The 249,610-nt window shown below is 33.3% G+C and overlaps 14 protein-coding genes and 3 long non-coding RNA genes across 24 annotated transcripts; 6 read left to right on the forward strand and 11 right to left on the reverse strand.

Annotated features, from left to right (window-relative positions):
• Positions 1 to 370: 370 nt before the first annotated feature.
• On the forward strand, positions 371 to 7,596 carry LOC105831491 (WW domain-binding protein 2). Of its 2 annotated transcripts, XM_012671649.3 has the most exons (6): positions 371 to 664; positions 974 to 1,308; positions 1,541 to 1,693; positions 2,565 to 2,732; positions 6,625 to 6,710; positions 7,184 to 7,596. In XM_012671649.3, exons 1-6 carry the CDS (start codon positions 609 to 611, stop codon positions 7,217 to 7,219), a joined length of 834 nt encoding a protein of 277 aa, XP_012527103.1. In that variant the 5' UTR covers positions 371 to 608; the 3' UTR covers positions 7,220 to 7,596. The 2 variants fall into 2 exon arrangements, with proteins under 2 accessions (XP_012527103.1, XP_012527102.1); XM_012671648.3 differs by lacking the exons at positions 6,625 to 6,710; positions 7,184 to 7,596 and having other exon boundaries at positions 562 to 664; positions 2,565 to 2,981.
• Positions 7,597 to 7,735: 139 nt separating this feature from the next.
• LOC105831489 lies at positions 7,736 to 9,319 on the reverse strand. The gene is made up of 2 exons (XM_012671644.3): positions 8,473 to 9,319; positions 7,736 to 8,359 (listed from the first exon to the last, which is right to left on the reverse strand). Exons 1-2 carry the CDS (start codon positions 9,292 to 9,294, stop codon positions 8,144 to 8,146), a joined length of 1,038 nt encoding a protein of 345 aa, XP_012527098.1. The 5' UTR covers positions 9,295 to 9,319; the 3' UTR covers positions 7,736 to 8,143.
• Positions 9,320 to 10,234: 915 nt separating this feature from the next.
• LOC105831490 (ubiquitin domain-containing protein UBFD1) lies at positions 10,235 to 13,857 on the reverse strand. 6 transcript variants are annotated; one of them, XM_012671645.3, is made up of 5 exons: positions 13,727 to 13,857; positions 12,714 to 13,085; positions 12,382 to 12,572; positions 12,108 to 12,296; positions 10,235 to 12,004 (listed from the first exon to the last, which is right to left on the reverse strand). In XM_012671645.3, the coding sequence occupies exons 1-5, from the start codon at positions 13,737 to 13,739 to the stop codon at positions 11,894 to 11,896; spliced, it is 876 nt and encodes a 291-aa protein (XP_012527099.1). In that variant the 5' UTR covers positions 13,740 to 13,857; the 3' UTR covers positions 10,235 to 11,893. The 6 variants fall into 6 exon arrangements, with proteins under 6 accessions (XP_012527099.1, XP_028048696.1, XP_028048697.1 ...); XM_028192895.2 differs by having other exon boundaries at positions 12,714 to 13,031; positions 13,727 to 13,778; XM_028192896.2 differs by lacking the exon at positions 13,727 to 13,857 and adding an exon at positions 13,370 to 13,716 and having other exon boundaries at positions 12,714 to 13,031.
• Positions 13,858 to 15,754: 1,897 nt separating this feature from the next.
• On the forward strand, positions 15,755 to 17,802 carry LOC105834031. Its single transcript, XM_012676222.3, has 2 exons — positions 15,755 to 15,993; positions 16,197 to 17,802. The coding sequence occupies exon 2, from the start codon at positions 16,197 to 16,199 to the stop codon at positions 17,325 to 17,327; it is 1,131 nt and encodes a 376-aa protein (XP_012531676.2). The 5' UTR covers positions 15,755 to 15,993; the 3' UTR covers positions 17,328 to 17,802.
• A 4,978-nt stretch (positions 17,803 to 22,780) lies between these two features.
• LOC118644752 lies at positions 22,781 to 25,878 on the reverse strand. Its single transcript, XR_004962518.1, has 3 exons — positions 25,731 to 25,878; positions 24,196 to 24,374; positions 22,781 to 23,549 (listed from the first exon to the last, which is right to left on the reverse strand). It is a non-coding gene; the product is annotated as an uncharacterized LOC118644752 (long non-coding RNA).
• A 1,140-nt stretch (positions 25,879 to 27,018) lies between these two features.
• Positions 27,019 to 28,783, reverse strand: LOC118644749. Its single transcript, XM_036284077.1, has one exon. It carries the CDS (start codon positions 28,205 to 28,207, stop codon positions 27,866 to 27,868), a length of 342 nt encoding a protein of 113 aa, XP_036139970.1. The 5' UTR covers positions 28,208 to 28,783; the 3' UTR covers positions 27,019 to 27,865.
• Positions 28,784 to 29,511: 728 nt separating this feature from the next.
• On the forward strand, positions 29,512 to 33,255 carry LOC118644744. Its single transcript, XM_036284069.1, has 10 exons — positions 29,512 to 30,063; positions 30,160 to 30,349; positions 30,639 to 30,766; positions 30,856 to 31,011; positions 31,087 to 31,274; positions 31,363 to 31,602; positions 31,929 to 32,246; positions 32,406 to 32,529; positions 32,635 to 32,762; positions 32,857 to 33,255. Exons 3-10 carry the CDS (start codon positions 30,658 to 30,660, stop codon positions 33,175 to 33,177), a joined length of 1,584 nt encoding a protein of 527 aa, XP_036139962.1. The 5' UTR covers positions 29,512 to 30,063; positions 30,160 to 30,349; positions 30,639 to 30,657; the 3' UTR covers positions 33,178 to 33,255.
• Positions 33,256 to 56,950: 23,695 nt separating this feature from the next.
• Positions 56,951 to 59,345, reverse strand: LOC118644750. The gene is made up of 2 exons (XR_004962514.1): positions 58,964 to 59,345; positions 56,951 to 57,273 (listed from the first exon to the last, which is right to left on the reverse strand). It is a non-coding gene; the product is annotated as an uncharacterized LOC118644750 (long non-coding RNA).
• On the forward strand, positions 57,282 to 58,957 carry LOC118644753. Its single transcript, XR_004962519.1, has 3 exons — positions 57,282 to 57,467; positions 57,676 to 58,493; positions 58,816 to 58,957. It is a non-coding gene; the product is annotated as an uncharacterized LOC118644753 (long non-coding RNA).
• A 1,472-nt stretch (positions 59,346 to 60,817) lies between the features above and the next one.
• LOC118644747 lies at positions 60,818 to 67,092 on the reverse strand. The gene is made up of 10 exons (XM_036284074.1): positions 67,068 to 67,092; positions 65,733 to 65,843; positions 63,321 to 63,508; positions 62,938 to 63,099; positions 62,431 to 62,694; positions 62,278 to 62,337; positions 62,030 to 62,188; positions 61,678 to 61,892; positions 61,166 to 61,325; positions 60,818 to 61,082 (listed from the first exon to the last, which is right to left on the reverse strand). Exons 2-10 carry the CDS (start codon positions 65,783 to 65,785, stop codon positions 60,973 to 60,975), a joined length of 1,371 nt encoding a protein of 456 aa, XP_036139967.1. The 5' UTR covers positions 65,786 to 65,843; positions 67,068 to 67,092; the 3' UTR covers positions 60,818 to 60,972.
• A 9,291-nt stretch (positions 67,093 to 76,383) lies between these two features.
• On the forward strand, positions 76,384 to 79,700 carry LOC105828229 (spermine oxidase). Its single transcript, XM_012666468.3, has 3 exons — positions 76,384 to 76,591; positions 77,162 to 77,702; positions 77,807 to 79,700. Exons 1-3 carry the CDS (start codon positions 76,414 to 76,416, stop codon positions 78,666 to 78,668), a joined length of 1,581 nt encoding a protein of 526 aa, XP_012521922.1. The 5' UTR covers positions 76,384 to 76,413; the 3' UTR covers positions 78,669 to 79,700.
• Positions 79,701 to 81,114: 1,414 nt separating this feature from the next.
• Positions 81,115 to 241,108, forward strand: LOC118644709. 2 transcript variants are annotated; one of them, XM_036283847.1, is made up of 2 exons: positions 81,115 to 82,045; positions 239,416 to 241,108. In XM_036283847.1, the coding sequence occupies exon 2, from the start codon at positions 239,817 to 239,819 to the stop codon at positions 240,867 to 240,869; it is 1,053 nt and encodes a 350-aa protein (XP_036139740.1). In that variant the 5' UTR covers positions 81,115 to 82,045; positions 239,416 to 239,816; the 3' UTR covers positions 240,870 to 241,108. The 2 variants fall into 2 exon arrangements, with proteins under 2 accessions (XP_036139740.1, XP_036139741.1); XM_036283848.1 differs by lacking the exon at positions 81,115 to 82,045 and having other exon boundaries at positions 239,238 to 239,639; positions 239,728 to 241,108.
• On the reverse strand, positions 95,094 to 157,802 carry LOC105832513. The gene is made up of 8 exons (XM_036283846.1): positions 157,341 to 157,802; positions 154,913 to 155,099; positions 154,503 to 154,620; positions 154,294 to 154,404; positions 153,487 to 153,606; positions 97,904 to 98,182; positions 96,072 to 96,360; positions 95,094 to 95,903 (listed from the first exon to the last, which is right to left on the reverse strand). The coding sequence occupies exons 1-8, from the start codon at positions 157,359 to 157,361 to the stop codon at positions 95,796 to 95,798; spliced, it is 1,233 nt and encodes a 410-aa protein (XP_036139739.1). The 5' UTR covers positions 157,362 to 157,802; the 3' UTR covers positions 95,094 to 95,795.
• Positions 123,658 to 127,737, reverse strand: LOC118644710. Its single transcript, XM_036283849.1, has 2 exons — positions 127,095 to 127,737; positions 123,658 to 124,442 (listed from the first exon to the last, which is right to left on the reverse strand). Exons 1-2 carry the CDS (start codon positions 127,450 to 127,452, stop codon positions 124,399 to 124,401), a joined length of 402 nt encoding a protein of 133 aa, XP_036139742.1. The 5' UTR covers positions 127,453 to 127,737; the 3' UTR covers positions 123,658 to 124,398.
• Positions 157,998 to 161,191, reverse strand: LOC105832512 (hexamerin). The gene is made up of 6 exons (XM_012673546.3): positions 160,967 to 161,191; positions 160,263 to 160,599; positions 159,532 to 159,941; positions 159,044 to 159,360; positions 158,602 to 158,954; positions 157,998 to 158,507 (listed from the first exon to the last, which is right to left on the reverse strand). Exons 1-6 carry the CDS (start codon positions 161,189 to 161,191, stop codon positions 158,101 to 158,103), a joined length of 2,049 nt encoding a protein of 682 aa, XP_012529000.1. The 3' UTR covers positions 157,998 to 158,100.
• On the reverse strand, positions 174,599 to 194,452 carry LOC105840042. Its single transcript, XM_036283644.1, has 12 exons — positions 194,135 to 194,452; positions 193,648 to 193,978; positions 193,098 to 193,516; positions 192,692 to 193,008; positions 192,209 to 192,570; positions 191,186 to 191,592; positions 186,330 to 186,572; positions 184,077 to 184,416; positions 182,350 to 182,768; positions 176,859 to 177,181; positions 176,426 to 176,778; positions 174,599 to 175,023 (listed from the first exon to the last, which is right to left on the reverse strand). Exons 1-12 carry the CDS (start codon positions 194,351 to 194,353, stop codon positions 174,599 to 174,601), a joined length of 4,158 nt encoding a protein of 1,385 aa, XP_036139537.1. The 5' UTR covers positions 194,354 to 194,452.
• On the reverse strand, positions 226,883 to 227,410 carry LOC118644655 (uncharacterized protein PF11_0207-like). The gene has a single exon (XM_036283645.1). It carries the CDS (start codon positions 227,408 to 227,410, stop codon positions 226,883 to 226,885), a length of 528 nt encoding a protein of 175 aa, XP_036139538.1.
• Positions 241,109 to 249,610: the final 8,502 nt, after the last annotated feature.

The raw sequence follows: 249,610 nt of genomic DNA on the forward strand, positions 1-249,610 counted from the left end.
TATTTGTTATAAAGTCACTTACAAATGTCACTTACAATTATAAAAAAATACATAATATTAAATGTTATATATATGATATAAAACCATTATTCAAGTTCCAGCTTAAGCACGATCTTGAGACGTCAATGCTGTTATTTCATTGGTTAAGTAAGTCTCAAGTCGGCTCGAAGCTAGACTTAAGACAATTGGTCTGTTCTTTCTAGCTGCACTGTTGCACCGGTGCAATAAGTTAAAGTAAGACAAGTATATTTTTTCTTATTTTAACTTATTGCACCAGTGCAACAGTGTAGCTAGAAAGAACAGACCATAAGATTCGACTATGAATTCCGGCCATAGTATCTATGTCAATTCATGTGTGAGGACCTTAATGCGCAACGCACAGCACACACCGATATCACGCAGCGACGCAGTTGGACGTAGCGCAACGTCATACATTTCTCGTTACTTGTTTTATTCATCGTTATCTCTGAAAGTGATATCATTCTAAGGTATTTCTTTCAAGTTTTCTGTGACAGTTTCCAATAAGAAATCAAGAAGAGACAGTCTCTCGACAGCGTTTGATAGACGACAATTATCTGTCACAAGCGTTCACAATATACAAGGAAGATATGTCATTGAATACAGCACATACCAACGGTGGAGTTCTTCTCCATTCTGGCGAATGGTAAGTGACGAAAACTTATTAGTTATTTCACATTTTATTAGATGAAATTGATGTTAATTATTATATCGTCTATCTCGTTGAATGATGATTTTTGCCTTTTTACTATGCAATACTATTCTCCACTCGCTAATAATTAGCTTATTATTAACGCCCTTGTCACTTCATCAAATTTACAATTACATAATCATTTAATTCATTATGTATTCCATCAAATCGACAATCATGCTTATACCAATTAAATTACTACTAAACTGCATAATAAAATTTATGATAATAATAAACTAATTTTTAACATTCTGTTACTTTTAGCATCATTCTCTTTTGTGACAATGTTAATATGGAATTTCATGGACAAGAGCAAGTGGAATTTATTGGGAAAAAGCACGGCAGATTATATTTGACAACGCATAGGATGATCTTCAATGCTAAAGATCAAAAAGAAAAAATGCAGTCATTCAGCTTTCCATTTGTTACATTGAGTGAAGTAACACTAGAACAGCCAGTTTTTGGTGCTAATTATATAGGAGGCAAATGTCGTGCTCAGCCAAATGGTAATTGGATTGGAGAATGCAAATTTAAATTGAGATTTAAAAGCGGTGGAGCAGTAGAGTTTGGTCAAGCTTTACTAAGAGCCGCAGAAATGGGTAAGCAAGATATAATTTATACAAAATGTACCACCGATATCTAATAACATTAAGTTATTTATATATCAATCTATCCACCTATAAACACACATATACAATCCTTATATTAATTTATAAAACAGCTAACACAAGATTAATAATATTATTGCATTGTTATAAAAAGAAATTTATCAATCCAACTTGGTTCTTATGCGATATTTAATGCCCTAATTATATTCCATACAACTTTTAGCTCAACGCAATGGTCCAGCAAATGATGCTCCACCACCATATACACCTCCATTGTCTGACTGGTATCCGGCACAACCTTCAGCTTATCAACCTCCTTCAACTGGATATTATGGATGGATGCCTCCAACTAACGTATTCCCAGATATTCCGCCAGGTTTAATATTGGCTCTTTATTAATTTCCAATATTTCACTCAAATTTACCTACATAAGAGATATTCTATGGTCTTAAGTGTTTCTATGAAACAATCTTCTATCAGATCTATTCAACTCATAACAAGATTTAGTTTGCTACCAAAAATAGTTGAGTAATTTTGAAAAATGTTTAACATTTTTAACTCTAACATTTTAATCCTTTAATCACATAAAAAGGTATCACATAAGAATATTGTGATAAAATTTCATATATTAACAGAGATTTTATAATTCTTTCATTTACAATTAATATTGCAATAAACAAATATAAGTAGGGATAGGCTGTATTTACCTTATTAAACACAAAACTCTTGACAAATTTTTTAAATTTATTTTACAAAGGAATTTTTTTACTTAACACTCGACACATTCAAAACTTCCTTAGTATATACCATAGTATGCACTTGAATAATGTATGAGAAAAAATTCCTTTTAAGATAGAAAAGTAACTTTTTCTTATTTATTATTCAAGCATGTGTTATATGGTTTGTTATAATGTAATTTCAAAAATTAAAATCATAAAAATTTGCATCAATGATCTATCTTGAATACAGCATTTTGAAATATTAGCCATGTAATTGAAATCAACTTCATCATCATTTAAAAATGGCATTATTTTAAATATTTTTAATGATTCATCATATATATATGTGTGTGTGTGTGTGTGTGTGTGTGTGTGTGTGTGTGTGTGTGTGTGTGTGTGTGTGTGTGTGTGTGTGTGTGTGTGTGTGTGTGTGTGTGTGTGTGTGTGTGTGTGTGTGTGTGTGTGTGTGTGTGTGTGTGTGTGTGTGTGTGTATAAGACTTTATATTAAATTACTTTTTCTTTCTTAGGAAATACAGTCTTTATGACAGACAGTCCACCACCATATCCCGGCATACAGCCAGGATATGGATACGCAAGTGGCCCATCACATCAGGGTGTCGGAGCTGCAGCGGGACAACCAGGAGCTCCTGGATGGGCCAATCCGAATTATAATAGCCAGCCAATGTCCCATGCAGGTGCGTATTCCGGTGGTTATGGACAATTTTCTAATAGCGGTTATTCACCTAATCCACCACCATATTCACCATATCTACAAAGTGGCTATATGCAACCTGGACTTTACAACCAGCAGCAGGAACGTTATTATCCGTATCCACGTCAATACTAATGAGTTGTGATAAAAAAGTATATGTATATATGTACGTATGTAGGTATGTACATATATATGTATATATGTATGCATATTTATATATTTATAAGTTTTTACACACACACACACACACACACACGCGCGCGCGCGCGCGCGCGCGTGTGTAAAACTTGCAGATGTATACATACATACGTATATACAGGATGTAATGTAATCGGAAGCCATCCCGTAATAGAAAGATAGACGGGATCGAGATGAACATAAAAGTCCAATATTGTCTTGGGTTAGGTCCCAATAATTCCCAATAATCGAGATATTAACGTATAAAATCGGCAAATAATTTAATTAATTTCTATCGTAATTGTGAACAGTAATTTAATGAAAGCTTATCATACATTCACAATAAATTTTTTTTCCGTGTTAGGACTCGAGCGGATTGAGCTCTTCTCTCGGTGCGCGCTCATTCGCATAATTTGAAAAATTAATACCTCGATTATTGGTGGACCTAACTCAAGACCTAACCCAAGACAATATTGAACTTTTATGTTCATCTTTATCCCTTCTATCTTTTTATTACGGGATGGCTTCCGGTTACATTTCACCCTGTATATGTATGTATGTAGGGGAGACCAAGGCTAGTTGTTACATGGGGCATGTTATTACACATAACATTGTAGCAAAATGAGAAAAAAAAACTGTAAAAAATGTTATATTTCTGCAAGAACATTATGATAATATTTCAATTAGTTATTTTAGGTATCATATTTTCATTTAAAAAAAAAATTTTTTTTTAGTTTTGTATAGCCAAAAGTAAAATAAATTACTGATATATTAAATGTTATATTTATATATTTAACCATTATATCGTAACTCAAAATATTTAAAATCTTTATTTTCAAATAATAACTATTAGTGTTAACTATTGATCTTAATTTTCGTTTAAGCAATAAATAAAACATCTAAATATATTGATAGGTATTATGTTATATTTATTTTCTAGTGCAATAAAATACTTTTTGTATTATTAACTTGTATAATTACTTTCGTATTGCTGTGAAAAAAGCAAACCAAAGAAAGCAATATAAGTTTCTGCTTATTTTTTAATGTACATTGAACATTTAACAAAATTTATTAATAAAAATTGTATTGCAATTTTTCTTTAATTTTTATTTATAAAATATATTACGAAAACTTGATCTATAACAACTAGCCGCAGTAAGTGTAACAACTTACCCTGCATATGGGATTGGTTATTACAAGTGTAGTCATCTCATATTTTTTATTAATGCGTTTAAGTTAGTAATACTATTTAATTAAAAAAATTATTTTTGTTTAGTTTAAGGATGTAGCTATTAAAAAATGCTTTTGTGGTTCATATTCCAGGTGTTAGTTTTGTATTTAAAAAAATTAGAAAAAAGTATAACAATTAGCTCCAGTCTCTCCTATGTATATGTGTACACACGTGCGCGCGCGTCTTTATATTCCTATCAGATTGTAAATTACAATAGATAGGTAGACCTGAAAGAAATTTCAAAAGAATGCATAAACATTCTTTGGAAATATATATATATATATAGGCTTATTCAAAATAGGTATATTTTTTCGAAACGTTGATAACTTAGTAAAAATATAAAAGAGCAAAAAAATATATTAAGCGTGATTTTATAAGATTATAATGTGCGTGTGCGTGCGTGCGTGTGTGTGAGTGTAGCAAACACAAGTCATTTTGACGTCAAATTTTGGTCATATTGGTACGAATGACGTCATATGACTAAAATGCGACCATGACATTTAAATGACGTTAACTGACGTTATTTAATAACGTCTTTATGACGTAATATTTGGGTCCTATCTCTTGCCGTCATTTCATGACGTTATAATTTGATCTTGCTTCTTAATTAACAAATATAATATTTTTGATTTTACGTTTTTATTTTTTAATTTATATAAAAACGTAATCAAAACATAACATATATAAACAAAAAATTTTAAAAATTAATCATTAATCATTATTTAGGGACTGACTATTATAATATGAATTATTATTAATAGTCTAGTTAGTCTCTAAATGATTAATAATTGACTATTAATACCATGATTAATAATTGACTATTAATACCATGATTAATAAATGACTATTAATACTATTAATAATAATTAATGTAATATTTTATATAGTTAATTAATACTATTAATATTTTAGAATTACATAATTTATATTTATTTATAAAAATATTTAACTAGACATGTTTCATCTTTCTGACATCTATTGAATTGATTTATAACAAATATGTATTTATGAGCATCAAGTGTTCATGAATCATCACGAAGTGTTAGGTTGCATACCGATCTTTGAAATGTTAAGTTGCATATCAATCTTCGAAGTCAAGCATCGTCGATGATGGTTTCACAGTTGGATGAGTGACCGTTTTTCTGATCGTATAAGTTAAGCAATGTTATAAATAGGGTGTAATTGTAGTTTCTGTGGTTACGGTATGTGTAGTGCACCATTGCGGTGAAAGATTATTTTTGTAATGTGGATGCAAGTGCTGGATAGGACATGTACCCAAAATAATTTTTAAAACGTCAAAGTAACGACGGATTACTACCTGAAATAGTCATAAAAATGACGTTAAAATCGTCTTTATTGTGTTGTCAATGGTCTGTGACATTAGACAGTCATTTTAACATCATTAAGTCGTCAATTATAGTCACGTCAATAATAATCAGGGAATGACCAAAATTTAACGTCAAAATGACTTGTGTTTGCTACCCACACACACATATACATATATAAAATATACTATATATATAATATATATTTAAGAATATTGGAAATATTAAAAATATTAAAAATAATTTTTGCTGTTTTTATTCGAACCTAGCAATTCAAGATTTTGCTTCAAAATAGAAAGATAGTTGAAAGGATTAACGCAGATACCTGCTAAACTTGAAAGTTTTTAATATTAAGCAATACGGTTGCGCAACATATCCTTGCTCGATCTGAAATAAGATTAACTTTCACTTCACTCAATTATTATCTCGTAGTTGTCAGTAGATCAGCAAACGGTTTAGACAGACAGATATAGCAGATTGTGTGTTTTAAATCAACTCTAAATTCGCGTTTTATTTTTATTGTGCATTTCAAATATTATTTTGTATGTATACTCCAGTGCATAGATAAATGTTTTTATCGATAATTAAACAGTTTACATTTAATTAGAAAAAAATAGAACACACAGTTAAAACTTGCATATAAAATCATGCCAGAACAAAATAAATTCAGAACATTGTATAAAAATTATGCTTGTATGTAACTTTATTAATATTAATACTAATAGTAACGCTAAATATAAGGATTATTGACTATAATTTATCATCTTTAAATTTTAATGATCTAATTATTTTATAGTTTTAACGATTTTCAGTCTGGCCTTTAATATAAATTTTATGAAAGATAATCATTGTAATTTTTCAATTTTTAGATTACATTTCTCTACTACAGACAATTTATGCAAATCTTTTAAAATAAATACATTTATTATTGTTATTTATTTGCACTTTTAAACTTAATTTGTGAGATATACTATTTTCGTTACAATTAAAAAAATGTATTATAATACTTTTATTAAGAAAACCTCATTATTTTAGCAAAAACTTATTAAAATTTGATGCATTGAAATTTAATAATGTGACATATTATTTTTAAATTGTGTTTAAATGTATAATTATTCCACGTTGCCGTTTTTTTATCTCAGATGCAAAGGCTGTAGAAGCTGCACAGAGTGCATATTATGATCCTAATAGACCTCAATGCGCTTATGTTCCACCACCAGAATATTATGTAAGTGTTATCTTTTAGATACAAGAAATATTTATAATGTCCAAAAATGTATAATACTTGTAACAATTTAAAATGCATAAAATATTTATTTTTACTTTTATAAAAAAAAATACTTTCTCTGAAAACATTTTTGTTCTTTTTTAATCTCGATTTGAAGTAGGATATTTTGTCTCATACTATAACTCCGTAACGTTTTTATCGCACGCGCTGACAGTATACCTTATCTTATTGAAAGTTTACGTAATACCAAGAGATATGAAAAGTTTAGTCTTGTTTTGTGTATGTGAATCTAAGATTATATTACACCTATATTTATATCGGGGATAAAAATTTTTTTCAATTTCTACAGAAATTAGACAATTTTCGTATATGGTGTACGTAACACATAATATATTTAAAATCGTAATTTTGATGTATGTGTATTTTTTATATGGAATTATAAATATGTAATGAATGTTGTCGGTATATTTCAGGAGAGTCCACCAGCCTACACAAAGAAATATCAGTGAAAATATTTCGAAAATAAATTACATAAGCGAATTACATAGTGCAATAGCTATACATTCCATTTTAGGCGAATACTGTAAATTTGATTGCTGTCGCATTTTTTTACATAGCAAACTGTCAATAACATTTGTTACATAGCAACTCTTGGATCTGAATATGTAGATTCAAGATGATGGTTGAAGGTGCACTAGATTTTTCTCATTATAACTATGCAATGTTAAATCACAGGTATCACTGCAAGCATTTGCAATACTGCTATTAATGCGAGCTATTAACAATAATTTCTTAAGTACATACATGTTATTTTTAAAAAATGATGTATTGTTGTGTTTCACACGAATCTATATAATTATGGAATAAATGTTTACACTCATGTAAATACGTAAACGATTATAAATTTCTATGACCATGAATTTGCTATAAATAAGTATGTATTTATTTCAAGTTTTTATCGAATGTTACGAAGATATGTCAACATGACACTACAATGTAGTCAAATATAAAAACAAAGATAAATATTAATATTCAAATATATTTTTTAGAAATATTATTTTTCCGATTGTCAGAAAAAAAAGAGGTGACATCTATTTACAATATTCAATAATAGTTCACAAAACGATAATCTTATACGAGTTCAATAACTATTCCTTTAAAATGCGTTAAAAAATTAATCTTTCTGTTTAACAATATAATTTTATTCATTGTGATAATAATGTATAATAAAAAATGTATTGAATAAGAAAATATAAAATGGCATATATTGTATCGAGTTTCTCCAATTAATATTCTCACAAAAGGATAAAAAACTTAATCTTATCCAATTTTGCTACATTCAAGAAATACGGTTATGGCTTGCGCTAAGTAGGTATACTAAATAGATATTATAAGCTCTGGAATACATAAAAAGCTCTTTTTTTTAAGAATGTCTACCCGTACTCGGAGGTGATTGTCAAACTAAGATTTCCATTTTCAATGTGAGTACTGTGATACCAAATTCGCGTATCCAGCAGCACGACATCCGCTACATTGACGGAGAATTTAAAAGATTTGCATTCACTATCGCATTCCGGCGTTGGAGCCACGGTCCATGTTTTGCTACCTGTTATCTGAACTTGCCACATAAGTCTCGATATATAATCCAGCTACAAAAAAGAATTAGACATGAATAAATACTCAAAATTTTTTAAATATAGATGACACTCTTCTGTAACGTAGTTTAGTGGCAACCAAATAATGATTCGGGTACAAAACTCACATGCATAACGGCACCTTCTTCATAACCCATAAAAATATAATTGCTGTATGGAATTTCTGCATCATCTGGCAAAAAGTAAGGTACGTTGTAAAATTGCTTCATGGCATCTAGAATCTGTGGATGGCAATTCTTCCAGCCGACATACCAGGGATCTTCACCTTCTTGATGTAACGCTCGACCTTCGCTCATCGCAAATACTTGACGCAAATTCGCCAAATTACTTTTAAAATGTAAAAATTGGCATTCCTCTTCTACCGACTCGTAAGCACCCTCGATACACTCGTACAAGTTTCGAAAGAACTCTAGAGTAAATTCTTTACGCGCAGGCCAATCATAGGCTGCATTCTTTATTATCATAGGTCGGGACGAATAGGAATAAAAATGAAATTCCTCTTTGGTCAAATTTGGCAAGATTAATGGCGCTTCGATGTTGCGACAGTAATCGCAATTCGTTATCGGTCTCGTAAACTCCCATACGAGATAATTATTCGGCAATAAACATCGAATTCCTTGATAATTCTTAGTTATATCAGTGTAAAAATATCTATTAAATGTGCCATAAAGAAATAATACGAATAACATCAACAGTTTCTTCGAACGTGCAAAGCTACGGTTCTTGGCACTTTTTCCAATAATAGTCAAAATAATGGATTTTAAATCTTTTATTTTAGCCCCGTGCTGAATATAATTTTCAGTTAATTTGAGAAATGCTTTTTTTATCAATTCTCTATTATTGTCTATCGTTGTCATTCTAGAATATATAGATATAAATCCTTGATTGATTAATCTATTATCTGTAACTCCACCTTTCATTTCGTTCATGTAGAAAACTATTTCGAATTATTTATATTTATTCATACTTTTTATTAATGTACTATGTATAAATTAAATTTATTTTTATAGTTCTTTTGACACATGTATAAAATGCGTGTTTTCAATATTTCATTTTTTCACTCTTTGGTACCACTTGCATTATAATTTCAGTTTGTCTTAACAGTATATTAATAACAATGACTAGGACAACAATTACTAACTTGCTGCCACTTGTACTCCTTTTTATTTAGAAGCAATCGGTTATGTATTGCTAATCGCGCGTCGATATTTACATTTATTATCATTGCTCTGACATCAAACACGTATATTTGTACAGTATATGATTCATTTGCTTTATTTAGATCTTGACGTGGTTTAGTTGTTTACTTGCTAGAGGATAGTAAAAGATGTGTGAATTATAAATTCGAAATTCCATACAATATTTCACTCATTTTTCACGTTAATCTGGTGCAGCAATTTTTGTGCAAAGATAAATCACTGCTTGTAAAAATACAAATAGTACAATACGATAGTAAATAATATAGCCGATATTTACATGCTTGTACACGCAACATTTCACTCGTCCTTGAGCTACATACTGGTACTATGAGAACTGCTATCGATTGTACGACGGAAATTTTCATCTCCCACTTGAGGGGAGGGGGATTCTCCTTCCAATGGCATTCACATCTGCCTTACGAATGGAAGTCTGTTTTAGTCTCAGCTAAATACCTTAACAAGACGTTTCCTGCATCGTATGTTCAACAGATGTGTCTTCAGTCTCCGTTAAAACAAACAACTCGCATTATGACACATGTGTGTGTTTAGATGTCTTTTACATAATATATGGCGGCAGAGTATATATAATTCGACATTTGTCATTTAATACTTCTACTTAATTTAGATAAAGCTAGACGATAAAAAAAAGATTAAAAAGCATTAAAAAACAAAAGTCTCAGAAGTATTTATTTTAATTACACAACTAATGTACAAGTCCCAACCACAAGTTTAAACCATCAACTTGTGCGAGATATAATGTCTCGACAGTTACTCATTGTCATATTAATTGTCGTACGAATTATTACAAATTTTGATTTCTTATTCTTGCATTTACGATTCAAACGGTATAAAATCTAATTTTTATTAATTTAGCAGTTACGACGCTAAAGAATACAGATGAATCTTTTATGTGTAATTCTTACACATCTTGATACAGCAATGGACTCGTTTTAACCCTTTTTTACATGTTATTTTACTACTAGGCCAATTACAAAATGTTGAACGGATTTCTTTATTTTATTTACTCTGAAATTCGTTGTTATTCTGCTGTTGAGTTAATGTGTAATGATACTAAAAAATATAAAAATTATCCTATCTTTTGTTTACAAGGATTGTATCTTTGTTCAATAGTCATATAATGTGCTGTAGTATGTATTACACAAAAATATGAGTATATATTTTTTTCTTGTTGCTACAAGAAAAAACATTGTTAAAACGTAACATGTATAAGAATCTCTTTCATACAGTTTTTGAATTATATATAAATGTATACATAATGTATGATTACATTAAATTATTTGAGAAACTAAAATGTAAATGAATGACAAATCATAATTTGCTTTGTTTTTGATCACTTTAAAAATTTTCTTGTAAATACAATGTTATGACTTAAACCCTTTCGCTATTAAAAAGTACTCATGCGAAAAAAAACGTCTGCACCCCAGATTACAAGAATGTTTCTATAAGTGATAAAAAATTATAAATATTTAAATCATCATTTAAAATAATTTTTAACTTTCCTATGACTATTTAATTATTAATTTTTGTGGCAATTTTTTTACTAGAAATGTCGAAAACTGGAAGAAATAGTAATATACGTTCTTAGCTTAAATACTTGCTCATTAGCAGCAAAAGGGTTAATTGACTTACATATAATTGAGTATCATAAAAACTGTTGCTTTGTTTCAAACAAGTAATATATGCAAATACATTAAATCAAATTAAAAATCTAGGCTATGATATTCACATCAAAATAACTGTTTTACTGTGAAAGATTGATAAACAAATAGAGTTGAACTAATATTTTGTATAAATTCTGAATAAAATTTTAGAAAGATTTTAATAAATTTGTAGATACATTTTGATAACAAAAAATTTTAAATCATATGATCAAAAACATACATAATATTATCACAACACATTGTTAATAATTATGGAAGTTCCACTAATCACAGTTCTCATGTATAAGAATGTCCACCTTACTTTCAGCAATGTAAAAAATTGATAATATACGCTTAAATCTGAACTATGAAAATATAAAACATTTGGCATAGTGATTACATCTATCTTTTTCCCAATAAATCAAGACTAGTCACCTAAATTGATTTTACAATGGGATAGACTATGTTTATTGGGTATTTTCCACGATGGATAATGCAATTCAAATAAATTATTACTTACCGTTAGAAATGTGTGTGTGTGTGTGTGTGTGTGTGTGTGTGTGTGTGACTAGCTGACAGTTTTTATGTCAATGTAACAGCAGTATTTGTATCTCAATGTTTATATCCGATTAAACTTTACAGAAATCGAAATTTCCAGCGATTATCAATCAGAAGTAACACCATTTGCCAAGAATAGCATCCTTAATAGCAGATATATATTGGGCTGGGACCCAATATATCCAATATCTCGATGCTTCTGTAGTGCCTAATTGTATTGCCTGTAAGTTTCCAAGGTTATTATATTAAGATTGGGATGATAATTATTAAATTTTCAAAACATGATTAATTAATGACACCTGATTAACTAAACGATATACATACCATAATGTGATATTCAGGATGATCGTGAATAGGTTCACTATGAACACCTTTTATTGAATTCATAGGTATTTTGTCTGTTCTTTCTTTTGTGCCGATCCAAAGTTGATCTTGTTCCAATTTAAACGTTAGCCTGACTTTTCCTCCAGACTTATTCAACATTCCAGCTAGTGGAAACTCAGGCAAAGGTTCCTAGATTAATCGACATCAGTTGTAAAAAATTGGTGAAGCAACGTTTCACCATTATACATAACAAGCTTTATACAGATTATACAACCTTGCTATCTAGTATTCCTGGCATCACATCTTCTGGAATACCTTTATCTAAAACTTTCCTATGGATTTTTTGTTGTGAAAGAGGTTCTTTGCTCACTGAAGAAACAGCCTCGTCAATGAGATCTTGTTTCGTTGGAATTGACACAGCCAATACATCATCTAACTTTGATCCAACTATCATGACTTTGGCACCTTAAACGAGGATTTGTCACAAAATTTACATTAGGTTAATAATCTTATTAATTGCAAAGAATAGATGAATAAAACGTATATGCTTATATAATTATGAGATATATGCTACGAAAAGTATATAATGCCTTGATTTGTTACTACCTTTCGTGACTCCCAAGTTTCTAAGAGTCTGATCATCTTTGGCTAATCCTTTAAACATAACTTTCTGCATCGCTTGTGGTACTGAGATAATCTTTTGCAAATGTGTTTTTAATTCGGCAACTGTGCCATCTAAAGCAAAATTTACACTAATCTTCTGTTTGTTATAAATCACTGTGAAGTCTATGTTCTCTGTGGATGGTTCTGGCAAGGTAGTCATGGCCGTATTCTGCGAGTCATCCACGTTGTTTTCACATTCCATCGTAGATTCTTTTGTGTCTGTCGCCGAATTTTCAATAGGTTTTGCATTTGATGCGAGTTCTGAACAAAGGGACGAATTGCAACAGCTGTCATTATTGTCGCCCTTCACGGTATCTAGGATAAAAATGTTGTCAACATGGATAATAGATGAGACTACGAGACGAGAACCCCAACCCTTTCCCGAGAAGGTTGAATTATATCTATTTAGGTAAAACACTATCTTGGAGGGAAAAACTAATCGCGGATCAGAGAACCCAAATAACATCTCGAGCAAAATCGAAGGTAATTTGCAAAGCAACTGAGTCGAGAATCGAATGGAAGGTGAAAACCGTGAAAGGTTAACGTTTTCATTTGAGAAATATATATTTATAGCGCTGATCAAAACGGCGCAAACGTACGTCGTTGCATCGGGAATCAGGACAAATAGGCTTAGATGCACCACTACTTGTGACAAGGAGACAAGATCAAGCGGTATCCACGTCATAAAATATTCAGACGTACACAAACACACATTGCACAGGACACAGGATGTTTCGACGAAATGTGTCGCGATCCACCCGGATGGGATTCACCAGATCCGTCACCGCGTGTCTAGCCGCGTCTGACTGCGCCTGGCCGCGCCGCCCGGTCTGGTGGCGCGAGATTTCTCTCGTAAGTACGATCAAAAAGAAAGATGATAAAGCGGAAACAAATGGTAACTCAAACGTCAAATTTCACGGAAAATCCACGAAAAATAAACAGAATTCAGCACGTACCCACGTACTCCATTGTTGAACCGTGTTCCCTTACATTGACCAATCAAAATTATCACAGAGAGCGTTACGTTAGTTACGCGTCGTCGTGATATCGATGACGCACGTTCTTCGGAGAATGACTTTCCAATTTTTTACCTACCTATTTTCGATATATATACAAGGTGTCCCAGAATGAATCATTCTTATTTTACAGAGTGAAAGAGGATAAAATTTTAAACTAAAACCTTTACCAATTTTGGCTCAGATATTATTATTTACTGAATTATTAATAAATGAAATTGATCAATCAAACGGCGCGCGGTTGGAGTATGCAGAAGCGTAGCGTGCTAGGGGCTTCATGGGCTCCATGCGTTTATTACACATATCTTTATATATTTAAAACTTTATTTTAATTTTTTATATTAATGAATGATAAATACTTACATAGCACGGAATATTACGGTAATATCACAGAAATATTGTTCTCCCATTACAATATTATAGTAAAATATAGTATAAATATTGCAGAAATATTACAAAAATATTAAATACAATATTAAAATGTCCGCCAAAATGGATCACAGTAATATAATGGTGATATATCACGAATTTATTACTGTAATATTTACGTAGTATTTTTGTAATATTGCGAAATTTAGGTCCGTATTCTGAGCTCACATTTATCGCTAAATGTACCTTTAAATCAGCCATTGTAAGATGACATCTTATTGGCTGATTGGCACATTTAGACGTGCATTTAGCGATAAATGTGAGTTCAGAATACGGACCTTAGTGTTCTGGATACTAAGGGTGCGGTCCCATGAAGCGGATTATGCGGAAGCGGAACGAGCGGATCACCAATCACAGAACCGTTTCGACGGAATCTTGGAGAGTTCTATTAGAATGATCTCGCGATTGGTGATTCGCTCGTTCCGCTTCCGCATAATCCGCTTCATGGGACCGCACCCTAAGAGTGCGTTCCACTTAACGCCCGCAACGCTCGGAACGCCACAAACCTATTCCACCTATTCCACATAACGACCGCGGTCGCCACGGTCGCGCTTGAAACGTCATAAGTGACGTCATTACTGGCGACCGCATCGAGTCCACGACGCTCGCAGTTCGTATGTGGGTCGGCGCGGTCGTTGGTCACTTTCGCGCGAATTTTTGAAACAGTTTCCAAATATATGTAAAAAACAAAAGAGAACATGCGGGAGATGAAAGGTAGAAAAGAAAGGGGAAACGCCAGAGACGCAGACGCCAGTAACGCAGAAAGATAACACAATACGAGAACACGTGCCTAACAAAATATAAAAATAGAAAAATGTCGAATGAATTAGTTTTGTTTTATGATAGCAACAGTGACAATGTCATAGAAGTGTTATTATTAGAAGAAGATGCTATTCGTGCAAAAAACGGTAGGTTATACTTACCCCGTTGAAAAGATGAGATAGAAATCCAGATGGTTAATATCTATTCCATATGGTTAATATCTATTATGGAATCCATACAAAACCATCTAAAATCCATAAGAATCCACATGCATATATGTGAATACCCAGACAACACGCTTGTCAGAATGAAAACTTTAAGAGAACTTTTTTAAGAAAACATTTAGATATCTTGGAAATGATGTCCAAATGGTAACATTTACCAGAGACGTCTACTAAGAGAGGTCTTTAAGATATCTTATTGAAGAGTCTTACTTAAGTTTCTTGAAAATGTTATCCTTATGACATCAGTTAAATGATATCAGCTTGATGTCTCATAAAAGATATTACAATGCTGTCCGATTTTTGAGCCGTCCATGCGCGTCGTAGTTGACTCAGAAATTAGATAACATTATAATATCTTGAATGAGAGATCCATTTGATATTATTTAAAAATTACTATAAAGATAAATGTTTTCAAAAATAATGGTTTTCCTACAATTACTGCGCACAAAAAAATGCACAAAATCTAAATTTATCATATACTGAACAAAAACAGAATAATAAAAATGTATACTATTCAATTAATTAATAAGCAAACTTAACTTAATCTAATCTAACCTAACCTAACCTAACCTAACCTAAAAGCCTTATTTTAATATTATTGACTGCGATAACTGGGCAATAGGTGTCTAATTATCAGAAAAACTGCTTCAATCACAGAATAAAACTTTATTTAGTTGTTATATTCATTTAATTCTTAACACAATTTGTACAACTAAGAAAATACATTATACACATATAACAGGCAATAATTGAATGAGTGTCTAAGACAACTGCATACATTTTTCTACCAGGGTAACCAAGCAATTTTATGTAGTTCTATTACATTAATTATTAGTACCCAGCAAACACAGAACATTGCAGCAATGTTGTAATATTGCTGTGATGTTGTTATAATTTCCTATATAAGTTATATATATTTTGTTATTTGCTGGGTAATAATTTAAAAGTTATATTTAAAGTTAAGAAGGTTAATTAATAATTAAATTAATTTTAAGATGGAGCGAAAACCATTTAGAAACTTATGTAAGAGCCAAAAAAATCGAAGACTTCGTCAAATGTGTAATCCAATATGTAATTTAAAAGAAAAAATTAATAAAGTACTTCTTGCGAATTCATCGGCGGAAGAAAATTATATGATAATTGAAACTGATTACAAAGATGAACGTCACATACGTCAAGATTCAACTAATGGAATAAAGATTGAGCCGGAGATTAATCATGATCATGAAAATGAATGTATACATCAAGTTACACCTAATAAAATGGAGACTGAATCAAAGATTATTAACTCTACATTAATACAAGAGAGTGATACAAGGAAACATAAATTATCTGTTAAAAAAGAATTAATGCAATGGGTGTGTCAATATAATATCAGTCATCAAGCAACAGGAGCTTTATTAAAAATATTAAAAAATGTACAAAATATTAGCGAACTACATGATCTCCCATTCGATTCACGAACACTTTTACATACACCAAAAAATGTTATATTACGTGATGTATTGCCAGGTCAATATTTGCATGATGGTTTAAAGAATGCCCTAATTGATCAATTGAGAGCTTTAAATGCAAATAAAATATCTCATGATATTAAAATAAACATTAATATAGACGGATTACCACTGGCAAAAAGCTCAAGAAGTCAATTATATCCAATATTGGGTCAAATCTATCCAATAGTTGCTGAACCATTTGTTGTCGGTGCTTATCACGGATATAATAAGCCAAACTGTCCCAATATATTTTTTCAAGATTTTATTAAAGAATATAAAACATTACATGAAGAAGGTTTCCAGTTTGATAATAATTTACATTTTAAAGTAACAATTAGGGCAGTCATCTGTGATATACCGGCTCGATCTTTTGTAACGTGTATAAAAGGATTTAATGGTTACTTTGGATGTTCAAAATGTATGCAAGAAGGTAAATACATCTGCCATAGAATGATATTTCCTGATCTCAATGCAGAATTAAGAACTGATGCAAACTTTATTGAACGTGCAAATGATGATCATCACACTGCAACATCTATCTTTGAAGAAATAAAATTAGGAATGGTCAGTCAATTTCCATTAGATTATATGCATCTCGTTTGTCTTGGTGTCATAAAAAAATGCTACTAATTTTTATCAGAGGAAATTTAAAGCCTGTCAAATTTAGTGCGAATATTATAAAAGAAATATCTACAAATTTAAATCTAATTTCAAAATGGATTCCATCAGAATTTCAACGAAAAATTCGTAGCTTGGACGAAATTGATCGATGGAAAGCTACCGAGTTACGGCTATTTTTATTATATATAGGTCCCGTTGTATTACAAAATTATTTGTCTGATAAGTATATGATACATTTTAACGTATTGCATTGTGCAATTAGAATTTTATGCCATGAAACTGATTGTATCACTAATAACGAGTATGCTAAAGATTTATTAATTTACTTTGTAAAAACATCCAAACAGTTATATGGAAAAGAATTCATGATTTATAATGTTCACAACTTAATACATTTATCTAATGATGTTACAAAATTTGGCCACTTACAAGGGAACGGACAGAACTGTCCCTCACCGATTTTAATAAGCTTCGGATATGTTGTAGAACATAAGAAAATATTAGACCCATATTTTTTTTTATCTACGTATCTCGACGTTCAGGGGTTGAAACCACCCATCGAAAATAACGCATTTTTTCGTTTTTTGCGAATATCTTTGAAAATATAAGGTTTATGAAAAAATGTTCTATACGAAAGTTTTATGGTATTTTATACTCTTTACAATAGTATATTTATATTTTTTTTAAATTTCAAATTTTTTAATTTATATCACCCCTACCCCTTTTTTTCAACATTTTAAAAATTTTGTAAGGACAAAAATTAAAGAGCATTAAAAGCCGAATCCACCCATATATAATAACATATGGGTTCCATCATTCTCAATTATTAGCAAAACGAGATAGTAATCTCGCGCTATAGGTGCCGCGCTAGAAGTAGTGTTGCGTTATTTCTTTAGTCGCATCACACTCAATAACTGCCGCTTCTGCGTATATTTTTATATTAAAACATAAAAATAGATTAATCTTAATTATATAATACGCAACGTATTACACGATATAAAGCATAAATGCATATATATAACAAAAGTAGCATATATATACGTATGTGCCTACGTACATTTTCATTGTTACAAATGCGAATATAAATTAATATGAAGCAAAATATTTTTTAATATTTAAAACTGCAAATATAACGAAATATATAATATCAAACGAAAAATATAAAACATAAACTGCAATAACTATTTGCATAATTATATTATTTACATTATATGCACGTAGCACGCTCTAATAATAAAGATAATATAAATATATAAGTATATAATTTAATTTAATTTGAAGTTTGAAAATACATTTATACGGATGTATATATACATTTTGCATACGACACGGACAAATAACTTTAATATCAGTGTTGATAAAGGGACCGGTTGTTTTCGCGCAAGCGCATCACGTGAGGCTTCAATAAAATATCCATTAGTAATAGGAAGGAGATCTTTGATCGTACATCTTGCACACGACAACGTATAAATATAGTAACAGTGATAGACGGATCGGTTGTTCTCGCGCAGGCGTGAGGCTTCAATAAAGCATCTATTAGTAATAGGAAGGAGATATTTGATCCCCATACAATTTTTTTGCAAATTTATAAAAACGTGAACACATTTCACATATTAAACAGGCATGTATATTTTCTCGTATTAAATAGAATAATTTATAAATATTGTATTTTATTTGATAAATACTGGTAAGATTTTTTGCAAAATTGTATGGGGACCAAACATCTCCTTCCTATTACTAATAGATACTTTATTGAAGCCTCTCGCCTGCGCGAGAACAACCGATCCGTCTATCACTGTTACTATATTTATACGTCGTGTGCAAGATGTACGATCAAAGATCTCCTTCCTATTACTAATGGATATTTTATTAAAGCCTCACGTGATGCGCTTGCGCGAAAACAACCGGTCCCTCTATCAACACTGATATTAAAGTTATTTGTCCGTGTCGTATTCAAAATGTATATATACATCCGTATAAATGTATTTTCAAACTTCAAATTAAATTAAATTACATACTTATATACTTATATTATCTTTATTATCAGAGCGTGCTACGTGCATATAATGTAAATAATATAACTATGCAAATAGTTATTGCAGTTTATGTTTTATATTTTTCTTTTAATATTATATATTTCGTTATATTTGCAGTTTTAAATATTAAAAAATATTTTGCTTCATATTAATTTATATTCGCATTTGTAACAATGAAAATGTACGTAGGCACATACGTATATATATGCTACTTTTGTTATATACAGGGTGTTTGGTAAAGATTTATGCAATTTTTATAAGCAGGTAGAGCGCATTAAGCTGAACATAAAATCCTCATCGTTTTTCCATTTTCACAATAGTTAACGAGTTATAGACTTGTAAAATTTTCTGTATTAGCCCTGCCTACCGGCAAATGCAAGCTCGCCGAGCGCCCGACCGCGGCGGCCGCCCCTCCCTAGCGCTTGAACCTTGAGATTGCTAGGCGCGCGGGGGGAGTTGTTACAACAAGCGGCAATGGCTACACACAATGTATACGTGTATGTACATACATGTGTACAAAAAAATATCAGTTCTAATGCTTAAAGAAGCAATTACTAAATTTATTTTTTTTTTAATAAATAATGATTATTTTTAATAAAAAATTTTTTTGTGATAGTCTTAAATGTCGTAAACTGTCACAAATTTTAAAAGAAGCTATTATCATGTGCTCAAAAACAAATTTATCCTTCTTTAAACAACATTAGAAAATTTTATCGATTAAAATGGAAATAACAACCAAATAAAATGTTTGTTTCAACTTTATATTCTTAATTAAAAATTAAATAACGAGGATATTTATATTTTTAATAAAATTAATCCTTGTGATAGACTTATAATACACGGAAAAAACTTTATGGTAAAAATTACTCTGGTAAGTAATAAACGCGTGACAAGGAGAAATTATGAAAATTTTCATTACGTTTTTCATCAAATTACGATAATATTTACATTACTTATATGATATAACTCTCTGAAATTTCTTCTTACAGTTTGTGGTTACTATCATAAATAATAAATCATACATAATTTTACTATAAAATTTTCTTCGTGTAGATTTACGAATATATGAATTTATTAAATGTTTGAAAACTTATAAACAATATTTATTTAATTCAAGAAAATTTAGTATGTAATGTGTGTGTATTTGGTGTGTGTGTGTGTGTGTGTGTGTGTGTGTGTGTGTGTGTGTGTGTGTGTGTGTGTGTGTGTGTGTGTGTGTGTGTGTGTGTGTGTGTGTGTGTGTGTGTGTGTGTGTGGTGTATGTACGTACATACGCGAGAAAAGAATAATCACTTTGTGACAGGAAAATGAATAATCATTCCTTAGTTCGCGATTTTATATCACTATTATTTTTCATGCTGATTACTATACAATACACGCACACGTAGAAAAATATGATTCTAGTTTTAAGAAAATCAATTATTCATTTTTAATTTTATTCTTTTTTAATAATTATCTTATTTTTAATGGTTGAAAAGAATATTATATTGATAATAAACACCTCACTTTACACAAAACAAATAATGTTTAACATTTTCGTGTATGTATCACACACACACACACACACACACCAAATACACACACATTACATACTAAAATTTTCTTGAATTAAATAAATATTGTTTATAAGTTTTCAAACATTTAATAAATTCATATATTTGTAAATCTACACGGAGAAAATTTTATAGTAAAATTATGTATGATTTATTATATATGATAGTAACCACAAACTGTAAGAAGAAATTTCAGAGAATTATATCATATAAGTAGTGTAAATATTATCGTAATTTGATGAAGAACATAATAAAAATTTTCATAATTCCTCCTTAGCACGCGTTTACTACTTACCATAGTAATTTTTACCACAAAGTTTTTTCCGTGTATTATAAGTCTATCACAAGGATTAATTTTATTAAAAATATAAATATCCTCGTTATTTAATTTTTAATTAAGAATATAAAGATGAAACAAATTAAGAATATAAAGTTGAAACATTTTATTTGGTTGTTATTTCCATTTTAATCGATAAAATTTTCTAATGTTGTTTAAAGAAGGATAAATTTGTTTTTGAGCACATGATAATAGCTTCTTTTAAAATTTATGACAGTTTACGACATTTAAGACTATCACCAAAAAAAATGTTTTATTAAAAATAATTATTATTTATTAAAAAAAATAAATTTAGTAATTGCTTCTTTAAGCATTAGAACTGATATTTTTTTGTACACATGTATGTACACGTACACATTGTGCGTAGCCATTGCCGCTTGTTGTAACAACTCCCTCCGCGCGCCTAGCAATCTCAAGGTTCAAGCGCTAGGGAGGGGCGGCCGCCGCGGTCGGGCGCTCGGCATGCTTGCATTTGCCGGTAGGCCGGGCTAATACAGAAAATTTTACAAGTCTATAACTCATTAACTATTGTGAAAATGGAAAAACGATGAGGATTTTATGTTCAGCTTAATGCGCTCTACCTGCTTATAAAAATTGCATAAATCTTTACCAAACACCCTGTATATGCATTTATGCTTTATATCGTGTAATACGTTGCGTATTATATAATTAAGATTAATCTATTTTTATGTTTTAATATAAAAATATACGCAGAAGCGGCAGTTATTGAGTGTGACGCGACTAAAGAAATAACGCAACACTACTTCTAGCGCGGCACCTATAGCGCGAGATTACTATCTCGTTTTGCTAATAATTGAGAATGATGGAACCCATATGTTATTATATATGGGTGGATTCAGCTTTTAATGCTCTTTAATTTTTGTCCTTACAAAATTTTTAAAATGTTGAAAAAAAGGGGTAGGGGTGGGATAAATTAAAAAATTTGAAATTTAAAAAAAATATAAATATACTGTTGTAAAGAGTATAAAATGCCATAAAACTTTTGTATAGAACATTTTTTCATAAACCTTATATTTTCAAAGATATTCGCAAAAAACGAAAAAATGCGTTATTTTCGAGGAGTGGTTTCAACCCCTAAACGTCGAGATACGCAGATAAAAAAAATATGGGTCTAATATTTTCTTATGTTCTACAACATATCCGAAGCTCATTAAAATCGGTGAGGGACAGTTCTGTCCGTTCCCTTGTTAGATACCTTTAGTAGTTTTCCTTTTGAAAGTTTCTTATATAGTATAAAAAAACATTTAAAAAAAAGTGAAAGACCATTGCAACAACTGTTTAATAGAATAGTTGAACGGACTAAGTGTGATTTTATAAAAAAAACAGATACTATTTCAAAACCACAAGTAAAAAATTTTAATGCCAAAATGTCGGAAAAAACAAAAATTTCTTCATATAACAATATTATTTACAAAGATTTCACACTTTCAGTAAAAAAAATTAACGACAATTTTTGTTATTTAAAAAATAACATTTTATCCATAAAAAATATATGTGTAATTAATAATAATATTATTTTAAAAGGAAAAACTTTATTAAATGCAGTTGAACTTGAACATTATCCTATAAGTTCATTACATTTTAACATTGTTGTAGGAAATAAGTGGTCAAATGTACAAACTTTTAATTTTGATGACGTTTGTACAAAAGCTGTCTGTATTCCGTACGGAAATTCATATTGCTTTTTACCGCTTATACATACAGCAAATTAAGAAAATGTGTAACGTATAAATACGGACATACGTATCAAAAAATTTAAAAATATATATTATAATATATTAATTAATTTTTTTTAATTTATGGCATTGTCAAATTTCTCTTTTTATTTATTTTTTTATTACTTTATTACGCTAAGTACTTATTCCTAATCTTTACCGAAACAAACGAGATGCATATATGTTGTCGCAAATCACCCTGGTGAAAATGTAAAACCGGAGCGTAAGTCGAATGTAAAGGGAGAGTAATAGAAGGTTTGTTAACGCTTCTATTACTCTCCCTTAATTTACATTCGACTTACGCTCCGATTTTACATTTTCACCAGAGCATAAAAATGCGCAATATCATATAACCAATAACACAAAAGGAACATTCTAGCTGAAATTTAGATAATTGACTTGAGTTTTCGACATTAAGTTTTTTTCTTAATTATATCCTACATAACAGTGGCTTATTTTCTTCTTTTCTTCGTTGATCAATACCATTGCTTGCGTGTTACAACCATAATTTGATGATTTAACTTTCTGGACATCGGCGATAGAAATATTTCTATTAGCAACAAGAGTCGCTGAAAACAATATTTAATAATTTTTATTTTAACAATTTTACCATAAAAGATTTAGCAAGAATTTTATTGGTGTGTTAATGAATTGTGGGCATTTTTTAAATTTAAATTATTTTGCTTACAAAAAACACTAATTCTGAAGAAATATGTAAATAAATTTAATATGACAAATAAAACTTATTATATTTTGTAAATATACGCAAATAAGACGTTTGTTTTAATAGAATGTAAATGTTTTAATTTGATTGTAACAATCAATTATTAAGTTGTAATAGTATTAATGATTTTAAAGTATATTTCTGACTATAAATTTACACGTTTATGAATAAAAATCATTGAAAATTAGTAGAGAGCATTTTCTCTCAGTTTATTATTTTACAACTTATTAATTCTTGTTTCTATTATTTTTAAATAACTTTTTATTAAATTTTAATACTTTGTATTTGTTTTTACAAAATAACATTGTTTTAGTTTATGTCCATATTTTAATTAGTTTTTTGCTTGTATAAAATAACAATACATTTAACATCTTTTCAGAACTGTTAATGTTTTTAAGTATTAAAAAATCTACAAATAAAGAAATAAAAAAAATATAAAAAGAAAATTAATGAAATATGTGGTACAAAGTTTACTAATAAACAATACTTACATATTGCAATCGAGTAGAACATTCACTGAGTTTTTTATTAAATTCCTGTAACCGGTTAATATTCCAGATTGGCAAATTGAAATCTATATTTTCCTCTTGCATCCGACAAAAATTGAGTCTAAAAGTATTTGTTGTATTGCTAGGACTGTGTAAAATTTTTTTAATGTTTCAACAAATGCCTGTTCAAAGAAAAAAAAATATATATAATAATAAATTAACAACTTATTAAAAAATAAATCTACCAATACTACTAATAAATGGCATGATTATATATAAATTATATTAGTAAAAAATTTCCTTTACAATAATATTTTAATAAACAAGTATCATGCTTTAATTTTTTTAATTATATAATTACTTTTTTATTAATACATTTTTGTTACATAAATAAAATTTATTTTATAGTACAATCAATTTTAAATAGTTGATTATATTTCCTACAAGATAATTAATGTTACTATTTTTTTTATTTTCTGAAACATTTTATTTAATCATTGCATAATTTTAATTAAAATAACGTTCTTTTTTTCTCTTTATGATAGAGAAAACAGAAATAAATTTTATGCTTAAATCATATTAATATTACTATCTAATTTTTGTAAACTAATAATTTCTTATAAAGAATAATAACAACCATATACTACCGGATCTAAAAAAATTTTTTTATTGTAATAATCGTTCAAATATAAACCATATATAAACCATCTGGGGCTCGATTCTTGAATTCATTCGCAAGAAAACGTATGCGTAAATACCTGCTCTAACAGAAAAGTTGCAAGTTTATTGGTTAAAAACCATACGATAGCCAATAAATTTCCAACTTTTCTGTAAGAACAGAATTTGCGAATACGTTTCTCTTGCAAATGAATTCAAGAGTCGAGCCCCTGGATTTCTATCTTATCTTTTCAACGGGGTACATATTATGAACCCACACAGCACACTTTATCCTGAGAATATCCCAAATTATCACCAAAAAGTGATGATTTTATTGGCTAAAAGCACGGTGACGGAGTTATGTTAAATCGAGTACAGTCGTTTTGTTAACGATATCGGTATCATATTATGTATCGATATCGTTAACAAAACAGGGGCCCGATTCTTGAAGTCATTCGCAAGAGAAACGTATACGCAAATACTCGCTTTAACAGAAAGTTGTAAGTTTATTGGTTAATAGCCATACGATAGCCAATAAATTTCTAACTTTTCTGTAAGAACAGAATTTGCGAATACGTTTCTCTTGCGAATAAATTCAAGAATCGAGCCCTTGTACTCGATTTAACATAACTCCGTCACCGTGCTTTTAGCCAATAAAATCACCACTTTTTGGTGTTCTTTCTGATGAATTTAAGAACACAAAGCAATACACGTGTTGGGAATTGTTGCCGTGTATAATTTCTAACCTCAAATAGTTTACAGTTTATATACAACCGCGCAGGGGTGACCGTACCGCACCGTCATTTGGGCATAGCAAACCTACGCGGACCCGAGCTCATTACAATGCGGACAAACACATACACATAAACATATACACTTACACTCATCTGTACTGACCCATCTACATATACAGGGTGTCCCAACGCATGTGGACCACCACTCGTAAAAAGGTAGAAGGGATCGAGATGAACATACAGGTCCAATATTTTCTTGGGTTAGGTTTACAAATAATCGAGATATCAATTTTTTTAATTGTGCGAATGAGAGCGCGCCGCGGCGCGCCGTAGGAAGAGCCGAGCCGCTCGAGCCGTAGCGCGGCCCACTGTGTGAAGCATTGGCTGCCGGCGGCGGGGAGAAGGAAGAGAAGCGGCGCCGCTGCCTGTGCTTCGCCGCCCTCACGTCCCGCAGCACCGCGTCTAGACTCGCATCAATGGCCGCTCTCGCCTCCCACCGCACCGCGCCAAGACTCGCGTCGTTACGCACATTCGCAATTACTTGACAAAATTATTTAGCAAAGATAGGGACAAATTAAAACCGTAATAAACTTCTGTGATTGAGAAAGTCGAAAGAGAGAAAGCGATGGAAACTTATGGAATCTTAAAATAATCTAATTTCTATCGTAATTGTGAATATAGTAAATTAATGATAGTTTTCGGTACATTGACGATATATTCTTTCTTTTTCCTAAATATCTTATTTACAGTATCACACAACTCGAATTTTGTTTCTTATCGAATTGTATCGTACTGTTAAATCCTTGATAAAAACATTGATAAAAATTCGTAAATTTATTCGTCAAATCATTATCGTAAATTCACGATTGATTCTCAAATTGATAGTTTTTTTTTCGTCTATTATAATATTTGCTACATCGAGTTCTCTCATCGTTATCTTTTTTCTCTTACACGATATATTCATAAATATTTCTTCATATTTAATCAAAATGATGCAACAATGGAACAAACTTTTCTAACAAAAAATGCGAGAACGATAGAAAATAATATCATTTCTTTAAATTTGTTCCTTTTGATTTAGAGATGGATTATAAAATAAAAATCAATTAGATTTTCGTGTTGCTATTTTAAATAAATCACTGAAAATCTATCGTAATTAATAATGCAATTAAAGATAGCAGAAACTCTAAGTTTTCTATCGTCATGAAAGAAAACTTAGAGTTGTATTGACAATACGTGATGTTGAACGTTAATCTCTAAGCATAATTATCGTAGAAGACGCATCGCCCCTAATCTATTGTTGCACGCGTACTGCACGCGTCGCCCGGCCGCGCGAGTCAACTGGTTGCTATAGAGAAAAACGTTGTCGTATTGCTGTTTATGTCGGTTCTCGAGCTGTCAAGCTCGTGTATCGGAGTGTTTTGAATAAATTCTGTTTTTTTTAAGAAAACGTGCTATCCTATTTCGTGCGCACGGGAGTGCGCAATTGTGTACAGAGTTTGTAGAGCTGACGAATGCGAGAGCGCGACGCAAGAAGCGCAACACTATTGTGAAATCGTCACATCAACAGGGGGGAATTTTTCTATGTGTTATTACAAAGAATGTTACATATTATGGATAAGTATTTCACGCATTTTAGTAAACACCTTTCTCTCTCTCTCTCCCTCTCACTTTCCCTCTCAAGTACTACGTACACAAATACAATAAATATTATCACTTTTAACAACATTTCCAGTTTGTACTATTCTACTTCCATTTTGTGTAATTTAAATAAAATTTCAACAATAATTATTTCTTTATATTTTTATTATTAAACACACTCGAAGATCAAAATTAGCGAAAATTATCATTAGACTGCGATAAATAATCAGCACGATACTTTCTCTCTGAATGTCATATCGTGTTTAATGTTAAAAGTGTTAAAGAAATAGTAATCTCGTTAAAAAAATTTTTTATGACACATAATAAAACTCAAATAGTATTGATTGGAACAGTTGTTAAAAATGATGTTTATTGTGTTTCTGTAAATATTTTAGAGGGAAAGATATTCTGTTAAATTCGCGAAATACATTTTGTTATCTTTGTTTTCTTTTAATATGAAAGTTGCAACAATATTCTGCCTTATTTTTAGTATTGCAGAGTAAAAAAAGTTCTCAATAAAAGTTGGACGAACTTAGCAAATTCACGAAACGCTATCGTTTCCGCACCACCACCGAGGTAGATAGCTTGGCGCGTTTTTTTTTAAGTGGTTTCCCCAGTAGGCCTAATCCACTCTCATTATTTTAATGCAATAATTGCTCGAAATGTTTGCCTTGTGTTTCTAAACACAGTTCGGCTCTTCGAACAATCTGCTGTGTTGCACGGCGTATCATGTCTGGCGTTATTGTTTGAAAGACCGCTGATATCGCTTCGCGCACCTCAGCTTCGCCACGTTCACGCATGTGCTCGACCTTCGTTTTAATGTGGCCCCATACGAAGTAGTCGAGCACGTTTAAATCCGGCGATCGTGGTGGCCAGGCGATTGGGCCACCTCGACCCATCCATCTATCTGGAAAACGTGCGTCTAAGATATCACGCACACGACGGGAGAAGTGTGCCGGAGCTCCATCATGTTGGAAAATCATATTATTCCGAACATGTAGAGGAATATCCTCTAAAAGAGGCGGCAACTCATTAATTAAAAAATGTCCGTATACTTCTCCATTAAGCCGTGGTGGCAGAAAGAATGGGCCAATCTAAAAATTAGTAGTAATTTATAAGAGCGGTAATTATTTGTAACAGTTATTAATATACGCGTCGAGTATATGTATAAGTATAGCAAAAGAAAAATTGTTATTTCGTAAGAATATTTACCAATCTATCGCCAATTACACCTGCCCATACATTAATCGCCCAGCGATATTGAAAGGAGATTTGACGAACGGCACGCGGATTTTCGTCGGACCACCTTACCATATTGCGTGAATTAAAAACGCCATTAGGCGTAAACGTAGCTTCGTCCGTATAAAAGAGACGGCTGGCAAATAAAGCGTCTCGTCGATACCGTGCGAAAAGTCCTACAATGTTTTATTAATGGTTATCATGTCTTGAAACCGTTATAATATTGAAGAAAAGAATTAAATAAGAAATCAAAAATACCTGCACAAAAGTGGACGCGTTGTATCTCATCCCGCGGAAGGAGTTGTTGTACGCGCTGATAATGGTATGGATGTAACCCATTGGGATTAGGCCTACTGGGGAAACCACTTAAAAAAAAACGCGCCAAGCTATCTACCTCGGTGGTGGTGCGGAAACGATAGCGTTTTCGTGGATTTACGAAGTTTTTGACTCTGCAATACTGTAGCTAAGAGTAAAGCAGAACGTTGTTGCAATTTTTATATTAAAAAAACAAAGATAAAAAGATGTATGTCGCAAATTTAGCAGAATATCTTTCCCTCTAAAGTATTTACAGAAACACAATAAACAGCATTTCTAACAACAGTTCCAATCAATACTATTCGAGTTTCATTATGTGTCATAAAATTTTTTTTTAACGAGATTACTTTTTCTTTAACACTTTTAATATTAAACGCGATACAACACTCAGAGAGAAAATATCGCGCTGATTATTTATCGCAGTTCTAGTGATAATTTTCGCTTTAGTGATAATTTTTTTCTTCGAGCGTGTTTAATAAAAATTTTTATTTAAATTACACAAAATATAAGTAGATAGTACAATGTGAAGATGTTGTTAAAAGTGATAATATTTATTGTATTTATGAGTACTTGAGAGGGAGAGAGTGAGTGAGTGAGTGAGTGAGTGAGAGAGAGAGAGAGAGAGGGGGGGGGGGAGAGAGAGAGAGAGAGAGAGAGAGAGAGAGAGAGAGAGAGAGAGAGAGAGAGAGGTGTCGTACTAAAATGCGCGAAATACTTATCCAAAATACTTACACAGTAAAAAATATTTTGTATTTGTGTTAAAATTTTTCCTTGTAAAAAGTTTTGTGTTAAATTTTTAACACAGTTGTGTGTTAATTTACCATATTACTGTTGTGTTATTTGGACTTTTGTATGTTAAATTAATATTAACTATTTTTAAAAGTTAAAATAACACAATTTATACGTAAATACATGAAATCTTGGTGACGTATTTTATATGTTAAAGTGAACAAATAAAATATGTTACTTTCCTCTTTGTAACAGTTACCATGTGTTAAATGAACATATTTCTCATGTTATTATAAAGAGATCGTTGTCTTATACCGTTTGATTCCCCCCAAACCCCACGCAACGCGACGTTCTTGTGTTTATAGCCGCTGCAACAGACCAACAAGTCCCTGCGTGTAGCGAACACGGATGGCGTAGCGTATGTACCTCACTTTTCTCACTTTAGTGATTATGTGTAAGTGTGAAGTTATCGCTTGAGACTACCGTGTTTTTTTCTGCATAAGAAGCATTTTTCTAATTCCCACTCAGTGATCTCAGTGTGTCGATTACGACCGTCGTAAGTATTATGCGAAATCTTGTAATTTAGTCTTTATAACCTCTTAAGTAAAATTAAGGACTATCACTAATACGGCTGTGTGACAACGATTTGCAGATAATTAGCTCGCCGGCTATTGAATTCCATTGAAAACGAAATTAATTGTATAAGCATCAACTACGTCGATAAAGAATTATAGTCGCAGAATAGCGCCAAACGAATTTGAAAAACAAGGGGATTGTTTTATTTTTCTACGCAAGAGTAAAATCGTGTGCGAATACGAAACTCTGGACAAAATTCTTATTCCGTATGTATAAATTTTTCATCGAAATTTTCATTGTTCTTCATTGTTATAATTTTATTGTAGACCTTGCTTGAATTTTATACTCTTAATTCATTAAAGAGATATTTTCATTTGTAATGTAAAAATAATGTTAGAGCTAATATCACAGAAGCATATTTATTTTATATGTTTATTTTTTGTTATATCTATTTATATCTATATTTATATGTTTTGTGTTATTCTTATATTATTATTTACAATTTAATTTTCTACATATATTTTAGTCTTTTCGTAATCTTTATTATTTTTCCAGTCTATATTTATCGTTAAACATGCAGGAAATTAATATAAATTATTTATTCTGCGTTTTGCAATATAAAGATGATAAAGTATGGGTAAAAATTGAAGAGCCATGTAATTTTCACCATTTTATTGTAAAAGGTTATTTTTAATATATTTTCTAAACATATACATTAATACATTAAAGCATTATTTATTTTATTTAATAGTAATATATGTATTGTCTATAGCCGAAGAAACTTTTCCCTCATTAAGAAATACAGATTTCATATTCACTGACATAAACAATGCTAAACTGGAATCAGATATTTTATTGGATTATGTTCGAATAAATCCACGAGGAGTTATAATTAAAATAAAAACTGTTACAAATATCATTGATATCTGTAAGATATAAAAGATTTTTATTTTATTATAATAAGTGTTATTAAATTGATTTTCTTTAATATGATTTTTTTTAGCATTTTCGCAAACTTCTGAAGAAATAAATATACCATCTACAAGTTCAGATAGAGATGCAGGTAGTTCTATTGTAGTATCAGATATTTCTGATATTAGATCGGATAGTGATCCTGAAGAATATGCATCATCCTCAAAAAAATGCAAATTAAATACTACCGCTTTGGAAAATGAAATTATATCAAAAAATGTATGATAAGTAAATTTCTTTTTGTTTTGCTTTATTACGTTTATTTCGTTTTATTATTTTATTAATACGTATTGTAATTTTTTTCTAGAAATTACGTAAAATAATAAAAGATTCGGCGTGCGGACAAGAAATACTTAACGATTATGAAAAAAATAAATATTTATCGGAAAGGAGTAGAAGGCTTGTAGTAAAAATTGTTGTGCAACATTTAATAAAATATAAAGAGAAAGTAAACAGACAAATTTTATCTCATGAAAAATGTAGTTATGCACAAGCTATTATTGACCTCTTTCCAAATTTAAAAAACACTGAAGGTGATCTTGGCTATGTAAGTTATATTTCATTATTATAATATTAATCTTTGTCCATACTGCGGTTTCTCAAATTAGTTATATCATCTTTTAAGTGATACAATAAATTTCTGGTTTCAAATATCTTTAGAACTGGACGTCCAACAATCTTTTGTTAGTTAAATTTGAATTTAGTCTTGAAAAAATTACAAAAATGAATTATTCTGATAATATGGAAAATTTCATATTATACGTAATTATATAATGTAATGTAATGTAATTTGTACAATCTGTATACTTCTGCATTGAATATTTCTTTATTAATATATTTTTATTTATAAATCTAATTTATGTCTTTTTATAGGAACATTTTTATAATCCTGAAACTGGTACTGGATATATTGCTTCACGTTTATCGAACGTACAACGAAAGAAAAGCGTTTCAAAAATTGTTTTTAATAAAAAACAAAAAGAAAATATCGAAAATATCAATATAAGAACTGAGTATGCTGATGAAACAGATACTATTAAAGACTCTATAGATTTTATGAAACATGCAACATTGGAACAGAAAGATAAAATTATAGAAAAAACTAAAGAAACTTTTAAAGTTAGACGATATTTATATATGAATGAAAATTTTTTTAATGTATTTCCGAGATTTTTGGACATCCCGGATTTGGTAACAATCATGATTAATTTCTAGTTTTTTTAAATTTTTTATTTTTATATGTAATTTTTTATATATTATATACATGTATATATAGTAATTTGGATTTTATATAATTTAATAACTGTGAATAAATATTTATAAAGTATCTAATAAAAAATATGGTTTTAGATTGATGTAGAATTTAATCTACTTTTTCCTGAAGTTGAACAAGACAAATTTTGCCAAATATATGTAGAATATGTTAATGCTATTTTATCAGTTTACGAGACTGAAAAGAATAACATTTCTCTTGGTGTGTTTATTTTTTTATTTAAATTGTTTTAACGTAAAATTACATTTAAATTAATGCTTTAATTAATTTTAATATGTTTCAATATGTTTTAATTTTATTTTTAAGAATGGAGTCGTGTTACTAACTCCTTTATTGCCTTGACACTATTGTTACCACCAACAGCAAGAGGAAAAAAATTAGCTGCAAGAGATAAAGCAAACAATATTGTCAAAAAATTGATTGTTTTTGTGCAGGTTCGTATAATTATATATTTTAAATGTTAAAATTTATTTTATTTTATTAATAATAATAACGCTATATAACATTAATAATTTTTTTATTTTTCAGAACGGAACACCGTTGCATTCAAATGAAAACGTTAATCAACCAAGACTTGTCGTTGTCGGTCCTAACAAAATAGCATTTGAACAATGTTTTCTTGAAATAGACAAGAAATTTATTTTACTACCAACGAATGATATAATTAAGTCAATTGATTATTTGTTCAAAGCTCACTATGTTTTTCATGTCGAATTTGAGAATGATCTTAAAAATTTTTGGATTTTTCTTCAACATTATTATTACAAAATTCCAAGTAAGTGTACAAGTAAACTAATTGAAGTACACACAAAACTTGAGGTTGCAAAAAACAAATTATTAACTAATTAAAAGAATTTATAACTTTTTTACTTATATTTTTAGTATTATTTTAAATTCTTTTATTTTCATTGAAAAATATATATATTATATATATTTATAATATATTTTTGTCTAATTATAATATCTTATAATAGTATTAAAGTTTAGTTCTTGCAAAAATTGATTATATTGCAATATCTTTGTTGATAAAAACGCCAAAGAAAATTATATTAACATATATGTATAATTTTTTTATTTTAGAAAATAAGAATATATAATAAAATAATATTAATTAAAATTAACATTCTTTTTTTGTAAATTCTACGCTTTTTCCAACGTAATAAAATTGTAATTAAAAATGTTTTTTCAGTGTTACTTATGCAAATATAAAACATTAAAGATTAAAGACATATCTCGTCACTTACGTGATGTACATAATATATTGTTTGAGAGCTCTAATCTTATTTTAAAATGTTGCGCAAATACAGATTGTCCTGCTGTTTTTAGAACATATTGTGGCTTTACAAAACATTTAAAAAAATGCATTCTTCTAAAAGAATCTGTACCTTCCACAAGTAACGATTATGCACAACCAAATATTAAAAGTTATGAGGATTTTGAAGATCTTGATATTACAATTGATAGTTGTAATTCAGCTAATAATGTAGATTTATTAAATAAATCATATATTGAAAAAAATCAACTAACAGAAACAAGTATAAAGAAAAATCAACTACAGAAAACTATTTCGAATTACGTAGCACATTTATATTCTTTACGTTTGCCTGATCTCGTTATAACAAATATTTTAGAAACAACATTAAACTTAATATTTCCACTTATTGATGATATATCATTGATTTCAAATTTGGATGAGCGTCAAAGTCTTACTAATGACTTTAAAGTTACATTTGAAAATCATTTGACCGTGTATAAACGAAATAAAAATTTGTCACCAAATTTTATTCAGCCTATTAAAAAAGCTCATGGTGTTGGAATAAAAAAAAAATATGATAGTAAAATACAATGCTATAAACAAGTTCCAGTAACACGTACGTTTACGTATGTACCTATATTAAAAACTCTTCAGTTTATATTAAACAATAAAGCTGTTCAACAATACTTTACTAATGATATTACGGTAAATAGTAATGCTTACACTCATTTCGTTGATGGTAAAGTTTATAAAACTAATAATTTTTTTCAATTAAATAAAAATGCAATTCAAATTCAACTTTATTTCGATGAATTTGAAGTATGTAATCCTTTAGGAAGCAAAACTGGAACTCATAAAATTGGAGCATTTTATTTTACAATTAATAACTTTCCTATTTATATTAATTCAAAATTAAAAAATATTTTTTTGGCAGCGTTATGTTATAATGCTAATATTAAACAATTTGGAATAAATCCTGTATTAGAAGTAATTGTCAATGATATTAAAATTCTCGAAAATCACGGAATATTTATTGAGTCTTTAAACACATACTTAAAAGGTACACTAATATCTACATCTTGCGATAATTTAGCAGCAGTTATGTTGTTGGGCATGAATGAATCATTTAATTCTCATTATTATTGTAAAATCTGTACAATGAATAAAAAAGAAGCCCAAAAAGCATGTATTGCAAACTCAAGTTTATTACGAAGTACGGAAAGTTTTGTTTATTTAGCAGAGCAACAAAAGTATGCAAACAACGATACAATAAATTTTTTTGGAATAAAACATAAAAGTGCACTGTTAAATTTAGCTTATTTTAAAATTTCAAAAAATCTCAATATTGATGTAATGCATGATTTCTTAGAAGGAATTTGCCAAAGAGATTTAAAATTATTTATAAATTTTTGTAAAGAATCTGGACTTATTACTTTAAATGATTTAAATGATAAAATACAAGCGTTTGATTATGGCTTATGTAATAAACAAAATCATCCAAGCATTATACTTCTCAATAAACATTCAAATTTAATAGGACAACGTGCAGCACAAACTCTTTGTTTAATAATTTTTTTGCCTTTAATTTTACAAGATGTAGTTCCAAAACTTTATGAGAATTTTAATAAATGGAAAGTAATTTTACTACTCTTAAAAATGTTAAAAATTGTTTTATCACCAAGGATTACACCTAGTATGTTAAATGATTTACAAACAACCATAAAAGAACATCATGAACTTATAATTAAAGAATATTCTGTTTTTTTAACACCAAAAGATCATTTTATCACTCATTATCCTATGATAATAGAAGAAATGGGTCCTCCTAGAGCTTACTGGACCATGCGATTTGAGAGCAAGAATGGCTATTTTAAAGATTTAGCTCATAAATTAAAAAATTTTATAGATGTTGCATTCACTCTATCAGTACGTCATCAAAAATATATTATCTTTGAGTGGGAAAACAGATTTAGTTTTTTAGATGAACCAATCCTCAAAAATTTTAAAAAAGAAAGTTTAAAATCTACTGATTATGCAACAATAATTGCAAAAAATTTAAATATTACATGTAATACTTTTATTTACGTTGGAAAAAGTGTACAATTTAGGGGTACAAATTTAATATTAAATAAGTTTATATGTACATCTTTTTCTGAAAAGTTTCCCAATTTTGGTAAAACAAAGTTATTTTTTGCTCTAAATTCTGTAGTGTATGTTTTATTTGAAAGTTGGAGTACTATTGATATATCTCCAATAAATTTAGGATATATTGTAAAAAATAATTCTTTATTATTTACAATAAAAATGGTAAATTTACCATTTACTAAAGCTTGGGAAGCGTACACTTCAGAAAATCATACGACAGTTATTACTGAATATTTTTTATAATATAATATATATAATGTAACAGTACACTGACAGAAAAGAATGCTTAATTTAAATAAATATGTATTTGAATCAAGCATCCTTTTCTGTTAGTGCAATGTATAATACTCTTGTATCTTATATAATACTTTTATATTGAATAAATATTGAATAAAACTAATTTGTGCAAAAAAGTGTGCTATTTTTTAAATAAATAATTTTACAACAATAATATTGAAGTAGTACTAATACCAATTAATATTTATATAACGTTAATATTTTTTGTATGTAAAATGTTGGATTTTCAACACATAGAATATGTTAACATTTTAAAAATAAACAACATTTTTTATATGTAAAAGTATAAGATTTTTAACACATACATTTAGTTAGATTAACGTTTTAAATACGTAACATCAACATTTTTTGTATGTAAAATGTTGAATCTTTAACACATAGAATATGTTAACAACATTTTAAATATAAACTATTAACATTTTTTAATGTAAAAGTATCGGGTTTTTAACACATACACTTAATTAATTTAACGTTTTAAATACGTAATATTAACATTTTTATATGTAAATGTGAAAGGTTTTTAATACATAAATTATGTGAATTTAACATTTTAATTTCTTCAAAAGTATAAATAGCTATTTCTTTAAAATGTTAAAATAACATTTTGTTTTAGTTCCATTTAACATTATACATCTGTTAATTTAACTAAAGTTTTCGTTCCTGATACTGTCAAAATGTTAAGTTTTTGTGTTAATTCATTACATATTATTTATGTTACTTTTTAACATATTTGCTTTATGTTACATTAACACAAAAATTTGAGTGGATGATTTGGGACATGTAAAATGTGTTAAATTTAACACAAAATTTTTAACTGTGTACTAATTACGATAGATTTTCAGTGATTTATTTAAAAAAAAAAACACGAGAATCTAATCGTTTTATATTTCACAATCCATCATTTCTCTGAATCAAAAAGAAAAAATTTCAAGAAATGATATCATTTTCTATCGTTCTCTCATTTCCTGTTAGTTAAGTATGTTTCATTGTTGCAGTATGAAAAAATATCTATGAAGACATCGTGTAAGAGAAAAAGATAACGATGAGAGAACTCGATGTGGCAAATATTATAATACACGTATAAAAAAACTCAATTTGAGAATCAATCGTGAATTTTAGGATAATTTTTTATCAATGTTTTCGTTATCAAAGATTTAACAGTACGATACAATTCGATAAGAAACAAAGTTAGAATTGTATGATACTGTAAATAAGATATTTAAGAAAAAGAAAGAATCTATCGTGAATGTACCAAAAATTTTAATTAATTTACTATATTCATAATTATGTCATTTGTCATGAATGTGTGTAACGACGCGAGTCTTGGCGCGGTGCGGTGGGACGCGAGAGCGGCCATTGATGCGAGTCTAGACGCGGTGCGGTGGGACGTGGGAGCAGCGAAGCACAGAGCAGCGCGACTCTCCCTCTTCCCCCCGGCCGCCGGCGCCAATACTCGAGACAGTGGGCCGTGCTACGGCTCGAGCGGCTCGAGCTCTTCCTTCCGCGCGCTCTCATTCGCACAATTAAAAAAATTAATATCTCGATTATTGGTGGACCAAACCCAAACAATATTGGGTATTTATGTTTGTCTCGATCCCTTCTACCTTTTTACAAGCATTGGCGTGGGTGCTTAGAGACACCCTGTATACGACACATAACATACACATATCTACATAACAGTCAGTGTAGTAAAACCAGTGAAAGAGTTCGAGATAAGAGTCATACGTGTCATATATCTGTAGCAAATCAGACACATTAAACCTCCAAAATAATAAAAACAGTTTATAACAAATAGTTTATAAAAATAACAAGTAATTTATACTATGACGGAGTAAATATTAAATTATGTTATTTTATGTAAAACATCTCAGATAGCACAAAAATTTATAAAATATTTATAAAAAAAAAATATTTATGATAAATATTTTATACATATATGCCAAGTTTGTTAGGTATAAAAAAAATTATAATAAACATTTATAATAATATTTGAAATAAATATTTATACCATTATTATTAAAGAATATAAAAAATATTTCAAGTTCATATATACAGGGTGTCTGGTATTTTTTTATGGGATGTTTATGAGCAGGTAGAGCGCACGAAACTGAACAGAAAAGTCCTTACCGTTTTTCCATTTTCGCAATAGTTAACAAGTTAGTGACTTGTAAAATTTTCTGTATTAGCCCGGCCTACCGGCAAATGCAAGCGTACTGAGCGCCCGGCCGCGGCGGCCGCCCCTCCCCAGCGCTTGAACCTTGAGATTGCTAGGCGCACGGGGGGAGTTGTTACAACAAGCGACAATGGCTACGCACAAGCGACGCGTAACGCTAAATTCTCCATTTGAGTTATGATAGTTCCTTACGTTTTTTAATGAAAATAAAATGTTCTAACGACAAAAAGTATGTGTGTACGTGTACATACATGTGTACAAAAAATATCAGTTTTAATGCTTAAAGAAGTGATTACTAAATTTATTTTTTTAATAAATAACAATTATTTTTAATAAAAAATATTTTTTTGATGATAGTCTTAAACGTCGTAAACGGTCATTATAAATTTTAAAAGAAGCTGTTATCATATGCTCGAAACAAAATTTATGCTTCTTCAAAAAACATTAGAAAATTTTATCGATTAAAATGGAAATGACAACCAAATAAAATGTTTGTTTCAACTTTATATTCTTAATTAAAAATTGAATAACTAGGATATTTATATTTTTAATAAAATTAATCCTTGTACATACATACGCGAGCTAAAGAATAATCACTTCGTGACAGGAAAATGATTATGCCTTAGTTCCGCGATTTTATATCACTATTACTATTTACGCTGATTACTATACACGTACACGTAAAAAATATGATTCTAGTTTAAAAAAAATCAATTATTTACTTTTAATTGTATTTTTTTAAATAATTATTTTATCTTTAATGACTGAAAAGAGTATTCTGTTGATAATAAACACCACACTTTACATAAAACAAATAATGTTTAACATTTTTGCGTATGTACACACACACACACACACACACACACACACACACAAATTACACACAAATTACAAACCAATTCTTGAATTAAGGAATAATCATTTTCCTGTCACAAAGTGATTATTCTTTAGCTCGTGTATGTATGTATCCCCCCCTCCACACACACACACACACACACACACACACACACACACACACACACACACACACACACACACACACACACACACAAACATTTCACACTAAAATTTTCTTAAATTAAATAAATATTGTTTATAAGTTTTCAAACATTTAATAAATTCATATATTCGTAAATTTACACGGAGAAAATTTTGTAGTAAAATTATGTATGATTTTATTATTTATGATAGTAACCACGAACTGTAAAAAGAAATTTCAGAGAATTATATCATATATTAAGTAGTGTAAATATTGTCGTAATTTGATAAAAAACATAATAAAAATTTTCATAATTTCTTCTTGGCCCGCGTTTACTACTTACCATAGTAATTTTTACCATAAAGTTTCTTCCGTGTATTATAAAAATCTATCACAAGGATTAATTTTATTAAAAATATAAATATCCTAGTTATTTAATTTTTAATTAAGAATATAAAGTTGAAACAAATATTTTATTTGCTTGTCATTTCCATTTTAATAGATAAATTTTTCTAATGTTTTTTGAAGAAGCATAAATTTTGTTTCGAGCATATGGTAACAGCTTCTTTTAAAATTTATAATGACAGTTTATGACGTTTAAGACTATCATCAAAAAAATATTTTTTATTAAAAATAATCGTTATTTATTAAAAAAATACATTTAGTAATCACTTCTTTAAACATTAGAACTAATATTTTTTGTACACATGTATGTACACGTACACATACTTTTTGTCGTTAAAAAATTTTATTTTCATTAAAAAAGGTAAGAAACTATCATAACTCGAAGGGAGAATTTAGCGTTATGCGTCGCTTGTGCGTAGCCATTGTCGCTTGTTGTAACAATTCCCCCCGCGCGCCTAGCAATCTCAAGGTTCAAGCGCTGGGGAGGGGCAGCCGCCGCGGTCGGGCGCTCAGCGCGCTTGCATTTGCCGGTAGGCCGGGCTAATACAGAAAATTTTACAAGTCACTAACTTGTTAACTATTGCAAAAAGGGAAAAACGGTAAGGATCTTTCTGTTCAGTTTCATGCGCTCTACCTGCTCATAAAAATCCCATAAAAAAATACCAGACACCCTGTATACCATAAATATTATTCAGTACATTAAAAAAATATATTTTATAATTATATTGTTGATAATAAAATTTTTGTATTATTTCTAAATGGTTTATGAAAAATAATTATATAATCTTTAAGAAATATTTTTTCAAAATAAATTTGTAAAATATTTATAAATATTTATGATAATATTTTGTGCTATCTGGGATATATAAAAAAATATACATGTTAATTTTTAGAGAATGGACATAGTTTTCTGTAAAATTTTATATTTTTTAATAATATATAATTTGTATGTTTTATAGTGTTCTATAATACTAACGTATTACCAAATTATAAAAACACTGTATTTCATTTGTTGTATATAATCTCAATCGGAGCATATGCTATTGAACGCTATTTTGTCTAGTTATCTTGTCGCTATTTGCTTATCGAGGGGTCTCGTACCCCTCATCTGTACTGACCCAACTTTTATAATTTGGTAATACGTTAGTATTACACTGCACATGCGCACGGACCAAATGCACACACGGAAAGTCGCAAACCCACATGATGCAGTGAATGGTTTGCACACGCACACACACACACACACACACACACACACACACACACACACACACACACACACACGGAGGGTGCAAGGGGGGCTTTCGACCCTCCCTCCCGCACTCACTCCGTCCAAGTCACTAACCTATGTGGACTTTACTCTGCTTGCAATGTACATGGATTGCATTTGGTCCGTGCGCATGTGCAGTGTGCGCATTTGGTCTGTGTCCGTTTGTTACTGTGTCCGTTTATTACTGTGTCCGTTTATTACTGTGTCCGTTTGTTACTGTGTCCGTTTGTTACTGTGTCCGTTTATTACTGTGTCCGTTTGGTCTGTGTCCGTTTGTTACTGTGTCTGTTTATTACTGTGCGCATCTGGGACGCTCCCAAAAAAAACTTAATACTTTACTTTAAAAAAAACTTTAAAAATACCTAAAGTAAAATCGGACACTTTAAACTTCATTTAAAAGTGATCTGAAAAGTTACTTTAAAAAAAATTACTTTTAAAAATAAAACTTACTTTTTAAAAAGTTTGGAAAAACTTAAGAATTATAAAAAGTAAATTTCGATAATTTTAAAGTTTAAAAAAAAAAAATTTAAAAATAATAAAATCATGAAATTGTCAGAATTTACTTTTCATAATTTGTAAGTTTCCAATAAAAGTAAGAGAGTATTAAAATTACATTAAAGTTTTATGTCTTCTTCCAATACAAAATTCCTATAAAATATTTGATAATAAAAGTAAAATTTAAAGACCAAAAAAAAACTAATAAAAATAAAATAAAAATTCACATATATGTTTAATGTTAAACAGTTTAATAGTCAAGACTTGTTCGAGACCAATCGAAACCGTTTACTTTTGGGAAGCGTCGGGATTGTGATACAAATTATCGCTCAGAACATCCTGGAAGCCTCAGCAACCAGGCATGATAACAAAAGATCCCGGTTAGCACTACACCTTGTATACACGATCAAAGTGAAAACAACCGATCACTGATATAAAATAACATCGTGCACATGCTTGTTTTTCACTGAGCACAATAATGTGTCTAACAAATGAGGGTAATTATTCAGTTTAGGCACTGGTATTTAAATATCGATGTAGTTGTGCTTATTCGACGCAATTTTGCTTCAAACGAACGAATCTAACAGAAAAAAGCGCCGCTCTGCTCCGGGAAGCGAGATATTAATCGCTAAAGTTGACTAATATTCAGGTTATGAAACCTGTCATACCGACGCAATGTAATGACTTGAGCACGCGCAGCGATCATATTCTCACGCTTTTAGTCACAAGCGCATGCTCTGTTTAGCACAAGTCATGGTAAAAATGCGCGAATTTCAAATGTCCATATACATATTTTTACGAGCATCTCGTTTTACGTGGGAAATCGCAAACCCATGTGGTGCAGAGAATGCTTTGCACACACACACACACGCACGCACGCACGCACGCACGCACGCACACGCACACGCCCACGCCCACGTACACGCACACGCCCACGCCCACGCCCACGCACACGCACACGCCCACGCACACGCACACGCCCACGCCCACGCACACACACACACACACACGGGGTGGGTGCGGGAGGGGGGCCGAAGGTCCCCCTTGCACCCCTCCCCGTGTGTGTGTGTGTGTGTGTGTGTGTGTGTGTGTGTGTGTGTGTGTGTGTGTGTGTGTGTGTGTGTGTGTGTGTGTGTGTGTGTGTGTGTGTGTGTGTGTGTGTGTGTGTGTGTGTGTGTGTGTGTGTGTGTGTGTGCGTGCGTAAAGCATTCTCTGCACCACATGGGTTTGCGACTTTCCACCTTGCGTAGGGGTTTTGCTAATCTTTACAGTATTTATTATTTTTAGTATATGTAGACTCATTTATTATTAGTTACTATTAGAATACAAGGAAGTCGTTAAAAGTACACATACATTTTAAATTCGCGCTTTTATTTCATGCACATATGACCACCGAGCATGCGTATATGACCGCGAAGCATGTACATATGACTGTAGAGAGTGTAGAGCATGCGCACATGGCCGCGGAGAGTGTCGTGTCGTTACATTTCGTCGGTATGACAGATTTCTTAACCTGAATGTTCGACAACTTTAACGATTATTATCTCGCTTTCCGAGGCAGAGCGACGTTTTTTTTGCCAGATTTATTCGTTTGAAGCAAAACTGCATCGAATAAGCACAACTACATCGATATTTGAATACCAGTGCCTAAACTGAATAATTACCCAAATGAGATCAAGTCTTGTTCACTTACGCGGAAGAGATTATATTAATCGGTTCCCGGTGGTGATGAGGATGCCCGTAAGCCGATATCACGCGACGCCGGCGTTCGCGTAGCGTGGTGAGCGTGAGTCTCTCGTTCATGATGTACCCTAGCGATGATAGTGAGTCTCTCTTTATTACTAGATGAGTCCTTTTGTTGAGCAGTCTCTGAATCAGTATTCGAAGATTACACGAGTAAAATCGAGCTCAAAATATGTCGAAACGGTCGCACGATAGAAAACGTAAACCGACACGACGCCATAGAGCACACGTACCGAACTACCGAAGTGAAACGGGAGACGAGCTGACAATTGCGCGAGATACCCTAGCGCGGCGCTCCATCTGGGTTAGTCTAGCCCGATAGATGCTGCCACCTGACGCGACGGCGCGAGCTCAATATATACTGAATTCCGAACAAAACATATATGTAAATTTTTATTTCATTTCTATTTAATTGATTGTATGATTTGTTGTAAAACTTCCTGTTGTTTTGGATTACTCATTTGTGCCATTTTACGTAGTAAAAAGAAAATCTACGTTTTGCCTGTTGCTGCTATTTTTCTCTATTGTTAATGGTTCTGCCTGCTCCTGAACATCTTACCAAGAAAAACTTGGTAAGGGGAGCACTATAAGTAAAATGTCTAAATTTTTATGTACATTGTCCGATGATTCATTCCTGGGCATCCCTCGCGGAGTAATTAAGAAAAACGTAAGAAGTACTCATAGGCCGGTATTCATAGTCGGGTCTTATATTTAAGATCATCTTAAGTACTGTCTTAAGATGCCATCAACCAATCACAGAGCCGTATTAGCATCTTAAGACATTGCTTGAGACGATCTTGAAATAAGATTTGACTATGAATACCGGCCATAGTGCTTACCCCGTGAAGAGTCCCTAGGAACGAATCATTGTCAAACAATTTATGTAAATTTATTTAGTATGTTTTATTAAGTGATCAGAGCAATGTTAAATTAGTTTAAAATTAAAATATGTATTTTATTAAACATTTTATTAAAAAGTATGTACGAAAAGTCTAAAATATATTATAAAATGTTCTTATAATCCGTGTAATAGGTTTTCTTTATATAAGCAATTTTATCTAAATTATTAATTGCAATTTTATATATAAATTATAATTCTGTAATATTGTTTTATTAACAAAAAGGATAATATTAAAAATTAATTTAAAATTTAAAACTAAGCATAAAATGGATGTTCTATAATGTTTATTTCCATAGAACTTTAAACTGAAGGTCAAGAATTGTAGAGAAACTTTAAAGTTTAGAGTTATTTTAGAATCACTTCAGATTTATTGAGATTACTTAAGAAATACTTTTTCATCTTTTAGGCTTTCTTAAAGTCGGTTCTTAAAATCTTTGATTCTTCTAAAATTTTCTTAAAGTTAATCTTTACATACTTTAAAATTCTTTAAATCACTTTAGAGTAATTTTTTATATACTTCAGATTACCTAAAAATTTTTTCAGTAAACTTTTAAATTTATAAGTTACTTTTAAAAACTTTAACTTTATTTAAAGTAGATTTTCCTAAGGGTAGGGTCAATTCCTTAAGTATAAATGTTTATTTCCAACATTTATTTTTAATTTGAAATTATTAACAATAAACTCCCATCACATGTATATACAGGGTGTCCCAAATCTGGTGTGCAATACTTCATGGAAAGATAGATGGGATCGAGATGAACATAAAAATCCAATATAGTCTTGGTTAGGTCTATCAATAATCAAGATATAAATTTTTTAATTTATGCGAATGAGAGCGCGCCGAAGGAAGGGCTCGAGCCGCTCGAGCCATAGCACGGCCTACTGTCTCAAGCATTGGCTGCCGGCGGCGGCGGGGGGAAGAAGGAGAAGCGTGGCGTCGTCGCCGTTCCCACGTCTCGCCGCACCGCGCCTAAGCTCGCGTCGATGGCTGCTACGCATACTCGCGATTACATGACAAGATTATAAATTATTAATAAAAATATGACAAATTTAAATCGTAATAAACTTCTGTAAATAAGAAAGTCAAAAGAGAGAAAGCGATGGAAACGTATGAATCCTGCAAATAATATAATATTTGCCGCATCAAATTCTCTTATCGTTTTTTATGGAATATTCAATTAACGAAGATTTATCACGATTGATTCTTTATACATTCTCCTTTCGTAACCATCTTATTAGAAAATTACAAAATGCACGAAATACTATCCCTAATATACACTCTTTGTAAAATAACACGATAGAAAAATATTCACGTTTGATCTAAGGACTTCAGGATAAATTATTCGATGCGACTTCTACGGTAATTATAGGTAATCAGAGATCAATGTTATGTCAAGTATCGTTAGTATGGTTAACTACAAAGGATTTTCTCTTGTATATGATAGAGAACTTCGAGTTTCTTCTATCGTTAATACATTCCCACTAAACACCAAGTTACATGTAACGTACCTGTTAGTTGTAATTTCCCACTCAACAATGTAATTGTAATATAACACGTGTGTTATATTGCAATTATATTATTGAGTGGGAAATTACAACTAACAAGCACGTTACATGTAACTTTGTGTTTGCTGGGATTATAAGTCACTGAAAATCTGTCGTAATTAATAATGCAATTAAAGGTAGAAGAAACTGTAAGTTTTCTATGGTTATAAAAGAAAATCCTTCGTTGTATTAACAATACATGATATTGTTGTGAGCGAAACACTCACAACCAATAAATTTATATTATAGAATAAAGGAAATAAAATATTAAGATAACTCGCCGAGGAAGGCTCGCTATCACAAGGTGTCAGGTGACACATGCCTCGTGCGCTGCCGGCCGGTTATCGCACTGGGCAACGCACCAGCCACCTTAAAGAAGTAGCGAAGCCAGCTTAGCAACAATCATGCCACCGGAAATGCATACCTGCATTTTGGCAATTGTTGCTAAACTCGCAAATATTTCCCGCGCGTCGGATGCGCGCGGGAATGACCATATATGGTCATGCGGAGGGCCCGATGCCCCCACTAACAATTAAACCCGCGACATTATTTAAGCCGCTGCCGAACAGCGGCCAGCGGGATCAGTAATTGGAAATCAAGCCGATACGTACGGCCCGTACAAGTGTATTAAGAGTTCGGGACTTAGCCGCTAGCAAGCCTCAAGCGAGCAACGAGACGACGCGTTAACTCCGAGTCGCGCGTCGTATCTAATCTATCGTAACACGACGCGGCACCTTCGCCGACCGCAACCAGTGTACAACAACAGAAATAAATCTTATATCAGTTTAAATTAAAATCAGTGAGTGAGTGATTTGAGGACTCTGCCTACAAAGCCGCCTCTTTCCGCGAGTTCTAACTCCTTGGGCAGCAACGAATCCCAAAAAATCTTTTGTCGCACCGCAAGGTACGGCAAAAATATTTTGTTGAACCGCAAGGCGCAACAAAATTGGTGGCAGCGGTGGGATTAACTGCCAGGAAGGAAGGCAAACAACTCCAACGAGGAACTACCTACAAGGCCAAGGGACCGAACGTCACGAGCCGAGAGCAGCTGAACGACCTCGAGGACCAGCTGACTGGACGAGCCCGCCGAGCAGAACTCAGCCACGGCTCAACACTCGACGCAGCGTAATCAGCGATACCGGAGTACCGACCTACCGCAATACACAGCTGACAACATGAAGCGAAGCGCAGCGTTACTGTAAGTCGAAATAATATTGTATAAAGCGAAATACGAAGGGCAAAGCGATAAGCCCTACTAATAGTAAAAACGTGCTGATCCCCCGGTAATCACATAACGATTATCGTAAGCGTACAATAGGCGTGAATGTCGAAAGACAACAACGCTGCTATAGCAAACGACTCGTGGTTGCATAGCGAGCAAGCCACTCGAGCTATCGAATACTGCGAACAAGCCGTCATAGAAGCACGCGATAGAGTCCGTAGAGAACTAGATCCGTACGATAGCGAGTTACCGGAAAACGTCATCCGCGAACGAGAATTCCCATTCGCGAACCTCGACGCGAGTTTGTTTCAAAGCGAATTCAACGCGACACGGCAACACCGTGTAGAACGACGAACACGACCATACGAGAGTCGCACCCCTAGTCGCGTTTCGTCACGAGGCGAGTTCTCACTTACGTCATACGAGTCCGACATTTTCGACCCAGCTGACTTTTTTCAAACGGACGCGATGCCTAACGACGAACAAGCAGAGACCAACAATTCATCGCCGGTGCAGAACAGGAACTACAGAACCTGCACCAAGAACTAAGTGCTAATGCGCCACGACTTGCCCGCACTGTCACGCAAAGAGACGATGTGCAGGAAATACGGGAAGCCTTACGTGCAATGATGCACGAGGTCCGGAGACTGACCAACGAAGTCAACGAGGTGCGAGAAACAAATTCGCGAACACTACGTACGCACGCGCCTCGACAAACGCGATATATCCGGCGAGAAACCGCGTTCGAGTACCCGGACGACGACGTGCGCCGACAGAGAGGTCGCGGAATATTGTCATTAAAAGAAGCTCGCGGAATGATACCCGAGTTCGACGGCAACGCGAGTAAATTACAGGAATTCTTGAGTGACATGACCTACGCGATCGAGAACATAGATCCGTCGGATGAAGTATCCTTACTAGGCGCGATATTGTGTACCAAACTGAAGGGACGCGCCATGTTAGATTTTCAGACACGACGGATAAGCGATTTCGTGCAATTAAGAACGGAATTAGAATCGTGCTATGCGAGTAAGCGAAGTACGACACATTTACAGCTCGATTTCAATACCCTGAAGCAAAAGCCAGGAGAAAGCGCTCGAGCCTACGGACTGCGTACAGATAAGCTCACGATAGACCTGTACGAGTCGATGATCGAAGGCCGACACCAATACGGCCGAACATAAGCGCATCATTTTAGAAATGCTGCAACAGCAAGCATTGGAAAACTATCAAATAGGGCTACGCAAAGATACAAAGGCGGTAGTCCGATCGCGCGGATACGTTACGCTACAGGACGCGATAGCAGCCGCAAGCGCAGAGGAAAGAATCAAGGGTCCCGCCGTGAGTAACACGAGACGGACACCCGACCCGCCGAGACACTACGACAAGTCCGATGCCCGTTGCCGAAATTGCGGCAAGTATGGCCACTACAGTAAGGATTGCCGGAATAACAGGAGCAGTAATAGATACGCCCTGCCGCAACCCGACAAACGTATAAATGCAATCGACAAGCATTGCAACTATTGCAAAAAACGCGGACACACTCGCAACGAGTGTTGGAATCTACACGGACGGCCTAAAGCAAGGGTACCGAACGCGCAAGGAAAGATGCAAAGCGCCGAGATAACGGGAGCAAGAAAGAAAGCGATAACGCAGAAAAGAAACTCTGACTCCGAGCACAGTAGCGAGGAAGAAGGAGCGACGAGTCGCGCACAGAGTACGCGCGCTCGAGCGTATCAAGTGACACACGTAAGACGAGGCGGCACACGATGCGACGGTCTTGACCTAATTACGCTCCCAATCAGAGAAACACGCGCTGGTAAAATCGACATGTTGTTTGATTCAGGCGCAACGATATCATTAATAAAGGTAAAAAACCTAAAGGGAAAAACAAGAATTTATCCCGAAGAAGTATCATTGGTAGGAATAACTGGCCACCGAGTGCATACTATAGGAAAGATGCAAGCCACTATCAAGATAGGCGAGCAAGAAATTAAACACGCCATATACGTGGTGAGAGACGATTTCCCTATGGAATACGAAGGGATAATCGGTCTCGATTTCCTGCGCAAACAGCATGTAACATGCGACTATAAAAATAAGACAGTGACTATAGAAGATGTCACCCTGCGACTTAAACCACATAATAAAATTATTTTAAAACCGCGCAGCGAAACCATCGTTCGTGCAGTAACGAACCGAAATAAAACCGGAGTAATCCGAGCCAAAGAAACTTCGCCCGGCATCTATATTGGCAGATGCATGGTAGAGCCAAAAAATTTTATGTGTCCTATAAGCATAATTAACACCACGGATAAACCAGTGGAAATCACCACACCGATCGTTACCGTTGAAGATATCGAAGAAGATGTCATGCAACAAGTCTATGTCGTGAACTCCGAAAAGGACTGCGAGACAAAGCTTCCCCGCGGAGAACGCATATGACTACTATTACGCACACAGCATCTCAATCCTGAGGAACGAAAGGCACTAAATCAGATATGCAACGAATATCAGGATATATTTCATTTAAACGGAGAACCTCTGACGTGTACCTCGACGGTGAAACACGAGATCAGTACGCGAGCCGACGCCGCGCCTGTGAACATGCGACCGTATCGCCTCCCCGCCAAACATAAGGAGGAAGTGAGTACACAAATAAAGAAAATGCTGAAAAATAGCATTATCCGCACTAGTACGAGCCAGTGGAACGCACCCCTGTTAGTTGTGCCGAAGAAAGCTGACTCGACTGGAAAATCACGACTTCGAATTGTAATTGACTTTCGAAAGTTGAATGATTTGACTATTGGCGACTCCTTTCCACTGCCGAATATTGATGAAATATTGGACCAGTTAGGAAATGCTAAATATTTCACGACGCTAGATCTAGCGTCGGGGTACCACCAGATACCCATGGCCGAGCATGATAAGCCGAAAACCGCATTCTCGACACCGTATGGACACTACGAGTACAATCGGATGCCCTTCGGACTTAAAAATGCGCCAGCCACATTCCAGAGGCTAATGAATTCTGTGCTTACTGGAATGCAAGGACTTAGATGCCTCGTGTATTTAGATGACATTGTCATATACGGCTCAAGTCTAAAGGAACATAACAAGCGCTTAGAAGAAGTGCTACTACGCCTACGGGAAGCTAATCTGAAGCTACAACCCGATAAGTGCGAGTTCCTTCGAAAAGAGATGAATTACCTCGGCCATATTATTTCTGAGGACGGGATAGCACCCGATCCCGGAAAATTACAGGCAATCAAAGATTTTCCAGAACCACGCAAGGTCAAGGATATTCAATCCTTCATCGGACTTGCAGGTTATTATCGAAAATTTATCAGCGACTTTTCTAAAATTGCTAAGCCAATGACAAAGCTAACGAAGAAAACTGAAAAGTTTGTCTGGACTACCGAACAGCAGATATCGTTCGATACATTGAAGAAAAAATTGATGACGGCACCCGTGCTACAATATCCGGATTTCACCCAGGAATTCAACGTGACCACGGATGCTTCCGACTATGCTATCGGAGCAGTCCTGTCACAGGGACCGGTAGGTAGCGACCGTCCTATTGCTTACGCAAGCCGAGTGTTAAATCGCGCGGAGCAAAATTATAGCACTACCGAAAAGGAGCTGCTAGCAATCGTATGGGCTGTTAAGCATTTCCGCCCATATGTGTACGGCGTAAAATTTAAAATAGTGACAGACCATAAGCCACTTACATGGTTATTTAGCGTAAATGACCCCGGATCGCGACTGATTCGATGGCGATTAAAATTAGAAGAGTATGACTATGAGATCATACACAAGGCCGGTCGAGCGAACGCGAACGCCGACGCGCTGAGTCGAAACGTGAAGCGGGAGGCTCACGTTACGGAAGACTCGGATAAGATCCTCGCGCTCGAAGAAGACAGTGTACACACACAACTAAGCACGCCGATAAAAAATAATGAAAGTATACAGGAGTATACTGAAGAAGAAAAGAAACAAATTCTATATGAATACCATGATGCCCCGACAGGAGGACATCAGGGAATTGAGCGAACAATAAGAAGAATACGCCTAAAACACAACTGGCATGGATTAACAGCCGACGTAGAGAGATACATAAAGAAATGCGAGCTCTGTCAGAAGAATAAACTCTCTCGCAGAATTAAAGCACCGCTAGTTATCACCGATACACCAAGCCGACCCTTTGAAAAGTGCGCGCTGGATATCGTCGGACCGTTAACCATAACAAACAACGAAAATCGGTACCTGCTGACATTTCAGGACCACCTAACAAAATTTAGTAAGGCTATGCCCCTTCCTAACCAAGAAGCGAATACCATAAGTAAGGCATTCGTGACGAAAATCGTTTTAGAATATGGAATTCCGGAATGCATTTTAACGGATCAGGGAACTAATTTTATGAGCGAAGTATTTAAGAATACTTGCAAGTTGCTCAAAATTAAGAAGATACAGACGACTGCTTATCACCCTGAAAGCAACGGCGTATTAGAGCGATCGCATCGAACCTTAGCCGAGTATCTAAGGCATTTCATTAATAAAGATCAGACGGACTGGGACGAGTGGATTCCGTATGCTAACTACACCTATAATACCACCCCCCACACCGCAACAGGGTATACTCCCTTCGAATTAATTTACGGGCATCCCCCCGAATTACCTACAGCGCTAGCCAAGCCGCCTAAAAGGACGTACAGCTACGATGACTATGCGCTCGAGTTACGGGAGAGACTACGTGCCACTAATAGTATCGCCAAAGATAATATAAGAGATGAAAAGCAAAAATCGAAAGATTATTACGATCGATTCGTGAAGAAAACTAATTATAAAATTGGCGATAAAATTCTACTCTTCGACGAAACGCTTCGCCGAGGACGTTCTAAAAAATTAGACGCGCAATGGACCGGACCCTATACAGTTACCGAAAGACATTCGCATGTTAATTATACGGTAAAAAGGGGAAGACGGACAGTTCGCGTACACGTAAATCGCATTAAACCGTTTATTGAGGGATAATGCGAAAATAAAAACAAAAGAGAGAGAGAGTATAAAATAATATATACACACATTCATACACACATGCTAACGCAGGAAGTAGAAATAATAATAAATAAATAAAAATACACTCACCAGGCTGAAAACCGCCTGAGTAATCCATCCCGTACTAGAATCCGAATGGCACACAAACAAAAAAAAAGGGGGGGGGAACTAACCAAAGAGGGGGAGGAACAAACACTAAAACACTACACTTAAACTATAACTTACGAACTACAAATTAAAAAACTAAAAGAGAGAGGAGGTTCTAGTAACTACTCCTCAGACTCTTCACTCCCCCCCTCCCCTAGAAAGTCTCCGCGTTCCTCCAGGGCACCGAAGCCTCGGTCCCACTCCTCCTCGGAGTCGGACACCCCGACATCCTCCAGCAACCGGTCTATCATACCGGGAGATGGGGGAAAAGCATATGGAGCACTCCCGGATTCGGAGGCATCGTCCTCATCCTCACTGGAGGACACATCACTCTGCTCCTCCTCGGAGCCCTCATTCTCCGCCGCGTCCTCCACCTGGTCCTCAAAAATGCCAACAACCTCGCCCTCGTCCGGAGACGCGTCATCTAAAGCAATAACCCCCGGATTAGGCGACGGGGGTGGCGACGGCGGCACTAATAATTGCATATTCTACTTTTTCTTTCCTTTCTCGCGAACCGTAAGAAAAAATATCTTGCACGACAGCTCGGACAAGACTGATCTTAGAACAGTCCAAGACAGTCGACCCAAAGGCAACATTAGCTGAGATAGATAAACATTACACCTCTTCTCACGCACAATTAAATAAGAGCACGTCGACGAGATAAAATAATGCTGATTAATAAGATGCAAGGTAGTAATAATAAACCACCTTGCAGGGGACTTCTCATATGCATATACCTGGCAACAGCAGCTCAAGGAAGTGACACGCTGTATCAAGTGGAAAAATTCACTCATCATCTACTATGAGAAGATAGGTAGACTCCGACCAATAGAATCGCAATGAAAATTAATAATTAAGATAAACACCGCGTCTTTATCAAAAAGACTGACGCAAATCGAAAAATATGTACAGAAAACTGACAACTTATGTAGAATCGTCGCGGTAATGAATAAGGCTATATGCGACAGCTTTAATGCTGCCATCACCAAAGAATACCAGAGGACAAATCGACTGATCCTGCGAATAACTGACACATATAAAACGCCGACAGTACAAAAACGAGGACTGATCGACGGAGTAGGCTCAATAGCCAAATCGCTATTCGGTACAATGGACGCCGACGACAAAAAGACAATTGACGAACAACTCGCAATACTACATGACGCACAACAGTCATCACAGCACGCAGTAAAAAACCAATTAAAAATAATACAGGCAACTATAGCACACATCGACGAGACAGAAAAGACAGTGCAACATAACGAATACCTCCTCGCGAACGCAACCAAAAATCTCAAGCTAGAACTACTAGAGAGCGAACGCGCAAACAACATACAGTCAAATTTTATAATTATCAGCACCGTACTGTCAGAGTTAACTCGCGATGCGGAGGACGTCTTAGATTACGTCACCCTATTAAAAAGGGGTATAATGCACCCCAGACTAACGCCTATAGACCATATTATACAACTACTTAAAGATGCGAACTCTCAACTCCCGGAAGGACTCTACTTTCCATTTAGAGCAAACCAGGAAGAATGGTCAACTATTGAACAATTTGCACTTGTAAGCGCATACTGCGATAGCGTAAACATATACACGATTTTGCGTTTTCCATTAATATCGACGTCAAAATACGAAATGTTAAACGTAATAGCACTACCTGTGCCAGAACATAATAACACATTCTCTGTAATAGACATCAGGTATCCGACCATAGCGATAGACGGGGATCAGCACACGTATATAACCTTACCGCGCAACGATTTACAAAATTGTATGAAGATAAATAAAGATTACCTATGCGAGCGAAATTATCCTGCGAACAGGATTAATCCACACTCCGTGTGTGAAGTCAAAACGTTTTTAGAAACCGATAGATATCACGAAAATTGTAACATTAAAAACATAGCGTCTAATCATAGTTTTTGGATAGCCTTAGGCGACTCGCACTCATGGCTATATTCCGTACAGGAAAAACAAACTGTAACATTTTACTGTAAAGACCACGGACAGATAAAGAAAGATATCGAAATGGACAAAAAATTGAATGAACAACCGAATACAATTTTTCAGTCACCACACTTTATCTATCCAACGGCTACCAGCGGAACAGTGATTGTAATAATACTAGCAATAATAATAACTGTTGTTGTAATAAAAAAGAAAAAGAGAAACAGCCATGAGAAGCGAGTCACACTAGACATAGATTCGGAATATACAATTCCCAGATCTATTCTAAAGCGTAGCAGTAGCACGCGTTTTTAATTAAATATACAAAAACAAAATAGTACAAAATAATGTTGTTAAACGTGGTAATATTTATTGTATTTGTGTACTACGTAGTGCTTGAGAGGGAAAGAGGAAGAAAGAGGGAGAAAGAGAGAGAGAGAGAGAGAGAGAGAGAGAGAGAGAGAGAGAGAGAGAGAGAGGTGTCATACTAAAATGCGCGAAATACTTATCCATAGTATGTTACACTCTTTGTAATAACACTAAAAAATATTCCCTCTTGATGTAACGATTTCACAATAGCTTAGGCGCGATGCTACGATAATTATGCTTAAAAATTAATGTTTAATATCATGTATTGTTAATACAACGAAGGATTTTCTTTTATAACCATAGAAAACTTACAGTTTCTTCTACCTTTAATTGCATTATTAATTACGACAGATTTTCAGTGACTTATAATCCCAGCAAACACAAAGTTACATGTAACGTGCTTGTTAGTTGTAATTTCCCACTCAATAATATAATTGCAATATAACACACGTGTTATATTACAATTACATTGTTGAGTGGGAAATTACAACTAACAGGTACGTTACATGTAACTTGGTGTTTAGTGGGAATGTATTAACGATAGAAGAAACTCGAAGTTCTCTATCATATACAAGAGAAAATCCTTTGTAGTTAACCATACTAACGATACTTGACATAACATTGATCTCTGATTACCTATAATTACCGTAGAAGTCGCATCGAATAATTTATCCTGAAGTCCTTAGATCAAACGTGAATATTTTTCTATCGTGTTATTTTACAAAGAGTGTATATTAGGGATAGTATTTCGTGCATTTTGTAATTTTCTAATAAGATGGTTACGAAAGGAGAATGTATAAAGAATCAATCGTGATAAATCTTCGTTAATTGAATATTCCATAAAAAACGATAAGAGAATTTGATGCGGCAAATATTATATTATTTGCAGGATTCATACGTTTCCATCGCTTTCTCTCTTTTGACTTTCTTATTTACAGAAGTTTATTACGATTTAAATTTGTCATATTTTTATTAATAATTTATAATCTTGTCATGTAATCGCGAGTATGCGTAGCAGCCATCGACGCGAGCTTAGGCGCGGTTGCGGCGAGACGTGGGAACGGCGACGACGCCACGCTTCTCCTTCTTCCCCCCGCCGCCGCCGGCAGCCAATGCTTGAGACAGTAGGCCGTGCTATGGCTCGAGCGGCTCGAGCCCTTCCTTCGGCGCGCTCTCATTCGCATAAATTAAAAAATTTATATCTTGATTATTGATAGACCTAACCAAGACTATATTGGATGTTTATGTTCATCTCGATCCCGTCTATCTTTCCATGAAGTATTGCACACCAGATTTGGGACACCCTGTATATATATAATTTACAATATTTCTTTTAGATTACATAATAAAAATAATAAAAATAAATTATACAAAAGTAAGGTCCAAGTGCGGACATAAATCAGATATCGAGCGAGCATATAGGACGTTCTGAATAGAACATCCGTTTTAATTTTAATAATGGATATCCTATGAATGTCCATTTTATGTCCATGGACATGCGGACCTGAATTGGACTTAAAATGGACGTCCTTGGAACTGTGCTATTTGGGTCAGAAGGATAAAATATGTGTAGTTAATTTATATTTTTATGAATAAATATGAAGTTTTAGTTTTTTATTCATTTTTACATATGCGTGCAAAATAGCATGTGGAATAACTTATTAAAAAGTTTGTTTTTGCTCTGTTTGTATAAAATCAGAAAAATTTTTTAATGTCAATTTTTATAATTTTTTAGTATTATTAATATATACCACATTGTTTCGATAAGTGTGTTTTCTTTGTTTTGTTTTAATTTACGTTTCTTAAAGATTTAATTAACGCTTTTGTCTCTTTTTTATTACATTATAATTCCCCACACAACACACGGACGTCTTTCGGATGTCTTATATGTGTCCTGAAAAGTCCTGTTTATGTCCTCGTATTTCGGATGTCCGCGGGATGTCCGAAATATATGTTATCCGGACGTCCCGTTAAATCACAACAATAGGACGTCCGAAAGACATTCCGGACGTCCTGAAATATCAGATATATATTATCGTAAAGATAACAATGCAAATGTAATATGTATATCGTAATAATCAATAAAATTTATACAACGTATATTTTTAATTATTTCGAAATAAGAAAAAATATTGTTTATACATTTTTTATTGATTGTTCAAATATTTTCAGCTAATAATGTTACGAGTTAAACATAAAAACTAAACATTTTTGTTAATTATCCCAGCAAACACCAATATATAACCATTACATTGCTGCAATAAAACGGAATGTAACAGATAATATTACATGAACGTTACATGTAACATTCCTATTAGTTATAATTTCCCACTCATGTGATGTTGTAGTTATATAACACAAATATAACATAGAACTGAACTGTTAGATAACCATAACCGAGATGTTTTGTAATGGCAATATGAACTATTATATTACTGTTATAAAAAATACAGTGTTGTTATATATGTACATGTATATATTTTAGCACATAATTCCCAGGAGGTCAAGTACTTAAATTAATTTCACATAAAACAAAAAATGCTCTTTGAATGCAATTTCGTTGTTTTATGTAAAATGAATTTAAGAATTTGACTTCCTGGAAATTATAAGTGCTAAAATTATAAAGAATAGATATAATTATGAAGGAAAAAGATAACATTAAAAATAGTCTTTTTAATAAACTTCTTAATATATTTAACACATATTTATCAGCAAAATAGGCTTATATCTAAACAAATATATACATATTATACTTTATGATTAGTAAAATATTTTAAAAATAACTTTTAAAAACAAAAAACGAGGGAAAATAAGAGAAAAACATTAAATAAACTTCACGTAATGTTAAACAAAATTATAGCTCTGCTCCAGATGTCAATCACAATCTCAACGTCAATCACAACATCTCCTATAGTTTTATAAAATCCGAAATTGTCAGGACATGATAGTGACATAAGAGTGCAAGCGCTTCCATTTGAGTTTAGTTTTCTGTAAAAAGAAAGTAATAAATAATATTATATAACACTCGCCAATACACTAAACATATATAGAATATTAAATACGTATTTAGAATATTCGGATTGGTACGAATGAACTGTCATGCGCATGTACGCATCTCGCTATTTTGCACGCCAGTGCACGCGTCTGCACACGCAACGCCGCAACATGATGATGTGCGCGAGGTTAGTAGCGAGTCAGTTTTCAGTTTTATGCATAATTTGCATATTTTACATCGTGAAGGGAAATACGGCTGTGCTTAATTTAAAGTTTAGTCTAACACTATGGATTGTATAATCAGATAAGTCTCACAAAATTTTTATTTTTTTGTATGGAGATAAGATTTTGTATTCTGAGATAAGATGAATACTTTGTGTTATGTTTTATTTTTAGTTATATTAAAAGCAAGAGAGGAAGAAACACTATTTGAGCGTAAAGTAGAAGAGTAGACGAGTAAGGAAAGAAAGATGTAAAAGAGAGATCAACCTCACAGCTTGGAATTTACAGTGTGCCGAACAGAATATGTGGACCTTGAAGGTATCAAATAACATAATTTTACTAAAAAAGTTATAGGATGAAGTGAACAATTTATTTTTTGTGTGAGAAAGTATCTATTACAATCTAACTTGTTCCGAGAAAACCTTTGCAAAAGATTTAATAAAGAACAAGCAATTTGATGAGATTATCATATCATTATTATCATATTTATTATTCGAATTTTAAAGAGAAACAGTAAGAAATTTTATTAATACATTATTAAAAAATTGTTGGCTGTTACACCAAAATTCTCTTTCTTGTAAGCTGATGTATGCTATTGATAAAAAATTCACCGAAGTTCATCCCTGTTTTAGCTCAGCGAACCATTATATGTATAGAAAATTGACAGAGCAATTCATATCAAAAGGATTATCTAAAGGCGTACTTCCTAGTTCTTCAAGTATGTTATTTTATGGCATTATCTTATGGCAGGCTAGGTAAGAGAATAATGACAAATGTTATAATTTTATTTTAATATTGTATTGCAACTGTGTGGCTCTTAAAGGTATCGTACAACTATCTTTTTTAGATTACTGAAATAAATAAAAAGCGTGAAATCTGATCTGAAACAATTACAACAAAGTATACAGACTAATATCACTCAACTAATCTGCCGATGATGTGGTCGCAGGCTGTAATATAGGAAATATGTTTATGAATGTCAAGGATCATCTGTAGGTCTTAGTCATTTAGTAACTGTCATGCATTTTGTGTCAGCCAGATATACGCCTCAGAAATATACTGATAAATGCTCTTAGTTTGCTCTTAGTTACATTAAAAACTAAAAAGTAAGTATTTAAATACTCTGTTCCCGAAATAATTTATTCTAATTAATACAATTCTCTTCATACATTCACAATAATAACATTCAGAATTTTTATTTATATTTTTGATTCTCTAACTTAATTGTTTGTAAATTGAGGCATGTATAAGACGAAAGACTACAAAATAGGCATATATGAGACGAAAGACAAAATAAGATATTTTTATTTATAGAATAATTTAAGAATGACCAGTGGATGTGCGTATGATTATCTGGAAATGTGCACAAAAGTGGAACTTGAGATGGAACATTTGATTATTTCCATCTCTAATTTGCTGGGTTTTATTCTAAAAACATATAATGGCTATAATTTATTCTTACCTGTTCTAATCCTTGTGAAAATTTCTTCAGCTTTTATAAACTTCAGTTATTCTTTACGTTCTTTTAAATTTTAAGAAGAACAGTTGTCCGAATAATGTAAGAATAATTGGCAGAATCCTGTAATATAAAATTAGTTTTAATATGATACGTCTTTATAAATTATATTTATAAGTTTATAACTGCCTTTATATATTGCATGATTTACACATATGCTAGGTGACTTTTGTAACTAGAAATGTATGTAAAACTAGCAGCCCAAATAATAAATTATCTTTAAATTTACTTAAGAAATACATTATTTAAATATAAAAATATGTAGTTGTGCGGATCAAAACAGGAAACATATCGCTATGTATTTTGTCAATAATAGGTTTGATAATATACATATCTGTTAGTTTTAACTTTAACGATAAATTTATTGCTTCGCAAGATGCAGTAGAACTTTTATCTGCCATACTTTTTTGTTCATTTTGTGCAAAAATGCATCGAATAAGCAGCGTATACAATTTTGTCGAAATTGTATGATGGATCTAAAATGTATAATTATCAATGTACGTCAATTCCACAATACATGTGTTGTATCGAATTAACATGTAGTATCAAAAATAAAAAATATATAAAGGCGGTTATAACTTATAAATCTATTATGTTGTTGCTGACTAAACATAACCTACAAAACATGTAGGAAAGATTATAATAAGTTATTTATGATGTATATTATACATAAGAAAAATAATATATGTTAATTAAATGCAGCAACATTTTCTACACCTTTTTATATAATCTTCAATAAATGTTGACTTAAAAAACATAAAGGATTACCTGATTAAAGTCAAGTTGCAAGAAAACAACGTCTCTCTTTCGTCATTATAGCATCCACTAGCGGAAAGAGCGCCTAATAGCACGAGATGTACGTTGTGCGATTAAGGTTAGAGTCTCACAAGATTCAAATTTTATAATATCCATATAACATAAATAAAACAATTGTGTAACCACGCAACATTGTGGTTACATCACTGTTCGGTTATTGTAACATACAAATAACGGAGTAATATTATAGCTTCATAACTTTGTTACATCACATATATGTAGTAAAGTTTCGTAACTATAATATAAATAGAGTGTAACATTTGTTACATTACATGTTACTCCCACGTTATATTTCATTTATATTTGGTGTTTGCTGGGATAGGTGTATAAAATTGTTTGAAACAAGAAAATAATTTAAAATATATTATAATATTAAGTAAAATTTTGGTATAGCCCATTACAAATGACGTGTTTTAAGCAATATACAAATTATTGTAAGAAAATTAAATTGTTGAACGTTATTTGTAATGGATTCCCACATAACACCAAGTCGACTGTTAGTCGACTGTCAGTCGGCAGAAGAAGTCTAAAGTCGACTTTAAAGTCAGACTGAATGTCGACTTATAGTCAACTAAAAGCCAACAAATGACTCGACTATAGTCGGCTTTCGGTCAGCCATTGTAGTCGACTTTAAACCGACTATAAGTCGACTTTTAGTCAACATTAAGTCGACTTTTGGTCAACATTAAGTCGACTTTTGGTCAACATTAAGTCGACTTTTAGTCAACATTAAGTTGACTTATAGTCTATTTTTCGCATTAATAATTATAATAATTGGGGTAATAATAAAATACGTTACAATAAGTAAGTTTTCACCGAGAGTTCAAATCGTGTTAGAGTCGAGCTAATTAGCCAATAGTTATGCTGGTTACAACAAAAATACCTAATTTCCGTTATGATTAGCATATATAGCCGTTGGTTAATTGGTCCAACTTTGACCCGATTTGTACTCTCGATGGAAACTTACTCAATGTTGTATATTAACATACAATGTAATACAATATTTATTCTTTATTTTTACAAAGATTTAATAATATATTATATAAAATATATATTTTAGAATATATGGATTGAAATATAACATTACTTTTTAAACAATTTATCACCCGTATCCTGTCGCCAGATCGTAATGTAAAATGTCACTTTTTTAATAATATTGCTCGTATCCTGTCACCAGATCGTCTCAACCATTCCTGCATGCATTTTTCTATTTCACTCACGGTGCTTTTTCCTTGCATCAATACAGTTTCTATAAATGTATTAATAATAAATTATAATAATATAATAACAATAATAAAATAATAATATATAATAAAAATATTAAATTAATACCAATGATTGTATCGGATAGTCTTGATTTTCTTAGAGACAATTTATTTTTTTGTCCTGTCCACGTGTATGCCTGCGCAACTTCGTAACCAATAGTTTGCGACATTATATTTCTAACATTTTTGGCGACTGTTTCTCCGCCCACTTGTGACATTTTCTGAATCTACAAATATATTTCATATCACATTAATATAATACATATGCATTATGATATTATATAATATGTATATTATATAATATATAATTACAAAACTAGCTCTATTTATTCTTTTTTTCATTGCGTTGATGGCTTTAATTAATGACAATATTAACTAACTAAATTAATATTATGTTAAATAATTAAAACATTCTATAAAATTAATATTATAATAAATTAATTATATTAATTTGTCAATTATTAAATTAAGTATAAATTACTTTATGATAAATAGAGCGAGTTTCAAATCTCGACACCTCATTTACCGTAATCATAATGCATGTTCGCATTAATAATTTGTAAATAACAAGATACTTACAAATTGTCGCCGAACATCAGCTCTATCCAGTTGATTATTAAACGCTTCAATTCTCTCCACCGTAGTGAGGGGCAAATTTGGTAAGAGAGAGAAATCGACCACCTGCACTTCTCTTTCATTTTGTACTTCTTGTTTATTTTCATAAAGATGAATAATTCGATTAAGTTTACGCTCCAGTATAGCTAATTTTGCATTAATACCACGCCGGCATATTCCTAAACAAGAAAAATAAGAAGCATTAAAATAAACAATTAAATTTACTGAATTAAACTATTATCATTGCACATTATTCATAAAAATCTCTTTTGTTTCGCATTATATCTACTAGTAACGTAAATAAAACAAAATTTACCACAACATGTGTGCTCTAAATCATTAGATTGGTTTCCCAAATTTTCGTCCCAAATTTCGTTCCCAAATTCTTCTGTATTGTCAGCTGACATTATTTTTGGCTGAGCTGTTGAAGCTTTTTCCTGTCCCACACAATTGGTTTTTACTGTTTTCGGTATTTCTGTAAATAAATATAAACATGTAAGATTTATTATTTATGAACATTCATATTCATTATAAAATTTATATTACGTAAAATTTAAAATATACCTTTTACAGTTTTGTAACTTTTTTGCTTATGACCACAGTTTGTTATTGCTTTCTGCGTTTCTAAAAAACAATATAAAAAATATAAAAAATGTCAACATTTACTTTTATATACAGCTTTTCCAATCAATATAAATATAGCAATTAATATGATACCTGTGTTACTGTATTGTATTTCTTCACAAGAATTGTCAGAGAAATCTGACAATTCTTGTGAAGAATCATCTTCCAGCAGTGAATTAGAATCAAAAGTATTATCAGAATTTGGAGTATCATCGGCCTGATTTAAGTCACTGGATTCGCATGAACCTGGTTTAGTGATCGCTTTATTAATCTTAGGCTGCAAGTCAGAAACATATCCACTTCCTACTTGTGGAATATAATTCGAGGGCAATTTAAGACGCATCTTTTTTGGTTCATCTAAAAATTTTCAAAATTGTTATATTTATATATAAAAAAAAGATTTATATTGTAACTTGAAGAAAATCCCTCAGCCGTCTGTACCGACAAAATTAATCTATGTGCAATATATTGATGTAGATATATTAACGAATAAATGCGACGAAAATAGGACAAAAATGGTAATTTTGTTGGTAGTTCGTCGACGGCTGAGGGATCTCCTTCATAAACTAAATTTCTTATAGAAATGTATTCTATAAATACCTTCGTTGCTTGTGTCGCCATACAATTTTCTCTTCTTTATAAGCCTCTTCTTTGAAGCATTACACTTATCATATGCCTGTATATTAATATTATTAATATTATCATCTGACGCTGACATTTCTCCCACTACTTTTTCGACCGATCGTGCATTTTGGTACGTTTCTGTAACGTTTTTAAATAAATATAAATTTAATTTCACATTTTTATGTAAAGTTAGCCGCACACAAAGCTATTTTTCATGCTGGATTGCTTACGATGTAGTTAATTACTAGAAATCCTGATGTGTGGTGCAATTGTAGTAATAATTTATGAAAATCGCAAGCAATCCGCAGGAAAAAAGCATCGTGTGCGACTGATTCAAGATATACATATGTAAAACAAACCATAAGGACCAAAGCTCTTATGAAATGTTAATTCGTCCCAATCATCACACGGCGGCATCTGTTTTATGCAGGCTTGAGTAAGCTGTTTACTTTTTTTTGGCATTTTAAATATTGATCGCTCGAAGTCTATCCATATCGTTGGTACTGTTATGCAATACACATCATATAGCAGTACGTAAAACGCCATTCTGAAAAAATATATGAATATATATATATATATACACGTAAATTAAAATTTATTATAACGTTTACAATATATCTTAATAAAATAATGCTGCTTTTCTTTTAGTGACACAAGTCGACACTATAGTGTCGGTCTGTCTTTGTTATTCATTAAATGCCAAAGATAGAACGACGTCATTTGCGTAGACTTGTATCACTAAAAGAAAAGCAGCCTATGTGTTTATTGTCAATAAAATAATACGTACAAATGTAAACAGGATTAGCATCTCTGCCGCAATTTATAAAGAAGCACGCGTATCATATAAAGTTTAAAAATTGTTATGATAAATGTAATAATGGCATGCAGCACCATGAAGTTAAATCCTTAAACGGAAATTGAACGGCTTTATTCAGAATTTCTGTGACTGGCCACATCACTAAGTCCGATAAATTTTTTACCACATATATGTCCATATTCTGTGACTCGCAAGGATAGAATGGCAAAGAATTTTTCGTCAAAAATTTTTTTCCAATAATGACGGCTCTTCCGTCTTCGTTATAACAAATATGTTCAATAACAACAATTGTTTTATCTTTCATATAACAACAATTGTTGGGTGTCTTGTTTGTCAATGTAAAATCGCTAAATTGAATCGTACTATAAGCATTGGTACAATTCATTGGAGGAACTTTTAAACATTTCTTTTTCAATATAGGTATACTAGATTTGTTACAATCAGATTGAATTACTTGGTTATAATTTTCCGAAATTCTGTTATATAACTGCTGTAATGGTTTATCGGCCTTTCTCAACATTTTTTTTATTGACTGCATATAGTTTTCGAAAGGAAAGGCAGAAAAATTATCCAGTGGTCCAAACATCAGTACGTCTTTACTTATGTGAAGTAAATTATGCACATTGTAAATTATAGCATCTTCGCCATACAACTGTTTAAACTTCTGAACAAATAGAATAAGTAGATCTGTGCTATATTTATTGTTACGGAAGCAATCTGTTGGATGACACAATATCCGTATTGCACAATTTAGTGCATTGAAATGCAGTAAATTTTCTTCAGACAAAATATTTAGCAGCACAACTGGTCCAAGATACAGTACAAATTGTCGCAATTCTGTTGCTTTCCAACGAGTCAATTCATCTAGAGAACGTGGTTTTCGAGCAAATTCCTTAGGTACCCATTTCGACATTGCAATTAATTTTTCCGACAACTCTGCTATTTTTCGTCCACTTAACTTTGATATCTGATATCCACTTATCCACAATTGCAACAGTTTCTTCATGACTCCTAGACATATTAAGTGCATGTAATCTAAAGGGAACTGTGAAACCATTGACAGTTGTATTGACTCGAAAGGAGATACACCAGTATGATGATCTTCTTGTACTCTATTGTTAAAATTTTGATCAGTCCGAAGAGATGCATTGGATTCCAAAAACAACATACGATTATTTATATAGGTGCCTTCTTGCATACACTTTCCACATCCAAAGAATCCGTTGTGTGATTTTGTGCAAGTTACAAATGATCTTGCAGGGCTATCGCAAATTACACTTCTAATTCGTACAGTGTATCTTTTCTTATTGAAAATAAGTCCTGTATTTCGGAGACTATTATATTCTTGACAAAAAGGTGTTAAAAAATTATTTATAGAAGGTGGTTTCGAGTACCCATGATAAGCACTAATAACAAATGGTATAAATGCCTTGTCACCGTGAATTTTGCCCAATATTGGCCAAATTTGACTTTTACTGCTTTTTGATATCGGTAGTCCATCAATATTCAAGTCTATAATAATTTCTTTTTCCGCTATGACCTTTGTGCGTGCCAATTGTTCAATTATTGCCTTTTTCAAACCGTAATGAAAAAAACTTGTATTATCTGCCGATACCTCTACGATACTATTTCTCGGCGTATTTAAAAGCGTTCTTGCATCCTTTGGTAGATCGCTGTGACCACATGTACGCAATTTATTTAACAGTTCTGACAAAGCAGTATGAGTAATGTTATGTTTTAGTTTCCAAGAACATAACCAATTCGAAAGCTGTGGAATTTTATCAGTATTTTCTTTATCCTCCGATTCAACATAGTCAGAATTTGAAACATCGATAGAAAGTACATTGATATTATTTGAATCAGAGTCATCAGGAATAGATTGTATTATAGGCACCTCCTCTCTCTCTCTCTCTCTCATATCAGCTAGCGACTCTAAGTCGACTCCAATACTGACCGTAGGTCTATCGACATGATGTACAATTGGCTGACGCTCATATTGCCTTTCATATTGTTGAAGGCGCCGATTTTTTTGTCGCGAAGACAATTCCCGAAAATGTTTCGGCATCTGTCAATAATAATTTTATTGCAATATTATATATCCAGATTTAAATAATTTACCCATTTTCAGAGATTTTATATATCCAAATTTAAATAATTTACTCATTTTATCAGAGATTTTATCATTTTATATATAATTATATTATATCATTTGTAAGTATAGCTTATTATTAATTGTATATTTAATTTAATTATTTTTCAAGTGATTACTGTTCTTTTATATTAATAATCAATAATAGAACAATTCACTCCTAAAGCTATGTAGCTTACATGTATATTTACATGTAATAATTTAAGACACTTTATTTAGCTATCAATTATATAATTTTCATTTACGGTGTAAAACTTTCAGAATATAAAGCGTGATCTACAATACATGGAGTAAGCATAGAATAAGGCATGAGAATAGGGATGACGTCTGCTTAAACCTACTCTTACTTCTTATATTGCTCTTACTGCTTACTTCATATATTGTAGACCACGCTTAAAAGAACATTGCCAGTAAAGAAAGAAATTGATCAAAAAATGCAAACCATTGACAGGCCCGCTAGTAGAAAAATGATTTAATAAATTTATTGATTTCATGTTGGTTAGAAGTATAGATTATAGAGATACAGTGTAGAAGTAAAGAGATAGATTAGATTGAGAGGGCACATATTATGAAATTAATCGAAATAGAATCCGATCGAAATTGTCCTATTATCCCGTAGGAAAAAATTATGCAAAAATTACTGCACAAAAAATTGCATATTTTTGTGCATGAATTTCTGCAGTTTTTACAGATTTTTATACAAAGTTTTTGCCTTCAGAATTTTTCTGCAGAATATTTTGCCAAATTTTATGTAATTTTTACCTTAAAAAAAAATTACATAAAATTTTGCAAAATATTCTGCAGAAAAATTCTAAAGGTGAAAATTTTGTACAAAAATCTGCACAAATTCATACACAAAAACATGTAATTTTTTGTGCAGTAATTTTTGCACAATTTTTTCCTTCAGGATTCCCTACATTTGTATTGTGTTTTCTAGAAAAAACATAATTTCGATTGGAATTCATTACGAATAGTTGCAACGTATCTGCGTGCTCAGGTTAAGATTTAAGTTGAGGTTAAGATTTGGTTAAAGAATATAAAACGGAGCCAAAAGACAAGGTTTGATAAAAAAATATATATAATATGGTAATAAAAGTTTCGAGGAAAAATTTCTATATATATAAAATATTGTTAACATACTTTTCTTTGTTGTAATCGAAATATTGTCTTCAACGACGAAAACGTAGCGTGTTCCCAACGAAAGATCCGAACAAAAGAACGTTTCGTATCAATGTTTCATTTGTCTTGTTATAAGAAGCGGCTAATTCCAATATATAATATGTCTAAAACACATTTATTATAATGTATTCATAATATACGCTGTCAAAAAGAAAAGACTTAATCCGAGATCTCTTTTATAAATTTTGCATAAGCCTGAATTTTGAAATCCACAACTTAGAATTAACAAAAAAAACGTAAAAATTTATTTTATAGAAAATAAATCATCTAAAATAAATAAATTTCAATAAATAAATAAATAAATTTTGCCTTTAAATGTTTATAAAGATATTCTTTTAGTCAAACTTAGTTATCTTTAAATATATTATAATACATTGTTATACACATTGTTATATTGAATATTATTAAAGATATTTATTTTATTTATTTATTAAAGGTATTATTCTAATTCCTATTCTATTAAGTTGTATCACAGTTATATCACAAATAGCTTTTATCGATAAATCTTCGTGTAGGAGTTTATATATTTAGAAGTTTATTAGAGAAATATTTAATTTAAATGTTAAAATTTTAATTCGATAGATCACATATTCAAGATATTAATTATTAAAGTTAACATCTTTTACACACGCAAGTTCTATCCTAACCTACCACAAAACAGACATTTTGCATTGTAGATTATTTTTTACTTACCACATTCTGCTGCAGCAAATTCAATTTGTCGCCTAGTGACCTCGATCCTCCAATTTTTATTGTTGCTGCTTCTTCGGATTCTGTGGTACAAGTATATTCTGATGCCAACTTTCAATTCCTTTGTTTATCGGCTGACGCCAACTCAGATCTGAAAAATAAACAAAGTGTTGTAATAAAAAAAAGTTAAAAAATACTACTGCTTCCTATATCAAATCTGATATTGATTTCTTTAAAATTTTAATGAAAATTTTTTATATATAAATGTATTTTTTTTTATTACATAGGTAAATTTTGAACTTAAGAAAAAAGTAATGAGTTAAAGTCAATATGTTTTAAAAATGACTAGTTGAAGTTAAAAATAAACTTATTTAAAATTAAAGTTAAAAGTTATTAATTCTAACTTTATTATTAAACCATTTAATTAGTTACTACCTACAAACTTTTGTAATTATTATATAAAATAGATTTATTGTTAAATTTTGATATTTTCTCGAAAAGAGTAAACATAAAAAAAATGAAACGTACATAAATTAATTTAAAATTTTAAAGAAAAATACGTACGTGCTCACTCCAACTGCACTGAGTCGATTTTCCGCATATTTTAACAATATAATTATACAATGAGACATCAAACTGTTTGCGTTTAACACAGTTGCGGGACTTTTAAATTGTATTGCTCCGCCAACAAGATCTGATAAGCTTCCGCTGCCAAATTCATATAAATAGTCTTGAAATCATTGATAAATGCTCTGCCACTGGAATCATAATTATTAAAGTTAACATCTTTTACACACGCAAGTTCTATCCTAACCTACCACAAAACAGACATTTTGCATTGTAGATTATTTTTTACTTACCACATTCTGCTGCAGCAAATTCAATTTGTCACCTAGTGACCTCCATCCTCATATTTTTCTAAATTTTAAGAATATCCTATTTTTCTGGCATTCACTTGATAATAAATCGTACACAATTTTATTATACATTTTTGCAAACAAAATCCAAACTGAACAATAAGCATTGTAACATTGACCGAGGCAAATTGATTCCTCTTGCAATAATTTTTGCGTTTGTCCATAAGAGGCATTTTTCTCCATCTGTGTGAATTTAAAGAAATAAATAATTATATTTTTACATATATTTTATTATACATTTATCATCAATTTTTGCATAATACATTCAACCCGCGTAATCAAAAATAACCTCAAATTTATGAGCTAAATATTTTTCTAAATTATATGTATTATATTTAACAAATATAAAAAAATTATATATGAAAATATTTTCTATGATTAATTTTATTTAACATTTGGTAAAAGTTGTTAAATAATACAAAGGATTACCTGATAAAAAATGCGGCGTCAGCGAATTACGTCCCATCTACGGCCGCGTTGTCGTGAATAAGAACTATAACCTTTAACTCGGAAATGACCAAAACCGGAACAGAATACGCAAAAACCGCGTAATTCAAATAAATAAATAGAGCGTAACATCTCTTTTATTATCTTTAATATGATAATATTTAAATGTCTTAAAAATTAGAAAATTGAACACAAGTGTTGTCTGGGAATTAAATTGACAATATAAGTCGACTAAAAGTCGGACATAAAAAGGCGACTTTTAATTTCCCGAAAATAGTTGACTTTAAGTCCACTTACAGTCGACATTTAAAGTCGACAAAATTCATTCGAAAAATAGTCGACTAAACGTCGACTTCTTAAAGTCGACTTCGAGTCGACTGGAAAAAGTCGACTATCAGTCGGCAAACAGTCATTCGTGTTGTGTGGGTTATGACCAACTTTTAGTTAACACAATATTAATATTTATTTTGAATAATTTTCTCGTTCTGAATAATTTTTACGTCCATATAAATTAACTAAAATGTTTAGTTTTTTATATTAACTAAAAATTACTAATTGAAATTATTTAAACAATCAATTAAAAATTATAAAAATTATTCTTCTTTTATTCTGAAATAATAGATATAAGAGAGATGGAATTAAGCATAATTAATTGGTTCTGCCGTGCCTCCGAAAGATTTCCAAAAAATGCAGATAATATTGAAATAGTGCAAAATCATTAGTGTTTTTTTTTCAACATTTAACATGGCTGGTTTTCTTTTAAGGAATATAAAAATTTGCAATATTGGTAGCATTATTAGTTAGTATTAGTATTGTAAAAAGACTAGGTCTATAAACTGTGATGTCTAAACAAACAATACTGAAATATTGTAAAACTATTAATGTTTTTCTTGATTATTTAACTCGATTGTTTTTTTTTTAATGCACAAATTTGCAATATTAGTAACATTATCAGTTAGTTTTAATATTATAGAAAAGACTGCGTTTATACTGTAATGCGAACGTGGAAATAACACATCGATAACATATATTGAAATATATTGCAATTAAAATATGGTTTATAAAGTCATATATTTTATAATATATATAAATTAACTAAATAATAAATAGAATAATTATTGACAATTGCAGTATATATACAGCAGTAGTTAAAAATTAATACTTGATCTCTTTTTTGCAACAAAACTTACAATAAAAATGCACTCATTGATCTTTGTTTAAGTTATGCTATTCAAAATAATAATATATTTTATAACGCTCATTGAAAACTTGTAGTAATAAATAATTTCAATAGTTTTTAATGAGTATTATGCAAATTTTTTTAAATAGTATTTTTAAGGTTTGTAAGGTTCGTATATGTAATACTTGTATATTACTAGCTTTCCGTCTGAAACGTTAGAATGGTGTAGTCACGGTAAAAACATTACGGTGCAGATATATATATATATATACTATTGTTTTTCTTCTGCGGATAACGTTCTGCAGCGTTGTGCGCAAGCATAGTAAGCCAACGTCTGTGCACGAGAGTGAGTTCCAGATGCGCACAGTAATAAACGGACACAGCAGGCTGAGTGAAACGGACACAGGGGCTCGATTCTTGAATTCATTTGCAAGAAAACGTATGCGCAAATACCCGCTCTAACAGAAAAATTGCAAGTTTATTGGTTGAAAGCCATACAATAGCCAATAAATTTTTAACTTTTCTGTAAGAACAGAATTTGCGAATACGTTTCTCTTGCAAATGAATTCAAGAATCGAGCCCCAGACCAAATGCTCACAGACCAAATACGCACGGACCAAATGCGCACAGACCAAATGCGCACGGACCAAATACGCACAGTCGCAAACCCATGTGGTGCAGAGAATGCTTTGCACACACACACACACACACACACACACACACACACACACACACACACACACACACACACACACACACACACACACACACACACACACACACACACACACACACACACACACACACACACACACACGAGGAAGCAAGGGGAGGTTTCGCACTCATCCTGTCGGTAGATGTGCCCGAAAAGTCGCAACCCATGTGGTAAGTCTGTTGCTTACTGTGTCCGTTTGGTCTGTGCGCATTTGGTCCGTGCACATTTAGGCCGGTATTCATAGTCAAATCTTATTTCAAGATCGTCTCAAGCAATGTCTTAAGATGCTAATACGGCTCTGTGATTGGTTGATGGCATCTTAAGACAGTGGGTGCGTTCGGGGAGACGCTATTAGCGCTACCAGCATCAGTCCATCTTCATTACTCATTAAAAGTAGAATAAGGATAAACTGATGCTGGTAGCGCTAATAGCGTCTCCTCGAACACACTCAGTACTTAAGATGATCTTAAATATAAGATCTGACTATGAATATTGGCCTTAGTCCGTGCGCATTTGGTCTGTGCCCGTTTCACTCAACCTGCTGTGTCCGTTTATTACTGTGCGCATTTGTGACGCTCCCGTGCACGACGCTCTGAAAGAGAGAGAGAGAGAGAGAGAAAGAGAGAGAGAGAGAGAGAGAGAGAGAGAGAGAGAGAGAGCAAATATTATTCGTGAGGAAAAAGACATATTGCCTGTATCGTGATGTTTTGGCCGATTGTCGGGACCGTTAGCAATATAAAAGTATTACTAAGGCTATTATGTGTCTAAATAATGTCCGTTTTACGTCCGGTTCAGACATTCTAAGGATGTACCTAGTATGTCCTTGGGACAAATATAGAACATTCTAAATACGTTCATTGAATGTAAACAAGACATCTGTCGGATGTCCTCAGGATTTGTATCAGACATCCAAATAACATCCTAATTATGTCTGCGGGTTGTGTGGGTCACTTTTCCTTTACACTTGATTTACGCTTTATTAATTGTAAAGATAAAAGATATGATGAAATATTATCTGGATGTAATAGGATATCGTAAGATATTATAGAATATCTTACAATATCTTATAATATTTTAAGATATTTTTTGAGGATATCGAAATATATTAATGGGACATCATATGATATCTTAAGATATTTTATGATATTTTAAGATATTTTTGTGGATATCCCGGGAGCTACTCATTGAGATATCCGTGAGATCGCCTTCGTCTGTCTGCGATAATTTAGGATATTCTCAGGATAAAGTGTGCTGTGTGAGTTAAGGCTTGTTTATAGTCAATTTTTATATTTAAGAATTATCTTAAATTCTTCTTAAAATACTTCTTAACCAGTAAAATGATTTCTATACAACATCCATAGAATTATTTTTTTGGTTAAATAGTTTTTGAACATGTATTCTTAAATATAAGAATACTGATGTAAAGTATGTAAACAAGCCTTAGTGCGCACTAATGCAAGCAACCAAATTTGCTATAAGATAAGTTTTGAATAAGATTCGACTATGCCCTAGTTTACACCGAGCACTTGGTACGCGTATCAAGTAGTGAATTTAAGCTAATCAGCCAATGATTAAACACATTCACTAGTTATTTACTATTTGATACGCGTACCAAGTACTCGGTGTAAACTAGAGTTATGTATACCGGCCAATGGCCTAGTTTACATCGTGCATTTGATACGCGTATCAAATAGTAAATAACTAGTGAATGTGTTTAATCATTGGCTGATCAGCTTAAATTCACTACTTGATACGCGTATCAAATGCACGATGTAAACTAGGCCAATGTCTGCTGTAGGTCGTAAGCAGTAAGACAATACGAAATAAAAATATTTTTTACGACTACTGCTACGGCCTACAACTCTCCATTGTAGATAGCACTTTATAGTGTCTCCCCGAACGTACCCGTAAGCCCGGATCTACAATAGTGGCTGTATTCCAAAATTCACTGTCAGTATTGAAAATTTATAGTATGTGTAACGTGGACTATGCCCTAATTTACACCGAGCACTTGGTACGCGTATCAAGTAGTAAATTTTAGCTGATCAGCCAATGATTAAACACATTCACTAGTTATTTACTATTTGATACGCGTACCAAGTGCTCGGTGTAAACTGAAAGACCTATAATCAAAGATTCGCCAATGGCGAACACAATTTTGATTGGTCACTTGAGTCACATGGTTTATCCGCCATTGCGTACCCACGCTGGGCGAGGAAGAGGGGAGAGTGCTCTGTGTTGAGCAGTATAGGTTAAAGGAATATGTGTCAGAAATTATAAGGTAATTCAATCTCTGCACTCTAGGGTCACTATATTTTGACGATACACTCAGGAAGAACAAGAAAAATTAAATTTGCATCTGTTATATGGCTGCGTACAACTTGGAGCAGGCTCGCATTGTTTACTATCTCCACTACTCCAGACCCCAGCCCCAGACCCCAGCCCCCGGCCCCCGGCCCCAGCCCCCATCCAGTCTCCGTATGGGTACAAGATGGTGGATAGCAGTCATGGTGGGGGACCATTGGCGCATCTTTGATTATAGGTCTTTATGTAAACTAGGTCTATAGATTTTCAGTACTGGCAGTGAATTTTGGAACACAGCTACTATTGTAGTGTAATAAGCCTTATGCCATAAGGAATTAACCAATTAGCTCGAATCTACAATAGTGTAGTAAGCCTTAAGCCATAAGGAATTAACCAATTATATTCGAGTATTCTTCTCATATTCAACTATAATTGGTCAATTTCTTATGGCATAAGGGCCATTCTACAATAGTCGCAAGTCACCAGTTGCTTCCTGTGACAATCAGGCCCGGTTCCACAACTCACGGTTAAATTAACTGGCCGATTATTCCATTGGAATTGACCAATCGTATTTGTTAATTTTGCTTAACGACAAATACGATTGATCAATTCCAATGGAATAATCGGCCAGTTAATTTAACCGTGAGTTGTGGAACCGGGCCTCAATGATCATCGAGCTCCATACGTAAAGCTCAATGTTCATTGGCGGTCGCAAAAGGCAACTGGCGACTTGCGACTATTGAAGAATGGCCCTAAATGTTCTCACACATGAATTGTCATAACCATAACATAAGGTTTTGACGCGTCAGATTGGGCGACCATGACCGTAACTTGCCGTAATCGGCTAATTCAAGTACGTGATTGGTCGAAACCTTACTGTTACGGTTATGTCAATTTATGTGTAAGGGCCTTAAAGCTTACTATTGTAGATCCGGCTTAAAGGCCCTCACACATAAATTGACATAACCGTAATAGTAAGGTTTCGACCAATCACGTACTTGAATTAGCCGGTTACGGCAGGTTACGGTTAGAGCCACTGCACAAGCTTTTTCGTAACACCCCAGTGAACACAGTAATATAGCAGCAGTGTAACAGCAATGTAACCGAATATAACAGGTTACGTTACTCTGAAATTACACGTAACTTACATGTAAGTTACAATTTCCGACTCAGCAATATAACATGTTATAATTACATGTTATCTAACCGTTACACAACAGTTACAAAGAAAAATAAAATAAAAAAAAAATTTCATTTTTTTAAAATTATTTTTATCAACAGCACATACTACATTTAAAATAAATTTTTATTAATTAATTAAATTTAAATTATGTTATTTTTTATTTTATTCTTACTTGCCGCTACTAGGTTTGAACCCGGGACCTTAGGATTACGAACCTTGTACTCTATCTGCTACGCCAATTTGACTCATCGATATGGGTACTTGTTATTGTCTACATATACCTATATATGTAAACTGACGCGACTATATTATTTTTTATAAAAGCAATTAAATTTTGCAAAATATATTAAAAATAAATAGCATTCATTTATTTACTTATTAATTTCATTGTTAAATTTATCTTTTTCCATAACCTTAATAATTTGATGGAAATTGCGATCTATTTAGCATTAATCTTTGAAGCGTTCAAATGATTAATTAGATGGTTAACTATATAGACCATAATTCTAAGAAAAATTAAATAGTATACATTTATTATTCTGTTTTTGTTCAGCACATGATGAATTTAGATTTGGTGCATTTTTTGTGCGCAGTAATTGTAGACAAACCGTTATTTTTGGAAACATCTTTATAATAATTTTTTTTATTATTAAATAGATCTGTCATTCAGGATGTTATAATGTCTGATTTCTGAGTCAACTACGACGCATCGTTCCGTAATAACATTGATACGAACGTGTTTATATACGATTATACAATTTTTGTTGAATAACTGTAACGCCAAAATGATGTATAACAGCTAGATCACTTGCGTATAACAAATATTACGTAACAGGTTATTTCCATGTCATATAGCACCTACATATCACAAAAATAACAATGTTAAGTTACATGTAACTTCCATGTTATATTGCCGCTATAAAATGTGTTCACTGAGACGTTACGTTACGTTAAGTGCTCCATAAACCTAAGTTCGTACTTAAAATTAAACTTAGATCAACGCACAAAGAAACTTTTAACGTAAGTTCTTAAGTTCTTACGTTAAGGATTTCTTTGTGCGTTGATTTAAGTTAAATTTTAAGTACAACTTAGGTTCGTATAGAGCACTTAATGTAACGTAACGTGTTACGAAAAAGCTTGTGCGGTGGCTCTTAAGGCCCTCACACATGAATTGACATAACCATAATGTAAGGTTTTGACGCGTCGGATTGGGCGACCATAACCGTAACCTGCCGTAACCGGTTAATTCAAGTACGTGATTGGTCGAAATCTTACTGTTACGGTTATGTCAATTCATGTGTGAGGGTCTTTATGGTCGCCCAATCCGACGCGTCAAAACCTTATGTTAGGGCCACCGCACAAGCTTTTTCGTAACACGTTACGTTACGTTAAGTGCTCCATAAATCTAAGTTCGTACTTAAAATTAAACTTACATCAACGCACTAAGGGCCACCGCACAAACTCTTCCATAACGCGTTACGTTACGTTAAGTACTCCATACGAACCTAAGTTGTACTTAAAATTTAACTTAAATCAACGCACAAAGAAATCCTTAACGTAAGTTCTTAAGTTCTTACGTTAAGGATTTCTTTGTGCGTTGATTTAAGTTAAATTTTAAGTACAACTTAGGTTCGTATGGAGTACTTAACGTAACGTAACGCGTTATGGAAGAGTTTGTGCGGTGGCCCTAAGGATTTCTTTGTGCGTTGATTTAAGTTAAATTTTAAGTACAACTTTAGTTCGTATGGAGTACTTAACGTAACGTAACGCGTTATGGAAGAGTTTGTGCGGTGGCCCTTATGGTTATGTCAATTCATGTGTGAGGGCCTTAATGGCCTTTTTACAGCCGATTCGTTTCATATCTAACAAACATGGCGGAATCTACGAACAATTCGGAAGATGACCGACTGTCATGTAAGATTTTAATTATCGGTGCTGGTATGGCTGGATTATCGGCGGCGACACATTTTTTAAAAAACAATGTGACAGATTTTCTCATCGTCGAGGCGCGCGGACGTATAGGTGGACGAATCGTTGCAGCGCAAGTCGGTACGATTACTCTAACCTCTCTTTACCTTGACCAAATATTTAACTCTACTATAAATTTATTTGTTCTGTGATATTTGTAACAACAATCAATTTTATAATTGTAGCAATAACATATTTTAAAATTACTATTTTTTTTACTTTACAATTTTTTAACATGTACAAATTGCTGTCAATTATATGATAGAATAAATATGTAATAGAATAAATAGAATCAGTGCTCTTAGAAAATGTAATTTTTCGGAATAAATATATTTAGATGAATTTTATAGGGTATTTGACATTGATCAGAATATACAATTTATGTGTAAGTAGAAAAATATTATTTGTATTTGGAAAACATAAAAAAGAAACTATCTTTGATTAATTTTTTATGAAAAATCTTTCTCAATTGTGTATGTTATTACTTTTATAACATAAAGTATTGTTATTTAAAAGTTTGAAGCAATGAACAATAATATTGATCTTCTGTGTAGGACCAAAGGGATATGTTATTGTTATCATTATTTTTTAAAAAGTTGACAAGAAAAGAATACAGAGAATAAAAAATGTTTTTTTGTCCATCTTATCTAGGCAATGAAAAAGTTGAATTAGGAGCAAATTGGATCCATGGAGTGTTAGGTAATCCAATGTTTGAGTTGGCAATGGCAAATGGTTTAATAGACATTGTACATGTGCCGAAACCTCATAAAGTAGTGGCAGCATTAGAGGATGGAAAACAGTTGCCATTTCCCGTGCTGCGAGAGATTTACGAGGCTTATGTATGTTTTTTGAGACGATGCGAAGAATACTTCCTGAGCACATACAGTCCACCGGATGGTATAAGCAGCGTAGGGGCACACATCGCCCTGGAAGCAGAGATATATCTGTCATCTTTGCCACCTGAACAACGAAGAATAAGACAACTGATCTTTGATTGTTTACTCAAGAGAGAAACCTGTGTCACGGGTTGTGACAGCATGGATGATATTGATCTTCTGGAAATGGGTTCCTATGACGAACTTCAAGGTGGTAACATTAGTCTTCCAAATGGATATAGCGCTATATTGGAACCAGTTTCAAAACACATACCAAAGGATCATATTCTTACTAAACATGCTGTGACAAAAATTAGGTGAATTTATAGTAATTATTCGTATAAGGAGAGTGGAAGTATGGTGCGGTATGATCTTGTGCATGACAAACTATATGTATTGATTTGTTATTTATTTATTTCAGATGGCAGAAACCAAAGTGTTGTCAAGACAATGTCGATCTTAAAGGAAAATCTGATTCTAATTCGAATACCCTTATAGAGGTGCAATGTGAAAATGGAAAAACGATTGCTGCACAGCATGTAGTATGTACATTACCATTGGGAGTATTGAAAAAGACAGCTCAAGACTTGTTTGAACCGTCGTTACCTGCATACAAACTCGAAGCAATAAACAGATTAATGTTTGGTACAGTGAATAAGATATATCTTGAATATGAACGGCCTTTCCTAAATCCCGGTGTATCGGAAGTGATGCTCCTCTGGGATGACGAACGATTATCTGAGACTGATAAATGGGACATCAGCAAGACCTGGTTCAGGAAGATATATTCGTTCATCAAGATCTCTGACACGCTGCTGCTCGGTTGGATATCCGGTCGCGCGGCGGAATACATGGAACAGCTTAGTACCACACAAGTGGCAGAAGTGTGTACGACAATTCTGCGACAGTTCCTTAACGATCCCTTTGTACCGACCCCAAAGAATTGTTTGCGTACGACGTGGCATTCTCAACCTTATACACGAGGTTCTTACACTGCGATGGCTGTCGGAGCGAGTCAATTGGACATCAAGAGTTTGGCTGAGCCATTGATTCAGGAGAAAACGAAAAATGAGAAAGCGGACGAAATGGTCAAAATTCTAGTGGCATTTGCGGGCGAACATACCCACTCCTCATTCTATAGCACTGTACATGGAGCATATTTGACTGGTCGAACAACAGCTGAATTACTCTTGGGCAAACAGAGTGAGAAGCACTCATTAAGTCTTAGTTGCGACGATACCAGCGACCTTAGTTCTTGGATACAAGGCATTTCTTTAAATTAATGCATATTTTTTCCAAGAAAGAAAACGTGTGACAATTAAAAACATTTAGACAGTATATACATTTACATTTGTATAATTAAGTTCTTTTTGTAAATAGTGTAGTGAAACAGTTGTTATTTTATCAATACATCATATATATAATGGTGCTTCTTAAGACTTTAAGACTTTATAATTACATGTGAATAACATGTGCATTTAATAGAAATAACGAATTCCTTTTAAGGAATAACGAATAAGGCTTAGGGATATAGAACACCGAAATTACATATTAGCGACATTGTGTCACAATGTCACAAGTGCTGTAAATGTCACGAATATATACGGCGAAAATATTTGCGTTTGGATGTGAGAATTTCTTGAAAACGATGACAAATGATACTTGTTCATGCAAGCGTTTTATTTAAAAATCGAATTAATCGATTTATTACCATTTACTATATTCGTGTGTGAATTCAAATAAACCTAACTCTAAATTTGTGTGTGTGTGTGTGTGTGTGTGTGTGTGTGTGTGTGTGTGTGTGTGTGTGTGTGTGTGTGTGTGTGTGTGTGTGTACGTGTGTGCGTGCGTATGTGTGCAAAAGTGCATCATATACCTTTATTCTTATTTTTTTCGCGTTTCATACATTTATTCTCATATGCCAATTACTCACTTGCTTAATTTTTTATTATCATGTATTATTATCTACCATTTTACACTTATTGTTTAGAAAAGAAAAGTTCCACCATGAATTAACTTAATCTAGTCATTGAAATTGAGATAAATAAAAAAGTATTTGATAAATAATAGCAAATTATCGCACGATGCTGAAACAGAGTTTTACAAGATAGAACATTTATGTACTTGTGTACATAGGTGTTTTATGTTTTCAATTGCAATTATGTGCCATAGATTGAGTATTAAGAACCTGTAAAATGTTAAAAGAAGAAGATATGAGACATCTGTCTTTTTAAAATAGTTTAAGTATAACATACATATGTAAATTAAAAATTCGAAATTAATGAAAATAAAGGATGTTATTGTTTATTAATAAATGTGCTTCTTTGTTTTTTGTTTTTTTACATTAATGATTATTGAAAAAGTAGGAATAACATATTATATCGTTATTATTTGAGATACACACAAATTTATTTTACCAAATTTTTTAGATTTTTAGAATATACGTAGTTAATATTAATTGATCCTATATCATCGTGTTGATTTTTTATAGTCTTAATGAAAAGAAAATTACTGTTTATACTACTATTGTTTTATATGATACATTTGATTATGATGATTCTATATTACGATGAATATATCTTTATGATCTTATGACTATTAATTGAATAATCTCTTCATCATTATAAAATAAAATAATTTAGGCAAAAAATTATTTTTCTTTATTTAAACAATATAGTTATTATAATTTATACATACATGTATACGATAAGTATAATATAATAATTATAATGCAACACACACGCACGCACGCACACACATGCACACACATTTAAACTTGTTATAATTGTGAGTACCACAATAATTAAATTATCACTGTAGTACCGTACCTTTTGATAACATCATATTCCATTATCCATAATATTTTTAAGACTTTATATATTAATAAACAAAATTTCATGCTTTTTTATTTTTAATGGTTAAAAAATATTTTGCCTCTTTTATAGATAATAATTTTTATAAGTACAAATTAATAAGTAAAAAAAAAGAGAAAAATTTATATTTCTGTGTCTAAACTATGATTTTTATAGCATTACATCTGAAAATACCCAGCTAGCCATGGCTGCTAAAATTATATTATATCGTGAAAGATTGTTTCAACTTTGACAACAATTTTATGATAAGTAATTGTCTTTTGTTTTGTCTTCTAAAAGTTTCGAGCAAATTTATGACAAAAGTTTTCATCACACAATGCTACAAATAACAGAGAAAGACTTGTACATAAATATGACATAGAGAAATCACAAGGTTTGCTCCAGCATAATAAAATGCAAAATTTACGTAAATAACAGAGTAAACCTTGCCACACGACATAACAATAAATTTATAGCAGGAACAGAAAAAATCTTGCTAAGCATGGAATAATGGCAAATTAGTAGCAAGAACAAAGTAAAACTTGCCCAGCACACTTTTGCAGCAAAATTGCGACAAGGTGTGTTCACAAACAGCTTAGTTTTTGCTGGCAAGGTTTGTCGCAAATAGTATGATGCATATTTTATGCAAATAACAGAACCACATCATTTCTTAGTGACTTTGCTACCCACTCGGCAAATAATGTTGTTAAAATATTATAATATTTGAAAATGGTACATAAATATTGCGTTAATATTTTAATTGTAACTTTGCACGTGAAATATTTTAAAAATAAATCTGCATCATATTTTTATAATAATACAAATGCAATATTTCTGAAATCTTTGAGAGAAGATAAAAAAGTTTGCTTTCATATTTGTATGGCTCTGTAATATTACAAAAGAAATGTGACAAATGCATTATTTTAAAAATATTTGTGGAAAATTACCCAGATAGCCAAACCTGCCGAGAGTACAAACTGAAAAATTTTGACACATATTATGCTGGCTGTTGGACAGCAAGCAATTACAGTTTGCCGTTTCAACTAACATTAACAGAAACACGACAAAAATCGAGTAGACTTTGCGTCACAATGTGCCCCCAAAAATGCAGCAAAAGTACAATAAAATTTAATGACATTAACAAAACAAAAATCAGACATTCTGTGTTGACACAATATATCACTAAAAATTAAATAAAAAAACAGATATGTCATGATGTCACATTAAATTAATAAAATGTAGCTAGAAATTTGACATATTTGTTATCACGCTGCGATACCAGAAACGCGGCAAAGATACAGCACGATGTATCACATGAGATACTGACAGCAAAAATGCAGCAGAAATCGAGCAGAGCCTGCCGTCATGAAATGACGGCGAAAACGCGGCAGGTACAGAACGCGAGTTTGCTACATCAGATATGTGTGATAGCTTCTGCACACAGGACGCGGCAAAGCGGCATCGCGGTGGTCAATCACCGTCTTGCTTTTCTGATAATACATATATGTATTAATAAAAAAGCAAGACGGTGATTGGCCATCGCGATGCCGCTTTGCCGCGTCCTGTGTGCAGGAGCCATGAATCCTCTATAATAGATGATTTTAGTGAGTAGGCGGTAGTAAAAAAGGTTGATCGCCCGACGTGCCTCCCGTCGAATCCCACACTTCCCGGGCCTGATCCTCCCGGAAGTCTTCTCAAAGATTTCCACCTTCATATAAAAAAAAGTTCAAATTAGACGGTTCTTGCGTGTGATATCATCTTGGGTTTGATTAACTCTTTGCAGTCAGTCGAAAATGCCACATTTAAATGTAAGTATATAATTATAAAATATATAAATCGTAATGTATATGTAAATTCCCAGTGAACACATTTATAGCGGCAATGTAACATGGAGGTTACATGTAATTTAACATTGTTATTCTTGTGATATGTAGGTGCTATATGACATGGAAATAACCTGTTATGTAATATTTGTTATACGCAAGTGATCTAGCTGTTATACATCGTTTTGGCGTTACAGTTATTCAACAAAAATTGTATAATCGTAACATAACACGTTCGTATCAATGTTATTACGGAACGATGCGTCGTAGTTGACTCAGAAATCAGACATTATAACATCCTGAATGACAGATCTATTTAATAATAATAAAAATTATTATAAAGATAATGTTTCCAAAAATAACGGTTTGTCTACAATTACTGCGCACAAAAAATGCACCAAATCTAAATTCATCATGTGCTGAACAAAAACAGAATAATAAATGTATACTATTCAATTTTTCTTAGAATTTTACTATTCAATTTTCTTATGATCTATATAGTTAACCATCTAATTAATCATTTAAACGCTTCAAAGATTAGTGCTAAATAAATCGCAATTTCCATCAAATTATTAAGGTTATGGAAAAAGATAAATTTAACAATGAAATTAATAAGTAAATAAATTAATGCTATTTATTTTTAATATGTTTTGCAAAATTTAATTGCTTTTATAAAAAATAATATAGTCGCGTCAGAGTACATATAGGTATATGTAGACAATAACAAGTACCCATATCGATGAGTCAAATTGGCGTAGCAGGTAGAGTACAAGGTTCGTAATCCTAAGGTCCCGGGTTCAAACCTAGCAGCGGCAAGTAAGAATAAAATAAAAAATAACATAATTTAAATTTAATTAATTAATAAAAATTTATTCTAAATGTAGTATGTGCTGTTGATAAAAATAATTTCAAAAAAATGAAATTTTTATTTTATTTTTCTTTGTAACTGTTGTGTAACGGTTAGATAACATGTAATTATAACATGTTATATTGCTGAGTCGGAAATTGTAACTTACATGTAAGTTACGTGTAATTTCAGAGTAACGTAACCTGTTATATTCGATTACATTGCTGTTACACTGCTGCTATATTACTGTGTTCACTGGGCAATTTCCATCAAATTATTAAGGTTATGGAAAAAGATAAATTTAACAATGAAATTAATAAGTAAATAAATTAATGCTATTTATTTTTAATATGTTTTGCAAAATTGAATTGCTTTTATAAAAAATAATATAGTTGCGTCAGTTTATAACATATAGGTACCCCTATAACCATTTCTGCTGTGACAAATGTTGGCAACAGATTCTGTTGCCAAAAAGGCGACAAATGAAAAACATATCTTGTCATTGCAAACACTATTAGCAGATATTCAGCAAATATTTAGCAACGTCTGTCATCAGAATACATGACAAAATAATAGTGAACTGCGAGCAGATTTATTGAAAGTATTGATAACAGATTGACGACAAACACCAAAGTGAAAACAATGTCAGCAAATTGCTTGTAGAAATGCAACAACATTTGTGTGTCAAAGTACGCAACAGATTGATACCAGAAATGCAGCAGATCTGTCGAAATGTCAAATTGGCAATAAAAAGTGCGGCACCGTCGATAGGCGGCTTACTTTTTCGGGAGTAAAATGCAGTCAACTCGCTACATAAAGACCACTCGCAACGCGACTAAGGTAAGCAAAAATTATCTTCCTTCGCTGCACCTGCGGAGGAGTCCGATGTAACGGAAGACCGCCACATTATACTTTTATGATACAGAACTGGTAGTATTTTCATTTTTTGGGGAGTGAGATTTAACTACAAAGAAATTTAATGAAATTAATTGCACCTAGAATAGATGATATACCTGCGATATAAAGGGAGAAAATAGATAGGTCAATTGAGGCCCTCCTATAGGAAATATTAGATGCTAAGGAGAGGGTTGGGTAAATTATTTAATCTGTTTTTACTCCTGAATTAATCAATCTTCCCAGGAGATTGCTTACATCAATTCTCAAATAAAATTATAACTGTGATGAAAAAAGAAATGAAAAGATTCGACAAATCTGTCGCCAATCTGTCATCATTTATGAATACAGATCTGTTGCATATTTGGCGTAAATCTGCTGTGAGTTTACGTTGCAACATCTGTTCTCAATTTGCTGCGTGAATCTGTCATTGTATTGCTAGTGACAGGTCTGCTCTGGTGTTGCACCCAATGTGATATCAGGATTTGATAACAATTTTTGCTTGCAATTTGGGCGCACTCGAGGATACAGTAGGCCATGGTTTTGGCAACCTGATTCCGCAAGAAATTTTTAGCAGTCTGCTGACAATTTGGCAGCAAATGGTTAGCTGGGTATATGTATGTAGACAATAACAAGTACCCATATCGATGAGTCAAATTGTCGTAGCAGGTAGAGTACAAGGTTCGTCATCCTAAGGTCCTGGGTTCAAACCTAGCAGCGGCAAGTAAGAATAAAATAAAAAATAACATAATTTAAATTTAATTAATTAATAAAGATTTATCCTAAATTTAGTATGTGCCGTTGATAAAAATAATTATAAAAAATGAAATTTTTATTTTATTTTATTTTTCTTTGTAACTGTTGTGTGACGGTTAGATAACATGTAATTATAACATGTTATATTGCTGAGTCGGAAATTGTAACTTACATGTAAGTTACGTGTAATTTCAGAGTAACGTAATCTGTTATATTCGGTTACATTGCTGTTACACTGTTACTATATTACTATGTGTTCACTAGGTTAAATATCATCAAATTTATAAAATTATACAATGTAAATTAAATGTAATAATAATATTAATAAACATATGTACATTGCATACATTATTTATTTATTTTACTAATTAAAAATTATTAATAACGCGTCATATCGTGTTAAATTTTTGCTATATTTTTGCGATTATTTGTGACGACAGCTTGGTGCTCGATTTCTGCTTTTTTTTTTTGCCGTCAACAACCGATAAAGCAGATCGCGTTCTATATCTGCCGCGTTTTCGCCGGCATGTCATGACGGCAGGCTCTGCTCGATTTCTGCTGCATTTTTGCTGTCAGTACTTCATGTGATACATCGTGCTGTATCTTCGCCGCGTTTCTGGTATCGCAGCGTGATAGCAAATATGTCAAATTTCTAGCTACATTTTATTAATTGTACACTTTAGAGCATTCACTCTAAATATTTATTTATCCCTTTTTATTATTTTCTCGTGTAACAAGTCTCTTTTTACGATATATTACTTTTTTGTAATGTTAGAAAATGAGTATCTTTTTTTTAATGTTACTAAAACAAAATAAAGTTTTAAAAATTATGACAAAATGAAAGTGTTCTGTTACAAATTTCTATAATAATGCAAATCTATAAACCTTTATTAAAGTAAACCTTTATTAACATAATCAATGTATTAAACATTTTTTAAATATATTTATTTTAAAACTGTTGTATTACATAGAATTAAATAAGATTGCTTACATTAAAAAAATATTATTGTAATACAATAATAATTGAAATAGGATCGATGAAACTGTCAAAAATAAATATACAAATAAGATTGCCTATATTGATCTATAACAGATCTTGATAAAAAATTTTGGTACAATTTTTATTATTTCTAACTCATATATATGAACTGTGCGCATTTTATTGATCTTGAAACAGTCACTAAATAATAGACTGATAAGAATGCGACATAGTTCGTAAGAAATAGTAAAAATTACACATTAGTCAGTACCAAAATCCGCTATAAACCAATATAGGCAATTTCATTTTTATCTTCACATTTAACAATTTCATCGATCCTGTTTTAATTATTATTATATTACAATAATATTTTTTAAGTGTATGTGCAATTTCTTGAATAAAATGTATTTAAGATATTTTCTGAAATGTTTCTGCTATCTACATAGATATGTTTCAGAAATATTTCAGTAATATTATCGAAATATTACTAAAATCTTTCAAAAAGATTACACTTGAAATGATCGCGGACATTGAAACATTGCAGAAGTGTTGCAGAAATAGTCATGAAATATTTCTGTGATATTGCTGTATACAGTGTAACATTTCAAATAAAATATTTTAGAAACATTACATGCCGAGTGGGTATCTACCCCGAGATGGCGCATTTCTAATCAGTTCAATATTTCATTTTTGTTGATCTTAATTTCGACAAGATTTGTCCTGTTCTTGCCATAAATTTGCTATCATACTGTGCATGGCAAGGTTTGCCTTGTTTTTGCCACAAATTTGCTATCATACTATGTACAGGGTTTGCTCTATTCTTGCCACAAATTTGCTATCATATTGTGTACAGTAAGGTTTGCCTTGTTCTTGCTGCAAATTTGTTGTTATGTTTTACTAGCAAGTTTTATCCTGTTATTTGCTTAAAATATGCGTCATACTATTTACAACAAGCCTTGTCAGCAAATTAAAGCTAAGCTTAATGCGAACACACCTTGTCGTAATTTTGTTGCAAAGGTTTGCTCGAGTTTGCGGCAAATTTCGAGCGCAAAGTTTGCAAATTTTGCTAGCTGGGTAGATAATATTTTTTTGTATCACAATATTTTTCCTATTTATTTATTATGTTGCCTCTTCAATTGTTTCTTTTATGTAATCTAATTAATGTATAGTATATTATAACGTCTAAAATTCATATTATATTTTATATACGTTTAATGCCCGTTTTCACCAACACGGTTTAAGAAGATACTTACCAAACACCAAGTTACATGTAACGTACCTGTTAGTTGTAATTTTTCACTCAACAATGTAATTGTAATATAACACGTGTGTTATATTGCAATTATATTATTGAGTGGGAAATTACAACTAACAAGCACGTTACATGTAACTTTGTGTTTGCTGGGTAATCTCTATTTACATTCGATTAACTTGCTCTTTATGTTTTTCTAATTCTTACCATTAGAAAAAGATGAAGAATAAGTTGAACCGAGATTAAAATTAATCTATGTTGGAAAAAACGGGCCTAAATCTGAGCTGAGTATACTCATCATGCTATCAACAATCGGCTACACAAGTGATCAAAGATGTAAATCAAATATCAAATATATTTGTTTAACTATTGTAATGTTAGAAAAGTTATCACATTTAATTGTGATTAAAAAACCTAATATCGAATAATTATTAACAGCGCCTATAATATATAAGCGAAAAAAATATCATACCCTGATAGCACAGAAAAGTTACTGCAATGTTGCAGAGACATAACATAACACTGAAATGTTGAAACTATTACAGTTACGTTACGTTATGTCTCTGCAATGTTTCTGTAAGGTTGCAGCAATGTCAAAATGTCCGCTTTGTTCCGCAAGAACATTTCTGAAATATTACGGGAATATAACTATCCCAGGTAAAGTCGCCCTTATTTTGACATTTTAGAAAATATTTTGGGTACATGTCCTATATATGCAGCACTTCCATTGTGAAAATATTGAAATAACATAATTATAATGTAAAAAAAAAATAAATTTACGTTGTTTCTCAACAAGCATTGTTATCCCCACCACACCATAGTCACATCTGGCATTGCCTAACTTCTGTGGTCACCTATCCAACTCTGAGCCGCCGCGCGCCGTCGACATTGCTTGACTTTGAAGCAGTGCTTCCAGTTTCGAATCTTTTTACAGCAGCGTGCTGTAAGTGGAGGGGACAGCGAACAGCTTGCTCGACGGCGCTCGACTATTTGTTGTTTCCTTTTCTCTCGAGCTGTCTCCTTCAAAGGAAAGGAGAGAAAGATAGTCGATTGTCGATCGCTCGCGCGAAGATCGTACGCAACCTAGCACTTCGCGATGATCCATGAACACTTGATGCTCATGAATACATATTTGTTATAGATCAGTTCAATAGATGTCAGAAACATGAAACGTATAGTTAAATAATATTTATAAATAAATATAAATATGTATGTATAATAATAACCCAGCAAACACAAAGTTACATGTAACGTGCTTGTTAGTTGTAATTTCCCACTCAATAATATAATTGCAATATAACAGACGTGTTATATTACAATTACATTGTTTAGTGGGAAATTACAACTAACAGGTGCGTTACATGTAACTTTGTGTTTGCTGGGAAATGTACAGTTTTTTTACTGATTTTTACATATGCAAAATAACATGTGGAATAACTTATAAAAATATGTTTTTGTTCTGTTTTTTTGATAAAACTAAATTATATCCCAGACAGCGCACAATATTTATAAAATATTTACGAAATATTTATAATATTTATTTGAATATTTTATAAATATTTATCCAAATATTTTATAAATATTTTTGTGGTTTTAGATTTGACAGATCATAAAGATTTATCATAAATATTATAAAAATATTTATGAAATATTTATAAATATTTACAAAATATTGCTTGTACAAATCTTTATTTTTTATTTACCATAAATAAATTATATATAATTATATATTTATTTACCATAAACACACCTATAACCCACATGCATATACATGAGGATGCCATGACATGAGACGTAATTTGCATAATGCTCTCTGGTGTTGTACCCGCGTTGCCGACAATGTGCGCCAAACATATCATATGAAAAGTTTCAGAAATTTTGTATTTGTAATATTACAAAATACTACATTGTAGGTACATTTTAAATGTAAAGTTTCAATCAAGATAATTGCAAAAATGTTGCAAATGTAATGTTTAAAAAAACGATAGTGTCAGAAATATTACAAATGTGATGATACACAATTGAAACATTGAAACGTCTCTGCAACATAACTGAAATTCTTTGTGCTATCAGGGTATAATAAGTAAACGTGCCAATATTTGACTACGCGCGATATTTGGAATGACTCGGGTAAGTTCTCCAATAGCCAATTCTATTAAAGACATAGCTTTGCTATGTGCTGTATGTTATACTGACATAATTTTGACAATAATAAAGCATGATCTGCAGTGTCAGCTAATATGCTTAGAAATGAAAAAGAAATCTAGTAGAATCTGCGTAATAATATAATAACAGAAATGCTGCAAAAATTGGGTAAAATATGTCAGCATAGAGAGAACAAAATTTAAGCATTATGTGTTGACATGATGTATTAACAAAAAGTAAGCAAAAATTAATTACAAAATGATGTCACTTCATATAAGCAGAAACTTCCCAGCTAGCCAGGCCTGTTAAAATCACACATCGTAAAAGCTTTACAGCAAGGATTGTTTCAATTTTGACAACAATTTTATGACAAGTAATTGTCTGTTGCTTTGTCTTCTAAAAATTTCGAGCAAATTTGCGGCAAAAGTTTTCATCACACGATGCTGCAAATAACAGAAAAATACTTGTACATAAATATTACGTAGAGAAATTACAAGGTTTGCTCCGACATAATAAAATATAAAATTTAAGCAAATAACAGAGCAAACCTTGCCACACGACATGACAATAAATTTATGGCAGAAACAGGAAATCTTGTTAAGCACGGAATAACGGCAAATTAGTAGCAAGAACAAAATAAAACTTGCCGAGCACACTTTTGCAACAAAATTGCAACAAGGTGTGTCCGTAAACAGCTGAGTTTTTGCCGGTAAGGTTTGTCGCAAATAGTATGATGCACATTTTATGCAAATAACAAGGTTGCATTATCGGGTTTTAAACTTTATTTCTGGGTGATTTTACTATCTATCTCGAGATGGCGCATTTCTTGTGAAAAAGATTACCTACTGGATTTATAAAAGGAGTTCGTCGAGAACAGAGAACCAAGTACGATTGCACCATTCACATATGATATTGGACTAATCAGTCCAATATTTTATTTTTGTTGATCTTAATTTCGACAAGATTTGTCCTGTTCTTGCCATAAATTTGCTATCATATTGTGCATGGCAAGGTTTGCCTTGTTTTTGCCACTTTGGTATCATACTATGTACATGGTTTGCTCTATTCTTGCCACAAATTTGCTACCATGTTATGTGCAGTAAGGTTTGCCTTGTTCTTGCTGCAAATTTGTTGTTATGCTTTACTAACAAGTTTTATCCTGTTATTTGCTTAAAATATGCGTCATACTATTTACAACAAGCCTTGTCAGCAAATTAAAGCTAAGCTTAATGTGAACACACCTTGTCGTAATTTTGCTGCAAAGGTTTGCTCGAGTTTGCGGCAAACTTCGCGCAAAGTTTGCGTCATTTTGCTAGCTAAGTTGTTAGAAGTCAAACTTACTAAGCAGCATACCGGTAAAGACAAAAACGGGACAAAAATCATGTATGTATTGTCGTCTCAGATCGTAACAGCATAAACACAGCAGAAATTCTGCATGGTCTGGTGTCAAGAAATAATAATAGAATCATAACATATATCATGTAAAATTTCCCTTTCCTATTTTAATCGAATTTTCACATTATAAAGAAAAGATGTATTAGATGTTGTAAAAAATTTTTTATACTTATATTTTAAACTTATATTACTATTGATATTATCAGAAAAATGGTATTGAAATTAGACATTTATTTTAATATTTTTGCGTATTTTTTTTTTAATTTGTATAGTAACTTTAGAAACACATTCTATGAAAAAATGTAAAAATATTTACTAAAAATAAAAATTTGTAGGAGTTTTTAATGTTTTATAAAAATATCAAATTTTTGTAGAAATTAAAAAAAACAACTATAAATTACAATCTCTCAAATAAAAAATTTGTTGCAAATAGTATTTTTTAGAAATATACAATTTTGCAAAAAAATGGTACAAAAAATTAAAAAATTTTTTAAAACATTCGAAATTTTATTAATTAAAATATTTACTTATTTATATAACTTATTTATATACTAGTGTTTGATTTTGCAGCCGTTTTATTTTGGAAGCACTTTTAATAATGTGTTTCTTGGCAAGAGTGAAACTGCGGTAGTGAGAGGGGTCCTAAGAATAAAACACGAATATGGAATTTTGTCGTTCACATTTAGATTTTAATAAGTTTTCAGTCTTACAAACTCAGATGGTTGTGCCTCTCAGACGCTATGTGCGTACGAAAATTATGTGTTTTAATAAACTAGCCACGCGAAGAGCGATGAGCCTGGTTTGCGTAACGGAGCGTTGAAAAGCTATTCTCGTCTCGTTCTCTCACTCAGATCCTTCTCGCAACGCTTCTAACTCTCGATTGCTCCATATTTCGGAGCTATCGTGGGGCCCACTGCGTGTTTTCGCGATACGCGTTTTGCTCCGGTAAGTGCTCACCGCGAGACTCGAATATTCATTAAACTACTCTCGGCCCTATTATACCGATTGTTCCAATTTCGAACAACTAGCATTATTTATAAATAATTGTAGAAATGTATTAAAATTTACTTTTCGCGTAAATTACAGAACTTTAAGTTTTCTATTTTTAGTTTACCATGAAATACTACAAATTATACATAAAACAACAAAACTATTTGTTTCTTTAAAACTCTAAAAACTGTTATGTTTGTAACTCATAAAAATTTATAGTTTTCTGTTAAATATTTGATGTATGAACTTTTCGATAGAATATATATTAAAGGAACATTTCTTTGGATAAATACAAAATTCTGTAGTTTTCTATGGCTTATTATCATCTAAAAACCCTGGCAGAGAAAATTTCTATGAATATATCAAAATATTTGCTGAAAGAAAAAATTTATAGTTCTAATTGTTTTATATAAATATCAATTTTTGTAGAAATTAAAAATAATCACAAATTACCATTATTTTTTCAAATAAATCTGTCTGGATAATTTTTTCACTAAAATTCTATATTATTTTTTTAATTATACAATGTTTCATATTTTTATAACAATACTCTGAACAATATTTATTGATCTGTTACAAATATGTATCTATAAACATCAAGTGTTAATGGATCATCACGAAGTGTTCCCGTATGGTCTTCGAAGTTAAGCAACGTCAACAACGGCTGATAATTGGATAGGTGACCGTTTTTTTGATCGCTAAATAACCCAGGTAGCAAACTCACGTTATTTTGACGTCCCAAAATGGTCATTTATTGACTATTCTTGACGTCACGAAAAGACGCCCTTATGACGTTAAAATGACGGTCGAATGTCACAAATTTCTGACGTCATGAAATGTACCGTATTTTGACGTCATAGAATGACGTGAACAATATGTTGTCAAAAAGATCTCTAAAAAATATCCTGTTTCTGAAAATGATAACATAAAGAGACTTTTAAAAGATAACATATAATGTCAGAACCCAGCAAACACAAAGTTACATGTAACGTGCCTGTTAGTTATAATTTCCCACTCAACAATGTAATTGTAATATAACACGTGTGTTATATTACAATTACATTGTTGAGTGAGAAATTATAACTAACAGGCACGTTACATGTAACTTTGTGTTTGCTGGGAATGTTAACCAATGCGTCGTTTTTTGAGAACAGAAAGATATCATGAAACTAATATCTAAAAGATTTCTTAAATCGGATATCTTTAAAATGCAACTAGAGATAAAAAAATAAAATAAAAATTTCATTTTTTAATTATTTTTATCAACAGTACGTACTAAATTTGGGACAAATTTTTATTAACTAATTAAATTTAAATTATATTATTTTATTTTATTCTTACTTGCCGCTGGTAGGTTTTGAACCCGGGACCTTAGGATTACAAACTTTGTATTCTATCTGCTACGCCAGTTTGAATCATTGATATGGGTACTTGTTATTGTCTACATATACCTATATGTTATAAACTGTAGCAATTATATTATTATTTATAAAAGCAATTAAATTTTGCAAAACATATTAAAAATAAATAGCATTAACTTATTTACTTATTAATTTCATTGTTAAATTTAACTTTTTCCATAACCCTTTATAATTTGATGGAAATTGCGATCTATTTAGCACTAAGACTTTGAAGCGTTCAAATGGTTAATTTGACCATTTTGAAATTATTTCCAAAATATCTAAATGTTTTCTTAAAAAAGTTCTCTTAAAGTTGAATATAATACCCACATAGAAATTGGCATCCAGTGGATGTCCAATGGACGTCCATTAAACCTCCATAGATCCATGGGACGTCTATGTCCATGGTGGAAGTCAGATGGACGTCCATTAGAGGTCTAGTAAACTTCCTTAGCTCCATTGGAGGTTTACCTCCATGGTGAAAGTTAGCTAGACGTCCATTAGGGATCCAGCAAACTTCCATGGCTCCATTGAAGGTTTACCTCCATGGCGGAAGTTAGACAGACGTCCATTAAAGATCCAGTAAACGTCCATGGCTCCATTGGAGGTTTACCTCCATGATAGAAGTTAGATAGACATCCATTAGGGATCCATTAAACATCCATAGCTCCATTGGATGTTTTCTTCCATAGTGGAAGTTAGATGGACGTCTATTAGGGATCCACTAAACTTCCATAGCTCTATGGAACATTATCTCCATGATGGAAGTTAAACAGACGTCCATTAAGGATCCATTAAACTTCCATAGCTGTATGGAACATTTATTTTTATGGTAGAAGTTACCCAGACAACACGCTTGTCAGAATGAAAACTTTAAGAGAACTTTTTTAAAAAAACATTTAGATATCTTGGAAATGATGTCCAAATGGTAAAATTTATCAGAGACGTCTACTAAGAGAGGTCTTTGAGATATCTCATGGAAGAATTTCATTTAAGTTTCTTGAAAACGTTATCCTTATCACAGCTAAATGATATCAGCTTAATATCTCATAAAAGATATCACAATGCTGTCCGATTTTTGAGCCGTCCATGCGCGTCGTAGTTGATTCAGAAATCAGACAACACTATAACATCCTGAATGAGATCCATTTGATATTTAAAAAAATTATCATAAAGATAATGTTTTCAAAAATAACGGTTTGTCTACAATTACTGCGCACAAAAAAATGCACAAAATCTAAATTTATCATGTACTGAATACAAAAACAGAGTAATAAATGTACTATTTAATTTTTCTTAGAATATATGTGATCTATATAGTTAAAATTATCTAATTAACCATTTGAACGCTTCAAAGTATTAATGCTAAATAGATCGCAATTTTCATCAAATTATTAAGGTTATGGAAAAAGATCAATTTAACAATGAAATTAATAAGTAAATAAATTAATGCTGTTTATTTTTAATATGTTTTGCAAAATTTAATTGCTTTTATAAAAAATAATATAATTGCGTCAGTTTATAACATATATGTATATGTAGACAATAACAAGTACCCATATCGATGAGTCAAATTGGCATAGCAGATAAAGTACAAGGTTCGTAATCCTAAGGTCCCGGGTTCAAAACCAGAGGCAAGTAAGAATAAAATAAAATAATATAATTTATATTTAATTAATTAATAAAAATTTGTCCTAAATTTAGTATGCACTGTTGATAAAAATAATTTAAAAGAAATAAAATTTTTATTTTAAATTTTTATTTTGTCAATCATCTATCGAAGCTCCATGAAGCTTCTACTAATGATCCACGAAACGTCCGTCAGTCTTCCATCGAGGCTCTGTGAAGCCTCTATTAATGATCCACACAACGTCTAATAGACCTCTTTGACGACCTCTAATGAAGGTCTAATGGACGTCCACAATGCGGAACTGTGGATTTCTAATGGCTCTATATTGGACGTCTAATGGACGTCCACTGGAAGTTTATACGTCTACTGGAGGTTTTATTTCTATGTGGGTATGCTTATATAATATGCTTAACTTATACGTTAAGCCTTAAATCTCATTTATAGACACCGCTTTAGACCGTATCTAAAATACGTCTTAATGACGTCTTTATGTCCCGATTTTGGATGTGTGCTGTCTGAGAAAATAATCATCAGATCATGACTGAAATATGACTTCGAAATGACGTCATCATGACGTCAATTTTAGGTCATGTAAAAAAATGGTAATTTTGACGACATATGACCAGATATGACCATTTTGGGACGTCAAAATGATGTGGGCTTGCTACCTGGGAAGACTATGATTTGAGTGACCGTGTTTCTGCCATTATGTTGTAACGGTAAATCATGCACGAATTCTGCTGCATTTTTGCTGTCAATAACTCATAAGTCGTGCCTTTATTCTTACGATGTTTTTACCATCATATTGTGAAGATAGGTCTGCCATCATATCGTGCATAGTTTTTACTGCATTTCTACTGTTGCATTATGACAGTAAATCATGTTGTCAGAAAATAAGCTTAATGAGGACGCAGTGGACAAGAATTTGTTTGATATGCATGTTTTAATTTGCTGACATATTGTCAGCATACTGCTAGCATTTGGCTATTAGAGTCAGCGATCGCAGATTGCGGCCCCGGTAGCATACGGTCGCGTGGGGATGAAGACTAAAGGTGGAAGCACATAAAATTACAGGAGCCATAAGGCAGAATGCAGAAGCCATAGCGCATGCGCTATAGTATTACATTTTGCCATGGACAGATAAAGTAATACCATAGCGCATGCGCTATGGCTTCTGCATTCTGTCTTATGGCTCCTGTAATTTTATGTGCTTCCACCTTAAGGGCAAGGACATACTAAAGAATAAGTGAGTGCTCAGTATATGATTGGTTCTTGCCCTTAGTCTTCATCCCCTCCCCATGCGACCGTATGCTACCGGGGCCGCAATCTGCGACCGCTGATTAGGGTTGTTCCAACTTGGTATGCTCGTGTAGCAAGGATTGAAATAATCGCTTGTAAAATGATGCAATATCTTGTTGGAATATAAAATCGGTTTAAATAAAACTCATCATAATTCGACATTAGAACCGCTGCGACGGACGTATCGATTAAAGTAATCCGGTCGCCAGCATTTGCAGCTTCCTGGTACCAAGAACCAATCGTAATATAGCCGTACCTAAAAGAGAGGATTAAAATGCGTATAAAGTAAAAATACTAAAAATGTTTATCCATTATTTTTTAATATGAGATATCTCGAAATAAGAGATTAATATTGGTTGCAAAAAGTGTCATTGAGAGAGATAGTATAAACGAGATAAGAAAAATGAAGAATGCAACTCTTTACTTGGAAGCAACCCATTTCGTCGACACCGTCACAGTGATGTTGTTGAGTGCCACCATTGTTACTCGCCTCGCCCGTGTTTGCCCGTTTCTGTAAATATTGCTGATAATTCTGAAAATCATGAACTGGTGGTGGTGACCCGGTAACTGAATCTCGAGTACCAGACCCGGAAGTGCCAGTCCCTTGATTTTCCTCTAAGAACGTATCTGGGTAAAATATTTCAGCGACCAATAAACTCGTCCATCTCGGCGATGATAAGCATCCACCGTCCAAGTAATGGCATCTCGATTGCCTGCAACGACACGCAAGTACTTTTGGAAATACTGTCCTCTAATTAAAAGGCATGTTATACAGGGTGTTAATAAACCTTTGCATAATATTTATACCCTCGTGTTGCCCACGAAAATCGAAGACGAAAAGCTCTCCAAATTTTTTCGATTTCATGCGTACAGTTCTTATAATTATTGTCGGAAAATAGTGAAATATTGCCAATGTACGCACGGCTATAACGGAAACACGAGCGCGGTACGAAACAAGACGATCGTCGTCGGTCGCCGCGAGGCGAGGAGAGCGCAAACAAAATTCATTGCTATTCGTAACGTTGTTCGTAGCGATAAGCGATGGGGACTAAGGATAGTCGACGATAGCTCATAACTAAAATTTTTCACATAAATTTTTAAACTGTACTACATAAATTGCGAAGCTAAAAAAATTAAAAGTTGATTGAAAACATTAAGAGAATCATTTCATAGTATTTTTATTGATATACTTGAATTTTAAATCAATGAAAGAGAATAATTCGTTGGAAATCCACTACAGTTTATTCTCTTTTGTAATTTTGCAAGCTTATCAAAACTGTATGTAAAATTAATATATTTTGTTATTATCCTTATACTAGCAGGTCACTTTAAAGCTTTCGGAAGATGCGCCATAGTATTTTCAATGAACTACAGTTTTAAATTAATAAAACCGAATAATTCATTAAAAGTCTGCCGCTTCCGATTTTTTCTCGCAATTTTCCAACTTTATTGATTAAATATGTAAGGTTAATATTTTTGGCCACATATTTTATACTTGTAAACCATTTAACAACAAAGAATATGTCATATTAATTTCATTAATATACTTGAATTTTAAAGAAATAAAAGCGAATAAGTCATGAACAATTAATTGTTTCCTATTCGTTTTGGAAATTTTACACGTTGGAATAAAGTCTACAAATTGTGAAGTCCGCTGTTCGTGAAAATGTCTACTTACATTTTATAAACAACATATATTAATTTTTCATACAGTTCTAATAAGCTTGCAAAATTACGAAAGGGCATAAACTGTAGTGGATTTCCAACAAATTATTCTCTTTCATTAATTTAAAATTTAAGTATATCAATGAAAATACTAATGAAATGATTCTCTTAATGTTTTCAATCAACTTTTAATTTTTTAGCTTCCCAATTTATGTAGTACAGTTTAAAAATTTATGTGAAAAATTTTAGTTATGAGCTATCGTCGACCATCCTTAGTTTCCATCGCTTATCGCTACGAAATAACATTGCGAATAGCAATGAATTTTATTTGCGCTGTCCTCGCCTCGCGGCGAGCGACGACGATCGTCTTGTTTCCCACCGCGCTCGTGTTTCCGTTATAGCCGTGCGTATATTGGCAATATTTCACTATTTTCCGACAATAATTATAAGAACTGTACGCATGGAATCGAAAAAATTTGGAGAGCTTTTCGTCTTGGATTTTCGTGGACAACACAATGATATAAATATTATGCAAAGGTTTATTAACACTCTGTATATACTGCAAATTCAAATATGGAATCGGAATCCTACATGCATCTGGTGAGTTCGATCGTCTGCGTAAAGTAACCTTCGTAGGGTATCTGTACCACGTATCTCCAGACACCTTGGTAATTCTTGGCGAAAACTGGAGTCGCGTATTCGACTTTGGCCGGACATGGCGTCGGTGGACCCGTGTATTCCGTTTTCTCTTGCGATGGTACGCGTTCTCCTCGTCGATAATCGGATGTTGAAGGTTCATCCCGACGTTCGATAGCCGATGCCGACGGCGTGATCGGCTCGCCTTGAATTGCCTTATACAACATGCACACTCTATTTGTGTCCAAAAGAAACAATTAATATACTATAATACAATATAATTATAATAATCGAAGGATTCTCAGCTCTCCTTTTTTTTTAAAAAAAAAGAAAGAAATCTCTACTTTTCAAAATTTATGCAATTTAAATTTATTCTCGATACTTTCGTTTTAAAGAAAGATCGGTATATTTTAAATTAAATTAATGGTGCGTTTCCGAGTGAAAATTTAATCTCGCCAACACCTAGTGATGATCGATCTAGCCAAAACGTGTTTTATATCGCTCTTATCTAGCCAAAGCAAATAGTATTGAGACAGTAATATAACGTTTGGAAAATATATATAGGTACTGGGACTGTCCCGATTGAGCACATAAGCGATTGGACACAGTAGTATTTCCCGATTGGACACGGACTCGATTAGACACAGACCCGATTGGACACGGACCCGATTGCACACGGACCCGATTGCACACCGACCCGATTGCACACCGACCCGATTGCACACGGACCTGCTTGCGCACCGACTTGATTGCCCACGACCCGTTTGCACACGGACTCGATTGCACGGATCCGTGTCCAATCGGGTCGGTGTGCAATCGAGACTGTGTCCAATCGAGTCCATGTCCAATCAGGTCTGTGTCCAATCGAGTTCCTGTCCAATCGGGTTCGTGTGCAATCAAGTCGGTGCGCAATCGGGTCCGTGTGCAATCGGGTCCGTGTGCAATCGAGTCGGTGTGCAATCGGATCCGTGTACAACCAGGTTCGTGTCTAATCCGGTCCGTGTCCAATCGGGTCCGCGTCTAATCGAGTCCGTGTCCAATCGGGACTGTGTCCAATCGGGAAATATTACTGTGTCCAATCGCTTATGTACGCAATCGGGCCTCACTCATAGGTACTAGACAAATATAATGTCTCACAGTAAACTATGAAAACAGTTTAGTCATCAGCTGGCCTGGACTGAATTAAAAATATGCAAAATAAATTTTTACTTTTTTTTACTTACAGCTAGACATTTTTTAAATTAAACTTAATTCCTGAGAAGTTTATTATACATCTACATATTATTATGTAATAATTTTGTCACAAAATGTCTATTTAACAAAACCGGGGTGTGAACCTAGGGTACTGCGTTGTCACTACCCCAATAAAACGAGTGAATATAATTTGCCCACGTTCGAAACGGCCACGTCCGAAATGGCCACGTTCATAATAGTCACGTATGTTTCACTTGAACATGTGCAGCGGTCGTATCCTCATGCTTCTTAGTCACAAGCGCATGCTCTGTCTAGCACAAGCCAGGCAAAAAATGAATAAATATCAATTGAAAAACCAAGCAGAAAACGATAATAAATTCGACACCAATCGACGTCGAATCGATGTCGATTCGATGTACTATTTCTCACTAGGCTCAGCAAAAACGATAATAAATTCGACATCAATTCGACGTCGAATTGACATCGAAATGATGATTTCGATGTCGAATCGATGTACTATTTCTCACTGTAGAGTATAGATATTTAAATATCTACATACGTATTTCAACGAGTATCTTGTTTTGCGTGGAAAGTCGCAAATCCATGTGGTGCAGAGAATGGTTTGCACACACACACACACACACACACTCACGCACGCACGCACGCACGCACGCACGCACGCACGCACGCACGCACGCACACGGGGCAAAGGGGGCCTTCGGCCCTCCCTCCCCCCCCCCCCCCCAAGTCGCTAACTCATGTCGTACATTGCAAACAAAGTAGGATTTATTTGTATTATCAGATTTCCAATACAATATACATGGTGTACAACTTTGCGGTGTACAAGTTGGCGGTGTACAACTTTGCGGTGTACAACTTTGCGGTGTACAACCCAGACAGCACCAGATATCGTACGAATATTATACTCTCATACGTAATGTACTGTGATCATACCGAATATACGTAAAACATTCATATAACGTCTCAGTAGAATGTCATTTTGATATATCCTCAAGATAAACTTAGAATATAGCGACTGAACTTTGCAACTCCTACTGAATATACTGAGATTATATCTAATATACTCAAAACATCCGTAAAATATTCTATGATATATCTCATGTATATCTATCACATATTTCCAAAATATCCGCGTAATATCGAAAGTGAATCATGTCAACGCTATCTATGATCTGTAACGTTACGCATTTTCGTCTGCCGTGTGATGCAGACACGTGGTGAAGTGTAGGGTGTGAACGTGCGAACACGAACTCACGGACAACGTGGTTTTCTCAAGAATTACGCCCAGATAACTCTGGTATGCACATAAGATATAATATAGTAACGTAAACTATAATAATATATATATATATATATATATATATATATATACATATATTATTTAGGTTATAACCTACAATTATCTGAGCATAATTTCCCAAAGCACCCCAGCGTATTCAACAGATATTACGCTTCATTTCTCGCGATAGCTTCCTGATGTGCAAAATGATTAATTCCTCTTCTTATTTCTTCTTGCTAATTCTGTATGTTTAATTCCTTATTCCTTATTCCTCTCATTATGCATGAGCCCATATAATGTGAACATACTGTAGACATATTGTGAATATACTGAAGATATACTTTAGACATACGTATAACATTCTTAAGATATATTCGGTATATTCTCATAAACTGCCAGCGAAATTCTATGGGATAAGGCAACGCGGACATAGTACGTTATGAGTATATACTCGCCATATCACAGACGTATCTCTAATATTATACGAATATTGCAATATACTTTCGCAATATCCTATTATCGTTCTCATAATCTACATGTGCTGTCTGGGAACTTTGCGGTGTACAAGTTTGCGATGTACAACTTTGCGGTGTACAACTTTGCGGTGTACAACTTTGCGGTGTACAACTTTGCGGTGTACAAGTTTGCGCTGTACAAGTTTGCGGTGTACAAATTTTACGTGTCCAATTGCACGGTGTACATTTTTATCATGTTCAAATTGTAATTTGTCCAGAATTTATTTTTCCTGTGTACAAAATTCCTGTGTCAAAATAAGTCGTGTCCATTTGAAACGTGTACATTAGTTTGTGTCCATTTGCACCGTGTCCATTTGCACTGTGTCTAATTGTACTGTGTCCAGTGAACCACTCCCTTTCGAATGTGGCCATTTCGAACGTGGCCGTTTCGAACGTAAGCAAAGTGAACTCCGTGCAATATTTCCCATGGCCATTCTAAACGTGGCCATTCTGAACGTAACCGTTTCGGACGTGGCCGTTTCGAACGTGGGCAAATTGAACCCCATGCAATATTTCCCGAGGCCATTCCATACGTGGCCATTTCGAACGTGGCCGTTTCAAACGTGGCCATTTCGAACGTGGTCAAATTTACGCGTGGCCATTTCGAACGTGACCATTGTGGACGCTCCCCAATAAAACAGTGATATTCACGTGGAATCCATGTGATTTGAAAGCGTCCCAGATGCGCACAGTAATAAACATAGCAGGCTGAGTGAAACGGACATAGTAACAAACGGACACAGTGCGAAACGGACATAGTAACAAACGAAAACAGTAACAAACGGACACAGTAACAAACGGACTTACCACATGGGTTGCGACTTTTCAGGCCACGCCTATCGACGGAGGGTGCGGAGAGGAGGGGGCAAAGCCCCCCTTGTACACCCGCGCGCGTGTGTATGTGTGTGTGTGCCAAGCATTCTTTGCATCACATGGGTTTGCGACTATGTCCGTTTCGCACTGTGTCCGTTTGGTCTGTCCGCATTTGATTGGTGCGCATTTGATCTGTATCCGTTTTGCACTGTATTTGTTTGTTACTGTGTCCGTTTGGTCTGTGTTTGTTTGTTACTGTATCCGTTTTACTCAACCTGCTGTGTGCGTTTATTACTGTGCGCATCTGGGACTTACTCCGTGATTTGAATGGATTACGTGGATGCAGGATGCAGGTTTATCCACGTGGATGCAATGTTCTTTTTTCATTATTATATATCGAATTCTTTTATCTTTGAAATATTTATTAGATTTTTTGTGGATATATCTATTAAAAAATATTTATAGGGGATTTACTTGGATATTTCGAGAAACGCCGCGCTTCAGTTATTGCACGGCGCCGTCGACAGGTAGCGTAATGGCTCTGGCACACTAGACGCGATATGAGAGCTCTACATTTTCAAACATTTCATCGCCATGTTGGAAAAAGCAGAACTGTTATTGGATATCGCTCATCGCTCGTCGTTTATCGCGTCTAGTGTGCCAGAGCCATAATTCTCTCAGGAGTAAGATGAAACCGACGTGCTACATAAGGATCATCCACAGCCCAGCTAACCATTTGCTACCAAATTGTCAGCAGACTGCTAAAAATTTCTTGCGGAATCAGGCTGCCAAAATCATGGCCTCGAGTGCGCCCCAATTGCAAGCAAAAATTGTTATCAAATCCTGATATCAAATTGGGTGCAACACCAGAGCAGACCTGTCACTAGCAATACAATGACAAATTCACGCAGCAAATTGAGAACAGATGTTGCAACGTAAACTCACAGCAGATTTGCGCCAAATATGCAACAGATCTGGGGCTCGATTCTTGAATTCATTTGCAAAAGAAACGTATTCGCAAATTCTGTTCTTACAGAAAAGTTGAAAATTTATTGGCTATTGTATGGCTTTTAACCAATAAACTTGCAACTTTTTTGTTAGAGCGGGTATTTGCGCATACGTTTTCTTGCGAATGAATTCAAGAATCGAGCCCCTGTATTCATAAATGATGACAGATTGGCGACAGATTTGTCGAATCTTTTCATTTCTTCTTTCATCACAGTTATAATTTTATTTGAGAATCGATGTAAGCAATCTTCTGGGAAGATTTATTAATTCAGGAGTAGGAACAGATTAAATAATTTACCCAATCCTCTCCTTAGCATCTAATATTTCCTATAGGGGGGCCTCAATTGACCTATCTATTTTCTCCATTTATATCGCAGGTATATTATTTATTCTAGGTGCAATTAATTTCATTAAATTTCTTTATAGTTAAATCTCATTCCAAAAAAATGAAAATACTACCAGTTCTGTATCATAAAAGTATAATGTGGCGGTCCTTCACTACTCTTCCGCAGGCGCAGCGAAGGAAGATAATTTTTGCTTACCTTCGCGCTGCGAGTGGTCTTTATGTAGCGAGTTGACTGCATTTTATTTCCGAGAAAGTAAGCCGCCATTGGACGGTGCCGCACTTTTTATTGCCAATTTGACATTTCGACAGATCTGCTGCATTTCTGGTATCAATCTGTCGCGTACTTTGACACATAAATGTTGTTGCATTTCTACAGGCAATTTGCTGACATTGTTTGCACTTTGGTGTTTGTCATCAATCTGTTATCAATACTTTCAATAAATCTGCTCGCAGTTCACTATTATTTTGTCATGTATTCTGATACAGACGTTGCTAAATATTTGCTGAATATCTGCTAATAGTGTTTGCAATGACAAGATATGTTTCTCATTTGTCGCCTTTTTGGCAACAGAATCTGTTGCCAACATTTGTCACAGCAGAAATAGTTATAGGGGAGTACGATTAAGACAAGCAATAATTAGCTTCCTGCTCTATGTGGAAGAAAACCACCACATAATATTTTTATGATTTACTCATTTTAATTGGGTGAACAATTTGCTACAAGAAAAGTGACCTTCACTTCAGTCAAATGAAAAGATCACTTATTAAGCGAAAAACTCATTCTTATAAGAAGTGAGATGTTATTTTATTTCGAGCGGCTGTATTTCACTATCGCTTAGAGTAAAATTCTATTCTTTTGGAGTGACGTTTCACTCCAATAAATTTAGAGAGTACGTGTATATTATGAGGATGTTTCTAAAGTTCGTAAAATTTTTACGCGGTTTCTACATCGAATCTATGCTCTAGTTTACACCGAGCACTTGGTACGCGTATCAAATAGTAAATAACTAGTGAATGTGTTTAATCATTGGCTGATCAGCTTAAATTCACTACTTGATACGCGTACCAAGTACTCGGTGTAAACTAGGGCTACGATTGAATCCACATGGATTCTAGTTCCGTTTTTGAGCGGATGTCCACTCAAATATTCATGTGGATTTCACGATGCCGATCCACGTAGCATTGGCCGCGTTCAGCAGACACAACTGTTGAGTGAGCGCTCAGTGATTCTTTAATATGATTGGTTAGATCTAAAGGTATTAACCAATTAACCAATTAACGTGGATATCACGTATTGTTTTATTGGAGTAGGAACTATTCACCTTATCCATTACGCTATCGAACATTTGTGATTAGCAAACTTTAAGTCCTTTTTATAATATATTACTATATCTTATAATATAAAAAATACAAAAATAAAACTTTTTTTAAATTACACTGTCCGACACTATTTTTGTAACACAAATGCGAATAGTCATTTCCGACGTATTTTTGCCTGCCGAACACGAATCCGTTTTCAAAATTTGGCTATCAAGTCATAATTTTAAGAAAAATGGTGTCAAAGAAGCAAAAAATAACGATTAATGGTTTTCAAGACGTTATAATACTGGCACTAAATTCTTTTAACAAATTTTGTTAATACCTGTTGTTCAGGGCGGATTGAACGATACACAATTATAGAATGTATTTTTGAGAAATAAAAATTTCTAGAGAGGAACAGCGAATAAGAATCGTTGAATCCGTAGAGAAATTCGGACAGCTCCCATGATGCAAACACAACGGGGTAAATTCTAAATTTCAACACCGCTACTAGAATTTGCATCCGTTGGGGTACGTATTCCAAAGTCATCGATAAGTTGACAGTGCCGTGGTTGCGCCAACGCCTTCGTCATTATGTCGGCCAGCATGTAATCCGTTGACACGTGGTTGACCCTTATTTCTTCAGCTTCGATCTTCTCACGGATAAAGTGATGCTTAGTACAGACATATACACAGATTTTGAAATATTCTGAGATTTCTTGTTCGGTTATTTCTGAAAAAATCTTATTATTATTCAGTATTGTAGTATTTTTATAAATGAAAATTAATCTTATTAATTTTTATTTGTAAAAATACTACAAATTATGAGAATTTTTATCTAATTTTTTTTTTTTAAATCGGAAAAATTTTTTTAATTTTTCAGAAATTTTCATATATACAGAGATTGAAATAATCTGAAAATTCTCATTCAATCATTTCTTAAAAAATCTAAAAAATTCTTAGTATTATTCAGAAATTTTTTTTCACAGAATACTGCAATATTTTGAAAATTCTCATTCAATAATTTCCGAAAAAATTTGAAAAATTCTTTATATTTCTCAGAAATTGTCATACATAAAAATATTAAAATATTTTAAGAATTTTCATTTAGTCATTTCTGAAAAAATTTGAAAAATTTGTTATATTTCTCAGAAATTGTCATATATAAAGATGTTGAAATATTCTGAGAATTCTCATTCAGTCATTTCTGAAAAAATTTGAACAATTTTTAATATTTTTTTAGAATTTTTCAAAATTTTTCAAAATTTTTCCAAAATATGGAAGATGAAAAATTCTGAAAAAATTTCTGAAAAAATATGAGAAATTTTTCCACCAGGGTAGTAGTCCACGTTGGCAATCTCGAGTTATTTAGATGCCTAGGCAATTCTGGACTTCGCTTAAATCCTTCAACTTGAACTCTTCTCTGAGCTTCTCCTTGATAAGTCGCTTTTGCTTTTGATTGTTGCTGAATATCAACATATCGTCTATGTATATGTCGATGATTAGGGTGTTTTTGCCTTGATTCCTTTGATACACATATGGATCCGCCGTCGACCTCTTGAAACCCAAACTCCTCAGCACCTTCTTGAGTTTGTTATTTCAACAGCGACTTCTTTGCTTCAAACTGCTTTCTTTAATTTACAAATCTCTTGTTTGGCTACTTTACCGTCTTGATCATTTATCGGGATCTTGACGTATATATATTTCTTCTTCAAGGTTTTCCTGAAGAAATGCAGTTACGACATCTATGTGATCGATGTCCAGACCGTTCTTTGCAGCAAGTGCGAAAAGATACCCGAGGGAGTTGTATCTTATTACCGGTGTGTAGGTTTCTTCATATTTACTCCTTTCGTCTGAGCGCATTCTTTGACAACTAGGCGCGCTTTATACTTCACGATGTCACCATTCTTATCTCTTTTACTCTTAAAAATCCATTTGGTGTTTAAGGCCTTCCTATTCGGGGGAAGAATCACTGCTTCCTATGTATGATTTTTCTCATGCAACCGCAATTTCTCTCGTATTGCTTTCAATCATTTTTCGGGGAACTGGCAGTTCAATGCTTCCTCGATTGACGATGGATCTGCCCCAGGTGTCTCTTGGAATAGGTAAGTACAGTAATCGTCAATTCTCCTAGGTTTTGGTATCTTGGAAGACTTTCTTGGTGCTTGCTGCGGTGGAGTTCTATCATCTTTTTCTTCGTTGTTTTCTGAATGACTGTGGTAGTCTGTTTCCGTGCTGTCAATTGTGATTGCTTCCTGTGATTCACTTTCCGGTTCAGTTTCTGCTTCATCTTCCTCAGGAACTTCTGTAATTGAAAGGAACTCTTGGTCCTGTGAACTTTCGAAACTATTCTTTTCTTAAACTTCTGGATCATGACATAACTACTCCTCAGCGAAAATGATGTTTCATCTTTTGAGTATTTTCTGACGTGTCGGTTTAAACAAGCGATAGGCTTTACTATCTTCACAATATCCCACCAGGATGCATCTGAAGCTTTTTTTGTCCCATTTTTGCCTTAAGGCTTTCGGAATGTGGACGTGAGCTCTGCTGTCAAATATTCTTAAGTGGCGGAGATCTGGTTTCCTTCCACTCCATGCTTCTTTTGGGTCATGTCGGATAGCGCCTTTGTAGGTGATCTGTTAAGAAGATATACCGCAGTTGAGACCGCTTTTCCCCAAAACTTTTTTTGGTAGATTAGCTTCGAAGAGTAGCCTTTTCGAGCTTTTTCGACAATAGTCTGGTTATAGCGTTCCACTACGGCGTTTTGTTCAAGAGTGTGGGGTACCGTCGTCTGATGTCTGACGTCTCCTTCTTCTTTCAAGAAGCTCGTTAAGTTGTCGTTAATATATTCCTTGCCATTGTCGGTTCTCAAGATTCGAATATTCTCTCCTATTTGTTTTTCGACGAACCTCTTGAAGTTTTGTTATACCTCCGGGACCTGACTCTTATTTTCCAATCGATCAGCTTGAGAAAATATTTCGCTCCTCCGATCGATGTCGTTTCCATAAGGCCACACAGGTCCAAATGGACTAGCTCCAAGATTCTCTTCGCTCGATTACTTGAGTTATCGAAAGGAAGTCTAGCCTGTTTTCCTTCTAGGCAAGTCACGCAGGAATTATCGATTTCTCCTTTATATTTTAAATTGCTGACCAGACCCTTACGTAACGAATTCATTGCACTGGAATGTAAGTGGCCTAACCTTTTGTGCCATCGAACTGCATCTCCGGTATTCGATGCTAGTTTAGTGGCGGTTGATCTAGTCTGTACATCTCGTTGGATAAGGTTGCCGTTGTGACCAGTTGTTTGCTTGCATTTCTAATTTGACACCTTCGTTCGTTGACTGTTACTAAGTGTCCCTTGTCTGCAATCTTACTGACTAAAAGTAAATTCGAAGTTAGTTCAGAAACGTCCGTTATTTTAATACTTCTCTTTGTATTATTGGCGAGAACGTTAACTTGTGTGCTGCCCATCGCTTCTACCGACATCTTTTCATTATTGGCCACAGTGATTTGAGAGTTAAACGGAGTCTTGGAAAGCAAGCTAAACAGATCTTTAGACATATGTACGATGCACCGGAATCGATATACCAGTCCGTGGTATTTATGTTATCTGCGGTGAGGGCTGTGAAGAATGTAGAGTCCGACTCCTTCTTTGATGTCTTTTTATCTTTGGATTCCTGTACCGCTGGTCTCGCCTTCACTTTGCTGCGGCAGTCTTTTGCGTAGTGCCCGTATTTGTTGCATTTATAACACCTTAGTCCTTTAGTGTTAGTTTCTTTCCGAGCTTTTACTTGCAGTGCTGTGTTGCTGGTTGCAGTTGACTTGCGACAAACATCGTCCTTTACTTCTTGCAATAACTTTGTTTTAATTGAGTCTCTGGTGATAAGGGTATTCGAATTTTCGATGCCCATAATTATAGGCTTAATATTAATCAAGCAATCCTGCAAGGAGTAGCGTTCCTACCCATTCATCTTTAACCTCAAATTTCATTCCGTTCAGCTTGCGCCACGATTTTTGTGACATATTCCTTTACAGACGCGCACTTCTCCAATCGCGTGGTTACCAGTGCGCGCAGCAAGCCCATCTTCCTCGAGAGTCTCGAATCTTCATAAATTTCTCTCAATTTATCCCAAACCTCTTTAGCGTTTGCTGTGTCTTGAACATGCACGTAGATGAACGAATCAACAGAGAGTATTATTTTCGCTCTCGTACGCTTGACCTTTGCTTCATTGGTGACCGCGCCTGTGACACATTTCCATAAGTCCTCGAGTGTTCGAGATACGTTGGCAAATGCTCACGTACTGTAGTTCTCTCTGCCAAACATTCTTTCTATCGGCGGCAAGCCGATACTTGCGTTTGATTGTGTCATACTATAGTTTTCCTTTGCTAGGTTAACTTGTTCTCGTTGAATTACGTATCGCTCGATTCCTCTTACCTTCCGCCCTTTTATTGATATCTAATGTTTGCCTGGGCCCATAACCTGTTGTTCGGAGTGGATTGAACGATACATAATTATAAAATGCAACAAATAGGTATTTATTAAAGAAAGACAACGGAGGTGGGCCCAAAGAAAAAAATAACAGAAAGTTAAAGGTAAGGTAGAGTGGAGAGCGGGTACATACATTTTGAACATAGAGTGCAATTTTTGAGAAATAAAAATCACTAGAAAGGAACAGCGAATAAGAATCGTTGAATCCGTAGAGGAATTCAGACAGCTCCCATGATGCAAACACAACAGGGTAAATTCTAAATTCCAACAATATCCTTCAAAAATATCAACTTTTAACTTTAGAATGCACTTTGGTTCGTTTTGATATGATTTCTCGTTTTTAAAATACACTACTCAAAAAAAATAAGGAATACTTTTTGTATATTGAAAATTTAGGCTATATTCAAACTGCTGCAACTCAGCGAAAAATCATCGTAGAAACAAAATCCAAAAAGCGTTTTAAAGCTTGAAACTTCTTCTTTCAAACATTTTTGGCGATTTTAGTTACCTTTTTTTTTCACTAACGTGGCACGATAATAAAGCTTGACCCGTTAAAATGAAAATTTTTAATGCGAATTAGCTGCGCTGCATCTCGCATGAAAAAATTATAGAGTATTTTTGTTACTTGCATCTTAGAGCGGGATCTTTTCCCTTTATTTTGAGTGGTTGTTCATTGTTGTACAATTTTTTTTACCGAGTTATTGAGATTTTAAGAAAAAATGGTTATTTTAACTTTTATCGCTTTGTTATATCATACGGTACAACAAATGATTTTTGTTGTACTTTGCGGTGCGACACAAGATCTTTATGGGTTCGTTGTTGCCCAAGGAGTAGGAACTCGCGGAAAAAGGCGGCTTTTGTTGGCAGTGTCCACAAATCACTGACTCACTGATTTTATGTTAATTTAATTAAAAGATTTATTCTATCTTGCGATACACAATAGCGATACACAAACGGTCGGCTAAAGTGCGGCTAAGGGTCGTGTTACACTGAGTTGATTAGATACGGCACGTGACTCGAAGATAGCGCGTCGTATGCTCGCTCGAGATTTGCCGCGGCTAAGTCCCGAACTCTTTCGTATCCTAATCGTGCGGGCCGTACGTATCAGCTTGATTATCTAATGTCAGACCCCGCAGGCCGCTGTTCGGCAGCGGCTTAAATAGTGTCGCGGATTTGATATAATAGTGGTGGCAACGGGCCCTCCGCATGACGATATATGGTCATTCCTGCGCGCGTCCGGCGCGCGGGAAATATTCGCGAGCTTAGCAACAATTGCCAAAACGCAAGTATGCATTTCCGGTGGCATGATTGTTGCTAAGCTGACTTCGCTACATTCCTTAAGGCGGCTGGTGCGTTGACCAGTGCGATGACCGGCCGGCAGCGCACGAGGCATATGTCACTTGACACCTCGTGATAGCGAGCCTTCCTCGGCGAGCTATATATCTTTTCTTAGTTTAATTTTAATATTCTATATTCTATATGTTATCATATTATTTTATTGGTTGCGAGTGCTTTGCTCACAACAGCTTGTTACTCGTGAACAAATCAACGTACAGCGCTCAGCAAAAAAGCTGAAAGTTTGCACTTTTAAACGCTGTTATTAATTTTTTTACAGATTTACTTTTTCTAACAACAAATCGCGTTCAAAGATTACGTAAAAAATCGCATATTTTACGGTTTTTATTTAGTTCAAGGTACTGTTGTGAAGAAAGATCCAATCACATCGCTAAAGCAAAGTTTTATAGTACGATTACTCCCTAGTAATAAACACTAATGTTCATGGACTAAAACATTTTTATTCTACGTGTTTATTATTCTTGAAATTGCTGAAATTGCTTACGTGTTTTTTCAACAATTTTTTTACACCCTTCTGACTAACAAGGGAACCTCGCGAACTCGAAAATTCTGATTTTAATGAAACTTGGCATAAATGTAGAGGGGGTTAATACATGAATTAAAAAATTAAAAGTTAATGCTTATAAACGGTTTAAAAGGTTGAAACCACCTTTCAAAAATTTTGAGTTTTTGCCTTTTCTCGATATATCTCGTAAACTAAACAAAATATTAAAAAATGTTTCATACAAAAGTTTTACAGTACAAATACCTTTATTTAATTATGTTATTTATTTAAAAATAAATTTTTTTTTTCAAAAACAATTTTTTTTTTTAATTTTTTGGAAAAAATAAATATGATAGTTGAATAGAGGTATTCATGCCGTAAAACGTTTTGTATGAAACATTTTTTAATATTTTGTTTAGTTTACGAGATATATCGAGAAAATGCAAAAATGTCTCAACTTTGAAGCGTGCTTTCACCCCTTCAAGCCGTTTTTGAACCAAAATAAAACATTTTTTAATTAATGTATTTACCCCTTCTACATTTATGCCAAGTTTCATTAAAATCAGAAAATTTCTGTTTGGTCTTATAAACGGTTTGAAGGAGTGAAACTACCCTTCAAAGGTTGAGATATTTTTACCTTTTCTCGATATATCTCGTAAACTAAACAAAATATAAAAAAATGTTTTATACAAAAGTTTTACAGCATAAATACCTTCATTTAACTACGCTGTTTATTTTTCGAAAAAGTTTTTTTTTTAATTATGATAAATTTTCAATAAAATTGACTTTTATGTATATAGCATTTATAAAGTAATTATACTATTTTATAATACGTTTTATTTATATCATCTATGTGTATATTATATATGTTATATATTATCTACGTTATAATACTATACATTTATATTATCTGCATCCTTGTATGTATTAGTTTTTATCTAACAGTTGCGCAATATTAGTAGTCACGTTGCTTTCACACAGTGTTCATTCTCTCTACGTCACATATTTCACATTCAAGTTTTATATTCGTCATGTCACGGTATGTATCATATATGAAATCACGTATTAATAAAAGTTTGGTATCTTTATTAATGGTGTTACGCGTCATTTTCACATCAGTGTCAAGTCTAACGTGTGTTTGATCAGTACATCAGTATCACATCTAACATGTGATTTTTCTTGTTAGATTGTTTTTAATTAAGCGAAACATAATGTTACACATAAATGTTGCGAATGTTCTTAATATGTTAATTATTTTATTTCAAATTACACATATTCTACCAACGCCTATAAATAAAAGAGAAATACAATTACGTGATGTGATAAAGGATATTATAACAAATGCAGTGAATGACTTATCATTTGATGTACACACTCATTTTGCTTTAAAATTTCAAAATTATTTGGAAGTGGATTTACCTGACATAGAATATGTAACAGATAAAGTGGAAGAATTTTTAGAAAATGATAATGTTGATTATGAACTTGATAATGAATATAATTGTAAACCAGAAGACAAAATTTTAAATAGTAGCTATAAAAGGAAAGCCGTCGAATATTGGAGAAGTGATAAAAGGCCGACACTCTCTTTTAGGAGTGCAACGTCGCTTCAGAAAGGTGAAGTCCCTACCACAATTATCATTTAAAAAAAAATCTTCTTCATCATTTGTTACATATTCTATGTCAGGTAAATCCACTTCCCAATAATTTTAAAATTCTAAAGCAGTATCAGTGTGTACATCAAATGATAAATCACATTCACTGTTATAATATCATTTGTTATAATATTCTCTATCACATCACGTAATTGTATTTCTCTTTCATTTATAGGTGGAATATGTATAATTTGAAATAAAATAATTAACATATTAAGAACATTCGCAACATTTACGTGTAACATTATGCTTCGCTTAATTAAATAATCTAATAGAAAAATCAAGCACACGTTAGATGTGATACTGTTATACTGATCAAGCACACGTTAGACTTGATACAGATGTGAAAATGACGCGTAGCATCATTAATAAAGATATCAAACTTTAATACGTAATTTCCATTTCATATATGATATATACCGTGATATGACGAATATAAAACTTGAATGTGAAATATGTGACGTAGAGAGAATAAACTGTGTGAAAGCAACGTGACTACTCTAATATTGCGCAACTGTTAGATGAAAACTAATACATATAGGGATGCAGATAATATAAATGTATAGTATTATAACATAGATAATATATAACATACATAATATACACATAGATGATATAAATAGAACGTAGTATAAGATAGTATAATTATTTTATAAATGCTATATACATAAAAGTCAATTTTATTGAAAATTTATTTTAATTAAAAAAAAAAAATTTTTTTTGAAAAATGAACAGCATAGTTAAATGAAGGTATTTAGGCTGTAAAACTTTTGTATAAAACATTTTTTTATATTTTGTTTAGTTTACGAAATATAGCGAAAAAAGGTAAAAATATCTCAACCTTTAAAGGGTAATTTCACTCCTTCAAACCGTTTATAAGCCCAAACGAAAAATTTTCTAATTTTAATGAAACTTGGCATAAATGTAGAGGGAATAAATATATTAATTTAGAAATGTTTTATTTTGGTTCAAAAACGATTTGAAACCACACTTCAAAGTTGAGACATTTTTGCATTTTCTCGATATATCTCTTAAACAAAATATAAAAAAATGTTTCATACAAAAGTTTTACGGCATAAATACCTCTATTTAACTATGCTATTTATTTTTTTCAAAAAAATTTTTTTTCAAAGAAAAAAAATTTGTTAAAAAAAAATTTTTTTTTTTATAAATAGCATAGTTAAATAGAGGTATTTATACTGTTATATTTTTGTATGAAACATTTTTTAATACTTTGTTTAGTTTACGAGATATATCGAGAAAAGACAAAAACTCAACATTTTTAAAGAGTGGTTTCAACCCTTTAAACCGTTTATAAGCACCAACTTTTAATTTCTAAATTCATGTATTTACCCCTTCTACATTTATGCCAAGTTTCATTAAAATCAGAATTTTCGGGTTCGCGAGGTTCCCTTGTAAGTTATAAAGTCAACCTTACATTTCTTTTTAAATGACGCTTACCGCCGGCATTAGCGTTATCCAATGTGCACCACGTGGAAGATGCCGGTCGAATTGTGCACATCGCGCGCGCGCGCATGTGCTTATGTGTTTCACACAAAGGTAAAGACCTCGCGGTTCGCCACGCGCGCGCTCGCGACTATTCCTTGCGACTTTTTAAATGTCATTTTATGATTGTTTCAGAATCGTTCAAATGTCTACGCGGCATTTTGAAAATTTTATATACAAGCTCAATACTCTACGAGAATCGTCTGTGTACTGAACATTTATTTCAAAGTCTCTTTGTACGTAAACATTACTTGTAAACATTACGGTATGTATGTGAGTAGCTCGTAATGTTTACAAGTAATGTTTATGTATAGAAGCTTTAAAACAAATGTTTAACACACAGACGGTTTTCGTAGAGTATTGAGCTTGTATACGAAATTTTCAAAATGCCGCATAGACATTTGAACGCATTTGAAACAACATAAAACGACATTTAAGAAGTCGCAAGGAACAGCCGCGAGCGCGCGCGTGACAAATCGCGAAGTCCTTACCTTTGCTGTGAAACACACACGTGCGCGATGTACACAATCCGACGGGCATCTTCCACGTGGTGCACATTGGATAACGCTAATGCCGGCGGTAAGCGTCATTTAAAAAGAAATGTAAGGTTGACTTTGTAACTTGGTCAAAAGGGTGTAAAAAAATTGTTGAAAAAACGTTGTAAGCAATTTCAGCAACTTCAAGAATGATAAACACGTGGAATAAAAATGTTTTATTTCATGAACGTTAGTGTTTATTACTGGGGAGTAACTATCGTACTATAAAACTTTGCTTTAGCGATGTGATTGGAACTTTCTTCACAACAGTATCTTGAACTAAATAAAAACCGTAAAATATGCGATTTTTGACGTAATCTTTAAACGCGATTGTTGTTAGAAAAAGTAAATCTGTTAAAAAATTAATAACAGCGTTCAAAAGTGTAAACTTTCAACTTTCTAACGCTTTTTTGCTGAGCGCTGTACGTTGATTTGTTCACGAGTAACAAGCGATAAAAATCAAAATAACCATTTTTTCTTAAAATCTAAATAACTCGTCAAAAAAAAAATTGTATAGCAATGAATAACCACTCAAAATAAAGGGAAAAGATCACACTCTAAGATGCAAGTAACAACAATACTCTATGATTTTTTACATGCTAGATGCAGCGCAGCAAATTCACATAAAAAATTTTTATTTTAACGTCAAGCGTTATTATTGTGCCACGTTGGTGAAAAAAAAGATAACTAAAATCGCCAAAAAACGTTTGAAAGAAGAAGTTTCAAGCTTTAAAACGCTTTTTGGATTTTGTTTCTACGATGATTTTTAGCAGCTGAGTTGTAGCAGTTTGAATATAGCCTAAATTTTCGGTATACAAAAAGTGGTCTCTTTTTAGTATTATACAGGGTGTTTGGTATTTTTTTATGAGATGTTTATGAGCAGGTAGAGCACATCAAATTGAACAGAAAAGTCCTTTACTGTTTTTTCATTTTTGCAATAGTTGACGAGTTATTGACTTGTAAAATTTGCTGTATTAGCCCGGCTTACCAGCAAATGCAAGCGCGCCGAGCGCTCGGCCGCCCCCGCCAGCGCTTGAGCCTTAAGGCCGAAATCACATGGTGCGGAATAGAGTTGCGGAATAGAACGTGCGTCATAGAAGCAGCCAATCAGAGCTTTGCCGCATCAACGCATTCTAATGCGGCAAAGCTATGATTGGCTGCTTCTATGACGCACGTTCTATTCCGCAGCTCTATTCCGCACCATGTGATTTCGGCCTAAGATTGCAAGACGCGCGAGGGGAGTTATTACAACAAGCGGCAATGGCTACGCACGAGCGAGGCGTAACGCTGGATTCTCCCTTTGAGTTACGATAGTTCCTTACTTTTTTTTAATGAAAATAAAATTTTCTAAATGTGTACAGAAAAATATCGGTTCTAATGCTTAAAGAAGCGATTACCAATTTCATTTTTTTAATAAATAACGATTACTTTTAATAAAAGATATATTTTTTGATGATAGTCAGACGCCGTAAATTGTCATTATAAATTTAAAAAAATTTATCATGTGCTCGAAAAAAGAATTTATACTTCTTAAACTTTTAGAAGAAATTATACTTCAAAAAACATTATAAAATTTTATCGAATAAAATCGAAGTAACAACCAAATAAAATTTTTGTTTTATCTTTATATTCTTAATTAAAAATTAAATAACTAGGAAATTTATATTTTTAATAAAATTAATCCCCATGATAAACTTATAATACACAGAGAAAACTTTATAGTAAAAATTACTATGGTAAGTAGTAAATGTGGACCAAGGAGGAATTATGGAAATTTATATTATGTTTTTCCTCAAATTACGATAGTATTTACATCACTCATATGATTTAATTCTCTGAAATTTCTTCTTACAATTCGTGATTACTATTGTAAATAATAAATCATACATAATTTTTCTATAAAATTTTCTCCATGTAGATTTACGAATACATAAATTTATAAAATGTTTTAAAGCTTATAAACAATATTTATTTAAAAGTTGGAAAATATTTCGCTAATAAATAAATAAATAAATCAAGAGGCACGGTAGTGCCCCGCGCCAAGTGTACGCGAAGCGAGGCACTACCGTGCTTCTTTTACGCGAGACGTTTGCGAGAAGACCGCAATTATTGGATCTTAATAATGACTGAACCGATGGATTTCTCAATAAGGTTAATAGATAGCTCGTATCCAATTTATATAATAAAAGTTTTTTTAATTTTCCGCTGCGTGACTTATGAGCGGAGATACGGCGATTAAAATTTTTCGCCTAAGAGTAAATTTGATTAAGAAACGTCGTAGTCGTTATTATTGTCATCGTCGTCGCTCAGCTAAGTGGGGATTTGTACTTTTACTTTTTTGCCATCGGATGGCTGGATCAGATGTTTAAACCTTATATCATGTATATCTCGAGAACGGTTAGAGATATGATCTTAAGATAAGCACTAGGATTATCAGAGGTCTTCGAATTAATTAATTAATTAAATAAATAAATAATTAATTAATTAATTAAACCTTGTAACGTGTATATCTCGAGAACGGTTGGAGATACAAACTTCGGATAAGTACTAGTATTATCAGATGTCTTCGAATTAATTAATTAATTAATTAATTAATTAAACCTTGTATTATGTATATCTCGAGAACGGTTGGAGATACAAACTTGGGATAAGCACTAGTATTATCAGATGTTTTCGGATTAATTAAATAATTAAAATTTATTTATAATTAAGTAATTAAAATTTAATTAATTATTAATTAATTATTTAAAATTTAATTAATTATTAATTAATTAATTATATTTTAAAACATGCAAATCTCGAGAACGGTTAGAGATGCAAATTTGGGATAAGCAGTAGTATCATCGGAACACTTTAGAGAGTCAAAACTTACCTATAATTAATTAATTAATTAATTAATTAATTATAGATAATTATAATTAATTAATTAATTAATTAATTATACCTTGTAGCATGTGTATCTCGAGAACGGTTAGAAATACGAACTTGGGATAAGCACTAGTATTATCAGATATCTTCAAAGTAATTGATTAATTAATTAATTAATTAATTAAATTTTAAAACATGCAAATCTCGAGAACGGTTAGAGATGCGAACTTGGGCTAAGCAGTAGTATCATCGGAACACTTTAAAGATTCAAAGCTTATCTATAATTAAATAATTAATTAATTAATTAAACCTTATGGCATGTGTATCTTGAGAACGGTTAGAGATACGAACTTGCGATAAGCCCTAGTATTATCAGATGTCTTCGCATTAATTAATTAAATAATTAATTATATAATTAATTAAATCTTATATCATGTATATCTCGAGAATGATTGGAGATACGAACTTGGAATTAGCACTAGTATTATCAGATGTCTTTGAAGTAACTGATTAATTAATTAATTAATTGAATAATTAAAGCTTGTATCATGTATATCTCGAGAACGGTTAAAAATTCGACCTTGGAATAAGCACTAGTATTATCAGACGTTTTCGGATTAATTACTTAATTAAAATTTAATTAATTATTAAATAATTAATTAAATTTAAAAAATGCAAATCTCGAGAATAGTTGCAGATACGAACTTGGAATTAGCACTAGTATTATTAGATGTCTTCGGATTAATTAATTAAAATTTAATTAATCAATGCCTTGTTTAAATATGTCGTAGTAAGTTAATCATAGTTTTATGGATTTGGGTTGCCTAACACACTTGCCCCACAAACTATATAATATCCGCACAAAATTACCTTTCTTTAAAAAAAGGTAAAGAAAAGACGCCAAATGTACACTGGCGCAAAAAAAAACGAAACAAAATTTTTGACCGATTTTTAGGCAATATTCAAAGTGATGCAACTTTGCGAAAAATCATCCAAATTACATGTACTTTTTTTTTAAATTAAAGGGCAAAGACTCTATTTTGAGAATCCCTACGCGAAAGTTTGATTTGTTAAGTGCGAACCTTTTGTATCGCATGAAAACCAAACATGTGTTTTTTAATTGAAAAAAGTAAAAGTTTGTTATCATTTTGCACAAGTTTCTCGTTAAAATCTTGCTAATATTAATTCAGATTCTGAAAGTTCATTCTTTTCTAAGCAATTTAAAAGAAAAAACATGTTGATACGATGTTTTTTGTTGATTGCACGCTAGTTTGAAATTTGCACTGCATTTTAGCGAATAAATACGGTATTTTTTGAATATCATAAATTTTGAGTATCAATATGATATTGCACATTAATTTTATTCGTATTTAACTCAATCATACCGCCGTCATCAAAGTGACCCGATCTGCACCACATGGAAAATGACGATCAGATTTTGTATGTAGCCCTGAAAAGGCTGATTTTTTTAAATAAAATTTGAACTTTTACTTTTTATGTATGAGTATGTGTATATGTATGTTTATGTGTATGCGTCGGTTTATGAATATAGATGAATGTGATCTTCTGTTGACTTCAGTGAAATTGGTGCGTCAGCTATCCGTTATATTTAGATCAGTAAGTACAAATTTCCACCGATGAATTTCAGAGCCACATGATGTACAAAATCCGATCATCATTCTCCACGTGGTGCAGATCGGGTCACTTTGATGACAGCGGTATGATTAAGTTCAATACGAATAAAATCAATATGCAATATCATATTGATACTCAAAATTTATGATATTCAAAAAATACCGTATTTACTTGCTGAAATACCCTAAACTGCAGTGCAAATTTCAAACTCGTGTGCAATTAACAAAAAACATCGTATCGACATGTTTTCTTTTAAATTGCTTAGAAAAAAATGACCTTTCAGAATCTGAATTAATATTAGCAAGATTTTAACGAGGAACTTGTGCAAAATGATAACAAACTTTTACTTTTTTTCAATTAAAAAACACATGTTTGGTTTTCATGCGATACAAAAGGTTCGCACTTAACAAATCAAACTTTTGCGTAGGGATTCTCAAAGTAGAGCCTTTGCCCTTTAATTTAAAAAAAAGTACATGTAATTTGGATGATTTTTCGCAAAGTTGCATCACTTTGAATATTGCCTAAAAATCGGTCAAAAATTTTGTTTCGTTTTTTTTTTTTGCGCCAGTGTATGTGCGTGCGTGCGTGCGTACATGTGTGTCTTTAAGGTTTTACTATGCTTATGTTTGGATACATGAGACAGTACAACCAATATGTCTGGGCAATTTTTATGTGACAGAATATTAGACTTCAATTGCATCGCATTATTTGATGTTTAAAAGAAACGTTTATTAGGTTATTTATAATAAAAATGTGAGAATGTTAGGTCGTATATTCCGCGTGTCGCAACAAAAAAAACAATAATACGTATACATACAAGTAGACATTTTCAATATGGAAGAGAAAGATAATATACATAATTTTAATACATATACACAAGCGGATAGAAATACACAAATGATAGACATACTAACTGTACTAATTTGGATACGTAATTTTTTTCAATGTGGAAGCATGTGAAAAAGGAAGATCAATCTGAAATAGTGCAATTAATATGTCTAGGCATTTCTATTTGTTTGAGTATGTGAAAGAATATTAAGCTTTTTGTCGCGTAATTTAGTTTGTAAAAAACCCAATATTATAAGCAATAAAGTAAACTTGAGAAAATGTTAATTTTCGTATTGTCGCAACAAAAAAAAACAAAGTTATACACATACACATATGTAAGCGGATAAAAATATTTAGACATACTGACTATATACTATTACAGAATATCTTTTTCAATGTAAAAGCATGTGAAAAACAGATATACTCCGAATAATATAGTTAGTAAGTCTATGCTCCGTTTATATATGTGTATTAGACCTTATACGCATCGCATTATTTATAAAAATAATTGATAATCAATGAAATGAACATGTGAATATTACAGATAAAGAATAAAACCAATATAACTTTGTTTCGTTATTTTAATTAAATCTGAGTCTCGATTTTTAATTAGATATAGACTTTAAAATTGTCTTAAAGACCTCCATATATATTATTAAAAAAAAAGAGATATCTGATACTACAAAATGAGTGAAATCCCATCAAAATTACCTTTTTTTAAAAAAGGTATAAAAAAGCGCCAAGTATATGCGCGCATCAAATGCCCTCAAAAATCTATTTTTGTACAAAATAATTTTTATTTGGCATGACAAATGTGCACCACAAAGGAAATTTTAATAAAATTGTCTTTTCCCCCAAAAAGAACAAAAAGTTCTTTTTTTTTTTACAAAAATTATGATATGAAGAAAATGCACCAACTATGAAAATGGATGTTTATACGAATTAAAACATCCACTTTTACAAATAATTATTTGTTCAAATATTACAAATAAATATTTTAATACAAATTTTATTACAAAAACTTGGCGCCGCTAAACCGAATAATTTGCTCTCTTTCTTTTTCTTTTGTGCGTGCATCTAAATGTGTGAGTGCGTGCTTGCGTGCTAAACCTCGATTTCGAGGTTTAGAAAAATTTTGTGAAGTCTAATCTATGCTGTTCTCTCTCTTTCTTTCTCGCTTTTCCTTATATATTTATTTATTCACTATTTGCTTTGACACTTTGACATCGTGCATATCGACTGCATCGTTTCCCCGATGATATCAGTCCGCTTGCTACTGTACGGCGGTTAAGATATACGAAACCTACTGACTTGTGTTTGCGGAAATCTGCATATTTTATCTTAATTTATTTCCATTTAATTTTTTTTATTTTGTTTGTTTTTAATTTGTGACTAATCAATTTAACTCATGACTATTTGTGACACGCCGACACGTAAGTTAATTGTTTTACTTCACCCACGGTTCGATTTTAGTTTAATTACATTGTCGTTTTTTCTTCTTTTTTTTCTTACGAATTTACTTACAGTGTTATGATATGCCTGCACACATCATCATAGCATGGTCCGTGCACGATGTCAAATATAACTAAATTTATTCGCACAACTTCTATGTAGACCAAGGTACTCATTTACATTCTTATATTATTTTATACGCCCACGACTATTGCTTTCTCCCTGACACTAATGTAATTGTTGTAGATCTCACTTGATAAGGACCCGAACCAAGGGTCGAAACGTCGTGTAATTATTAATTGTTTTTAATAAACTGGCCAGTCGGGTCGACGTAAAGAGAATTTACTTTAAATATTTATTTAATTCAAGAAACTTTTAGTATGTAATTTGTGTGTGTGTGTGTGTGTGTGTGTGTGTGTGTGTATGTGTGTGTGTATGTACATACAATCGCGAGCTAAAGAATAATCATTCAATAATCAATTTCTCCTTTTTGTGACAGGAAAATGATTCCTTAGCTCGCGATTTTATATCGATATTGCTATTCATGCCAATTGCTATACACGCACATGTAGAAAAATATGATTCTGGTGTTAAAAAAAATCAATTATTCTCAATTTTCCTTTTATTCTTTTAAATAATTACCTAATCTTTAATAGTTGAAAAGAATATTCTGTCGATAATAATAAACCTCACTTACATAAAACTTAGAATATTTAACATTTTCCTGTGTACACACATACACACAAATTACATACTAAAAGTTTTTTAAATTAAATAAACAAATAAATATAATTTATGTTTATTTAATTCAAGACATTTTTAGTATGTAATTGTGTGTATGTGTGTACACAGGAAAATGTTAAATATTATTTGTTTTATGTAAGTGAGGTGTTTATTATTATCAACAGAATATTCTTTTCAACCATTAAAGATAAGGTAATTATTTAAAAGAATAAAAGAAAAATTAAATAATTAATTTTTTTTTTTTTAGATAGATTGATATTGGGATTGAATTGAAATGTAATTAATTAGGAACAAAATCAATATTCTTTAACTTTGCTTTGAATAGTCAAATTCCAATAAATATTTTACTATAAAAACTTGACGTCGCTAAATTAAATAATTTGTTTTAATACAAAATCGCTTTCTTACAAATTAATTTATATATTAAAATAATACATATAACATTATACATCCACGCATGACAGAAAGAAAAAAAGAGACATTTAGACATAAGCACGTATAAAAGACTAAGATATTAAAAATTGCTTTTTTATAAACTAAGTTATATACTAAACACACGCACTCACGCACGCACGCACGCACGCAAGCACGCACGCACGTACGCACGTGCATTTAGATGCACGCACAAAAAAAAGAAAGAGAGCTGGCAAATTGTTCGGTTTAGCGGCGCCAAGTTTCTATAGTAAAATATTTATTGGAATTTTGACCATTCAAACCAAAGTTAAAGAATATTGGTTTTGTTTCTAATTAATTACAATTCAATTCAATTCCAATATCAATCTCTTATCTGGTACAAGTTTAATGAAAAATCAAACTATGAATGCCAGCCAAAGAATAAACATCTATTTTTATAGATTGGCGCATATTTTTTCATATCATTATTTCTGTAGAGAAAAAATTTAACACTCATTTTGTAGTGTTCACTCTTAATTGGCGCAAAACATTTACGTATCATTATTTTTTTTAGAAAAATTAATTTGTCTGTGTAAATACAATAATTTTTTATTTAAAATAATTGTTACTTTAATAATCAAAGTTATACCATTTTAGGAATGTATATTACTTAGGTTGAATTTAATCAAAAGTTTTATCTTGGATTTGTGATTTTTTTCGTTATAAAGAAATATCACTTAAGTTGAATTTATCAAAAGTATTCTTGGATTTTGTGATTTTTTCCTTAAAGAAAAACCACACTTCGCGCGCATTTTTTACCTTTTTTAAAAAGGTAAATTTGTTTGGATATCATGCATTTTGTAGTATTTATATATTATATATAACTTAGGTTGAATTTGATATGATCAAAAGTATTATCTTGGATTTTGTAATTTTTTTTATATTACTAGTAAAGTAAAGAATAAAAATTAGTATTATTATTATTAAAAACATTTATTTAAAGTATTATTCAAGCTAATTAATAATTGTAAATATTGATTGACAATTACAGCAATATTTAACTGATCCACAATTCTATATCACGCAACATCTCTTCTATCTCATGGAAAACAGTGTAAAATCTGAGTTATGTTACTCTCTGATTAATTAATTTTACATTGATGTTGATGATTAAATAGATGAAGTGTGACGTAGAGTTGTACGTTAGTTAAATATTAATTGATAACGTTGTAAAGATAAAAACCATTTTTTGTCACCAAAATACCGGCATTATACAGGGTGTCTGGTATTTTTTTATGAGATGTTTATGAACAGATAGAACGCATGAAACTGAACAGAAAAGTCCTTACCGTTTTTCCATTTTCGCAATAGTTAACAAGTTAGTGACTTGTAAAATTGTTAGATTGAACGAACTTACCTGTGAAGTTCGATCCTAATTATGTCCTTTGTCTCCGGATGGATAACTATGTAGTCGTGCCTTTGCACGCGCCTTGACAACAGATTTTAAAAGTCCCGCCAAAACGAAAAAGCGCCGCTCTGTTATCCGGCGCCTGTTAGTGGTCCCCGCCGATGCATTCGCCCTTCTTCATAAGTTTAAATCTAGGGCTAATCGCTAGCTGTAGGTAAGGGTGGAGGGAAGTCCATCCGGACGAGACGAAGGGCATAATTAGGATCGAACTTCACAGGTAAGTTCGTTCAATCTAACAATTATGCCCAAGTCTCGTCCGGATGAATAACTATGTAGCTGTTCAAATCTCAGCGATTAGCCGGGAGATAAAGATAGCTCTATGTACGTAGGAGAGTCTGAATGTATTAAACTTTACATAAACTGAACTTACAGTATGAACTCATAAGAAAACAAAAGTATAATCCACGGTATACAAAGCTATATGAAAAATAAACAATATGTCTCTAAGAGAGCAGAACCGCATTAGTGAAATCTTCTGGGTTGACGATTGGTTTATTGTAGAAATTCGCAAAGACCCGGGATTCGCCAGACCATCCCGCAGCTCGTTTAATAATATCCAGGGCTACACCTCTGTGGGCCGCACGTGAGGTAGAAGCGTGACGTGTGCTGTGGGCAAAGAAAATAGTGGTATCTACCCCGCACTCTTCCAAGCCCCGCCTTATCCAGCGACTAATTGTTTGTGCTGAGGCTGCGTTGTAGGGCTTAGTTAAAGAGATGAAGAAAAAATCACATGTATCTGGATGTAAATGCTTGGTCCTAGCCAGGTAGCATTCTAATAAATGTGCGATACAGAGGTCTTTGCGATCGTTAAAGCGTGAGAATGAAAAGAAAAGCTGAGGGCGACCCGGAGCCGACGTTTTTATCCGGTCCGGGATATTAATTAATATTTTATCCCCTAAAGATATTTAGGATAGTTTTAACAAAGAGAGGGTCTGAATCCGCTGGCCGGTACCGAGAGCAAGGAGGAGCGCAAGCTTCTTGGTGATAACGCTCAACGTGCACCCGTCATATGTATAAATGGACGAGAGTTTTTCGATAACCGGAGACGGGTCCCAGACATAGTCATAGCGCGGCCTCGGCGGATTAATCGTTGACACACCTTTGAGAAAACGCCTGACCAGCGGGTGGTTACCAATTTCGTTATTTGTAATGAGCGACATAGCTGATCTGGCCGTATTGATGGTAGAGTAGGAGGCGGTCCTAAGAAAAGTTTGGGCCAAAAACTCAAGAGTCTGGGCCGACGTCGGGAAATAGAGCGACACTCCCCGCTGCCTACAAAACTCCCACCAGCGTCGCAGGATGTTAGAGTATTGCTTAATGGTCGACTCCGACAGGGAGGTAATTAGTGTTGGAATCGCCGATGGTAGAACTATACGTGGCCTGAAAACCTCCCTGATAACCTCCCGACTTCCAGGGAAAGCGTCCTGTATTCCAGATAAGAGGTCCTGAAAGGCGATGAAAGTAACGAATAGTTAGGAGAAAGAATTAACGGCTCAGAAACTAGGAGATGTCGAAACAAGGGGAACCAGGGCTGTGAAGGCCACCAGGGCACCACGACTATTCCCTCTGTTTCGTCATCCACAATTTTCCTCAGAACGTATGGGAGCAGAATAAATGGAGGAAAGGCGTAAAAATTTAGACTTTTCCAGGCCAGAGTAAATGCGTCTACTGCGACAGAGCCCGGATCGGGTAGCCAAGAGACGTACGCCTCGCACTTATTATTGATGGACAATGCAAACAGGTCTATGTCCGGGAGTCCGAAGAAATCGAGCACCTGCAAGTATGCCTACTCCGATAAGAACCATTCAGTATTCGGATCAGCCGCTCGAGACTCCGCATCAGCGATGAAATTTTTTGATGAAGAGATATAAGAGGCGAAGATAAAGATATTCCGGTCTCCACACCAGCGCCATATTTCTCTAGAGATTGCGGAAAGATGAGGGAATTGTACCGATTCGAATTTATTGATGTATGCTATAGCTGTGGTATTATCTATGCGGAGTAGGATATTGCAATCGTGTAGCTCTCCAGCAAAACAACGAAGGGCATTGAAGGCTGCTTTAAGCTCTAGAGCGTTTATGTGGATGGCTCTGTCCGATTCGGACCACCATTCATGCGTGCGGGATTCTCCGCTAGAAGCGCCCCAGCCTGTTGTAAAAGCGTCTGAAAAAATTTCGCTATAAAAGTGTCCCGAGCAAATTGTGTTGGCCTGGTCCGCGTTTGAGAAAATCTTATTCCACCAGCTGAACTCGTCTTGCAGAGATAAAGGGATCTCCATAGAAGCTGAGAAGTTCTCGTCAGACTCTATTAAAACGAGGAATTTCGCTCTTTCGAATCTCTTTATATACAGGAGACCGTATTGGACTGCTGGGCAGACTGAAGTCAGAGAACCTATAAAGCTGGCAAAGTCCCTTATGGAGCAGGATCGCCTCCAGGCTATGCTAGAAGTCAAGTTTAGAAGCTTATCTCGCCGCTGGGAAGGTATTGAGATGGCTTGCCTGACTGAGTCGAAAATAAACCTCAAGTATTTGCACTCCGTGGAAGGCTTCAGGTTAGATTTTTGGTAATTACCAGAAATCCTAGTGATTCGAGAAGACTTATGGAGGCACTAACGTTCGTCTGGCATTCTTTGTAAGATGATCCTAAAAAGAGAAAATCGTCTAAGTAAATTACGGAATGAAAGCCTCTTTCACGAAGGTATGTGACTACGGGGCAAGTAATCTTAGTGAATGTGTAAGGAGTTGTAGCCAGACCAAAAGGTAGCGCGGTGAACTGATATGTTCTCCCACGCCATTAAAAACGAAGGAACTTTTTATGCTCCTGTGAGATGGAGATTAAAAAATAGGCATCTTGCAAATCAAGAGTGGCCATGTACGATCCTGGTAGCATAAGGCGAATGACCGTTCTCCAGTCCTCTAACTTGAAGTGCGGAGGATCGATGTATTTGTTCAGCTCCCTTAAGTTTAAAATAAAGCGTTTGTCTCCTGATGGTTTATCTATAAGGAAGAAAGTAGATAAAAATTGATCCTCGGATGGCTCTACCAGTTCAATGACTCTCTTGAGGAGAAGGCGTTCTATCTCGAGGTCGCAGGAGGACGCGGAGGATTCAGAAAATTCCATTTTCTGCAAATATGGCCTAGGAGATAAAAGCGATTTAAATGGGATACGGTAACCCTGAATTGCGCTTAAGATTATTGGGTCGGAGATAATGTTGAGCTATTGTTCATAAAAATTACTCAGGCGACCTGCCGACCGTACCTTGTTTAGTGATGGAGTCGTGTCTGGGATCTGGATTGAGTCGGCGGCTGTGTTGATATGAAGCTCCTGCGCTGCGAGCCGACCTGAGCTTCGCAGGAACTTTCTGGTTTCCCAAAGTTCCAGTGGGAACCTGTTGGCTGCGACGTTGTAGAGCCTGCTGTCGAACGGGCTGAAGAGTCTTTTTATCTACGGGCTGCGTTGCCTTGACAGCTTCCCTTCCTGCTTTTTCACAGGCTTGAGCTGCCTTGAGAGTTTGGGAGAAGTCTTGACCAAACAGGAACTCGTCAACCTGCGCGGACTCCGCAGCATTTTTACCCGTGATATTAAGCGAAGGTTTTGTAAAGGCTCTCCGAGCCATGGACAGTCGAAAATGGTGATCTGATAGCAGGTGGATGCTGTCTGAGAAAAGAGGCAGGGCTGATCTGGCGTCGTCGGAGAGAGTCTGTGAGACGTCTCTTTTTAAGGAGAATAGACATGCCCGATGCAAGGGCCCTGAGGCAGGCCCCCACCTGAGCCTGAGAACGGGACTGAAATTTGTAGGCGTACGACGTCAGAAGGATAAAATCACGGAACTAAGGCATAATCATTTTCCTGTCACAAAGTGATTATTCTTTAGCTCGCGTATGTATGTACATCCCCCCTACACACACACACACATTACATACTAAAATTTTCTTAAATTAAATAAATATTGTTTATAAGTTTTCAAACATTTAATAAATTCATACCCACACAGCACACTTTATCTTAGGGATGTCCCTGGGATGTCATTTTGGGATATCGCAATATCGTTAGATATCCATGGACCGTCTGCGATATCCAAGGGATATCCAAGGGATGCACAAATGTCCACCGATTTGACATCCTGTAGATGTCTCAAACGATATCCAAAGGATGTCCAAGGGATTTCCTGAGATATCGTAATATACCCTAGTGAAAAAATTTGTCAGAATTAAAAAAAATTTTTTCAGGATTTCTGATAAATATTCCGATTTTTTATAAGAATTAAAACGTTTCTCGGAAAAACTTTAAAAATGATAAATTTTGATAAATTTAAAAAATTTTTGAATATTTCTAATTATTTTTAGAAGTTTCTAAGAATTGAAAAAAACTTGAACAAAATATAAAAAATTCTAATTATTTTTACGGTAATCTTGTAAGAGGAAGAAGACTATAACAACATGTTTTAGCCAAGTCACAGTCGTACCCGTTAAAGCATGTTTAATCTCTATATCTGAAAAAACGGTCACCCATCCAAGTGTCAACCATCGCCGACGTTGCTTGACTTCGAAGACCGTACGCATCCTAACGCCACGTGATAATCCATGAACACTTTTTATCTATGCATACATATTTGTTATAGATCATTACAATATATGTTATCAGAAGGATGAAATATGTATAGTTAACTTATATTTTTATGAATAAATATGAAGTTTTAGTTTTTTATTCATTTTTACATATGCATGCAAAATAGCATGTGGAATAACTTATTAAATAGTTTGTTTTTGCTCTGTTTATATAAAATTAAAAAAATTTTTTAATGTCATTTTTTAATAATTTTTTAGTATTATTAATATATACCACATTATTTCGATAAGTGTATTTTCTTTATGTTTTATTTTAGTTTACGTTTCCTAGAGATTTAATTAACGCTTTTGTCACTCTTTTATTATATTATAATTCACTTTTCCTTTACACTTGATTTTCGCTCTATTAATTGTAGAGATAAAAGATATGATGGGATTTTATCTGGATGTAATACGATATGATATAATAGAATATCTTACAATATCTTATAATATTTTAAGATATTTTACGATATTTTAAGATATTTTTGTAGGATATTCCGGGAGCTACTCATTGAGATATCCGTGGGATCGCCTTCGTCTGTCTGGGATAATTTGGGATATCCTCAGGATAAAGTGTGCTGTGTGGGTACATACTAAAATTTTCTTAAATTAAATAAATATTGTTTATAAGTTTTTAAACATTTAATAAATTCATATATTTGTAAATTTACACGGAGAAAATTTTATAGTAAAATTATGTATGATTTATTATTTATGGTAGTAACCACGAACTGTAAGAAGAAATTTCAGAGAATTATATCATATAAGTAGTGTAAATATTGTCGTAATTTGATGAAAAACATAATTGAAAAACATAATAAAAATTTTCATAATTTCTCTTTGGCCCGCGTTTACTACTTACCATAGTAATTTTTATCATAAAGTTTTTTCCGTGTATTATAAGTCTATCACAAAGATTAATTTTATTAAAAATGTAAATATCCTAGTTATTTAATTTTTAATTAAGAATATAAAGTTGAAACAAACATTTTATTTGGTTGTCATTTCCATTTTAATCGATAAAATTTTCTAATGTTTTTTGAAGAAGCATAAATTTTGTTTCGAGCATATGATAACAGCTTCTTTTAAAATTTATAATGACAGTTTACGACGTTTAAGACTATCATCAAAAAAATATTTTTTTTTAAATAATCGTTATTTATTAAAAAAATAAGTTTAGTAATCACTTCTTTAAGCATTAGAACTAATATTTTTTGTACACATGTATGTACGCGTACACACATATTTTTTGTCGTTAAAAAATTTTATTTTCATTAAAAAAAATAAGGAACTATCATAACTCAAAGGGAGAATTTAGCGTTACGCGTCGCTTGTGCGTAGCCATTGTCGCTTGTTGTAACAATTCCCCCCGCGCGCCTTGCAATCTCAAGGTTCAAGCGCTGGGGAGGGCGGCCGCCGCGGCCGAACGCTCGGCGCGCTTGCATTTGCCGGTAGGCCGGGCTAATACAGAAAATTTTACAAGTCACTAACTTGTTAACTATTGCGAAAATGGAAAAACGGTAAGGACTTTTTTGTTTAGTTTCATGCGCTCTATCTGCTCATAAACATCCCATAATAAAATACCAGACACCCTGTATATATATGTTACTAGTATACTAGAAAATAAAAATTAGTATTATTAAAAACATTTATTTAAAGTTTTATTCAAGCTACCCAGATAGCCAAATGCAGCGAGTTTGCTGTCAAATCGCCAACAATCATTGAAGCAACTAATTTTGACAAACTTAGAACAAGGTGCGTCAGCATTATGTCTGTCGAACTGAACTCACGTGAATTCTAATTCTAACAACGGCAAATTGATTGCAACATGTCAGCATCAATTTGCTACTCGCAAAAAAGTGATTTGTGACAGCAACTTGACGACAACTCGTACTGTCATTTTGCCATCCGTGATTAACAGCGTCTTGACAACAAATTGACGGCAACTTGTTATCATCGGTATGCCATCTGCAACCAACAGCATGTTAACAGCAACATGACGGCAACACATGTCAAATAATGAATGCTCATATGCTGACAATATACTCACATTTGGCATTGCCTAATAAAACTTCTGCGGTCACCCATCCAACTCTGAACCGCTGTCGACACTGCTTGACTTCGAAGATCGTATGCAACCTAGCACTTCGCGATGATCCATAAACACTTGATGCTCATGAATACATATTTGTCATAGATAAGTTCAATAGATGTCAAAAACATGAAACGTATAGTTAAATATTTATAAATAAATATAAATTTACAGTTTTTTTACTGCTTTTTACGTATGCAAAATAACATGTAGAATAACGTATAAAAATATGTTTTTGTTCTGTTCTTTTGATAAAGCTAAATTATATCTCAGACAGCACACAATATTTATAAAATATTTATAAAATATTTATAATATTTATTTGAATATTTTATAAATATTTATTCAAATATTTTATAAATATTTTTGTGGTCTTAAATTTGACAGATCATAAAGTTTATCATAAATATTATAAAAATATTTATGAAAGATTTACAAATATTTACAAAATATTACTTGTACAAATCTTACTACCTGGGATATGTATAAAAAATTATTTTATTTTATATTTTATTTCTATAATAAATCATTGATAAAGTATTTTCTTTTATATAATAATGAATAATATGTTGCTAATTTTATTCATATTTATCTTTTATTTTGTAACTATGTTTATGTGTAATATGATTAATAAAGTTATAATTAAATTTATATATATATATATATATATTATAGTCTACCTGGTTTACCTGGGATAATATATATTTGCAAGCATGTATAATTATAAAAATTAATATCTATAGATTAATTATATTTAAATTTCAAAAATATAGACGTCTTTTTATTGAAAAGTTGTAAACGTGTGACAAAGTTCATATTGTCAACAATTTTTATACAATAAGCTACAATTAAAAAACTTCATAGTTTGAAGGTATATATGCAATAACAAATGAAAATTATTATATATGTGTTGTTGCTGTCATGTTGTAGACAACATAACATACGAGTATTGCGAACCGTTTGCTTGGAAAATTTCGCCAATTGTTTGCATGTATAAGCAGACATATTGCTGTATTCGTAACGTGTTCTACTTTGATGTCAGCAAATATACAGCAAATATCTAGCAACACATTTTGTGCATTAGTTTCTTCAAAATGCTTAATCAGGCTTGGCTATCTGGATAATTAATAGTTGTGAATATTGATTGACATTTACAACAATATTTAACCGATTCACAATTCTATATATCACACAACATCTCATCTATTTCATCGACACCAGTGTAAAATCTAAGCTTCTTACTTACTGATTATTTAATTTTACATTGGTGTTAATAATTAAATAGATAAAGTGTGACGTAGAGTTGTGCATGTGGTTAAATTATTGCGTTCGGTAAAGCAAATCTGAGACGTCGGAGTGCTCTGTTACCTCACTCTATCTTTGTTCGATGCCAATAAATAACAAAGACAGAATGTTTCAACAGAGCCTCCAGACGCTTCAGATTTGCTTTTCCAAACGCACCCAATATTAAAAGGTTTAAGTATAAGAAGTATCTTTTATGACCAATGTATGGGCAATTATTACCAATTAAAAACCAGGAGTAAACGAAATAGGCAAACCTCATTTCGTATTTCTTACTTCTTACTCCTATTCCATTACTCCTGCTGACATCGTAAACCTTGCATTAAACATAACGGTATAATATGCATTATTACTTCACGAACTGCCATTACAACATAACCTCACACTGCACGTCACTTCGCGCAAACTCCTGGCGACCCACATAACCCATTACACAGGAGACAAACGCCGTAGTGACGATGCGAATGGCTGTGTTCCGTTTTATTACGCATGTGATTAACGTTAGACGTTATTATGAGTGAAACAAAACGTCCAAGAAGCACGCAAATGTGACCGTTGCTTATGCCATCATGCCACTATATTTCGTCGGTATGACAGGTTGTCGTTGGTATGACAGGTTCCTAAATAACCTGAATGCGCGTTCATTAAGTCATAGCACACAAACGCCTTTAGTATCAAAAGTGTGAAAGTGACATTTTCTGAAGTCGACGATGACGTATCTTACATGAAAATTTTGACATTTGGACTTTGCATCGTGATATCTCCTTTCATAGGATACGTAGAGAAAAAATGAAAATAGTTTTCTTATACAAATCGACCCCAAGCTTTCGATTCAGCCTAGTTAGAACTCTATCCGTTTAGCCGTTTCTGAGATCCGATAATCTCGGGTGCTCGCAAGTCGCGTACTCGCATAAAGAACTACGCTTTCACTTGGCGCGAGCCACTACCATGTCTCTTGATCTACACAGAGAAAATTTTATAGAAAAATTATGTATGATTTATTATTTATGACAGTAACCACGAATTGTAAGAAGAAATTTCAGAGAATTAAACCATATGAGTGGTGTAAACACTATCGTAATTTGATGAAAAACATAATAAAAATTAAACATATCAATGAGTTTTTAAATCGCCTAACGGTCTACATCAGATCTTAGTGATGGGTATAATTCTTTTTTTATTAAATTTAATTTTCTTAGCTTTATTTTTCGGGAAAGATAGAAAGGGGGAATTGTAAGATGCGCTTGAGCATCAAAACGTAGCTTCCCAGATAGCCAAATGAAGGCAACGTGTTGTTATTTTACTGTCACCCAGACAGCACACGGATATCCTAATGACATCCGTAAGACATCCTTTACGGATATTGAAGATATCCACAGGCCATCTGTTTTACATCCTTCGGACATTCTATGAACGTCCATGGGATATTGGTTTATGAAATTGGTGGACATGCTTTATCCCTAAAATATGTCCGATGGATGTCCTATGAACGTGATGAAAAGCGGTATTCAAAATTAAATTTTACATTAAATAAAAGGGTAAAAACAAAATAAAATATATAAATATAAATATATAAATATTTATTTAAGAAATTATATTATTTTTTTGATAGATTATACATTAAACAATTTTAATTAAATAAGTATCATACGTATAATATCAATTAAACCATCAGCTTAAAGTATTTTGTAATTATCACACACATATCTCAGACAGCACAGTAAATTATAAGAACAATAGTAGGATATTGCGAAAGTATATTGCAATATTCGTATAATATTGGAGATACGTCTGTGATATGCCGAGTATACATTCATAATGTACTATGTCCACGTGCCTTATCCCATAGAATTTTGCTGGCAGTTTGTGAAAATATACCGAATATATCTCAAGAATGTTATACGTATGTCTAAAGTATATCTTTAATATATTCACAATATGTCTACAGTATGTTCGCATTATATGGGCTCATGCATAATGAGAGGAATAAGGACCCAGATAACAAAATGTCTGCACAGTGACTGCACAGTGCTTGCACGCGTGTGTACTAATCGTCACAGTATGACTGCACAGTGCACAGCACCATGCAGATGCGTCCTCCTTTGAGACTCATATCGTTCGCACACGTGAGTGCCGCACGCGTGCGGGCGATAGGAGCCTCATGTGAGTGTTCTAACTCACATCGTTCGCATACATGCGACACTCATGCGTGCGAGCAATATGAGCTTTGAGTGTTACATAATAAAATAATAAAAATAATAAACATTTTTCGAACGAGCGAGCGAAAGAGAGAGAGAGAGAGAGAGAGAAAGAGAGAGAGATCGTAAAATTTAATCATTGTGTTATTTTGTCTTGAATATTGAGGGCAATATGATTGTGGTATTGCACGCACGTGTGATAATCACACCGTGAGGGTGACGTGAGCCTTCACAATTTGTTATCTGGGAAACAAGGAATTATACATACAAAATTAGCAAAAAGAAAGAAGAAGAGGAATTAATCATTTCGCACATCAGGAAGCTATCGCGAGAAATGAAGTGAATATCTGTTAAATACGCTGGGGTGCTTTGGGAAATTATGCTCAGATAATTGTAGGTTATAACCTAAATAATATATATATAATATATATTATTTAGGTTATAACCTACAATTATCTGAGCATAATTTCCCAAAGCACCCCAGCGTATTTAATTATATATATATATATATATATATATATATATATATATATATATTATTATTATTATAGTTTACGTTACTATATTATATCTTATGTGCATACCCAGAGTTATGCCCCCTGGGCATAATTCCTGAAAAAACCACGTTGTCCGTGAGTTCGTGTTCGCACGTTCACACCCTACACTTTACCACGTGTCTGCGTCACACGGCAGACGAAAATGCGTAACGTTACAGATCACAGATAGCGTTGACATGATTCACTTTCGATATTACGCGGATATTTTGAACATATGTGATAGATATACATGAGATATATTATAGGATATTTTATGAACGTTTTGAGTATATTAGATATAATCTCAGTACATTCAGTAGGAGTTGCAAAGTTCAGTCGCTATATTCTAAATTTATCTTGAGGATATACCAAAATGACCTTCTACTGAGACGTTATATGAATGTTTTACGTATATTCGGTACGATCACAGTACATTCCGTATGAGAGTAAAATGTTCGCACGATATTCGGTGCTCTCTGGGATATATAGTGTATATCCATTGTTTAACGACTATCGTGGAACGAATATCATTGCAGACAATGACTGCAGCATGCGAGTGATCGTCTAGGCAACAAATAATTGTGACTTGTCAACTATAACAGAAATTATGCTACGTCTCGTCCGGATGGATGTATTGTAGTAGCGTTCCGCTGCACTATCCTCAACAGGTATATTTAAAGATATTATAAAAACATTATAATATTATTAATAAAAAACTGAAGGTGGCGTGTATGGCGCACACGCCGCGTATGCCGCGCTCGCGCTTACGTATCCAGGGTCCTTCATTGTTTTCCTGTTGTGCGATTCCTCGACATATATTTTTTATAGTCTCTCAGTTTTATTAATTTATTAATTCCTACGATGGGAAAATCTTCTCATAATAGTAGGAAGAGGAGAAGGTCATCCTCTGGTGATCGTATTTCGAGCCTGGAGAAAAAATTATCCCGTCTTATTGATGTTTTATCTCATAAGGAGAATAGAGCGTCAATCTGCCCTCCCCCCCATTGCTCTTCCGCATCTCCGATGCATCGGGATATCCAGGAGATTCAAGGTGAATCTTTTTCCGAGGACTGGGCTGACGTCACCATTAATAACTGATCGAGATCCGGATCGGAGGTCAATTTTCTGGCAGCGCCTGCGAGTCAGGAGGGGCCAGTGGATCCGCATATTACAGGTGTGTACGTGATTGCTGGGTCTGTATTTGCGGAATACAGGCGGCATAACGACACAGCCTTTTTTCGATTGAGCATGATATCAGGGTATTTTTCAGATGCGGTAAGTAATCAGGCGGAGGAGGTTGAGGTATCTCCTACGTCCTCTCGAGCCAATATTGTTACCCTGGTGGATGATTCATTTCCTACCCTTGAGGAGGTTAATGCGGATGCCCTTACAAAGGAATTATTTGGTTCTGATCGGGAAGGAGTAGAGGAGGCACCTTGGAACGACTTGGTCACTCTTAAGTGGCAGGATCTTACTCGGAAAGGTCTTCTGGCAGAACAACGAGACCCGCTTTTAAGAAAATTCTCTCCTTCCGATGCGATTTCCTTCCTTAGAGCCCCCAAGCTCAATCCGGAATGTAGAGCGGCCTTGAAGAACAACTCGATAGTTAAACGAGATGATTTTAACTGCAAGGATCAGGATCAGATGGGCGTTGCGCTATGCGCTTTCGGCGAGGCAATCTCGGATTTTCTCAAACCGGAAGTCCAAGGCACTCTTAGTTCCGAGGCGCGTTTGGCGGTAGCGAAGGTCAATGATGGTGCGAAGATTCTAGCAGACCTTTTTTATTGTTTCTCCTTGTCCAGAAGGGCGCAGATCCTGCCTGCTTTAAATCTGGTCGCCAAAAATACTGCCGATGCTATCCCTGCGGACAATTTTCTGTTTGGTGCCTCATTTGGTGAGGAAATAAAAAAGGCAACTTCGATGGAAAAATCTTCGAAGGACATCGTAAAGACCCCCTTGATCGTTGCGCGAAAGGTTCAACAGCCTATTAAGCAGCCAATCCAGACATCTATGAAGTCGGGAAACTTCCGAGCCCCTACACGGAATTCGAGACCAACGACGACCAGGAGTGCAGGGGCGAACAGCAGCCGAAGGTCGTCATATCGCCACAGATCTCACTCCAGGAGGAGGTAGACGAACAGGAGGTACATTCGGCTGGCAGACTCTCTTTATTTCTTTCTCGCTGGAGAGAAATTACTTCTGATCCAGTAATTTTAGAATCCATTGCGGGGTATAGGCTACCTTTTAGTCACCATCCGCCTCCTCAGCTTACAGAGTCTTCTGTTTTCTTATCTCGGTCTGAAGAACAGATTTGCTCTCAAGAAATTTCAAGGTTGTGTAATAAGGGAGCAATCGAGCCGGTCTCTGACTGTGAAGGTCAATTCTTGTCTTCGTTTTTTATTATTAAAAAGCATTCGGGCGGCTGGAGATTTATTTTAAACTTGAAACGTTTAAATAAATTTATTATTGCTCCACACTTTAAACTGGAGGATTGGAAGACAGTTATCCGCCTTATTTCCCCGGACGATTTTCTCGCGTCCATCGACTTAGAGGACGCTTATTTACTGCTTCCAATCCACCAAGAAGATAGAAAGTTCTTACGATTTCGATTTAAGGGTCAACTCTTTGAATTTAAAGCTCTACCCTTTGGATTAGCATCTGCCCCTTATATTTTTACGAAGATTTTAAAACCAGTTTTTTACTCTCTTAGAGAGAAGGGCTTTCTGTCAGTTACTTACTTAGATGATTTTCTTATTATAGCATCATCTTACGATCAATGTTTGAAAAATATCTTTGTCACACAAGACTTACTTTTATCTTTAGGTTTTAAAATCAACGAACGAAAGAGCATGCTTATCCCAACGAAGTCCTGTCGATACCTTGGTTTTATATTTGATACCGAATCCTTCTCGATTTCGATACCATCGGACAGACGAAATAAACTCCTCCAGGCGACACTTACTATTTTAGGTATGAAATTCTGCAAAATCCGATTTCTTGCCAGTTACATCGGTTCTTTAACATCTGTTTGCCCAGCAGTACAGTATGGCATGTTACATACCAAGATCCTGGAGAGAGAAAAATTTCTAGCTCTCGTAGCTGCAGACGAGAATTTTGATGCTCAGATGTCTCTTCCAGTTTCGATTAGAGAGGACCTTCTTTGGTGGAAATCTGTTTTTGCGAACTCAGCGCATCGCAACTTTATTAGATCAGGCGTTTTCAGTCTTGAAATTTTTACGGACGCATCTTTAACAGGCTGGGGTGCCGTTTGTGGTGATGCTCGAACTCACGGTTTTTGGTCCGCAGAAGAAAAACTAAACCACATCAATTACCTAGAACTTTTAGCTATTTTTCACGCTTTAAGATCCTTTGCGTCTCACCTAAAAAGTTGTGAGATCTTATTAAGAGTCGATAATACTACCGCTCTTTCATACGTCAACCGCATGGGCTCGATCAAGTTTCCACATCTCTCTAATCTCGCTAGAAAAATCTGGTCTTGGTGTGCAGATCGAGATCTATTCTTATATGCTGCATATATCCCTTCAGCTCAAAATTTTGAGGCAGACGCTGAATCTCGAGTTGTCTCTGTAGATACTGAATGGTCTTTAGAACAGGGCTACTTTAACAGAATCAATTCTCTTTTCGGTCAGTTTGACATTGATCTTTTTGCCACAACTATCAACGCAAAATGCCCTCGTTTTATTTCTTGGCTCCCAGATCCTCATGCGGAAGCAGTTGATGCTTTTTCCTTGAACTGGAGTGGATTTTATTTCTATGCTTTCCCTCCATTCAATTTGATTTTAAGAGTTTTACGCAAAATCATTACTGACAGAGCAGAGGGGGTGATGGTAGTTCCTTGGTGGCCGGCCCAGCCTTGGTTCCCTTTATTTAACCGTCTTGTTTCTAGTCCTCCGATTCATTTTGTTCCTGACATTAACATGTTATCCTCTCCTTTCAGAGATTTTCACCCGGCATGGAGCAGAATTTCCCTGGCAGCCGCGAGATTATCCGCCAAGCCTTTTTAACCAAAGGTACTCCTGTATCGGCGTTGGAGGCTACGCTAGCCTCGATTTCAGATTCGACAGTTGCTCAATATGCCAAACCTTTTAAGTTATGGTGGCAATTTTGTCAGCAAAAACGGATCAGCTGCTTCTCTCCTCCAATTTCGTTATTTCTTGATTTTTTATCCATTTCTCTATCCCAAGTAAGATCATATTCCACGCTGAACACATACAGATCGGCTGTTTCTCTGCTCTCCTCTGACGAGGTTGGATCTCACCCTTTAGTGAAGAGATTTTTCAGAGGGGTTGCAATTTTAAGACCTCAACGTCCGCGTTATGATTTTATTTGGGATCCCTCTCCGGTTGTCGCGCATTTAGCTTCGTTATACCCTCATGAAGGTCTTTCGCTCGAAGTTCTGTCTAAAAAATTAGTTACGCTTTTGGCTCTTACTACTGCGCAGAGATTGCAAACTCTCGCATCCATGAAAGTTTCTAATATTTCTATTTCGAATTCATTAATTATTAAAGTTCCAGCAAGACTTAAGACTTCCGGAATCGGAAGATCTCAGCCGTTACTTATTTTTAAGCCATTTGTTGCTAAGCCAGAACTATGTGTTTTTACCTTATCGAAATACTACCTTGAGCTCACTCGAGAGCTTCGACAAGATAGTTGTGATTCATTTTTTATTGCTTTTCGTTCCCCCTATAACGCAGTTTCTGCTCAAACTTTAGGCCGTTGGGTTAAAGCAGAGCTCAATGCGGCTGGCATTGACACTTCAATTTTTTCAGCTCATTCTACCCGGCACGCCTCGACATCTCTCGCGGCCAGTAGGGGTGTTAGTTTAGACGAAATTCGGCGTACGGCCGGTTGGAGTAAGTCTTCTGAAATTTTTGCGCGATTCTATAATCGGCCAATAGTCGAAGCCTCTACTTTTCAAACTACAATTCTTAATACAGTTTAAGTTGTTTAACATGTTTGTTTTGTTATTGTCAATTAACTGAGATACTTTTAAACCTATAAATTGTTTTTAATATTGTAATAAAAGTTTATTTCTTTAACTTTTATTAAACAAATCTGTGCTTTAAATATCTACAATACATCCATCCGGACGAGACGTAGCATAATTGAGAAATTGAACGAACTTACCGTGAAGTTCGATTACAATTATGCTGTCTCGTCCGGATGGACAACCCCTCCCACCCGCTTCCTAGGAACAGATTTGTTGGCTTTGAATTAATGAAGGACCCTGGATACGTAAGCGCGAGCGCGGCATACGCGGCGTGTGCGCCATACACGCCACCTTCAGTTTTTTATTAATAATATTATAATGTTTTTATAATATCTTTAAATATACCTGTTGAGGATAGTGCAGCGGAACGCTACTACAATACATCCATCCGGACGAGACAGCATAATTGTAATCGAACTTCACGGTAAGTTCGTTCAATTTCTCAATTAAATTTTATGTTTATACACACACATACACACCCACATATATATATATATATATATATATATATATATATATATATACTATACATATATACATAGGCTACAGAGTAGACTGTATAAAATCTTATTATGTGCCATTGGCTTTGCCTCTATCTGGTTGATCAATTCGCCAATATATTCCACCACAAACTCGCCTTTAACGAAAATGATGGTGCTCGGCCGACGCTCGCTTGCTCGTAGGCTCTGATTGTTCCCGTTGCTGCAATCTCTAATCTCGTTGTTGTTCTTTATCGAGACCTTCATCGTAATCCGCGTACACTTCGCCGTCGTCTATTATCATCTGTAATTACCCAGCTAGCAAAATGACGCAAACTTTGCGCGAAGTTTGCCGCAAACTCGAGCAAACCTTTCCAGCAAAATTACAACAAGGTGTGTCCGCATTAAGCTTAGCTTTTGCTGGCAAGGCTTGTTGTAATAATATGACGCATATTTTATGCAAATAACAGGGTAAAATTTGCTAGTAATTGCCCGATTTTGGATGTGTGCTGTCTGGGAAAATAATCGTCAGATCATGACTGAAATATGACTTCGAAATGACGTCATCATGACGTCAATTTTAGGTCATGTAAAAAAATGGTCATTTTGACGACATATGACCAGATATGACCATTTTGGGACGTCAAAATGACGTGGGCTTGCTACCTGGGGACTAGTCAATCCTTATGTATTTTGACCCGCTGAATCCGAATCCAAGATCAGAATTTCCGAATTGGCTCATTTTTTCCTAACCTAAAAAAAATTTTTTTTTTTATGTCGGTCCGGCGGACCAGAATAGTCTATCTTTATGTATTTTGACCCGCCGAATCCAAATTCAATGTTAGAATGGCTGCATTGGCTCATTTCTTCCTAATCTAAAAAAAAATTTTTTTTTTAATCTTGATCCGGCCAATTGAGCAATTCTGACCTTAAATTTGGATTCAGCGGATCAAAATACATAAAAATAGATTATTCTGGTCCGCCGGACCAACATAAAAAAATTTTTTTTTTAGATTAGGAAAAAATGAGCCAATTCGGAAATTCTGATCTTGGATTCGGATTCAGCCCCACACAGCACACTTTATCCTGAGGATATCCCAAATTATCCCAGACAGACGAAGGCGATCCCACGGATATCTCAATGAGTAGCTCCCGGAATATCCTACAAAAATATCTTAAAATATCGTAAAATATCTTAAGATATCATATGATATCTTATTAATATATTTCGATATCTCCAAAAAATATCTTAAAATATTATAAGATATTGTAAGATATTCATTAATATCTTACGATATCCTATTACATCCAAATAATATCCCATCATATCTTTTTTATCTCTACAATTAATGGAGCATAAATCAAGTGTAAAGGGAAAGTTAATTATAATGTAACAAAAAAGTGACAGAAGTGTAAATTAAATCTTTAAGAAACGTAGATTAAAACGTCAGAACATAAAGAAAGTTTATGGAAACACTTATGGAAACAATGTGGCATATTAATAATATGCCACATATACTAAAAAATTATAAAAAATGACATTAAAAAAATTGTTTTATTTTATACAAACAGAGCAAAAACAGATTTTTTAATAAGTTAGTCTACATACTATTTTGCGCGCATATATAAAAATAGTAAAAAAAGTAAAAAAAATTGTAAAACTTCATATTTATTTATAAAAATATAAGTTAACTATACATGTTTTATCCTTCTGACAACATCTATTGTAATGATCTATAACAAATATGAATCCATAAACAAGAAGTGTTTATGGATCACCACGAAGCGTTAGAATGCGTACGGTCTTCGAAGTCAAGCAACATCGGCGAGGGTTGACACTTGGATGGGTGACCGTTTTTTCAGGTATAGAGATATTAAACTATTAAACATGCTTTAACAGGTACGACTGTGGCTTGGCTGAAACATGTTATATTATAGTCTTCTTTCTCTTACAAAATTGCCGTAAAAATAATTAGAATTTTTTATTTTTTGTTCGTTTTTTTCAATTCTTAGAAACTCTCAAAAATACTTACAAATATTCAAAAATTTTTTAAATTAATCACAATTTTTTATTTTTAAAGTTTTTCCGAGAAACGTTTCAATTATAAAGAATCGAAACATTTATCAGAAATCCTGAAAAAAATTTTTTTAATTCTGACAAATTTTTTCACTAGGGTATATTACGATATCTCAGGAAATCCCTTGGACATCCTCTGGATATCGTTTGAGATATCTACAGGATGTCAAATCAGTGGACATTTGTGCATCCCTTGGATATCCCTCGGATATCGCAGACGGTCCACGGATATTGCGATATCCTAAAATGACATCCTAGGGACATCCCTAGGATAAAGTGTGCTGTGTGGGGCGGGTCAAAATACATAAGGATTGACTAGTCTGGTTCGCCGGACCAACATTAAAAAAAAAATTTTTTTGAGGTTAGAAAATGAGAGCTAACCTTGCAATTCTGACCTTGGATTCGGATTCAGCGGGTCGAAATACATAAGGATTGACTAGTCTAGTCCGCCGGCCCAACCACTTTTTTTTATGTGCCTGTGTTATTATAGTAATTTTTTTTGTAGCGAAGGCGCTATCAATTTTTATTCAAAAACAGTTTTTTAAAAAATATTTAAACAATTTTTTATATAATTTCTTAATATCGACATGCATTATGCGTTCCTTATGCAATTTTTCCCGTAGAATTCAGTGCTATTATTTTAAATTTAAATAATAAAAATAATTCATATATCTACCATTCTTTATTTTTTCTTATTATTTGAAAACGTTTTTAAAAGAGGAGAGAAAGGAGTAAAAAAAATTAAAATTTTTTTATTTAAAAGTAAAACATGTTTACGTAAATTGTGGCTAAGATTTGTTCCACGTTTTAGGTTTTTGTGGCCCTAAAAGGGACCAACTGTTATCTATTAAGTGGCTCTGAAAAGAGCCGATTTATTTAAGTAAAACGTCAAACAAATCTTACCCACAATTTACGTAAAAAATGTTTTACTTTTAAATAAAAAAAGTTTTAATTCGTTTTACTCCTTCCTCTTCTCTTAAAAAAAGTTTTCAAATGATAAGAAAAAAATAAAAAATGGTAGATATACGAATTTTTATTATTTGAATTTAAAATAATAGCACCGAATTATTGATAGCTCCTTCGCTACAAAAGAAATCACTCTAATAATTGACACATGCTGAAATAATTCTTTAAAAAATTCTTTAAACAAATTGTTTACTAACAATTTATTTTAGTACTTTTTATCAACAATCCTTTTTATACCTTTGTATAACACCCTCTCCGTAGTTAATTTTGCCTATTGCTATTAAGTCAACTATGAGAATTAAGTAATTAAATCAAATAAATATTTTAAATTAATAAATACAAGTACACAAATAAATAATTAACAACAAAAAATAAAAAATAATAAGAAATTGAAATAATTTCTAATTGTATTTATTTTTATTTATTTACTTATTAGTTTATTTAGTTATTTATTTCTCTATTTATTAATTAATTTAAATTTATTTATTTATCTAGTTATTCATTAATATCAAAAATAAAAATAAAGTTTTAAGTAAGAGAATGTGTGATAAGCGCGCGGAGAGAACGTGGAGCCACATAGCACGCTACGCTTCTGCATACACCGGCCGCGCGCCGTCTGATTAATCAACTTCATTTATTAATAATTTAGTAAATAATAATCTAAGCCAAAATTAGTAAAGCAACTTTTAGTTTAAAAGTTTACTCTCTTTCACTCTGTGAAATAAGAATTATTCATTCTGGGATACCCTGTATATATATATATATATATGGGAGTTTATTGTTAATAATTTCAAATTAAAGATAAACGTTGGAAATAGATATTTATACCTACCTAAGAAATTGACCCTACTCGGTGAGTCCAAGCCACACTGTAGAGTGTAGAGTGGAAGAGAGGAAAGGGGAGAGGAGAGAGAGAGAGAGACACAGAGAGAGAAAGAGAGAGGGGGGGGGAGATGGTTAAATCTTACTGTATCGACGATTTAGATACATTTTCGACCCATAACATTCAATCCTTCCGTTTGCAATAATAGCGATTCTATCAGCAACAAAATCTGCAGCTTCCATGGAATTTGTTGGCATTAGTATTGTCTTGTCTTTTCTTATATCCTGTAAAACGATATTGCGTATTTCATACAATTTCTTTATTATATTTTATTACATATTTTATATTAAAACTATCTACTTAAAAAAATCAGTTACCATAAGTAAATCGCATATCTGCTTTTCGTATTCAGGATCGATACCGTATGTAGGCTCGTCAAGGATGAGGATCTGTTAGAATTAATATTATAATAATTTTTAACATATATATATATATATAATTTAATAAGTTATTTTAAACTACGCAATATTGTTTTTATTTATATTTGCAGAATTTTTAGGATACATTTTTTTTATACCTCTATTGAATACAAATCAGGGTGAACCAAGAGACCCGTGGCTGGGATACTTTTGGAAATGTAATAATTATGCCTTTCACTGTACGCACGTCAACACGTCACTAACCACGAACTGTCACATCACCGCCGTGAAATTCGCCGCGGATTAACCATTACATCGACAAGCGGATTCGACCGCCAATCAAGACACGTAATTTCTCGTTCTGTTCTTTCGCAGACACGAACATGCACTTTTTGTCAATTCTCGTGTCCCTGTCACGTTCGTAATCATCTATCGCGCGAAAAGCAAAAGTACAAATCCCCACCATCTGTCCCTGGCGACGATGACGATAATAAAAATGACTACGACGTTTCTTAAAAATTTTACTCTTGATGCAAAACTTTAAATCGCGATATCTTTGCTCATAAGTCATGTAGCGGAAAAATAAAAACACTTTTGTTATATAAATCGGATGCAAGCTATCCATTAAGCTTATTTAGAAATCAATCGATTCAGCTGTTATTGAGATAGGATAATCTACGGAATCTCGCAAACGATGTCTCGCGTAAACAGAGGCACGGCAGTGCCTCGCGCGCGTACACTTAGCGCGAGGCACTACTGTGCCTCTTGATAATGTATAATGCATAAACGGTGATGCACAATTATGTATGAATTTTATCAATGATATAATCATACATCGTAATACACGATTGTACATCGTAATGCACAATTGTACATTGTAATGCACGATTGTACATTGTAATGCACGATTGTATGTACACAGCCAAAATTCCTGCATGATTACGCATTGTTGTTTATGCATTGTTGTGGCTCTTGTTTGATAGAGGACCACGAATAATTGGGATCGGTCGGTACTCCTCGGATCAGGTCTTGGAGAGACTGTAGCCAGTTGTAATATAACACTATATATATTTACTCGTTCTGGATTACAAGTTACACTGATTTGATTTCCGTGACAAATATCTTGGATCGTGCGACATACGTTCGTCGCTGTATAATGTGTAGCAAGCCCGCTCGTTGTCTGTACCTCGGTGTTTATATACACCGATTTTTGGTGTATAACCGGGGAGGGTACTTCCCGGTCACTGGCCTTTGGTCAATGCTCTTGCTTAGCCAGCAATTGCTAGCTATGCAGATTCCACCCCAAAATCAGGAGATTTTGAGTGGTGCTTATTAAGCAATCGAGTGCATTGCTCGGTGCGACGCCCGGTATGTAGGCCGGGCAATGTCCGCGCGCGAGGTGTCATTTGACACCTTATATCGCTTACGACATTTCTCATGTGAGTGCATCACACTCACAACATCCCTCCCCCTTATTAAGAAGAAAACGAGGAGGCTGAGTTTTCGCAAACATTTACGCATAAGTTTTTGCAAAGTGTTCAATATAATGTTTTTGCGTAGAAATTTTTTCGCGCAATATAATGTTACATAATTTATAGCTCTAACAAGAATTTTTTTTTCCATACACGCATACATAGATACATTGTATTGTTATGTCCGCTGTAGACGAGCTATTCATAAAATTACAATCTTGTGTTATAGATTAATGCGAAGTTATATTTGTGGGCTACCACATCCCTCTCTCGCAGGAAGAAAAAAACATTTTTTTTAACAAATCAATACAATGACATTGACATAAGTATGCACCTTGAAAAGTGCGTTTGCTTGTATGCGCTAAATTGACTGTCTGTAATCGCACTTACACGTATTTAAAATTTTAATTTCGCTTCTATGAATGCTTTTAATCGATTCACGTGTACGCGGGTTGTCGTTCTTCCTTTTTTTATTGTGTAATTTACATCAGAATGTTTTTCGGTTACGGTATACGATCCAGTCCACTGTGCGTCTAGTTTGTTAGATCGTCCGCGTCGGAGCGTTTCGTCGTATAATAGTACTTTTTCGCCGATTTCGAATTTTGTTTCCTTCGTCTTTTATAACCGCATATATTTGATGATCATTCTTGTCACAGTCTTCAATGATCACGTGCGGCGTGCGTATTTTCATCGGCTTATCAGTATATAGTGTTTACTATGCTGATTGCGCACGTTAAATTTTTTGGTTTGACCATGCATCGCTCAATGTATACTCCGGGCTTTGTTTCTATAGCTTGTATCACCCCGGGTTGATTTCGATTGGTTATAGCTCGGACGATGGTCTCACCGCACGGTTTCAAAGTGATTTTTCCGTATGGCTTTAATTTGAAAGTGCCACCTGCAATTTGCAGTTCCTCTTTGCCGTAATCGCGGGCTACTTTATGTTTCTTCATAAAATCGAGGCCTAGTATCCCGTCGTATTCCATCGGGAAGTCATCTTTCACCACATACATGATGTGCTTTATCTCTTGTTTACCTAATTTAATATGTGCCTGCATGCTTCCAATCGTATGCAATTGATGGCCAGTCACCCCTGCTAGGGTGATTTTTTCCGGGGAAATTCTGGTTTTCCCTTTTAGTTTATTTAATCGTATCAGCGAAATCGTTGCGCCGGAATAAAAAAGCATATTAATTTCTCCCGACCGACCGTGTATCGAAAGTGTAACTTGGTCGAGATCGCAGTTCCGCTGGGCGGCTCGAGTTACCGACGCGAGTTGATATGACCGCGTGCACTTATCTTTCTTTCCGGCTGATTCTCTTTCTTCTTCGCTGCTGGACTCGGAATTGGAGTTCTTTTTCCTTCGCGGTTCGATCGCTTCTCGCGTATTATTATTTTTCAAGCTATTATTTCATGGTCCTTGAAGGCTTTTTGACGTTTTATTTACGGTCTTCCCGTTTAGGTGCCAGCACTCATTCCAAGTGTGACCGCGTTTTTTGCAGTGTTTGCAAAATTTTCGACTGTGTTGACACGTGATTTCTCCGGTTGCGGTAACGCAAAGCGATTGGTATACCGGCTGCTACGGCATTCTCGTCCGTCGTGACCAGTTTTTCCGCATTTTCCGCTTTGAGGAGTCGGGTTCTGATCATTTTGAGATGCGATTTGGGCATCTTTTCTGTATCCATTGATTCTCGCATTTGGTCCCTTGACCTTTTCTTCTGCGCTTGCTCCTGCGATGGCTTCTTGTAGCGTGTGGTATCGCTGTGCACGTACCAATAATTTTATATCTTTATTTAAATCTATTTGATAATTATACAGAGCTTGTTCCTTAATATTCTCCAGTATCGCTCTTTGCTGTTCCGTAGTGTAATTTTTTCCTTCTTCCATGGACTCATATAGTTCGGGAGCGTCTCGTTTGCCCACGTCAATATTGGCCACGGTCCCGATTGGCCACGTCAATATTGGCCACGTCAATATTGACCACGTCAATATTGGCCACGTTATTATTGGCCACGCGTCATTATTGACCACGTCAATATTGGCCACGTCAATATTGGCCACGCGTGATATTGCCCACATCAATAATGGCCACGTCAATATTGGCCACGCGTCATTATTGCCCACGCGTCATTATTGGCCACGCGTGATCTTGCCCACGTCAATATTAGCCACGCGTGATATTGCCTATGTCAATAATGGCCACGTCAATATTGGCCACGCGTCAATATTGACCACGTCATTATTGGCCACGCGTCATTATTGGCCACGTTAATATTTTTCTTTTTCAATTCTTGAGCGGTCTCATTGAATTTTTGCTTTAGAGAATTGAATTCGAGTTGTAGATGAGCAGTACTACGCTTGCCCAGATATTCATTCTCTAGTTCCCTTTTTAGCTGCTCAAAATTTTCTATGTCACGAGTGTGGAAGTCCATCATGGCCTTTCCCTTAAATTTCGTGCAAAGTATGGCTTCAAGTAGTTATACTCGTCAGCAAAATGAATACTTTTCATGGCATATGTACTTGCGTTTAGAAATTCGCGTATTCGGTCTCTCGAAGTACCATCGATCTCTGGGATCATATTTCGTGCCTCTTTTAACGTCAGAATTCCGCGGCCTCTTTGGTGTCGCGCGATTATCTACAGAATTTTCGAACGCTGTTTCACGTCTGCCGTGATGTGACGATCGAAAATCGCGGATGCGTATGTTATGTTTTTAATTGCGTTTCACGTAAAGCGTCAATTTCTATATGTATTTCCCTGATTTCTTGTATCAAAACTCGCAGGGTGGCTCGAATGTCATCATCCCGTTCACGCGCCATATTAGGTCGTGCGGTTCGTTCGGCAGGATTTTCAGTTATCTCCCGATGAATTTGTTGTATTTCTTGTTCGGCGTTGGCAATAAATTGTTGAATTTCCGATTGTTGAGCTCCCGATGGTTGTGTTTGTTCGTTGGCACTCATTGTGTATCTTTCGAGAATTTCTTCGGGGTTAAATATATCGTAATCGTATGAGGTTAATAAGAATTCACCTCGTGAGGATACACGGCTCGGAGTTCGGCTAAAGTACGTCTCGTCCGTCTGATCTCGCGGTCTTGTCGAGTCGCGTCAACTGCGTTGTTGTCGAATAAACTGGAATCGAGACTCGCGAATAGAAATTCTCGCTCGCGTATTACGTGCTCGGGTAGATCGTTATTGCCTTCGGGGAAATATTCTAAAGCCCTACGAACGTTATCTCGTTCCTCGCAAAGGGCTTGGGCCGCTCGCCATGTAAGATCCAGTTCCAAATAATATATGGATCGCGCCGCCGCTTTGCTGAATAGTCACGATTCGTTTCGTATAAGCGTTTCGTATAAGTTTCTCTCGTCTAACATTCGCTTTTGTTAATTTATTTGCTAGTGTTATTTTTCGATAACTATAAAATTACCGGGGGCCTGCGTATTTCGGGTTTTCGGACGCGCTCGCTTATAATTTATTTCGCTTACAAGATTTGTCGGACTTACATTAACGCAGTATATCGCTGCATGCTATCCGTCGTTTCGCCGCTTGGCTGGTGAGTCACGATGCGGTAGGTCGGTGTCTTCTCCAATTACGTCGCTATCGCTGTTGCGCTGTCCGATGGCGGAGCTCTGGCTCAATGACTGTCTTCTTTGCTGGATCTCGGATCCGCAGATCAGCTGAATGGCTCGGCTGCGTTGTGCAGGATCTTTGGCGAGTTTCGCTCTGATCGGCTTCCGCTCTTTTTTTTTTGACTGTCCTCTTCTTGGCTTTGTGTCCGTTTGTCCGTTAGGGAGTATTTTTCTTTTAGGTTTTTTTTTACAGTGGATCCCACCGCTGCCACCAGATTTGTTGTGGCCCTTATTGGATAGAAGGACACAGGTATTTGGGATCGTCCGTCGATACTCCTCGGGTCAGGTTTCTTGAGAGATTGTAGCCGATTGTCGTATAACAATGTGTATATATTTTCTATCTTGATTACACTGAGTTACACTGACTTAATTCGTTATACCCATGACAAATATAAAAGGATGAGCAACATACGTTCGTCGCTGTATAATGTGTAGCAAAGCCCGTTCGTTGTCTGTACCTCAGTGTTTATATACACCGATTTTTTGTGTGTAACCGGGGAGAGTACTTCCTAGTCACTGGCCTTTTGCTCTTGCTTAGCCAGCAATTGCTAGCTATGCAGATTCCACCCCAAAATCAGGAGATTTTGGGTGTTGTTTATTAAGCAATCGGGTGGTGCGCGAGGTGTCATTTGACACCTTATATCGCTTGCGACATTTCTTGTGAGTACATCACACTCACAACAGCATTATTTTGCATTATTATGCATTATTATTTTTAGACGGGATAACGTTTAAAAACATTTAAATAACATCTAATAAATGTTTTTAAAATATTTTAATAATATTAACCCACTAAACATGAAACATACATGAAATATTTCAAATTGTCTCATACAGGTATCAAAAAATACATTCTACTTGTATGTTTATGAGATAATTCATTAACATTTTTATAGAAACATTTTATAATTGCTTATATCGTAAACGTTTCAAAAGTAATGTTACAATTAATACATATTCTAAACGTTTCACAGTTGCAATATACAATATGTTAATTTTGATACATTTATTTTACTTTTATTTTGTAGATATTACTGAAACATAATTTCGAAATATTTAAAATACGTGCCACATGCGCACATGCATCCCAGGTAGCATATGTTCGTTTTATAAACGTTTTCTAAACGTATTTAATGTTTTTTAACCATCAAGCATCAATAAAAAACGTCTCAACGGAAACGTTTTTAAAACCATAGTTTAAGAAATGTATTTTTCACGTTTTTATAGATAGAATAAAAATTAATTTTTTAATTGAAAATTATATATATATATATATATATATATATATATATATATATTTATATATAGAGAGAAAGAAAAGATAATATTATGGCTACCCAATTGCGCACGCGCGTGTATGTGTGTAAAACATTTTTTAAATAAATATGTGCAACAAATCAATTCAATCTTATATGGTCGCAATAGCCGCGCTGTAGTTTGCGGACCGCCAATAGGGAACGACGCACACGGCACCTTTCTCGTAATGCAATTTACACTCCAAAGGCTACATAAGCAGACCACCCACAATGACACAAAACGGATCAATCTATGCTATTATAATAAGCTCTCGGGGCCTATATCGTATTTTTTATTGCCTTTTGAAGACATACATATATATATAAGTAAAAAAGTGCAAAGAGAAAAGTTATATTTGTGGCGAAAAGTTTTTCTTGAGAAAAAAAACGCGCGCGCGCGTAAATGCATTATTTTATTAAATCTGTAAAAACATAAATTTTATAAAATAAAGGAAAAAATCAATCTAATCGAAACTATCAAAATGGATCTCATATAAGATATTTATGATATCGCTATGAATATTATTATAGTAATATATCACATTAACATTTAAATACTGTTTTTAAAAAATGTTTATGATATAATATCAAGAAATATTTCTATAACGTTTCAAGTATCTGAATACGGACATTAACTGTTTATGTTACATTTTTAAAACATTTCAGTATGAGTCTTTGAAACATTTCATGTTTCAGAAGAACATCTATGAAACATATTAAATACGTTTTTTTGTATAGTGGGAAGACAACAATAATATTAAGTAACATTTAAAAAATATTTATAAAACATTAAGTTATAATGTTAAGAAATTTCTCTAAAATTAACGTTTCAAAAACGTTGATTAATGTTTCTTGCTTACTGGGTAATCTTTTTGAGGTTTATAATAGAAGAACAGTTAATTAAGCAATTTTTTTATTTGAAAAATTGTTCAATTTACTGTTCTATTATAAATCTTAAAAAATGCAATTAATTGGCTATAAATATTAATGCTAGGAAATTCATATATATGTATTTATTAATATTATTGCTTTTGACAATAACTAAAATACTGCTGCCTAATAAAAATAATACTACTTATATAATAGAATAATGTGTATATAAGTTTTTATTTCTTTATATAAAATGTAATAATAATTTTCTAATTTTCTACTATGCTTCTAATATATTTTAATAGATAAACTTTAAGAATATATAAAAATATTCAAGAGAAATAAGAAAAAAATTCATTGCAATTGCATAAATTCACAATTTTTTATTCGAATTTTGGATGCAAAAAGATGATAAAGTTACACAAATTGCAACAAATTTCTTTTTATCTCTCCTTGTCTTTATATATTCTCAAAGTTTATCTACTAAATTTGAAGTTTTATGCATATTTATAGAAACGCATTTCAATACTTCAAATACATTGCACCGTAACATTGCAGTAGCCTTACATTGTAATATTCTCAGGACGAACATTTCAGCGTTGCCGCAAGCTTGCAGTAACATTGCAGAAACATTTCGCAACGTCCATGCAATATTACAATATTTCAATGTAAGGTTTCTGCAATGTTTTTGTAATCTTTTGGTGCTACATGAGATCATTGTTTTCATATTATTGACGTCAATAATATGAAAATAATGACGTATTTTTGACGTCAATATATGACGTCATTAAGATGAGACAAATGTACGTCAGTTTTATGATATTTAGATGTCATTTTATGACGTCTGCTTCGTCATAAAAATGACCAAATAATGACGTCAATTATACGACACCTTGCTACCTGGAGAATTTGATGCAACAATGAAAAAAGAACATTGCATCTACGTGAATAACTTGTAAAAAAACCTGCATCTACATAATTTATGTAAATCACGTTGATTCCACGCGGATGTCACATAACTGTTTTATTGGGAATCCTCGTAATATATACGTACTCTCTAAATTCCTTGGAGTGAAACGTAACTCCAAAAGAATGGAATTTCACTCTAAGCGAATGAAAATACGGCCACTCGAAATGGAGTGACATCTCACTTCTTATAAGAATGAATTTTTCGCTCGATAAGTTATCTTTATTTTTGACTAGAGTGAAGGTCACTTTTCTTGTAGCGAATTATTCACCCAATTAAAATGAACAAATTATAAATGTAATATGTGGCGGTCCTCTTCCATATCAAGCAGAAAGCTAATTTTGCTTGTCTTAATCGTGCTGCGGGTGGTCTTTATGTAGCGCGTCGGCTGCACCTTACTCCCGAAAGAGTTAAACCGTCTGTCGACGGCGCCGTGCTTTAACTGGCGGACGAGCGCGCGGCGTTTCTCGAAATATCTATGTAAATTCCCTATAAATATTTCTTAACAGATATATTCACAGAAAATCTAATAGACATTTCGAAGATAAAAAAATTCGATGCAGTAATGAAAAAAGAATATTGCATCCATGTGGAAAACTTGTGGAAAAACAGGCACCTACATAATCCATGTAAATCACGTAGATTCCACGTGGATATCACATAACTGTTTTATTGGTGATAGTGACTAGATAGTCATTGCATCACAAAAACTGATTATAAAAATATAGCTAGTAACTAATCAGTGATAAGTTATAAGTTTTAATCTAGCCGATACTATCTTGGTGCTAGGTTTTAAACCACATCGATTAGATTAATTTCTACTCGGGTTGTTTCAATATTGCATCTTATTAAATATTGCGAATCTAATGTGTTGAATTTGAAAATTGACATTAAAAAAATATATATACTTACACCCCACTACCATTTTCACAAAACTTGCGACCATTTCGATTGGACTCCATGGCTAAAGTTGAATTCAACAGACTAGATCTTTTACTTCTACCATGTTTCTCTTCTTCATCCGTATCAACGCTACGAAAGATTGATTCTTAGCTTGATACGTCGAATTATCAAGGTAAAAATTATACATGATAAATTAATTTTCTAGTTTTCACTTATTATTGTTAACAGAAAAATATATATTGTGTATATTTATTTTAAAAATTGTAACGGCGAAAATATATGAAAAAGCGTTATAAATACAGAGAAAACAATTTTACTCAATTATTTAAAAATTTAGCTAAATAAGAGTATAAAAATAATTTTGTTAGTCTACATTATCTCAAAATAATTATTGAAGAACGTTCGAATATAATGTTGATATTCTAGCAATCAACTTTATTGAACTAAATAATTATTTATCTTACACAATTATTATAATAGTTTAACAAAATTATTTTCAGATTTATCTAAATTTTTAGTTACCTCCTTTAGTTACCCTCTTTACCAAAATTGATTTTTTTTTTTGTATACTTTGAGTTTAATTTATAGAAAATTGCATTTGGTATATCTGTTATATAAGAGCGCTTTGGCCTACTCTGTTGAAAAGATGGACATCCAAATGGCTATTCACATATATGTGGATTCCCATGGATTTTAGATGGTTTTGTATGGATTTTCTATGGTTGTCCATACAAAACCATCTAAAATTCATGGAAATCCACATACATGTGAATAACTATCCGGATTTCCATCTGATTTTTTTAACGGGGTACTTACGAATTTTGTGACAATGGATGCACTTTGGCGACTTTTGGTAGCGAATCGTCAGCCTTGAGAATCGGTAACGCCTTGCTCAGGAATTTAAGAGTATGGTTCTTTATCAGGGCGCTGCAAAAATAATTTACAAATGACTAATTTAGTAAGATCATTTTATAATATCACGATCTAAATAAATATTGATTTTACTTAATTTATTATTCACTTACAAAGGATACGATGAGCCGTTTACATATTGATTCATTGGATTCCGCGGAATGTAGCCTTTGTTCAAATCTCCGCAGATATTATATATCGAAACGAATCCTTTTTCATGCTTATTGCTATCTAAAAAAACAATATAAATGGCGAATGTAAAATATGTTAATGATAATGTTGGTATAGAGAATCATTAGTTTGAAGCCAATATTACATAATAATTTCTTTAAAAAATACAAACTTGAACCGTTTAATTAATAAATACAGATCCACTTTCTTGTATAAAATAGCAGATAAAATGTTAAACGCTATTATAAAAGAATGCTGAAGTGTTGATATAACGGTTTTGATATAATTGATTTGATATAAATAATTAGCTTTAATCTTAGATTTCATTTTACTCATCATATTCCGGACCTACCATGACATTCTTTATCACTGTCAATGTAGGGCGGTGGCCGAACTCTAGGTGGTTCCGCGTTCGGTGATTCGACAAACGCATAATATCCCTCTGGAGGTTCATCTGTTCGCATAGACTCGTCATTAATAACCGATTTAGTATTTTTGGATTTTTCTTCGGCGTATGATGATGCACACAAAAGTATCATCTGAAGGACAATAATATTTTGTTTGTACAAAATAAAAAATTACACACTCACACACACGCAAAGTATATATATGGATAATTTAAAATGCTATAAAATTGTCCCCTCACACACACACACACACAAACACACACACACACACACACACACACACACACACACAGAGTGTAATATGCGCACGCGCATATTAAGTAGTTATATAGATGAGGGTATCGCAAACATCTCTTACTATTCCGCTTAAGAATTTCAATTTGCTTTATAAAAAGATTAATTATTTTAATTATATATTTACTAAAAATTGACTACATTAATTGAGAAAATCTTTAAAGAAAATTTAATTTTTTTATATTTTAACTACAATGTACTTGAGTTAATTTTGTTTAAGAAATTAGAAAAAAGATTTAAATATTACATAAATATCTAAATGTTATTATAATATGTATGTATAATATATGTATATCATTTTTTTATTTTGTAACCGATTTATACCCGAGTAGAAATTCATCTTGTTTTTAACCAGTAACTGGACAAAATTTCTGGTTACTAGCTATTTATTTCTGGTTACTAGCTTTTTTTATTTTTATATAAAATCTTTGATATAATCGTGGATAACGGCTAACAGATATTACGTTCCATCGTGTCGGCATCAGTGATGATTACGAGATATTCTTTCGTAGTTACCGAGGTATGCTAACGGTACACGGTCCACGGTCCACGTTTCTCGCTGCGGGCTGTTCAGCCTATTTTATAACGTGCGTGTTACTCGAGCATTGCCCTACTAACCGAGGCATTATACCGTTCTACTGACGAATCTTCTTTTACACATTCAGAGATTAATAATTCTCTCTCTCTCTGTGTGTGTGTGTGTGTGTGTGTGTGTGTGTGTGTGTGTGTGTGTGTGTGTGTGTGTGTGTGTGTGTGTGTGTGTGTGTGTGTGTGTGTGTGTAAATTATGAAATTCTTTCTCGGCCTATAAGGAAAAATTTTGCATACCAAATACAATTTACTAATTGTATATCTTATTCTTTCCGAAAGGCAGAAAACATCAATTCAAATATAGCAAACCGATAAAATGATAAACTAATCGAGATGAAACGTATATAACAGTAACAAATCTCGAAAAACCTGTTGTCTCTTTTTAAATCTGTTGTTGTCTATCGATTAAATTGTATTATTGGTATCTATTCGTAGAATTATTCATATTTTGCGCAACTTTATTCTGAACGAATCCTAATTGCGCGATAGCTCGAATCTATTTCACTTCAAATATATTCAATACGTAAAGAAAGATGTAATTGTAAATTTTTTAAAGATATATATAAATGTGGCATTTGTATAATACGGGTTTCTTATTAGATTACAGATTAATAGAATTTTACAATTTTTAAAATAAGAATTCTTCCCGAAGCAAAAGGTGGATGTCCGTTCTACTTTCTTGTAGTAGATCCAAGCGTTAGGAAGTGCCGATACAGTTACGAGGACAATGACGTCTCCGAACCGGTATCGACAGAAACGGTAGACTCGATTTATTTAGCGAAGCACGACTGTAGATTGCTGACGAGTGCGCGATCCATTGCGAATTTGCTTCAAGAACGCGACTTGAAAATTATAATTTTTATAATGACATTACTGTATTGGCACTCTGTGGTAATTTTGTATCTGTTAGTTTTTTCAAAAAACTCTCTCTCACTCGAATTACTTTTATAAAAAATATACACGATAGTGATCACACAAAATACGTTGATTGTGCCTTTAAGTTTCCAAATAACCATCAAGGATTTAAAATCATTTTAAATCTGATTTCTTGCAATTTATTATAAATTAATGTAATTTATACAATGGTTTTTTATATATTTTTCTTACTTTTAATCGCGGATTTTTAATTTAAATGTTAAACTTAGAGAATGTTTGAGAATCTACGAGTTTATATGCAATAAATTTTTATTCTGAAAATACATTAAAATCTCTCTTCTTCATTCAATTAATTTGTAAAATACATATCTTTATTAGGATATCTAGAGTAATTTTTGGTTTTTTTTTTTTTATTATAAAAAGTAAACCACTCTGTGCCTAATAAAAAATAAAATGACGCATACGTATATAGAATTTTTAAGAATTAAGAAAATAGTTTTAAAGCATTTAGAGATGAAGAAAAATGCGAAAAGTTGGGGCGATCTACACAATTTGTTTAATTTAATTAATCTGTATTTTTAAAGAGTGAGTGATAAAAATGTTAAAAACTTACGACAAACGTGCGAAATTCCATGTTATTCCACTATAAAGATCAAAGAAAAAAGAAAAGAAATTTCTGTTTCACGATACGCAATACGCGACTATCAAGAGTTTTATCAAGACTATCTCGCGAGCCAGTCAGGCCTGTCTACCAGCCAACGGTCATAGCAAAACTGAATTTCTCGTCACCCGCATTGCACCGCTCAAGAGGCCCCATACCTTCACCTTGTATGTGTCATGCATGTACTTGACCGTCGTGCGGTAGAAGAACGGATGGAGGTATTGGATTTCGGTATTTGGTATTCGGTCCGTTAAAGACCACGAATGAATTACAATACATTGAATACGATCGATATTATGGTATAACTAAAATACAGAAATAATTTGCTGCAAAAAGATAAGACGAAGGTATATATGTATCGCTTTGTTCGGAAAGAAACTGATTTTAAAACATTTGCATTTTATACAAAGGAATTTTTAGTTAAAAAGTATGTAATTTTTTATTCTCTATTTACAATTTGATCAAATAAAATAATCAACTTTTGTTAAAGCATAAGACGTCAATGAAAGGAGCCGTCGTTAAATTAATTACAAATTAATAAACTTGTTACGTTTATGATTGTATGGACAATTGTTGTTTTGTGTGATTCATGAAATTTTTCAGTGTAAATTATATAAAATATGTATACTTTATTTAGATTTACACATTTAGATTTGTGAATGATTATATTGAGTCAAATGATAGAGAATAGATTTAACGTAAATAATCACGATCAATAAGTCACATTCAATTCTGTTTCATCCTTATGATAGATAAAAATGTCTTTCAACATCATGTTTGATCCATCATAGCGGAAATTGTAAACAGGCTTATCCAAGGGAAATCCGTACGGCTTGTTATCATATTTGTAGTTACCAAAGACGCGGGATATGTAAGGGATTAGTTCTCCTTCGACCGGGTTAATGTATGCAAAAATTTGGAAGGGCATTCCCTCTTTCTTGCCCTTGGGTAATAGCAGACGCTCAGGGAATCCATAGAGTCTTTCCGCGTATGAGAAAGAATCGGAACCATCCAAGGCCTTGAGTATCTTTTTGTATAATATCTCGCTCGATTCTGGATCAGGTATGGCGAAGAAGCAATCTTGACTATTTCGAACAATCTTATTTACTCCAGCGTTCACTGTAACGCAAAGTAGGAAATCAAATTAAAATCATGTCTACAGGTATCTTCTCATATTTGATTGTATAGGAAGTAATTAAATTGAAATACTAACGATCGACTATCCAGTTGTCCATTTCATAAAAGTATTTTGCGTATTCAGAAAAATCCAGTGGTTTGCGATGAATGTCATATTTTGGTCCGAGGAAAATGCGTATCACGGCTTTCATAGGTTTCTCAGCATTGATGGCAAAATGGAAACTGAACGGTTTATGATTGAGACGATATTGACGAACTTTGATCAATGTGTTCTCAGCCTCCTTTGCGTCATCGATTATCAAACCGTTGTTAATTGAGGTGTCGAATTGATCAAAATAGGTAATTAGTTTATCCACAACGAAGGACTCGATCTTCAATTCGGGATAAATGATTTCGTTCTTGTTGTATGGTTTTTGATGCATTTTGTATCTGAAAATCGTATATTCATATTATTGAACAGAGATTGTTACTTAAGTTTCATCACAAAATATTTGAAAAAACTTGAGACTCCTTAATACCTATAATAATAGAATAATATTCTTTTGTAGAAACGATAAAATGCAGGATCCCTTAGAGACGTGCTGTAAAACTCGAGAGCACTAGGTATAATCTGATACGGTGTTGACGGCTCCAAATTGTATCCAAAGATCTTTCTCGCAAAGTAATCAATACTGCCATAAAATTCGGGATTGCAAGAATCCATGTTGCCTTCGATAATATTACCAAGGATGTCGAGACCCTCGGGTGTGTAGATATTGATCATTTTGCCAGTTGCGTCTAAGACAAATCCGGAGTCAATTGCTGCCGATACTCGAGATTCCATATCTTCTATATTCTGAAAGTGATAAATTAATTAATGTTTAGCTTGCTGACTGTTCTTTGCAGTTGTAATAAAATGACCGATCTTATATTAGCAAGCATTTTTTTAGTCTAAGATATAAATATGTGCGCGATCAAACTTGTATTTTTAGTATATTAGTAGTAAGAGACTAAAATTAAACCGCACCTTTATGTATTTGTATTTATAGTAGGGAAATTTGCTCCAGTATGGTCTCTGTGGCATCGGTAATCCATTATGATAGGTCATTGTTGGATAGTATCCAACATAGAACTCATTGTGCCAATCGAAATCTTCAATTTTACCAATGTCATTAGACAACCGTTCCAAATAATAACGGGATAGCAACTGTTTGTGATTGTAAAGATAAATCATGCCGCGATCCTTCTGTATGCCAAATTTTTCGCCATTTAGCCAAAACGGATAGTTTAACCGCAAATAGAAGTAGTAAGCGTTCAGGCCAATATCCTCGGTGAAATAATTTATCTTGTGTTCTAGATCATATTCGCGCGACATGTACCATCCGGAATAATTTGCCGGAATGATGTAGGTGTCGTAGCCACCAAACTTCTTTGAATCTACATTAAACGTATATGTCCAAATTATTTATATACGATATATAGATCAAATTACTAAAAATCTATTAAATTAATTCGTTAGAATAAAATTTCTAATCATTGTATGTGTATTAATGAACAAAGAAAATTGAAAACAGTTGAATCATAACATATAAAAACTTTGTCCTATACCAAAAGTTTTTGAAAATAATATATATAATTAAAAAGAAAAAAATCATTATTTTCTGGAAATTGCTTGCATTTCTTTCAGTTTGTGACCAAAGATTCCAGTTTCTAGTGCAAGAAAATTAATAAAAGTAAACAAATTAAATTCAAACTTACCAAGTTTACCAAAGAGCTTTGCATGATGCGCTTTTTCGAGTACTTCAGAATTGAAAAATCCATACGGATACATTTCATAAGGAGGCGGTAGCTGAATGAATTTAGTATCATCACGGAATATAATTGCGGTATATAAGGCTTCGCCAAACTGCATTTCGTTTATGTAAATACGTGCCCATAGCGCCGTTTTATAAAAAATGTCAAAGTCTTTAGCATAATAGAATAGGTAAAATAGCGCCTCTGTTTCCTTTTGAAGTTTTGGATAATACAAGGAGTTGAGCTCGCCACGAGGAAGCATGTCATTTTTGTACAGATAGAGAAAATTCTTTACTGCAGACTGTAAAACAATTCAAACAAATTCAGATAGATATTTTGTAAGAGACGCTAAAGCATATATTGTATATATATATCATACAATATGGAATATATTTACAATATATATTGTATATATATTCCATCCTCTATATACTCCGAAAATTCACAAAATAATTTTTAAAAAACCATAAAATATGTATTTAATCATTTTGAGGGGCTACTCTTTTAAAAGAGTTGAATAGCTTCTCAAAATACTCGAATATGTGTTTTCATGTTTTTCATAATTTGATATAAGGATGAGGATTTTACAGACGGACTTTACAGCGATCTAATTATAGATATAGGATAATCATTAATGTAATAGTGAAAAACAATGATTCCGTATTTACCGTATTAGTATACGAGTCTATGTTAGCTTCGATGTTGTATGAACGACCTTCCTCGTACAATAAAGGATTCACAAGAGAGGGTTGCGAAATATAATAGAGAAGATTGTAGATTTTCTTCTGCTTAAGAAGGAACTCCTTGTCAGCGACCTTGATAGTAATGTAGTCAGCTACCACTAGACTAAAGTTGACGGCCGCGACAACGGCTAATACCGCCAGGAACTTCATTTTCCAAACTTTTCCTACACCTACCGCAGGCGAGACCAATTCTGGACAGCGCTCGACGCCGCGATCGTACTTTTATACACTTCGAGCGCGCAATCAAATCATGGGTCATAAGGGCATTGGACGAATCGTATTTGATATCGGATTGATGAGTTTTTTGCTCTCACTCATTTCGCTCGTTGACAGCGAATGCTAAGCATTATTTTTATCAATTTTATAATTTTTTATCAAATAGATTAATCGCGAATATAAAATTATAGTCGTTGTTATTCATCAATTAATCTTTAATTGCTTTAATACTTTAGTTTAATTTATGCATTTTTGATTATACAAGTATACAAGTTGCTAACTTGTAATTATTTCTTGTTGTGTGTTCCGACAAGATAACTTAGGTACTGTATCTGATAATAATGATACTCGATGTAACATATAAACGTCTTTTTTTATTTTTTGACACACACGGAAATGAAGAAAATTATTCGAAGTAGCAATATTGAGCAATTTATCACGTGTGTGTGTGTGTGTGTGTGTGTGTGTGTGTGTTATTATAATTTCTCTATAATTATGCTTTGTGTCGCATCGACAAATAAACGTTGGTTGTTAAAATGAAATATATCAGACTGAAAGATTTGTTCTCGTTGTAGAAGTCATTACACGGAATATCTTCAAACACAATCGAACCTAACAGATCGAACCTAACAGCAAAATTCTTTTGCGCAAATATTATCCAACGACTCGTCATTAAAGCGAGTCAAAATGTTTAAATTGCTTTTTTTTTAAAATAACATGGGATTAATTATAATTGTAAAAATATAAATATTTTTATCATGCACAACTTTTGATTCGAATCCAAATTAAAATCTTCTATATATCAAGTAATTTAATTAAATTTTAATGTTTACATCTTGCGCAATATACACTGAACCAAAACTATACATAAATTCCAATAAAATATTCATTCTACTAATGAAAAATTTATTAAAATTGGTCCAATAAATTATTTTATTATCATAATGATTTATTTATTGTAACAAAGAATAATTCGTTATATTAATAAATTTATTTATGACTAATAAAAAGGTTTAATGTAATATTTATACTATTAACAAAAAGTTGTATCGATGAATTTTAGTAAATAAACATCATACATTGATGCTATGAAGAATTTTTTTTCAGTGTAATTTGATAGATTTAATGGAATTCTTTTTTAAAATTATTTCTTCTGAAATTTATCTTTTTAAACTTTACATGAGACGCGATATATTTTACTAATAAGTAATTGCTTAGTAACTTACATTTATAAATAATTTAACATTAAAAAAATTAAATTTATTTATAAATATATATTTTTTTTTTGCGTAATAAATATATAAGTAAGTAAAATATTTCTGTCGTTCGGTTGGTATCTTCATGTCATGACGTTGGCTAATACATTAATAAAAGTTAAAAAGTTATGTAATAAAATATGTTAAATATATTTTATTTACCTATTCATATAAATATAATAATCTATATATAAGTTGCAAAAACTTTCTTTACAAGATTATTAAGAAATTTCTTTTACTTGATATATAGGGTATCGATAACTTTTTATCAACGTTTACAAGCAGCCCAGGTAGCAAGCCTACGTCATTTTGACGTCCCAAAATGGTCATATTTGGTCATATGTCGTCAAAATGACCATTTTTTTACATGACCTAAAATGGACGTCATGATGTGACGTCATTTCGTAGTCATATTTCAGTCATGATCTGACGATTATTTTCCCAGACAGCACGCATCCAAAATTGGGACATAAAGACGTCATTAAGACGTATTTTAGACACGGTCTAAAGCAGTGTCTACAATGAGATTTAAGGCGTAAGGCATAAGCATATTATATTTAACTTTAAGAAAACTTTTTTAAGAAAACATTTAGATATCTTGGAAATGATGTCAAAATGGTAACATTTATCAGAGACGTCTACTAAGAGCGGTCTTTGAGATATCTCATTGAAGAATTTCATTTAAGTTTCTTGAAAATGTTATCCTTTATTATTAAGGTTATGGAAAAAGATAAATTTAACAATGAAATTAATAAGTAAATAAATTAATGCTATTTATTTTTAATATGTTTTGCAAAATTTAATTGCTTTTATAAAAAATAATATAATTGCGTCAGTTTATAACATATAGGTATATGTAGACAATAACAAGTACCCATATCGATGAGTCAAATTGGCGTAGCAGCTAGAGGACAAGGTTCGTAATCCTAATAAGGTCCCGGGTTCAAACCTACTAGCGGCAAGTAAGAATAAAATAAAATAATATAATTTAAATTTAACTAATTAATAAAAATTTGTCCTAAATTTAGTATGTGCTATTGATAAAAATAATTTTAAAAAAATGTAATTTTTATTTTAGTTTATTTTTCTTTAGTTGCAGTTTAAAGATATCCGATTTAAGAAATCTTTTAGATATCAGTTTCATGATATCTTTCTGTTCTCAAAAAACGACGCATTGGTTAACATTCTGACATTATATGTTATCTTTTAAAAGTCTCTTTATGTTATTATTTTCAGAAACAGGATATCTCTTAGAGATCTTTTTGACAACATATTGTTCACGTCATTCCATGACGTCAAAATACGGTACATTTCATGACGTCAGGAATTTGTGACATTCGACCGTCATTTTAACGTCATAAAGGCGTCATTTCATGACGTCAAGAATAGTCAGTAAATGACCATTTTGAGACGTCAAAATGACGTGAGCTTGCTACTTGGGAGGTAGAGCGCATTAAACTGAACAGAAAAATCTTTTACCTTTTTGCAATTTTCGCAATAGTTGATGAGTTATTGATTACACAGGTACACAAAAAAAGTGATGTTTCTTTTTGAAATTAGGAAAAAATGAGCCAATTCGGCAATTCTGACCTTAGATTTGAATTCAGCGAATCAAAATACATAAGAATTGACTAGTCTGGTCCGCCAGACCAACCATTTTTTTGTGTGCTGTGTAATCAACAACTTATTAACTATTGCGAAAATTGCAAAACGGTAAAGGATTTTTCTGTTCAGTTTAATGCGCTCTACCTGCTTGTAAACGCTCTTCTTTCCCCATCACACACACACACACACACACACACACACACACACACACACACACACACACACACACACACACACACACACACACACACAACTATATATATCGCACATAAGGATAAATAAATTAAAACAAACGAATAATTGCGAATAATTGTTTTATGCTTTAATTTTTGTTAGTAAATGTGCCAATTGCATACTTAGAAATTTTGATGATGGTGTATGTACATACATATTCATGTGTGCAGCACGATTAGTGCGTTCCATTTGTCGACGGTAAAAATTTTATATTATAACCTAACAGTTGTGTCTAAATGATAAACAAAGAATAAAAAAGGTGATTAATTAAGTTTGCCGTCTGAAAGCATCATATCTGAATGCATTCGTAGAATATTTAATAATCTTCAGAGGTCCTCGTTTTATGACCCATGATAAGCCCGAGTTGTGCGGTGTTTTGTTCTTATGACGAGGCTAGCATAAGAGTTAATAATTATTTGTCTTTCTTTGATGATACTAAACATATATATATATATAAATTAATCCACAAACTGAATAGGTTATAGATTCAAACTATGTCGGGTATATGGTTACGTATTTTAAACATAATTATAATTGTTATTTGTCCGGTTTTTATACAATATCCATTTAGATTTAATCCTAACGAATAAACTTGAATCTTTTAACGGTAAATATGTCGCATAACGCCCCTACCTCCGATTTCCATAAAACTTGGTAAATTTGTGTATTTCGGTGCGTAGAACACGAATCTGCAAGGTAAAATTGTCGGTCGCAACTAGGAAAAAAGTTATTAAGTACTAAAGTTGACAGTTGCGTGGTTAGGATTTCTGTCATATCGACATGATGTAGACGCATCTGACTATGCGCAAGGACATAAAAGTGCATGAAATTACAGCAATGGAGGACTTTACTCTGCTTGCAATGTACATGGATTGCATTTGGTCCGTGCGCACGTGCAGTGTGCGCATGTGCAGTGTGCGCATTTGGTCCGTGTGCATTTGGTTTGTGTCCGTTTCGCACTGTGTCCGTTTCGCTCTGTGCGCATTTGGTCTGTGTCCGTTTGTTACTGTGTCCGTTTGTTACTGTGTTTGTTTATTACTGTGTCCGTTTGATCTGTGTCCGTTTGTTAATGTGTCCGTTTCACTCAGCCTGCTGTGTCCGTTTATTACTGTGCGCATCTGGGACGCTCCCGTTATTGTCTACATATACCTATATGCTATAAACTGACGGAATTATATTATTTTTTATAAAAGCAATTAAATTTTGCAAAACATTAAAAATAAATAGCATTAATTTATTTACTTATTAATTTCATTGTTAAATTTATCTTTTTCCATAACTTTAATAATTTGATGGAAATTGCGATCTATTTAGCACTAATACTTCGAAGCGTCCAAATGGTTAATTAGATAGTTAACTATATAGATCATACATTCTAAGAAAAATTATAGTACATTTATTATCCTGTTTTTGTACAGTACATGATGAATTTAGATTTTGTGGATTTTTTGTGCGCAGTAATTGTAGACAAACCGTTATTTTTAAAAACATTATCTTTATGATAATTTTTTTTAATATCTCTCTTTCAGGATGTTATAGCTCTAGTTTACACCGAGCACTTGGTACGCGTATCAAGTAGTGAATTTAAGCTGATCAGCTAATGATTAAACACATTCTCTAGTTATTTACTATTTGATACGCGTACCAAGTGCTTGGTGTAAACTAGGTAATAGGCTGCGTTCCGATATTTACTGTTAGTACTGAAAATCTACAGTATATGTGACGTAAACTATAGATTTTCAGTACTAGCAGTGAATATCGGAACGCAGCCATAGTGTTATCTGATTTCTGAGTCAACTACGACGCGCATGGACGACTCAAAAATCGAACAGCATTGTGATATCTTTTATGAGACAATAAGCTGATATCGTTTAGCTGATATCATAAGAATAACATTTTCAATGAGATATCTCAAAGACCGCTCTTAGTAGACGTCTTTGATAAATGTTATTATTTTGACATCATTTCCAAGATATCTAAATGTTTTCTTAAAAAAGTTCTCTTAGGCCAGTATTCAAAGTCGGATCTTAAATTTAAGATCATCTTAAGTACTGTCTTAAGATGCCATCAGCCAATCACAGAGCTGTATTAGCATCTTAAGATATTACTTGAGACGATCTTGAAATAAGATTCGACTATGAATACTAGCCTTAAAGTTGAATCTAATATGCTGATATAATATACTTATGCCTTACGCCTTAAATCTCATTGTAGACACCACTTTAGACCGTGTCTAAAATACGTCTTAATGACGTCTTTATGTCCCGATCTTGGATGCGTGCTGTCTGGGGAAATAATCGTCAGATCATGACTGAAATATGATTTCAAAATGACGTCACATCATGACGTCAATTTTAGGCCATGTAAAAAAATGGTCATTTTGACGACATATGACCAGATATGACCATTTTGGGACGTCAAAATGACGTGGGCTTGCTACCTGGGAAGTAACGAAGTAGAAACTGTTAAAATAAATATTGATGTTAGCCAACAAGTAAAGAATGCTCAAATAGATCGAGAAATCTATATTAATGTTAATGGTATATATGTTAAAACATATGAAAGATATGGAGGAGCATGAAATAATTAAATTAAAATCAGGAAATAAAAGATTTAATGGTTTGTTTGTAGGTTCAATCAAAGTATCATGTAAAATTAGTAATAGCATAATAGATAAAAACAAAGATAGAAACTGTGTAAGAATTATTACATGGTGTAAAAAGAATAAAATTATACCGCTAAAAATAGAGATGTACAAAGCCAATTTAGCTATTATAGATTTTAAAAATATTAAAGAAGCAAATAAATTTTTGGATATGTCTAAAAATAATTCTGAAAAATTTTTCATTTCTTTTATTAAAAAAAAATCTACAACATGCAGGGGAGTAATTACGGATTGGCCATTTAGTATTCGGGATTTATGGGACAATTTAATTAAAAAGGAGGACATCACAAAAATGGAACAAATGTCCAAACGAATTTAGGACCAGAAAGCTAATAAATTTATCGTGAAACCTATAAACAATATAATAATAACTATGAAAGGAAATAAAATTAAAGATAATATTAAAGTATATAAGGATATTACTTATAATTTAAGAATTAGGCCCTACGTAGAATCCGTTACACAATGTTTTCAATGTTTTGGATATGGACATAAAAAATTTCAATATAAAAAGGACATTAAATGCGTTAATTGCGGTGAATTGGCCCATGGTCTTTGTTCAAAGTTAATTTTTTGTTGTAATTGTGGTGGGAATCATAAGTCAAATTCTAAAATCTGTCCTATTTATCGGATAAATCGCGAATATAAAGTAATAATGGCCTATAATAACTGTTCATTTTACGAAGCGAAACGTATTTTGAAGGGTGAAGATGTATCCACACAATATACCCACACAGCACACTTTATCCTGAGGATATCCCAAATTATCCCAGACAGACGAAGGCGATCCCACGGATATCTCAATGAGTAGCTCCCGGGATATCCTACAAAAATATCTTAAAATATCGTAAAATATCTTAAGATATCATATGATATCCCATTAATAATTTCGATATCCCCCAAAAATATCTTAAAATATTATAAGATATTGTAAGATATTCTATAATATCTTACGATATCCTATTACATCCAGATAATATCCCATCATATCTTTCATCTCTACAATTAATAGAGCGTAAATCAAATGTAAAGGAAAAGTGAATTATAATGTAATAGAAGAGTGACAAAAGCGTTAATTAAATCTCTAAGAAACGGAAATTAAAACAGAACATAAAGAAAGTACACTTATCGAAACAATGTGATATATATTAATAATACTAAAAAATTATAAAAAATGACATTAAAAAATTTTTTTAATTTTATACAAACAGAACAAAAATAAACTTTTTAATAAGTTATTCCACATGCTATTTTGCACGCATATGTAAAAATGAATGAAAAACTAAAACTTCATATTTATTCATAGAAATATAAAGTTAACTATACATATTTCATCCTTCTGATAACATCTATTGTAATGATCTATAACAAATATGTATGCATAGACAAGAAGTGTTCATGGATTATCACGTGGCGTTGAAATGCGTACGGTCTTCGAAGTCAAGCAACGTCGGCGATGGTTGACACTTGGATGGGTGACCGTTTTTTCAGATATAGAGATTAAACATGTTTTAACGGGTTCGACTGCAGTGACTTGGCTGAAACATGTTGTTATAGTCTTCTTCCTCTTACAAGATTACCGTAAAAATAATTAGAATTTTTTATTTCTTGTTCAAGTTTTTTTCAATTCTTAGAAACTCTCAAAAATACTTAGAAATATTCAAAAATTTTCTAAATTAATCAAAATTTTTCATTTTTAAAGTTTTTCCGAGAAACGTTGCAATTCTTATAAAAAATCGGAATATTTATCAGAAATCCTGAAAAAAATTTTAAAAATTGTGACAAATTTTTTCACTAGGGTATATTACGATATCTCAGAAAATTTCTTGGACATCCTCTGGATATCGTTTGAGATATCTACAGGATGTCAAATCGGTGGACATTTGTGCATCCCTTGGATATCGCAGACAGTCCACGGATATCCAACGATATTGCGATATCCCAAAATGACATCCCAGGGACATCCCTGGATGTCGGATATCCTAGGATAAAGTGTGCTGTGTGGGAAGAGTAGCAAAGAATCTTATTGTGTGCCGTTAACTTTGCCTCTGTCTGATTGATCAATTTGCTAATATATTCCACCACAAATTCTCCTTTAACGAGAATGATGATGATGCTTATCAAAAATGATGGTGATCGGCCGACGCTCGCTTGCTCTGACCTACGTGAACAGAACGGTTAATATGTGTACTCGATAGCAGCGACGAATTCTAGACGTATAATTACAGATGGTAATAGACGACGGCGAAGTGTACGCGGATTATGACGAAAGTTTCGATAAAGAACAGCAACGAGATTAGAGATTGCAGCAACGGGAACAATCAGATCCTACGAGTAAGCGTCGGCCGAGCACCATCATTTTCGTTAAAAGTGAGTTTGTGATGGAATATATTGGCGAATTGATCAACCAGGTAGAGGCAAAGCCAATAGCACACAATAAGATTTTATACAGTCTACTCTGTAGCCTATGTATATGTGTGTGTGTGTGTGTGTGTGTGTGTGTGTGTGTGTGTGTGTGTGTGTGTGTGTGTGTGTGTGTAAAATTGTTTAATGTATAATCTATCGAAAGAATAATAAAATTTGTTAAATAAATGTTTATATTTATATATTTTATTCTATTTTTACTTTTTTATTTAATGTAAAATTTAATTTTGAATGCCGCTTTTTATCACGTCCATAGGACATCCATAGAACGTCCATCGGACATATTTTACGGATATAGCATGTCCACCAGTTTCATAAACCAATATCCCATGGACGTCCATAGAATGTCCAAAGGAAGTAAAACGGATGTCCTGTGGATATCCTCAATTTCCGTTAAGGACATTTTATGGATGTTGTTAGGATATCCGTGTACTATCTGGGAACTAACAAGCACGTTACATGTAACTTTGTGTTTGCTGGGACTAGTTGGGCTCGGAAGAGGGGTAAAAACGTTACGGTGCTACTTGATGTCATAGAATTTATACTAATGGAAGGGGAAAAGAAGCCGTAAAAGTGTGTCTAAGAAGTGAGACAGAAAACTAGTTCTGTCTTATACCTACAAATACAATCTCAGGCCTGTTCTTTGTTGTTGTACTGCTGCACTGGTGCAATAAATTAAAATGAGACAAATATATTTTTTCTCATTCTAACTTATTGCACCAGTACAGCAGTACAGCTACCAAGAACAAGCCTTTCGTTTCGGCCGCTCATGCGCATTATGAGAATAAGTTATGAAATGAGACAGAAAACTAGTTCTGTCTCATTTCATGTCAAGTCATGTTCTACCTATCCTTGTCGCACAAATGTTGGACACAGTTTCGGCATACGGACGGTATACGCTATTCCCCTTCCATTAGTATAAGTTCTATGCTTGATGTACCTTGACAGTTTTGCGCACGCACCGAAGTCGCTCCCGCTACCGCACGCTCCACGCGTGTCTACTAGTCATGTGCCACGCTCGCACAATGACGCAGGTACATAATTTTCACTAAGTCTATCTCTCTTTGATTTCACCTACTCCTCCTATGAGATAAGTCCGACGTTAGCAATATGAGCTGCGGTCCATTTGACGCTACAAAAATGCTTCGAAGTGTTTGATTGACCAATCGAAACAAAGATTTTTACGAATTGACCAATCAAAGAATGCTTCGAAACGTTTGTAGCGTTAAGTGGACCGTAGCCATAGTCTTATTACATATATGGTTCATGCATGGCGCTGTCGACAGGCGGCGTAACTCTCTCGGGAGTAAGGTGCACCCGACGCGCTATATAAAGACCACTCGCGGCACGATTAAGACAAGTAATAATTAGTTTCCTGCCCGATGTGGAAGAGGACCGCTACATAATACTGTTATGATTTACTCATTTGAATCGGATGAACGATTCGCTACAGAAAAAGTGACCTTTACTCCAGTCAAATAAAGAGATCACTTATCGAGCAAAAAATTAATTCTTATAAGAAGTGAGATGTCACTCGATTTCGAGTGGCCGTATTTCAGTATCGATGAGGGGACTGTCCCAATTGCGCACATAAGCGATTGGACACAGTAGTATTTCCCGATTGGACCCAGATCCGATTGGACACAGACTCGATTGGACACGGACTCGATTGGACACAGACCCAATTGGACACAGACCCGATTACACACGGACCCGATTGCGCACCGACACGATTGCACAGGACCTGATTGCACAGGACCCGTTTGCACACGGACCCGATTGCACACGATACGATTCCGCATTTCAGATAGTACATGGGTTAGCGACTTGGTGCGGGAGGGGGGCGAAGCCTCCCTTGCACCCCCTCGTGTGTGTGTGTGTGTGTGTGCGTGCGTGCGTGCGTGCGTGCGTGCGTGCGTGCGTGCGTGCGTGCGTGCGTGCGTGCGTGCGTGCGTGCGTGCGTGCGTGCGTGCGTGCGTGCGTGCGTGCGTGCGTGCGTGCGTGCGTGCGTGTGTGTGTGTGCACAAAGCATTATCTGCACCACATAGGTTTGCGACTATAAAATATGTATAAGAAAGAAAAATATTATAATGAATATTTTCTACGCATTTTTATGTCTGAGTTTGCCAAGTATAAAATAATTATGATAAATATTTATGAAAATATTAAAAATAAATATTTATGCTATTATAATTCAAAAATACAAAAATATTTCGAGTTTATATACCATGAATATTTTTTAGTACATTTTAAAAATATATTTTATATATATTGTTAATAATAATTTCTAAATAATTTATGAAAACGATTATATAACTTAAAAAATTTTTTTAAAAATTTTTTTAAAAAATTTTTTAAAAATAAATTCGTAAAATATTTATAATAATTTATTCTAAATTTTCTGTGCTATCCAAATTGTTTTTGCATTATTCTGCAATGCGGAATCGTATTGTGTGCAATCGGGTCTGTGTGCAAACAGATCGGTGCGCAATCGGGTCGTGTGTAATCGGGTCGTGTGCAATCGGATCAGTGCGCAATCGGGTCCGTGTGCAAACGGGTCGGTGCGCAATCGGGTCCGTGTGCAATCGGGTCGGTGTGCAAACAGGTCGGTGCGCAATCGGATCCGTGTGCAATCGGGTCCGTGTGCAATTGGGTCGGTGCGCAATCGCTTCCGTGTGCAAATGGGTCGGTGCGCAATCGGGTCCGTGTGCAATCGGGTCGGTGTGCAATCGGATCCGTGTGCAATCGGGTCTGTGTCAAATTGAGTCCGTGTCCAATCGGGTCCGTGTTCAATCGGGTCTGTGTCCGATCGGGAAATACTACTGTGTCCAATTGCTTATGTGCGCAATCGGGCTTCACTCATCGATGAGAGTAAAATTCCATTCTTTTGGAGTGATGTTTCGCTCCAAAAAATTTAGAGAGTACGTGTATATTACGAGGATGTTTCTAAAGTTCGTAAAATTTTTACGTTTTTTCTACATCGAATCTATGATCGCATTCACATAGATTCTAGTACCGTTTCTGAGCGGATGTCCATTCGAATATTCACGTGGATTTCACGATACCGATCCACGTAGCATTAACGTGGATATCACGTACAGTTTTATTGGGGTAATTATCTCAGGTAGCAAACAAGACATTTTGACGTCAAATTTTGGTCAATCCCTGACTATTATTGACGTCACTAATTGACGTCTTAATGATGTTAAAATGACGGTCTAATGTCACAGACTGTTGACATCACAATAAAAACGACATTTTAACGTCATTTTTATGACTATCCCAAGTAGTAAAAGTCGCCGTTATTTTGACGTTTTAGAAAATATTTCGGGTACATGTTCTATAAATGCAGCACTTGTATTGTGAAAATATTGAAATAACATAATTATAATGTAAAAAAAAAATTTACGTTTCTCAACAAGCATCGTTATCCCTACACCATAGTCACATCTGACATTGCCTAATAACTTCTGCGGTCACCCATCCAACTCTGAACCGCCGTCGACATTGCTTGACTTCGAAGATCGTACGCAACCTAGCACTTCGCGATGATCCATGAACACTTGATGCTCATGAATACATATTTGTTATAGATTAGTTCAATAGATGTCAGAAACATGAAACGTATAGTTAAATAATATTTATAAATAAATATAAATCTACAGTTTTTTTACTAATTTTTACATATGCGAAGTAACATGTGGAATAACGTATAAAAAAATGTTTTTGTTCTGTTCTTTTGATAAACCTAAATTATATCTCAGATAGTACATAATATTTATAAAATATTTACAAAATATTTATAATATTTATTTGAATATTTTATAAATATTTATTCAAATATTTTATAAATATTTTTTGTGGTCTTAGATTTGGCAGATCATAAAAATTTATCATAAATATTATAAAAATATTTATGAAATATTTATAAATATTTACAAAATATTACTTGTACGAATCTTTATTTTTTATTTACCATAAATATTGCATAAAATATTTAGGCTATATTTTAATAATATGTTGAATAAAGAATTATGTTGAATAATTTTTTCTTCATGTACTATATATAAAATATGCATAAAATATTTATATAATTTATTTTTTAAATAAATCTTAAAAAATATTTATAAATATTTATAAATATTTATCATAAATATTATGTGCTGTCTGGGATAATTCTAAATATAGAGATTAATGGTGATTAATATGTATAGTCTTTAGAATCAATAGTTCTTTTATGTTTGTTTATATGTTTATATGTTGGATTATGTTCCTACAAATTAATAAAAAATAAACGCATAAAATTCAAATTATTATATTTGCTAACCGAGAAGCAGGATCGAATTAATACCTCATAATAACGTCACGGAATGACGGCGAGAAATAAGATCAAAATATTACGTCATAAAGACGTCATTAAATAACGTCAATATGCCGTTATTTAAATGTTATGGTCGCATTTTGATCATAGGACGTCATTCGTACCAATATGACCAAAATTTGATGTCAAAATGACTTGTCTTTGCTACTTGGGTATTGAGTGGAGATCGATATTTAATATTTATTTTTGTTGAATATTTTACTTTTCGTTGGTTATAACATACTTTTCGTTGGTTATTTCTCTTTGCATTATTTAATTAAATTATCTGTTTATTTTTCTTATTTATATAATATCGCTTTGAGTAGAAATAGAGAGCAGAGAAGAAACTGAATGCTGAACAGAATAAAAATATTAACATAAACGAAACCTTTTCCATTCAAATATATCAAATTACATAGAAGGTATTTTTCTCTCGCAGATAAAAAGAAATAAAGAATCAATTAAAACAAATAAAAGATCTGTTGAAAACGAAGAATTGGAAACAAACGCGAAGGGAAAACGGAAACAAGAGATATAAATGGTAAGAAATGAAAAATTGTTTTTATTTATTTCGGGTGTAATTTATCATATCAGACAGTTATATATAAAATATTCAGTAAAAAATGCTACTGCATGTGTACGCTACTTCTCTTATTTGTATGTCTCTTTTCTAGTTGGCGCGAACTTCAAGTTCTTGTTCTGACGATCGCACAGTGTTAAATAAGTACATAAGTAGGCAAAGTATATAAACGTAAACAATATCATTTGATGCAGTAGTGGAAATAAGACGACAAGCTTTATACAGTGAGATTTAATTCTTCCACGTGCTTGTGGAAAATCAGGATATCCGTCATATAAAAGTTTGGTACCGTAAAGTTGAAGGTGTGAACCGGCCTGTCGAGTGGATATCCCAACGGTCGGAAATCCATCTTCCACGTCCGGTCCGCGTTTGGACCCCATACGTGAGAATCTACCTCGATGCCTTTTGCCTCATCGAAGTGCGACACACACACAAAGAGTTTAAACGGCATGCCTTCCTTTTTGCCTTTAGGAAGTACTAAACGATCAGGGTAACCGTAAAACTCGCTTGGATAAGTAATAGTCTCGCCACCCTCGATAGCTTTCACCACCTTCTTGTAAAATATCTCGCTTGGCACCTCATCCTGGACGACGTAGTTGGACTCGTAGCTATGGCGCTCAATCTTGTTGATTCCAGCTTTCACTGTAATAATTAAGCGTTATTAGTTATTTAAAGTACACTGGCGCGAAAAAAACGAGACAAAAATTTTGACCGAATTCTTAAGCAACTTCAAATTTAAGTGATGCAAAAAATTATCCAAATTACAGAAACTTTTTTTTTAAATTAAAGGGCACAGAATCTACTTTAAGAATCCCTAGGCGAAAGTTTGATTCATTAAGTGTGACTCTGTTGTATCGCATGAAAACCAAATATGTTTTCTTTATTGAAAAAAGTAAAAGTTTGTTATTATTTTTCACAAGTTTCTCGTTAAAATCTTGCTAATATTAATCCAGATTCTTAAAGTTCATTCTTTTCTGAGCAATTTCAAAAAAAGAACATGTCGATACGATGTTTTTTATTGATTATACACAAGTTTGAAATTTGCACTGCATTTTAGAGTATTTTAGCAAATAAATACAGTATTCTTTGGATACCATAAAACGATCGATATCAATATGATATTGCACATTAATTTTATTGTTTATACCGCCGTTATTAGAGTGACCCAATGTGCATCACGTGGAAGTTGACGATTGAATTTTACACATCATATGAAAAGGGCCGATTTTTTAAATGAAATTTGAATTTTTATTTTTTATGTATGAATATGTGTATATTTATGTGTGATCTGAGCAGGCTACTAAAATGGCGAACCTTCTGTTGACTTCAGTAAAATTGGCGCGTCAGCTATCCATTATATTCAGATCAACAAATTTTCACCGATGAATTTCAGAGCCACATAATGTGCAAAATCCAATTGTCAACCTCCACGTGGTGCACATTGGGTCATTCTGATGACGGCGGTATGATTGAGTTAAACACCAATAAAATCAATGTGCAATATCATATTGATACCGTTTCATGATATCCAAAGAATACTGTATTTATTTGTTAAAATACCCTAAAATGCAGTGCAAATTTCAAACTCGTGCATAATCAACAAAAAACATCGTATCGACATGTTATTTTTTAAAAATTGCTTAGAAAAAAATGAACTTTAAAAATCCGGATTAATATTAGCAAGATTTTAACGAGAAACTTGTAAAAAATATTAACAAACTTTTATTTTTTTCAATAAAAAAAAGTTTGGTTTTCATGCGATACAAAAGGATCACACTTAACAAATCAAACTTTTGTCTAGGGATTCTTAAAGTAAAGTCTTTGCCCTTTAATTTAAAAAAAAGTTCATGTAATTTAAATAATTTTTCGCAAAGTTGCATTATTTTCCAGATTGCCTAAAAATTCGGTCAAAATTTTTGTCTCGTTCTTTTTGTGCCAATGTAGTTATTTGAAATAACAAATCAAATCATATGTTTGATTAAGGAAAGTTGAATCAATCAAAAAAAGTCTTTTAGCAAAAAAAATATTTTTTAAAAGTACTAACAAACAACGTTCCATTGATCTAGCTCCACGAAGTTCATGTAATTCTCGCTTAAATCCAATTCGTGGCCGTGAACGTCGTATTTAGGTCCAAGGAAGATACGAACGATCGCTTTAACATTCTTGTTGGTGTTGACAGTAATGTGATAGGTAAAAGGCTTATGGTTGAGACGATACTGACGTGCCTTGATCAACACAGATTGAGCCTCTTTGTGACTACGTACCGATACAGCGTTGTTGACCATCGATTCGAAATAGTCAAAGAAAGTCACCAGCTTATCAACGGTGACAGATTCGATCGTAACACCGGGGAAAACAAGTTCCTCGTGTGTGTAGCTTGGCAAGTGTTCCTTATATCTACGGGAGAATATAAACGTCGATAAAAACAAATAATTACATTATTTACTGAATTATGCACATAATGCCCAAAGTCGTACTTCACCCAGTGAGTAGCGATAGTCTTATAGATTCCATAGATTACTGGATCTCTCAGATTGGTGACGAAGAAGTTAAGAGCTGTAGGAACTGGTGTGTGATCTTTGGTGACCTGAACTGAACCCATGCTGAGGATTTTCCTATATAAATAACCTAAATGTCCATAGTAGTCAGGATGGATAGAATCGGCATTGCCCTGAATTACGTTGCCAAGATAGTTAAGACCGTCTACGTTGTTGTAAATGTCAATATGGTTGCCGTGTACGTCAACGATATAGCCTTTATCGATGGCGTCAGAAATACGAGCATGGGCTTCTTCTATAGCCTGTATACAACAATTGCAGACATAATTTATATATTTTAATTAATCTATTATAAAATAACATTAACATATGCCCAGCTAGCAAAATGATGCAAACTTTGTGCAAAGGTTGCCGTAAACTCGAGCAAACATTTGCAGCAAAATTATAACGAGGTGTGTCCGCATTAAGCTTAGCTTCTGCTGGCAAGGCTTGTCGTAAATAATATGACGTATATTTTATGGAAATAACAGGATAAAACTTACTAGTAAAACATAACAACAAATTTGTAGCAAGAACAAGGCAAACGTTGCCATACACAATATGATAGCAAATTTGTGGCAAGAACAGAGCAAACTTTGCTGTACATAGCATGATAGCAAATTTGTGGCAAGAACAAGGCAAACCTTACCATATACAACATTCCAGGTAGCAAAGTGTCGTCTAATTGACGGCATTTTTTGGTCATTTTATGACGAACTAGACGTCATAATGTCGAGATAAATTGTCGTAAAACTGACTTACATCTGTCTCATTTTAACGACGTCAAAAATACGTCATTATTTTCATATTATTGACGTCATTTTCAAGAAGCTAGTACATTTGACGGTATTTTATTGTTATTTTTATGACAAAACATAGGTTTTTAGACTACATCTAATAAAGACGACATTTTAACGTCATTTTTATGACTATCCCAGATAGTAAAAGCCGTTATTTTGACGTTTTAGAAAATATTTCGGGTACATGTCCTATATATGCAGTACTTGCATTATGAAAATATCGAAATAACATAATTATTATATAATTATAATGTAAAAAAAAATTTACATTGTTTCTCAACAAGCATCGTGGACCCACCACACCCTCTTCTAGTCACATTTGGGATTGCCTAACTTCCACGGTCACCCATCCAACTCTGACCGCCGTCGACATTGCTTGACTTCAAAGATCGTACGCTACCTAGCACTTTGTGATGATCCATGAACACTTGATGCTCATGAATACATATTTGTTATAAATCAGTTCAATAGATGCGAGAAACATGAAACTTGTAGTTAACTAATATTTTTATAAATAAATATAAATTTACAGTTTTTTTCCTGATTTTTACATATGCGAAATAACATATGGAATAACTTATAAAAATATGTTTTTGCTCTGTTCTTTTGATAAAGCTAAATTATATCCCAGACAGCACGCAATATTTATAATATTTATTTAAATATTTTATAAATATTTATCCAAATATTTTATAAATATTTTTGTGGTCTTAGATTTGACAAATCATAAAGATTTATCATAAATATTATAAAAATATTTATGAAATATTTATAAATATTTACAAAATATTACTTATACAAATCTTTATCTTTTATTTACCATAAATATTATATAAAATATTTAGTCTATATTTTAATAATATGTTGAATAAAGATTTTTTTCTTCATGTATATAAAATATATGTAAAATATTTATATAATATTTCGAAAAAATAAATATTAATAAATATTTATCATAAATATTATGTGCTGTCTGGGATGATTCTAAAATATTGATAGTATTAATTATATAAAATATTTTATTAATTTTAATAATGTTGTTTATTAACTAATTTTTAAATAATGATTAATAGTTATAGGTAACAAGGTATCGTCCACTAGACCTCAATAATTCGTCATTTGAGGTCAAATCGTCAATTATTACAAAAAATTATAGTTAATATCAGTAATTAGTCACTAATAAAACCTTATTAATACGTCATAAAATGATCAATTAACTGACGTTATTAATTAGTCAAGAATATGACGTCGGAAATACGTTGTAGGATGGATAAATGAATGATGTAATTAATAAGTCAAAAAATGACGTTACTACTACGTCTTAATTTGGTAACATGACGTCCGCGACCTTAAATGACGAATTATTGACGTCCAGTGGACACCTTGCTACCCGGGATAATAGCAAATTTGTAACAAAAACTGCAAGAACAGAGCAAATCTTATCGACAAAAATGAAATATTGAACTGATCACATGTAAATGGTGCAATTGTACTTGGTTCTCTATTCTCGAAAACCCCTTTTATTTACCTAGTAGATGAATCTTTTTCACGAGAAATGCGCCATCTCGGGGTAGACAGTAAAATTACCAAGAAATAAAGTGATCCTGGATTAACACCCGATAATGCAGTTCTGTTATTTGCATAAAATATGCATCATACTATTTGCAACAAGTCTTGCCAACAAAAGCTAAGCTGTGATACACCTTGCCGCAATTTTGGTGCAAAAGTGTGCTGGGCAAGTTTTACTTTGTTCTTACTACTAATTTGCCATTATTCCATGCTTAGCAAGATTTTTTTCTGTTTCTGCCATAAATTTATTGTCATGTTGTGTGGCAAGGTTTGCTCTGTTATTTGCGTAAATTTGCATTTTATTGTGCTGGAGCAAACCTTATAATTTCTCTATGGGTGGTATTCATAGTCGAATCTTATTTAAAGATCGTCTCAAGCAATGTCTTAAGATGCTAATACGGGCCTATGATTGGCTGATGGCATCTTAAGACAGTTATACTTAAGATGATCTTAAATATAAGATCCGACTATGAATATCGGCCTATGTCATTCCAGCAAACACAAAGTTACATGTAACGTGCTTGTTAGTTGTAATTTCCCACTCAATAATATAATTGCAATATAACACACATGTTATATTACAATTACATTGTTGAGTGGGAAATTACAACTAACAGGTACGTTACATGTAACTTGGTGTTTGGTGGGATATTTATGTACAAGTTTTTCTCTGTTATTTACAGCATTGTGTGATGAAAACTTTTGTCGTAAATTTTCTCGAAACTTTTAGAAGACAAAGCAAAAAACAATTACATGTCATAAAATTATTGTCAAAATTAAAACAATCCTTGTAAAGCTTTCGCGACTTAGATAGCCAAGCGTGATTAAGCATTTTGAAGAAACTAATGCAAAACGTGTTGCTAGATATTTGCTGTATATTTGCTGACATTGAAGTATAACACGTTAAGGCCATTGCACGTACATTTCCTTAATCGTAATCGTTAGATTTCGACCAATCATATTGCTCAAATTAGTCGTAACCGACTGAATTAACCAACCGTATTGCTCAATTTCTTACAATTAAGAAAATGTACGTGCAATGGCCTTTACGAATACAGCAATATATCTGCTTATACATGCAAACAGTTGGCGAAATTTTCCGAGCAAACGGTTCGTAATACTTGTATGTTATGTTGTCTACAACATGACAGCAACATGACGGCAATGAATGATTCAATCGAATGAATGATTAAATCTTGAGCATCATGATGCAAACATGACAGCAACAACACATATATAATAATTTTCATTTGTTATTGCATATATGCCTTCAAACTATAAAGTTTTTTTAATTTTGTAGCTTATTGTTTACAAATTGTTGAGAATATGAACTTGTCACACGTTTACGACAACTTTTCAATAAAAAGACTATATTTTCGAAATTTAAATATAATTAATATATAGATATTAATTTTTATAATTATACGTGCTTGCAAATATATATTATCCCAGTTAGACCAGGTAGACTATGATATATATATATATATATATATATATATATATATATATATATACATATATGTATATAAATTTAATTATAACTTTATTAATCATATTACACATAAACATAGTTTCAAAATAAAAGATAAACATGAATAAAATTAGCAACATTTTATTCATTATTATATAAAAGAAAATACTTTACCGATGATTTATTAATAATTAAGAAATAAAATATAAAATAATTTTTTATACATATCCCAGGTAGTATAAAGATAAGTCATTTGGATAAATATTTATAAAATATTCAAATAAATATTAAAAATATTTTGTAAATATTTTATAAATATTGTGTGCTGTCTGGAATATAATTTAGCTTTATCAAAAGAACAGAACAAAAACATATTGTTATAAGTTATTCTACATGTTATTTCGCATACGTAAAAATCAGTAAAAAAACTGTAAATTTATATTTATTTATAAATATTATTTAATTATACGTTTCATGTTTCTGACATCTATTGAACTGATATATAACAAATATGTATTCATGAGCATCAAGTGTTCATGGATCATCGCGAAGTGCTAGATTGCGTACGTTCTTCGAAGTCAAGCAATGTTGAAGGCGGTTCAGAGTTGGATGGGTGACCGCAGAAGTTATTAGGCAATGTCAGATGTGACTGTATTGTCAGCATATAAACATTCATATATTTGACATATGTTGCCGTCATGTTGCTATTAACATGCTGTTGGTTACGGATGGCATACCGATGATAACAAGTTACCGTCAATTTGCTGTTAATCACGGATGACAAATTGACAACACGAGTTATCGTCAAGTTGCTGTCACAAATCACTTTTTTGCGAGTAGCAAATTGATGTTGACATGTTGCAATCAATCTGCCGTTGTTAGAATTAAAATTCACGTTAGTTCAGTTCGACAGACATAATGCTGACTTTGTTCTAAGTTTGTCAAAATTAGTTGCTTCAACGATTGTTGGCGATGATTTGATAGCAAACTCGCTGCATTTGGCTATCTGGGGATATGGTACCCAGATAACCAAATCTGCAAAAGCAGAGTCCCACACAGCGGATCCATGGCCTATTGTGTCCGCATTGGGCTTGTGTTTCGTAGACGAAATCTACTGGGCAAAATCTGACAGCATATTGGCGGCAGAAAAGCAGCAGATTTGTCGAATGCGATCTCTGTCTGCGGGACGCGAGTTTGGTGCGGACACAGTAGGCCATGGATCCGCTCTGTGGGACTCTGCTTTTGCAGATTTGGTTATCTGGGTACCATATCCCCAGATAGCCAAATGCAGCGAGTTTGCTGTCAAATCATCGCCAATAATCGTTGAAGCAACTAATTTTGACAAACTGGATTTGCTGTGGCATTCTGCTTTTGCAGATGTGGTTATCTGGGTATAATATGGTTTTAGCAGCCCTGGATAGCTGAGATGCTAACTTTCGTTGTCAAGAAATGTTTTAGATAATTCTGACATTTTAGACATTTAAAGATACATAGCAAATATACTTGAAAATATTTTCTCTCGCAAATACCTATCGGATATTTTTATCAATTTTCGTGAAATTCGACTTAGACAATTAATAAAGAAACCAACCTGGACATATTTGTGCGCGTGAAGAGGAACCTCAAAACCAACAGGACGCTCTGGGAATGATAGTCCATTGTAATGATGCATCATTGGGTAGTAGCCAGAAACAATAGGCTTGTTTACGTCGACGTACATGATCTCGTCCATATCATTGGATAATCTTTCTAAATAGTAGCGACTGAGCAATTGTCTGTGACCAAATATGTATAGTTCGCCACGAATGTGTTGGGGCATATTATACCGAGTGCTGTTCATCCATAATGGAAAATCGTGATTCATCATAAAGTAAAATGCGTTTAAACCGACATCCTCGTGAAAGTAGCTTAATTTTTGTTGTTCCGACACTTCGTCTCCTACCAAATGCCAACCGGTGTAATTGGAAGGAATGTAATAGTAGTCTACACCATCAATCGTTTTTTTCACACCTATTGAGTCAAATAATTTCCATCAAATACTTTAATATTAATATCTAACATTTTATATGTTCTCAGATAATAAAGCGTGCCAGTACATCTTGCTGTATAATTGTTTTCAATAGTTTTAAATTGAAACAATACGCAGGCAATATATTGTTAGCAGTTTAACAACAAGCAACATTAAAGTTACCTCGCGTATTTAGCATCATAAGCAATCACAGATTACACATTTTCTTAGATACGCTTTGTTATAGTTTATTTTCTGGACTATTTTTAGTCTAATGTAAGCAAAGTTGGATAAATTAATGTTTATATCATATTACATTAATTTTTCTAACTCTAAATTACATAAAAGTTAATGACTTATAAAAATAATTTAATTATTTTCAAAATTATGAATAAAAAATTAATTTAGTTAAAAATTACGTTAAGATTTAATTACCTCAAATTAAATGAAAAGGTAATTTTAACAAGCATTGTATGTATTAAATTTGAAAGTAATAATTTATTAAAATTATCAAAACAGTTATAATATAAATCATTAAATATATTTTATTTGTAAATTATATTTAGTAGAATTATATTATGATTATTATTATTATAGTATTATATTATTGTAAGTGTTGTAAGCGGAGCGGGAGTCCGCTGTACCCTGCAAAGGCTGTGACGAATAAAGTTCTATTCTATTCTATTATTGTAAGTATATAAAATAACTAAGAACTATTGTCTTTTATGGATAATTATATTCTTCTCTTATAATTTTTTTATATAGATAAATTTTTAACTTAACAAAAAAGTTAAAGTTTATGTGTTTTAAAAATAACTACTTGAAATTAAAAAATAAATTATAATTAAAATTAAGCTAAATTAAAAGTTGTTAACTTTTTTATTTTATTATTAACTTTTAACTTTTCTTAACTATATTAGTTACTATTCAACTTTACATGCAAACTAATTTGACTTAATTTATTAAAAATTTATAACATTTATAAAATTTATATAAAAGAAAAATTTAGAGAATATTTATTTCTAAAGAAAAAAATATTATCATTATTATTTAATTTGAAATATATTTTGTTAGCATACTGGTTATATTACTCATCAATTATTTAAGCTAAAAAAATTAAATAAAGAAAATATATAATTTATTTGACAATGTGTAATTATTTATCTACGTTTATAATTTTTAAAAAATTTAATAGAAAATAGATACGAAAAAGTCATTCCTCTAGGAAGATTATTAAAACTACATATATAAACATTTATATATACATGTTGCTGAATCAATCATATTTATTTCTTAGCTCATATACCAACCTGTCTGCGAGTCGCCCATCGCGATATGATAAGCCTTATGCAAAACGTCATCATTGAAGTAATAATGCGGATTTATCTCATAAAGTGGGGGTAGACGGATGTGTTTGGTATCTGGGCGATGCATCACGGTGACACTTAACACGTACAGGTACATATGTTCGTTCAAGTGAAAACGTGCCCACACAGCAGTATTGTAGAAAGTGTCAAAATCTTTGGCGGAATATAAAACACGGAAAAAACAAACTGCTTCTTTGTAATGTTGAGGATGCATTCCAATAAATATTTCTCCTCGTGGGAGCATTCCGTGTTTCCATCTCTGCAGGAATTCAGTCACTGCCGTCTAGACAAAATAATTGAAAATTTTTATTAATCAAATTAAATCACAGAGTTAATTTTTTCAGTATCCTTTAACAGTTTCTTGTTTTTTTATTATACAAGATACGCAACAAAAATTTTTGTAATAATTAAACATCTTATCCAGCCGTTCAAACAATTAAAAAGATCTTCTAACAAATATAAATCTAAAAGTCACTCTGTGTGTGTGCGTGTGCGTGTGCGTGTGCGTGTGCGTGTGCGTGTGCGTGTGCGTGTGCGTGTGCGTGCGTGCGCGCGCGCGCGCGCGCGCGTGTGTGTGTGTGTGTGTGTGTGTGTGTGTGTGTGTGTGTGTGTGTGTGTGTGTGTGTGTGTGTGTGTGTGTGTGTGTGTGATTATACATTATCAATAGATTGTACACAAAGAGAGATTTCTTTAGATTTAAAAAATTATATTAAATCCAAAGAAATCTATGCATTGGAATAGTCTAAACAAATCAATTTTTACACCGTAAAATGTAATTGTTTAACTTTTCAAATAACATATATCTTTACCTTAAACAATTTTATTATATTATTCAAACAATGTTATTGTTTCGTTCAATGTAATATATTACTTCACTATTTGAGCATACGTTTCTCTTCAAAGCAGACAGAAGCTTGTGACCAAATATGTGATTATTACTACACACAGAAAAAGGATTCGTTATCGTATTTAAAATTTTTAGCCATGACAGCCAAGATATGTCTTAAGACACAATAAAAATATCACATAGATCCCGAGAGCTCACTACGATAGCATAGGTTGATCCGATTTCTGTCACCGTTCTGTTTTCTGTGGGTGGTCTGCTTATGTAGCCTTTGGAGTGTAAATTGCATTACGAAAAAAGTGCCGCATGCGTTATCGCCTAGTCCGCGAACTACATCGCAGCTGCTGTGATCATATAAGATTGAATTATATTTAAATCAAATAACGTTTTTATTTATCAAAAAATGTTGCAAGTAATATTTCAAATAATTATAGTAATTATTCCGTCAAACAATGATTTAATGTAATGAAACAATCAAATTTTCATTCAATAAAATAATATTTTGGAAGAAATAAATTTTTTTCAGTGAAACAAATATAATTCAAACAAATCTCTGTGTAAATCGCTCAACGGTCTGCATCGAATCTTAGTGCTGAATATAATTTTTTTTATAATATTAAATTTCTTAGCGTTATTTTAAACTGCGCGCCGACAGGTTTTGTCAGACTTGAAACAGTTTACTAAGCTAAATTTCGAAGTTCGAAAACATCTTAAAATCCCTCCTTTCCACCTTCCCCAAAAAACTGTAATTAATATTTATATAATAATAAAATTAATTTATTGCGAAAAATAATACCTCTGCCAAGGTTCGAACCCGGATCTTTCTGATCTCTCGTCATTCGTGCGAGTCCTAGCCAATTCGACCACTGAGACAATCCGATGCAAACCATTGGGCGATTTACAATCCATTGATATGTTTACATATACCGGTTGATCAGGATTAATGTACTAATATTATTATAACATTATATAATATTATATAATATCTTTTTTTTGGTCGTACAAACAATTTTTACATTATTTCTAAAATTTATAATTTTATTACGAGAGCGTAAAAAGAAGACAGAAAAATTAATTTTGAATATAAATTTAAACCACACACGCACACACACAGACAAATGATTAAAAATACATCATAAAAAAATAATACAAAAAACTTTTTACTCTATATTTGCATATCTTTATATGTGCATATCTTTATGAATGCATATCTTTATATGTGCATATCTTTTTTATAATTGTATAAACAATTTCTGTTATTTCTAAAATTTATAACTTTATAAAGAGAATTAATCTTGTATCTTATAAAAATTAAATTGTTTATATATACATATATATATTCCAACAAATACCTGATCTGTGAAAGAAGCAATATTATCTTCGAGACTGAAGGATCGCGCTTTTTGATAAAGTTCCGGATGGTAGACGGTTGGCTGATCGACATGCCAGAAGAGCTCATAGATGCTTTTCTGTCTGATCAGATGTGCCTTGTCGGCAGTGTAAGTGAATTCTTGCGTGGCAGCTACGCACGCTGCAGCCAAAAGTAATGCAATCGCTTTCATCCTCGTGCTTGTTTTGCAAAGGATTAACCGGTACTATTCGTCAATTGCTTTATATACTCTCTATCGGCGAAAATGATACAAAAGTTCGGAGTGCAAGATTAGGAGACCTATGAGGTAACCAGCGTACCGATACTGACGAATTTTTCCGTTGTTTGTGTAATCATTATCTTTATTGGTAATCGTCTACCCTTTGACACGATAGAAATCCGGGATTCGTTGATTGGACTCACTTCATGTTATTTATTTCGTAAAAAAAGTTTATTGTCGTCCTTTCTTTACTCCAGAATATATTTTGTTATACAAACTTTGCGATATAGTATAGATATTATAGCATAGAATTTCACAATAAAATTGAAATAAATTCAATAAATTAATCTTCTTGTAATAAATTAAAGTTTAATACTATAACTTACAATCTAATAACCTTCAATCATAATCCTTTCCTAAGAAAAGAAATAATTACTCTTTAAATCTAAATTAGCCCATGTAGCACAGAAACCTTTCAGAGATATTTCAGAAAAGTTTCAAGTGAAAAGTGAAACATTTCAGAAACGTTTTCAAATGTTTCTGAAACAGCTCTCAGACAGCTCTGAGATAGCAAAATGTCCGCGATGCTTGTACTTGAAACATTTCTGAAAGTGTACTGAAAGGTTGCTGAAATATATCTGCAACCTTTCTGAAAACATTCAGAAATGTTTCAAGTGCAAGCATCGCGGACATTTTGCTATCTCAGAGCTGTCTCAGAAATATTTTGAAACGTTTCTGAAATGATTCACTTTTCACTTGAAACATTTCTGAAATATCTCTGAAAGGTTTCTGTGCTATATGGGTTTAGAAATGATACAAAAATTATTATTAATAATATATAAAATATATTTTTAAAATGTACTGAAAAATATTTATAGTATATGAACTTGAAATATTTTATATATTTTTTGATAATAATAGCATAAATATTTATTTTAAATATTTTCATAAATATTTATTATAATTTTTTTATACCTGACAAACTCGGACATAAAAATATGTACAAAATATTTATTATAAATGTTTTTTCTTCTTATAAATATTTTATAGTCGCAAACCCATGTGGTGCAGAATGCTTTGCACACACACACACACACACACACACGCGCGCGCGCGCATGCTGGGGGTGCAAGGAGGGGACTTCGCCCCCCCCTTCCGCCCCGTGCATGTCGCTAATCCTATCTATCAATATGGAATCGTATCGTGTGCAATCGGGTCCGTGTGCAATTGGATCCGTGTGCAATCGGATCCGTATGCAAACGGGTCATTGCGCAATTGAGTCCGTGTGCAATCGAGTCCGTGTGCAATTGGGTCAGTGTGCAATCGGGTTTGTGTGCAATTGGGTCCGTATACAATTGATTCGATGTCCAATTTAAACGTTATGTGTCCGATCGGGACGGTGTGCAATTGAGACCGTGTCCAATCAAATCCGTGTCCAATTGGAACTGTGTCCAATCTGGACTGTGTCCGATTAGGAAATACTACTGTGTCCAATCGCTTATGTACGCAATCGGACCCTAGATTTTAGATGGTTTTGTATGGATTCCATAATAGTTTTCCATCTGGAATCCATACAAAACCATCTAAAATCCATAGAAATCCACATACATGTAGATAACCATCTGAATTTCCATCTCATCTTTTCAAGGGGATATAAAAATTATTTTAATAGAATTATTTTTTAATTTTAAGAATTATCTTGTCTTTATATTTAAAAAGAATGCTCCACATCTAGAGCCAATTGATTTTTATTCACAAAATCAATTTTTATATAATAATGACAAAAAATTACATATTCAATGTAAACACAAAGTAATTGAAACTAAGTATTAATACTGCTTTATTGATATTGTAATAAGTATCTTTTATGTATTAGTTACAAATATTTATGTTTCTCAATAATTCATGAAAATTTTAATTCAATTTATAACAAGATTTAAAATGCTTAAATGCTTTATAAGATATTCTGTTTTAATATAAAATAAAATCCATTTACCAGGAATGACTTTTTAAAATGAGTTGTTTCTATAGCATAAAAATTTTATTATTATTGTTAATAAACAATAATAATAAAATTACAACAATAGTTGTATCTAATAAATGCTTTGCTAATTATTTTATTATTAAATATATTTTTTCTATCCTTAAAAAAGATGCTTAATTCCTGAGCAACACATAAGATACCCAGATAGTCAAGCGAGATTAAGCATATCGGGCAAATTAATGCACTGCATGTATGTAGTGAACTTGCCCACAATTTGCTGTCATTGTAATTTAACGTGGAACCGGTGGAGCAAAGTTAACATCAGGAGAGCAAATAACCCAGATAGCACACGGACGTCCTTAGGAGGTCCTCAGGACGTCCAGGACGGACTTCGTGGATATCCTGAGGACGTCCTGATTTTATCCCGGGACGTCCTCAGGACATCCTGAGGAATAGCAAACGAGCGCCACTTTTTAGTCCTCAGGACATCCTAAGGACAGTCTATCGGACATCCTGAGGACAGTCCATCGGACGTCCTGAGGATACCATAGGATTTCCTCAGGACATCCTCAGGAATAGCAAACAATGACCACTTTTTGTCAGATTTTTTTAGATTTTTTTTTTTTGGATTTTTGATAAATGTATCGATTTTTTATAAGAATTGAAACGTTTCTCAGAAAAATTTAAAAAATAAAAAATTCCGATTAATTTAGAAAATTTTTTAAATATTTCTAAGTATTTTTAACAGTTTTTGAGAATTGAAAAAAAACTTTAACAAAAAATTAAATGTTCTAATTATTTCTACGATAATTTTGTAAGAGGAAGAAGACTATACATGTTTCAGCGACAGTTGTACCTGTTAAAGCATGTTTAATCTCTGTACCCGAGAAAACGGTCACCCATCCAAGTATCAACCATCGCCGACGATGCTTGACTTCGAAGACCATACGCATCCTAACGCTTCGTGATGATCCATGAGTACTTCTTGTTTATGCATACATATTTGTTATAGATCATTACAATAGATGTTGTCATAAGAATGAAACATATATAGTTAACTTATATTTTTATAAATAAATATAAAGTTTTACAGTTTTTTAAAATCATTTTTACATATGCGCGCGAAATAGCATGTGGAATAACTTATTAAAAAACTGTTTTTGCGCCGTTTGTATAAAATAAAATTAAAAAATTATTTAATGTCATTTTTTATAATTTTTTAGTATTGTTAATATGCCATATTGTTTCAATAAGTGTAGACATTCAATCTGACTTTAAAGTCAACATTTTTACACATTTGATTTTGCAATACATTCTAGAAATACGTACGATATTCAAAGATTTCTCATTTGCTATATTAATTTACGTTTTTTTAAAAAATTACTATACGTCCAGGATGTCCCTGAATACTATTTTAGGATGTCCTGAGGACTTTCGTAGGATGTCCTGAGGACTCTCTTAGGACGTCCTAAGGACTGTCTTAGGATGTCCTGAGGATTGTTTTAGAACGTCCTGAGGACTTTCAGGATATCATATTCTTAGAACATTCTGTGCTATCTAAAATGTCTGGTATTTATACAGTCATTATATTTAAGTTTATCTTCAGACATTTTGTAGCTAATGAAACTCTTTATACAATATTTTAAGAATAACGTTTTCAGCTAGAATACATATATCTTCAGGACATCCCAAGGATGTCCTCAAGACATGAGTAAAATTTCAATTTATATTAATACTATTACAGAATTTAACATTCTAAACTTACTTTAGAAGTCAAATTTATACATAAAATATTTACAATAATACAACTATTATATCCTGACAAGATCCCAGGACATCCCGGGACATATTCAGGATGATCCTGAGGACGTCCTGTGCTATCTGGGAACCTTCATGAGTTTATAAAATTATAAGTGCATGCATTGAGGAATAATAAACTTGACACATTGACAGCAATTGTGCATGCATGTTGACAACTTGCCGTCAGTTTGTTGAATTCTAAAAATGTACTTTTTAGAGAAAGTGCATTAAAAAAAAAATTTTTTTTTAATATAAAAAGGAATATAATTAAAATTAATTTAAATAAAAAAAAAATAATTTCTTACAATTTTAAAAAATAGAATTGTATAAAAATAATTTATATATAAATATTATACATACATTTGGGTATAATTGTTTTTTTTATTACTTTTTCACTAGTAAAATCAAATAATCAAGTTTTAGCAAATTGAGCAAAATAATGCATTGTTGTTATTACATGTGATGTTAATACATGTTGTGTAATGTTTGCTGATATCAAAATAAAATACATTACAAATACAACATGATTTTAATAAGAAAGGTACAAGTTTAAACATGAAACACGAAATACTCTATGAATTGAAGAGAGACTTATCTCTAAAATGAGTGCGATAATTAAATTATTGCGTGTTTGTAATTCAAATTCGAAAAAATATGTGAGGAAATAAGATTTCGGAATCGGGTTGCTGGAAATATATGTTTACAAGATACATAATTTTTCAGCATTCTTTATTGAAAAAGATTTTTAATTCATATCACTCGTATGATACAGTATTCCGGTTATCATTAAAGTCTTCTTCTGGGCTCACATTAGCTAGAATAGATCGGTAATCTAAAAGTGCATTGATTTTTCATTTTCTACGTTGTGATAGACATATACGTCCTTGAAGAACATATTTGGTGTAAAGAATTTCCACGGATACATTGGTCTATCAAGCGGGAAGCCAAATGATTTTCCATCCAGGATGAACTTGCCAAAGACTGGCAATTCTACGTTCGTAACCTTCGTCTCATCGTATGGACTCAAATAGAAGAACATTTTAAATCGCATACCCTCAGGTTTACCCTTAGGCAGAGTTAAACGCTCAGGAAAAGCGAAGAGCTTTTCGTAATAAGTAAATGGTTCGCTACCACCTACGGCCTTCTCCAATTTCTTATAGAATACGTCGCTGGATATCATATCAGGCATAGTATAGACGGAATCGGAGCTACGGCGTTCGATTGTGTTCGCACCTTGTCTCACTGAAAGAGCATAGAATCGGCGTGAAAGACGACTGAGAAGAAGGTTTAAAAGAAAGAGATTGTATAACATATCAATGAGTTTTTAAATCGCCTCACGGTCTACATCAGATCTTAGTGATGTTATTAAATTTAATTTTAATTTTTCTTAGCTTTTTTATTTAAACTGCGCGCCGACAGGGTTCGTCAGACTTAAAACGAAGTAACCAAGCTAAATTTTGATGCTCGAAAGCATCTTAAAATCCCCCCTTCCCACCTGTCCCGAAAAACTGTAAATTAATTTATTGCAAAAAATAATACCTCAGCTGGGGTGAGCTATTATTTTTTGCAATAAATTAATTTACAGTTTTTCGGGACAGGTGGGAAGAGGGGATTTTAAGATGCTTTCGAGCATCGAAATTTAGCTTGGTTACTTCGTTTTAAGTCTGACGAACCCTGTCGGCGCGCAGTTTAAATAAAAAAGCTAAGAAAAATTAAAATTAAATTTAATAACATCACTAAGATCTGATGTAGACCGTGAGGCAATTTAAAAACTCATTGATATGTTTAACATATTACGATCGGTTAGAAATAATGTACTAAAAGAAATTGTATGTTACTCGCTTGAAATATGACTTACGTGTTACGACAAACTTGTCCATCTCGATGAAATATTTGTAGTATTCATGGAGGTAAGATATGTCCTTCTCATTATGTACATCATTGAAGGCAGGTCCGAGGAAAATCTTAAACACAGCTTTGGTCTCTTTGTCGCTATTGATGTTAAAGCGGTAAGTGAATGGCTTGTAGTTGAGACAATAACGACGAGCCTTCACACGTAGTTTTAGTCCCTCCTTGAAGCTCTCCACGGAAAGGGCGTTGTTGATGAATGTGTCACAAGTGTCGAAGTAGGTCATCAACTTGTCGATATTGACAGATTCGAACTTAACACCAGGGAAGATTAATTCGTTCTGAGTGTAATATGGTAGGTGTTTCTTGTACCTACAAGAAATAGATACAAAGTTGAATAAATTAATTTAAAACATTTAAAGTGCTTATATATATGTTAGGAAATTTCAAGAGCGTGAATCAAAAAAAGCGAGGAAAAATCACGCATTTGAACCTGAAGAAGTATGTCATGATCCTCTTGTACAGACGGTAAAATCCAGGATCTCTCATGCTGGTGCTGTAGCATTGGAGAGAGCTAGGGATCACCTTATTCTTGTCCTTATAATCGAAGTTGAAACCGAGAATGTCTCGAGCAAGAGCGTCATACATTCCATAAAAATGTCGGTTGCACGAATCCACGTTGCCTTCAATCAGGTTTGCTAGGATGCTGAAACCTTCGGGGCTGTAAATGTTAACTTGCTTGCCGTTCTTGTCGTATACATAGCCAAGATCAATAGCATTCATGATGCGATACTCCAGGACCTCGATCTCCTGTAAAAATTCACACGAAATTTACAAACAGATAGATGAATAAGCGATCTAATTGTAGGACAAAACGAAAAAAAAAAGAAAAATCGCACCTTTAGATACTTGTATTTATAGAACGGCACATTCATGTAGCGAGAACGTTGGGGCATAATGACTCCGTTGTGGTACATCAAGGTCGAATAGTAACCGGAGTAGAAAGGTTTGTTCCAATCAAAGTCATCAATGTCACCCAAATCATTGGAGATACGTTCCAGATAATAGCGACCCAACAATTGTTTGTGATAGAAGTAGTAATAGTAGCCACGAAAGTCCTTCGGAATGTCGTAATCTTTAAAGTCGAACCAGAATGGCATGACTTGGCGGAAGTAGTAGTAGAAGCTGTTCAAGGCAAAGTCTTCTATGAAGTAATCCAATTTGTATTCGTCGTCGAAATAGGGCTCGACGAAGTGTCCTGAGTAGTTGGCGTAAATCATGTAGTTGTCGACATTATCCACATTGGCACTAGCGAGTCCTGTGAATTATAATAAAAATAGGACATTTATTTAATCTATATAAAATTTTGTTAGTTAAAGTTATGTTAAGAGAGAGAGAAAGAGAGAGAGAGAGAGAGAGAGAGAGAGAGAGACGCGCGATTCGACTTACCACGAGTCATCTTGATATCGTGGGCCTGTTGGATGACGTTGCTGTCGAAATAGAGATTGGGATAGATCTCGTAAGGAGCCGGTAATCTCATGTACTTGCAATCGAGACGATAGAAGACAGCGATCGTGAAGGCGGACGTAAAAACTCCGTCATTGATATAAAGACGCGCCCAAGCGGCAGTTTTGTAGAAGGTCTGGAAGTCCTTGGCGTAATAGAATAGCTTGAAGAGAAGTTTCATCTCCTCACGGTGTTCTTCATAATATGGCGAATATATAGCATTACGGCTAAGCATACCCTGTTTGTACAGGTACAAGAACTCTTGTACGATCAGCTATGAAAAATGAAAAAATGAGATTTGTCAATATAACATATTATATAAAAATATACAATTAATGTACAAAACCCAGTACATATTAATTCAAAGGACATGTTAAATTGTTTATACAAGTATACTTAAAAATCTGAAAATTTTTCTTAGCTTAAACACCTTGTCCTTGTACATGTCAATGTTGCTCTCTATATCGTAATTACGACCGATCTCGTAGAATTCCATGTCGGTGAGAGTGTTTTGCTTGACGAAAAACATCAATTCGTAGATCTTCTTCTGTTTGTGAAGGAAATCCATGTCGGCCGTCTTGCCAGTGAAATGGTATCCATCCGACATGCATAGCGCTGTTAGCGCTAGCAAGAGCAGTTCTTTCAGCATCGCGTTCAGTTCAGCCTTTGATATTTCAAACTCGATTAACAATTACCTCCGCGAGTCAGCAGAGGAGAACGATGGCTGACTGATGGGTCGTCGCCAGCTTTTATACCGGTAACTGTCCACGGTTTTGTAATCCCTAATCAGTTGACCTTAAGTCACGACCTGCCTGTGTTTCAACCATTTTCGTTCATTATCTTCGTTCGCGTGTCGCACCTTCCGACCAAACATCCATCCACCCTATATTCTCGTTCGTAATCACCCAAAGAAAGAGTAGGGTAAACTTGCTCAAACTCGTACCACTTAAGAAAATATGTTTACAGTAGAGAACATGTAACAAATAAGATATGTGATAATCAACTCTTTATTTATTAATCTAATAGTCTCATTAACTCAAACATAAAAACATAATTAATATGTATATAAAACAATTTTTTTAACTCTAGAAAAAGCACTATTTAGGAATATTTCGTACCAAACTAATTCATCTTAAATCATACTTTGAAATTAATCATCATTGCATTATAATCATTGCATAAATATATGTGAGTGTTTTTTACTTTTGCACAAAATATATGTATTCAAATTTCGGACTGCATATATTATACATCACTTTTCTTTATATGTATTGCACAAAGAACAATAAAATTTCTTTAATAATATTTCTTTATTTTCTTTTATTCTTGTATCTTCTTCTGCAGTGTTTTGTCTTTAGTTATTTTTCTTTTAGAATTATTTCAAGCCTTATTTTTTCTTTTTACAATCTTTTTTTCTAACTTTAAAAAATATATATTTAATTGGAAAGTAAAGAAAAAATTTAGATATTTCTTTATTATCTTTCAAAGTTATGAAAAGTCCATATCGTTTTTACAAATTTTCAAACGCATCTTGTACGTTTAAACATCTTTGTTTTTGATACCTTTTTTGTTATCTTTACAGGAATTATCCTACAAATTTTGCTTAGAATTTTTTATACAATTTCTTAGAATTTCTGTATAAATTTTAACATTATTATTTTCAAATTTTAACATCATTTTTCATAATTATTTTTCAGAACATTTCTCAGATTTTTTCAAATAAATAATATCAATATTAAAATTTCAAATAAAAATATTTAGATTAATTTGAATTACATAAATACAAAAAACTTAATAGAGTACAAATTACATTTTTTATATTTGTACTGTATATTTATATTTTATTTTAAATTATATTTGTACTCTAATATAATTGTTTGTATTTATGTAATTCAAATATCCTTATTTGAATATTTTGATATTAATATTATTTATTTGAAAAAATCTGAGAAATGTTCTAAAAATGTTAAAAAGAAAAAAAAAGAAAAAAAAGATACAAACAATGACATTTTAACATAAAAATTATATTTATACTTTAGTACAGTATTTAATATATTGTACCGTCAAAATACTCAGATTAATTTCTAAAAAAATACATATATCAAAGCTTATATGTTATATATATATATATATATATATATATATATATATATACATATACATACATACATATATATGTATACGCAGCAAACACAAAGTTACATGTAACGTGCTTGTTAGTTGTAATTTCCCACTCAATAATATAATTGCAATATAACACACGTGTTATATTACAATTACATTGTTCAGTGGGAAATTACAATTAACAGGTACGTTACATGTAACTTGGTGTTTGGTGGGTATGTATATAAGATTTCTATAAAAGATGTGAAGACAAAAAGACTTTTTACTTTTATTTCGCCTAATTTTGGACACTTATAAAACAATATTTTATCTTTTTTTTTTAAATACACATATGTTGAGAACTATTATAAGTATTTTTATTCAGTGCGACTTTTTTAATATATGAGAGTTCATATATTAACCGCTGTAACTATTCGTCGGTAATATACTGCTCGTTTGATCGTAACAAAGAAAGGACTTCTCTTAAAAGTTACAAAAAAATATGAAAAAGTTTACATTATTTTCTAAAAACTTTCATATATGTAAATTTTGATATATTTTAAAATTTCTCGCTTATTTTATAATTTTTGAAAAAAAATTGAAAAAAATCAAAATATTTTTTTTTTAATTTTTATAAATTTAAAACAAATATTTCGAAAAATTATATGAAAATTTCTGAAAAAGTACACTAAAATACATCGGCGTTGAATTAACAATTATTTGACATTATATATCTCAATGTATTCTTTCTACACCGAAACAAAAGTCTTGCTGAATTATTCTGGAGAAAAATTTTCTATAAAATTTCTATTAATTTTCTTTAGAAAAATGCTAGAATGGGAACACTTTTGTAAATTTTCATAGTTTTTTTTAGAATTGTATAGAAATTTTTCCTCCAGGATAATTAGAAATGTGATATGTTCAACCAGATTCTGGTTAAACCTACCAGAATTCTAATGAATCTACCACATTTCCAATTAGTTCAACAAGACTCTTTTTTTTAGTGTATTGTTAAATTACAAAGATAATAGTACATATGCATACAAATTTTTAACTAAATCCTTGTACATTATTACATATATTTAGGGCTAAATAAATTTAAATTTTTTAAGCTTATATCAGATTAGAAATTATAATAAAATTGGAAATTAGAATTTAATCAATTAGAAGAAAAAATCAATTTCAAAGTAAACCAAGTTTATTTTTCTTTGATTGGTCAAATTCCAATCTTAGTCTCAATTTCTAGTCTGAAATTGTGTCTTTACAAGAATTTATACATTTGTATTTATACTCATGGCTTTTTTCTATATATATAAACTGTACTAAAAACGAATCTAATCTATAGTCTAATTTTTATACATAATTAGGCTATTATATATATATATATATATATATATATATATATATATATATGTATGTATTGCGTTTTGTGGAACTGCAAAGTATTTGTATACGGTATTTATGTAATTAATAAAAAATAATATGATAAACAGGTCAATGTATCGAGCCAAGACAAATTTTCATAATACATTATAATTAATTAGATAAACATTATATAATTATAAACGCGACTAATAACACAATTATATTATTGATTGGTTTATGTTTTTATTTATTATGACATAATTTCATATGCAATGAGTTGTTTTATGGTTGTTCAATGATCATCTTGTTTAACTGTTTAATTATATTTTTGTGTCCATCATTTCATTGATGTTTTAAGTTCATACATATTGGTAATGTATTATGACTGAAGAGGACCAAATATAGTCGAAACGTTTCTTTAACACAGTGTTATTAGTCGCGTTTATAATTATATAATGTTTATCTAATTAATTATAATGTATTATGAAAATTTGTCTTGGCTTGATACATTGACCTGTTTTTCATATTATTTTTGCTTAGCATTAACGAGCCCTTTATAATTGTTTGTATTGTCGATAAAAAATGTTTTATATACCAAAGATTTTCTTAAGAATTTTTATATACATCAACTTGTACATATTTTATTCAAATAACTCGTGTTAAAGAAAGAGAAAAGAAAACTATAGCCTATTACTATGCCAGTTTTAGAATTCAATTTCTCAGACATTTATTTTTGCTATATTGCAAAAACATTAATTATCAGAAAATATGAAATTATAAAAGTTGATATATCATCTGATAAAAGACACTTTCAAGTTTATATTTATGTTTTCAAAGTTTTTTTTTTTTTTTTTTTAGTTATAGTAAAAGTTTTTATTTTTAATTTTTATTGAAAAAATACTGTCTCTTTCTCTCTCTCTCTTATATATATATATATATATATATATATATAATATAAAAGCGAAGTATACCAGTATTACAGAAAATTTTCTGCACTGAAAAAATACTGTAAAATTAAGCTGTGAGAAAGCAACTTGTTTCAATTAAACGGTGTAATTGTGGGCTACCAACTAAATAAATAATTCATGCAATTTATTTGTTATTGTTTGCAATTTTTATTATGCATATTAAACAAATTATGTATATAATTGAATCAATGACATATAATATCGTAATGAATACATATCAGAGTGTAACAAATTTTCAAAGTTGAGAATTAAATACTTTATAATATAATTATGTAACAATGTTAAATGTCAACATTACAATTGTATTTCAATATTAATTATGTACAACTTATATTTGATTTGATTAAGTATACAGATAAATGTTTAAGTTATATATTTGCATAATTTATACATATAATTGAATTAAGCGTTGATTTTTGTCTTGAAAATAAAAAAGTGATTTTTTTAAAAACATTTTTACACACAATTAAAAACAAAATTTACTTTAATTAAAAAATATTGTTGCATTAGTTCAACACTAAATGTGCTTGTATTAATTTTAATTTTTTTTAAATAAGTTTTTTTCTACTTCATCCAAAATAAATTTAATTTAATTATATTATTTTTCTTCAATAAAAATTTTCACAATTCTGTCCTTCTCAATCAATTTCTGAAAAAATCTGTTGCCAATCTGCTAACATATTGCGTGCATTTTGCTTATAAAGGTATATAAAAAATAATACTATGATAATTTGATGAAAAACAGTAAAAATTTTCATAATTTCTTTCGTGATCCGCACTTACTATTTACAATAGTAATTTTTACTATAAATACGACCAGAATAATTATGAGAGTACTAGAAAACATTCATGAAATAACATTCCGAGAAAATAATTTAATTCATATCAAAGTTCAAATTATAGATCAAATTATATTAGAGCAGATCTAATCAATCGGTTTGTAAAATTAGAAAATTTGATCTGTAATTTGATCTTTAATATGAAATTTGATTTATTGTGATATGAAAATTTTATTTCCAGGATTCTAAGTGTTAGGAGTAAAAATAAAGAAATCCGGGTTTGAATTTTAATCAACTTAATTCTTTCATCGCCTATGTATGCTATTATTTTTCTTTTATAATTTCTTAATTAAATTTATAACTTATTTATCGTTCTTATTACAATTTTATACATAATTAAGACGTTATTTGTCCTAAAATTTTTAATTCCTAATACGACTTTTTTCGTCTAAGTAGAAATTGATATAAAAATCTGTTTATTTTCGATGATATTTAATTAAAAAAGAATTTCGTCAGAGACACATTGACGTTTATGAAGATTTGAAAACTTATTTTTCTTACTCTTAAATATATAATATCATATTATAGAATTCTAAATTTGATATCATAATTTTGTCATGTTTACATTATTTATTATATTGCATAAGTAAATATATTATATTAAATGTCAACAAAATTTAAATTTCTAATAAAAATCGTTTTGTTAGTAGTTGTTTTATTAATCATTATCTTAAATACTTTTCATATTTTACTTCAAAATGACTAATGTGATAACAACTAACACGATACCTACATTCTCTTGGGTAAAATTCCTACGCGTAAACATGATTATACATTAATAATAAAAGAAGCAAGCTATGCTTTCTCGACTTCGCAATTGCAACGTTTCTTATCACTTGCGATATATAAGGTGTCTCAGGTTCATCTCATTCGTTTCTTATTTACATATTTTTAGGAATCTATTTCTTTTAATGACAATAATGCGAAGAAATTTATTAGTTCTGAATATTTACATTTTTTCGAATCATATTTTACATATGTCACAAATAAATACTTTTTACTTGTATAATTTAAAGTAAACTTTATCAAAAAGAGAAAGAAAATTCTTAATAAAAAGATTATATATATATATGTATTTAAACATTTTAATGTTAGAAATAAATATGTATATTTACCAATATATATTTAGCACTTGTAGAATTTTTTTTTTTAATGATAGTCTTTTATTTGTAGTTGTTTGTAGTAAAAATAATTTCATTTGTAATTCAAGTTATAAAAAGTTATAAAAGAATGAAAAAATGTTCGTTACCCGACTGAGATAAAAAAAAATTTATATATGTTAAGTCAGAATCGTTTGTATTTGTTTATAACGATTTTTCTTTCGTTTGTAGTTAAACTTCTTACGATATAATTATTTAACAATTAAAAGTATAACTCAATTTTCAAAATATTGCAAAACTGATTGTGGGACGTCGTGTAGAATTATTTATAGTTGTTTGTAGTGATTTTCCTTTCGTTTGTAGTTGAACCGTTCACAAAATATAATTATTTAATAAATTGCAAAATAACAGAATTTTGTTAGTTTTCAAGATTTCTCGAAACTGATTACAAGACTTCATTTAGAATCGTTTGTAATTGTTTATAGTGATTTTCCTTTTGTTTGTAGTTGTACTGTTTATAAGATATAATTATTTAATAAATTGCAAAATGACGGAATTTTAATAGTTTTTAAGATATCTCAAAACTGATTGCGGAACTTCATCTAAAATCGTTTGTAGTCGTTTGTATTATAGTGATTTTCCTTTCATTTGTAATCGTTTGAACTAGTCAAAAGTTATAAAAAAATCAAAGATATTGCAAAATGTTAATATCGTCTAAAGAAACTAACAAAATTCCGTTATTTTACAATTATTTAAATAATTATATCTCATAAACAATACAACTACATACGAAACAAAAATTATTATAAACTACAACTAATTCTAGAAAAAATCTCACAATCAGTTTCAAGATATCTTAAAAACTAACAAAATTGCGTTATTTTGCAATTGTTTAAATAATTATATCTTGTGAACGCTTCAACTAAAAACGAAAGGAAAATCACTGCAAACTACAAATGATTCTACACGAATCTCGTAATCACTTTAGAGATATTTTAAAAACTATTAAAATTCCATTATTTTGAAATTGTTTAAATAATTATATCTTGTAAACGGTTCAACAACAAATGAAAAAAAAATCAAACGATTTTAAATCAAAATACACAAATCATTTTTTTTGTCTCAAAATCGGGTAACGAGCATTTTTTAATTCTTTTATAACTTCTTATAACATGAACTACAATTTTTTTATAACCAACTACAAACGAAAGACTAATATTTAAGAAAATTAATTTTTCTACAACTAAAGTGTTTAGTTCACATATATAGATCGCATACTTAAATGATACATTTTTTTTCAAATCTCTTTAAACGCATCTTCTTGAACACATTTATAAATGAACATATCTATTTTATGCCCATTTCCACCGTAAATTAACTTTGATCTCAGTTTAATTAAATTAAGATCTTATTCTTCATTCTTTCTAATTCTCACAAAATTGGGGAAAAATAAAGAGTTAAACCGTAATCAACCTAGGTAATCTGCATTTAATAAAAATGAACATTAATGTCTTATGTTTGTTAAATTTTAATTTTACTTATAAGAATATTTGAAATGTAAACAATTATAAAATAAGAAACATTTAACAATCAATTAAGTGTTCAAATGTTAATTGTTAAAGAAAATAATTCGATAAATTCGTTATTTGATTAAATATTTTTCTCGGCATTTACTAAAAGATTAAATAACATCTTTATAAAAATTATATTATATTTATCACTTAATCAGCATCAATTAATTGCTGTCAATTTTACACGATAAATATAACAAATTGTAAGTAGAAAAACATAATTTAAAATTAAAAATGAAAAAAAGATATAAGAGAGAAAAATCGGTAAACAAAATTCTTCATGATTTGTTTAGATATCTTTTATATTTTTAAAATAATAAAAAACAACAAAATTATTACTGCATAAAATCTGCAATAATTAATATTTACAATGTTACATTGTTAATAATCACATACAAATAATTAGTCAATTACTCAACTAATGAAATCGACTGTTAACGAATGTGAACAATAGCGATTTTTTATCAATTTAGTAAATTATAAACACATCATAAGATGGAGATATTTTACATTTAGAAGTTATCAACTTTGTGTAGGTGTCGTAGATATTTGAGACGACACGCGCCACTATTTATTCCAGGGTCAGCCGGTCTTTCAAAGTTTATCAAGTTTACTTAGCCTTTAAGATTCGATAATTTTAAATAACAATTTACGCGATAACACAAATAACTTCTACACAGCTTGAATTCTAAAAAAATTTCCACAGCTTGAATAAAACTTAAGTAAATACAGCTTGAGTAAAGAAATTACGTATACTAATACTTTCCCATTATACAGAATAAGTTTTTGTTAGTGATATAATTAGGTAAGAGGTAATGAAGTCGAGATTTTCTATAAGAAAAAATAAATTAAAGTGCATAAAATACCCAGACAGCACAAAATATTTATAAAATACTTATAAAGAAAAATATTTATAATAAATATTTTGTACATATTTTTATGTCCGAGTTTGTCAGGTATAAAAAAAATTATGATAAACATTTATGAAAATATTTAAAATAAATATTTATACCATTATTATTAAAGAATATAAAAAATATTTCAAGTTCATATACCATAAATATTTTTCAGTACATTTTAAAAGTATATTCTATATATTGTTGATAATAATTTTTGTATCATTTCTAAATGGTTTATAAAAAATAATTATATAATCGTTAAAAAATATTTTTTTTAAATAAATATGTAAAATATTTATAAATATCCCAGTGAACACGTTTTATAGCAGCAATGTAACATTATTCTTGTGATATGTAGGTGCTATATAATATAGAAATAACCTGTTATGTAACATTTGTTATACGCAAGTAATATAACTGTTATACATCGTTTTGGCGTTACAGTTATGTAACAAAAATTGTATAAACGTAACATAACGCTCGTATCAATGTTATTACGGAACGATGCGTCGTAGTTGACTCAGAAATCACACAATACTATAACATCCTAAATGAGAGATCCATTTGATATTTAAAAAAATTATCATAAAGATAATGTTTTCAAAAATAACGGTTTGTCTACAATTACTGCGCACAAAAAATGCACAAAATCTAAATTCATCATGTATTGAACAAAAACCCCACACAGCACACTTTATCCTGCGGATATCCCAAATTATCCCAGACAGACGAAGGCGATCCCACGGATATCCCAACGGGTAGCCTACAAAAATATTTTAAAATATCGTAAAATATCTTAAGATATCATATGATATCCTATTAATATATTTCGATATCCAAAAAAAATATCTTAAAATATTATAAAATATCATGAGATATTCTATTAATATCTTACGATATCCTATTACATCCAAATAATATCCTATCATATCTTTTATCTCTACAATTAATGGAGCGTAAATCAAGTGTAAAGGGAAAGTGAATTATAATGTAATAAAAGAGTGACAAAAGCGTAGATTAAATCTCTATGAAACGTAGATTAAAACGTCAGAACATGAAGAAAATACACTTATTAAAACAATGTGGCATATTAATAATACTAAAAAATTATAAAAAATGACATTAAAAAAGTTTATTGATTTTATACGAACAGAGTAAAAACAGATTTTTTAATAAGTTCTTCTACATGCTATTTCGCCTCGCATATGTTAAAATGAGTAAAAAAACTGTAAAACTTTATATTTATTTATAAAAATGTAAATTATACATGTTTTATCTTTCTGATAACATCTATTGTAATGATCTATAACAAATATGAATCCATAAACAAGAAATGTTCATGGATCATTACGAAGCGTTAGGATGCGTACGATCTTCGAAGTCAAGCAACGTCGGCGATGGTTGACACTTGGATGGGTGACCATTTTTTCAAATATAAAGATAAAACATTAACAGATACGACTGTGGCTTGGCTGAAACATGTTGTATAGTCTTTTTCCTCTTACAAAATTACCGTAGAAATAATTAAAATCTTTTATTTTTGGTTTAAGTTTTTTTCAATTCTTAGAAATACTCTTAAAAATACTTGGAAATATTCAAAAATGTTTAAACTAATCAGAATTTTTTATTTTTTAAACTTTTCCAAAAAACGTTTCAATTTTTACAAAAAATTAGAACATTTCCCATACAGCACAGAAGCTTTCAGCAACATTGCTGCAACGTTACAATATTACGAATTGCAATGTAATATTGCAGAGACGCTTCAGAAACATGCATTATCAATATTGCGCCGAAACGTTCCAGTAATGTTGCAGAAATATAAAATTCCGAAAATATACATATTAAAAAATATACATCAAGTGTTCCAATACGTACAGCTTCATGTAAGAAGACATTTGTGACATTTTTAAATAGTTTGGTGAGATTTAAATATTTGGATTTGTGTGTATACTTATACCAAAGATTATAATCTTTTTGAGATTTATAATAGAAAAATAAATTAAATAATTTTTTAAATAAAAAAATAAAATTATTATATGTGATAATTTTATTTTTTTATTTGAAAAATTGTTTAATTTACTATTTTATTATAAATCTTAAAAAGTGCAATTAATCGGCTATAAATATTAATGCTAAAAAATTCATATGTATTCATAAATATTATTGCTTTTAACAATAACTAAAATGATGCTACTTAATAAAAATAATGCTACTTAGATAATAAAATATTGTGTAAGTTTTTATTCCTATATAAAATGTTATAATAATCTTCTAATTTTCTACTATGCTTTTAATATATTTTAGATTTTAATAGATAAACTTTGAGAATATATAAAAATATTTAAGAGAAATAAGAAAAAAATTAATTGCAATTGCGTAAATTCATAATTTTTTATCCGATTTTTGGATGGAAAAAGATTATAAAGTTACACAAATTGCAACGAATTTCTTTTTATCTCTCTTGTCTTTATACATATATTCTCAAAGTTTATCTGCTAAATTTGAAGCGTTATGCATATTTATAGCAACGCGTTTCAACGCATCAAATACATTGCGCCGTAACATTGCAGTAGTCTTACATTGTAATATTTCTCAGGGCGGACATTTCAATGTTGCCGCAAGCTTGCAGTAACATTGCAGAAACATTTCGCAACGTCCATACAATATTACAATATTTCATTGTAAGGTTTCTGCAATGTTTTTGTAATCTTTCAGTGCTGTATGGGTTATCAGAAATCCTGAAAAAAATTTAAAAGATTCTAACAAATTCTTTTACTAGGGTATATTACGATATCTCAGGAAATCCCTTGGACATCCTCTGGATATCGTTTGAGATATCTACAGTTGTCAAATCGATGGACATTTGTGCATCCTTTGGATATCCCTTGGATATCTGAGACGGTCCACGGATATCCAACGATATTGCAATATTCCAAAATGACATCCCAGGGACATCCCTAGAATAAAGTGTGCTGTGTGGGACAAGATAATAAATGTACTATTTAATTTTTCTTAGAATATATGATCATATATAGTTAACCATCTAATTAACCATTTAAATGCTTCAAAGTATTAGTGCTAAATAGATCGCAATTTCCATCAAATTATTAAGGTTATAGAAAAAAATTAATTTAACAATAAAATTAATAAGTAAATAAATTAATGCTATTTATTTTTAATCTGTTTTGAAAAATTTAATTGCTATTATAAAAATTAATATAATTGCGTCAATTTATAACATATAGGTATATGTAGACAATAACAAGTACCCATATCGATGAGTCAAATTGGCGTAGCGGATAGAGTACAAGATTTGTAATTCTAAGGTCCCAGGTTCAAAACCAACCAGCGGCAAGTAAGAATAAAATAAAATAATATAATTTAAATTTAATTAATTAATAAAAATTTGTCCTAAATTTAGTATGTACTGTTGATAAAAATAATTTTTTAAAAATGAAATTTTTATTTTATTTTTTTATCTCTAGTTGCAGATAGTTAAAGATATCCGATTTAAGAAATCTTTCAGATATCAGTTTCATGATATCTTTCTGTTCTCAAGAAAAGGCGCATTGGTTAACATTCTGACATCATTATGTTATCTTTTAGAAGTCTCTTTATGTTATCATTTTCAGAAACAGGATATGCGTATCGTGGATGAAAGGAAACGCATGTAACTATTATGTGACGGTTAGATAACATGTTATATAACATGTTATATTGCTGAGTCGGAAATTGTAATTTACATGTAAGTTATATGTAACATCAGAGCAATGTAACCTGTTATATTCGGTTACATTGCTGTTACATTGCTACTATATTACTGTGTTCTACTATATTACTGGGATTTATGATAATATTTTGTGCTATCTGGGATATAACTTATGTTTATTTCTTAAAATAGAATATTATACACTCAGCAACAAAAAAAGCGGTACACTTAAAATTTCGGAAAATTTTACGAAATTTTAAATGATCACAACTTGGTAAATAATAAAAATAAAATTTTTTCTTAAAAAGGAAAATAAAGCTTGAAGTATCCACTTTAAAAATATTTTAATAGCAATTATGCGTGGTTATTTGTTTCAAATGGTTGATGACAAAGTTAGAGGATGCAAAATTGATAAATAAAGATCTGAGTTTGCGGCGGTGCATGGCGTGAATCAGGTATCACAGCCCAATGGAACGAAATGTAAATGAAAATATAGAGCATTAGCTTAGAAATGTTTTTTTACAGAGTTTGATGCGATCATTTTTCGCTGAGTAATTAAAATTTAAATTAAAAAACAGCTTTTCTTTTTAAACTTGCATAACTCAGCGAAAAATTATCGTATTAAGCTCCATAAAAAAGCATTTTAAGGACAATACTCTATACTTTTAGATGTTTTTCGTCCCATTGGGCTGTGACACTTACTTTACGCCACGCGTTGTCGCAAGCTCGAATACTTATTTATCAACTTTGCATGCTCTTTCCTTGTCGTCCACTATTTTGAAAAATTTTTGCCTACAATTTCGATACAAATTTCGAAAAGTATGATTTTAAAGCTTTCAAATCGTTTTTGAAATTTTGTGATAGGGCAATTAGGTGCCGAGATGTTCAATTTTGAATTTGTCATAAGGTCGATTCATCAAGGTTTAAGGAGTTCGGAGGCGTTGCGATTCGTTTGCTTCTTCCATAACTTCAACAGCCAGATTTATTATTCTCTACATTAATAATTAAAGACTCCAAACCCTCCTTGTGGCGCGCAGCCGCGCGCGCGTGTGTATATTGTGTAGGTGCGTGTGTGTGTGTGTGCGCGCGTGCATGTTGTACATATTAGTAGTGTGTGTGTCTTCCTTGTGCGCGGATTATCTCATTTATGCGATCTGGCATACTTCTTATCAGTTTGTACACACACACACACACACACACACACACACACACGCACACGCACACGCACACGCACACGCACACGCACACGCACACGCACACGCACACGCACACGCACACGCAACACGCACACGCACAACGCACACGCACACGCACCACGCACACGCACCACGCAACACGTTCACCACGCACACGCACACGCACACGCACACGCACACGCACACCGCAACACACACACACACACACAGAGAGAGAGACAGAGAGACAGAGAGACAGAGAGACAAGAGAGACAGAGCGACAGAGAGACCAGTATGAGGACCAGAAGAGAGACAGAGAGACAGAGAGACAGCGAGACCGAGAGACAGAGAGACAGCGCGACATGAGACAGAGAGACAGAGAGGACAGAGAGACAGAGAGACAGAGAGACAGAGAGACAGAGCGACAGAGAGACAGAGAGAAAGAGACAGAGCGACAGAGAGACAGCGAGACAGAGAGACAGAGAGGACAGAGAGACAGAAGAGACAGAGAGGACAGAGAGACAGAGAGACAGAGAGACAGAGAGACAGAGAGACAGAGAGACAGAGAGACAGAGAGACAGAGAGACAGAGAGACAGAGAGACAGAGAGACAGAGAGACAGAGAGACAGAGAGACAGAGAGACAGAGAGACAGAGAGACAGAGAGACAGAGAGAAGAGAGACGAGAGACAGAGAGACAGAGAGACAGAGAGACAGAGAGACAGAGAGACAGAGAGACAGAGAGACAGAGAGACAGAGAGACAGAGAGACAGAGAGACAGAGAGACAGAGAGACAGAGAGACAGAGAGACAGAGAGACAGAGAGACAGAGAGACAGAGAGACAGAGAGACAGAGAGACAGAGAGAGAGAGAGAGAGAGAGAGAGAGAGAGAGAGAGAGAGAGAGAGAGAGAGAGAGAGAGAGAGAGAGAGAGATGCAATTTTGACCAGTCAAAATCGAGTGACACAGTACAATTGGACACAATGCAAATGGACACGGTGCAAATGGACACAAAATAATGTACACGTTTCAAATGGGCACGATTCATTTCGATACAGAAATTTTAGACACAGTAATTTTGTACACAGGAAAAATAAATTCTGGAAAAACTACAATTTAAACACGATAAAAATGTACACCGTTCATTTGGACACGTAAAAGTTGTACACCATAAAGTTTTGGATGGAAAGTCACAAACCCGTGTTATGCAGAGAATGGTTTGCGCACACACACACACACACACACACACACACACACACACACACACACACACACACACACGGGGGTGCAAGGGGGGCCTTCCGCCCCCTTCCCGCATCCACTCCGTCAAAGTCGCTAACCCATGTTGTACATTGCAAACAAAGTAAAATTTATATGCGTTTGCAGATTTCCAATACAATATACACGGTGTACAACTTTGCGGTGTACAACTTTGCGGTGTACAACTTTACGGTGTATAACTTGGCAATGTACAACTTTGCGGTGTACAAATTCTACGTGTTCAATTGCACGATGTACATTTTCATCGTGTCCAAATTGTAATTTGTTCAGAATTTATTTTTCATGTGTACAAAATTACTGTGTCCAAAATTCCTGTGTCGAAATGAACCGTGTCCATTTGAAACGTGTACATTATTTTGTGTCCATTTGCACCGTGTCCATTTGCACTGTGTCCCATTGTACTGCGTCCAAGTGAACCACTCCCGTCAAAATCTATGCGGATCATATTGGGAAAAATTGCAACAATAATTTGAGCTAATGATTTCGTTATCTTAAAACGTAAATCGTATCTTTATTTCGTAATACTGATTGCGAAGAATGAAGATCTTGAATCGAATTTCGTCTTTACTTTCCTGGCCTTTAAATTGATACATTTTAAAAATAATGAATTTCCAATTCCCAAAGTGATGCAAATTATTAATGTAGAAAACAATAAATCTGGTTGTTGAAGTTATGGAAGAACCAAACGAATCGCAACACCTCCAAGTCCCTTAAGCCTTGATAAATCGACCTTGTTACAAATTCAAAATTGAACATCTCGGCACCTAATTGCCCTATCACAAAATTTCAAAAACGGTTTGAAAGCTTTAAAACCATACTTTTCGAAATTTGTATCGAAATTGTAAGCAAAAATTTTTCTAAATGGTGGATGACAAGGAAAGAGCATGCAAAGTTGATAAATAAGTATTCGAGCTTGCAACAACGCGTGGTGTAAAGTAGGTGTCACAGCCAATGGGACGAAAAACATCTAAAAGTATAGAGTATTGTCCTTAAAATGCTTTTTTACGGAGCTTAATACGATAATTTTTCGCTGAGTTATGCGTTTAAAAAGAAAAGCTGTTTTTTAATTTAAATTTTAATTACTCGGCGAAAAATGATCGCATCAAACTCTGTAAAAAAACATTTCTAAGCTAATGCTCTATATTTTCATTTACATTTCGTTCCATTGGGCTGTGACACCTGATTCACGCCATGCACCGCCGCAAACTCAGATCTTTATTTATCAATTTTGCATCCTCTAACTTTGTCATCAACCATTTGAAACAAATAACCACGCATAATTGCTATTAAAATATTTTTAAAGTGGACACTTCAAGCTTTATTTTCCTTTTTGAGAAAAATTTTTATCTTTATTATTTACCAAGTTATGATCATTTAAAATTTCGTAAAATTTTCCGAAATTTTAAGTGTACCGCTTTTTTTGCTGCTGAGTGTATTTAAACTTGAAAAAAAAGGTTTAAAAAATATTAAAAACGATTTACTTATAACACAATATTCTCTAAAATTGTATATTAAAATTTTTTAATTAGAAAGAACATTACTAAAACAAAAAATAGCAACAGTTAAATTTATTAAAACAATAAAAATTTTTTATTTAATACAGCGTTTATGTGTTCTTATACATATACACGTACACGTTGTATAAAAATTTTTTTGTAATATTCTCAAAATGGCACCAAACATTAAACGTATAGTAAAATTGATTATTTCAATGATTTTATAACAGCTAGAGCTGAGATTTAATTGTACATTGGTCGCCGTCGACCCCATTTTGTCGCTCATCTTAGCGACGAATAATTACCTCACATAGAACATGATATCATTAGAATATCCTGTACTCATACTGTGAACATACGTACCGTATATAATGTACTGAGAATATTCTCATATCTTCTATAATATATTATTATTCGTATATTATTAGAACAAACCTGTTATATCTAAATTAGTATATTATTTCTCGTACATTCTTAGAATTTTTTGCAATCTAAATATCTTTTAATGTTTAAAATTCATTTTTAGCGTCAAAAAATGTAACGTCACCAAAAATTACGAAATAATTTCTTTATTTTGATTACCGTACTGTAAATATATATACCGTACATAATATACTGAGAATATTGTTATAAGATCTTCTATTTTTGTATATATTATTATTCCGCAGCAGCCGCGAGTAGTTCGCGAGATCGCTGCTAGGCGAGGGCGCAGCGCTTCTCCTTCTCGTGAGAAAATTTACATCAAAAGGTTCATAAAAAAAACCACCCACAGTAACAAATTATCTCTCAATGTGTATAGTGAGCTCAATAGATTTACCTAACAGCAAAGTGTAGTGTCAGTTTTATCTCTCGAAGAGAGTCCCTTGGGCTTCCGCAACTTGAATAAAGCTTCCGAGAATTGAAAAAATATAAAAATAAAATTTTAACCGTTCATCCTTAGTCTAATGCAGTGGCTAGGAAGGAGCGAGAAACATTATAGCTATAAAGTATAACTCACACATATGTGATTCTTGTAGAAGAAAGTAAAGTAATTCACTAAATCTAGAGAGAGATGAATCATTGACCGAGTATGTATGTGTGTGTATTATAATATGTATACTATATACATATGTGTGCGTGCGTGCGTGCGTGCGTGTGTGTGTGCGTGTGTAATATATATATATACCCTAACAGCACATGATATTCTATATATCATCCCATTTTAATACTCAACGGATTATGATCATCGTAGAATGTTGAGATCATCGCTATAATATCTTTTACAGTATTATTCGATTTTCTTTCGCGCGCGTATAATTTTAGGTTGTACTCAATATACGGAAATGATACGTACGGCTTTTTACCGCACGCGTACATACTCAGGTTTTACATAAGATACGGAAACGGTACTGTGGCGGATTTACATGCACATGAACTGAAACACGGCGGTAATGGCGGAAAGGGGAATAACGACTCAAGTTATTATTTTATTACAATAAAAATAACCACTATTTATTGCGTAACAAAGAGAGAAAGGTAATACTGTTCACAGGATCAAGTAAGGGAAAACCGCCACAGGTAAGTATTTCGCGTAACACTTATTAGAGAAGTGAATCGACCGGTTGAACTCGGTGACTCGACTCCTGTGTCGTTAAGCGGAAGAGAGCTTCGATCTTCTTCTTCTTTCATCTTCCTGTCCGCGCGGCCTCGGCATGCAAGCCGCATGCGCGTAGAGCTCTCATTGATCGGCCGCAGTGCTGGCAACTTAATGGAATGTTTGTCCAGCACGTGCTGCCACTCCCCTTCTAGTGACTGACCGTAGGTTGAGGAGCGAATCTTACTGTTTTCTTCTTGCCGGGGTAAACTCTTAGTGGTTTCTCCTGCTCTGATTGATGTGAAGCCATTGACTGTGCCGCTCCTGCTTATTGGAGCTTGGTTGTACTTGTGATGCTTTTTGTTGTGTTGAGTGTTCCAGGTTGGCCTCTAAGTACACTGGTTTAAGTCGTAGTGTGGAGATAGTTTGGTTTCGAGCATTGACCTTGACCACATAAATTTTGTCCGAGAGCCTCTCCATCACTAGAAATGGTCCCTCGTAGGCGGGTGATAGTTGTCCTCGTTGACCATCGGCTTTTATAAAAACATGAGTACAAGTAAGTAGATCTGGATGTTAAAATACCTTAGTATGCGTGTGGTGTGCTGTGTTTTTTGGTTTAAGGGACTGCATTGCTCGTTGTAATTCTTTTAGAAAGACTGGCTGGTTGATTGGAGTTTCTTCTGCGAGGAATATGTCTCTGGGTAGTCTGAGCGCTGTCCCATAGACCAGGTCGACAGCTGAAGCGTTTAAATCTTCTTTCACGACAGTGCGTAGGCCTAGAAGGACTGTTGGAAGTACCTCTGTACATTCCTGGTATTTGTGGCATTTGATGGCAGTTTTTAAAGACCTGTGCCACCTTTCAATCATCCCATTGTTTTGTGGATGGTATGTTGTTGTGCGGATGCGATGGATTTCAAACAGGTTGTTAAGTGCTCCAAATATTTGTGATTCAAATTGCACACCTCTGTCCGTGGTTATAGTAGTTGATGCGCCAAATCTTGCTGTACAGACTGAATAAAAGACGTTGGCTATCGTTTCGGCGGTGGTGTCCTGGACTAGAACTGCTTCGGGCCATCTAGTATGTCTGTCTATCATGGTGAGTCAGATCAGAATCTGTAGCCATTTGACATTGGGAGTGGTCCGACTAAGTCTAAGTGGACGTGGCGAAATCTTGCGTCGGGAATCGGTATTTTGTCGGGTTCCAACCTTGTATGTCGTTGTATTTTATTCCTTTGGAAAGCCATGCATGTCCTTATCCAATTGCGGGTGTCTTGATTTATCGTGGGCCAAACAAAACGCTTGGTGATCATTTTTCTTGTAGCTCTGATGCTTGGGTGTGAGGCCATGCACCATCTGTAGTATTCTTTTGCATAGTTCCTTGGGCACGTATGGGCGAACATCGTTCTGGCTTATGTCGCAGTAGAGTGTTTTGTTAGAGTCTTCGAAGCGTAATTTTTTGAGTTGAAGGGATGAAGTATTCGTCTGCAGTAACTGTTCAAGTTCTTGGTCCTCTTCTTGTGCTGAAGCCAGCTCTTCTGTGGATACAATGACCGGGAGTGTGATTGCTTCTAGCCTTGATAAAGCGTCTGCGACTACATTTTCTTGGCCCGAGATGTGGATAATCTGCGTTGTGAATTGAGCTATGTAGCTTAAGTGTAAATTGTCTTGGTGTGGCTTTATCCGAATGCGTAGACTAGAGGTTTATGATCGGTCTTGACCACTAGGCTTTTGACTATGTGGCGGAAAAATTTAAGACTGGAGTAAATGGATAGTAATTCGCGGTCGTAGGTGCTATACTTTTGTTGCGTAGTCGATAGCTTCTTGGAAAAGAATCCAATAGGCTGCCAGTTCCCATTCACTCGTTGTTCCAGGGCCGCTCCGATTGCTTTGTCTGAGGCGTCACACGTTAGCGTGAGTGGTGCGTCTTCTGTTGGATGTGAGAGTAGCGTGGTTTGAGTTAGTTGCAGTTTGACTTCTTTGAAGGCTTTCCTCGTTCCAGTTTATGGATCTGCGGTCTTTTTTCTTTGCTCCCTTTAGTAAAGCATGTAATGGTGCCTGAGTTTCGGCCGCGTGTGGGATGAACCTCCTGTAGAAATTAACGATTCCTAGGAACCTGCGCAGTTCAGTTCGATCCTTGGGCTTCTGGTAATTCCTCAAGGCTTCGCGTTGCGGTAATGGTTTTACGCCGTGCTGGTTTACTAGGTATCCGAGGTACTCGATCTCGGTCGTACCTAGAACAGACTTGGACAGATTAATTGTTAAGCCGTACTTACGTAGGCACTCCAGCACTTGTTTCAGATGAGAGCGGTGCTGTGTTTCATTATCGGATGCTACAATGATGTCGTCAACGTATCCGTAGCAGAAGGTCAATCCACGGAGTGCTGTGTCCAGGTAGCGTTGAAACGTCTAAGCGGCGTTCCTCAGTCCGAACGGCATCACCAGAAACTCGAAGACACCGAATGGCGTAGTTATGGCCGTCTTGGGTACGTCGTCGGGGACTACCGGAATTTGGTGGTAGGCCTTGGCCACGAGCTTTGTCGTGAAATCCTGGATTTGTGGTACTGGGTATCGGTCGGGTATGGTCGCTGCGTTTAGTCGGCGGTAGTCACTGCACGGTCGCCAATCGCCGTTTTTCTTTTGTACCATGTAGAGAGGGCTCGCCCATGGACTGGACGAGGGCCTGCAAACACCTTCGTTCATCATCGTATTGAACTCAGCTTTGGCGATACGGATATTGTTCGGGGGTTAGTCTCCTGGGACGTTCTGCGACTGGTTGGCCCTGCGTGATAATCCGGTGGATCACCTCATCTGCTGTGACTCTTTTTGGTGCTCGCGTAGTGTCTGCAAATTTGTTGAACAGATCATTGAACCTGCACATAGGTTGGATCGTGGAAAGAGCCTGTGCTTTGTTCGTGGTTATTCGCCTTTCAAGCGAAGTCTTCTTGTCTATCAGCCTTTGGTTTGCGAGGTCCACTAGCAGGCTATGGTGGCCCAGGAAATCGGCTCCTATTATAGCGTGTTTGATATCTGATGAGAAATGACCATATATAGGAGCGTCTTAATCCTAAGTTCAGTGTGAGGGTCTTTTCGCCGTATGTGTCAATGGTCGTACCGTTTGCGGCGTATAGTTTAAGTTCGTCCGGAGGGGTTCGTTTGGCAAACAATCTCCGCGGTACGACGGACACGTCTGCACCCGTGTCGATTAAAAAATGGGTTGCTGTTACCTTATCCATTATTGTTAATCGGCGGCTTTGGTGGGTGCCGGCGGTGGCCGCCTCTATTCCCGTCGGTTTCTTTAGTTTTCCGTCGATGGAAGCGGTGCTTTTCAATCGCAGGGTTTCTTGCAGCAGTGTGCCTGTGCGCCAAACTTCCTATGATAATGTACCTACGTTCACAACTCGGCCTTTGGATCGTAACGTACTGCGTCGTAGTCCGGATCTACTCCGTCGGCTGTGGCTGCGTTCACGTTCGCGGCTTCGTCGCAACTGCAGACTTAGAGCTTCCATCTGTTCCTTTAGTAGTCTCACTTTGTTGACCAATTTCTCGTTGTTCCGAGGACGGTTGCTGTTCAGTTACCTGACTATTCGTCGTTACCGCCATGATCTGGTTGGTCGCGTTGAATGCTTCCATAACCTTGTCGGCTAAAGCCGCCAATTGCAACAAGTCCTGGTCGGAAGTTGCCGCTAAAATTCCGCGCACGTTTTGCGGCATGTGCTTGAGGAAAAGAGTGCAAAGTACGTCGTTGCTAACTTGATCGCCGGATAGGTTCCTCATCCACTGGAGGAAATGTGATGGTTTTTCATCACCGAGTTCACGTTCGCGAAGCATTTTTCTGAGCTTTGACTCTGTTGTCTCGTCGAAGGTGGAAATGATTCTATTCTTCAGGGCCTCGTATCTACCCTCTTCGGGTGGTCTGCGGACTATATCCGAGACGAAGGACATGACCGACTGGTCCAGGTGCAGGACGGTGTAGCTATACTTCGTCTTATCGCAAGAAATTCTCGATATTTCGAAGGCCATCTCAATCTAGGTGAACCACAGGGTCGGATTGTCTCTCCAGAACGTAGGTATTTTCAGAGTCGACAGGGTGTTGGCGCTCATTCCCCCGATGCTCTCGAAGCCGCTGGTAGAAGACATCATGTAACGGTTTTCTATCGGCAGGTCCGGTGCATGTGCCGCCCCTTTTTCCTGTTCCGAGCTCGCTCTCGCCGGGGAGTGGTTGACCGGCATTCTCACGAATTTCACTCGCGCACATAAGGTCTCGTTTTTTTTTATCCCAGCTCCTCCACCACGCGCGATCACGTAGGGGTCACCAATGTGGCGGATTTACATGCACGTGAACTGAAACACGACGGTAATGGCGGAAAGGGGAATAACGACTCAAGCTATTATTTTATTACAATAAAAATAACTACTATTTATTGCGTAACAAAGAGAGAAGGGTAATACTGTTCACAGGATCAAATGAGGGAAAACCGCCACAGGTAAGTATTTCGCGTAACACTTATTAGAGAAGTGAACCGACCGGTTGAACTCGGTGACTCCCCACACAGCACACTTTATCCTGAGGATATCCTAAATTATCCCAAACAGACGAAAGCGATCCCACGGATATCTCAATGAGTAGCTCCCGGGATATCCTACAAAAATATCTTAAAATATCGTAAAATATCTTAAGATATCATATGATGTCCCATTAATATATTTCGATATCCCAAAAAAATATTTTAAAATATTATAAGATATTGTAAGATATGCTATAATATCTTACGATATCCTATTACATCCAAATAATATTCCATCATATCTTTTATCTCTACAATTAATTAATAGAGCGTAAATCAAGTGTAAAAGAAAAAGTGAATTATAATGTAATAAAAAAGTTACAAAAACGTTAATTAAATCTCTAAGAAACGTAAATTAAAACAGAACATAAAGAAAGCACACTTATCGAAACAATGTGGTATATATTAATAATACTAAAAAATAATTAAAAATGACATTAAAAATTTTTTTTGATTTTATACAAACAGAGCAAAAACAAACTTTTTAATAAGTTATTCCACATGCTATTTTGCACTCATATGTAAAAATGAAAAAACTAAAACTTTATATTTATTCATAAAAATATAAATTAATTATACATAATTTCATCCTTCTGATAACATATATTGTAATGATATGTATGCATAACAAATATGTATGCATAGACAAGAAGTGTTCATGGATTATCACGTGGCGTTAGAATGCGTACGGTCTTCGAAGTCAAGCAACGTCGGCGATGGTTGACACTTGGATAGGTGACCGTTTTTTCAGATATAGAGATTAAACATGCTTTAACGGGTACGACTGCAGTGACTTGGCTGAAACATGTTGTTATAGTCTTCTTCCTCTTACAAGATTAGCGTAAAAATAATTAAAATTTTTTATATTTTGCCAAGTTTTTTTCAATTCTTAGAAACTCCTAAAAATACTTAAAAATATTCAAAAATTTTCTAAATTAATCAAAATTTTTTATTTTTAAAGTTTTTCCGAGAAACGTTGCAATTCTTATAAAAAATCGGAATATTTATCAGAAATCCTGAAAAAAATTTTTTTAATTCTGACAAATTTTTTCATTAGGGTATATTACGATATCTCAGAAAATCCCTTGGATATCCTCTGGATATCGTTTGAGACATCTACAGGATGTCAAATCGGTGGACATTTGTGCATCCCTTGGATATCCCTTGGATATCGCAGACGGTCCATGGATATCTAACAATATTGCGATATCCCAAAATGACATCCCAGGGACATCCCTAAGATAAAGTGTGCTATGTGGGTCGACTCCTGTGTCGTTAAGCGGAAGGGAGATTCGATCTTCTTCTTCTTTCTTCTTCCTGTCCGCGCGGCCTTGGCATGCAAGCCGCATGCGCGCAGAGCTCTCATTGGTCGGCCGCAGTGCTGGCAACTTAATAGAATGTTTGTCCAGCACGTGCTGCCACAGTACGTATACTAACGACATCTGCATACGTCGAATCATCACTGTTCTAGTTCCACATAGAAATTGGTATCCAATGGATGTCCAATGGACGTCCATTAAACCTCCATAGATCCATGGGACGTCTATGTCCATGGCGGAAGTCAGATGGACGTCCATTAGAGGTCTAGTAAATTTCCATAGCACCATTGGAAGTTTACCTCTATGGCGGAAGTTAGATAGACATCCATTAGGGATCCAGTAAACTTCCATGGCTCCATTGAAGGTTTACCTCCATGGCGGAAGTTAGACAGACGTCCATTAAAGATCCAGTAAACGTCCATGGCTCCATTGGAGGTTTACCTCCATGGTGGAAGTTAGATAGACATCCATTAGGGATCCACTAAACTTCCATAGCTCTATGGAACATTATTTCCATGATGGAAGTTAGACAGACGTTCATTAAGGATCCATTAAACTTCCATAGCTCTATGGAACATTTACTTCCATGATGGAAGTTAGATAAACATCCATTAGGTATCCATTAAACTTTCATAGCTGTATGGAACATTTATTTTTATAGAAGTTATCTAAACAACACGCTTGTCAGAATGAAAACTTTAAGAGAACTTTTTTAAGAAAACATTTAGATATCTTGGAAATGATGTCAAAATGGTAACATTTATCAGAGACGTCTACTAAGAGCGGTCTTTGAGATATCTCATTGAAGAATTTCATTTAAGTTTCTTGAAAATGTTATCCTTTATTATTAACCCAGACAGCACATGTAGATTATGAGAACGATAATAGGATATTGCGAAAGTATATTGCAATATTTGTATAATATTAGAGATACGTCTGTGATATGGCGAGTATATACTCATAACGTACTATGTCCGCGTTGCCTTATCCCATAGAATTTCGCTGGCAGTTTATGAGAATATACCGAATATATCTTAAGAATGTTATACGTATGTCTAAAGTATATCTTCAGTATATTCACAATATGTCTACAGTATGTTCACATTATATGGGCTCATGCATAATGAGAGGAATAAGGAACAAGGAATTAAACATACAGAATTAGCAAGAAGAAATAAGAAGAGGAATTAATCATTTCGCACATCAGGAAGCTATCGCAAAAAATGAAGCGTAATATCTGTTGAATACGCTGGGGTGCTTTGGGAAATTATGCTCAGATAATTGTAGGTTATAACCTAAATAATATATGTATATATACAATATATATATATATATATTATTATAGTTTACGTTACTATATTATATCTTATGTACATACCAGAGTTATCTGGGCGTAATTCCTGAGAAAACCACGTTGTCCGTGAGTTCGTGTTCGCACGTTCACACCCTACACTTCACCACGTGTCTGCATCACACGGCAGACGAAAATGCGTAACGTTACAGATCATAAATAGCGTTGACATTCACTTTCGATATTACGCGGATATTTTGGAAATATGTGATAGATATACATGAGATATATCATAGGATATTTTACGGATGTTTTGAGTATATTAGATATAATCTCAGTATATTCAGTAGGAATTGCGAAGTTCAGTCGCTATATTCTAAGTTTATCTTGAGGATATATCAAAATGACATTCTACTGAGACGTTATATGAATGTTTTACGTATATTCGGTATGATCACAGTACATTACGTATGAGAGTATAATATTCGTACGATATCTGGTGCTGTCTGGGTAAGGTTATGGAAAAAGATAAATTTAACAATGAAATTAATAAGTAAATAAATTAATGCTATTTATTTTTAATCTGTTTTAAAAAATTTAATTGCTTTTATAAAAAATAATATAATTGGGTCAATTTATAATATATAGGTATATGTAGACAATAACAAGTACCCATATCGATGAGTCAACCCAGATAGCAAGGTGTCGTCTAATTGACGGCATTTTTTGGTCATTTTATGACGAACCAGACGTCATAATGTCGAGATAAAATGACGTCTAAATGTCTAAAACTGACGTACATTTGTCTCATCTTAACGATGTCATATATTGACGTCAAAAATACGTCATTATTTTCATATTATTGACGTCATTTTCAAGAAGCTGGTATCGTACATTTGACGGTATTTTATTGTTATTTTTATGACAAAACATAAGTTTTTAGATTACATTTAATAAAGACGACATTTTAACGTCATTTTTATGACTATCCCAGGTAGTAAAAGCCGTTATTTTGACGTTTTAGAAAATATTTCGGGTACATGTCCTATATATGCAATACTTGCATTATGAAAATATCGAAATAACATAATTATAATGTAAAAAAAATCTACGTTGTTTCTCAACAAGCATCGCGACCCACCACACCATAGTCACATTTGGAATTGCCTAACTTCCGTGGTCACCCATCCAACTCTGAACCGCCGTCGACGTTGCTTGACTTCGAAGATCGTACGCTACTTAGCACTTTGTGATGATCCATGAACACTTGATGATCATGAATACATATTTGTTATAGATTAGTTCAATAGATGCGAGAAACATGAAACTTGTAGTTAACTAATATTTTTAATAAATATAAATTTACAGTTTTTTTCCTGATTTTTACATATGCGAAATAACATGGGGAATAACTTATAAAAATATGTTTTTGCTCTGTTCTTTTGATAAAGCTAAATTATACCTCAGACAGAACGCAATATTTATAAAATATTTATAATATTTATTTAAATATTTTATAAATATTCATCCAAATATTTTATAAATATTTTTGTGGTCTTAGATTTGACAAATCATAAAGATTAATTATAAATATTATACAAATATTTATGAAATATTTATAAATATTTACAAAATATTACTTATACAAATCTTTATCTTTTATTTAGCATATTATTATATAAAATATTATATAAAATATTTAGTCTATATTTTAATATGTTGAATAAAGATTTTTTTCTTCGTATATATAAAATATGTGTAAAATATTTATATAATATTTTGAAAAAATAAATATTAATAAATATTAATAAATATTTATCATAAATATTATGTGCTGTCTCGGATGATTCTAAAACATTGATAGGATTAATTATATAAAATATTATATTAATTTTAATAATATTGTTTATTAACCAATTTTTAAATAATGATTAATAGTTATAAGTAGCAAAGTGTCGTCCACTAGACCTCAATAATTCGTCATTTGAGGTCAAATCGTCAATTATTACAAAGAATTATAGTTAACGTCAGAAATTAGTCACTAATAAAACCTTATTAATACGTCGTAAAATGATCAATTAACTGACGTTATTAATTAGTCAAGAATATGACGTCAGAAATACGTTGTAGGATGGATAAATGACTGACGTAATTAATAGGTCAAAAAATGACGTTACTATTACGTTTTAATTTGGTAACATGACGTCTGCGACCTTAAATGACGAATTATTGACGTCGTATTAACGTCACCTTGCTACCTGGGAAATTGGCATAGCAGATAGAGTACAAGGTTTGTAATCCTAAGATCCCGGGTTTAAAACCTACCAGAGGAAAGTAAGAATAAAATAAAATAATATAATTTAAATTTAATTAATTAATAAAAATTTATCCTAAATTTAGTATGTACTGTTGATAAAAATAATTTAAAAGAAATAAAATTTTTATTTTAAAATTTTATTTTGTCAATCATCTATCGAGGCTCCATGAAGCTTCTACTAATGATCCACGAAACGTCTGTCAGTCATCCATCGAGGCTCCGTGAAGCCTCTATTAATAATCCATACAACGTCTAATAAACCTCTTTGACGACCTCATGTAACTTGGTGTTTGGTGGGATGTTTCAAGTGCAAGCATCGCGGACATTTTGCTATCTCAGAGCTGTCTCAGAAATATTTTGAAACGTTTCTGAAATGATTTACTTTTCACTTGAAACATTTCTGAAATATCTCTAAAAGGTTTCTGTGCTATATAATAGATGCACTACACGCAGAAAAAAGATTCATTACCAAAGCTAAAATTTTTAGCCATGAAAGATGTGTCTTTAAGACACAATAATAAATATCACGTAGGCCCCGAGAGCTCACTACGATAGCATAGGTTGATCCGTTTTCTGTCACCGTGGTCTGCTTTATGTAGCTTGTGAAGTGTGAATTGCATTACGAGAAAGGTGCTGCCTGCTTCACATAGTGACGATCCGCGAACAATATATGTGCTGGATTATTTCATAAGAAAGTTTTCAAAGATAACTCAACTGAAAGTTTTCAAGATAGCGTGTGTGAAAGATGTAGAAAATAACTCAACTGAAAAATTTATTAAATTATTTTATGTGAATGGTTTTGAAAGTAACTCAATTGAAAAGTCTGTAAAAATATGTCAAATAAAATGTTTTAGGGATAACTCAACTAAAAGTTTCAAATTTATTGCATGTGAAAGATTTTAGAAAAAACTCTTTTGAAAGTTTTTTAAATTGTTTCATGTGAAAGTTTTCAGAAATAATTAAACGGAAAGGTCTGTAAAAATATTTCATACGGAAGGTTTCAGAAATATTTTTGTTGAAACATTTCAAATGACATATTACAGAATTCTTTCAGAATCGTTGCACATGAACTGTGAAAGGTTGAAACCTTTCTGAAAGCTTTCTGAAACAATCTGTGCTATATGGGTTACAAGATAACAAGTTTAAGTTATATCTTAAAAAAATATATTAAAACTAAATTACTTTTAAGTTTGTGTTGAATAAAACATACCTATCATGTTCCATGTGTGCATTTGGTCTGTGCGCATGTGCAGTGTGCGCATTTGGTCTGTGTCTATTTCCCACTGTGTCCGTTTCGCTCTGTGCGCATTTGGTCTGTGTCCGTTTGTTACTGTGTCCGTTTCGCACTGTGTCCGTTTGTTACTGTATCCATTTTGCACTGTTTCCGTTTATTACTGTGTCCGTTTGGTCCGTGCCCGTTTGTTACTGTGTCCGTTTTACTCAGCCTGCTGTGTCCGTTTATTACTGTGCGCATCTGGAACGCTCCCAAGTTAATTATAAACATTTTATTATATTTTATTTATTTTATGAAGTAATGCTTTTTTGAAATTAACTGTTAATTTATTTTAATTTTAATTTAACTTTTCACTAATTGTTAGTTGTTTCTCAAAATTATGAGAGCAGTAGACAACATAGTATTTCAAAGAATTTTGTAAATGTCTCTGATTTATTATTATCTACCGCAATAAAATATAAAATAATTCCGTTAAATTTTCCTTAAATTAGAGTAAAATTTGAAATATCATGTTGTTCCATTACCATGATTTTCAAAATAAATTCTAAAAAATATTTTGTGTAACTTTAATATTGAATGAAAATTTTATTGTGTCCCCTTAGGGTTTACAATCTCTACAATTAACTTATTACTATCTTACAAACTATCTTATCTCTAACTTATTCTATAGCCTTAGGTGCTTCGGCCTCTACTGCCTCCACACCCCGCCCTTCTATACACACACACACACCGCCTTTTTTGTGGACTTCCGTTTCCTCTGCCCTTCTATCATTTACTATTCCCTACATCCGTACCACCATCGCCCCTCTCTATGCCTTCCCTCTCTCTCATCAAATCTCTAATCCAACTTCCTCCCTCCCCCTCTGACCCCAGAATCCTTCCTACCACCTCCTGCCAACTGTCTCTCTCCCTACCCCAATCTCTACACTCCTCCTATACATGCTCCCACGTCTCTACGCTATTTCCACATAATCTATACTTTTTCCTCTCCTCGTCCTCCCAGTATCTACTACCTCTCATCTCGTTACCTAATCTGCATCTTATAATTCTTTTCCACCTACTCTCTCCCCACCCCTTTCTCAGGTATCCTGGTATGCCTTCCTCCTTTACGTATTTGTACCACTTATTATATTCCGAACCTAGAATTCTTTTCCTTCTTTCTTCTCTCTGCATCTGCTTTTCCTTCTCAAAAATCGCCTCAGCACTATCCTCCTCTTTTTTCACATCTAGATCTTCCAAATTCCCCCCCCCCCTGTCCAGCCAAAAGTTCCTTCTCTCCTCCTCCCATCCACTTCCTACCTTTCCTGACTTGTCCCTCAGCTTTATCTCTTCCAAACACTTTCTTGCTAGCTCACTACCTCCTCCCTCCTCCAACCTTTTTTCATATTTCCACGCCCTTCTTCCCGCTTTCCCTCTTAATTTATCCCTTAGCATCTCCTCTCTAACCATGTATCCCGGCGTGTGCCAATCCAAGCCCATCACCCATCTCAAATATCTCTCCTCTAACCTCTCCAGACTGTCTCTCTCCTTCCATCCCCATATCTCCACCCCGTACCCCATAACCGTCCATACCAGCCTGTCAAACAACCATAACCTCCTTCCCCATCACCTCCATACCTTCTCTTCCCAATTCCCCAAATCTGACCCATCACTGCCGCCGCCCTTCTTACTCTACCCTTTATCTGTGCTTCTTGTCCTCCATTCTTCTGTAACACATATCCTAGATAACAATACTCCTTCACCTCTTCTATCCTATTCCCTTTCCACCACCAACTTCTCTTACTCTCCCTACCTCCTCCTTTTCTAAACCTCATCATCTTCGACTTCTTTGCATTCAACACTAAATTCTTTTCATCTAAGTACCTTTCTAGCCTTTCCAACATACTTCTCATCTGATCTTCATCATCTGCTATTACTGCCAAGTCATCTGCATATGCCAACGTACACACCCTCTCCCCTCTCACCTTCACTCCTCCCCACTTGACCCTCCCCATAACTTCTTCTAAGTCTGAGATTAACATATTAAAAAGTAATGGGCTAAGTGGACACCCCTGTCTAACCCCCCTCCCTGTCCAAAACTCTTCACCCGTCTCGTCTGCTACTCTAACTCTACTTTTCGTTCCTCTTAAAACCACTTCTACTCTCGTTATCAAACCTTCTCTAATCCCCCTATCCGTCATCGTCCTTATCAGAATACCTCTATCGACCGAATCAAAGGCTGCCTTTAGATCTACAAATAGCGCAACTAATTTCCCACCTTTCTTGTCTATACTTCTATTTACTAAGTAGTTCAATACGTAAATGTTGTCCAATGTCCCTCTCTTGCTCCTAAATCCCGCCTGATTTTCTGGCATTATACTTTTCTCCTCAATCTCCTTTTCCAACCTCTCTGCTAAAATCTTCGCATACACCTTATACAGCGTAGGCATTAATGTTATTCCCCTATACTCACTCACCTGCTTCCCCTCCCCTTTCTTCGGCACCACTACCCCTTCCTTCCATTTTTCTGGCCACTCTTCCCCCTTCCATATTCTATTTAAAAACTTCACCATCCACTCCTCAATCCTTCCACCCCCCATCTCCACACCTCATTCGGAATTCCATCTAATCTACCTGCTTTTCCTACTTTTAAATTATTCACCACCCTTCTCACTTCCTCCTTGCTAATTATCTGTTCTTTCTCACTCTCACAGCTTTCTCTACCTATTCTCTCCCCTCCTCTAACTACTCTTGCCTCTACTCCAGCTAACAAACACATAAAGTATTCTTTCCATTCTCCCATTCCAATCCTTTCATTCACCATTTTTTTCTTCTTCCTATCTTTATTTACTATCTCCCATACTTTACTCTCATTTCTAGCTTCCTCTGCCTTTTTCTCCCACCTCCTATTCTCCTTCTCTTTCTTCCTTTCACATATCTCCCTAAATTCTCTTTTCCTTTCTATGTATTCACACCTATCCTCTAACCCCTCCTCCACCTCCTTAAATCCCTCCTCACCCTTCTCTTCAACTCCCTACATTCCTCATCCCACCAGCCCTTTCCTCCTCTCCTACCTATCTTTCTCTCCCTCTCTGTCTTTCCCATTGCCTCCTTGATTTTACCCAACATCCCATCCCACTCCTCATTCACCTTCTGTTCAAACTCCTCCTCCATCCCTCCTTCTATTATCCCTCTAAACCTTTCTCTACCCTCTTCATCCCCCTTATCACCCTACCTTTCCCCTTTTTATTTGCATCTCTATCGTCACTCTTCACCTCCGCCGCTACTGGGAAATGATCCGAATCTATCCTATCTACTACTTTCATTTTTTCTATTCTCTCTTTCGCCTCTCCATCTACTAGAATATAGTCTATTACTGTGCTCCCTCTTCCCCCTACATACGTATACTCCCCTTCTTCATCTCCCACCATCCTGCCATTTAAGATTTCCCATCCACATTCTTCTATCAATTCTAACAGCTTTCTACCCTCCTTATCTACCTTACTATCCTTAGACCTTGTCCTAACCTGATTTTCTCCTGCCTCACTATCCAACTCTTCTCCCCCTCCTCCTTCTCTACCAGTTCTTGCATTAAAATCCCCCCCAATAATCACCTTCTTATCCCCCTCCTTTGATTCCATAACCTGTTTTAATATTTGCATTGCCCCTTCTCTTCTTTCTTTCTTTATATATACTCCTACTATTCTCCAGCTTTCCCTCCCTATTTTTATTTTCACCGACATTAAACCTTCGCCTAACTCTACTATTTTACGTCCTTTATCACCTAACTCCTTTCTTATCCCTACAATCATTCCTCCCATCGCCCTACCTTTTCTATTTTTCCTACTCGCTTTTTGTACCCCCCACTCATAGCCCTTTGGTACCCTGTCTCTTATCTTTTCCCACCCTTTTTCGTCCGCCCATGTCTCCAATAAGAACATCACATCCCACTCTTTTAAATCATCCCAAAACTCTTTATCTTTATTACTTAACCCTGCCACATTCCAGAAAGCCATTTTCACTTCTTTACTCTCCTCCGACCTCTCCTCTTCTAACTTACCCCTCACAATCTTCCTACATTCCCTCCCCCCCCCTTCCTCTCTCCTCAGCTCACCTTTCTCATTTCTCAGGACCTCCTCTTCCTCACCCCACTTCCACCAACTGTCTCCTATTCTAATCCTCCCATATTCTAATCATACCTTCATACCCTTCTCTTCTTCTACTCTAGCTATCCTTTCTAACCTCCATCTCATTTTCCTTTCCTTCCAAATCCAGTCTTCCATAATTCTTTCTTCCCTCCTCTTCAGGATCTTCTTCTTACTCCACACCTCTTTCCTCTGTTCTTCACTCTCTAGCGTCACCCAAACCAACTCTTTCCCTTTTTTTATTTCCCTCTCCTATTCTCCTCTCACTATCACTTCAGCTCCTATCTCTTTGAACACCCTCTCCACCGCCTCCTTCCTATTCCCATCCTTAACCTCTATCCCCTTAATTAGCAAATTCTTCCTTCTATCCTCTCTTTCCTTCATCTCTAATCTCCTCTCTATTTCTCTGACCCTTCTCTCACATACACTATTTCCTCCTACCTCTATCTTCTCCATCCTTTTCTTTAACTCTTCCTGTGTTTCTAATAACTCTTTCCTTTCTCTTTCCCATCTAAATTCTCTCTCCTTAAAATCCTTAATTTCCTTTTTTAAAGTCTCTAGTTCTTCTCTAATCTTTCTTCTCTGCTCCTCCATAATTTCCTTCAACTCCTCTTTCATTTCTACTTTAACTAACCTTAAACTCCCTACAATCTCCTCTTTCCAATCTCTTAATTTTCTATCCCATTCATTCTCATCCTCTCCCGCCGGCGATCTAGCTACTCTCTTACTTCCCCTAACACTATTCATTGAAGTACAACTATCACTTCTATCTCGACTCATACTTCCTATCGCGTTTGTCTCTGCAATGAATCCGCCTTAACTCTCCTCTACCTCCCCACTCTATCACCAGGCGGCGCGCTCGCCTCCTAATCTCCCGCACGCCCGTCTTATCTCTACCTATTCTCCGCTTCAACTCTGTTATTACCCGGCTTCCCTACACTAATTACTACGCTAATTCGCTCTTATCCTAAATTCCTACCCTTCACTATCCACCCACACACTCTTCTCTCTCACCTCCAACTACACACCACTATCTTAACCTCCCCTACTCTCTCTTTCACCTCTTTTTACACTCAAATACCAGCACCGCATATACACACGTCTAACTCACTCTGGCCCGGAAACGGAAGTCTTGTGTAACTTTAATAATTCTACTCTTATTATTACGCATTATTTTGTTATAGCTATAAAAGTATTGTTCATATCGATTGTCTTCTGACTTTTTTGACGCATTCAACTATCATTCTGGACCAATTTTTGACAAAAAGATCTGTCTTGTAAAAGATTATTTCACTTATTTTGCCGCATTGGTTTGTGGTTTGCTTAGTTGTACTTCATGTACTATATTCACATTACAATAAAAACAAATTTATAATGTAAAATTGTCAAATTAATGGACATGTTCAAAACTAACAGAGCGGCTAGCCTGCTCGCCGAGTGGTTGAATATGTGATTGATTGGATCTATAAGAAAAAATAAATTATATTTAATCGCTCGGCGAGCAGACTAGCTGCTTTGTCATCTTGAACGCGCAATAACCCTAACCTAATCTTAATCTATATGTAAGCGCGCGCGCCCCACTGCGTAAATGTGTGCGTGTATAAGTGATCGACTGAAACCTTCCCGTTTTCATCATTGCGTCCTTTGACTATATAAGTAGAGAGCACTAAAAAAGTAGGTATTCTCACGTCCGCCATTTTTCTTCAAACTAGCAAGTAACTAGCATAATGTTTTATCAGAGAGGAACCTGAGAGCGGCCACCGCAGCCTTTTTCGTGCGACCGATATTTGACTAGCATCAGCGCCAAACGTGGATGTAAAGTCTGTTTTACATTAATAGCAAGCAGCTAGTTGCGACTTGCGACATCCAATAGACGCTTAGTTTCTAGTTAAAACTCGACATTTATTGGGTGTTGTAAATTGCAACTGGCGACTGCAATGTAGAACGGGCTTTACATCCACGTTTGGCGATGATGCTAATCAAGTATTGGCCGCACGAAAAAAGCCGCGGTGGCCACTCTCAGGTTCCTCTCTGGTTTTACATATATAATACATTACAATAACCTTTACACTCTCAAGATCATAAATATTGTGTCTTCGTTTCATTGTCGCATAAAGTTTGGTGCTTCCAAAGCATATAGCGTTTTCTACTGGGAAAACTAGTGCAACACTGGTGCGCACTGAGTGCAATTTTATTGTTCCACTGTAAAAATCAGTTCACATATTTTCAGTGTTTAATGTTCTACTGACAAAATTGATGCAAAAAAATTGCACCGAGTGCAACTTTTGCTCCACCGTCTTTCGAGACGGTGGAAGGTGCCAGTGCAAATTAAATAGATGTTATGTTCGTGCTTTAAGGTATTACATTAAAATATATGTTATTACATTATTTTAGTAAACTTTATAACAATGAAATTGTTTAATTTTTAAACCTGTCTAATGATGTGTTCCACTGAACCACACTGAACCTGCACTATTATTGCGCTAGTGAAGTTTTCATCGAAATCTACCGCAGCGTTGGTGCTGCACCAGTTTTCCCAGTAGAAAACGCTAATAGACATAGCTCTAGTTTACACCGAGCACTTGGTACGCGTATCAAGTAGTGAATTTAAGCTGATCAGCCAATGATTAAACACATTCACTAGTTATTTACTATTTGATACGCGTACCAAGTGCTCGGTGTAAACTAGGTCATAGTATATCTAGACCAGGCCTGTTCGGTTAAGGAGTGGGGGTATAGGCATACGTAGAAAAGGACAAACGTAGACGTTGAAAAGGGATGGACGATATACCAGGTATTTTCTTCTCTCTCACACGCAGGCGTATGTAAGAGAGAAGGAAATACCTGTTATATCGTACGTAAGCCTTACTCCCACCCCTGAAATTTGGGACAATCCTCGGTCTAGATATACTATGTCTCTGATCTAGACTAGACCGAGGATTGTCCCAAATTTCAAGAGTGGGAGTAAGGCTTACGTACGATATAACAGGTATTTCCTTCTCTTTTACACACGCCTGCGTGTGAAAGAGAAGAAAATACATGTTACTAAAGTCACTAGATTACAAAGTACCGCAATTCATAAGATACATAGGAGTCAAAATGGCGGCGAAAAGTGTATAGGTAGTGTAAATAATCCATAGACCTTATAGATATGGACTGGCAATACCAAGCGAAACCGTGTCCATACTTCTCTCTCTAAAGAGTCCGGAAATATGTTTCGCGCATGCTTGTACATATTATACATTGAAATCCAATGATTGGATACGTTTTGGTCACGTGTTTTAACTTATGTGTGTGTATATATATGTATACATATGTATATACATATGTATGCATGTGTGCTAACATGCGCGATAGTTATTTCCGGTAACTTTAGAGAAAGAAGTACTAAAAAGTCTGTTTCTCTCTCGCACCTCTTCTGAACACCGTTTTCTATACACAAACTGTAGCAATTGCCAATCCATATCTATAAGGTCTATGAAATAATCTGTGCTGAAAGTGCAGCTTATCTAACCTTCTATTGTACGTAAAAGTGACTTGGGGTCACAGGGTTGCCAGATTACGGGTTTTCCCCCTAAATTTAGAGATATTTTACTTCGATTAGAGGTAAAATAGGGGGAAAAATATTTAGGGAATTCTTTAGGGGTTTTTGAAAATAGATTAAAAGTAATGTAGGAAGAAAAATATTTAGCAAATTCTTTAAAGATTTTTAAAAATACCATTTTTTTTTTAATTTTTTAACTAAATTAGCTGCACGGGAATGTTTTGGTTGCTCATGTTTCAAATAACCATAGTCATCAAAGTGATTGGCTGCTACCTTTGGATCAGCCAATCATTTTCAAATGCTACTTAGCCGTAATAGCCATTCAGTGAGCGGTTGTGCTTCTGGATGTACCCAATGAATGCTTAGTTTTTCCATTGGATCTAATTTTAAAATGTTATATTAAATTAGACAATTGAAGATTAATAGGGCACCGTTCAATTGTATTAATTTAGAGTTCATCTTTTTCTGTAAAGAGAGAAGATAGCTGATTAATTAATCAATAGCATTATTAAAAAGAGTGAATCCTAAAAATTTGTAAAAATGCCCAAAGAAAAAACAAAAAAATACACACAAAAGTATGTGAAAAATTGGGAGAAGGACCCAAATTTTAAAGGTAGGTATTTACAATAATTAAATATAAATTTTTTAAAGAGGTTAAAGTTTATTTCGCTTTTACATACTGAATTCTTTGTACATTCTTTTATATATGTATAAATAAACAATACAATTTTTAAATTTATATTATACGGAAATGTATATTATATAGGACGGTTGCAACCATATGATCGAGACCCAACAAAGGCGTTTTGCACTTATTGCAACTCGACTATAAATGCACATAAAAAAAGTCTCTTGGAACATGGCTGTACAAAAAAGCACTTGCAGTGTGCAAATGATAAGCAAATAACTAATAATTTGCCGAAAATAGATAAATTTGTTCAAGTGGTCTTGTCTGATAAAAGGAAAATAGCTGAATTAAAAATTGCGACATACATAGCTGAGCATTGTTATAAAATACCGTCGATCATCTTTCTATTTTAATAAAAGGTCTCGACAAAGAATCTGAAGTTTTACAAGACATTAAGCTACACCGTACAAAATGTTCAGTCTTAATTAAGAATGTTCTATCGCCATGCATTTTAGAAGAACTACTCGACGATATTAATCAGTCATATTATTCACTGATAATCGATGAATCTACGACAATTGATACAAAAAAAGTTCTTTGTCTAATCATTCGTTACTTTAGTATAGCAAAAAAAAATTGTGACAACATTTTATCGGCTAATTGAAATGGAAGCTGGAACATCGGATGTCATTGTACAGGCAATACTACGACAATTAAAAATCGATGGTCTTAAGTTAGAAAAATTAATTGGTCTCGGAGTCGATGGAGCAAGCGTCAATGTTGGGCGTCATCATTCGGTGTCAACATTATTAAAGGATATAAATCCAGACCTTGTCGTGATCACGTGTATATGCCATTCAATGCATCTCGCTGCAGAAGAAGCCTGCAAAGCGCTGCCAAGGCATTTAGATTTTTTGATACGGGAAACGCACAACTGGTTTTCTCATAGTACCAAACGGCAAATCGAATACGCAGAAATTTACAAAACACTCTCAAGTAAAATGCCAAAAAAATTAGTCAAACTATCGAATACGGGGGTCGCGGCGATGGCTGGTACCATCGATGGTGGATTTCAAGCAATCAACGTAATATTGGAGCAATGGGATGCATTGAAGCTGCATTTCCAGATCACGCAGAGTAACAAAGAGCATTGCTACACATCTCTTCAACTGTATGAAATGTACTGTACTTTAGAAAACAAATTATTTCTAACGTTTCTAAGTAGTAGTCTAAAAGATGTCACGGCAGTAAACAAATTATTTCAGTCCGACAATATCGATCCCGTCAAATTATTCGAAGATGTAAACAATCTTTTATACACGCATCTCCAAATGCTTGTTGCTCCATCGGCGTTTCAAAAAATATCACGGTATGAGTTAGCTAACTTTAATTTTCAGCAACATTTAATGGCCCTTCCCTGTGTAAATTTCGGGTACAAATTTAATAAGTTAAGCATGAGCATCAAATCCGAGACTGTCATTTATATTAAAGAACGATGTAGAAACTTTTTAATTATGTTATGCACGCAATTACAAAAAAGATTACCCGATAACATAAAAATACTTGAAAAACTATCAACGTTTTTGCCGGAAATCGCTTCTTCTCAAGTAAAAATGGACATCACTAAAATCGCTGAAAGTTTTAAAAATAACGTGTGCACCGACATCCCATACAGCACACTTTATCCTGAGGATATCCCAAATTATCCCAGACAGACGAAGGCGATCCCACGGATATCTCAATGAGTAGCTCCCGGGATATCCTACAAAAATATCTTAAAATATCATAAAATATCTTAAGATATCGTAAAATATCATATGATATCTTATTAATATATTTCGATATCCCCAAAAAATATCTTAAAATATTATAAGATATTGTAAGATATTCATTAATATCTTACAATATCTTATTACATCCAAATAATATCCCATCATATCTTTTTTATCTCTACAATTAATGGAGCATAAATCAAGTGTAAAGGGAAAGTTAATTATAATGTAACAAAAGAGTGACAAAAGTGTAAATTAAATCTTTAAGAAACGTAGATTAAAACGTCAGAACATAAAAAAAATACATTTATGGAAACAATGTGGCATATTAATAATATGCCACATATACTAAAAAATTATAAAAAATGACATTAAAAAAATTTTTTTATTTTATACAAACAGAGCAAAAACAGATTTTTTAATAAGTTAGTCTACATACTATTTTGCGCGCATATATAAAAATAGTAAAAAAAGTAAAAAAAATTGTAAAACTTCATATTTATTTATAAAAATATAAGTTAACTATACATGTTTTATTCTTCTGACATCTATTGTAATGATCTATAACAAATATGAATCCATAAACAAGAAGTGTTTATGGATCACCACGAAGCGTTAGAATGCGTACGGTCTTCGAAGTCAAGCGACATCGGCGAGGGTTGACACTTGGATGGGTGACCGTTTTTTCAGGTATAGAGATATTAAACTATTAAACATGCTTTAACAGGTACGACTGTAGCTTGGCTGAAACATGTTATATTATAGTCTTCTTTCTCTTACAAAATTGCCGTAAAAATAATTAGAATTTTTTATTTTTTGTTCAAGTTTTTTTCAATTCTTAGAAACTCTCAAAAATACTTAGAAATATTCAAAAATTTTTTAAATTAATCAAAATTTTTTATTTTTAAAGTTTTTCCGAGAAACATTTCAATTATAAAAAATTGAAACATTTATCAGAAATCCTGAAAAAAATTTTTTTAATTCTGACAAATTTTTTCACTAGGGTATATTGCGATATCTCAGGAAATCCCTTGGACATCCTCTGGATATCGTTTGAGATATCTACAGGATGTCAAATCGGTGGACATTTGTGCATCCCTTGGATATCCCTCGGATATTGCAGACGGTCCACGGATATCCAACGATATTGCGATATCCCAAAATGACATCCTAGGGACATCCCTAGGATAAAGTGTGCTGTGTGGGATTGATTCAACGATCAGGGAATGGAATCTTCTTCACAGCGTAAGTATCGAAAAATGTATAAGCACTGAAAGCTATTGGATCCAGATATATGAAATTAGAAACGCCGGTGGAACAAAACGTTTTGGAAATATTTCCGAGTTTGTGCTTGCTTTATTGACTTTGCCATTTTCAAATGCCTCGGTCGAACGAGCTTTTTCTATATTAAATATAGTTAAGGACAGATTGCGCAACAATATGTCAATTGCAATGGCTAAAGCAATAATGCACATTCGACTCACACTTAACGTTAATTGCTGTGATTTTAAGCCTACAGTTCGTATGTTAAAACGTTTTAATTCAGAAAATGTTTATAACATTGATAACAGCGATGTTGAAACTCTTGACATTTTTCCTGACAATTAAAACTGAAATCTTTATTTCTACTTTTGACAGAAAAAATGTCAGGGAGTTTATTGTGTAAAAATTAATTAATTGTTAAAATTTCAATAGTTTAAAATATTATGTAATAATTGTTTACTTTAAAATAATATTAATTTTTAGTTATTCTAACAAATTGCAATTTATTAGTAAGATGTAAAAAAAAATGTAATAAAATTTTTAATTGTGTGAGCACGTAAAAAAACATGAATAGCATTCCAGAGTTAATAAAATGCAATCATTATTTTCTATATTCAGTAAATTGTGTTTACGTATTAATTAAGTTATTACTTTTGCTTGATCCTGCTTCTTGTATGCATCTTCTTCATATGTTTGTCGCTATTTGATATTTCATCAGATTTTTCTTTGATGATAGAAGAGATGTAACCGTTATTTAGATCCTTTCATAGTAGAATTTGTCAATTCTACCCACCAGAAGCAAAAAACTGTACGAATGTCTCATTATCTTGGAAAATGCAAGAATATAAATTGGATTGCCTTCTAACAAATCTAAAATCAAAACACAGTATTTCTTGTTATCAGCAAACACAATAATAACACAAAAATTTAATTATCTATCAAAATCATTATATAGCGTATCACATAAACTTAATTACCACCTTTTCAATCAGTGGTTGTATAAATGTGAATCTTTCCACACCATATGAAATTAAAATTTTCAATTACCTTTATTGTAAAATTGTCAGAAGCTGTTAACATAAAATGTCCCGTTGGATGGAATTTGATCATATTCATTCTTCTTATTCAGACTTCTTATGAGAATTATAATAAGCCTATAATTATAAAAGCACCTGTTCTTAAATCATTCAATTTGACGAATGTATCCGTACATGTTTTAATATATATTCCATTTGAATGAAAGTCCATATCTAGCAGGAACGAACAAAAAAATTTTACTCTAGATTTCTAAAATATAAACTTTGCTTATAATATAAACTGCTTATAATATAAACTAACAAACCTTTTAGCTGATTAAAAGTGTTGACACAGTCCATTGGTATATCGCAATATAAATATCCCATATTTTAGGATTATTGACACGTCGTGGCGGCGAAAACTATGCCGTATTTAATTATGCTGCAATTAAAGATATTATTTTATATATAATACGTGGTTATAAGTGTTTTTTCCAATCTCTCTTTGCACTTTTAATTTTGAGTGTCCGTAGTTATTTCCTTTCCTTTCCTCGTTTCCTGTTCTTCTGTAGTGTTTTTCCCAATAGGTGTTCTCATAATTTCGTCTCCCGTCGCTTTCTTTTTTTCTGAAAAGGTGTCTTATGTAGTTTGTGTTTTCTTTGTTTGAGCTCTCTGTCTGACTATCCTCTTCTGAACCACTATATTTTTCTTTTTCGTAGATCCTGTCCTTGAATACTATGCCTCTCATATCTTTTTTAATGTCACATTCTCTATTGTCAAACCTCTTGTATTACTGTGTTTTCTTCCCTATTTCTGTTGTGTGTTCTTTCAATTGGTCTTTCTTGAGCTTTTTCTTGTCGGTAAATGTTCCTGTGTAATTTCCTGAGTGGTTTTTTATTTTCTTTTTCTTTCCCAGGTAACAAACTCACGTCATTTTGACGTCCCAAAATGGTCATTTACTGACTATTCTTGACGTCACGAAATGACGCCCTTATGACGTTAAAATGACGGTCAAATGTCACAAATTCCTGACGTCATGAAATGTACCGTATTTTGACGTCATAGAATGACGTGAACAATTTGTTGTCAAAAAGATCTCTAAAAGATATCCTGTTTCTGAAAATTATAACATAAAGAGACTTCTAAAAGATCAAGAGACACGATAGTGGCTCGCGCCAAGTGAAAGCGTAGCGCGAGCCCGACCGTGCTCTTTACGCGAGTACGTGACTTGTAATATATAACGTCAGAATGTTAACCAATGCGTTGTTTTTTGAGAACAAAAAGATATCATGAAACTAATATCTAAAAGATTTCTTAAATCGGATATCTTTAAACTGCAACTAAAAATAAAAAAATAAAATAAAAATTTCATTTTTTTTTAATTATTCTTATCAACAGTACATACTAAATTTGGGACAAATTTTTATTAATTAATTAAATTTAAATTATATTATTTTATTTTACTCTTACTTGCCGCTGGTAGGTTTTGAACCCGGGACTTTAGGATTACAAACCTTGTACTCTATCTGCTACGCCAGTTTGAATCATCGATATGGGTACTTGTTATTGTCTACCCAGCTAGCCATTTGCTGCCAAATTGTCAGCAGACTGCTAAAAATTTCTTGCGGAATCAGGCTACCAAAACCATGGCCTACTGTGTCCTCGAGTGCGCTCTAATTGCAAGCAAAAATTATTATCAAATCCTGATATCAAATTGGGTGCAACACCAGAGCAGACCTGTCACTAACAATACAATGACAAATTACCGCAGCAAATTGAGAACAGATGTTGCAACGTAAACTCACAGCAGATTTGCGCCAAATATGCAACAGATCTGTATTCATAAATAACGACAGATTGGCGACAGATTTGTCAAATCTTTCCATTTCTTCTTTCATCACAGTTATAATTTTATTTGAGAATCGATGTAAGCAATCTCCTAGGAAGATTTATTAATTCAGGAGTAGGAACAGATTAAATACCCACCAAACACCAAGTTACATGTAACGTACCTGTTAGTTGTAATTTCCCACTAAACAATGTAATTGTAATATAACACGTCTGTTATATTGCAATTATATTATTGAGTGGGAAATTACAACTAACAAGCACGTTACATGTAACTTTGTGTTTGCTGGGTAATTTATCCAACCCTCTCCTTAGCATCTAATATTTCCTATAGGAGGGCCTCAATTGACCTATCTATTTTCTCCCTTTAATTATATCGTAGGTGTATCATCTATTCTAGGTGCAATTAATTTCATTAAATTTCTTTGTAGTTAAATTTCACTTAAAAAAAAAATGAAAATACTACCAGTTCTATATCATAAAAGTATAATGTGGCGGTCCTCCGCCACATCGGACTCCTGCGCAGGCACAGTGAAGGAAGATAATTTTTGCTTACCTGAGTCGCGCTGCGAGTGGTCTTTATGTAGCGAGTTGACTGCATTTTACTCCCGAGAAAATAAGCCGCCTATCGACGGTGCCGCACTTTTTATTGCCAATTTGACATTTCGACAGATCTGTTGCATTTCTGGTATCAATCTGTCGCGTATTTTGACACACAAATGTTGTTGCATTTCTACAGGCAATTTGCTGACATTGTTTGCACTTTGGTGTTTGTCGTCAATTTGTTATCAATACTTTCAATAAATCTGCTCGCAGTTCCCTATTATTTTGTCATGTATTCTGATGACAGACGTTGCTAAATATTTGCTGAATATCTGCTAATAGTGTTTGCAATGACAAGATATGTTTCTCATTTGTCGCCTTTTTGGCAACAGAATTTGTTGCCAACATTTGTCACAGCAGAAATGGTTATAGGGGTATATATACCTATATGTTATAAACTGTCGCAATTATATTATTTTTTATAAAAGCAATTCAATTTTGCAAAACATATTAAAAATAAATAGCATTAACTTATTTACTTATTAATTTTATTGTTAAATTTAACTTTTTCCATAACCTTTATAATTTGATGGAAATTGCGATCTACCCAGACAGCACATGTAGATTATGAGAACGATAATAGGATATTGCGAAAGTATATTGCAATATTCGTATAATATTAGAGATACGTCTGTAATATGGCGAGTATATACTCATAACGTACTATGTCCGCGTTGCCTTATCCCATAGAATTTCGCTGGCAGTTTATGAGAATATACCGAATATATCTTAAGAATGTTATACGTATGTCTAAAGTATATCTTTAGTATATTCACAATATGTCTACAGTATGTTCACATTATATGGGCTCATGCATAATGAGAGGAATAAGGAACAAGGAATTAAACATACAGAATTAGCAAGAAGAAATAAGAAGAGGAGTTAATCATTTCGCACATCAGGAAGCTATCGCAAAAAATGAAGCGTAATATCTGTTGAATACGCTGGGGTGCTTTGGGAAATTATGCTCAGATAATTGTAGGTTATAACCTAAATAATATATGTATATATACAATATATATATATTATTATAGTTTACGTTACTATATTATATCTTATGTACATACCAGAGTTATCTGGGCGTAATTCCTGAGAAAACCACGTTGTCCGTGAGTTCGTGTTCGCACGTTCACACCCTACACTTCACTACGTGTCTGCATCACACGGCAGACAAAAATGCGTAACGTTACAGATCATAGATAGCGTTGACATGATTCACTTTCGATATTACGCGGATATTTTGGAAATATGTGATAGATATACATGAGATATATCATAGGATATTTTACGGATGTTTTGAGTATATTAGATATAATCTCAGTATATTCAGTAGGAGTTGCGAAGTTCAGTCGCTATATTCTAAGTTTATCTTGAGGATATATCAAAATGACATTCTACTGAGACGTTATATGAATGTTTTACGTATATTCGGTATGATCACAGTACATTACGTATGAGAGTATAATATTCGTACGATATCTGGTGCTGTCTGGGTATTTAGCACTAAGACTTTGAAGCGTTCAAATGGTTAATTTGACCATTTTGAAATTATTTCCAAGATATCTAAATGTTTTCTTAAAAAAGTTCTCTTAAAGTTGAATATAATATGCTTATATAATATGCTTATGCCTTACGCCTTAAATTTCATTGTATAGACACCGCTTTAGACCGTGTCTAAAATACGTCTTAATGACGTCTTTATGTCCCGATTTTGGATGTGTGCTGTCTAAAAATAATCGTCAGATCATGCCTGAAATATGACTTCGAAATGACATTATCATGACGTCAATTTTAGGTCATATAAAAAAATGATCATTTTGACGACATATGACCAGATATGACCATTTTGGGACGTCAAAATGACGTGGGCTTGCTTCCTGGGACCCAGCAAACACAAAGTTACATGTAACGTGCTTGTTAGTTGTAATTTCCCACTCAATAATATAATTGCAATATAACACACGTGTTATATTACAATTACATTGTTGAGTGGGAAATTACAACTAACAGGTACGTTACATGTAACTTGGTGTTTGGTGGGCAGTTACACAATATAAGACTATAAACAAACACAACTAAAAATATATTATTTCAAAACATATAACGTACAGGTTATCAAGATGATAAATATAGTAATGTGGAATGCAAGAGGATTACAAGGAAAAAGAGACGAATTAAAAACTCACATAGGATCTTACGACATAGTAATTATAACAGAATCTAAAATTAATAAAAAAAATTAATCTCATTTTCTGGATACAACGAAGTAAAAAGAGACAGCAGAGGAAACAGTGGAGGAGTAATTATATACATAAGAAAAGGTATCAGATTTGAGGTAATTAAAGAATTAGTAGAAAGAAACGATAACATAGATGTAATAGGCATAAGAACCAAAAATCTATCTAAAAATTTTAACTTGGTAGCGGTTTACAGAAGACCAAACGGAATTGAAAATAAAAGAAATTGGGACAATCTTAATAAATTTAATAAAAAAGGATTAGAATCAATCGTCATGGGAGATTTTAATGCCCACCATCAAGCTTGGATTTGCGAAGACACGGACGGAAACGGAGAAGCTCTACTAAATAACATGTATAACAACTATATTTGCTTAAACTATGATACAAAATCAAGACTCAATAGACCAGACGAAAGAGGCACGAACATAGACCTCATATTTATCAACCCATACCTAATTGATGAAACAACTTACAATCAAGGACAAGATACGTGGGGCTCGGATCACTTCCCTATTGTTCTAAATTTGAAGATTGATAAAAGCCAATACAGAAAAGTATTCAATAGATTAAGCTCCAAAAGTACAGACTGGCATAAGTATAAAAAAGAAGTAGAAAAGAAAATAAAAGAAATAGTAATGTTTGGAATTAAAGACAATACCAAACAAGAAGAAATTAATAACAAAAACAATGCCATCACAGAAATAATGAGACAAGGAGTTATAAAAGCAACAGAAAGCTTAAAACGTGCCAACAAAAAGAATACAAAGCAAAAAGACAATAATAAAACAATCAAGAACCCCAACAAATGGTGGGACGCAGAATGTAAAGAAGTTATCAAAACAAGAAAAGAGAAACTACAAGAATATAGGAAAAAACAGAACCTGCAAACTTACATTGAATACAAAAGCAGCGTAGCCAGGGCAATACGAAAGATCAAGGAAAAAAAGACAGAGGCATTTACAAATTTTTGCAACAGTATTAACAGATGGACAGGGGTGACATATGTATGGAACACAATGAAGATTCTAAAAAACAGATTCGCCAAAGTATCATGGAACACGTGGAAAACAAAGGATAGAAAAGAGGTAATACTAAAGGAGATCAATAAGATAACTCTTTTAGAAAAAGAACGCAACCAGGAGATCAACGGCATCGAGAAGATGGAACGAGTCGAGGATTTACCCCTAAATGACAAGTTTACTATGGACGAATTAGAAAGAGCTTTAGGCATGACAAAAAGAAACTCCGCACCAGGAAGGGACAAGATTGATTACGTAATGATCAAGGAATTACGAGGCGAAATTATTTATGTTGGAACTATTTAATGAAATCTGGCTCTCTGGCACTATCCCTTCAGAATGGCGAAAATACCAAATCTTTTTTATTGACAAACCAGGCAAATAGAAAGTCAAACCAATAGCACTGTCCTCATGCGTAGGCAAAATTATGGAGAGAACCCAGATAGCACAGGACGTCCTCAGGATCATCCTGAATATGTCCCGGGATGTCCTGGGATCTTGTCAGGATATAATAGTTGTATTATTGTAAATATTTTATGTATAAATTTGACTTTTAAAGTTTAATGTAAGTTTAGAATGTTAAATTCTGTAATAGTATTAATATAAATTGAAATTTTACTCATGTCTTGAGGACATCCTTGGGATGTCCTGAGGATATATGTATTCTAGCTGAAAACGTTATTCTTAAAATATTGTATAAAGAGTTTCATTAGCTACAAAATGTCTGAAAATAAACTAAATATAATGACTGTATAAATACCAGACATTTTAGATAGCCCAGAATGTTCTAAGAATATGATATTCTGAAAGTCCTCAGGACGTCCTAAGAGAGTCCTCAGGACATCCTACAAAAGTCCTCAGGACATCCTAAAATAGTATTCAGGGACATCCTGGACGTATAGTAATTTTTGAAAAAGACGGGTAAATTAATATAGCAAGTGAGAAATCTTTGAATATCGTACGTATTTCTAGAATGTATTGCAAAATCAAATGTGTAAAAATGTTGACTTCAAAGTCAGATTGAATGTCTACATTTATTGAAACAATATGGCATATTAGCAATACTAAAAAATTATAAAAGATGATATTAAATAATTTTTTTATTTTATTTTATACAAACGGCGCAAAAACAGTTTTTTAAATAAGTTATTCCACATGCTATTTCGCGCGCATATGTAAAAATGATTTTAAAAAACTGTAAAACTTTATATTTATTTATAAAAATATAAGTTAACTATATATGTTTCATTTTTCTGTCAACATCTACTGTAATGGTCTATAACAAATATGTACGCATAAACAAGAAATACTCATGGATCATCACGAAGCGTTAGGAAGCGTATGGTCTTCGAAGTCAAGCATCGTCGGCGATGGTTGATACTTGGATGGGTGACCGTTTTCTCGGGTACAGAGATTAAACATGCTTTAACAGGTACAACTGTCGCTGAAACATGTATAGTCTCTTCTTCCTCTTACAAAATTATCGTAGAGATAATTTGAACTTTTAATTTTTTGTTAGTTTTTTTCAATTCTCAAAAACTGTTAAAAATACTTAGAAATATTTAAAAAATTTTCTAAATTAATCGGAATTTTTTATTTTTTAAATTTTTCTGAGAAACGTTTCAATTCTTATAAAAAATCGATACATTTATCAAAAATCCTAAAAAAAAAAATCTAAAAAAACTGACAAAAAGTGGTCATTGTTTGCTATTCCTGAGGATGTCCTGAGGAAATCTTATGGTATCCTCAAAACATCCGATGGACTGTCCTCAGGATGTCCGATGGACTGTCCTCAGGATGTCCTGAGGACTAAAAAGTGGCGCTCGTTTGCTATTCCTCAGGATGTCTTGAGGACGTCCCGGGATAAAATCAGGATGTCCTCAGGATATCCACGAAGTCCGTCCTGGACTCCTGAGGACGTCCTAAGGACGTCCGTGTGCTATCTGGGAATGGTGAACGAGAGGTATGGTGGGCTGAAAACGCAAACCGTCTGCACCCGTCACAGAACGGATTTAGAAGAGGCAAATCCTGTATCAACCTCAGCAAAATAACCGTGAATGTAAAATGCACAAATTTGAAAAACCAATATGTGCTGGCGGCCTTCTTGGATGTAACAGGAGCATATGACAACATGAGATTCAACACCATGGTGCAGAGACTGATAGAGCTTGATTGTCCCAAGAGACTCACGGAATTTGTCAAGAACTGGCTACAATACAGAGACTCGGAGTTCATAATTAACGCCGAAAATAAGGTAATAGAGAACGTGAAAAAGGGTCTCCTTCAGGGAGCGGTTCTCAGCCCAGTATTATACGACTTATACACGGAAAATATAACGAATAATCTTAACAAAGAGGTAATTACATTACAATTCGCAGATGACATTGCCATCTATGTAAAAGGGAATGATAGGAATAAAAACCGAGAAAAAATTAAAGAAGCAATTATAACTATAAAAAACAATCTAAAAATTCTAGGTCTAAGGTTAAAGCATAAGAAAACTAATTTAATTGAATTCAATAAAAGCGGTTACGCTGACCCCAAAATGAACATCAATATAGAGGGAATAGAGATCAAAAATGTTAAGAAAGTAAAGTTTCTTGGTATATGGCTTGACAACCAATTAAACTTTAACGATCACGTCATCCACATTAGAAGCAGAATGGAAAAGACCAGCTCTGTGCTCAAATATGTCAGTAGAGTCTCAAAAGGAGCAGAAATAAATACGGCCTTAATGCTATACAAAAGCCTAGTTAGATCGGTAGCGGAATATAAATGCTTTATTTATTCCCCAAACACACAGAATTACAAAACTGAGTTAGAAAGGGGTCAATACCTAGGACAAAGAACAGCTATGGGGTACCGCAACTCTACACCAAATATAATAATTGCGGAGTCAAAAATCACGTCAATGGAAGACAGGGTAATGCTACTAGCTAAAAGGTTCTGCATCAAAATACTAAAATTTGGACTACAGGACATCAGGGACTCGTTTACGGACCTAAGTAAAGAAGAAAAAAATCAGAGACTAAGAAATCCAATGTATAAGCAAAACACACTGACAAAAGCATGGGACAGGATCTGCAAGGTAGGAAACAAAATTGGACAGAAGAAAGAGAAGTATGAACAATGGAATATACCCAGATAGCCAAACCTGCCGAGAGCACGAACTGAAAAATTTTGACACATATTATGCTGGCAAAAGTTGGACAGCAAGCAATTACAGTTTGCCGTTTCAACTAACATTAACAGAAACACGACAAAAATCGAGTAGACTTTGCGTCACAATGTGCCCTCAAAAATGCAGCAAAAGTACAACAAAATTTAAAGACATTAACAAAACAAAAATCAGACATTGTGTGTTGACACAATATACCACTAAAAATTAAATAAAAAAACAGATGTCATGATGTCACATTAAATTAATAAAATGTAGCTAGAAATTTGACATATTTGTTATCACGCTGCGATACCAGAAACTTGGCGAAAATACAGCACAATGTATCACATGAAGTACTGATAGCAAAAATGCAGCAGAAATCGAGCAGAACCTGCCGTCATGACATGACGGCGAAAACGCGGCAGGTATAGACCGCGAGTTTGCTACATCAGATGTGTGATGACTTCTGCACACAGGACGCGGCAAAGCGGCATCGCGGTGGCCAATCACCGTCTTGCTTTTCTGATAATACATATATGTATTTAATAAAAAAGCAAGACGGTGATTGGCCACCGCGATGCCGCTTTGCCGCGTCCTGTGTGCAGGAGCCATGAATCCTCTATAATAGATGATTTTAGTGAGTGGGCGGTAGTAAGGTTGATCGCCCGACGTGTCTCCCGTCGAATCCCACACTTCCCGGACCTGATCCTCCCAGAAGTCTTCTCAAAGATTTCCACCTTCATATAAAAAAAAGTTCAAATTGGACGGTTCTTGCATGTGATATCATCTTGGGTTTAATTAACTCTCAGTCAGTCGAAAACGCCACATTTAAATTTAAGTATATAATCATAAAATATATAATTCGTAATGTATATGTAAATTAAATATCATCAAATTTATAAAATTATATAATGTAAATTAAATGTAATAATAATATTAATAAACATATGTACATTGCATACATTAATTATTTATTTTACTAATTAAAAATTATTAATAATACGTCATATCATGTTAAATTTTTGCTATATTTTTCCGATTACTTGTGACGACAGCTTGGTGCTCGATTTCTGCTATGTTTTTGCCGTCACAATCGATAAAGCAGATCGCGTTCTATATCTGCTGCGTTTTCGCCGGCATGTCATGACGGCAGGCTCTGCTCGATTTCTGCTGCATTTTTGCTGTCAGTACTTCATGTGACACATCGTGCTGTATCTTCGCCGCGTTTCTGGTGTCGCAACGTGATAGCATTTCATGCTTCGTTTTTGCTGTCTTTCTGCGTTTAGAGTTTAATTTGTCAGATTGTGTTCGATATTTACTATGAATTTGCTGTCATGTTATGGTAGCAGATGATATTCGATTTTTGCTGTATTTCTATCAATATTTTCTGTTGATAATCTATGCTGTTAGAAACTAAGCTTAATGAGGAAGCAGCAGATTGAAATCTGCTGCGATATCATGCTCGAGTTTGCTGGCATATTGCCGGCAAGCTGCTAGCATTTTGCTTGCTGGGTAGAATACGAAACACTTACAAAGATAATAAAAATAGATCTAGAAACAGGATCAGAATTTAGCCATAGAGAAAAGAAAGATGACGACAACAGAAAAATAGAGGACTACACATATCAGGAAATCGATTTTCAAATCATAGAAAGGGTTTGCAAAAAGAATAAAATTGAAAAAACACCTATAGTAATATACACGAATGGCTCAAAATCGGGAGCGTCCCAGATGCGCACAGTAATAAACGGACACAGCAGGCTGAGTGAAACGGACACAGTAGCAAACGGACACAGACCAAACGGACACAGTAATAAACGGACACAGTAACAAACGGACACAGTAACAAACGGACACAGACTAAATGCACACAGAGCGAAACGGACACAGTGCGAAACGGACACAGACCAAATGCGCACGGACCAAATGCAGACGGACCAAATGCGCACACTGCACATGCGCACACTGCACGTGCGCACGGACCAAATGCAATCCATGTACATTGCAAGCAGAGTAAAGTCCACATAGGTTAGCGACTTGGACGGGGTGGGTGCGGGAGGGGGACCGAAGGCCCTCCGTGTGTGTGTGTGTGTGTGTGTGTGTGTGTGTGTGTGTGTGTGTGTGTGTGTGTGTGCGCGCGTGCGTGCAAAGCATTCACTGCATCACATGGGTTTGCGACTTTCCGTGTATGCATTTGGTCCGTGCGCATGTGCAGTGTGCGCATTTGGTCTGTGTCCGTTTCGCACTGTGTCCGTTTCGCTCTGTGCGCATTTGGTCTGTGTCCGTTTCGCTCTGTGCGCATTTGATCTGTGTCCGTTTGTTACTGTGTCCGTTTCGCACTGTGTCCGTTTATTACTGTGTCCGTTTGTTACTGTGTCCGTTTCAGCTTGCTGTGTCCGTTTATTACTGTGCACATCTGGGACTCACTCTCAAAATCACAAGAGAGCATGTCAACAGGTATAGGAATTGTCTGTGATGTACAAGCACATCTAGTCAAAGCTAGTATGCCCAAAGAATGTACAGTTTTCTCGGCGGAAGCATATGCCATTCTTACAGCACTTGACCTAGTCGAGGAATGGTACAACAATGATTCCCCAAACAATAATTCGGTGGTTATATTCTCTGATAGTCGGAGTGTTCTAAATGCTATTGCAAATAATAATTTAACAGTATATAAAAATAAATACATTCTAGAAATCAAAAAAAGATATATAAAAATCTGGAAAAAACACAAAGTAAAAATCATACTTACCTGGATACCCGCACACAGAGGCTTTGCTGGTAACGAGATAGCTGACAAATTAGCAAAACAAAGTGCAATCGGAATGGCAAACCATACATAGAAGTCCCAATTTTTGATTTCACAGAAAAATTTAAAGACGAGGAATGGAAGAGTACTCAAAAAACTATAAAAGCACAAGGCACATACAAAGGAGTGAAATACTTTAATAATTTTTACAAAGATATTAAAAAACCTTGGTTCTTCAAAAAGAACGAAGACAGATATTTCTGCACACTAATAAATCGTCTTAGAGCTAATCACTATAATTTGAATAAGTCACTTGAGAGAAAAGGATTTATTGCTGAAGCGGACTGTACATGTGGAGCGGAGAGGGAAGACGCGGACCATTTGATATGGAACTATACAAAATACGCAAGGGAGAGGGAGTATATGTTGGCGCTGCTACGAGAAAAAAGGTTAGGAACCAATAGAGAACCAATAGTAAGAATTTTGCAAAGAGAAGATTGGCAAAAAATGCAAGTTATCTACCAGTTTATCAAGAAAACGAACAGAATTATTTAAAGACTGCAAGGAAAAGGACATCTGCGCTATATAGTTCAAGCTAGCTGAAGGCGCTCTTCCACACACAAGGAAGGAAAAGCTAAAAAAAAAAGTAAAAGTGACTTTAATTGTACGGAATCTTACAAAATGCCAGGTTGCTGTGTAAACAATTGTAATAATCGCAGTAAAAAAGGGTTTAGATTGTTTCGAGTACCAAACGAAAAGAATACTGAGAGAAGACAAGAATGGCTTAAATTAATAGGAAGAAACACATTGCCAGAAAAAGCTGAAATCTGTGAGGTATGGTTAGTGTAATTAATGAATTATAATACGTATCTTTTTTTACAAATTACAATAATAATTATTAAATTAATTTTACACCCAGTGAACACATTTTATAGCGGCAATATAATATGGAAGTTACATGTAATTTAACATTGTTATTCTTGTGATATGTAGGTGCTATATGACATGGAAATAATCTGTTACGTAATATTTGTTATACGCAAGTGATATAGCTGTTATACATTGTTTTGGCGTTACAGTTATTCAACAAAAATTGTATAATCGTAACATAACACGTTCGTATCAATGTTATTACAGAACGATGCGTCGTAGTTGACTTAGAAATCAGACAACATTATAACATCCTGAATGACAAATCTATTTGATAATAAAAAAAATTATTATAAAAATAATGTTTTCAAAAATAACGGTTTGTCTACAATTACTGCGCACAAAAAATGCACAAAATCTAAATTCATCATGTGCTGAACAAAAACAGAATAATAAATGTATACTATTCAATTTTTCTTAGAATTACGATCTATATAGTTAACCATCTAATTAATCATTTGAACACTTCAAAGATTAATGCTAAATAGATCGCAATTTCCATCAAATTATTAAGGTTATGGAAAAAGATAAATTTAACAATGAAATTAATAAGTAAATAAATTAATGCTATTTATTTTTAATATGTTTTGCAAAATTTAATTGCTTTTATAAAAAATAATATAGTTGCGTCAGTTTATAACACATAGGTATATGTAGACAATAACAAGTACCCATATCGATGAGTCAAATTGGCGTAGCAGGTAGAGTACAAGGTTCGTCATCCTGAGGTCCCGGGTTCAAACCTGGCAGCGGCAAGTAAAAATAAAATAAAAAATTACATAATTTAAATTTAATTAATTAATAAAAATTTATCCTAAATTTAGTATGTGCTGTTGATAAAAATAATTTTAAAAAAATGAAATTTTTATTTTATTTTATTTTTCTTTGTAACTGTTGTGTGACGGTTAGATAACATGTAATTATAACATGTTATATTGCTGAGTCAGAAATTGTAACTTACATGTAAATTACGTGTAATTTCAGAGTAATGTAACCTGTTATATTCGGTTACATTGCTGTTACACTGCTACTATATTACTGTGTTCACTGAGCAGGTGCATTTCAGTGAAGATCAATTCGAGAAGAATAGAGCAGATGGAAAAAAATTGCTTTGTCTATTTGCCAAACCCAATTTAAATTACACGCAATAGAAAATAAAGAAGATAAAGACGCTGAAATCAATCTAAAAAAGTAAAATATATGAGTCCCAATGATGGTAAGAATATAGATAATTGTTGTAAGTTGTACATAATTCAATAGTATAACATAATTCAATAATATTTAAATATATAAAGAAAGTATAAATATCTTAATTGTTTCGTTATCTTAGCACATATATTACTATAATTGATACTGTAATATTATTTGAAACAAATATTTGCAGATAAATATGAGGGCAATGCGAATCATTTGAGTGACAATTCCTGCAGCAATGTCAGTAACAGTGACAATGTTATTGCGGAGCCAGAAATTATATCTGCAGATCATGATGTCAATCAATCTGGGCATTCTGTAACAACTGATATAAGAGATATATCAAATGAAAAATTTGATGAAAAAATAAGAAATTATGAAGAACAAATAAAAAAATTAAAGAAATCTTTAAATAAAGTTGTGATAAAACGTAATGCTTTAAAAAGAAAATTGGGAAAGCAAAATACAAGATTTGATAAATATTTAATGAAGATCAGAGAAAGTTTATCGCACATCCCAAATAGCACTGGATGTTCCAAAGACGTCCATTTTAAGTCCAATTCAGGTCCGCATGTCCATGGACATAAAATGGACATTCATAGGATATCCATTATTGGAATTAAAACGGATGTTCTATTCAGAACGTCCTATGCTCGATATCTGATTTATGTCCGCACTTGGATCTTACTTTTATATAATCTATCTTTATTATTTTTATTATGCAATCTAAAAGAAATATTGTAAATTATATATATATATTATTTACAATATTTCTAATTAACATTAATTTATAAATAATAATAAATTATATTATTTTTAATTTTCAAAAGGTTTATTTTAATTGTTTTACTTTTAGATATAATATGAAATATGTAATATGAAATAATACGTATTATTTTTTAATTTATTATTAACATTATTAATTATTGATATTTTTTTTAATGTTTGTTATAATATATTATTGTTTCTTTTTCGTTTTTTATTGTTTTGTTTTTTAATTTTCGTTTCTTTTTC

Source organism: Monomorium pharaonis, chromosome 3 (assembly GCF_013373865.1).
Source record: "Monomorium pharaonis isolate MP-MQ-018 chromosome 3, ASM1337386v2, whole genome shotgun sequence".
Lineage (NCBI taxonomy): Eukaryota > Metazoa > Arthropoda > Insecta > Hymenoptera > Formicidae > Monomorium > Monomorium pharaonis.

What these genes read in the sequence shown, in the direction of transcription:
- LOC105831491 (XM_012671648.3), top strand. Translation starts at nt 609, where the DNA reads ATGTCATTGAATACAGCACATACCAACGGTGGAGTTCTTCTCCATTCT. An exon ending in CTTCTCCATTCTGGCGAATG is followed by an intron (nt 665 to 973) that starts GTAAGTGACGAA and finishes TGTTACTTTTAG; the next exon opens with CATCATTCTCTTTTGTGACA. An exon ending in ATTCCCAGATATTCCGCCAG is followed by an intron (nt 1,694 to 2,564) that starts GTTTAATATTGG and finishes TTTCTTTCTTAG; the next exon opens with GAAATACAGTCTTTATGACA.
- LOC105831489 (XM_012671644.3), bottom strand. Translation starts at nt 9,294, where the DNA reads ATGAACGAAATGAAAGGTGGAGTTACAGATAATAGATTAATCAATCAA. An exon ending in AAGAAGGTGCCGTTATGCAT is followed by an intron (nt 8,360 to 8,472) that starts GTGAGTTTTGTA and finishes TCTTTTTTGTAG; the next exon opens with CTGGATTATATATCGAGACT.
- LOC105831490 (XM_012671645.3), bottom strand. An exon ending in CAGGAATACTAGATAGCAAG is followed by an intron (nt 12,297 to 12,381) that starts GTTGTATAATCT and finishes CGATTAATCTAG; the next exon opens with GAACCTTTGCCTGAGTTTCC. An exon ending in ATCCTGAATATCACATTATG is followed by an intron (nt 12,005 to 12,107) that starts GTATGTATATCG and finishes GGAAACTTACAG; the next exon opens with GCAATACAATTAGGCACTAC.
- LOC105834031 (XM_012676222.3), top strand. Translation starts at nt 16,197, where the DNA reads ATGGAGCGAAAACCATTTAGAAACTTATGTAAGAGCCAAAAAAATCGA.
- LOC118644749 (XM_036284077.1), bottom strand. Translation starts at nt 28,207, where the DNA reads ATGATTTTCCAACATGATGGAGCTCCGGCACACTTCTCCCGTCGTGTG.
- LOC118644744 (XM_036284069.1), top strand. Translation starts at nt 30,658, where the DNA reads ATGCAGGAAATTAATATAAATTATTTATTCTGCGTTTTGCAATATAAA. An exon ending in ATGAAATTATATCAAAAAAT is followed by an intron (nt 31,275 to 31,362) that starts GTATGATAAGTA and finishes ATTTTTTTCTAG; the next exon opens with AAATTACGTAAAATAATAAA. An exon ending in CTGAAGGTGATCTTGGCTAT is followed by an intron (nt 31,603 to 31,928) that starts GTAAGTTATATT and finishes GTCTTTTTATAG; the next exon opens with GAACATTTTTATAATCCTGA.
- LOC118644747 (XM_036284074.1), bottom strand. Translation starts at nt 65,785, where the DNA reads ATGAAAGGCAATATGAGCGTCAGCCAATTGTACATCATGTCGATAGAC. An exon ending in AATACAATACAGTAACACAG is followed by an intron (nt 62,338 to 62,430) that starts GTATCATATTAA and finishes ATTGTTTTTTAG; the next exon opens with AAACGCAGAAAGCAATAACA. An exon ending in ACTATCCGATACAATCATTG is followed by an intron (nt 61,083 to 61,165) that starts GTATTAATTTAA and finishes ATACATTTATAG; the next exon opens with AAACTGTATTGATGCAAGGA.
- LOC105828229 (XM_012666468.3), top strand. Translation starts at nt 76,414, where the DNA reads ATGGCGGAATCTACGAACAATTCGGAAGATGACCGACTGTCATGTAAG. An exon ending in AATCGTTGCAGCGCAAGTCG is followed by an intron (nt 76,592 to 77,161) that starts GTACGATTACTC and finishes CATCTTATCTAG; the next exon opens with GCAATGAAAAAGTTGAATTA. An exon ending in CATGCTGTGACAAAAATTAG is followed by an intron (nt 77,703 to 77,806) that starts GTGAATTTATAG and finishes TATTTATTTCAG; the next exon opens with ATGGCAGAAACCAAAGTGTT.
- LOC118644710 (XM_036283849.1), bottom strand. Translation starts at nt 127,452, where the DNA reads ATGGCTCGGAGAGCCTTTACAAAACCTTCGCTTAATATCACGGGTAAA. An exon ending in CGACTCCATCACTAAACAAG is followed by an intron (nt 124,443 to 127,094) that starts GTACGGTCGGCA and finishes CTTTGCCCACAG; the next exon opens with CACACGTCACGCTTCTACCT.
- LOC105832513 (XM_036283846.1), bottom strand. Translation starts at nt 157,361, where the DNA reads ATGGAATTTCGCACGTTTGTC. An exon ending in AACGGCTCATCGTATCCTTT is followed by an intron (nt 154,405 to 154,502) that starts GTAAGTGAATAA and finishes TTATTTTTGCAG; the next exon opens with CGCCCTGATAAAGAACCATA. An exon ending in ACGAAATGGGTTGCTTCCAA is followed by an intron (nt 95,904 to 96,071) that starts GTAAAGAGTTGC and finishes CCTCTCTTTTAG; the next exon opens with GTACGGCTATATTACGATTG.
- LOC105832512 (XM_012673546.3), bottom strand. Translation starts at nt 161,191, where the DNA reads ATGAAGTTCCTGGCGGTATTAGCCGTTGTCGCGGCCGTCAACTTTAGT. An exon ending in AAAGCTCTTTGGTAAACTTG is followed by an intron (nt 159,942 to 160,262) that starts GTAAGTTTGAAT and finishes CGTTTAATGTAG; the next exon opens with ATTCAAAGAAGTTTGGTGGC. An exon ending in GGACAACTGGATAGTCGATC is followed by an intron (nt 158,508 to 158,601) that starts GTTAGTATTTCA and finishes TTTGCGTTACAG; the next exon opens with TGAACGCTGGAGTAAATAAG.
- LOC105840042 (XM_036283644.1), bottom strand. Translation starts at nt 194,353, where the DNA reads ATGCTGAAAGAACTGCTCTTGCTAGCGCTAACAGCGCTATGCATGTCG. An exon ending in ACGCGCACAAATATGTCCAG is followed by an intron (nt 177,182 to 182,349) that starts GTTGGTTTCTTT and finishes TGTTGTATACAG; the next exon opens with GCTATAGAAGAAGCCCATGC. An exon ending in ATCGCTACTCACTGGGTGAA is followed by an intron (nt 176,779 to 176,858) that starts GTACGACTTTGG and finishes ATTCTCCCGTAG; the next exon opens with ATATAAGGAACACTTGCCAA.
- LOC118644655 (XM_036283645.1), bottom strand. Translation starts at nt 227,410, where the DNA reads ATGAGTCGAGATAGAAGTGATAGTTGTACTTCAATGAATAGTGTTAGG.
- LOC118644709 (XM_036283847.1), top strand. Translation starts at nt 239,817, where the DNA reads ATGGGAGATTTTAATGCCCACCATCAAGCTTGGATTTGCGAAGACACG.